The following is a 282,660-nucleotide window of genomic DNA, read 5'->3' on the forward strand; positions in this document are numbered from 1 at the left end:
CCCTATATGAATATGAACTCAAAACAGAGCCAATTAATCTTTCAGTCATTTCTTCCCCCCCACCCCCCAAGTCCCAGATGCATACTACCCTTTAGGGCTAAGCCCCGGGTGTATCAAATGTCTGCCTCTGCTCTGCTCTACAACAGAATCACAAAGGTGTCTCCAATAAGCTGCAGAGATGATTGTTGTTTTAATTTTTTAACGGTACACAAGCAAAAAATTAGAAGAGAGGTCATGAAGTTTCTTACTAAACAGTAGCGCCCTCTGCAGTTTGTGTGTGGAAGTGCAAAAGCTTACAGCACCTGGTATTCCCAGGCGGTCTCCCATCCACGTACTGACCAGGCCCGACCCTGCTTAGCTTCCGAGATCAGACGAGATCGGGCGCGTTCAGGGTGGTATGGCCGCAAGCGAAAGGTCAGCTCAGAAACGGCGTTTTTATACATGCTGTAATGACACATACACGCTTACGTTTTTGTTTTCTATATTTAAGTTAAAATGTCCAAACGACAAAAATGTTGGACTTCCAAATCGACCCAACACACCGTGTGCTCTCTGTCACTTTAACACTGTGCTGTAATCAACGAACATGTCTTCTTATCGTGATGTTACTGCGGGAAAAGCATTTTTGCAGCTCAATTTGAAGCTGCAGTTAATAACGAAGGTTTGCATGTTGTCGCTGTAACATATGAAGTTTAGCACAATAATATAGATCAAACTGTGAGACATTTGCCACCAATAAAAGGTCTTTTTCACAGCTTTGCTTTCGCTTACGGCCATACCACCCTGAACACGCCCGATCTCGTCTGATCTCGGAAGCTAAGCAGGGTCGGGCCTGGTCAGTACTTGGATGGGAGACCGCCTGGGAATACCAGGTGCTGTAAGCTTTTGCACTCCCACACACAAACTGCAGAGGGCGCTTCTGCTCCTGCTTGTGCTAAGAGGCATGAGAAGTTAACATTTATGGGTGATAAAATCCTTTTTCTATATTTTTAACATGAGAATATCAGTTTTCCATCTTGTGTTCCAGAGTAATCGGACAAAAGACAAACGTAGAACAAGGAAAAAAGAGGCCAAGTGTCTCACCTATAAAACAAAATAGAATAGAATAGACTAGAATTCAACTTTATTGTCATTGCACATGCACAGGTACAGGGCAACGAAATGCAGTTTGCATCCATCCAGAAGTTCTTTAGTGATATAGATATATTACAATATATATTAGCAATAATATAGATATGTGAGTATATTACAGAAATGGGTCTATTATGGTATGTTATAATGTACACGGTATGAAGTATGTTGTGAATATTCTATAACTATAAGTATGTACAGGCTGTAGTGAGTACAAGCTATGTACAGGATATGAACAGGATATAAATATGAAAAACTATACAGAATATGAAATAAATAACTTTACAGAATCTGGGATATACAGCTATACAGAAATGGGAACTATGCAAGTTGTAAACAGTTGTAGGATTAAAGATTATCGAATGTACAGAATGATTATTTACACAGAGCTATACAGTAGCTGAAAATTACTGTTTTCTGAATAGTCTCACACAGATAAACATTTGCAGGGAATACCTTTTCCTTCAAAACAAACGTCACAGACTGTGTTTTTCTTGACTGATTGTATTTGAGTAGAAACTCAGATTAAAATGGCATGAGTGCTCATAAAACGATTTAACTGTAAAAGTAGGTGTAGTGGATCACTTTGCATAGATGTAGATAAAAGTGCAGTAAGCAAAGACTACAGTGGTCATTGAGCAGCTGTTCCTATAATGTGAATCTGGGATAAAGGCAGAGATTATTTGTTTGCCTTTGTTTCCTGGTTCTTTCTTTCTTATCCAAATGGAAAAAGAGAGCATAAAAGTACTGTTTACAAGCAGCTTATCTACCTCATTGTGCCCACTATCATAAAATCTTGGTTGACTGAGCACTGAGCCATCTACCACTCGAAATTGAACCTGTGTGGGACAACAACAAAGTCCAGTATACTAAGTTTCAGTAATGTGCAGTTTTTTCTGTGGAAGATGTAAATCTAAATAGATGTCCTATTGTATGCATAATATACCACTGAAATGTATAAAACAATTTCTAAAGACAAATTTCAATTTATTTTAGATTTTCTCAAATCCAAACAGCGCTAAAAGCATACACACAGTCAAATATTTTTCATACGAGGTGCTGAAGGTTCTGCAATGTTCTGTCAGTGCGCCCCAGGGCAGCTGTGGCTACAATGTAGCTGCCATTACCAGTGTGTGAATGTGTGTGTGAATGTGTGAATGACTGAATGTAGTGTAAAGCTCTTTGGGGTCCTTGGGGACTAAGTAAAGCGCTGTACAAATACAGGCCATTTACTGTGCGTGTGTTTATGCTCAAGTGTATGAATAAATTAGTCAGTTTGAAACAGTTGCAATTTAAACAGTAGAAGAGTGGCACTATATTTATATATTTATAAAGAATTTCAAAGAACAATTAATTGATGGTCAAAGCAGGTTTATTTAATTAATATCCAGATTTCCAATTAGTTCCGAATTGATTCAGCAGCAAATCACATCACCAGTCACTTCAAGGCTGTATGTATTATTGTAAGGTAGACCCTACAATAATACATACAGAGAACCCAACAATCATATGACCCCCTATGAGCAAGCACTTTGGCGACAGTGGGAAGGAAAAACTCCCTTTTTACAGGAAGAAACCTCCGGCAGAACCAGGCTCAGGTCGGGGCGGCCATCTGCTGCGACCGGTTGGGGTGAGAGACTGAAGACGTTTGTTGTAGGTCTGATTGAAGGACTGATGTGATGGTAAGTTGTCTGCTGCTCCGCTTTGAATATTGAGAGATTAGTTGATGGATTTCAAGCCAAATTGTGCCCAAGTTTAAGACCACATTCATTGGTTGTTTTTGTTGATGTTATTGTTTTGGGCTTTTTTTCCACAAGAATTTCTAGCTCCCCTAGAATTCTGGCCACCCAAACGATGATTGCTGCTGAGAGAGCACAAGGTTTTGTCCCCCTGTACTATTCATGTCAGTGCAGGGGGTTCTCCTTGAGAGGCCAGGGTGGAAAAAGGGATGCTTCAGAACCTCCAAGGGTGTTATGCGCTGATTTGCATCCAAGGCCAACATTTCTTTGATTAGCCTTACAAATAATGATTGGCCATTTTCCGGTCCTCGCCTAACCTTTAGCAGTTGTTCGAGGTCATCGAGACACTTAAGTTTTATATATCGAGTTTCTTTAGATCGATAATGTGTCTCGTATTGAAATTGTTCTTGGGTCTTAAATGTCCAGCGCTGTTTGTTGTAGTTATCCTCGATGAAGTAGCAGTCAGTGTACAAGCCAGACTCTAGGAGATGATCTGGTAGCTGACCCTGGGTTTCAATTATGAATTTTAAAACATCATAATCGTCTTCCCCAGGATAGAGAGGCACCCCTGTAGCAAGCTCCACAGCTACCAGCCCCAGAGACCACATGTCGATTGCTTCGTGGTATGGAATGCCAAGCATAACCTCAGGTGCACAATAACCAGTTGTCCCCACACAGTCACCAGGAATCACTGCAGAAGCAGGACATGCGAGGCCAAAGTCTATGAGTTTGACTTTGACGGGAGACTCACTGCGGTTCACAACCATGATGTTTCCAGGTTTGAGGTCAGCATGCACTATTCCCACAGAACCCAGGTGGAACAGAGCATTTGCAAGCTGATGCAAAATTGGCCTGAGTTCTCTCATTGGGAGACCTTGGTTATTCCGGTCCCCAATGTAGTCCCACAGGCTTTGGTCGAGCAGTTCGAAATTCAAGCAAATGCGCTGTCCATCGAGGAAATAGTCGTTCCATTCCACAATGTTGCACCTGTCTGGATCCAAGCGTCGTAGCTGCTCCAGGATGAAAATTTCCAGTTTTGCCTGGAGCAGAATTTCAGGGTCGCTCTTGTTGACTTTAATAGCAACAGTTTTGTTATTTTTTGTATCGCGACATCTGGTTACAACACCAAAGCCTCCTTCTCCAAGGAAGGCCTCTACCACGTGGTGATCTCCTAAAATGGTCCCTTCCATTATTTGAAGATCATCTTCAGAGGCAGATGGGTTGGCTGAGGTGTTGATGTCTCCTTTTTGAGGAAATTCAACTGAGTTTTGGAAACTGCAGCTGAATTTTTGCGATCCATGACTTTTCCAGCTTGAAGGCTGCTGAGAGAGCACAAGGAGTTCTCCCCCTGTACTATTCATGTCAGTGCAGGGGGTTGTCCTTGAGAGGCCAGGGTGGAAAAAGGGATGCTTCAGAACCTCCGAGGGTGTTATGCGCTGATTTGCATCCAAGGCCAACATTTCTTTGATTAGCCTTACAAATAATGATTGGCCATTTTCCGGTCCTCGCCTAACTTTCAGCAGTTGTTCGAGGTTATCGAGACACTTAAGTTTTATCGATCGAGTTTCCTTGGATCGATAATCTGTCTCATATTGAAATTGTTCTGGGGTCTTAAATGTCCAGCGCTGTTCCTTGTGGTTATCCTCGATGAAATAGCTGTCAGTGTACAAGCCAGACTCTAGGAGATGATCTGGTAGCTGACCCTGGGTTTCAATTATGAATTTCAAAACGTCATAATCGTCTTCCCCAGGATAGAGAGGCACCCCTGTAGCAAGCTCCACAGCTACCAGCCCTAGAGACCACATGTCAATTGCTTCATCATATGGAGTGCCAAGCATAATCTCAGGTGCACAATAACCAATTGTCCCCACACAGTCACCAGGAATCACTGCAGAGGTGTTACATGCGATGCCAAAGTCTATAAGTTTGACTCTGACTTGAGACTCACTGCGGTTCACAACCATGATGTTGACAGGTTTGAGGTCAGCATGCACTATTCCCACAGAACCCAGGTGGAATAGAGCATTTGCGAGCTGATGCAAAATTGGCCTGATTTCTCTCATTGGGAGACCTTGGTTATTCCGGTCCCCTATGTAGTCTGACAGGCTTTGGTCGAGGAGTTCAAAATTCAGGCAAATGCGCTCTCCATCGAGGAAATAGCCGTTCCATTCCACAATGTTGCACCTGTCTGGATCCAAGCGTCGTAGCTGCTCCAGGATGAAAATTTCCAGTTTTGCCTGGAGCAGAATTTCAGGGTCGCTCTTGTTGACTTTAACAGCAACAGTTTTGTTGTTTTTTGTATCGCGACATCTGGTTACAACACCAAAGCTTCCTTCTCCAAGGAAAGCCTCCACCATGTGGTGATCTCCCAAAATGGTCCCTTTAGATATTCCAAGCTCATCTGAGCCGAAGGATGGGTTGGCTGACATGGTGTAATGTGTCTGTTTGCGCTGTGAATTGGTGAGAAACAAAACTGAACTTGTTTTGGTTTCTCTCGTAAATTGCTCTCAAAACTTCTCAAAAGGGTTTTAGTTGCTGCAGGTCAACGTCCGTTAAGCATAAAGTAACAGGTGAGCGCTTCTATTTATAGGTTTTGGATCAAAGCAAAGTTATGACGTCAGAAAGGATCAAAGCAAAGTTATCACGTCACAAGCGATCGAAGCGATTCTAATATGTGCGCATGCGCACATATGAGAAGCGATCGAAGCGATTCTAATATGTGCGCATGCGCACATATGAGAAGCGATCGAAGCGATTCTAATATGTGCGCATGCGCACATATGAGAAGCGATCGAAGGGATTCTAATATGTGCGCATGCGCACACACGTGCTTGTTTGTGTAATATTGTTCACAGTAAACTTGACCCTAATCAATTTAATATCAGTCAATCAAAGAAAATGTTAGTTTTGGAAAATTTTAAAATGACATAACTGACAGTTAAAACATTTTTTGTTCATGTATTTGTATTTGTATTGTCTTCGGGGTTTTTTTGCATACCACGTCAAGCTTTTCTGTATATAGTCATGTCGTAGATTTCGGAGCAAACAAGAAATTGAATTGGATTTTAATATTGCAGTGCTTGGATTTCGGATTTGGTGCTTAAAACTTCTTGAAACTGTAACCGTATTTCATTCACCACAAAGAACTATCTGATTGAATAGTTTTCTTATCAGATAGAGAAATAAAACGAGTCGCAAAGTCTAAAAGCAACATTTGTCTGCCTGGGCTGTACCTCTGCACGTTAGTCTGTTTCAGTGTGTGACCCCCCACCCCCTCCCTGATCAGTCGGGGGTGAGTGCGCTAATGTGCCTGGAGGCCGTTTTAATGAGTGTTTGCTGGAAAACGAAAAATACAAGAAGGATTTGTACGTTTTCACAACGGGGGAGTTTGCGTAAGTACTAGTAAATAATTTTCTCGAGTGTGTACGTTACACATGTTATTTGTTTAAAATTGGTATTATTATTTTGCTAGCTAGCAAACTCGCGGGACAAAGGATTGAAGTGCACTCAGTGCGATACAATACGGTGGCGCTATTCTAACAGTTAGTTATTGCAGGGTAACTTGTAGAATATGCTGTGAATTGAACCAAGATTACACAGCAGTAGCAGTAATACGAGTTACTTCCCTCAAGTGAAAGCGTTAAACGTTAGCCCGATGCTTAACTAGCCAACGTCAGGCTTTCTGATTGAAGGCTAAAAGCGACGTTGTCACCAAGTAAACAGAATATTGATGATATTTTTGTGTATCGCTGCAGCCTTTTCAAGTATTAACCTGGTGTCTTTGGGAACAGCTTAGGGGGAAATGACGGTAATATGACTGAACCATATGGGAAGAAAGAATAGGCACTTTTTGTGCTAGCGAAGTTTCCTGGCTTTCATTCAAAATCTGTTTATCATTAAACAATTGAAACATAATGGCTTCGAGCTGACATTGAGGCCTGTGGGGCACTATCAGCCACTGAGACAGTAGACAAGTGACTATTTCACACTTTAAGGCTGCCTGTTTATTTAAGGGAGATGAACAGTACATTCTAACTGTACATAATAATATCAATGATGATAGATTAAATAAATGGGTTTTTGAAAGACGCTTGTGCATTTTTAAAGTCTAAAGTGTTGAATTGATCTGAGTATGTCATGTGTTCAAAGCCTCTCCCAGTCAGTGCTGTTCTCTATGCCTGTCTTACTCTACATGATGTTATTAGCACAAACACTTTAAAGGTGATAATTAGGTCTACAACAATAACACAGACTGCAATGTAGTTAAGCGTCTTACAGTTAGTTTTGAATGAATGAACTTAAAAAACAACACAAGCAAAGATCTGTCTCCTCCTGTTTTTTGTGTCACATAAGAAAGAAGCATCAATATCTGATGAGAAGACTTATTAATTTGGCCTTTCACGTGGTCTTACTCAGGTGATGCGAAGTGAAATATGCATCCTTTTTATGGTAATGTGCTGGAAAATGTTGAAAATGGACATTAAACGTGCTTACAAAGTGCTTGAATTTGACCCTGAAAGGTGTATGAAGCCAGAAAAAGTCACACTTGGAGTAAAAACCTCTCATAGCAAGTTAATCATATTCAATTGATTTGATGCTTTCAGCACAAAATTTAGCCACACAGTCAGGACAGCGTCTGCTTTACCTTCATCGGTAAACGTGTTTATGCAGTACATAGTAACAGTGTGGCTGAGTCCTCTGGTTCAAATCAGTTCCAGTACATTTGGAGATGTAAGTCTTAACCTTTCACATGCATCGGGAAGGAAAAAACATTTAATCTTCACAGTACTGCCGAAGTGCAGCGATACATTGTGAAGTGCACATTTGCATTTGTCATACAGTACCGATCAAAAGTCTTGAACCACCCCCTTATTTTTTCGTGTTTTGCCAGGTCAGTCTGTGTTAACGGTGTTATTAACTGCATTCTTCAACTAAAGAAGTGAGAACAAATGATGTGGGCTTTTGTTTTTTTGCAATAGGCTGCAAGTAAATGTGTACAGATACAATTTAAAATTGGTTCTTTGTTAAGTTTTCTGGTCCTTTCCGTGACTTAGGTGTCTGTTTATGTTTGAATGTTTCAGAGATTAGTGTGAAGGGTCTTAACAGACAAAAAGTGGTCAAATACAAGCCCTGGATTAAAAATCAGAAACACTTTAAAAAGCCTGGAGAGCTATTCCTTAATACCACGTTAAAGATTACAGGGAAGTCCGGATCCCTGGAAGCAAATGAGGGATGGCTCAAGACTTTTGCACAGTGCTGTACATGTCATGTTCCCTGTTTTATAGCTCAGCTCAAACTGACACGTTCTCACTAACTGCTTCTCATTTTCTCCACAGTAAACTTTGACCATTTCCAGATACTGCGGGCCATCGGGAAAGGAAGCTTTGGAAAGGTAATGCAGCCTCCATTTTTCACGCCACTTGTATATTGTTTGCCCTTAATTACCCACCACGGTCGTCATCTCTAAAGAATCAGTGCAAGCGAAGCGAAATGTGCTGGGATTACACTTTAGTTCTCGTGTGCTGCTGTTATTTAATAACAGTTATAAATGCAGCTGATGTAATTATTTCTATAAAGTCAGTTAGAGGAGAGCCGATTTCTATTTCATCTCACTCAATCTAGGTGGGAATTTTGACCCCACGTCTCAATTTAATTACACAGCAGCAAAATTCTGCGGCTCTATTTGTCATCGCGCTCAACGGTTGGGCTGAAGGCAGGAGGAGAACTTAGTGTGTGTGTGATACACAATTGGGGCTGCAGAGATTGGAATAGTTTACCTTCATTTGAAATATCACTGCCCTGTGCACATTGTCGGCTTTAAAATTCAAACTTAAAGAGTTTGTAAGTAAACTGGCTGAGATGAGACAGACGATGCACCGGGTCCTCGTCTGAGTGCTGGCTTTCAGTTGTGCTGTTTCTCTTGCCCAGCCATGCACACACAGACACTGTGCTACACTTACACAGTGAGACAGATGCTCACAGAGACGTCCAGATACATTTTGTCCTTGCTGGAGGTCATCTTGTGTTTTTTGGCCCACTGTGGCCTCACACCGAGCTCCTGCTGTTTTTTGAACACTTTAACAGCACCAGTCTTTAGCTTCCTGTTGAACACACTTAAGTGGGGGAGGTGTTATTATTAGTGGTAAATGATTTGTGTATTTGTTGGATGCACCTCAGAGCAACAGGAAACATGACACGACACGCTCCAGTAACCTGCAGTCTTTACAGTGAGGACACACAAACATTAACCCTCTGCTCCTTACAGAAACTCTCTAAATCCTGTAAGTTTCTTGACTGCCACTTGGAAAGTTGAAACTTCAGCTCCCTCCACAGATTTTCTACAGTACTGATGTCTGGAGACTGACTAGACCACTCCGTGATCTTATAGCACTTCTCCATTAGTACATACTCAGATCAGCTTGCTGTGACTCATTTTCCATTACAATCAAGTACCACCTAATGTGCGTGGGGTCATTACAGCAAAGCGGCCCGATGTCCATGTTGTCATTTATGAGCAACACGAATGCCACGACAAAGGAAGACGTCGCAGCGATGATGTATCTGTGGCTTTTTGTCACACTTGGAAACCACGGTGTTGTGCAGCTATTTGCCTTGTTGCAGGGTTTTAAAAAAACTGCAGTTTTGATTTTAGTGAAAGACACCGTCTCATGACTCATTGAGTGCCGCGACTGACAAGCCAATCCGTGGCCTGCAGTCTGACGATGTCACATTTCCTGACTGCTTGGAACCCCGACTAAGTCGTCCTGTAGCTCACATCATAATGTTTCCATCTCTCTGCTTGACTGCAGGGATGCTATTTTTTGCATCACACTCCTATTTCAAAAGGTCAGTTAAAGCCACATAATTTCGTTTCATCTCCCCACAGCACTTTCTCCAAAGTCTTCCCTGAATCATTTAGATGTTCACTGGCACTTGAGATGGGCCTATACATGTTTCTCCTTGAACAGGTAGCTACCCTATGTTAGCCTAGCTTTCTATCACTGATGCTCTGTGTGTATGCTGCTGCCTCTCGTCTCGTGTTACTTAAAAAATTAACCCCACAGCTTCAATAACCGTATCTAAAAATCTCTCAGTGAAAGTTACGGTTGAAGGTTTGGAAACATTTTGGGGTAGCCAGTGTTAAATAGAGACAGTGCCACATTCTTTATCTAGTCATTGTAATGAAAGAAGCACATTAAAAACTATATGAGAGTTTGCTTTTAACAAGCATGTAATGACTCTACTTAAAAACTGAAAGTAGCATTTTGTGGATGTTTTCCCTGCTGCCCGATCCCATCAGTCTCTTAAAGCATCATTTTTTTATGCGCCCTGGTGTGACAGAGGTTTCATGGCGCTACAGGTTACCTGAGCACATCAGGTATATTACGGTTGAAAACAAGTGCCCGGCCTTCCAGTGGGTGGTCGACCCCTCGTGCACAGCTCAGGAGTCTAAACGACCCAGCAGTTATGGACATGTGTGTTTTTGGTGTGCTGTCCCTCCTTCTCCCTGCTTGCAGGTATATCTGTGTGTGTGTGTGTGTGTGTGTGTGTGTGTGTGTGTGTGTGTGTGTGTGTGTGTGTGTGTGGATGCCGGCGTTTCTGAGAGCCTGGTGGGTGTGGCCCTGCCAGGTGGTTGGCCACACCTGAAGACCATCACACAGCTGATCAAGCCTTGTCGGAGGAGCTACTTAAGAATGCGGTGGCGCTCTCTCTGACGCTGGATCATTGCGTGACTTCACGTTAGTCTCTCGGCCAGTCAGTACGGATAGTCTGCCGCATTGTATGTGTCTTACGGCTGCCTGTTTGTTATCTCCCCAGGAGAAGCGTGGAGACGAGAGGGCAGCGAGCACGGGGTGCTCAGACACTGAGGAGCGGAGACAAGGAACACTAGCACTGGGAAGAGGACATTTCACGGGAGTCGGGAACGCACTGCGGATTTATTGTTATTTTCCATTCACTGTAAATAAACGCACTGCTTGCATTCAGAGCTCCGTGCCTGGCTCCTCCTTCCTCACATCCCCACGGTTGACGCTGGACAACCGTGACAAATAGCTGTTCTTAGATTCATTATTAGTTCAACATTGACAAATAGTAGTTGACTAATATCAGGAGCCAAAAAGAAAACAAAAAACAAACTAAATCAATATTTCAGACGCTGAAAATAAATTATTACGGTCGTTTAAATTTGCTGTCAGCAAGTTAGGTCTAATACATGTAGTCAATCTAATGAATCAATATTACATGTAAAAAGTACAGAACTGAAAATGAAACTAAAATATAACGGTAAATGAACTGGTTCTTGTATAAAACCTTTCTACTCTCTACAACTTGCCTCATTCATGCACTCACTTTTTTCTATGCTTTTTCTCTGTAAGTGCTTTCTATCTAACATTAATACGCATTCATCCTCCCGATGGATGCATCGGAGAGCAACTTGGGGTTAGCATCTTGCCCAAGGATATTTGGCATGCAGGCTGGAGCAGAGGGGCATTGAACCAGCAACTTTCTGATTAGTAGGTTTCCTGCTCTACCTGAGCTACAGACACCCCAATTTGTGGTGTTCTGGAAACAACACGTTCTCATCCCAACAGGTAACGATGCTATGTGACAAATCATCAGTATGTGTAAATGTGTTTTTTATTCTGATCATGAATCGCTTTGTAAAACAAGACCTGATAGGGTTAAGGTTAAAGTTATGGTTAGAGTTAATGTTAGGGATAGGGCTGGAATGGACGGCTGGAGCCTCTCCTCCAAGTGTGTGTTACTGCCGCGATCAGCATTCTGTTGTATGCTTTTCTCTGTAAGCGCTTCGAGCCTGTACTTTTTTGCTTTAGCTGAGTAATGAAGTTGAATCAGTACTTTAACTTTCACTGGAACAATAGTATTTTTACTTCTACTTAAGAATGTCTGATCTTTTGCCAACTCTGGCTGTCTCTCAGTCTTGGAATACCCACTTGTTGTCCAGCGGTGTCCTGGGAATATGGGAACTAGACAGACTGGGGAAACAATGGGAGGAGACACAAAGATGGAATCACTTTTACCATCTTTGATGTATTTGCTGGTCGTCTTATTTCTTCTATTTTGCAAGCACAGTGTTGCAATCATTGTCTTTGTGGTACAATGACACAGGTAGAATGCAGGTGTTTTCATGTAACACGATGCCAGAAAGATGAGTAATGTGTTTTGAAGAGAAGATAAAACATCATGTTTGAACAAAGATAAGCAGCAGACACGTCTGTGTGTGAGTTATACAGGTTCAGTAAGAAGGTAATATGTCTGCAGAATTTGTAATTCTTATGAAGATATTGCTTGTACAATAAATAAAATCCCTTTAACTTCTTCTTCTGGAGAGTGTCTTTATATATTTAGTCATTTATTTAGCCTTTATTTAGTACTAACTCTAGTCGGGGATATATATCAGAGTTTACTTTCAGATATGAGCATTGTGTTTCCTGTGGATGAATGAATGAATTATTTATTTATGTATTTTTTGAAAGACTGGCTCATGTAAAATATCTGAAAGTATGACACAGCTCTCCTGTTACACTTTATGGACTCCTGAGCTTCACCATGAGGGCCTGTCTTTATTCACTGAAATGCACTTTTATAATGAATTCACAGTAATCACTGACACCTTCAGAGCATTACATTCATTAAAGACGTCTTCTACACCTACTCTTCCAGACGACCGACACATACTTCAACCACTGCAGGTTAACCAGCCACTCATCAGTAAAGCAAAAACTAAATGTAAATGTCCTCATGTGGAAAAGACTGAAACACAACTCCCACATATCACTAATGTAACAGATCCATTTAGGGAGAGTGAGAACACTAGGCTGGATGTGTTTTAATGCAGGAACATTCATCATGTCTTGAGTTCAACAAATCATTTACATTGAATATGTGAGCTGGATGGTTACACGATACAATGTGATTGTCAACAATAACTGCAATGAACGCTGGTTTGAGGGCGGAGTCAAGGAGGCCATTTACGTGAAAAGGGAAAGACCCTCTCTGAATCAAGGAGGGGGCCTAAGGGTACATCTGTCACCATCTTACAATGCTGTGATTGCAGCCGTTCTCCAACTCTCTGTGAATGGTACTCAAGACCATTGATCAGTGGTTGTTGATCAATGGTCATGAGAATTTGCATAATCATGATTAAGGAACTGACCTCCCAGCCCATTGTTCCTTCAGTCGGCTGGTTTCTCTGACTGAAAACGCTACGTCCAGAAGAACAGGATCAACTTTTGGAGATTTACTTCCCTGGATGATTGAGCACGCATCAAGACCTTTAATCAGGCCAACAAATATCTTGTACTCAATTTTAGCAGCAGCCATTGTGACACTGATGATAAAACTTGTGTAAAAGTGCGAAGCTGTAAAAAAGTAATTATAAAAAAGCATTTTTGTAGCTGAATGTTACTGGATAGCTGTTTCATCTGTAACACATCAAAATAACCTGCTAAGGTTTAATAGGCTATAAGGAACACACTCACTTCCTGAGCCCTGGGCAATAAGAGACGTTTTGTGTTTTATAATTTATTGATATGTTTGATCCTTTCTGACCTGCGTTAATGAAGCAGTCATTAGAGCACCATGTCCGCTATAATAGTTCTGTAGTTTGATGCTTGAGTCGTTGCAGACTTGTTGAAACTCCCTCACCCGTCAAAGCAGCGTCTTTGTTATTGGAGTCCAGCAGATGGCAGTGTTTCACTGTCTGACGGCTGTCTGAAGCTTCAGCTGGTTTATCCGTTTGCTATGTTTGCCATGTTACAGTGGGGAGGAAAAACTCCTTTTTGACAGGAATATCTAGACATGAGTGATTACTGCAGTGGGGCACTATCTGTGCTATCTATAAGAAATGTTAGCAACAATAAAACTCTGAGGATCAGGGCTCCATTTCACTCCAGTGTTCAGTGGCATTTTAAAAGAGTGAATACCGACGCTGAATGTCTTTGTAAAGCAAAAGCACTTTGTTAGCCTTTACAGAGCAAAGCTATGGATCAATGTGCAGTGAAGAAAAATCCAGGTGGCCAGTCTGTCCTTTCCTAACCAATCACAGAGCTCCTTACATTGTTGCGCTGGAGAATAACTAAATATAATATAAAGATGATATTGAAAATAATCTTTTGTAGAGTCACTACTTAGTGGGCAGAGGACAGTTATCACTTTGCTGGATGCTTTAAAGTCGCATGTTCTGTATTTGCAGATTAACAGGATATTAACAGATTAACAGCTTTCATTAGACTTCATATGATAATCAACAGTGAAGTGTTTCTCTTTCAGTGTTTATTCTTGCTCATTGAATGATCTCTGTTCAGATAATATGCTGCACTCATCTCATGTTTCTTTAAATACGGCATCACTTGTCCAGCTGTCAAACTCTGAAAGAGTTACAGTTTCACCACTGAGCACTTTGAATGGTTATTCTTTTATTTAAAAGCACTTATTCTAGCTGCATCATCAATACGACAAAAACTGTGACTTCAACAAAAATGTATCTAAACATATTTAGGGGGAAATGTTCCTACACCCCTCATGTAAACGTTACACCTCCAAAAGGGAGAAATAATCAGAATAAGGCGTAATCATTGTCTTGATAATAATGACCATGAAAATGAAACTAGGCCTACCTTTAGTTCAGCACACTCAGTGTTGCATAAAGACATGCGAACATGCCATCATCCATTCTGGAGCCTACTTTTAAAAAGAGCGAGCTGTTTATTCTGGCTGAGTAGCAAACAGAACCAACCATGAAAACCTAAACTGGGAAAACACTCGGAAACCTTGAACACTGGGAATATGGAGACACAGGGGGTAGGTGAACAGACACTCTGACAAAGGACAGAGGAAAACAGATACAGTATATACACTGAGGGGTGATCCGGGAGTGGACAAACATGGGAACACAGACTAGGATTATCAAAATAAGACAAGAAGTAGCACGAACACAGAGACTGAGATAAGGACACATGAGCTTGACACTAGGATGGAAATAAACAAACATGGGAACACACGACGGACTGAGGAAACAAGGACAACACACAAAGAGAGGGACACTGGAAACAGGTAAAGGAGACAAAAACCCAGAGACAGCACTAAGACACAAAGAGAGGGAGACACAAGACGGGCTGGGGACACTAAGGGGACGCCGAGGACAGAACACAGAGACGAACTCTATGACAGACATTACGTGACAACAAGACTGACATCCACAGGAGACACAGAAAAAACAATAATCAGAAAATTCACGAATGCAGGAAAAGTAAACTAGGAAACTTCAGTCAGTATAAGAACACAACAATAATGATGAAGCAACATTCAAAAGTCCACCAACACAAAACACTGGGACAAAGACCCAGAACCATGACACACAGACACTGACAGTGTTCTTGTTAATGCTCTGCCTCCTCTGGATCTTTAGTTAGCTAAAGTGGACTGCAGTCTTTCATTTATTGATATCATTAATAGTTTACCCATATTAGACTCTTTAGTCCACCTGAATCAAACATAACAACATGTTACAAGCTGTTTTGCTGCTTCCAGTGTCTCAGATCTCATGCAAACAAGTGGCTGGCTCAGTGAATGTTAATTTAGCACATGTTATATAGAATAGAATAGAATAGAATTCAACTTTATTGTCATTGCACATGCACAGGTACAGGGCAACGAAATGCAGTTTGCATCCATCCAGAAGTGCTTTAGTGATATAGATATATTACAATATATATTAGCAATAGTATAGATATGTAAGTATATTACAGAAATGGGTCTATTATGGTATGTTATAATGTACACGGTATGAAGTATGTTGTGAATATTCTATAACTATAAGTATGTACAGGCTGTAGTGAGTACAAGCTATGTACAGGCTATGAACAGGATATAAATATGAAAAACTATACAGAATATGAAATAAATAACTTTACAGAAATCTGAGATATACAGCTATACAGAAATGTGAACTATGCAAGTTGTAAACAGTTGTAGGGTTAAAGATTATCGAATGTACAGAATGATTATTTACACAGAGCTATACAGTAGTGCAGTTAAGATAAGTGAGGGTGTAGATAGTTTCTACAGAGGCTATATAAAGTGCTAGTGGTTGTGAGTGGTGGTTCAGTCCATGTTATTATTGTGTTTGAGGGTACAGTTGTCCATTGTGGGTGTGTGTATGTTCAGTCCATATGTTAACGTGGGTCAGATGTCAGGAGGCAGAGTTCAGGAGTCTGACAGCTGTGGGGAAGAAGCTGTTCCGGTACCTGGTGGTCTTAGTCCGGAGGCTCCTGTAGCGCCTCCCAGAGGGCAGGAGGGTGAAGAGTCCATGTGATGGGTGACTGGGGTCTTTGATGATTTTCCCAGCCCTTTTCAGACACCGCTTCCTGTAGATGTCTTTTATGGCAGGAAGTGGTGCTCCGGCGATGCGCTGGGCAGTTTTCACGACCCTCTGCAACGCCTTCCGGTCCGAGGCAGAGCAGTTCCCGTACCAGACTGTTATACAGTTGGTCAGGATGCTCTCGATGGTGCAGCGATAGAAGTTCACCAGGATGTCTGAGGACAGGTGGTTCTTCCTCAGAGTCCTCAAGAAGAAGAGGCGCTGATGAGCCTTCTTGACCAGCTTGGAGCAGTTGGTCGTCCAGGTGAGATCCTCGGAGATGTGGACTCCCAGGAACTTGAAGCTGCTCACACGCTCCACAGCCGTCCCCTTAATGTGGATGGGTGGATGTGGGTCAGCATTCCTCCTGTAGTCCACGATGAGCTCCTTGGTCTTCTCGGTGTTAAGCAGCAGGTTGTTTCTGTCGCACCACTCAGCCAGACGATCCACTTCCTCCCTGTAGGCGGCCTCATCGTTGTCACTGATGAGGCCAATCACCGTGGTGTCATCTGCAAACTTAATGATGGTGTTGGAACCATCAGCAGGTCTGCAGTCGTGGGTGAAGAGGGAGTAGAGGAAAGGGCTCATCACACAGCCTTGTGGTACACCGGTGTTCATTGTGATGGTAGATGAGCAGTGGTTATCCAGCCGGACATGTTGGGGGCGGTTGGTCAGGAAGTCCAGTAACCATTTGCAGATGAGGGAACTGATGCCCAGGTCTGTCAGTTTCTTGATGAGTTGTGAGGGGTGGATTGTATTGAATGCTGAACTGAAGTCTATAAACAGCATTCTGGCGTAGGTGTTGTTGTTGTCCAGGTGTGAGAGGACAGAGTGCAGTGCGATGGAGACTGCATCCTCTGTGCTCCTGTTCTGGCGGTATGCGAATTGGTGGGGGTCCAGGGTGGGGGGGAGACAGGATTTGAAGTGTGCTAGGACCAGCTGCTCTAAGCACTTAGTGATGATGGGGGTGAGTGCTACTGGGCGGTAGTCATTGAGGCAAGATGGGTTGGAGTTTTTGGGTATCGGGACGATGGAGGTGGATTTGAAGCAGGCCGGTACCACAGTGTGGGCCAAGGACAGATTGAATATGTCTGTGAGCACTCCTGCAAGCTCCCCAGAACACGCTCTGAGAACACGCCCGGGGATGCCATCGGGACCTGCAGCCTTGTGGACATTGATCCTGCTCAGCACCGCTCCTACATCGGTGGGGGAGAGAGTCAGAGGTTGGTGGTCTGGCGTCATGTCTGCTTTGGTTGTGGTTGTGGGGTTCCCTCGCTCAAAACGAGCATAAAAGTTGTTGAGCTCGTTGAGGAAGGAGACATCAGAGGATGCGGGGGAGGGTTTGGTGGTCCTGTAGTCTGTAATGGTCTGGAGTCCTTGCCACATGCGTCGGGGGTTGGAGTTGGAGAAGTGTTCTTCTACCTTCTTTTTATAATGGTGTTTGGCTTTTTTGATGCCCTTCTTTAGATTAGCCCTGGCTGTGCTGTAGGCGTGTGCATATCCTGACCTAAAGGCGGTGTTGCGGGCCTTCAGGAGGAGACGAACATCCCGGTTCATCCAAGGCTTCTGGTTGGGGTACATGGTGATCCGTTTCTGGGTGGTGACCAGAAACGGCTCCAGCCAGGTTGGAATACACATGGTCTAAAGTCTTGTCTCCTCTGGTGTGGCAGGAGACATGTTGGTGGAATCTGGGGAGGACTGTCTTTAAGTTGGTGTGGTTGAAGTCGCCAGCAACAATAAAAGCAGCCTCGGGGTGTTTATTCTGGTGTTTGTTAATGGCTGCAGAAAGTTCTTTCATGGTCCGATATATCTCTGTTCAGATATTATGTTGTACTCATTTTTTTCCTTTATTCAAATAAGAGCAGTTATTGTTCATTTAATCAAACGCTGCTCAATCATCCATGTAACGAAAACTTTGATTCTCTTCATCTGGATGTAACGTTTTCAGAATCAACTTTTTTGGGAGCTGCAAAGCAGTTTCAGCTCAGAGCACCGTTCATGTTAACTTTTGCACCACTTATTGAAGCTGCATCATCATTTCCATCGAAGCTGTGTGTTGACACAGCTTCTTCTGTCATTGCATCCTCTTGTTTTTTTCTTGCTCTTGGCCTTTGTCTTTGAGCCAGAGAGATGGAGGTCCATGGCGTCATGTAAAACTACTTTGAAATTCTGACCATTTGATAATAAATTGTGAAAATGTATAATTTGAACATATTTGTTTTCACTCAGCACTACAAGCTGTATGTTCTTGCTTTTGAGCCCCGCACTCCCTCCTTTTTCCAATTCGTTTACTTCTCATTAGCACTCAGGGATCTGCACAGCTTAGGAGTCGCTGGCTGTCCCCTCTGTGACCTTCCCCAAACTGCAGCTTAAATTCATGCTCAAGCCATCTGCCATTATCTACTAAAAATGCTATCAAACCTAAAAAAAGGATGCGGTCTCAGCTGGTGAAATTGCATTATAAACCGCTTTGAGGCAACTGTAGATAATTCATTTATCATTATTCAACATTGACAAATAGTAGTTGACTAATATCAGGAGCCAAAAGGAAACAAAAAAAACAACAACCCCAAACTAAACTAATATTTCAGATGCCGGAAAAAAATGATTACAGTTGTTCAAATTTGCTGTCACCGAGTTAGGTGTGATACATGTACTAGAGATGGACCGATCCGATATTACGTATCGGTATCGGTCCGATACTGACCTAAATGACTGGATCGGATATCGGAGAAAAATAAAAAATGTAATCCGATCCATTAAATATCACGAAAGCACCTCACAAAACTTGCAACACGCCGTAACTCACCTCAGAACGTTAGCATGTCAGAGCAGTATGCATCACGTGATAGAGCAGCTGTGGCATGCGGGACCTGTCAGTGGTCTGGATAGCATTTGGAGCTTCGCTAGCAACCTGGCATTTCATCTCCGACAAAGTTATCCCCGAGAGAAGTAAAGCAAGTGTGTAAGTCCATCTCTGAATGTTTGTAAAGCATTCCTGCGTTAAGCTTAACGAGCGACTGCCTCTCGCTCTCCGGCTGCTACTTCAATCGTGAAACTGCTTAAATGATCAGCTGATCGGCTTTTCTGTCGCGAGTCCGTCTTTGTTTTTGGCCCACTTTGCACCAGAAAGAGGAAACCAGCGGCTGAACAACAGCAGCACGTTTAAGCTTGATAAGCTGTTGTTAGAATTTATTTATTATTACTTTCTACTCGAGGATCTTTTTCTACGTAGCTGACGCTGGTAACTGTGCAGGGGCGGATCTAGCAAAGTTTAACCAGGGGGGCCGATAGGGCATTAACTGGGAAAAGGGGGCACAAAGACATACTTTTCTTTCTTATTCTCATTTAAAATGTCTAGCTTTTAATAAATAATTATCTGACACACAAAGTTTTAATTTGATGTAAAATGAATAGAAGTCAATTACTGTATATAGTGACTATTAAGTCTAATATATATACCCTAGTAAGCTATAGTACTTTTTCCTTTGGGAAGGTACCATCTGTGCAGTCTGCAATTTTGTTGAAGAAAGATGTTGAATCTATTTAATATTTCTTGAAAAATAATTGATTTCTGTGCATTTTTTTTCACACTGCATCAAATTAAGGTTGATTACGTCGATTAAGCATCATGAGGTGGCGCGTGAGGGGTGGTTCCCTATTTTTTATTTATTTATTTTTGTTGTTGCTGGGAGTTGGAACCCTATTAGTTAGGTTGCTTAATATTTACGCTAAGTACTCTTTAAAATACCAGAATAGGGAGGATGGTGTAGGTCTAAGTTTTTTAGATTGATCAGTATTGCTGAACTATGAAATATTTTTTTTGTATACAGGTATAACAGAATAGCTTTAGTGTAGTTGTTGTTTTAAACTTGAGTATGAACTTGCAGACTTGCAAAATGCAGCAAGATATTTTAAAAAACAGTTTTGTTGATTAAAAAACACTATATCGGATTCATATCGGTATCGGCAGATATCCAAATTTATGATATCGGTATCGGTATCGGACATAAAAAAGTGGTATCGTGCCATCTCTAACATGTACATCAATCTTACATGTAAAAAGTAGAAAACTGAAAGTAAATCTGAAATATAAAAATGAACTGGTTCTTATATAAAACCTTTCTACTCTCTACAACTTGCCTCATTCACCCAATCACTTCTTTTTTTTCTCTGTAAGTGCTTTCTATCTAACATTAATACACATTCATCCTCCCGATGGATGCATCGGAGAGCAACTTGGGGTTTGCATCTTGCCCAAGGATATTTGGCATGCAGGCTGGAGCAGAGGGGGATTGAACCAGTAACTTTCTGATTAGTAGGTTTCCTACCTGAGCTACAGACACCCCAATTTATGGTGCTTTGGAAACAACACGTTCTCATCCCAACAGGTAACGATGCTATGTGACAAGTCATCAGTATGCGTTTGGAGGCATGAGAGCCGTTTGGAATGAATCTATACATGTAAATGTGTTTTTTGTTCTGATCATGAATCGCTTTGAAAAACACTACCTGATAGGGTTAAGGTTAAAGTTATGGATAGAGTTAATGTTAGGAGCCTCTGCTCCAAGTGTGTGTTACTGCTGCGAGCAGCGTTCGGTTGTTTTCAAATGGGAATCTGGAGCATCTCATAAGGATGCGGAAAGATACCTTTCACGTTACTATGAGATGCCTCAGGCCATGACAAACTGTTGGTATGTTATAAGAACTGAGGGCAGCTGTATTTGGGCCTTTATTGGCTACAGAGATTCATTAGAGGTAAGGGTAAGGAAATGTGGCTTCCAGTAATTGTCCTGAACATACACCTGAGAAAACTTCAAAATCAGAAAAAAAAGCATCAAAGTAATCTTAAAATGTGTAATGTGCTTGTTACTCTGCTACAACTGGGATCATGTACCGCATAAAAAGACTAGATAGTCTATGTGATGTGGATGCTAGAGCGAAAGCCATGGTTGATATTTGACCTTGTAGTATTTTATAGTTTCCTTCCTGGAGCCAAATAGAGAAACAAATGAAGGCCCCAATTGCAAGAAGATGCTAGCATAAAACAAGCAATATAAAGACAACATATTCTGATCAAATAGCGCTGCAGTCATTGTCTTCATACTGGTAGTGATGATGCATTTCTGATAAATGCCTGTAAAAGAAAGACTAACCATATATGGTGCTCAGTGGTGAAACTGCTTTGTAAGTTCCTTACAAACCATTTTATACTGATTAAAAAACCAGAAATGAGAACGCTATATCTGAGCAGAGATAAGCAACAGACAGCTGTGAAAGTAAGATATTCAAATTCACTGAGCCAAAGACGCAGCTACAGAACTCATGACTCAAGAGTTTGCAAAATATATCCTTTCAAGAAACAAAGTTAAAAATGAGCTTATTGTTCATTATGATAGCGAGCGATATTCCACAGGGCATTGACAGATCCAAACCACTTCACACTTCACACACTTTAGAATTAATCCTGAACAGCTCACCACAACATTGTTTTCTCCACGGGATCTGCACACAGGAAAATAAATAATGATGGGACATACTGAACATTTGTGGAGAAATCCAGTACGTTTTTTATGAAGCACGTATCAAGGCTTGCTTATTTAAGAGTGAGTAATGTCTCTGATAAAAAAATTATTAGAGTCTTGCTGTTTCAGAAAGTGGTTTGAGTGCTGGTGTGATTAATGACCATATACAGTGGTCCCTCGTTTATCGCAGGAGTCACTGATAGATGAAATCCATGAAGTAGCCAACTTTATTTTTTACAATTATTATAGATGTTTTAAGGCTGTAAAACCCCTCACTACACACTTTATACACTTTTCCCAGGCAGGCATGAACATTTTCACACTTTTCTCTCTTGTTTGAACACTCTCAAAGTCTTGTAGAAAAATAAGTCCAGTGTTATAGAAGGAAACCAAAGGCACCCGCCGGTGACGATGTTTTGTCGACATTGTTGTGTTTGTTGGGGAGAAAACTTACAAACATACAGTACAGCACGTCAGAGTCACACTGCTAGCGATCGAAGCTTTATGTAAATTTGACCAGCTGAACGCATTCTGTACTGTACAGGAGACACAACACGAGATTGATTGACAATGGTCTAATTGTCTACAGCCAGTCAGGACGCAGAATACAATGCACTTAAAAAAATAAATAAAAAATGCAACAAAAAAGAAAAAATCAGCGAAACAGTGAGGGACCACTGTATGTGCTATTGGATCCCTGCAAAATTCTTCTGCTCATGTTGGAGATTCACCTTTTTCACCTCTTTTTTTGTGTTGTGCCAAACAACTGGGGTACAACAACACCTAATCTATATAATCTAAGCAGAGGTGCATCTATCCAAATCTTTACAGGCTTTCTGTGGGATACCCTTAAACCCCTGCCTTCTTAGTACCACGTGAAAGGGTTTTCTCCAGAGATGGAGAGGTTATTACTAGAGATGGACCGATCTGATATTGCGTATCGGTATCGGTCCAATACTGACGTAAATTACTGGATCGGATATCGGAGAGAAATAAAAAATGTAATCCGATCCATTAAATATCAAAAAAGCACCTCACAGAACTTGCGACATGGCGTAACTCAGACCATAACCGTAGCACGTGGCAGCAGTACGTGTCACGTGATAGAGCGGCTGTGTGCATTTGTAGCCTCACTACCAAACCAGCATTTCATCTCCGAGGAAGTCATCCCAGAGAGAAGTAAAGCAAGTGTGTAAGTTCATCTAGGGTTGCCAACTCCCTGAAAAATAAATAAGGGACACCTCGTGGCCAGGGCCGGGCAACCCAGTTGTCTTCACCCTTCCCAGTGTGGTAGCTCTTTTTTTTGTGTGTGAAATTATTTTTTAACCATTTGACTTGAATTTGATTTAAGCAGATGCATATTCTTTGTGATATGACCATATGGGAAACAAATGATCATTTAGCCATTTATTTTTAACTCAAAATGACAACATTAACACAGTAAAACAGGTCTCTTTCTTAAACAGAAGCCTGTCATGCTTAGCTTTTGAGAATATAAGTAAATCTTTCTTTAAAAGAACTCTGTCCTGCTTAACTTAAAATTATATAAATTAATAGAAAACAATAGAACAAAAATATTCTTGTAACAGTGCACATATAGTGCATTTAGTACAATTGGCTTCAGTTGAGGTATTATTTCAGCTTTTCTAATGCTAATCAGCTGCTCCTGTTTGTAAACCCGCTTGTTCCCATGATTACGCATCTTAACTCATCATCATTATTCATCTATATATTACTTTTATGTATTAGTCATCTATTTGTTGTAATCATCTATCCTTGCAGTTGTTTATTACACAAAATAAATTATATTATCACACTTCTGGCCACATAGCGCTGATATTCACTGCACATGCCCATATTAACCTTAACCAGAGGGTTTAAAAACAAACACACCAGTGTTTACATACCATATCTGCTTCTGCCGTGGCCTGGTGGACAAAAAATTGGTTAAGGGTTCTCCGAGCTTTCACGCCCCTCATGTTCTTCATGTGCCCACCACTAGGAGCATGCCTATGGAAAAAGTGTGCTTTATAGGTGTTATCGTGCACTTTCCCAGCCAGGTGTTTCCCTTTTCCCATTCCTCCCTGTACTTTTGCAGCCTTTTTTTTTTCTTTCTCTGAGGGGAACAAACATTGCTGCTCTAACGCTGGGCTTACACTGTGCCATTTTTGGCCCATTTTGAGCCGAATTTTGAGTCGTGCGACCGAATTGGTGATCGGCCCGATTTTGGCCTTCATCGTGCATCGTTTAGTATACGTGGGGTAACGAGAAGCGATTAACACCTCGAGCAGCTCCCGGTCATCAATCGCTCGTGAGGGTGTCGCCGCAGCCGCTCACACTGCTCACGCACAAACACGTAAACGTCGGTGAAAAAGACGGAGCAGCACGGCTGTGCAGCGTGTGATCTGGACACAAGCGATGGAGGCACAACTTGTAGAACTTTGGAAAGCTCATCCGAGCCTTTTCGATGTGGCATCACAAAATTATCACGACCACAACAACTGTGAAAATAGTTGGATTAACATTGCTGCTCAATCACAGCTGCCTGATCAATGATTTTCATTAGCAATTTAGCAAAGTTGATGGTGGTGGTGTGTCTGTGTGAGTGAAAGACAGAGAGGGAGAGTGAGCGACAGAATTTCTGTTATAACCTTCCTTTTATGGAGGCACAGTGTGAGCACTCAGGTCGCATCAGAGCATCGGGTCGTATAGTGTGAGACCTGCATCGTGACCTACCAACTTCTAACCCCTGCGAGTCAATCGTGCAGTTTGAGCAGGAGCTGAATAACGTGACTGAAAAAATTGCACAGTGTTTGCCCAGCTTTAGGTGTACTGTCGTCCGAGACTTGCACCGCAGTGTCGGCGTTTGTTTCCCTGTTGGCCATGCTTCTTGTTGTGGTCATCCGTTGTCTTCCGGTATTTTCTCCGCAAGCGACCTTTCCTCGACCAATGAGATGAGCGGTAATCTGAATTCTCATACTCGACACGGGACACGGGACGATTCGGTTTTTTAAGGGACGGTTGGCAACCCTAAGTTCATCTCTTAATGTTTGTAAAGCATTCCCACGTTAAGCTTTACAACCGATATATGGAGCGACTGCCTCTCTCTCTCCCTTCCTCTCCTGCTGCTCAATCATGAAACTGATCAATGATCAGCTGATCGGCTTTTCTCTCGTTTATTTATCGCCCACTTTGCGCCAGAAAGAGGAAACCAGCGGATGTCGCGTTAAACAGCAGCAGCATGTTTAAGCTTGATCAGCTGTTGTTAGATTTATTTAATATTAATTTCTAGTATCAGCTGATGTTTGCTGGAGCCACAGCTGTAAAAGCTGCTGGTCATGATATGGTTTGTTTATCTGGTGAGAGGGAAACATGAAGATGAAACCAGGAGATGTCCTTACTGCAGTGGTTCCCAAACTTTTTTTGCTGGGCCCCCCTTTGTTTTACAAGAAAAATGTTCGCGCTCCCCCTCCCCCCTCGTGTGCGCACGTGCACACGCACGCAAGAACACATCCTCCAACCACACACACCCATATTTTGCACCATTGCGGTTAATTTCACACCTCAAACATTTAGTAAACAATTAAGCAAATACAAGTAATCTTCAATAAAGTACAGGTAGTAAGAAAATAAACTACTAACTCTTTTACGCTATGTCCAGCAGTGTTGCCAACTTAGCGACTTTGTTGCTATATTTAGCGAGTTTTCAGACCCCTAGGGCGACTTTTTTTCTAAAAAGCGACTAGCGACAAATCTGGCAACTTTTTCTGGTGTTATTGGCGACTTATTTATGATGACTTTTTGGCGTGAAAGCACGTATTGCTCTTACTCTCAGCAAGCAGCGGATGCTGCCGTGGGCACCTCGCTCGTGCCAAAGCGCTCACAGGCGGAGGATAGTCCTCCCCAGCTGCTATCGGTTCACACCCATGCATCCAAACTGCAAATGAATCGCGCACGAGCAAAGCCGCCGCTCCCGCACTGACTGTAACGCAGTCAATTCTTGTTTTACAGTGATGCTGTTTCGTGGATCACAAGGTTTAAAACTACTTACACACACACACACACACGTTTTAAAACTACTTACACACACACACACACACACACACACACACACGTTTTAAAACTACTTACACACACACACACACACACAAAGTAACTCCACCAGAGTGCCTATTTCGGGTCACTTTTGCCGGTCCAAGCCCGGGTAAAGGAGCAGGGTTGGAATTGTGACATTAAAAAACAATAATTGCTAAAAGAAATTTAATTTGTAGTTCTAAATAAATTCTAAATGCATTTAAGACGTGCTTTACTCACTTTATGTCTTGTTCCATGTTGTTATTTCTCTCTTCAACAACGTAGGTTACAATTACATTAGCATGACCAATTATGCAAATTAGGCGATGGCGTCATTTAGCGACTTCTAGTGACTTTTAGGACAACCAATAGCGATTTTCCTTACTGAGGAGTTGGCAACAGCACCCCCATACTCCGCGACCCGCCAGGGAAAGAGGGCCCAGGCCCATCCAGACCGGCGCCCAGTGCAGCAGCGCCTCCCGGCCCCACAGAGCCCGGGACAGTCCACCCAACCCCACCACAGAGAAAACTGCACCCACCCCACCATCCACTCATCTTCCAGACTACATAGACGCCCAGGCTGAGATCTTCCTCCACCTCTCCTGTATCTCCCCTTCCTGCAGAGAGAGTTCCTGAAGAGAGGAAAGCTCCTGCAAGATGTGACAATCTCCCCCACCAGTTGAAGAGCCCCCCAGGTGGCTCGACGCACCGGCGGTACCCTGCGCCAGGGCTGGGCCCCCATGCACCCACCCGCCCACAACCCCGGCAAAACACCAACCAGGACCCAAGCCCCCGAGGCCCGGCCAGGGCCCCAGCCCAGAGACGGAGCGCCCCCAGAACCTCACGCCCATCCCGGACCCACCCAGGGCCAGCCAGGCTACCAGGTCAGTAACCCACGTCCGTCAGCACAGACCCTCCCCTAGCCCCGCTGCACGCAGCCACAAGGAAACAGTCACCTGAGAGCCAACAGAGTCCCTAACCGCTACCCCGGGTTGAGCCCCCCAAGGAAGATGCCTCCGGGGAAACCCCCGATGCCCTAAGCCTGTCCCTACCCCCACACCAATCACAACAGTGAAGGCGGGACCAAACTATGACCCCCCCACCCCCACTAGGTGATGGAGCTGATCAAAGGAGCCCAGAGCAACTGATCTGATGTGGTGGCAGAGGCTGTATCAAGACTAATGTAATCTAATAGATAATTTCTATATTGGTTAGAATTAAGATTATTTTTATTTTTCCAGTTCATGAGGACTGTTTTCTTGGCTATGCATAGGGCAGTGAAAACCATATGGGCTATATTCTTTTCTGAAGTGACATTATCTAAGCTGCCCAACAAACACACTAAGGGGGAAGTTGGAATGTTACATTTCAGACACTTTGATAAGTCTTCACATATCTCGCGCCAAAACTTCTGAACTGGTGGACAGAACCAAAGAGCGTGGATATAATTGTCCGGTGAATTGGTTTGGCAGTGTGAGCAGTTGTTGGTAGACGTAAAGCCCATCTTGAACATCCGATGACCTGTATAGTGCACTCTATGTAATATTTTGTATTGAATTAATTGAAGACTGGGATTTCTAATTAGATGAAAGGTTTTTAAGCAAATCTGAGACCAGAAGTTTTGGTCTAAGTTAACTGATAAATCCGCTTCCCATTTTGCAATAGGAAGTGATATTGATTCATCTGTTTTAGAAAGCATTCTGTATATTTTGGATAGTAATTTGGGGGTTTTAAGAGTAAGAAATTGAACCACACTTGGTGGTGTTTGTAGTTCAACTTGACCCGGTTTAAATTTCTTTTTTACTATGAATTTAATTTGTTGATATTCTAAAAATCTTTTCTTGTTGATCCCATATTGTGTAACTAGTCCGTCAAATGAAATAAATTCTGTTCCTTCTAGTATATGTTCTAAATATTTGATTCCTTTACCACTCCAATCTGAAAAGTTTATCATATTATTGTTTTGTAATATGTCAGGGTTGTTCTAGTTAGGTGTACGTTTGCATGGGATTAATGAAGACGCCGTCAATTTTAGAAACTCCCACCATGCTGTCAGAGAAGAGCTGATGTTGATGCTTTTAAAGCATTCATGTCGTTGGATGTTTGAGCTGATAAATGGTAGGTCTGAGATCTCTAGATTATTGCAGAGTGCTTGTTCTACATCTAGCCAAGGTTCATCTAAGAGGGTGTGTTTTAGCCATCCTGAGATAAATTGAAGCCTGTTGGCTAAGAAGTAGTGCTGAAAGTTAGGCAGTTCTAGTCCTCCTTTATCCTTGGTCTCTTGTAGTGTTTTTAAGCTTATACGTGGGGGTTTATTTTTCCAAAGGAATTTGGACATACATGAATCTAGAGATCTGAACCAGTCTTGTGGCGGTTTAGTTGGGATCATTGAGAATAAATAATTTATTTTTGGTAAGACCATTATTTTTATAGCGGCAACCCTTCCCATGAGTGATATGGGTAGACATTTCCACCTAGCCAGATCATCTTCTACCTTCTTTAAAAGTGGGATATGGTTTAATTTAGTTAGATCTGCAAGCTTGGGAGAAACATTAATACCTAAATATTTTATATTTCCCGATTGCAGTGGTGTAGAAGAGGAATTATGGAGTTCAATCACCCCAGAGAAATTGGTTTGTGAATTTTGGAGAAAGAGTAACACATCATCCGCATAAAGGCTGATTTTATGTTCCACGTTCTTGCATTTTATGCCCTTTAATTACTGAATTCTGTCTAATTGCTGCTGCTAGTGGTTCAATAAAAATTGCAAACAGTGAAGGGGAGAGTGGGCATCCCTGCCTGGTGCCCCTCAAGAGACAGAAGCTGGAGGATGTCTGGTCATTTGTTCTGACACAAGCTGTTGGGGAATTATATAATATTTTTAACCAGTTTATGAAAGAGGATCCAAAACCAAATTTGTGTAAAGTTGCAAATAGAAATTTCCAGTTAACTCTGTCAAATGCTTTTTCTGCATCTAAAGAGAATATTGTAGTTTCTAGGTTTTTACTGTATGAGTAGTCTATCAAATTAAGTAATCTACGTGTATTTGTTGATGAGTGCCTACCTTTTATGAAACCAGTTTGGTCAGGATGAATTAACAGGGGGGTTATTTTCTCCAGTCTCTTTGAGAGAGCTTTGCAGATTATTTTAAGGTCTACATTTATAAGGGATATTGGACGATAGCTTGAGGGATATACAGGGTCTTTGCCTGGTTTTAGCAGGAGATTAATGTTTGCAGAATTCATATTTGATGGAAGTCTGCCCTTTTCTTTGATTTCCAACAACGTTCTGTAGAAAACTGGTGCCAGAATCGACCAGAATTCTTTGTAGAATTCTGCAGGAAAGCTGTCTGGACCTGGAGCCTTAAAATTCAATTTCAAATTAGACTAATTCAAATTCAGTTTTCAAAAGCATTTATTCAAGTTACAATTCAGATTCAATCTGAGCAATTCAAATTCAAATTGAATTTATTCAAATTCAGTTTCTGATGGCACAGATTTCTGCCCATAGAAAACTTTTTTAAAATTATTGATGGCTCTGTCTAGCACAGACCCACCGCTGTAACGAGACAATTATACTACAACAGCAGAAAGCATTGAACACCAACCAGAGCTCTTTGTTTGATCTCGTGCACGAGGGAGAGAACTGTGACGAGCGCTGTTCCTGACGCTCGAACCCCAGCCACTCTCGTCTGCTGCCCCGTAACACTGCTCTTTATTGCGGTTATATGACTATGCATAAGAATCATTAACATATGACGTCTTACATAGGTGTATACATGTAAACAAAGAGTACCTTGTTTGTGTGTCGTGTAGGTATGTGTGCGTGTGTGTGTGTGTGTGGTCAAGATGTGATCCTGTGAAGACTCCTTAAAGCTGGTGCCAGGCGTCCAGCGGTCCTTCTAAACAAAGGGCTCTTATACTTAAACAGATACAGAGTAGGTGTCCTCCTAGACCACAAATCAGTAAGAGAAGGCACGACCTCTCTCATGACCTTAAGATGTGTGTGTATGCCAGAGTGCTCTGGGAGGCACACAGGGTCTTTGCAGACTGCTAAGGATCAGACATACTATCAATATGCAATCGATTATAAGATTCTAAGCACATATGAGTGCATATTTCTAAGCATAAATGACAATCAACAATATAAACCTAACAATTATTATTCAAAAAATGATTTAATATGAAGGCAATAGGCAAAGTGTTACAGGTATAGCCCTAAAGAATGTAGCCTCAGCTTTTCAACGCCTCTCTCTGTCTCTCGCTAGCAAACTTGACCCAGACAACAAAGCAAAGCTAGTTTTCAGCTACGAGCCCGACACAGAAACCGACGTATTAGTCAGAGGTCCCTTTACTACTGTTTGGAGCCGCGGACCTGTTTTATATATACGCGCGGAATAGTTTTCTATACGAGATCGCTGCAAAAAGTGCAGCTTTACCTAATGTCCACCTACTGTTACTCAATTTTTATTAAGATTTAAAAATCTAGTTGGTATTGGTATGGAGAGTAACCTTCAGTAATAGTAATAAGTCACACAGCAATAGTACATTCATGTAGTTGTAAAAAGCATGATAACATATTAAGTAATCCAAAGTATTCAGAATACGTTACTCTCATTGAGTAACGTATTTGGAATATGTTACAAAATACATTTTGGGGCATGTATTCTGTAATCTGTAGTGGAATACATTTTAAAAGTAACCTTCCCAACACTGTCTATTAGGTTCTCTTTGTGTCTTCATCATCTGTGTACCTCGCTGCCTCTCTGTGTTTGTCATGTCTAATTTTTCTTTTTACATATTCCCCTCCTTGTGTTTCATTCCATGTCCCCTCTGTCTGTCGTGTGCATTCATGTATGTTCCCCAGTCCGTCTTGCCTCTTTCTCTTCCCTCTCTTCCACCTTCATGTCTCTTGCTCTCTCTGTTTGTCCCTCTGTCTCTTGTTCCTTCTCTCTCGCTCTCTGCCTCCATGTCTCGTGTCCCTTAACTGTTTCCATCTTTGTGTCTCCTCCCATTGTTTCCCCAGTCTGTCTAGTTCCCATATTCCCAGGACACCGCTGGACAACAAGTGGGTGTTCCGAGACTGAGAGACAGCCAGAGTTGGTAAAAGATCAGACATTCTGTACTTAAGTAGAAGAACAAATACTACTGTTAAAAAATACTCCAGTGAAAGTTAAAGTACTGATTCAACTTCATTACTCAAGTTAAAGCAAAAAAGTACAGGCTCGAAGCGCTTACAGAGAAAAGCATAGAGAAAAGTACTTGGGTGAATGAGGCAAGTTGTAGAGAGTAGAAAAGTTTTATATGAGAACCAGTTCATTTACCATTACATGTTCATTTTATTTTCAGTTCTGTACTTTTTATATTTAATATTGATTCATTAGATTGACTACATGTATCAGACCTAACTCACTGACTGTAATTGTTTATTTGTACATTATTGAACATTTAAAGGTGTGAAGTCTTGCACTTTAATAGAACAGAACAGTCTGGTTTCTAAAGCTACAATGGGAAATGATTGCGTCGAGGCTGCTTCCTGTCTGCACAAAGGTACATTTTTATTTTAATCAGCACACACGCAAGTAATGGAACTAAAGCTGATCGAGCTCTTTCTGCACAATGACAACCATATTAGGACACATAGAAGAAATGGTTGTATATATCTTAGCACAAATGACAATCTTAAATTATTAATTCTGACAGAGACCACATCCTCATTTTAGGTTTGACAGCATTTCTTGTAGATAATGGCAGATGGCTGGAGCATGAATTTAGGCTGCAATTTTGGGAAGGCCTCAGAGGGGACTGTCAGCGACTCCTGAGCTCACAGTCCGTTACAGTTTTTAAACTGTAACTGTAACGGAATACAGTTACTCATATTTTGTATTTTAAATACGTAACTCTGGTATATGTATTCTGTTACTCCCCAACACTGATAGCAGACAAGAAACTAAACAGGGATCACTTTTACCATCTTTTATGTATTTGCTGGTCGTCTTATTTCTTCTATTTTGCAAGCACAGTGTTGCAATCATTGTCTTTGTGGTACAATGACACAGGCATAATACAGACTTTTTCATGTAAGATAAAGCATGTTTGTTCTTCAGTGGTCAAACTGGTGCCCTAAAGATGCCTAATGTGATTTGAAGAGAAGATAAAACATCATGTTTGAACAAAGATAAGCAGTAGACACGTCTGCGTGAGAGTTATTCAGGTTCAGTAAGAAGGTAATATGTCTGCAGAATTTGTAATTCCTGTGCAGATATTGGTTGTACAATAAATAAAATCTTTTTAATTTCTTCTTCTGGAAAGTGCCTTTATATATTTAGTCATTTTGGGGCGATCCTGTCACGGTCCTGGGTTGGTGACCCAGTGTTTTCAGTTTTGTATCATTATTGAATTTTTGTCATCACTTATCTTTTCTAGTCTTTTTTATTTCTGTTCTGTGTTCTATGGTTGCTGTATCCCTAAATTATGTCGGCGTCTGTTTTGTTTCCTGTTTTACTTTGAAAGTCGTTGTCTTATGTCAGTGTATTGAGTTTTGCTTCCCTTGCTCTCGTCATGTCAGATTACTCCCAGCTGTGCTCCCCTTCTGTGTCTCATGCCCTCGTTATCCCAGTGTGTATTTAAGCCCTGTGTTTTCCCTGCTCTGTGTTGGGTTGTTGATGTTCATGTCCTCCTGGTGCTGTGTTTGGCAGTTGTTCATGCTCTTAGTCCTGTTCCTAAACATACATACAAACAAACAACCTAAACATAGAGAACCCATGGGTTCTCTATGTTTAGGTTCCAGTGTCCAGTCTAGTTTCATGTTCATGATTTTGGTTGTGTTTCAGTAATGTTTATTTCTCTGATGAGTCATCCCAGTAAATAAACTGCACTTTAAGTTAACCTCTTGGTTACGAGTCCTGTGTGTGGGTCCTCCATCCTGCCTGCTCCACAGCACACTACGACTGCTCCGTGACAGATCCTTCATTTAGTAGTAACCTTAGTTGAGGATATATGTGGGACTCATGTAATGGGATGGCACAGATGGAAGTATTGTAATAGATATTGCCCCCCCTCTCCATAATTTCATGCATTCTTATCATTGTTATGTTATGCGTTCAGTTCTTTATTACTATTTCTGACACATACTGTGATAACTGGCAATCCAGCTAGGATATTCTGATCAATGATGATTCCCACGGGTGGCGCTCACGCAGGCACTGAATCGGGCAGCTTTGGGGTCCTGTGCGTTCTACTGCACAGATAGCCTGCAGAGTGCAGCTACGCTGAACTGAAGTGCTTGTGTTTTGTATTTGCAGGTGAGCACAAGTTATGTGTTGATAAACAGAATGATGTTGACGTATGAGAAATGTATTAGAGTAAGGTACTGTCATTAATGGAACACAACGCTAATGTCGGAGTTTGTGATTTACATGATGTACCTGAACTGGTGTTAAACGGGATGTCACATCGCAAATGATTAATAAGGGGATCGAGAGGGTAGTCTCCATGCGCAACAATACTAGTTGGAGGAGCATACGAGTGTGCAGAATATTGTAATATGAACATTGGTAGGAAAATACTGAGTAAATGAGTACTTTGTTAACACGTGTTCAGTAGTTATGTGTAAAAGGGGTCCTGTGTGTTCTACTGCACAGATAGCCTGCAGAGTGCAGCTACGCTGAACTGAAGTGCTTGTGTTTTGTATTTGCATTTGCAAATGACCAAGTAAAGAGAACGATTCTGAACTCATGCACGCCTGGAAGTGTCATTTGTCCAAGTGTGCAACAAATATTGGAGGCACCGCTGGGATTATTAATGCCGTGTCCAGCGTGATGAAAATAAGGAAGGGGCGTGGCTACAGCAACCACGATGGACCTCGAGGAGCTGGCAGAGACTGTGTCCCAGACACTCTGGAACCTACAACTCGACCAACTCAAAGGGGTATGTGCTGAAGCTAAAATCCCTAGTGGAAATGTCACAACAAGACGAGTGTTAATAAAATTAATTACAGAATCTATGGACAAGGTTATTAATGATGAAGAGCAGGATGTTGCACTCTGCTATCTAAAGAAAATGTTAGAAAGTGTCGACCCAGCGATAGGGAGCTCCAGAAACACAGAAAGTGGATCAAATACAACGAGCTCGCCACAGGGAACTCAGGAAACAAGGGAAGAAGTTGATTTAGCAGAGAGATACGCACAGCTCCAGAGAAACAGCGAAGCACTGCAGGAAGAAATTAGGAGGCTGAGTGAAAGGGTGGAGAGGACACCACCAAGTCAGCCAACCACCCCACAAAATGTGTTTCCTGTTGCAGCCAACCGCCTTTCGGAAGTGACGATAAGGAGGGAATTCAAGATCTGTGGTCAAATTGGGGAGAAGGGCCAAAAGGACAGACTCTCATACACCAACCTGATGCATCAGATTGACAGAGGTCTGAACAAAGGACACAGTGAAGCGGAGGTTATAGAGGCTGTGGTGAAGTCTGTCAGCCCAGGTTTGAGTCTTAGAGACATGCTTGAGATAAAACGTGACCTCACCCTCCCCCAATTGAAGGCCATATTAAAGGGGCATTTTAAAGAAGATAGCACCACAGATTTGTATCACAGGCTAGTGAACGTCACACAAGACAGCCGTGAGTCTCCCCAAAACTTCCTCTTCAGAGCAATTGAGTTAAAAGAGAGGCTGCTGCTCGCATCGGAAGACACGGGGTCCGATGAACAATACAGCCCTGAGCTCATCCAGAAGAAATTCTTGAGGTCGGTTAGTACTGGGCTACTGAGTGACCCTATCAAGTTTCAGCTCAAGCCCTATCTGGATGACCCTCGGGTGACAGATAAGATAAGATAAGATAACCTTTATTAGTCCCACACGTGGGAAATTTGTTTTGTCACAGCAGGAAGTGGACAGTGCAAAAGTTATGAGGCAAAAATTAGAATACAATAAGAATAAATACAGTACACAACTGTACAGAATAGAATAAAATAAAATACTATATACAGTAGAATAAAATAAAATAAATATACAATAAGATAAAAATAGAATACAAATACAAATACTATATACAACTGAGTAAAAATACAACGATGACAGAAAGGATTATTGCACTTAGTATTATTGCACATGTATGGATGTGTGTGCTTGATCAGTTAAAGTCTTTATTATGGAGTCTGACAGCAGTGGGGAGGAAAGACCTGCGAAATCTCTCCGTCCCACACCGTGGGTGCCGCAGTCTCCCACTGAAGGAGCTGCTCAGTGCTGTCACAGTCTGCTGCATGGGGTGGGAGATGTTGTCCATCAGGGATGACAGCTTAGCCGCCGTTCTCCTGTCACTCACCACCTCCACTGGGTCCAGAGGGCATCCTAGAACAGAGCTGGCCCTTCGGATCACCCTGTTCAGTCTCTTCCTGTCCCCAGCAGAGATGCTGCCGCCCCAGCAGACCACGCCATAAAAGATAGCAGAAGCCACAACAGAGTCATAGAATTTCTTCAGGAGTGGGCCCTCCACTCCAAATGACCTGAGTCTCCGCAGCAGGTACAGCCTGCTCTGCCCTTTCCTGTAGAGGGCGTCTGAGTTATGAGTCCAGTCCAGTCTATTGTTCAGATGAACACCAAGGTACCTGTAGCTGTCCACAGCCTCAATGTCCATACCTTGGATGTTCAGTGGTTGCAGTGGAGAATGCTTGTGCCTGCGGAAGTCTACCACCAGTTCCTTGGTTTTACTGGCGTTGATCTGGAGGTAGTTCAGCTGGCACCAGTCCACAAAGTCTTGGGTCAGACCTCTGTACTCCTTGTCGTCCCCATCAGTGATGAGGCCGACTATTGCAGAGTCATCAGAGAACTTCTGCAGGAAGCACTGGGTGGAATTGTGGGAGAAGTCTGCAGTGTAGATGGTGAAGAGGAACGGAGCCAGAACCGTTCCCTGTGGGGCCCCCGTACTGCAGACGACCCTGTCCGACACACAGCCCTGAGTCCTCACATACTGTGGTCGGTCGGTGAGGTAGTCCAGGATCCAGGTAGTGAGGTGATGGTCCACTCCAGAGTTCACCAGCTTGTCCTTTAGAACCGAGGGAAGAATAGTGTTGAAGGCACTGGAGAAATCAAAGAACATGATTCTCACAGTGCTTCCAGCGGTCTCCAGGTGAGCGAGGGAACGATGTAGGAGGTGAATGACGGCATCATCCGCTCCAATGCCGGGCTGGTAGGCAAACTGAAGTGGGTCCAGTGATGAGCTTATTAGGCGCCGAAGCTGAGCCAGGACCAACCGCTCCAGGGTCTTCATCAGGTGGGATGTCAGAGCCACCGGCCTGTAGCTGTTGAGGTCCTTGGGGCGTGAAGTCTTTGGCACTGGTACAACACAGGAGGTTTTCCAGAGCTGTGGGACTCTTCCCAACCTCAGGCTCAGGTTGAAGAGGTGCTCCATCACCCCACACAGTTGGTCCGCGCAGGACCTGACGACCCTCGAGCTGATGCCATCTGGACCCGCTGCCTTCTTGCCATTAATCCTCCTCAGTTCCCTCCTAACCTGGGTGGTTGAGAGAGACAGGCTGGAGCCTTGTGTTGAGTGTGTATTGGATGCTGTTGTTGGGGGTGGGGGGGAGTGAGCAGGGTGAATAGAGGAGGTGTGAAGTGTCTGAGGTGGAACAGCAGCAGTGGGGGTGGGTGAGTCTGCAGCCGATGTTGCAGACTGCCTCATGGCTGAGTCAAATCTGTTGAAGAAATGATTCAGTTCATTTGCCCATCTCACATCCCTCCCAGGCAGAGAGTTCTGCTGTTTGTGGCCCGAGATGGTTCTGAGGCCTCTCCAGACTTCACCAACGTTGTTTTGTTGAAGCTGGTTCTCCATCTTCTGCCTGTAGCTCTCCTTCCCATTCCTTATCAGTCCTTATCAGATGAAACCCTCATTGATAAGATGAATGAAGCAGCTAGTGTTGAATCAGAAAGGCAATTGAAGCAAAAGAAAACTACAGGCAGCAAATCTGTAAAAGTAAATGAACTCCAGATGGAAAGGCCAACCAGTCAATTGGGTCTGGGTGTAGGCGAAACTAGGACTCAAGAGCAATCAGCTGAAGTGGTGAAACCCAAGAACCGCAGAACACCTGTTGTAGCTGCTTCCCGAGAGTCAGAGCTGCATGAAGCGGTCAGGCTGCTGAGAGAGGAGATGGCTGAATTAAGGAGGAGCATCACCACCCCTCATGGCCCCACTCGCCCACTAAGAACCAGTGGGAGGAGGGGATGTAAGGCATGCCAGGAGCAGGGAACCAATGATGGGTGTGAACACTGCTTCAACTGTGGCCAGCCAGGACACCTATCCAGAGGCTGTAGAGGGCGAAGGGGGCAACAGAAAGATCGGAGGGCACTCAAGTGGGAATCCAGACCATTGCCCCTCCCAAATCATTAATTCCCATCCATGCTGAAGCAGACGACAAGTTGCATGAACTGCTTTGGAATCGAATAAGACAGCTGGAGGCAGAATTAGAGCAGAGTGGCAAGGCTAAAGAGACTGTGGGTGCCACGTATGCCAGTCATCTCTCACTACGCTGTCAGGCTAAGCTGAGAGCCCTGATCGGGAAGAAGTGTATGGTGGATTGTTTCTTTGAAGGTGTAGAAACACAAGCATTGTGGGATACAGGTTCACAGGTGACTATCATTAATGAGAACTGGAGGAAGTCCTGCTTTCCACATATCCAACTGAGAAGCACAAGTGAACTCCTAGGTGAGGATGAGGCTCTGGTGGGCAAAGCAGCGAACCAAACACCCATACCCTTCGCAGGTTGGGTTGAGCTAAAATTTAGACTGGGGTCAACTAGAGATCCACAGCCAGAGTTAGTTGTCCCTGTGCTTGTTTCAAAAGAACCAGGAGTAGCAGAGCCACCTATCATTGGCTATAATGTGATTGAACATTTTGTAAAGGATGGAATGGAGCAGCATCCAGACGTTACACCTGCTGTGGTAAAGGAAGCCTTCTCAATTGATTGTAAGAAAGCGGAAGTGCTAATTAACATCGTGCAGCACTGCTACAAAAATGACAAGGAGGGTGTGGTGAAAGTCGGGAGACAAAAGATAGTGATTCCAGCTGGACAAAGCAGGAAGGTTAAGTGCAGTGTGAGGACAGGTCCCCTCCCCCTGACACAGGAGGTTCTTTTCAAACCAGAGGACATTTCAAAACTACCAGAGGGGGTTAACCTGAATGAAACTGTCATTGGCCTGCAGAGGGGAACCCGGTCCAGGGTGGTTATTCCAGTCACGAATGGTGGCAGCCAGGACATCACCCTCCTCCCTCATGTAGTGTTGGGACAACTATAGCAAGTGAAGGCTATTTACCCAGTAGACGTAAGACCAGTAAGTGCTGAAAACATGGGCAAGTTGACGTGTGCTAGTGAAAACACAGGGAGCACCGTCAGCGCCCCAGAACAGCACAAAGGGGAGTATGAAGAGGTGGGCAGTTGCAGCCAAGATTTATGGGACCCACCTGTGTCAGTTGATCACCTGACCCCAGATCAGCAGGAGCAGGTGAGAAAAGTCCTGTGTGAAGAGTGTGCTGCATTTTCAAAAGATGAGAGCGATGTGGGATGCATCCCCTCCCTGAAGTTAAAGATCAGATTAAATGGCACAACCCCAGTAAGATGCACATACATCTCAGTCCCCAAGCCACTGCACAAGGAGGTGAAGGAGTATTTGGAGGACCTGTTGAATAGAGGATGGATTCAGAAATCCCGATCCCCCTACTCATCACCCATCGTCTGCGTGCGCAAGAAGGATGGAAGTCTGCGTCTCTGCGTGGATTACCGTGAGTTAAACCGGAAATCCATTCCTGACGGTCACCCCATCCCTCGTGTTCAAAACATGTTAAACAGCCTGACTGGGAGTGCATGGTTCTCAGTGTTGGACCAGGGCAAGGCGTACCACCAGGGTTTCCTGGAGGAGAGTAGCAGACCCCTCACAGCCTTTATCACATCTTGGGGCTTATATGAGTGGGTAAGGATTCCCTTTGGTTTGTCCTCGGCTCCAGCAGAGTTCAAGCGCAGTATGGAAGAGTGCCTTGCAGGCTTGAGGGATGAAATATCTCAGCCATATCTGGATGACAATTTGGTCCACAGCAGATCATTTGAGGACCACCTGCGTGATCTGAGGGAGGTCCTGCGCCGCTATCAAGAGCACGGGGTGAAGCTAACCCCCAAAAAGTGTGAAGTGTTCAAGGACAAGGTGAAATTCTTGGGAAAGATTGTATCCAAAGATGGCTACTGCATGGACCCTGCTGAATTGGCACCAGTGCAAGCACTAAAAAACCGCAAACCTCAGACTGTGGGAGACCTAAGGAAAATGCTAGGTTTCCTGTCATACTACCGCCCCTACATTCCAAACTTCTCACGCACTGCCAAGCCACTATACCAGCTGCTATCGACCAGAAAGATTCAAGTGATTACTGACAGAAGATCAACGGTAATAAGGCACAAAGGACAGTGGAAAAAATCAGACCAACTCCACTCAAGCCAGCCAATCACATGGACGGAACAACACCAGGCAGTGCTATGCCAACTTATAGAACACCTGCTGAGTCCAACACTCCTAGCATACCCTGACTTCGAAAGGCCATTTGTGCTGCACTGCGATGCCTCTCAAGAAGGGCTTGGTGCAGTCCTGTACCAGAGACAGCAGGGCCAACTGGTTGTCATTGGGTATGGGTCGAGAACTCTAACAGCTCCAGAAACCAACTACCACCTCCACTCTGGAAAGCTAGAGTTTCTAGCAATGAAGTGGGCAATCTGTGAGAGGTTTCGGGAGTATCTGTACTACGCACCTTCTTTCACAGTGTATACAGATAACAATCCGTTGACCTACGTCCTGACTACAGCGAAGCTAAATGCTACAACACACCGGTGGGTTGCTGAGCTAGCCGATTTTAACTTCTCAATCAAGTATCGGCCGGGAAGGGCTAATGGCGATGCTGATGGTTTATCACGGATGCCACTAGACATGGAGGACTACATGCGCACATGCTCGCAGGAAATGAAACCAGAGATAATCACACCTGCGACACAGGCACTTCAGCTGAAATTCCATGAACATGAGCCATGGATGTGTCCGGTTACCATAACCACAGCATGTGCTGATGTAGAGCATGAACGAGTAATGGCCCCAGTGACACAGATCTCCAAAGAGACACTAAAGAAAGCACAGGAGGATGATCCAGTCATTGGCAGGGTGCGAGAATGTGTTATGACAGGACAATGGCCTCCTTGGAGAGGAAGAGACAGGGGTGAAGACACTTCAGTTCTAAGCCGGGAAAAGAGTAAGCTGTATCTCGACAAAGACGACATCCTGTACAGGAAATCAGCTGCTCGAGCTCAGCTAGTGTTACCCACAAAATTCCATCAGCTGGTGTACAAGGAGCTCCATGAGGAAATGGGACATCTCGGAGTGGAGCGGACACTCGCCTTGGTCCGTGATCGATTCTATTAGCCACATATGCAAAGACATGTGGAACATTATGTGACTAAGGTGTGCAGTTGCTTGAAACGGAAATGTCCAGGCAAACCAACCAGAGCACCGCTGGTCAACATTGTCACCACATACCCTTTTGAGATGGTCTCAATAGACTTCCTGCATCTGGAGAGTTGTAAAGGAGGATATGAGTACATTCTAGTCGTGATGGATCATTTCACCCGGTTTGCACAGGCATATGCATGCACCAACAAGTCAGCAAGAACAGCAGCAGAAAAGATCTTTGGAGATTTTGTGCTCAAATATGGATTCCCTGCCCAGTTACTCCATGATCAGGGAAGGGGGTTCGAGAACCAGCTGTTTGCCACCCTGGAAAGGTACTGTGGAATCCAGGGGTCACGCACAACACCTTACCATGCAGCGGGGAACGGTCAGGCGGAGAGATTTAATCGGACACTCCTTTCCATGTTGAGGAGCCTGGCAGAGGAAGCCAAGGCAGACTGGAAAAACTCCTTGAGCAAAGTTGTGCATGCGTATAACTGCACACGCAGTGAAGCAACAGGATATGCCCCATATTATCTTCTCTATGGCAGAAACCCCCGCCTACCAGTGGACATCATGTTTGGCCTGGTTCCAGGTGACCAGAGTACTTCTCACGGTGATTATGTCCGTAAGTGGAGAAGTAGGATGCAAGAGGCATACAGATTGGCATCAGAAACAGCTCAGAAAGAGAGGAACAGAGCGAAAAGGCAGTACGATTGAAAGGCTCATGGAGTGGAACTGCAACCGGGATGTCGAGTGCTAGTACAGAACTTCAGAGACCGGGGTGGGCCCGGAAAGCTACGGTCTTACTGGGAGGAGCGAGTACATGTTGTGTTAGAAAGAAAGCACAAAGATAGCCCTGTCTATGCCGTACAGCCAGAGAGAGGACCAGGGAAAGTGAGAGTTCTGTACAGGAACCTCCTACTGCCCTGTGACTTTCTCCCCGTTCAGGAGGAGAAGCTGGAGAAAAACAAGAATGGGAAGGAGGATGCCAAACAACAAAGAAAAGGAAAGACCCAAGAAAAGCAGCAGGAGAGTGACCACGACAGCGGTTCAGAGGATGAGGGTGACTGGGGAATTATCACCACACAAGCTGCGGAATCACCCACCCAGATCAGGAGTCAGCTGCGGGCAGAGGCAGAGGAGTTCCAGCCAGAAGAAGCTAACGGAGAACTGTCAAGTGGTGGTGTCAGCAGCGAGTGCCTAGACGAGGGTGGAAAAGGTGGACTGGAGTCAAGTGCAGAGGAGGAGGCAGGGCGAAGTGAGCTGTCTGGGGAGGAGAACAGAAGAAATCAAGAACAGGTGTCGTCATCTGATGAGGAAGACAAGGGAGAGGCCAACTCACAGCCAGTTCCCATAAGAAAGTATCCTTTTCGATGCAGAAATCCACCCAAGACACTCACATATGACACCTTAGGTCAGCCATCAGTCATAAACAGACACAAATGATGTCCACAGCTAAGAAAAAAAAAAAACTAAGTTCATTGTCACATGTTGAGTTTACTGTGGTGACAGTTTAAACAGAAAGGGAAGTGTTCACAGTAGCAAATGTTAAAAAGAGCAAATTTGACAGAGCAACAACTGCATGTATTAGTTTAATAGTACACATGAGTTAAACAGGGAGTACCAGAACCAGACTAGCTACACAAAGAGAGATACTGGCTTGTATGTGAGATATACAGCAGTAAATGTGTGTCTGTGTAAAAGGTTACATGGTAGAGTGATAGGTCTACACCTTCAGTCTGATACAGAGCACGGCTGAGAGGCGGAGAGACTTTACAGACATTGCCTGGCCAGTAGTGTCTGTTGCTGGTACATGACATGAAGGGGGAGATGTATGTCATGCCAAAGACTGTTACCGGACAGAAAGTATCTTTAGAGGCTGACTCCCAGTGAAGCTACTGCTGTAACCTTCTGTTGAAGACGTGTATTCTGGGAAATCTCTAATGTCAGGATGACATTCATTTTTGGAGGGGAGAGTGTGGGACTCATGTAATGGAAGTATTGTAATAGATATTGCCCCTCCCCCCCCCCCACCCCCCCTCTCCATAATTTCATGCATTCTTATCATTGTTATGTTATGCGTTCAGTTCTTTATTACTATTTCTGACACATACTGTGATAACTGGCAATCCAGCTAGGATATTCTGATCAATGATGATTCCCACGGGTGGCGCTCACGCAGGCACTGAATCGGGCAGCTTTGGGGTCCTGTGTGTTCTACTGCACAGATAGCCTGCAGAGTGCAGCTACGCTGAACTGAAGTGCTTGTGTTTTGTATTTGCAGTTGCAAATGAGCAAGTAAAGAGAACGATTCTGAACTCATGCATGCCTGGAAGTGTCATTTGTCCAAGTGTGCAACATATATATCACAGTTTACTTTCAGATATGAGCATTGTGATACCCGTAAATGAATCTATCATCATGACACATACAAAACAATAACTTACTGTGTTTCAATTGTTTGAAATCTGATGGTAAGACGAACTTAGTGTGTGAGGTTGCACTGACCATCAGAAATCTTGAGCCTTCAGGGGTGTTTTTTGTTCTTCTGTGAAAGACCTGGGCCCTGTTTCAGGAAGCCGGTTTAGTGGAAAAACTGAGTAAGTATACCCTGAGTTAACGAAAACTCTGGGTTTTCGGTTTCACAAAGCGAGTTCAGCTGAAGCCTGAGTGAGTCACTATGACGACACACGCCGTGAAGCTAACCTGCCCCCTAGCAGGTTTACTACAACTAACCCTGACTGTCTCCGCCCCTTTGTCGGAAACCTGACAGTAGGAAGTGTCGGACATGGCGTGTCCCTTCCTTGAAGAGCCAGTAGATCGTGAAGCCCAAATTCTCCGCAGAGCTCTCCGCCGGGAGAGAGTGATCAGAGCGCGTTCGGACATTTTATCATTTCCTGATGATTTTCTGTGTGAACGTTACCGTTTTTCAGCACAATCTACAATTTATTTGAATAACATCCTCAGGCCATATATTACGCATGTGACACATCGCGGACATTCTCTCAGTTCATTACATATTATTTGTATTGCACTTCGGTTTTTTGCAAACGGGAGCTTTCTGTATAATATTGGTGACGCTGAGCACGTTTCCAAGGCTACCGTCTGTCGGGCAGTCAGGAATGTTACAGTTGCACTGAAACGTCTCCTGTACTCGTCTGTGGTGTTCCCCGGTCACAGACCCACAAGATTTATCAAAGAGGGATTCCACAAAATTGCAGGTATCAGGATGACCAAAACGTAATGTATGATGTGGTGATACCTGGACTACTACTTAAATTCTACATTTATTTTCAGGGTTCCCAGGCGTGATTGGCTGTATAGATGGCACTCACATTCCAATCATTGCTCCTTCAGTAAATGAAGGAGACTATGTGAACAGGAAATCCTTCCACAGCATTAATGTGCAGGTACATAGTTCCCTGTAGCATTTCAAACTAACAAATTATTTCATTATAGTAATGGATGCTAATTTGTGTTCTCTGCACTGTGAAGATCATATGTGATGCTGCCAACATTATCACAAATGTGGAAGCCAAGCGGCCAGGCTCTGTCCATGACTCACAAATATTCCGTGAATGTACACTGCGCACAAAATTTGGACATGGTGAGTTGAGAATACTGTAAAATATATAAAGACCAATTGCTTCAGGGACATTTGAACTGAAGTGTATCCTTCTGTCTTAGGAGAGTTCACTGGCTACTTGCTTGGTGATAGGGGGTATCCATGTTTACCCTATTTGCTTACCCCTTACCCTGACCCTGAACCGGGCCCACAGCAGCGATATAATCTGGCTAATTGCAGGACAAGAGCCAGAATTGAAATGACTATCGGAATGCTTAAGGCCCGGTTCCAGTGCCTGCAAAGACTCAGGGTCACCCCAGAAAGGGCATGTGACATTATTGTGGCATGTGTGATTCTTCACAACATTGCCACAATTAGAGGAGAACACTGTCCTTCTGAACCAAACATCAGCAGTGATCCAAACCATGAACATCCTGACCCTCCCACGGACATACAAGATGGAAGCGCAGTCAGAGACACCATATGTCACAATCATTTCTTTTGACCCATCACCTCAACATGTTGAAAGAAGAATAAACAGATTTTTTGTTCAACTGGCTTTATTGGTCGCCTGTATTTCCTGTACACAAAGTATTAAAAGATGTAAACCTCATAAAGTGTCTCTGTTGCTTCCTCCTCTGTAACAGCTGTCAATGTTTCTTCATTATTTTCCTGCAGTAAAGAAATAAACAACATTGCTGTTCTACTGTAAACTCATATAATCTGTGGAGTATTACTCACAACTGCATGTTGGTCTGGCTCAACAGGAGGCTGCACCAGATGCAGTACACCACCACCATCAACTGATAGAATATGAGGTTTATACAGGTCACTTATAACTTACAAGGGACCAAATGGCAATTAACAAACATACCAATCACCTTACACTTCATTGTCATTATGCTCTCAAAGACAACCAAGACTGAGGCAAGGCAAAATCAGTAGGAAAATAACTTCACTACAAAATAATCCATTATGGTAAAGAGTTTATCAAATGAATGAGTAGCACTGCAAAGGTGACTGTGAAGAAAGGATGTATGCACATCATGTATTATTTTGAATTTACCCCCTATGTAGGCACTTGTGTCTTGCGGGGTTATTGACTCAGAGGATGTCCCCGCAGAGATGCCTTCGGCCACAGGGCGCCCACTGTTTTGGCTGAGGGCCAACTGCTCAGCCTCTGTGAGTGGTGGTGGTGGAGGACCCCCACCTGTTTTTCGGGCCTCCGCTTTTTTTCTGTTGGCTATAACGGGGTCACATTTGAGCATACAGAGTAAGCAAATATGTACTTGTAATGTGCTCAGATAATTTCAATAAGTGCTTACAGAAAGAAAATTAATGTAGCCTCTAACTGCAATTGATTTACATGGGACAAACAGACCAAGCACTATGGCTCATAATACAATTACACCTTACCTGTTTGGACTATATTTTTATATTTCATTTTTACTTGCTGCCAGGCACGTTTGGGGCCTGTTGGGTCGCACCTGCGCTCACATCACATCACAAAATAAAATGTATATAATAACAAATAAAATAACATATGATAAAATAACGTGTTAAATGGGTGGAAATCCCTCGATCAATGTTTAAATTAACACTCACGCATTGACTCTGTCGGCTTTGTTTTGCCATGCATGCTCCCTTCCTTTGGCACCTGAGGCTGTGTTACTTTTTTTCCGCAACATTTGCATGTTATCGGCATATGCTGCCATCAGAATTTCGGCCTCAAGCGCTGTAAAATACATTGACCGCGCCTTCTTTCCCTCCGTCTCCATGGTGACTCGCTTAATCTGTGCTCCACTAATCAGGGCTTTATGTATCCTCGTGCGCGCGCTTTACTTGGGGTTAAAGCAACTCCGCGTTGATTGAACTAATTGTTATCAGCTTTTCTGAAACCGAATATTCCGAGTTGGACAGTTCGGGGTTACTCAACCCTGAGTATCGTTTTTCACTCTGAGTTTTCTAAACCGGCTTCCTGAAACAGGGCCCTGCAAGCTAAAAGAAACCCATGTAGCTATAACCAGACAGTCAAACCCCTAGGTCACATTTGTATTGACATGCACAATTAAATCTTTTCAATGATTTAACAGTGTTGCTTTTCAAAGATTAGGATTTCAGAATTAAATTGTTGATCTAACTGTTCCACTGTTTTCTGACAGAATTAGTGTCACAAAAGGTAAAGAAGTTCATAATTTCATATAACTTTAATAATATGTGTATTGCTCACTGAGTAGAAGTGAATGCAGATGTTAGTGTTGCTCTGCATCTGTAAAAAACAGACCTGACTATTTGTGTGTCATATGTTTGTTTTGTTTGTGTCTTTGTCCCCTGAAAACTCATGTTAAAGATGTTCTGAGCACAAGGAATGTGTTACAAACTGTTACTGTAATCTCATTACATTTTTTAATAATGCAGTAATCTAACTCAATCCTGTATTAAATTTGCTAATTACGTTACTGTTACAATGATGTTGTTAATTGTTGCTTAAGAAATGATCTTCGGTAATCTGCATGTCAGGCAGACAGACAAAACAAAATCAAACCAACAGCACAGACAACATGCTAACGTAAAGAGCTAACAAAGAAGAGTGATGATACAGCTGAGTGCATGCTGACTCCGACCAACCAGCCAGACCCTGACCCTCAACAGGTAACAATCAGTCAGAATCAGAATAGTTTAATAATCCCTAAGGAAAGACAGTTATGGGCAGTCAGACTGCAGCTTCTGTTTCTACCTGTACAGGTTTCTATGGTAGAATCACTGTGGCAATCGCTTTAAAGTCACTTTGGGCTGGTTTTCATCTTTGCTTTGTTTCGTCAGGTTTGTGTTCATGTGTAAAAAGTAAAAGAAAGATCATTGTGTTTGCTTATTAGTACACAGATATTATGTTTGGTTATTATCAAAGGTTTCTTTTGTGTCCAACTATCACTTACAAAGTGTAAGAGATGGCACCTGTGCTCCTCTGACAGACAACTGGCTGGGAGTAAAGAGAGATAATGGATTCTTACAGGGAAAGTGGCCTGGTAATGCTATGAAATACAGAACTGGATAATACAGGATTTCCTGAACTGAACAAAAAGGGTGGACTGTAACAGTAAGAGCCCCTGGGGGTCTGGTGTGTTCATCTTCAGTTGTGTTTGAGACTTAACCTGCTGGAGGTTCTTATTTGATGATTTTAGTGTCTTTATTTTACATTTTAGGAGTCTTTTAAAATTAGTTTTCAATAAGAAATTTATGCCATATGAAGTTGTATCTCCAGTCCATTGTGTGTTTTTCATGTCCTTATTTAATTTTGGAATATTTAGTTTTTCTCGTGCCTGTGTTGAGCCTTGACTTTTGTTTTAATTAAATACCTTTTTCTTCCCTTTTCTCTGTTGTGTCTGCATTTGGATCCTTATTTGAAATGTAAATCTGAAAAGCAATTGCCTGCAATTCTTAGGTGCACTCAGTTTATTTATGTAAAGAAAAATAATTTAAAGACATTGTCAATAGTTTGGCCACAGGAACTGCTTGCAGGACTCAGCTGTGAATAACAAAGCACATCTGCATGCTATTGTGGTCATTTCTCCTCACATTTGCAATGTTTTTCTGAACCACAAAAAGAGAAGTGTGTTACAATTGGTGCACTAGTGACGTAGGTCTTGATTATTTTTGGAGCTACTTAAAATGTATAAAAACTGAAGCCTCCAGAGCCAAGTGTCAGTTCTTCTGCTTGTGTGACAGAACTGCGTGTCTGAGCTGCACCAGACGTGATCTCTGCTCATCAAGTCTTCACTCCTCAATTGGTAAGAATGTTTTATTTATATTATGTATATTTATACACACCAAATTTATGGATTTATGCTCAAATTTAAATAAACTTTTCATTGAAATCCAGTTTTACTATGAATTCACAGTAATCACTGACACCTTCAGAGCATTACATTCATTAAAGACGTCTTCTCACCTTCTCTTCCAGACGACCGACACATACCTCAACCACTGCAGATTAACCAACCACTCATCAGTAAAGCACAAAATAAGGTAAGTGTCCTCATGTGGAAAGGACTTAAATACAACTCCCATATATTACTAATGTAACAGATCCATTTAGGTAGAGTAAGAACACTACGCTGGATGTCTTTTAATGCAGGAAAGTCCTGTTTTATACTGCACCTCTCTGAGGAGAATATCATTGTTCCTACAGACCATCAGCTCCATCAAAACCAAAGCAGGAAAGACTAATCCTGTGGCAGCAACAAATCATTTACATTTAATATCTGAGGACAGTTTCATGATCCAATATCATAAAATTTTAGGCCTGCTGTCAACAATAACCGCAATGTTGATTCACATGCATACATGCCAACCCTCCCGATTTTTCCGGGAGAATTCCGAATTTCAGTGCCGCTACCAAAAGTCTCCCGGAGCCACCATTCTCCCCAATTTCTCCCGATTTTCCACCCGGACAACAAAATTGAAAAACCATATCCCAGATTGGCCCAGCCAATTCCAGTTTCCAACAATGGATACTACTACTGCAGCTACTTAGTTTTAATTTTACTCTTATTACTCTTTCTGGGTCACAAAATAAACTTTTAACATATTTTCAGGCGACAATATAGCTGTGTAAACTTCAAATATCTGAGCCGGGGAGAACAGCAAACTCCTGGAACATCGTTTTCAAACCCCCGCGGTCTTTCGCTACTCAGGTTAAACATGATATATAAGTCACTTAAATAACTGAAACATGTTTTTGTTATTGGGTTTTATTTGTTCGTGAGTAAATCGGTTTGGCTGAGATTAAAGTTATTAGATTAGACTAGATTAAATAAAACTTTATTAATCCCTCGGGAGGATTCCTCCGGGGTTTTCACACAGCTGAATAAACGTCAAACAGAAAACTGATTAAACAGAAGTGTGAGATGGTCAAAAATTTACGCCAGCGTCCGGTTATATTTTAGATAGCAAGGAGCAGACACCTGAGTTTCACTCCACCGAGAGACCTCGTGACATAATTCTGAAGGCTAGACCGTCCAATTTCACAGTTGCTCATTTCCGGTCTGCCCGGCTTTTGGAGGACCCAGCCCACTTAGACCACGAAGGCCGGGTCCTCAGGTGGACGCAGACTCTGAATTTGGACACCCCTGGCCTGTTTCCGGCTGGACAATAATAACGGTGACATTTAACTTATTTTATCCGATAAATAAACACTGTAAGATTCAAGTTTTTTGTATATATATATATATATATATATCTATCTATCTCTATATATATCCATATATCTATATATCTCTATATCTATATATATCTATATCTCATATATATATCTATATATATCTATATCTCATATATATATCTATATCTATATCTATCTATATATCTATATCTATCTATATATATATATCTATCTATATATATATATATCTATATATATATATATATATATATATATATATATATATATATATATATATATATATATATATATATATATATATATATATATATCACGGTGGTGAAGGGGTGATGATTTGAGCTTGTCTTGCAGCTACAGAACCTGGGCCCTTGCAGTCATTGAGTTTTCCATGAATTCCCTTGTATACCAAGTAGTCTACAGTCAAAACTGAGTTTTGGTAATGCAGCAGGACAAAGATCCCAAGCACATCAGCAGAGCTACAACAGAATCAAGGTGTTGCAATGACCAGGTCACAGTCCACACCTCAACCTGAAAAACAGTGCTGGGAAATTAAGAGGGCTTTACATAAACAATACCACAAACCTCAATGAACTGACGAAACGATGTAAAGAAACGTCAGGCGAATGGAGACTAAGAGTCATACAGAAACAATTTGGTGACACTACTGCTGCTAAAAGGTGGCTCTGCAAGCTACTCACTCATGTACAGTGCTTAGTTTTTCAGAGTACTCTATAGATTCCTATGAAAACACTCTTTTCCACATGACTGTATGTCAGATAAAAGAGATACGATCTGTGAAGAGGATTCTGAGAAGAGAAAACATCTGGGGACCTGCCCCGAAAAGTTCATTTTGTTCATCTGGACGTAGAGTTTTCAGTAGCAGGAACGCTCTGTCACTCATCCGAGTTCGACTTCAGACTTCTTCTGTCTCGGCTCAGTGCAGGTTTCCCCAACCTTTGTTTGAATTTAGACTTTACATGTTATCCAGTTTCAGGCAAGGGAACTGAAAATTGTGCTGAGGATAAATGATAAATTAGGCAGATGTAAATGAACAACAGCTGCAGGCTGGTGGCTCTGACATCACACCTGATGGACACCTAGAAGGCTAGATTCAATTGTTTTGGAGTTTCTGAAGACCGTCTATGACTCTGGGGTGACATCAATCATCTTTTATGGTGTGTTCTACTGGGACAGCTGGGGCTTCCCTCTTTCCCCTGCTGGGATGGGCACGCACACGTCGCTGAGATGTGTGGTCTCAGGTAACTGGTACTGCTGGAGGCTGCAGGTGACATAGTCATACTATACCAGTGTAATAACTGAAATAACACAAATAGAAATGAATAAATAAACAGATAACATAGTCACATGAACAAGAGGAGCCTATAGAGATTCTAAGTAGCTGATCTTGCAAAAGCAAAATGTGTTCTGCACCACAATGCATTCAGGTCACAATTCTGATTGCAAAAGCTGGCAGATAGGACAGGATATTAAAAATAAAACAAAAACCCACCTCCCACCACATGCAGGTCATCCTAGCAGCACTGAGCAGCTCCTACAGTGACACGCTGCTGCAACAACAGTGTGCGAGGAGAAATTTCAGATATCTTTCCAGCTGCTGTCAGACTCTACAATAGAGTCTTAGTGCCCACTTTAAAATTAGGTGTATACAACATCAGGGGAATAACAACACGTGATATATTACACCGTGCCATTATTTACTTAAGGCCTGAGCATTTCAAAGGTTACTGTGTCTGATGTGGGCCTGTCTGATCATTACTGTGTTTTCTTTGAAAGTAAAATCTCAGCCCACACAAATATATCAACAACAGTGATCACAAAACGGTGTATAACTGAACACAGTAGTGCAATTTTTAACCAGGTCTTCCCATTAACACCTGACCTGTCCAAAGGTTCAGTCAATGAGCGCGTCAATAGCTTCAATGCTAACATGTTAAATGTAATGGACACTATTGCTCCCATTAAGGTGAAGGTTATCTCTGGAAGGAAAAAGTCTCCATGGAGAAACTCCACACTGGTGAAAAAAGACAAAAGAGAGTGTAGGAAAGCTGAGCGCAGATGGAGAAAAACAAACCTCCAGGTTCATTATGACATTTATAAAGAGAAACTTCACAATTATAATTTACAACTGAGGAATGCAAGGAGGTCCTACTTCTCTGACATCATCACTAAAAACAGCCATAATGCTCGGGTCTTATTTTCTACAGTTGACAGGCTAACAAACCCTCCTGTGTCAGTGGCAGCTGAACTTCATTCGACCATGGCCTGCAATGACTTTGCCAAATTCTTCACTGAAAAAATCCAAAAAATTAGACAAGCAATTGGTACATCAACAGCAGATCCAGGATATGTACTGTGTCCACCAAAAAACTGTTTAAACACCATGAAACAGTTTCAACCTATTAACAGCAAAGACCTGGAGGACATCTTAGGTAAACTGAACTCCTCCTCCTGCTGTTTAGATGTCCTGCCAACAAGTTTTTTCAAAAAGGTCTCAAAGACTTTAGAGTCAGACCTGTTACAGATCGTCAACTTTTCTTTATTATCAGGTGTGTTTCCAGAATCACTAAAAACTGCTGTAATCAAACCTATACTGAAAAAGGACAATCTTGACAAGACACAAATGAACAACTACAGGCCGATCTCAAATCTCCCGTTTTTAAGTAAGATCATTGAAAAAGCAGTTTCTCAACAGCTCAGTTACTTCTTAAAACAGAATAATTGCTACGATGCCTTCCAGTCAGGTTTTAGACAGAACCACAGCACTGAAACCGCTCTGACCAAAGTGTTTAATGACATATGTCTGAATACAGACAGTGGAAAAATGTCAGTCCTAGTTTTACTGGATCTCAGTGCAGCATTTGATACAGTTGACCACAACATATTACTCAAACGACTGGAGAACTGGACAGGTCTTTCAGGAACTGTACTAAACTGGTTCAAAACATACGTAGAAAACAGGAAATACTTTGTATCAATAGGTAACTTCACATCTGAGCAGACAAGTATCACATGTGGAGTTCCCCAAGGTTCCATCTTGGGACCCCTTCTGTTTAACATCTACATGCTCCCACTGGCACAGATTATAAACAACAACAAAATAAACTATCCCAGCTATGCAGATGACACACAAATATATATCACAATGTCACCAGGAGACCGAGGCCCTGTACAGGCTCTTGGTAAATGCATTGAGGAAATCAATGACTGGTTGTGCCACAATTTTCTCCAGCTAAACAAAACTGAGGTAATAGTCTTTGGCGCCAAAGAAAAACGATTACAGGTCACCAGAGAACTTCAATCTATACATCTAAAAACCACAAACCAGGCGAGAAATTTGGGTGTAGTGATGGATGCAGACCTAAACTTAGAAAAACACATTAAGACAATAACAAAGTCAGCTTACTATCACCTCAAGAATATATCAAGGATAAAAGATCTGATGTCTCAACAGGACCTGGAAAAACTAGTCCATGCATTCATCTTTAGTAGGCTTGATTACTGTAACAGCATCTTTACAGGTCTACCTAAAAAAATCAGTCAGACAACTACAGCTCATTCAGAACTCTGCTGCTCGAGTCCTCACTAAGACCAAAAAAGTGGACCACATCAGTCCAGCTCTGAGGTCCTTACACTGGCTGCCTGTCCGTCAGAGGATAGACTTTAAAGTTCTGATGCTGGCCTATAAAGCTCTGAATGGTTTAGGACCAAAATACATCAATGACCTCCTGACCCAGTATGAACCATCCAGATCCCTCAGGTCATCTGGATCCGGTCTTTTATCAGTTCCCAGAGTCAGAACCAGACACGGAGAAGCTGCATTCAGCTTTTATGCTCCTTATATCTGGAACAAACTCCCAGAAAGCCTCAGATCAGCTGAAACACTCAGTTTATTTAAATCCAGGTTGAAGACTCACCTGTTCTCAGCTGCATTTGAATAAAGCACCAAATCCACACTTTAAGCTTAAATTTCAAAACTTACATTTAACTACTGATTTTATCTACTGTTCTGATTTTATATACTGTTTTGATTTTATATACTGTTTTGTTTGTTTGTTAATTAGTTAGTTAGTTTATTTGCTTGTTTTAATCAATTTTAAATCATGCTTTTTATTTGTTCTTGTTTCTAATGTCTCTGTAAAGCACTTTGAATCACCTTGTTGTTGAATTGTGCTATACAAATAAACTTGCCTTGCCTTAACAAAAACTAAGCCAAAAGGCAGTTTCTGCACTTTTTTCACAAATGTCAATATTTTTTTATTTACTTATTTTTAAAACATGTGGTTTATTGAATTGAAAAAAAAAAATAGCTGCAATTGTTGTAACGCGAGCTATGAGAGACTACCTGCATCTGCAGCTGTGGTCACTGGTCCTCACATCATGTTTGCAGCATGTTCTGAACCACAAACAGAGCAGTGCTAACTGGTGGGCTGGTGATGTAGACACTGATGCTAGTTAATTTAAGGTGGGGCTGCTGAAATGTTTAAAAGCTGAAGCCCCCAAAGTTTTACTTGTCTGTGACACAAATGAGCTCCAACCTGCTCAGGTAGAATTTACTAACAGCTGAGCTGCACTAGACCTGGTCTCTGCTCATCTTGACTCCTCGTTTGGTAAGAACTTTTTATTTGTATATTTAAAATCTTTTATAGACAACAGGCTTATTTTGAATAACTCGATCTCCTGCCACACTTATACTCACATTCACTAACCAGATATGGGCTTTAAAACATGCATCATCTGGGTTCTGTGACCATGAATATCGTGAATAAGAAATGTGCATGCACAGGCAGAGGCCTATCTTTTTTTATTTATGTTCAAATAATGTTCAATTTTAATTCCCCCTTTAGAGCATTTCATTTACTGAAGACATCTTCACCACCTGCTGTTCCAGACGACTGACTCGTGCCTGAACTCCTGCAGGTTAATCAACCAACCACTGATCAGTAAAGCAAAAAATACGGTAAGTGTCCTCATTTGGAAAAGTTTGCTTAAAAGTTTCATAACTTTCTAATATAATAATTACATTTAACAAGAATGTTGTCATGACTGAGTGCAATGACCGTTTCCCTCTGTAAGGTTCAATGTGTGGATGCAAGTAGAGAAGTTGCCTTTAGATACACCTCATGAACTCATCAACTGAGAGTTAACAAATCATCAGATTTATTTAAATTACTTAATTTGTTGTTCATTTTCACTTGTTTACCATATCTACCATATGTAAGTAAATGATTAAAATTGCCTGTTTTAAAAATATCCAATAATACTCTAAAAAACGTACACAATATTATTGTTCAACATGTCCTCCAGTGCCTCTGATAAGTTTCAAAATATTTACTGAAGAAAAAAATGACTGGTTTAGATGTTGAATTTTTTGAAGCTGTTATATTGATTTTGATTTTCTTTATTTTATCATTTAATGATTTAAAAGACTACATTAAAGTAACGACAGCTGTTTTTGGTTATTTTTAAATGATGGTTGGCGTTTACTAGATGACCCTCAAGCACCAGGAATTCCTTGCTTACGGCCACACATTGAACCGTAAATGGCGACGTAGACGCGCAAATTATTTTCTAGAGTAGATAGCGAGCCAAAATTAATATTTCAACTGAGGGGTGCTTTGCAGACATATTTTCAGGCACTTTCCAATAACCTGCAGTCTTTACGGTGAGGACACACAAACATTAACCCGACTGGAACATAACTGTATGAAAATATATCACCTGTATTTATGTTCGCTTCGTAGTTACACTGTTTAAAACAAAATATTAAACCAAACTGCGGTAATTACCTGTCCAGCAGAGAGCTCAGGTAAATTCTTTCTGTCTGCTTTGCTTTATCAGAGATCGTCTGTCTTTTCCTTTCGACTTGTCTCTCCGCGCTTTCTGCTCAAGTCAGCCCCCTCCTCTGCCGCGCATGCCCGACGGGGTCTGCGCAGCGCGTGCACCACAGGTGTGGAGAAGTACTGCTTAGTGTTGCAGTTTCAAAATAAAAGCTGCCAAAAAGCGAAACATGCTGCCTTCAATGTTTCAAACCATGTTCCAGGGTTTTTAGTTCACCATGTATAATGTTAAAACAAGAAAATAAAAGACAGATCTGAACGTTTGAAAATGTTTTGGAAAAACTCCATAAAGAATAGATGAAAAACACTGAAATTATCCTTTTATTTATGTTGATCCATTAAGTTGGTTCATTTTTTTGTTACATAAGTTGTTTTTAAAGTTAAACTTGTGTGGGTTTCTATATAAGTCAATAAAAAAAACAACAAGCCATTAAAAATGAAAAGTAAACTCTGCCAAAGAAACTGAGAGGTTCTGGAAGCGTGGAGTTCAGTTTGCAAATTTATCTAATGCAAAAAACATCTATGAATAAAACTTTGTTGGCCAGCAGCTTTTCAAAAAGACAAAAAAGAAAAAAGCTGGTCATAAAAAGAAGCTATTATCTGGGGGGAAATAATCATTTGATCCCCTGCTGAGTTTGTAAGTTTGTTCACTTATATTAAATAATCAGTCTCTAATTTTTTTAAGTATTTTCATTTTGATGTAATGAGACAGAATATCAACCAAAATTGAATAAAAAATATATTTGCTAAAATAAATGAATTGATTTATATGTCACTGAGTCAAGTAAGTATTTGATCTCAAACACAACTTAGTACTTGGTGGAGAAACCCTTATTGCCCAGCACTGCGGTAATATGTTTCTTGTAGTTGGTCACTGGGTTTGCTCACATCTCAGGAGGGATTTTTTTCCACTCCTCCTTCCACAAACTCTCTAAATTCTTTAGATTTCTTTGCTGCTGTTTGGTAACTTTAAGCTTCAGCTCCCTCCACAGATTTTCTTCAGGACTGAGGTTTGGAGACTGCCTTAGCTCCACTCCATGTCCTTGTGCTTCTTCTTTAGCCACACCTTTGTTGCATCAGTGGTATGTTTTAGGCCATTGTCATGCTGGAAGACCCATCGATGACACATCTTCAGTCTTTTGCCTGAGAGAAAGTGGTTCTTGTCCAAGATTTTGCAGTACATGGCTCCATCTACTGGCCGCCTCAATGTGGCGAGGCGCCCCACAGTATAATGTTTCCACTTCTGTGCTTGACAGTGGGGATGGTGTTCTGTGGGTTACACTCAGCATTTCTCTTCCTCCAAACACAGTGGGCTCAGTTCATGCCACAGAGTTTTTGATTTCAAATGACCACAGCATTTCCCCCCAAACCTTCTCTCAATCATTTAGATGTTTACTGGCAAACTTAAGACTGGCCTGTAGTTTTGGGCTGATCCAACACCTTTCTCATGATTATCCTCACCCCATGAGCCAAGATATTACATGGAGCAAGATAAGAGGTCTTTGGTCTTGACCATGACTTTTCTTGTCCCTGAGGTCCCTTGCCCGAGTAGACCTCGGTAACTAATCCTTTTACACTTCTTCAATCTTGCCCATGGTGGTGGAGATGGAGTTGGAATGGAAGAACTTGGTACTGTGGACAGGTGTGCTTTATACACATAATAAACTGAGATTGGGAGTATCTGTAATGGACTGATTGATTGACTGTAATCCAGTCTGTGGGAACCAGAACTCTTGTTGGGTTGTCGAGGATCAAAAACTTACTTCACTCAATTATATGCAAATCAGTGAAAAGAAATCATGTATTGTGTTTTGTTTCTGTTGGTGTTCTTGTCTCTCTCCAGTAAAATAAAACATCCACAAAAAATAGAGACTGTTCATTTCTTCATAAGGGAACAAATTTACAAATTCAGCAGGGGATCAAATACTTACTTCTGCCACTACAGTGATGACGCTTTTGTTGCATTAAATTCTTGATCTGGAAAATGTTCCTGTTTTTCTCTCTCCAGGAAACAATGAGGATCATGTTTACCTGTTTGCTGCTTGTGCTGCCCTTTGTTACTGGACTCTCAAAACCAGCCAATCTTCAACCCAACCGAATTGAGAAGCGACTGAATGAAACAAATTATGAAAAGTTTAGACGACAGCATGTAGATGCCAAGATGAGCGTGAAAAAATGTGATACAGAAATGAAAAAAAAGAAAATATATGCTGATCGAAACAAATGTAAGGATGTTAACACATTCATCCTCAGTGATTACAAACAGGTCAAAGCCATTTGTAACGGTCAAGGAAGATATGATCAGACGAATGGCACGACAAAGAGTGTAGCAAAGTTTCGCATTGTTAGATGTGACCTAAAGAACAATGCAGCCAGGAAACCCAAGTGTCAGTATAAAGGCACACTTCTCACTAACAGAATAGTTGTGGTCAAATGTGAAGGAAAGTTACCTGTGCACTATTGTGGTGATGAAATGACCTTTGAATCCAATAATGCAACTATAGGAAAAATCCCCATGCGCTCTACTTCTGTACCCACAAATTTACATTTCTGAGATAACAAAAGAGCAACATTTATCATCAGCTCTAACTAAACGTCGCTGGAAACGTCTTCTTCATTATACGTTTTTATTTGAGTCTGTCTTAGCGATAAGTATATACATTTTTTAACATGTGATCAACCTCTATTTCTTCACACGTTACATGAAATAACATAAAACTATTATTTCCTTCTGATGAGGGAATTTTATATTTATCCCACCAATACCGACATATTAATTGTACTGACTGTAGGATGCTGTGTAGAAATAATCTCTTAGATCCAGCTTGCTTCCAATAAAATATTTTTTATCTGATCACAGAATAAGCATATAATAAAAGTCACTTTTTGGTGTTTGTTGGTTTTTATATATTTATTTTTTAACATTTGGAGCATCACCAGTTACAAGACTCACAAGCTGACAAGTTCTTATTCAGCGCCCTGTCTCTTGTTTCTTTTGTTTTTAATGTCATCCAATTTTTTTGTTTTCATTTTGGCATGCGATTCATTTCTAAGACTTTTCTAAATGTCTAAAAGACAAAAGTGTAAACGTCGTTGCCATAACGGAGGGGGCTTGAGCATTTGTCCCTTTCCTCTTGGACGTCCCAAGAGCCCTGTTCTTGAGGCATTACTATTTTTTAATCTGTGTACATGTGCTGTCTGTGCCCCTCAACAATAACATTTAACTATTAACCCCAATTTTGCTAAATAAAAGGATCTGGCTTCCACTAGTCACATGATGCCCATTAACTAATTCTCGACTTTGACGGCAGAGGGCATTGGTTACGAGATCACAAAGAACATGCACATTTTTTGCCGCCTGGGTGGTGCGGAGCTGTAAGCGAAACACACAAAGTAATTGGGAGATGCAGACTGGTGCAACAAAAACCAGTAAGTAGGTGTAGAGCGTACACTGTAGTCTATAGCAGCGGTCCCCAACCCCCGGGCCACGGACCGGTACCAGGCCTTGAGTCGTTTGGTACCGGGTCAAGAGAGTTGAAGCTCGTACCGCACAGAAAAAATAAATAACTTACATTATTTCCGTTTTATTTATTATCCGACTCTGAACAGTGTTTTATTTGGAAAAAGACTGAATTCTCTCAGTTACTTCAGTCTATGACTGACTCTTGACGCATGTCAAGATACATTAGTTAATATTAAACCCACAAACTAGCAAAATTAGTAAAAAAACAGATGTCTTTGGAGGGTTTCTTTGCAAAGGAAAAAAGGCCCAGTGAGGAGACAGAAGAAGAGTCTATGACAACTAAGAAAAAGAAAGCTGCATTTAACAGACAATACCAAAAGACCTACTTGAAATATGGATATATTGCGACAAGTGATTCCCATGCACCAAGCTCGCTCTGCATAATATATGCGGAGACCAGCTCTCCAATGAGGCAATGAAGCCTTCAAAACTGCTTCGTCACTTGGAGACATTAAAAAACAAGCCTTTGGACTAGTTTAAAAGAAAAAAGCGGGAACAACAGGGACAGAAGCCATTACTGAGGGCCTCCACAACAACAAATACAAGTGCACTGAGAGCATCATACTTGGTGGCTAACCATATTGCTAAGGCTAAAAAGTCATTCACTATTGGTGAAGAATCGATCCTCCCTGCCACTAAAGACATTTGCTGTGAACTTTTCGGAGAGATGGCGGCTGAAACGATAGCACAGGTGCCTCTGTTGGCACCGTCACTCGTTGCATCGAGGAAATAGCAGAGGATATTGAGACACAGTTGTTGGAGAGAATTAATACATGGCCGTGGTACGTTTTGCAGGTTGATGAGTACAGATGTGGACAATAAGGAAATACTACTTGATTATGTGCGATACCTTTATCAGGTGAATATGCATGAGGCTATGTTGTGTGCACTATCGCTGACAGTGAAAACCCATCTCGTCACCCCGACCTTTGACACCTTGTAAGATGTCAGTTTAGTAGGTTGATTTCTCTACCAGGAGTGGGGTTCGAACCCACATGGACAAATGTCCATTGGATTTTAAGTCCAACACCTTCACCACTCAGCCATCCTGGTCTGACTGAGCTGAGTTGCGTAACAGACATATAGTCCAACATCATTACTCTTACTGGGCTTAAGCCCGGGTTGTTTTTCAGAAGGTCTTTTGGACTGTAATTTTTTCATAGTTAGATGCCTGGCTGACAACTGTATAACACAAAAAACACTCACAATATTCGAAGCACATAGTGCACATTGTGGGAATTTACGACTGTGAGTAAATCCCCCTTAATATTGGTATGATCCGAGCTCAGGCACTGAGCGAGGGGGCGGGGGGAGCTGCTGCCTACGAGTGCGCTGTTGGAGAAACGCAGGGAGGCAGACAGAGAACTGAAGTTTGACCAGGTTCCAAAGAAAATCATTCGTACTGTACAAATATGACGGTGTATCACAAAAGATTGATATCAAACGGATCACTTGACCCATATTATGTTACTTGCTCTTCAAGTGAATCAACAAAAGGTGAAATGAAAAGCCGAACAACAACAATGCTGTTTCTTTAGAGAGTCTCAGCTTACATGTGTGTTTATTTCATATTTTCAGTTGTTTCCCTCCACGGCTAAATAAATCGGTTTCAGTTATGCACTGATATACAAGAATGGACATAAGGAGCTTCTTTCAAAGAAAAACTCTGGTAGATGTTATTTTATATATTATGCTTTGTATGTTGTTCAGTATATTTCTATGCAAAACAAAAGGAATTTCAATACACAGCAGTATATTCACAGTTGAAACCAGATATTTACATACACTTTATGGAAAACACAAGAACATTTTTTTACTGTACAACATCAATTTAGAGTAAACTTGTTTTGTTTTGCATAAATAAATATTGAAATATATTTTGAATTAGTTAAAGAGAGAGAGCTGTCTCTTTTTTTATCACTTTCACCAAATTTAGGAGCACATATACACTAAGTTTATTGTTAATTAATAAGAAAACTCCAGACGATTCCATTCTGAGCTGAAGAAGCTTCTGATAGGTTGGTGGCACACCTGTGGATGCATATAAGGCAAAACACAGAGCCTGTTTCTTTGACATGGGAACATCAAGAGATGTCAACCAAAACACCTGGAAAAGAATTGTGGACCTCCATAATCAATTTGAATACAATTTGGTGCCATTTACAATTAAGAAATACAGACAGTTTCTCTCTTTACTCTTAAAGTTAACAAATATGTTTTTTTATATTTATCAACATAAAAAATAAACATTTAGTCTGATTTGATGTTACAATTAAAAAAGTGTTTTTGTTTTTATCTGAAGAATGTGTAAATATCTGGTTTCAACTGTATATTTGATGATGTTGGTGTTTGGTTTGATTGTCAGCACAAAGAGGGAGAGAGAGAGGACAGAACAGAGATGAACAAGAGCAGGTGAGACACACATGTTAGTCAAATGGTTGTTTACCAAAAGTATCAGCGTATCATAGGTCCTCATGTATCTCGTACCTAGTGTTTCTTGTTAGGTTTGTTATTTTTCAAATTCTATATTTATTAAGTTTTGCAGGCTTGTTTGCACAACAAGGTTAAATAATTATCTAAACTTTTCTGAATCTAAATAGTGGACTTTGGTAGAATTAAAAAATAAGTGTAGTGCAGGTCTATGATGATTTTTAGTGCTACTATCATCTAGTTCTGATTCTGGTTCTGTCTTGGTTAAATCCTAAGTAGTCCTGCTTCTGAACTGTTGTAGTCCTGTTTTAATTCCGGATCAGTTCTGGGTCTGGTTGAATTGGGGTTTAGTCCTCGTGTCTTGATACAGCCCCGACTTTGTTCTGCCTTGCTGCTTAATTAAAAAACTACTTTAAGGTGTCCTGCACATGTGATATATTTTTCCCTATATGAATATGAACTCAAAACAGAGCCAATTAATCTTTCAGTCATTTCTAACCCCCCCCCCCCCCAAATCCCATGCATACTACCCTTTAGGGCTAAGCCCCGGGTGTATCAAATGTCTGCCTCTGCTCTGCTCTACAACAGAATCACAAAGGTGTCTCCAATGAGCTGCAGAGATGATTGTTGTTTTAATTTCTTAACGGTACACAAGCAAAAAATTAGAAGAGAGGTCATGAAGTTTCTTACTAAACAGTAGCGCCCTCTGCAGTTTGTGTGTGTAAGTGCAAAAGCTTACAGCACCTGGTATTCCCAGGCGGTCTCCCATCCAAGTACTGACCAGGCCCGACCCTGCTTAGCTTCCGAGATCAGACGAGATCGGGCGCGTTCAGGGTGGTATGGCCGTAAGCGAGAGAAGAGCACAGAAACAGCCTTTTTAAACATGCTGTGATGACACATGCACACGTTTTCTCTTCTATATAGAAGTTAAAGTCTCCAAATGACAAAAATGTTAGAATTACAAAACACACGGTTCTATATTAATCTAACATATGTTATTATGGAGATGTTACTGTGGGAAAAGTATTTCTGCAGCTCAGTGTTGAAGCTGCAGTTAACAACGAATAGCTGCATGCTTTCGCTGTAACATATAAAGCTTGGCACAATAATATATATCAAACTGTGAGACACTTGCCACTTATAAAATGCCCTTTATATAGCAAAGCTTTCGCTTACGGCCATACCACCCTGAACACGCCCGATCTCGTCTGATCTCGGAAGCTAAGCAGGGTCGGGCCTGGTCAGTACTTGGATGGGAGACCGCCTGGGAATACCAGGTGCTGTAAGCTTTTGCACTTCCACACACAAACTGCAGAGGGCGCTTCTGCTCCTGCTTGTGCTAAGAGGCATGAGAAGTTAACATTTATGGGTGATAAAATCCTTTTTCTATATTTTTAACATGAGAATATCAGTTTTCCATCTTGTGTTCCAGAGTAATCGGACAAAAGACAAACGTAGAACAAGGAAAAAAGAGGCCAAGTGTCTCACCTATAAAACAAAATAGAATAGAATAGAATAGAATTCAACTTTATTGTCATTGCACATGCACAGGTACAGGGCAACGAAATGCAGTTTGCATCCATCCAGAAGTTCTTTAGTGATATAGATATATTACAATATATATTAGCAATAATATAGATATGTGAGTATATTACAGAAATGGGTCTATTATGGTATGTTATAATGTACACGGTATGAAGTATGTTGTGAATATTCTATAACTATAAGTATGTACAGGCTGTAGTGAGTACAAGCTATGTACAGGATATGAACAGGATATAAATATGAAAAACTATACAGAATATGAAATAAATAACTTTACAGAATCTGGGATATACAGCTATACAGAAATGGGAACTATGCAAGTTGTAAACAGTTGTAGGATTAAAGATTATCGAATGTACAGAATGATTATTTACACAGAGCTATACAGTAGCTGAAAATTACTGTTTTCTGAATAGTCTCACACAGATAAACATTTGCAGGGAATACCTTTTCCTTCAAAACAAACGTCACAGACTGTGTTTTTCTTTACTGATTGTATTTGAGTAGAAACTCAGATTAAAATGGCATGAGTGCTCATAAAACGATTTAACTGTAAAAGTAGGTGTAGTGGATCACTTTGCATAGATGTAGATAAAAGTGCAGTAAGCAAAGACTACAGTGGTCATTGAGCAGCTGTTCCTATAATGTGAATCTGGGATAAAGGCAGAGATTATTTGTTTGCCTTTGTTTCCTGGTTCTTTCTTTCTTATCCAAATGGAAAAAGAGAGCATAAAAGTACTGTTTACAAGCAGCTTATCTATCTCATTGTGCCCACTATCATAAAATCTTGGTTGACTGAGCACTGAGCCATCTACCACTCGAAATTGAACCTGTGTGGGACAACAACAAAGTCCAGTATACTAAGTTTCAGTAATGTGCAGTTTTTTCTGTGGAAGATGTAAATCTAAATAGATGTCCTATTGTATGCATAATATACCACTGAAATGTATAAAACAACTTCTAAAGACAAATTTCAATTTATTTTAGATTTTCTCAAATCCAAACAGTGCTAAAAGCATACACACAGTCAAATATTTTTCATACGAGGTGCTGAAGGTTCTGCAATGTTCTGTCAGTGCGCCCCAGGGCAGCTGTGGCTACAATGTAGCTGCCATCACCAGTGTGTGAATGTGTGAATGACTGAATGTAGTGTAAAGCTCTTTGGGGTCCTTGGGGACTAAGTAAAGCGCTGTACAAGTACAGGCCATTTACTGTGCGTGTGTTTATGCTCAAGTGTATGAATAAATTAGTCAGTTTGAAACAGTTGCAATTTAAACAGTAGAAGAGTGGCACTATATTTATATATTTATAAAGAATTTCAAAGAACAATTAATTGATGGTCAAAGCAGGTTTATTTAATTAATATCCAGATTTCCAATTAGTTCCGAATTGATTCAGCAGCAAATCACATCACCAGTCACTTCAAGGCTGTATGTATTATTGTAAGGTAGACCCTACAATAATACATACAGAGAACCCAACAATCATATGACCCCCTATGAGCAGCACTTTGGCGACAGTGGGAAGGAAAAACTCCCTTTTTACAGGAAGAAACCTCCGGCAGAACCAGGCTCAGGTCGGGGCGGCCATCTGCTGCGACCGGTTGGGGTGAGAGACTGAAGACGTTTGTTGTAGGTCTGATTGAAGGACTGATGTGATGGTAAGTTGTCTGCTGCTCCGCTTTGAATATTGAGAGATTAGTTGATGGATTTCAAGCCAAATTGTGCCCAAGTTTAAGACCACATTCATTGGTTGTTTTTGTTGATGTTATTGTTTTGGGCTTTTTTTCCACAAGAATTTCTAGCTCCCCTAGAATTCTGGCCACCCAAACGATGATTGCTGCTGAGAGAGCACAAGGTTTTGTCCCCCTGTACTATTCATGTCAGTGCAGGGGGTTGTCCTTGAGAGGCCAGGGTGGAAAAAGGGATGCTTCAGAACCTCCAAGGGTGTTATGCGCTGATTTGCATCCAAGGCCAACATTTCTTTGATTAGCCTTACAAATAATGTTTGGCCATTTTCCGGTCCTCGCCTAACCTTTAGCAGTTGTTCGAGGTCATCGAGACGCTTAAGTTTTATATATCGAGTTTCTTTAGATCGATAATGTGTCTCGTATTGAAATTGTTCTTGGGTCTTAAATGTCCAGCGCTGTTTGTTGTAGTTATCCTCGATGAAGTAGCAGTCAGTGTACAAGCCAGACTCTAGGAGATGATCTGGTAGCTGACCCTGGGTTTCAATTATGAATTTTAAAACATCATAATCGTCTTCCCCAGGATAGAGAGGCACCCCTGTAGCAAGCTCCACAGCTACCAGCCCCAGAGACCACATGTCGATTGCTTCGTGGTATGGAATGCCAAGCATAACCTCAGGTGCACAATAACCAGTTGTCCCCACACGGTCACCAGGAATCACTGCAGAAGCAGGACATGCGAGGCCAAAGTCTATGAGTTTGACTTTGACGGGAGACTCACTGTGGTTCACAACCATGATGTTTCCAGGTTTGAGGTCAGCATGCACTATTCCCACAGAACCCAGGTGGAACAGAGCATTTGCAAGCTGATGCAAAATTGGCCTGAGTTCTCTCATTGGGAGACCTCGGTTATTCCGGTCCCCAATGTAGTCCCACAGGCTTTGGTCGAGCAATTCGAAATTCAAGCAAATGCGCTGTCCATCGAGGAAATAGCCGTTCCATTCCACAATGTTGCACCTGTCTGGATCCAAGCGTCGTAGCTGCTCCAGGATGAAAATTTCCAGTTTTGCCTGGAGCAGAATTTCAGGGTCGCTCTTGTTGACTTTAACAGCAACAGTTTTGTTGTTTTTTGTATCGCGACATCTGGTTACCAAACCAAAGCCTCCTTCTCCAAGGAAAGCCTCTACCACGTGGTGATCTCCTAAAATGGTCCCTTCCGTTATTTGAAGATCATCTTCAGAGGCAGATGGGTTGGCTGAGGTGTTGATGTCTCCTTTTTGAGGAAATTCAACTGAGTTTTGGAAACTGCAGCTGAATTTTTGCAATCCATGACTTTTCCAGCTTGAAGGCTGCTGAGAGAGCACAAGGAGTTCTCCCCCTGTACTATTCATGTCAGTGCAGGGGGTTCTCCTTGAGAGGCCAGGGTTGAAAAAGGGATGCTTCAGAACCTCCGAGGGTGTTATGCGCTGATTTGCATCCAAGGCCAACATTTCTTTGATTAGCCTTACAAATAATGTTTGGCCATTTTCCGGTCCTCGCCTAACTTTCAGCAGTTGTTCGAGGTCATCGAGACACTTAAGTTTTATCGATCGAGTTTCCTTGGATCGATAATCTGTCTCGTATTGAAATTGTTCTGGGGTCTTAAATGTCCAGCGCTGTTCCTTGTGGTTATCCTCGATGAAATAGCTGTCAGTGTACAAGCCAGACTCTAGGAGATGATCTGGTAGCTGACCCTGGGTTTCAATTATGAATTTCAAAACGTCATAATCGTCTTCCCCAGGATAGAGAGGCACCCCTGTAGCAAGCTCCACAGCTACCAGCCCTAGAGACCACATGTCAATTGCTTCATCATATGGAGTGCCAAGCATAATCTCAGGTGCACAATAACCAATTGTCCCCACACAGTCACCAGGAATCACTGCAGAGGTGTTACATGCGATGCCAAAGTCTATAAGTTTGACTCTGACTTGAGACTCACTGCGGTTCACAACCATGATGTTGACAGGTTTGAGGTCAGCATGCACTATTCCCACAGAACCCAGGTGGAATAGAGCATTTGCGAGCTGATTCAAAATTGGCCTGATTTCTCTCATTGGGAGACCTCGGTTATTCCGGTCCCCTATGTAGTCTGACAGGCTTTGGTCGAGGAGTTCAAAATTCAGGCAAATGCGCTCTCCATCGAGGAAATAGCCGTTCCATTCGACGATGTTGCACCTGTCTGGATCCAAGCGTCGTAGCTGCTCCAGGATGAAAATTTCCAGTTTTGCCTGGAGCAGAATTTCAGGGTCGCTCTTGTTGACTTTAACAGCAACAGTTTTGTTGTTTTTTGTATCGCAACATCTGGTTACAACACCAAAGCTTCCTTCTCCAAGGAAAGCCTCCACCATGTGGTGATCTCCCAAAATGGTCCCTTTAGATATTCCAAGCTCATCTGAGCCGAAGGATGGGTTGGCTGACATGGTGTAAAGTTTGCGCTGTGAATTGGTGAGAAACAAAACTGAACTTGTTTTGGTTTCTCTCGTAAATTGCTCTCAAAACTTCTCAAAAGGGTTTTAGTTGCTGCAGGTCAACGTCCGTTAAGCATAAAGTAACAGGTGAGCGCTCCTATTTATAGGTTTTCGGATCAAAGCAAAGTTATGACGTCAGAAAGGATCAAAGCAAAGTTACCACGTCACAAGCGATCGAAGCGATTCTAATATGTGCGCATGCGCACATATGAGAAGCGATCGAAGGGATTCTAATATGTGCGCATGCGCACACGTGCTTGCTTGTGTAATATTGTTCACAGTAAACTTGACCCTAATCAATTTAATATCAGTCAATCAAAGAAAATGTTAGTTTTGGAAAATTTTAAAATGACATAACTGACAGTTAAAACATTTTTTGTTCATGTATTTGTATTTGTATTGTCTTCGGGGTTTTTTTTTGCATACCATGTCAAGCTTTTCTGTATATAGTCAAGTCGTAGATTTCGGAGCAAACAAGAAATTGAATTGGATTTTAATATTGCAGTGCTTGGATTTCGGATTTGGTGCTTAAAACTTCTTGAAACTGTAACCGTATTTCATTCACCACAAAGAACTATCTGATTGAATAGTTTTCTTATCAGATAGAGAAATAAAACGAGTCGCAAAGTCTAAAAGCAACATTTCTCTGCCTGGGCTGTACCTCTGCACGTTAGTCTGTTTCAATGTGTGACCCCCCACCCCCTCCCTGATCAGTCGGGGGTGAGTGCGCTAATGTGCCTGGAGGCCGTTTTAATGAGTGTTTGCTGGAAAACGAAAAATACAAGAAGGATTTGTACGTTTTCACAACGGGGGAGTTTGCGTAAGTACTAGTAAATAATTTTCTCGAGTGTGTACGTTACACATGTTATTTGTTTAAAATTGGTATTATTATTTTGCTAGCTAGCAAACTCGCGGGATAAAGGATTGAAGTGCACTCAGTGCGATACAATACGGTGGCGCTATTCTAACAGTTAGTTATTGCAGGGTAACTTGTAGAATATGCTGTGAATTGAACCAAGATTACACAGCAGTAGCAGTAATACGAGTTACTTCCCTCAAGTGAAAGCGTTAAACGTTAGCCCGATGCTTAACTAGCCAACGTCAGGCTTTCTGATTGAAGGCTAAAAGCGACGTTGTCACCAAGTAAACAGAATATTGATGATATTTTTGTGTATCGCTGCAGCCTTTTCAAGTATTAACCTGGTGTCTTTGGGAACAGCTTAGGGGGAAATGACGGTAATATGACTGAACCATATGGGAAGAAAGAATAGGCACTTTTTGTGCTAGCGAAGTTTCCTCGCTTTCATTCAAAATTTGTTTATCATTAAACAATTGAAACATAATGGCTTCGAGCTGACATTGAGGCCTGTGGGGCACTATCAGCCACTGAGACAGTAGACAAGTGACTATTTCACACTTTAAGGCTGCCTGTTTATTTAAGGGAGATGAACAGTACATTCTAACTGTACATAATAATATCAATGATGATAGATTAAATAAATGGGTTTTTGAAAGACGCTTGTGCATTTTTAAAGTCTAAAGTGTTGAATTGATCTGAGTATGTCATGTGTTCAAAGCCTCTCCCAGTCAGTGCTGTTCTCTATGCCTGTCTTACTCTACATGATGTTATTAGCACAAACACTTTAAAGGTGATAATTAGGTCTACAACAATAACACAGACTGCAATGTAGTTAAGCGTCTTACAGTTAGTTTTGAATGAATGAACTTAAAAAACAACACAAGCAAAGATCTGTCTCCTCCTGTTTTTTGTGTCACATAAGAAAGAAGCATCAATATCTGATGAGAAGACTTATTCATTTGGCCTTTCACGTGGTCTTACTCAGGTGATGCGAAGTGAAATATGCATCCTTTTTATGGTAATGTGCTGGAAAATGTTGAAAATGGACATTAAACGTGCTTACAAAGTGCTTGAATTTGACCCTGAAAGGTGTATGAAGCCAGAAAAAGTCACACTTGGAGTAAAAACCTCTCATAGCAAGTTAATCATATTCAATTGATTTGATGCTTTCAGCACAAAATTTAGCCACACAGTCAGGACAGCGTCTGCTTTACCTTCATCGGTAAACGTGTTTATGCAGTACATAGTAACAGTGTGGCTGAGTCCTCTGGTTCAAATCAGTTCCAGTACATTTGGAGATGTAAGTCTTAACCTTTCACATGCATCGGGAAGGAAAAAACATTTAATCTGCACAGTACTGCCGAAGTGCAGCGATACATTGTGAAGTGCACATTTGCATTTGTCATACAGTACCGATCAAAAGTCTTGAACCACCCCCTTATTTTTTCGTGTTTTGCCAGGTCAGTCTGTGTTAACGGTGTTATTAACTGCATTCTTCAACTAAAGAAGTGAGAACAAATGATGTGGGCTTTTGTTTTTTTGCAATAGGCTGCAAGTAAATGTGTACAGATACAATTTAAAATTGGTTCTTTGTTAAGTTTTGTGGTCCTTTCCGTGACTTAGGTGTCTGTTTATGTTTGAATGTTTCAGAGATTAGTGTGAAGGGTCTTAACAGACAAAAAGTGGTCAAATACAAGCCCTGGATTAAAAATCAGAAACACTTTAAAAAGCCTGGAGAGCTATTCCTTAATACCACTTTAAAGATTACAGGGAAGTCCGGATCCCTGGAAGCAAATGAGGGATGGCTCAAGACTTTTGCACAGTGCTGTACATGTCATGTTCCCTGTTTTATAGCTCAGCTCAAACTGAATGCCACAACAAAGGAAGACGTCGCAGCGATGATGTATCTGTGGCTTTTTGTCACACTTGGAAACCACGGTGTTGTGCAGCTATTTGCCTTGTTGCAGGGTTTTAAAAAAACTGCAGTTTTGATTTTAGTGAAAGACAAAAGCCAATCCGTGGCCTGCAGTCTGACGATGTCACATTTCCTGACTGCTTGGAACCCCGACTAAGTCATCCTGTTGCCCACATCATAATGTTTCCATCTCTCTGCTTGACTGCGGGGATGCTATTCTTTGCATCACACTCCTATTTCAAAAGGTCAGTTAAAGCCACATAATTTCGTTTCATCTCCCCACAGCACTTTCTCCAAAGTCTTCCCTGAATCATTTAGATGTTCACTGGCACTTGAGATGGGCCTATACATGTTTCTCCTTGAACAGGTAGCTACCCTATGTTAGCCTAGCTTTCTATCACTGATGCTCTGTGTGTATGCTGCTGCCTCTCGTCTCGTGTTACTTAAAAAATTAACCCCACAGCTTCAATAACCGTATCTAAAAATCTCTCAGTGAAAGTTACGGTTGAAGGTTTGGAAACATTTTGGGGTAGCCAGTGTTAAATAGAGACAGTGCCACATTCTTTATCTAGTCATTGTAATGAAAGAAGCACATTAAAAACTATATGAGAGTTTGCTTTTAACAAGCATGTAATGACTCTACTTAAAAACTGAAAGTAGCATTTTGTGGATGTTTTCCCTGCTGCCCGATCCCATCAGTCTCTTAAAGCATCATTTTTTATGCGCCCTGGTGTGACAGAGGTTTCATGGCGCTACAGGTTACCTGAGCACATCAGGTATATTACGGTTGAAAACGAGTGCCCGGCCTTCCAGTGGGTGTTCGACCCCTCGTGCACAGCTCAGGAGTCTAAACGACCCAGCAGTTATGGACATGTGTGTTTTTGGTGTGCTGTCCCTCCTTCTCCCTGCTTGCAGGTGTGTGTGTGTGTGTGTGTGTGTGTGTGTGTGTGTGTGTGTGTGTGTGTGTGTGTGTGTGTGGATGCCGGCGTTTCTGAGAGCACCTGTTTACAGGCACCTTCAGGCCTGGTGGGTGTGGCCCTGCCAGGTGGTTGGCCACACCTGAAGACCATCACACAGCTGATCAAGCCTTGTCGGAGGAGCTACTTAAGAATGCGGTGGCGCTCTCTCTGACGCTGGATCATTGCGTGACTTCACGTTAGTCTCTCGGCCAGTCAGTACGGATAGTCTGCCGCATTGTATGTGTCTTACGGCTGCCTGTTTGTTATCTCCCCAGGAGAAGCGTGGAGACGAGAGGGCAGCGAGCACGGGGTGCTCAGACACTGAGGAGCGGAGACAAGGAACACTAGCACTGGGAAGAGGACATTTCACGGGAGTCGGGAACGCACTGCGGATTTATTGTTATTTTCCATTCACTGTAAATAAACGCACTGCTTGCATTCAGAGCTCCATGCCTGGCTCCTCCTTCCTCACATCCCCACGGTTGACGCTGGACAACCGTGACAAATAGCTGTTCTTAGATTCATTATTAGTTCAACATTGACAAATAGTAGTTGACTAATATCAGGAGCCAAAAAGAAAACAAAAAACAAACTAAATAAATATTTCAGACGCTGAAAATAAATTATTACGGTCGTTTAAATTTGCTGTCAGCAAGTTAGGTCTAATACATGTAGTCAATCTAATGAATCAATATTACATGTAAAAAGTACAGAACTGAAAATGAAACTAAAATATAACGGTAAATGAACTGGTTCTTGTATAAAACCTTTCTACTCTCTACAACTTGCCTCATTCATGCACTCACTTTTTTCTATGCTTTTTCTCTGTAAGTGCTTTCTATCTAACATTAATACGCATTCATCCTCCCGATGGATGCATCGGAGAGCAACTTGGGGTTAGCATCTTGCCCAAGGATATTTGGCATGCAGGCTGGAGCAGAGGGGCATTGAACCAGCAACTTTCTGATTAGTAGGTTTCCTGCTCTACCTGAGCTACAGACACCCCAATTTGTGGTGTTCTGGAAACAACACGTTCTCATCCCAACAGGTAACGATTCTATGTGACAAATCATCGGTATGTGTAAATGTGTTTTTTATTCTGATCATGAATCGCTTTGTAAAACAAGACCTGATAGGGTTAAGGTTAAAGTTATGGTTAGAGTTAATGTTAGGGATAGGGCTGGAATGGACGGCTGGAGCCTCTCCTCCAAGTGTGTGTTACTGCCGCCATCAGCATTCTGTTGTATGCTTTTCTCTGTAAGCGCTTCGAGCCTGTACTTTTTTGCTTTAGCTGAGTAATGAAGTTGAATCAGTACTTTAACTTTCACTGGAACAATAGTATTTTTACTTCTACTTAAGAATGTCTGATCTTTTGCCAACTCTGGCTGTCTCTCAGTCTTGGAATACCCACTTGTTGTCCAGCGGTGTCCTGGGAATATGGGAACTAGACAGACTGGGGAAACAATGGGAGGAGACACAAAGATGGAATCACTTTTACCATCTTTGATGTATTTGCTGGTCGTCTTATTTCTTCTATTTTGCAAGCACAGTGTTGCAATCATTGTCTTTGTGGTACAATGACACAGGTAGAATGCAGGTGTTTTCATGTAACACGATGCCAGAAAGATGAGTAATGTGTTTTGAAGAGAAGATAAAACATCATGTTTGAACAAAGATAAGCAGCAGACACGTCTGTGTGTGAGTTATACAGGTTCAGTAAGAAGGTAATATGTCTGCAGAATTTGTAATTCTTATGAAGATATTGCTTGTACAATAAATAAAATCCCTTTAACTTCTTCTTCTGGAGAGTGTCTTTATATATTTAGTCATTTATTTAGCCTTTATTTAGTAGTAACGCTAGTCGGGGATATATATCAGAGTTTACTTTCAGATATGAGCATTGTGTTTCCTGTGGATGAATGAATGAATTATTTATTTATGTATTTTTTGAAAGACTGGCTCATGTAAAATCTCTGAAAGTATGACACAGCTCTCCTGTTACACTTTATGGACTCCTGAGCTTCACCATGAGGGCCTGTCTTTATTCACTGAAATCCACTTTTATAATGAATTCACAGTAATCACTGACACCTTCAGAGCATTACATTCATTAAAGACGTCTTCTACACCTACTCTTCCAGACGACCGACACATACTTCAACCACTGCAGGTTAACCAGCCACTCATCAGTAAAGCAAAAACTAAATGTAAATGTCCTCATGTGGAAAAGACTGAAACACAACTCCCACATATCACTAATGTAACAGATCCATTTAGGGAGAGTGAGAACACTAGGCTGGATGTGTTTTAATGCAGGAACATTCATCATGTCTTGAGTTCAACAAATCATTTACATTGAATATGTGAGCTGGATGGTTACACGATACAATGTGATTGTCAACAATAACTGCAATGAACGCTGGTTTGAGGGCGGAGTCAAGGAGGCCATTTACGTGAAAAGGGAAAGACCCTCTCTGAATCAAGGAGGGGGCCTAAGGGTACATCTGTCACCATCTTACAATGCTGTGATTGCAGCCGTTCTGTGAATGGTACTCAAGACCATTGATCAGTGGTTGTTGATCAATGGTCATGAGAATTTGCATAATCATGATTAAGGAACTGACCTCCCAGCCCATTGTTCCTTCAGTCGGCTGGTTTCTCTGACTGAAAACGCTACGTCCAGAAGAACAGGATCAACTTTTGGAGATTTACTTCCCTGGATGATTGAGCACGCATCAAGACCTTTAATCAGGCCAACAAATATCTTGTACTCAATTTTAGCAGCAGCCATTGTGACACTGATGATAAAACTTGTGTAAAAGTGCGAAGCTGTAAAAAAGTAATTATAAAAAAGCATTTTTGTAGCTAAATGTTACTGGATAGCTGTTTCATCTGTAACACATCAAAATAACCTGCTAAGGTTTAATAGGCTATAAGGAACACACTCACTTCCTGAGCCCTGGGCAATAAGAGACGTTTTGTGTTTTATAATTTATTGATATGTTTGATCCTTTCTGACCTGCGTTAATGAAGCAGTCATTAGAGCACCATGTCCGCTGTAATAGTTCTGTAGTTTGATGCTTGAGTCGTTGCAGACTTGTTGAAACTCCCTCACCCGTCAAAGCAGCGTCTTTGTTATTGGAGTCCAGCAGATGGCAGTGTTTCACTGTCTGACGGCTGTCTGAAGCTTCAGCTGGTTTATCCGTTTGCTATGTTTGCCATGTTACAGTGGGGAGGAAAAACTCCTTTTTGACAGGAATATCTAGACATGAGTGATTACTGCAGTGGGGCACTATCTGTGCTATCTATAAGAAATGTTAGCAACAATAAAACTCTGAGGATCAGGGCTCCATTTCACTCCAGTGTTCAGTGGCATTTTAAAAGAGTGAATACCGACGCTGAATGTCTTTGTAAAGCAAAAGCACTTTGTTAGCCTTTACAGAGCAAAGCTATGGATCAATGTGCAGTGAAGAAAAATCCAGGTGGCCAGTCTGTCCTTTCCTAACCAATCACAGAGCTCCTTACATTGTTGCGCTGGAGAATAACTAAATATAATATAAATATAATATAAAGATGATATTGAAAATAATCTTTTGTAGAGTCACTACTTAGTGGGCAGAGGACAGTTATCACTTTGCTGGATGCTTTAAAGTCGCATGTTCTGTATTTGCAGATTAACAGGATATTAACAGATTAACAGCTTTCATTAGACTTCATATGATAATCAACAGTGAAGTGTTTCTCTTTCAGTGTTTATTCTTGCTCATTGAATGATCTCTGTTCAGATAATATGCTGCACTCATCTCATGTTTCTTTAAATACGGCATCACTTGTCCAGCTGTCAAACTCTGAAAGAGTTACAGTTTCACCACTGAGCACTTTGAATGGTTATTCTTTTATTTAAAAGCACTTATTCTAGCTGCATCATCAATACGACAAAAACTGTGACTTCAACAAAAATGTATCTAAAAATATTTAGGGGGAAATGTTCCTACACCCCTCATGTAAACGTTACACCTCCAAAAGGGAGAAATAATCAGAATAAGGCGTAATCATTGTCTTGATAATAATGACCATGAAAATGAAACTAGGCCTACCTTTAGTTCAGCACACTCAGTGTTGCATAAAGACATGCGAACATGCCATCATCCATTCTGGAGCCTACTTTTAAAAAGAGCGAGCTGTTTATTCTGGCTGAGTAGCAAACAGAACCAACCATGAAAACCTAAACTGGGAAAACACTCGGAAACCTTGAACACTGGGAATATGGAGACACAGGGGGTAGGTGAACAGGCACTCTGACAAAGGACAGAGGAAAACAGATACAGTATATACACTGAGGGGTGATCCGGGAGTGGACAAACATGGGAACACAGACTAGGATTATCAAAATAAGACAAGAAGTAGCACGAACACAGAGACTGAGATAAGGACACATGAGCTTGACACTAGGATGGAAATAAACAAACATGGGAACACACGACGGACTGAGGAGACAAGGACAACACACAAAGAGAGGGACACTGGAAACAGGTAAAGGAGACAAAAACCCAGAGACAGCACTAAGACACAAAGAGAGGGAGACACAAGACGGGCTGGGGACACTAAGGGGACGCCGAGGACAGAACACAGAGACGAACTCTATGACAGACATTACGTGACAACAAGACTGACATCCACAGGAGACACAGAAAAAACAATAATCAGAAAATTCACGAATGCAGGAAAAGTAAACTAGGAAACTTCAGTCAGTATAAGAACACAACAATAATGATGAAGCAACATTCAAAAGTCCACCAACACAAAACACTGGGACAAAGACCCAGAACCATGACACACAGACACTGACAGTGTTCTTGTTAATGCTCTGCCTCCTCTGGATCTTATTTAGTTAGCTAAAGTGGACTGCAGTCTTTCATTTATTGATATCATTAATAGTTTACCCATATTAGACTCTTTAGTCCACCTGAATCAAACATAACAACATGTTACAAGCTGTTTTGCTGCTTCCAGTGTCTCAGATCTCATGCAAACAAGTGGCTGGCTCAGTGAATGTTAATTTAGCACATGTTATATAGAATAGAATAGAATAGAATAGAATTCAACTTTATTGTCATTGCACATGCACAGGTACAGGGCAACGAAATGCAGTTTGCATCCATCCAGAAGTGCTTTAGTGATATAGATATATTACAATATATATTAGCAATAGTATAGATATGTAAGTATATTACAGAAATGGGTCTATTATGGTATGTTATAATGTACACGGTATGAAGTATGTTGTGAATATTCTATAACTATAAGTATGTACAGGCTGTAGTGAGTACAAGCTATGTACAGGCTATGAACAGGATATAAATATGAAAAACTATACAGAATATGAAATAAATAACTTTACAGAAATCTGAGATATACAGCTATACAGAAATGGGAACTATGCAAGTTGTAAACAGTTGTAGGGTTAAAGATTATCGAATGTACAGAATGATTATTTACACAGAGCTATACAGTAGTGCAGTTAAGATAAGTGAGGGTGTAGATAGTTTCTACAGAGGCTATATAAAGTGCTAGTGGTTGTGAGTGGTGGTTCAGTCCATGTTATTATTGTGTGTTTGAGGGTACAGTTGTCCATTGTGGGTGTGTGTATGTTCAGTCCATATGTTAACGTGGGTCAGATGTCAGGAGGCAGAGTTCAGGAGTCTGACAGCTGTGGGGAAGAAGCTGTTCCGGTACCTGGTGGTCTTAGTCCGGAGGCTCCTGTAGCGCCTCCCAGAGGGCAGGAGGGTGAAGAGTCCATGTGATGGGTGACTGGGGTCTTTGATGATTTTCCCAGCCCTTTTCAGACACCGCTTCCTGTAGATGTCTTTTATGGCAGGAAGTGGTGCTCCGGCGATGCGCTGGGCAGTTTTCACGACCCTCTGCAACGCCTTCCGGTCCGAGGCAGAGCAGTTCCCGTACCAGACTGTTATACAGTTGGTCAGGATGCTCTCGATGGTGCAGCGATAGAAGTTCACCAGGATGTCTGAGGACAGGTGGTTCTTCCTCAGAGTCCTCAAGAAGAAGAGGCGCTGATGAGCCTTCTTGACCAGCTTGGAGCAGTTGGTCGTCCAGGTGAGATCCTCGGAGATGTGGACTCCCAGGAACTTGAAGCTGCTCACACGCTCCACAGCCGTCCCCTTAATGTGGATGGGTGGATGTGGGTCAGCATTCCTCCTGTAGTCCACGATGAGCTCCTTGGTCTTCTCGGTGTTAAGCAGCAGGTTGTTTCTGTCGCACCACTCAGCCAGACGATCCACTTCCTCCCTGTAGGCGGCCTCATCGTTGTCACTGATGAGGCCAATCACCGTGGTGTCATCTGCAAACTTAATGATGGTGTTGGAACCATCAGCAGGTCTGCAGTCGTGGGTGAAGAGGGAGTAGAGGAAAGGGCTCATCACACAGCCTTGTGGTACACCGGTGTTCATTGTGATGGTAGATGAGCAGTGGTTATCCAGCCGGACATGTTGGGGGCGGTTGGTCAGGAAGTCCAGTAACCATTTGCAGATGAGGGAACTGATGCCCAGGTCTGTCAGTTTCTTGATGAGTTGTGAGGGGTGGATTGTATTGAATGCTGAACTGAAGTCTATAAACAGCATTCTGGCGTAGGTGTTGTTGTTGTCCAGGTGTGAGAGGACAGAGTGCAGTGCGATGGAGACTGCATCGTCTGTGCTCCTGTTCTGGCGGTATGCGAATTGGTGGGGGTCCAGGGTGGGGGGGAGACAGGATTTGAAGTGTGCTAGGACCAGCTGCTCTAAGCACTTAGTGATGATGGGGGTGAGTGCTACTGGGCGGTAGTCATTGAGGCAAGATGGGTTGGAGTTTTTGGGTATCGGGACGATGGAGGTGGATTTGAAGCAGGCCGGTACCACAGCGTGGGCCAAGGACAGATTGAATATGTCTGTGAGCACTCCTGCAAGCTCCCCAGAACACGCTCTGAGAACACGCCCGGGGATGCCATCGGGACCTGCAGCCTTGTGGACATTGATCCTGCTCAGCACCGCTCCTACATCGGTGGGGGAGAGAGTCAGAGGTTGGTGGTCTGGCGTCATGTCTGCTTTGGTTGTGGTTGTGGGGTTCCCTCGCTCAAAACGAGCATAAAAGTTGTTGAGCTCGTTGAGGAAGGAGACATCAGAGGATGCGGGGGAGGGTTTGGTGGTCCTGTAGTCTGTAATGGTCTGGAGTCCTTGCCACATGCGTCGGGGGTTGGAGTTGGAGAAGTGTCCTTCTTTTTATAATGGTGTTTGGCTTTTTTGATGCCCTTCTTTAGATTAGCCCTGGCTGTGCTGTAGGCGTGTGCATATCCTGACCTAAAGGCGGTGTTGCGGGCCTTCAGGAGGAGACGAACATCCCGGTTCATCCAAGGCTTCTGGTTGGGGTACATGGTGATCCGTTTCTGGGTGGTGACCAGAAACGGCTCCAGCCAGGTTGGAATACACATGGTCTAAAGTCTTGTCTCCTCTGGTGTGGCAGGAGACATGTTGGTGGAATCTGGGGAGGACTGTCTTTAAGTTGGTGTGGTTGAAGTCGCCAGCAACAATAAAAGCAGCCTCGGGGTGTTTATTCTGGTGTTTGTTAATGGCTGCAGAAAGTTCTTTCATGGTCCGATATATCTCTGTTCAGATATTATGTTGTACTCATTTTTTTCCTTTATTGAAATAAGAGCAGTTATTGTTCATTTAATCAAACGCTGCTCAATCATCCATGTAACGAAAACTTTGATTCTCTTCATCTGGATGTAACGTTTTCAGAATCAACTTTTTTGGGAGCTGCAAAGCAGTTTCAGCTCAGAGCACCGTTCATGTTAACTTTTGCACCACTTATTGAAGCTGCATCATCATTTCCATCGAAGCTGTGTGTTGACACAGCTTCTTCTGTCATTGCATCCTCTTGTTTTTTTCTTGCTCTTGGCCTTTGTCTTTGAGCCAGAGAGATGGAGGTCCATGGCGTCATGTAAAACTACTTTGAAATTCTGACCATTTGATAATAAATTGTGAAAATGTATAATTTGAACATATTTGTTTTCACTCAGCACTACAAGCTGTATGTTCTTGCTTTTGAGCCCCGCACTCCCTCCTTTTTCCAATTCGTTTACTTCTCATTAGCACTCAGGGATCTGCACAGCTTAGGAGTCGCTGGCTGTCCCCTCTGTGACCTTCCCCAAACTGCAGCTTAAATTCATGCTCAAGCCATCTGCCATTATCTACTAAAAATGCTATCAAACCTAAAAAAAGGATGCGGTCTCAGCTGGTGAAATTGCATTATACACCGCTTTGAGGCAACTGTAGATAATTCATTTATCATTATTCAACATTGACAAATAGTAGTTGACTAATATCAGGAGCCAAAAGGAAACAAAAAAAACAACAACCCCAAACTAAACTAATATTTCAGATGCCGGAAAAAAATGATTACAGTTGTTCAAATTTGCTGTCACCGAGTTAGGTGTGATACATGTACATCAATCTTACATGTAAAAAGTAGAAAACTGAAAGTAAATCTGAAATATAAAAATGAACTGGTTCTTATATAAAACCTTTCTACTCTCTACAACTTGCCTCATTCACCCAATCACTTCTTTTTTTTCTCTGTAAGTGCTTTCTATCTAACATTAATACACATTCATCCTCCCGATGGATGCATCGGAGAGCAACTTGGGGTTTGCATCTTGCCCAAGGATATTTGGCATGCAGGCTGGAGCAGAGGGGGATTGAACCAGTAACTTTCTGATTAGTAGGTTTCCTACCTGAGCTACAGACACCCCAATTTATGGTGCTTTGGAAACAACACGTTCTCATCCCAACAGGTAACGATGCTATGTGACAAGTCATCAGTATGCGTTTGGAGGCATGAGAGCCGTTTGGAATGAATCTATACATGTAAATGTGTTTTTTGTTCTAATCATGAATCGCTTTGAAAAACACTACCTGATAGGGTTAAGGTTAAAGTTATGGATAGAGTTAATGTTAGGAGCCTCTGCTCCAAGTGTGTGTTACTGCTGCGAGCAGCGTTCGGTTGTTTTCAAATGGGAATCTGGAGCATCTCATAAGGATGCGGAAAGATACCTTTCACGTTACTATGAGATGCCTCAGGCCATGACAAACTTTTGGTATGTTATAAGAACTGAGGGCAGCTGTATTTGGGCCTTTATTGGCTACAGAGATTCATTAGAGGTAAGGGTAAGGAAATGTGGCTTCCAGTAATTGTCCTGAACATACACCTGAGAAAACTTCAAAATCAGAAAAAAAAGCATCAAAGTAATCTTAAAATGTGTAATGTGCTTGTTACTCTGCTACAACTGGGATCATGTACCGCATAAAAAGACTAGATAGTCTATGTGATGTGGATGCTAGAGCGAAAGCCATGGTTGATATTTGACCTTGTAGTATTTTATAGTTTCCTTCCTGGAGCCAAATAGAGAAACAAATGAAGGCCCCAATTGCAAGAAGATGCTAGCATAAAACAAGCAATATAAAGACAACATATTCTGATCAAATAGCGCTGCAGTCATTGTCTTCATACTGGTAGTGATGATGCATTTCTGATAAATGCCTGTAAAAGAAAGACTAACCATATATGGTGCTCAGTGGTGAAACTGCTTTGTAAGTTCCTTACAAACCATTTTATACTGATTAAAAAACCAGAAATGAGAACGCTATATCTGAGCAGAGATAAGCAACAGACAGCTGTGAAAGTAAGATATTCAAATTCACTGAGCCAAAGACGCAGCTACAGAACTCATGACTCAAGAGTTTGCAAAATATATCCTTTCAAGAAACAAAGTTAAAAATGAGCTTATTGTTCATTATGATAGCGAGCGATATTCCACAGGGCATTGACAGATCCAAACCACTTCACACTTCACACACTTTAGAATTAATCCTGAACAGCTCACCACAACATTGTTTTCTCCACGGGATCTGCACACAGGAAAATAAATAATGATGGGACATACTGAACATTTGTGGAGAAATCCAGTACGTTTTTTATGAAGCACGTATCAAGGCTTGCTTATTTAAGAGTGAGTAATGTCTCTGATAAGAAAATTATTAGAGTCTTGCTGTTTCAGAAAGTGGTTTGAGTGCTGGTGTGATTAATGACCATATACAGTGGTCCCTCGTTTATCGCAGGAGTCACTGATAGATGAAATCCATGAAGTAGCCAACTTTATTTTTTACAATTATTATAGATGTTTTAAGGCTGTAAAACCCCTCACTACACACTTTATACACTTTTCCCAGGCAGGCATGAACATTTTCACACTTTTCTCTCTTGTTTGAACACTCTCAAAGTCTTGTAGAAAAATAAGTCCAGTGTTATAGAAGGAAACCAAAGGCACCCGCCGGTGACGATGTTTTGTCGACATTGTTGTGTTTGTTGGGGAGAAAACTTACAAACATACAGTACAGCACGTCAGAGTCACACTGCTAGCGGTCGAAGCTTTATGTAAATTTGACCAGCTGAACGCATTCTGTACTGTACAGGAGACACAACACGAGATTGATTGACAATGGTCTAATTGTCTACAGCCAGTCAGGACGCAGAATACAATGCACTTAAAAAAATAAATAAAAAATGCAACAAAAAAGAAAAAATCAGCGAAACAGTGAGGGTCCACTGTATGTGCTATTGGATCCCTGCAAAATTCTTCTGCTCATGTTGGAGATTCACCTTTTTCACCTCTTTTTGTGTGTGTGCCAAGCAACTGGGGTACAACAACACCTAATCTATATAATCTAAGCAGAGGTGCATCTATCCAAATCTTTACAGGCTTTCTGTGGGATACCCTTAAACCCCTGCCTACTTAGTACCACGTGAAAGGGTTTTTCTCCAGAGATGGAGAGGTTATTACCAAAAGGAGAAACCAGCTGAGCCAAGGCACAGCGGAAAAAATATTATTTTTAATTAAACTTTATTTTTATAGAACCAAATCACAAATGTGCTTTATATTGTACGATAAAACCCTACAGTAATACAAGGACAACAGAAGACCCAACAATTATATGAACCCCTATGAGCAAGTAGGGTGACACACAAGCAGGTAGGGATGGCATTCTCAATATCACTTATCAATATGATTCTCTTATTGATTCTTATTGGGTTGTAACTGGCTCCACGTTGAGATCTACAACCATCTCTAAGCAGCATATTAAAGGCATTACATTCATGCAGATGAATTGCATGCTGTGGGTCAAATGTTTGTGCATGTTGGAGGCATCGCCCGTTCTTATAGAGTTCAATACTGGGGAAACATGAACCTAGTCAAAAAAGTAATGCATTACACAGAACAGTGTTCTTAAAAGTATTGCAATGCATTATTTACACATTACATCTGTCATTTTTTACAGTGTGGTATGTTGGAGCAGCAGTTTATCGGCAGCTGAGAGGAAGAGGTTGGATAAACTCATCAGGAAGGCCAGCTCTGTTCTGGGATGCACCCTGGACCCAGTGCAGGTGGTGGGAGACAGAAGGACTCTGGCCAAAATAACATCTCTGATGGACAGAGTCTCCCACCCCATGCATGTAGATGTTGCTGAACTGCAGAGCTCCTTCAGTGAGAGACTGCTGCATCCTAGATGCATGAAGGAGCGTTTCCGCAGGTCCTTCCTCCCTGCAGCTGTCAGACTGTACAATCAGAACTGCTCCCAACAAACATAGATGTTTACATCAATGCTGTAACTGCAATAAGTTAGTTAATTAACCAATTCGCACTACAACCTGGTTTGCCTCTTACCTGTAATTATTTTTATTTAATAACTGTACAGTACTCTCTGTTTATAGTAACCATTGTCCTTAATGTAAATATGTAAGAAAAATTGTGTATGTTTCTGTTCTGTGTCCTGTGTCCTGTTTGTTTGTATATGTGTCTTTTTGGCTGCTGTTACAACCAAATTTCCCCTTGTGGGACAATTAAAGGATTATTCTATTTTATTCTACTTTTGTGTCACTCTGTAAAATAGCTGAAACACATTGTCACATTATAACCAGTAACAGTATAAACCTTAGTAAACAGTCCCACACACCAACACAAATCCCGCTCCTAATGAGGACACACATATGAACTTTCTCTTAGTATTTAGGTATGAACACAATGTAACAATGAAAGCCAGCCTTTAAAGCGATCGCCACAGTGATTCTACTTTGGAAACACGAACAGGTAGAAATGGAGGCGTCAAGCCTGATCGTTCAACCTGATTGTTTGGCCTGCAAATATGCAAGAAAACTTTTTTTTTCGTAAAACAGTAGAAAAGCCAGCTATGAGTGACAAACTACATTTGCGTGATGCTGTGGTCATGTTGCATTAAGTTTCTGAAACACAAACAGAGAAGTGGTACATTTTCTTAGAACTGGTGCACTGGTGATGTAGGTGATAATTTAAATGATTACATAAGGCGGTGCTGCTGAAATGTATAAAAATGAAAGTGACAAGAACCAAGTGTTCTTTGTTCCAGTTTGACTGACTTGAACGTAACAGCGTGTCTCAGCTACACTCTGCTCATCTCGAGTCTTCGCTCCTCATTTGGTAAGAATGTTTTGTTTGTGCAATAAAAATATTTAATTCTAGGAACAGGCTCATGTTCTACACCTCCAAGGAAGTATAACAACCCTCGCTCCTGCCACACTTTACCTACTTTTACAATCCAGACACGGGCTTAAAAACATGCTGACATTATCTGGGTTCTGTGAGCACACAAATCCTGCATAAGCTACATGCATGTACAGTTTGAGACCAGTCTTTATGTTAGATAATCTTTCATTTTCATTCACACTGACTATCAGATGTTGCCTATTCAGTCATGTATTTGATTTATTGTAATCTTTCGCCAGCTTCAGAGCCTTTCACCTGCTGCTCCACACGACCCACTTGTGCCTGAACCGCTGCAGGTTAACCAACCAACCAACCAACCAACCAACCAACAACCACTCATTCACTCATCAGTGAAGCAAAAATAAGGTAATCTCATGCTGGATGCCTTTTAGTGCAGCAAAGGTCGTGAGGTTCTTGAGTTGAGTTTTATTCGTTTTCAGATGTGCAGTGCAGATTTGTTATTACAGACCAAGCCACAATACACGAGGAGATGTGAGGAAAGCTTCCAGCGTTTACATTTATGATGATTTCATGTCCGAGTCGACGTTTAAGTTCTTGCAAATTGTTTCATTGTGTGATGTAAAGATTTCTGGCTGGCGATCAGTTTGTGAAAAGACAAAATCAAAATTCTAATGTGTCTCACTATAAGACATTTAGATTCAACAGCAATTTAAGACTCGGCCCCTTAGTTCCAGTAAAAGATACTCTTAATGCTTCTACACACCAAAACACTTATGATACGTTCATGCTCCATAGTCTGTGGGAACAGTTTGGGGATGGCCCCTTCCTGTTCCAACGTCACTGCACACCAGTGCACAAAACAAGATCCATAAAGACATGGATGAGCGAGTTTGGCCTGCACAGAGTCCTGATCTCAACCTGAAAGAACTGCTCATAAATAGAGCAGAGACTGCAAGTTAATGTGTGAGATCAGTGGCTGACCTCATAAATTCCCCATACACTCCTAAACGCTGTGGAAAGCATTTACAGGGAGGTCGACATCATATGGATTAAAAATAGGATGTAATTCAAGTTTATATGTGTGTGTGAAAGCAGAGGAACAGAATCTTTTGGCAACATAGTGTATGTAACAGTAGAATATGAATGAAGGGGAAGGAGTGTATGAGAAGTCCCTGAGCACCCAAAGACAAAAGCAAAGTAACTAAGCAATCATTCAGCAGCTGATCCGACGCTTCTTGCTGGGCTTGAAGCCAGAATAGGAGCAGGCTCAACAGGAGAGGGCTGGGTGATAGTTGAAGCCTCTGCTTCCTGTTAGATTTGTATTGTTGGATTGTCATTTATGCTTAGAAATATATATTTATATATGCTTAGAAGTATATATTCATTTGTAGATTGAAAGAATGTCTCATCCTAGGAGGTCTGTAACAACTCTGTGTAGCATGAAGAGGGGGGTGCGTTCACTCCTCTTCAGAGAGACACTTGGCTCCAGGCAGGTCTCCCTCATGCATGAGTAACACAAAGAACTTTGCCTACTTGTGTCTTGATTTTTGCTGTGTAGTAAACTGTGGTTTATGCTACAAACCTATCACTTCCCATTGTACTTTAGGAACCACAAGTTAGCATGTAGACTCAAATTTATTACATATTTGTTGCAATAATTTGTGCTTTTTCTGGATAAAATTCTCAATCAGAATATTGTTTCTGTTTTTTCTTCACCAGGTAATAATGAGGATCCTGTTTATCTGTTTGCTGCTCATTGCCTCTGAGAGTTCAACGCTTGAAGAAGACGGCTATGGCCAGTTTAGAAGACAGCACATAAACGCCAAGATGACTGCAATGGATTGTGATACGGTTATAAGAAGGAAACAGATCTACAATGTTGACAACAGCTGTAAAGATACCAACACGTTCATCCTTGATAATCCAAGTGAGATCAAAAACATTTGTGTTGAGGGAAAATTTGATGAAACACTTCAAATGACAAAAAGTCACAAGATGTTCAAAGTTGTTAAGTGTGAACTAAGGAATGTGGGAGCCAGAAAACCCAGATGCCAGTATACTGGTAATCTCCTCACTAACAGATATGTTGCAGTTGCTTGTGAAAATAATTTACCTGTACACTTTGCAAGAGACATTCTGGTCTTAGACGGCTAACAACTAGTGTTAAGTATGTTCAGGAAAGCCCCTAATATTATTTTTTCTTTTCTCTTTGGTGGAAGCAAAACTTAGCTGTGAAGACTGTTAACCTGTAGCTAAACACACAATGAATTTGAATCTCTCTAAAACTGCAAAGTAATCACAGAACATCGAACGATTCCTGAAGCTCGTGTTGCTTTGAGTTTGTGGTCCAAAGCATTAACATGTCGTAACAGTAACATGCTGCCACTTGTTCAGTGATTCTGTCATCAGCCATGGCTGGCTTGTGACGCAGTGCCAAAGGTGACTGTGTTTCTGTGATACTTTTACAGTCTGGACGATGTCAATGACTAGTCTCATGATCACACACATTTCACTGAACACACATGAGCTGTTTCTGTCATGAATCGCTGTGCGGCAGGCAGGAGTTGGACCCAAAGTGCAGGACTCACAGACTCAGGGAGGTGAACTCAAAACTCAGCTTTATTTGCTGGCAGGGGAAAAACATACAAACTAATCTAAACTGGGAACTTGGAAAACTCACAGAGAGACACACAGGGAGATCCACACAGCATGAGGGACGACGCGACACTGACTCAGAGAAACACAGGGTTTAAATACACTGGGAAGTAACGAGGGGAATGAGACACAGAAGGAGGGCACAGCTGGGAGAAATCAGGACTGACGAGACAAGCAAAGCAGGACGCATTCACATGAGACACGGACCATCAAAGTAAAACAGGAAGTATCACACAGAGACGCGAACTTGACACAGTGGAGACAGCAACTAAGAAATACAGAGACATAAACCATAAGGCAGAGGTCTAAGAACCAAAATACACAGGGAAATACTCAGCTGGGAACACAAGAGACTAGACTAGAGAGAGTAACAAAAAACCAACCATGAGAACATAATGCACAATGCAGAGTGACAGAAAACAAGAAACTCAAACATGCAAAGACACACAATTACACAGAACAGAGGGGACACAGAGAGACATGAAGGGCAAGGGATCAAAACTAGAAGCCATAGAATAAATCACACACAAGTACAATAATACAAAAATCACAAAGAACTAAAAACGCTGGGTCAGGAGACCCAGGACCGTGACAGTTTCTCTGTCAGTCACAGCAGGAGGAAGACTGTCACTTTTTTGTCTTTTTACCTTTGACTCTGTCATTTCTTTTGGAGCTTAGTAAACAACCTGAACACGCGTTAGCCACTTTTTAATTTCTTTCTTTGTTTTTAGCAGCATTCCAGGGCTGTGTGCTGCCCAGCAATTTTGTTTTTCAAAGCATGTTTCTTGTGTTTGAGCAATAAAAAAAGTTACTAAAAAAACCATCTGGTTACACGTCATTTTTCTTTATACTACCTGAGCTGGTACATAATAAATACAACAATAAATACTGTACCTTCTACAACACGACTTGTGTAGATGAGTTAGTAATATCTCTCCCGAGCTTGCAGAATTAACTAAATTAAACCACATCCCACTTTTAAAGACAGTAGAAGGCGACCTGGCTAGATGGATTTCTCTACCCATATCACTCATGGGAAGGGTCGCCGCTATAAAAATGATGGTCTTGCCAAAAATAAACTATTTATTTTCAATGATCCTAAATAAGCCATCACAAGATTGGTTCAGATCTCTAGACTCGTATATTTCTAAATTCCTTTGGAAAGATAAATCCCCACGTATCAGCTTAAAAACACTACAAAGGACCAAAGATAAAGGAGGATTAGATCTGCCTAACTTTAATCACTACTTTTTAGCCAACAGGCTTCAGTTCATCTCTAGATGGTTTAAACACATCTTCTTAGATGAAACCTGGATAGATGTAGAACAGGCACTATGTAATAACCTAGAGATTTCAGACCTACCATTTATCAGCTCAAACATCAAACGACATGAATGCTTTAAAAGCATCAATATCAGCTCTTCTCTGACAGCATGGTGGGAGTTTCTAAAATTGACGGCGTCTTCATTAATCCCATGCAAACGTACACCTATCTGGAACTATCCGGACATATTACAAAACAATAACATGATAAACTTTCCAGTTTGGAGTTATAAAGGAATTAAAAACTTGGAACATATATTGGAAGGAACAGACTTTATTTTATTTGACAGACTAGTTACACAATATGGGATCAACAAGAAAATACTTTTGGAATATCAACAAATTAAATCCATAGTAAAAAAAAGAAATTTAATTCCAGTGAAGCTGAATTACAAACACCACCAAGTGTGGTACAATTTTTTAATCTAACCCCCCCCCCCCCCCCCCCCCAAAAAAAATTATTGTCTAAAATATACAGCACACTTTCTAAAGTAGATGAATCAATATCCCTTCCGATTGCAAAATGGGAAGCAGATTTATCAATCAGCTTAGACCAAATCCTTTGGTCTCAGATATGCTTAAAAACCTTTCAATGGATCAGAAATCCCAGTTTGCCATTAATACAATACAAAATATTACACAGAGTGCACTATACTGGTCATAGGATGTTCAAGATCGGCTATACGTCTTCCAACAACTGCTCACACTGCACAGCAAATACACCGGACAATTATATCCACGCTCTTTGGTTCTGTCCACCAGTTCAGAAGTTTTGGCGCAAGATATGTGACGACTTATCAAAGTGTCTGAAATGTAACATTCCAGCCTCCCCTTTAGTATGCTTGCTGGGCAACTTGGATGAGGTCACTACAGAAATAAACACAGCCCACGTTGTTTTTACGGCCCTATGCATTGCCAAGAAAATGGTCCTCATTAACTGGAAAAATAAAAATAATCTTAATTCTAACCAATATAAAAACCATCTAATAGATCACATTAGTCTTGATACAGCCTCTGCCATCACATTTGATCAATCCCTCTGGACTACTTTGATTGGCTTCATCACCTAGTGGGGGTGGGGGGTCATGGTTTAGTTCTGCCTTCGCTATTGTGGTTGATATGGGGGTCGGGACGGCCTTAGGGCATCTAGGGATTCCCTAGGGACGTTTTCCCTGTGGCCATGACCTGGTAAGGGGCTCTGGTGGCTCTTAGATGGTGTTTTCCTTGTGGCTGCTTACAGCGGAGATGGGGGAGGGTCTGTGCTGGTGGACGTTGGTTACTGGCCTGGTAGCCTGGCTGCCCCTGGGTGGGTCCGGGATGGGCGTGGAGGCTTGGGGGTCTGGGGGTGCTCCGCCCCCAGGCTGGGGCTCTGGCTGGGCCTTGGGGCCTTGGGTCCTGGTTGTTGTGTCGCCGGGGTGGTGCATGGGGGCTCAGCCCCGGAGCGGGGGACCTCTGGTGCATCGGCCTGAATGGAGGGCTCTCTAACTGGTGGGGAGGCTGTTACATCTTTGCAGGAGGTCTCCTCTCTACAGGAGCAGACTCTGCAGGTGGGGGAAAGATATTGGAGAGGTGGAGAATGACTCAACCTGGGTGTCTATTGTCTTGTGTAGTCTGGGAGAAGATTGGATGACGGGGTGGGTGCATTTTTCTCTGCAGTGGGGTCGGGTGGGCTGTCCCGGACTCTGTGGGACCAGGTGGTGCTGCTGCTGTGGGTCCCGGTCCGGATGGGCCTGGGCCCTCTTGCCCCGGTGGGTTCCAGAGTGTGGGGGTGCCTACTGGGGTCAGCGGGGGAGCTTGGGTGTAAGACTCCACCTCTCTGGGGACATCTCGGGCTCTCCGAGGTGTGGAGACCTCTCCCCCCTCGGCACGCTCCCTGCCGGTGGCTGGTGTTGGTGTGTTGGTGGTTCTGGGGGCGACTGTGGCTCAGGGATTTGGGAAGCCTCGCTTCTGTCAGTCTGCCCCAGGGCAGCTGTGGCTACAACTGTAGCTTGCCTCCACCAGTCTTATGAATGTGAGAGTGAATGAATAGTGGAATTGTAAAGCGCTTTGGGTGCCTAGAAAAACTCTATATAAATGCAATCCATTATTGTTATTCGTTTTGGTGTCTGGGGCGGGGCGCTCATGTATGTACCGACTCACTCCTGGTGGCCGATTGGCGGGGCCTGGCACCTGTGGCCCAGCTAGGCCCCTTACGGGGGGTCGGGTGGCCTCAGGCCTCTCGGCCTGATACCCGGTCTTCTCTGGCACAGCTGGCTGCTGGCAGAGCCCGCGGGCACATCACTGCAACCCCCTCTGGCCTCTGCTCCGTGGCTGCTGGGTGACCTCTCGTTTGGGGCTCTCCTCAGCTCTTCCCAGGAGGGTGGCACGTTGGCCCCCTGGTGGTCCTCCTCGGGTCCTCGTACTCTGGGGCCTCTGGATGTCTGGGGCCTGGATCTCCTCCATACCTGCTTCATGCCCTGGGGGACGGGGCTATGGCTCCCCACACTCCCTAGCAGATCGTTACATGGAGAAACCTTTTGAATACAAGCGTGCTGATCCACACAGGTGTGTACACAGGTGTGCACACAGGTGTTCACAGACACAAACTACACCTTTCTTGGCTGCTGCCTGAAAGCACATTGTGCGCTGTCGATCTTGCGTGCTGTAACATAACATCTAATATTTGGTATCTACTGTTATCTACTGTTAGCTGTTTTATTGTGATGGTGCTATATTTATTATGTTGCTCTTTCTTGTTTGTTTTCTCTTCTGTTTTTTCTTATCTCCATACAGGTGATCCAGGTGTTTTGTTTGTTTTTCTTTTTTTCTTCCCCCCTTTCTCACCGTCTCTTCTCCCCTCTATTTTTTTTCTCCCCCTCTCTTTCTTTCATTCTTTCTCCCTGTCCTATCCCCCAGTCATGTCTGTCCCATCTGTAACAACCAAAAATCAAATCAAATAAATATATAATTATAATAAAGGTCAATCAAATGGCCCAAACGCAAGACCGTGATGATCCAATTGGTAAAGTAAAGCCGCTTGGCATCTTTCTTGGCCTTCAGACAACAATTCTGATGGCTAAAGATCCAAACGGGACAGGCAAAAAAAAAAAAAAAAGATGAGTCAGTGAAGCAAACTGATCAGCTGTCTTATTGTGTCTTTTGTGTGTTTGGTTTTGTGTATTCAATGAACCGAACGCCGTCTTTACTGCACGAGGGTGTGACCATCCACATCCTTTCATCTGTCCACTGTCAGCCAATAATTTTATAAAAATCTGGCCAAGTCTTCCAAGTGTGCGTGCTTTTCCTTCTGACCAGATGCAGATTTCTGTACCATCACTTTATTGCCCTTATACTGTTCAGCACACAGTGTATGTGCGCTAAAACAGAAACTGTTTCACTGCTTCTTTGTAGTGGCAGGTTACAAAACATCATAAGATGCTGAGTGGCCATACAAGATGGAATTTGGTTAGCAACAACTCTCTGAGGCCTTTACTGTGAAACACAACGCTGTCTTATCCGGTTAACTTCAAGATTTAATGTGGGATTTTTTTGTAATCCAAGACATAATGCCAGGTCAACTCATGCTTTGAACCTAATCTGCTCCAGAGCAAATCATGTTCCAAATGTGAGATCAACAGGTAGAAAATCACCACCTACTAACCAGTAAGACCGAAAAAGAACAAAATAAATAAAATCCCCGATCCTGGAAGATCCCTCAGACCACTGTGTGCAGAGAGTAGGAGGGTGTAATGTCTTTGTCTTTCCATGATGAGCAACAATAATGAACATAGATTCTCTACAACAACTTTATTGTTTTGGAAGTATTAATATATTATCCCAAAACTTCTACATTTAACCTTTTAATCAGACCAGCAAAAATCTAGTATTGAATTTTAGCAGCAGTCATAAAAAATTATTTGCTAAAAGCATTTTTGCAGCTGAATATTTTAAATTACAGTTAACTTTACTTTTTGGCTGTTTTACCTGTAAGACATTAAAATAACATGCTAAGGTTTAATAGTCTATATGGAATACACTCTGAGGCCTGGGCAGTGTTGTGCTAATAAGAGAAGGTTTGTGTGTGCAGTGAAACAGTAATTTTTTGTATTTCACAATTTATTGATATGTTTGATCCTTTCTGACCTGCGTTAATGAAGCAGTCATTAGAGCACCATGTCCGCTACAATAGTTCTGTAGTTTGATGCTTGAGTCGTTGCAGACTTGTTGAAACTCCCTCACCCGTCAAAGCAGCGTCTTTGTTATTCGAGTCCAGCAGATGGCAGTGTTTCACTGTCATATGACGGCTGTCTGAAGCTTCAATATGATTGTTCGTTTAAATTAGATCGTTTTATACAATAGTTTGTGTTTGCTAGGTTTGCTATGCAACGGTGGGGAGGAAAAACTCCGTTTTAACAGGAATATCTAGACATGAGTGATTACTGCAGTGGGGCACTATCTGTGCTATCTATAAGAAATGTTAGCAACAATAAAACTCTGAGGATCAGGGCTCCATTTCACTCCAGTGTTCAGTGGCATTTTAAAAGAGTGAATACCGACGCTGAATGTCTTTGTAAAGCAAAAGCACTTTGTTAGCCTTTACAGAGCAAAGCTATGGATCAATGTGCAGTGAAGAAAAATCCAGGTGGCCAGTCTGTCCTTTCCTAACCAATCACAGAGCTCCTTACATTGTTGCGCTGGAGAATAACTAAATATAATATAAAGATGATATTGAAAATAATCTTTTGTAGAGTCACTACTTAGTGGGCAGAGGACAGTTATCACTTTGCTGGATGCTTTAAAGTCGCATGTTCTGTATTTGCAGATTAACAGGATATTAACAGATTAACAGCTTTCATTAGACTTCATATGATAATCAACAGTGAAGTGTTTCTCTTTCAGTGTTTATTCTTGCTCATTGAATGGTCTCTGTTCAGATAATATGCTGCACTCATCTCATGTTTCTTTAAATACGGCATCACTTGTCCAGCTGTCAAACTCTGAAAGAGTTACAGTTTCACCACTGAGCACTTTGAATGGTTATTCTTTTATTTAAAAGCACTTATTCTAGCTGCATCATCAATACGACAAAAACTGTGACTTCAACAAAAATGTATCTAAAAATATTTAGGGGGAAATGTTCCTACACCCCTCATGTAAACGTTACACCTCCAAAAGGGAGAAATAATCAGAATAAGGCGTAATCATTGTCTTGATAATAATGACCATGAAAATGAAACTAGGCCTACCTTTAGTTCAGCACACTCAGTGTTGCATAAAGACATGCGAACATGCCATCATCCATTCTGGAGCCTACTTTTAAAAAGAGCGAGCTGTTTATTCTGGCTGAGTAGCAAACAGAACCAACCATGAAAACCTAAACTGGGAAAACACTCGGAAACCTTGAACACTGGGAATATGGAGACACAGGGGGTAGGTGAACAGACACTCTGACAAAGGACAGAGGAAAACAGATACAGTATATACACTGAGGGGTGATCCGGGAGTGGACAAACATGGGAACACAGACTAGGATTATCAAAATAAGACAAGAAGTAGCACGAACACAGAGACTGAGATAAGGACACATGAGCTTGACACTAGGATGGAAATAAACAAACATGGGAACACACGACGGACTGAGGAGACAAGGACAACACACAAAGAGAGGGACACTGGAAACAGGTAAAGGAGACAAAACCCAGAGACAGCACTAAGACACAAAGAGAGGGAGACACAAGACGGGCTGGGGACACTAAGGGGACGCCGAGGACAGAACACAGAGACGAACTCTATGACAGACATTACGTGACAACAAGACTGACATCCACAGGAGACACAGAAAAAACAATAATCAGAAAATTCACGAATGCAGGAAAAGTAAACTAGGAAACTTCAGTCAGTATAAGAACACAACAATAATGATGAAGCAACATTCAAAAGTCCACCAACACAAAACTGAGACAAAGACCCAGAACCATGACACACAGACACTGACAGTGTTCTTGTTAATGCTCTGCCTCCTCTGGATCTTTAGTTAGCTAAAGTGGACTGCAGTCTTTCATTTATTGATATCATTAATAGTTTACCCATATTAGACTCTTTAGTCCACCTGAATCAAACATAACAACATGTTACAAGCTGTTTTGCTGCTCCCAGTGTCTCAGATCTCATGCAAGCAAGTGGCTGGCTCAGTGAATGTTAATTTAGCACATGTTATATCTCTGTTCAGATATTATGTTGTACTCATTTTTTCCTTTATTCAAATAAGAGCAGTTATTGTTCATTTAATCAAACGCTGCTCAATCATCCATGTAACAAAAACTTTGATTCTCTTCATCTGGATGTAACGTTTTCAGAATCAACATTTTGGGATCTGCAAAGCAGTTTCAGCTCAGAGCACCGTTCATGTTAACTTTTGCACCACTTATTGAAGCTGCATCATCATTTCCATCGAAGCTGTGTGTTGACACAGCTTCTTCTGTCATTGCATCCTCTTGTTTTTTTCTTGCTCTTGGCCTTTGTCTTTGAGCCAGAGAGATGGAGGTCCATGGCGTCATGTAAAACTACTTTGAAATTCTGACCATTTGATAATAAATTGTGAAAATGTATAATTTGAACATATTTGTTTTCACTCAGCACTACAAGCTGTATGTTCTTGCTTTTGAGCCCCGCACTCCCTCCTTTTTCCAATTCGTTTACTTCTCATTAGCACTCAGGGATCTGCACAGCTTAGGAGTCGCTGGCTGTCCCCTCTGTGACCTTCCCCAAACTGCAGCTTAAATTCATGCTCAAGCCATCTGCCATTATCTACTAAAAATGCTATCAAACCTAAAAAGAGGATGTGGTCTCAGCTGGTGAAATTGCATTATACACCGCTTTGAGGCAACTGTAGATAATTCATTTATCATTATTCAACATTGACAAATAGTAGTTGACTAATATCAGGAGCCAAAAGGAAACAAAAACAACAACAACCCCAAACTAAACTAATATTTCAGATGCCGGAAAAAAATGATTACAGTTGTTCAAATTTGCTGTCACTGAGTTAGGTGTGATACATGTACATCAATCTTACATGTAAAAAGTAGAAAACTGAAAGTAAATCTGAAATATAAAAATGAACTGGTTCTTATATAAAACCTTTCTACTCTCTACAACTTGCCTCATTCACCCAATCACTTCTTTTTTTTCTCTGTAAGTGCTTTCTATCTAACATTAATACACATTCATCCTCCCGATGGATGCATCGGAGAGCAACTTGGGGTTAGTATCTTGCCCAAGGATATTTGGCATGCAGGCTGGAGCAGAGGGGGATTGAACCAGCAACTTTCTGATTAGTAGGTTTCCTACCTGAGCTACAGACACCCCAATTTGTGGTGCTTTGGAAACAACACGTTCTCATCCCAACAGGTAACGATGCTGTGACAAATCATCAGTATGCGTTTGGAGGCATGAGAGCCGTTTGGAATGAATCTATACATGTAAATGTGTTTTTTGTTCTAATCATGAATCGCTTTGAAAAACACTACCTGATAGGGTTAAGGTTAAAGTTATGGATAGAGTTAATGTTAGGAGCCTCTGCTCCAAGTGTGTGTTACTGCTGCGAGCAGCGTTCGGTTGTTTTCAAATGGGAATCTGGAGCATCTCATAAGGATGCGGAAAGATACCTTTCACGTTACTATGAGATGCCTCAGGCCATGACAAACTTTTGGTATGTTATAAGAACTGAGGGCAGCTGTATTTGGGCCTTTATTGGCTACAGAGATTCATTAGAGGTAAGGGTAAGGAAATGTGGCTTCCAGTAATTGTCCTGAACATACACCTGAGAAAACTTCAAAATCAGAAAAAAAAGCATCAAAGTAATCTTAAAATGTGTAATGTGCTTGTTACTCTGCTACAACTGGGATCATGTACCGCATAAAAAGACTAGATAGTCTATGTGATGTGGATGCTAGAGCGAAAGCCATGGTTGATATTTGACCTTGCAGTATTTTATAGTTTCCTTCCTGGAGCCAAATAGAGAAACAAATGAAGGCCCCAATTGCAAGAAGATGCTAGCATAAAACAAGCAATATAAAGACAACATATTCTGATCAAATAGCGCTGCAGTCATTGTCTTCATACTGGTAGTGATGATGCATTTCTGATAAATGCCTGTAAAAGAAAGACTAACCATATATGGTGCTCAGTGGTGAAACTGCTTTGTAAGTTCCTTACAAACCATTTTATACTGATTAAAAAACCAGAAATGAGAACGCTATATCTGAGCAGAGATAAGCAACAGACAGCTGTGAAAGTAAGATATTCAAATTCACTGAGCCAAAGACGCAGCTACAGAACTCATGACTCAAGAGTTTGCAAAATATATCCTTTCAAGAAACAAAGTTAAAAATGAGCTTATTGTTCATTATGATAGCGAGCGATATTCCACAGGGCATTGACAGATCCAAACCACTTCACACTTCACACACTTTAGAATTAATCCTGAACAGCTCACCACAACATTGTTTTCTCCACGGGATCTGCACACAGGAAAATAAATAATGATGGGACATACTGAACATTTGTGGAGAAATCCAGTAAGTTTTTTATGAAGCACGTATCAAGGCTTGCTTATTTAAGAGTGAGTAATGTCTCTGATAAGAAAATTATTAGAGTCTTGCTGTTTCAGAAAGTGGTTTGAGTGCTGGTGTGATTAATGACCATATACAGTGGTCCCTGGTTTATCGCAGGAGTCACTGATAGATGAAATCCATGAAGTAGCCAACTTTATTTTTTACAATTATTATAGATGTTTTAAGGCTGTAAAACCCCTCACTACACACTTTATACACTTTTCCCAGGCAGGCATGAACATTTTCACACTTTTCTCTCTTGTTTGAACACTCTCAAAGTCTTGTAGAAAAATAAGTCCAGTGTTATAGAAGGAAACCAAAGGCACCCGCCGGTGACGATGTTTTGTCGACATTGTTGTGTTTGTTGGGGAGAAAACTTACAAACATACAGTACAGCACGTCAGAGTCACACTGCTAGCGATCGAAGCTTTATGTAAATTTGACCAGCTGAACGCATTCTGTACTGTACAGGAGACACAACACGAGATTGATTGACAATGGTCTAATTGTCTACAGCCAGTCAGGACGCAGAATACAATGCACTTAAAAAAATAAATAAAAAATGCAACAAAAAAGAAAAAATCAGCGAAACAGTGAGGGACCACTGTATGTGCTATTGGATCCCTGCAAAATTCTTCTGCTCATGTTGGAGATTCACCTTTTTCACCTCTTTTTGTGTGTGTGCCAAGCAACTGGGGTACAACAACACCTAATCTATATAATCTAAGCAGAGGTGCATCTATCCAAATCTTTACAGGCTTTCTGTGGGATACCCTTAAACCCCTGCCTACTTAGTACCACGTGAAAGGGTTTTTCTCCAGAGATGGAGAGGTTATTACCAAAAGGAGAAACCAGCTGAGCCAAGGCACAGCGGAAAAAATATTATTTTTAATTAAACTTTATTTTTATAGAACCAAATCACAAATGTGCTTTATATTGTACGATAAAACCCTACAGTAATACAAGGACAACAGAAGACCCAACAATTATATGAACCCCTATGAGCAAGTAGGGTGACACACAAGCAGGTAGGGATGGCATTCTCAATATCACTTATCAATATGATTCTCTTATTGATTCTTATTGGGTTGTAACTGGCGCCACGTTGAGATCTACAACCATCTCTAAGCAGCATATTAAAGGCATTACATTCATGCAGATGAATTGCATGCTGTGGGTCAAATGTTTGTGCATGTTGGAGGCATCGCCCGTTCTTATAGAGTTCAATACTGGGGAAACATGAACCTAGTCAAAAAAGTAATGCATTACACAGAACAGTGTTCTTAAAAGTATTGCAATGCATTATTTACTCATTACATCTGTCATTTTTTACAGTGTGGTATGTTGGAGCAGCAGTTTATCGGCAGCTGAGAGGAAGAGGTTGGATAAACTCATCAGGAAGGCCAGCTCTGTTCTGGGATGCACCCTGGACCCAGTGCAGGTGGTGGGAGACAGAAGGACTCTGGCCAAAATAACATCTCTGATGGACAGAGTCTCCCACCCCATGCATGTAGATGTTGCTGAACTGCAGAGCTCCTTCAGTGAGAGACTGCTGCATCCTAGATGCATGAAGGAGCGTTTCCGCAGGTCCTTCCTCCCTGCAGCTGTCAGACTGTACAATCAGAACTGCTCCCAACAAACATAGATGTTTACATCAATGCTGTAACTGCAATAAGTTAGTTAATTAACCAATTCGCACTACAACCTGGTTTGCCTCTTACCTGTAATTATTTTTATTTAATTTAATAACTGTACAGTACTCTCTGTTTATAGTAACCATTGTCCTTAATGTAAATATGTAAGAAAAATTGTGTATGTTTCTGTTCTGTGTCCTGTGTACTGTTTGTTTGTATATTTGTCTTTTTGGCTGCTGTTACAACCAAATTTCCCCTTGTGGGACAATTAAAGGATTATTCTATTCTATTCTACTTTTGTGTTACTCTGTAAAATAGCTGAAACACATTGTCACATTATAACCAGTAACAGTATAAACCTTAGTAAACAGTCCCACACACCAACACAAATCCCGGTCCTAATGAGGACACACATATGAACTTTCTCTTAGTATTTAGGTATGAACACAATGTAACAATGAAAGCCATGCAGCCTTTAAAGCGATCGCCACAGTGATTCTACTTTGGAAACACGAACAGGTAGAAATGGAGGCGTCAAGCCTGATCGTTCAACCTGATTGTTTGGCCTGCAAATATGCAAGAAAACATTTTTTTTCATAAAACAGTAGAAAAGCCAGCTATGAGTGACAAACTACATTTGCGTGATGCTGTGGTCATGTTGCATTAAGTTTCTGAAACACAAACAGAGAAGTGGTACATTTTCTTAGAACTGGTGCACTGGTGATGTAGGTGATAATTTAAATGATTACATAAGGCGGTGCTGCTGAAATGTATAAAAATGAAAGTGACAAGAACCAAGTGTTCTTTGTTCCAGTTTGACTGACTTGAACGTAACAGCGTGTCTCAGCTACACTCTGCTCATCTCGAGTCTTCGCTCCTCATTTGGTAAGAATGTTTTGTTTGTACAATAAAAATATTTAATTCTCAACAGGCTCATGTTCTACACCTCCAAGGAAGTATAACAACCCTCGCTCCTGCCACACTTTACCTACTTTTACAATCCAGACACGGGCTTAAAAACATGCTGACATTATCTGGGTTCTGTGAGCACACAAATCCTGCATAAGCTACATGCATGTACAGTTTGAGACCAGTCTTTATGTTAGATAATCTTTCATTTTCATTCACACTGACTATCAGATGTTGCCTATTCAGTCATGTATTTGATTTATTGTAATCTTTCGCCAGCTTCAGAGCCTTTCACCTGCTGCTCCACACGACCCACTTGTGCCTGAACCGCTGCAGGTTAACCAACCAACCAACCAACCAACCAACAACCACTCATTCACTCATCAGTGAAGCAAAAATAAGGTAATCTCATGCTGGATGCCTTTTAGTGCAGCAAAGGTCGTGAGGTTCTTGAGTTGAGTTTTATTCGTTTTCAGATGTGCAGTACAGATTTGTTATTACAGACCAAGCCACAATACACGAGGAGATGTGAGGAAAGCTTCCAGCGTTTACATTTATGATGATTTCATGTCCGAGTCGACGTTTAAGTTCTTGCAAATTGTTTCATTGTGTGATGTAAAGATTTCTGGCTGGCGATCAGTTTGTGAAAAGACAAAATCAAAATTCTAATGTGTCTCACTATAAGACATTTAGATTCAACAGCAATTTAAGACTCGGCCCCTTAGTTCCAGTAAAAGATACTCTTAATGCTTCTACACACCAAAACACTTATGATACGTTCATGCTCCATAGTCTGTGGGAACAGTTTGGGGATGGCCCTTTCCTGTTCCAACGTCACTGCACACCAGTGCACAAAACAAGATCCATAAAGACATGGATGAGCGAGTTTGGCCTGCACAGAGTCCTGATCTCAACCTGAAAGAACTGCTCATAAATAGAGCAGAGACTGCAAGTTAATGTGTGAGATCAGTGGCTGACCTCATAAATTCCCCATACACTCCTAAACGCTGTGGAAAGCATTTACAGGGAGGTCGACATCATATGGATTAAAAATAGGATGTAATTCAAGTTTATATGTGTGTGTGAAAGCAGAGGAACAGAATCTTTTGGCAACATAGTGTATGTAACAGTAGAATATGAATGAAGGGGAAGGAGTGTATGAGAAGTCCCTGAGCACCCAAAGACAAAAGCAAAGTAACTAAGCAATCATTCAGCAGCTGATCCGACGCTTCTTGCTGGGCTTGAAGCCAGAATAGGAGCAGGCTCAACAGGAGAGGGCTGGGTGATAGTTGAAGCCTCTGCTTCCTGTTAGATTTGTATTGTTGGATTGTCATTTATGCTTAGAAATATATATTTATATATGCTTAGAAGTATATATTCATTTGTAGATTGAAAGAATGTCTCATCCTAGGAGGTCTGTAACAACTCTGTGTAGCATGAAGAGGGGGGTGCGTTCACTCCTCTTCAGAGAGACACTTGGCTCCAGGCAGGTCTCCCTCATGCATGAGTAACACAAAGAACTTTGCCTACTTGTGTCTTGATTTTTGCTGTGTAGTAAACTGTGGTTTATGCTACAAACCTATCACTTCCCATTCTACTTTAGGAACCACAAGTTAGCATGTAGACTCAAATTTATTACATATTTGTTGCAATAATTTGTGCTTTTTCTGGATAAAATTCTCAATCAGAATATTGTTTCTGTTTTTTCTTCACCAGGTAATAATGAGGATCCTGTTTATCTGTTTGCTGCTCATTGCCACTGAGAGTTCAACGCTTGAAGAAGACGGCTATGGCCAGTTTAGAAGACAGCACATAAACGCCAAGATGACTGCAATGGATTGTGATACGGTTATAAGAAGGAAACAGATCTACAATGTTGACAACAGCTGTAAAGATACCAACACGTTCATCCTTGATAATCCAAGTGAGATCAAAAACATTTGTGTTGAGGGAAAATTTGATGAAACACTTCAAATGACAAAAAGTCACAAGATGTTCAAAGTTGTTAAGTGTGAACTAAGGAATGTGGGAGCCAGAAAACCCAGATGCCAGTATACTGGTAATCTCCTCACTAACAGATATGTTGCAGTTGCTTGTGAAAATAATTTACCTGTACACTTTGCAAGAGACATTCTGGTCTTAGACGGCTAACAACTAGTGTTAAGTATGTTCAGGAAAGCCCCTAATATTATTTTTTCTTTTCTCTTTGGTGGAAGCAAAACTTAGCTGTGAAGACTGTTAACCTGTAGCTAAACACACAATGAATTTGAATCTCTCTAAAACTGCAAAGTAATCACAGAACATCGAACGATTCCTGAAGCTCGTGTTGCTTTGAGTTTGTGGTCCAAAGCATTAACATGTCGTAACAGTAACATGCTGCCACTTGTTCAGTGATTCTGTCATCAGCCATGGCTGGCTTGTGACGCAGTGCCAAAGGTGACTGTGTTTCTGTGATACTTTTACAGTCTGGACGATGTCAATGACTAGTCTCATGATCACACACATTTCACTGAACACACATGAGCTGTTTCTCTGTCAGTCACAGCAGGAGGAAGACTGTCACTTTTTTGTCTTTTTACCTTTGACTCTGTCATTTCTTTTGGAGCTTAGTAAACAACCTGAACACGCGTTAGCCACTTTTTAATTTCTTTCTTTGTTTTTAGCAGCATTCCAGGGCTGTGTGCTGCCCAGCAATTTTGTTTTTCAAAGCATGTTTCTTGTGTTTGAGCAATAAAAAAAGTTACTAAAAAAACCATCTGGTTACACGTCATTTTTCTTTATACTACCTGAGCTGGTACATAATAAATACAACAATAAATACTGTACCTTCTACAACACGACTTGTGTAGATGAGTTAGTAATATCTCTCCCGAGCTTGCAGAATTAACTAAATTAAACCACATCCCACTTTTAAAGACAGTAGAAGGCGACCTGGCTAGATGGATTTCTCTACCCATATCACTCATGGGAAGGGTCGCCGCTATAAAAATGATGGTCTTGCCAAAAATAAACTATTTATTTTCAATGATCCTAAATAAGCCATCACAAGATTGGTTCAGATCTCTAGACTCGTATATTTCTAAATTCCTTTGGAAAGATAAATCCCCACGTATCAGCTTAAAAACACTACAAAGGACCAAGGATAAAGGAGGATTAGATCTGCCTAACTTTAATCACTACTTTTTAGCCAACAGGCTTCAGTTCATCTCTAGATGGTTTAAACACATCTTCTTAGATGAAACCTGGATAGATGTAGAACAGGCACTATGTAATAACCTAGAGATCTCAGACCTACCATTTATCAGCTCAAACATCAAACGACATGAATGCTTTAAAAGCATCAATATCAGCTCTTCTCTGACAGCATGGTGGGAGTTTCTAAAATTGACGGCGTCTTCATTAATCCCATGCAAACGTACACCTATCTGGAACTATCCGGACATATTACAAAACAATAACATGATAAACTTTCCAGTTTGGAGTTATAAAGGAATTAAAAACTTGGAACATATATTGGAAGGAACAGACTTTATTTTATTTGACAGACTAGTTACACAATATGGGATCAACAAGAAAATACTTTTGGAATATCAACAAATTAAATCCATAGTAAAAAAAAGAAATTTAATTCCAGTGAAGCTGAATTACAAACACCACCAAGTGTGGTACAATTTTTTAATCTAACCCCCCCCCCCCCCCCCCCAAAATTATTGTCTAAAATATACAGCACACTTTCTAAAGTAGATGAATCAATATCCCTTCCGATTGCAAAATGGGAAGCAGATTTATCAATCAGCTTAGACCAAATCCTTTGGTCTCAGATATGCTTAAAAACCTTTCAATGGATCAGAAATCCCAGTTTGCCATTAATACAATACAAAATATTACACAGAGTGCACTATACTGGTCATAGGATGTTCAAGATCGGCTATACGTCTTCCAACAACTGCTCACACTGCACAGCAAATACACCGGACAATTATATCCACGCTCTTTGGTTCTGTCCACCAGTTCAGAAGTTTTGGCGCAAGATATGTGACGACTTATCAAAGTGTCTGAAATGTAACATTCCAGCCTCCCCTTTAGTATGCTTGCTGGGCAACTTGGATGAGGTCACTACAGAAATAAACACAGCCCACGTTGTTTTTACGGCCCTATGCATTGCCAAGAAAATGGTCCTCATTAACTGGAAAAATAAAAATAATCTTAATTCTAACCAATATAAAAACCATCTAATAGATCACATTAGTCTTGATACAGCCTCTGCCATCACATTTGATCAATCCCTCTGGACTACTTTGATTGGCTTCATCACCTAGTGGGGGTGGGGGGTCATGGTTTAGTTCTGCCTTCGCTATTGTGGTTGATATGGGGGTCGGGACGGCCTTAGGGCATCTAGGGATTCCCTAGGGACGTTTTCCCTGTGGCCATGACCTGGTAAGGGGCTCTGGTGGCTCTTAGATGGTGTTTTCCTTGTGGCTGCTTACAGCGGAGATGGGGGAGGGTCTGTGCTGGTGGACGTTGGTTACTGGCCTGGTAGCCTGGCTGCCCCTGGGTGGGTCCGGGATGGGCGTGGAGGCTTGGGGGTCTGGGGGTGCTCCGCCCCCAGGCTGGGGCTCTGGCTGGGCCTTGGGGCCTTGGGTCCTGGTTGTTGTGTCGCCGGGGTGGTGCATGGGGGCTCAGCCCCGGAGCGGGGGACCTCTGGTGCATCGGCCTGAATGGAGGGCTCTCTAACTGGTGGGGAGGCTGTTACATCTTTGCAGGAGGTCTCCTCTCTACAGGAGCAGACTCTGCAGGTGGGGGAAAGATATTGGAGAGGTGGAGAATGACTCAACCTGGGTGTCTATTGTCTTGTGTAGTCTGGGAGAAGATTGGATGACGGGGTGGGTGCATTTTTCTCTGCAGTGGGGTCGGGTGGGCTGTCCCGGACTCTGTGGGGCCGGGTGGTGCTGCTGCTGTGGGTCCCGGTCCAGATGGGCCTGGGCCCTCTTTCCCCGGTGGGTTCCAGAGTGTGGGGGTGCCTACTGGGGTCAGCGGGGGAGCTTGGGTGTAAGACTCCACCTCTCTGGGGACATCTCGGGCTCTCCGAGGTGTGGAGACCTCTCCCCCCTCGGCACGCTCCCTGCCGGTGGCTGGTGTTGGTGTGTTGGTGGTTCTGGGGGCGACTGTGGCTCAGGGATTTGGGAAGCCTCGCTTCTGTCAGTCTGCCCCAGGGCAGCTGTGGCTACAACTGTAGCTTGCCTCCACCAGTCTTATGAATGTGAGAGTGAATGAATAGTGGAATTGTAAAGCGCTTTGGGTGCCTAGAAAAACTCTATATAAATGCAATCCATTATTGTTATTCGTTTTGGTGTCTGGGGCGGGGCGCTCATGTATGTACCGACTCACTCCTGGTGGCCGATTGGCGGGGCCTGGCACCTGTGGCCCAGCTAGGCCCCTTACGGGGGGTCGGGTGCCCTCAGGCCTCTCGGCCTGATACCCGGTCTTCTCTGGCACAGCTGGCTGCTGGCAGAGCCCGCGGGCACATCACTGCAACCCCCTCTGGCCTCTGCTCCGTGGCTGCTGGGTGACCTCTCGTTTGGGGCTCTCCTCAGCTCTTCCCAGGAGGGTGGCACGTTGGCCCCCTGGTGGTCCTCCTCGGGTCCTCGTACTCTGGGGCCTCTGGATGTCTGGGGCCTGGATCTCCTCCATACCTGCTTCATGCCCTGGGGGACGGGGCTATGGCTCCCCACACTCCCTAGCAGATCGTTACATGGAGAAACCTTTTGAATACAAGCGTGCTGATCCACACAGGTGTGTACACAGGTGTGCACACAGGTGTTCACAGACACAAACTACACCTTTCTTGGCTGCTGCCTAAAAGCACATTGTGCGCTGTCGATCTTGCGTGCTGTAACATAACATCTAATATTTGGTATCTACTGTTATCTACTGTTAGCTGTTTTATTGTGATGGTGCTATATTTATTATGTTGCTCTTTCTTGTTTGTTTTCTCTTCTGTTTTTTCTTATCTCCATACAGGTGATCCAGGTGTTTTGTTTGTTTTTCTTTTTTTCTTCCCCCCTTTCTCACCGTCTCTTCTCCCCTCTATTTTTTTTCTCCCCCTCTCTTTCTTTCATTCTTTCTCCCTGTCCTATCCCCCAGTCATGTCTGTCCCATCTGTAACAACCAAAAATCAAATCAAATAAATATATAATTATAATAAAGGTCAATCAAATGGCCCAAACGCAAGACCGTGATGATCCAATTGGTAAAGTAAAGCCGCTTGGCATCTTTCTTGGCCTTCAGACAACAATTCTGATGGCTAAAGATCCAAACGGGACAGGCAAAAAAAAAAAAAAAAGATGAGTCAGTGAAGCAAACTGATCAGCTGTCTTATTGTGTCTTTTGTGTGTTTGGTTTTGTGTATTCAATGAACCGAACGCCATCTTTACTGCACGAGGGTGTGACCATCCACATCCTTTCATCTGTCCACTGTCAGCCAATAATTTTATAAAAATCTGGCCAAGTCTTCCAAGTGTGCGTGCTTTTCCTTCTGACCAGATGCAGATTTCTGTACCATCACTTTATTGCCCTTATACTGTTCAGCACACAGTGTATGTGCGCTAAAACAGAAACTGTTTCACTGCTTCTTTGTAGTGGCAGGTTACAAAACATCATAAGATGCTGAGTGGCCATACAAGATGGAATTTGGTTAGCAACAACTCTCTGAGGCCTTTACTGTGAAACACAACGCTGTCTTATCCGGTTAACTTCAAGATTTAATGTGGGATTTTTTTGTAATCCAAGACATAATGCCAGGTCAACTCATGCTTTGAACCTAATCTGCTCCAGAGCAAATCATGTTCCAAATGTGAGATCAACAGGTAGAAAATCACCACCTACTAACCAGTAAGACCGAAAAAGAACAAAATAAATAAAATCCCCGATCCTGGAAGATCCCTCAGACCACTGTGTGCAGAGAGTAGGAGGGTGTAATGTCTTTGTCTTTCCATGATGAGCAACAATAATGAACATAGATTCTCTACAACAACTTTATTGTTTTGGAAGTATTAATATATTATCCCAAAACTTCTACATTTAACCTTTTAATCAGACCAGCAAAAATCTAGTATTGAATTTTAGCAGCAGTCATAAAAAATTATTTGCTAAAAGCATTTTTGCAGCTGAATATTTTAAATTACAGTTAACTTTACTTTTTGGCTGTTTTACCTGTAAGACATTAAAATAACATGCTAAGGTTTAATAGTCTATATGGAATACACTCTGAGGCCTGGGCAGTGTTGTGCTAATAAGAGAAGGTTTGTGTGTGCAGTGAAACAGTAATTTTTTGTATTTCACAATTTATTGATATGTTTGATCCTTTCTGACCTGCGTTAATGAAGCAGTCATTAGAGCACCATGTCCGCTACAATAGTTCTGTAGTTTGATGCTTGAGTCGTTGCAGACTTGTTGAAACTCCCTCACCCGTCAAAGCAGCGTCTTTGTTATTCGAGTCCAGCAGATGGCAGTGTTTCACTGTCATATGACGGCTGTCTGAAGCTTCAATATGATTGTTCGTTTAAATTAGATCGTTTTATACAATAGTTTGTGTTTGCTAGGTTTGCTATGCAACAGTGGGGAGGAAAAACTCCGTTTTAACAGGAATATCTAGACATGAGTGATTACTGCAGTGGGGCACTATCTGTGCTATCTATAAGAAATGTTAGCAACAATAAAACTCTGAGGATCAGGGCTCCATTTCACTCCAGTGTTCAGTGGCATTTTAAAAGAGTGAATACCGACGCTGAATGTCTTTGTAAAGCAAAAGCACTTTGTTAGCCTTTACAGAGCAAAGCTATGGATCAATGTGCAGTGAAGAAAAATCCAGGTGGCCAGTCTGTCCTTTCCTAACCAATCACAGAGCTCCTTACATTGTTGCGCTGGAGAATAACTAAATATAATATAAAGATGATATTGAAAATAATCTTTTGTAGAGTCACTACTTAGTGGGCAGAGGACAGTTATCACTTTGCTGGATGCTTTAAAGTCACATGTTCTGTATTTGCAGATTAACAGGATATTAACAGATTAACAGCTTTCATTAGACTTCATATGATAATCAACAGTGAAGTGTTTCTCTTTCAGTGTTTATTCTTGCTCATTGAATGATCTCTGTTCAGATAATATGCTGCACTCATCTCATGTTTCTTTAAATACGGCATCACTTGTCCAGCTGTCAAACTCTGAAAGAGTTACAGTTTCACCACTGAGCACTTTGAATGGTTATTCTTTTATTTAAAAGCACTTATTCTAGCTGCATCATCAATACGACAAAAACTGTGACTTCAACAAAAATGTATCTAAACATATTTAGGGGGAAATGTTCCTACACCCCTCATGTAAACGTTACACCTCCAAAAGGGAGAAATAATCAGAATAAGGCGTAATCATTGTCTTGATAATAATGACCATGAAAATGAAACTAGGCCTACCTTTAGTTCAGCACACTCAGTGTTGCATAAAGACATGCGAACATGCCATCATCCATTCTGGAGCCTACTTTTAAAAAGAGCGAGCTGTTTATTCTGGCTGAGTAGCAAACAGAACCAACCATGACAACCTAAACTGGGAAAACACTTGGAAACCTTGAACACTGGGAATATGGAGACACAGGGGGTAGGTGAACAGGCACTCTGACAAAGGACAGAGGAAAACAGAGACAATATATATAAGACAAGAAGTAACACAGACACCCTTTTCGGTGACAAAAAAGAGAAAATATCCAGTGAAAGGCAGTTCTCTTGGAAAAACTGCCTTATTGATGTCAACGGTCAGAGAAAAATGTCTGATAGGAAGGCAACCGTAGCTCATACAACCATTTGTTGCAACCAAAGAATGCAGAAGAGCGTTTTGGTCAGCTAAGAACAGGAAATTGAAGCTACAGTTCTCAAAATTTGACATGAGAAGATTGGATAAATGTTGCCTGGTCTGATGAGTCTTGATTTCTGCTCTGACATGCAGATGGTCGGGTCAGAATTTGGCATAAATAGCATGAAAGGATGGATCCATGCTGCCTTATGTCAGCTGTGCAGACTAGTGGTGGTGGTGTCACTGTGGGGGGAAGGGGCGGTATTTTTTTTGCTGAAACGTTACATAGTGAGTGTGTGTGTGTGTGTGTGTGTGTGTGTGTGTGTGTGTGTGTGTGTGTGTGTGTGAGTGAGAGAGAGAGAGAGAGAGAGAGAACAACTTGAAACAAACTGCAGCAATAAGGGCAAACTAGTGCACAGTTATGTTTACGTGAGCGTTATTTTGTATGCATTTGTACAGTTCCATAACTGTGAGAATACATTGATAGCATTTAACTCTAGTAACAGGCATTTGTACCAGTAAGCATGAAAAAGTAGGGAAAAGAACTAGTATGTAAGCACTGACTAGTACTGTAAAGTATATGTGTATATAGGTCAATCGTGGCTCAAGAGTTCGCAGTTCATCCTGTAATTGGAAGGTTGCCAGATTGAGCCCCGCCTCCGACAGTCTCGGTCGTTGTGTCCCGGGGCAAGACACTTCACCCGTTGCCTACTGGTGGTGGTCAGAGGGCCCGGTGGCGCCAGTGTCCGGCAGCCTCGCCTCTGTCAGTGCGCCCCAGGGCAGCTGTGGCTACAATGTAGCTGCCATCACCAGTGTGTGAATGTGTGAATGACTGAATGTAGTGTAAAGCTCTTTGGGGTCCTTGGGGACTAAGTAAAGCGCTGTACAAGTACAGGCCATTTACTGTGCATGTGTTTATGCTCAAGTGTATGAATAAATTAGTCAGTTTTAAACAGTTGCAATTTAAACAGTAGAAGAGTGGCACTATATTTATATATTTATAAAGAATTTCAAACAACAATTAATTGATGCTCAAAGCAGGTTTATTTAATTAATATCCAGATTTCCAATTAGTTCCGAATTCATTCAGCAGCAAATCACATCACCAGTCACTTCAAGGCTGTATGTATTATTGTAAGGTAGACCCTACAATAATACATACAGAGAACCCAACAATCATATGACCCCCTATGAGCAAGCACTTTGGCGACAGTGGGAAGGAAAAACTCCCTTTTTACAGGAAGAAACCTCCGGCAGAACCAGGCTCAGGTCGGGGCGGCCATCTGCTGCGACCGGTTGGGGTGAGAGACTGAAGACGTTTGTTGTAGGTCTGATTGAAGGACTGATGTGATGGTAAGTTGTCTGCTGCTCCGCTTTGAATATTGAGAGATTAGTTGATGGATTTCAAGCCAAATTGTGCCCAAGTTTAAGACCACATTCATTGCTTTTTTTTGTTGATGTTATTGTTTTGGGCTTTTTTTCCACAAGAATTTCTAGCTCCCCTAGAATTCTGGCCACCCAAACGATGATTGCTGCTGAGAGAACACAAGGTTTTGTCCCCCTGTACTATTCATGTCAGTGCAGGGGGTTCTCCTTGAGAGGCCAGGGTGGAAAAAGGGATGCTTCAGAACCTCCGAGGGTGTTATGCGCTGATTTGCATCCAAGGCCAACATTTCTTTGATTAGCCTTACAAATAAAGTTTGGCCATTTTCTGGTCCTCGCCTAACTTTCAGCAGTTTTTCGAGGTCATCGAGACACTTAAGTTTTATATATCGAGTTTCCTTTGATCGATAATGTGTCTCGTATTGAAATTGTTCTTGGGTCTTAAATGTCCAGCGCTGTTTGTTGTAGTTATCCTCGATGAAGTAGCAGTCAGTGTACAAGCCAGACTCTAGGAGATGATCTGGTAGCTGACCCTGGGTTTCAATTATGAATTTTAAAACATCATAATCGTCTTCCCCAGGATAGAGAGGCACCCCTGTAGCAAGCTCCACAGCTACCAGCCCCAGAGACCACATGTCGATTGCTTCGTGGTATGGAATGCCAAGCATAACCTCAGGTGCACAATAACCAATTGTCCCCACACGGTCACCAGGAATCACTGCAGAAGCAGGACATGCGAGGCCAAAGTCTATGAGTTTGACTTTGACGGGAGACTCACTGTGGTTCACAACCATGATGTTTCCAGGTTTGAGGTCAGCATGCACTATTCCCACAGAACCCAGGTGGAACAGAGCATTTGCGAGCTGATGCAAAATTGGCCTGAGTTCTCTCATTGGGAGACCTCGGTTATTCCGGTCCCCAATGTAGTCCCACAGGCTTTGGTCGAGCAATTCGAAATTCAAGCAAATGCGCTGTCCATCGAGGAAATAGTCGTTCCATTCCACAATGTTGCACCTGTCTGGATCCAAGCGTCGTAGCTGCTCCAGGATGAAAATTTCCAGTTTTGCCTGGAGCAGAATTTCAGGGTCGCTCTTGTTGACTTTAATAGCAACGGTTTTGTTGTTTTTTGTATCGCGACATCTGGTTACCAAACCAAAGCCTCCTTCTCCAAGGAAGGCCTCTACCACGTGGTGATCTCCTAAAATGGTCCCTTCCGTTATTTGAAGATCATCTTCAGAGGCAGATGGGTTGGCTGAGGTGTTGATGTCTCCTTTTGAGGAAATTCAACTGAGTTTTGGAAACTGCAGCTGAATTTTTGCAATCCATGACTTTTCCAGCTTGAAGGCTGCTGAGAGAGCACAAGGAGTTCTCCCCCTGTACTATTCATGTCAGTGCAGGGGGTTCTCCTTGAGAGGCCAGGGTGGAAAAAGGGATGCTTCAGAACCTCCGAGGGTGTTATGCGCTGATTTGCATCCAAGGCCAACATTTCTTTGATTAGCCTTACAAATAATGTTTGGCCATTTTCCGGTCCTCGCCTAACTTTCAGCAGTTGCTCGAGGTCATCGAGACACTTAAGTTTTATCGATCGAGTTTCCTTGGATCGATAATCTGTCTCGTATTGAAATTGTTCTGGGGTCTTAAATGTCCAGCGCTGTTCCTTGTGGTTATCCTCGATGAAATAGCTGTCAGTGTACAAGCCAGACTCTAGGAGATGATCTGGTAGCTGACCCTGGGTTTCAATTATGAATTTCAAAACGTCATAATCGTCTTCCCCAGGATAGAGAGGCACCCCTGTAGCAAGCTCCACAGCTACCAGCCCTAGAGACCACATGTCAATTGCTTCATCATATGGAGTGCCAAGCATAATCTCAGGTGCACAATAACCAATTGTCCCCACACAGTCACCAGGAATCACTGCAGAGGTGTTACATGCGATGCCAAAGTCTATGAGTTTGACTCTGACTTGAGACTCACTGCGGTTCACAACCATGATGTTGACAGGTTTGAGGTCAGCATGCACTATTCCCACAGAACCCAGGTGGAATAGAGCATTTGCGAGCTGATGCAAAATTGGCCTGATTTCTCTCATTGGGAGACCTTGGTTATTCCGGTCCCCTATGTAGTCTGACAGGCTTTGGTCGAGGAGTTCAAAATTCAGGCAAATGCGCTCTCCATCGAGGAAATAGCCGTTCCATTCGACGATGTTGCACCTGTCTGGATCCAAGCGTCGTAGCTGCTCCAGGATGAAAATTTCCAGTTTTGCCTGGAGCAGAATTTCAGGGTCGCTCTTGTTGACTTTAACAGCAACAGTTTTGTTGTTTTTTGTATCGCGACATCTGGTTACAACACCAAAGCTTCCTTCTCCAAGGAAAGCCTCCACCATGTGGTGATCTCCCAAAATGGTCCCTTTAGATATTCCAAGCTCATCTGAGCCGAAGGATGGGTTGGCTGACATGGTGTAATGTGTCTGTTTGCGCTGTGAATTGGTGAGAAACAAAACTGAACTTGTTTTGGTTTCTCTCGTAAATTGCTCTCAAAGCTTCTCAAAAGGGTTTTAGTTGCTGCAGGTCAACGTCCGTTAAGCATAAAGTAACAGGTGAGCGCTTCTATTTATAGGTTTTGGATCAAAGCAAAGTTATGACGTCAGAAAGGATCAAAGCAAAGTTATCACGTCACAAGCGATCGAAGCGATTCTAATATGTGCGCATGCGCACATATGAGAAGCGATCGAAGCGATTCTAATATGTGTGCATGCGCACATATGAGAAGCGATCGAAGGGATTCTAATATGTGCGCATGCGCACACACGTGCTTGTTTGTGTAATATTGTTCACACTAAACTTGACCCTAATCCATTTAATATCAGTCAATCAAAGAAAATGTTAGTTTTGGAAAATTTTAAAATGACATAACTGACAGTTAAAACATTTTTTGTTCATGTATTTGTATTTGTATTGTCTTCGGGGTTTTTTTTGCATACCATGTCAAGCTTTTCTGTATATAGTCATGTCGTAGATTTCGGAGCAAACAAGAAATTGAATTGGATTTTAATATTGCAGTGCTTGGATTTCGGATTTGGTGCTTAAAACTTCTTGAAACTGTAACCGTATTTCATTCACCACAAAGAACTATCTGATTGAATAGTTTTCTTATCAGATAGAGAAATAAAACGAGTCGCAAAGTCTAACATTTCTCTGCCTGGGCTGTACCTCTGCACGTTAGTCTGTTTCAATGTGTGACCCCCCACCCCCTCCCTGATCAGTCGGGGGTGAGTGCGCTAATGTGCCTGGAGGCCGTTTTAATGAGTGTTTGCTGGAAAACGAAAAATACAAGAAGGATTTGTACGTTTTCACAACGGGGGAGTTTGCGTAAGTACTAGTAAATAATTTTCTCGAGTGTGTACGTTACACATGTTATTTGTTTAAAATTGGTATTATTATTTTGCTAGCTAGCAAACTCGCGGGATAAAGGATTGAAGTGCACTCAGTGCGATACAATACGGTGGCGCTATTCTAACAGTTAGTTATTGCAGGGTAACTTGTAGAATATGCTGTGAATTGAACCAAGATTACACAGCAGTAGCAGTAATACGAGTTACTTCCCTCAAGTGAAAGCGTTAAACGTTAGCCCGATGCTTAACTAGCCAACGTCAGGCTTTCTGATTGAAGGCTAAAAGCGACGTTGTCACCAAGTAAACAGAATATTGATGATATTTTTGTGTATCGCTGCAGCCTTTTCAAGTATTAACCTGGTGTCTTTGGGAACAGCTTAGGGGGAAATGACGGTAATATGACTGAACCATATGGGAAGAAAGAATAGGCACTTTTTGTGCTAGCGAAGTTTCCTCGCTTTCATTCAAAATCTGTTTATCATTAAACAATTGAAACATAATGGCTTCGAGCTGACATTGAGGCCTGTGGGGCACTATCAGCCACTGAGACAGTAGACAAGTGACTATTTCACACTTTAAGGCTGCCTGTTTATTTAAGGGAGATGAACAGTACATTCTAACTGTACATAATAATATCAATGATGATAGATTAAATAAATGGGTTTTTGAAAGACGCTTGTGCATTTTTAAAGTCTAAAGTGTTGAATTGATCTGAGTATGTCATGTGTTCAAAGCCTCTCCCAGTCAGTGCTGTTCTCTATGCCTGTCTTACTCTACATGATGTTATTAGCACAAACACTTTAAAGGTGATAATTAGGTCTACAACAATAACACAGACTGCAATGTAGTTAAGCGTCTTACAGTTAGTTTTGAATGAATGAACTTAAAAACAACACAAGCAAAGATCTGTCTCCTGTTTTTTGTGTCACATAAGAAAGAAGCATCAATATCTGATGAGAAGACTTATTAATTTGGCCTTTCACGTGGTCTTACTCAGGTGATGCGAAGTGAAATATGCATCCTTTTTATGGTAATGTGCTGGAAAATGTTGAAAATGGACATTAAACGTGCTTACAAAGTGCTCGAATTTGACCCTGAAAGGTGTATGAAGCCAGAAAAAGTCACACTTGGAGTAAAAACCTCTCATAGCAAGTTAATCATATTCAATTGATTTGATGCTTTCAGCACAAAATTTAGCCACACAGTCAGGACAGCGTCTGATTTACCTTCATCGGTAAACGTGTTTATGCAGTACATAGTAACAGTGTGGCTGAGTCCTCTGGTTCAAATCAGTTCCAGTACATTTGGAGATGTAAGTCTTAACCTTTCACATGCATCGGGAAGGAAAAAACATTTAATCTTCACAGTACTGCCGAAGTGCAGCGATACATTGTGAAGTGCACATTTCCATTTGTCATACAGTACCGAGCAAAAGTCTTGAACCACCCCCTTATTTTTTCGTGTTTTGCCAGGTCAGTCTGTGTTAACGGTGTTATTAACTGCATTCTTCAACTAAAGAAGTGAGAACAAATGATGTGGGCTTTTGTTTTTTTGCAGTAGGCTGCAAGTAAATGTGTACAGATACAATTTAAAATTGGTTCTTTGTTAAGTTTTGTGGTCCTTTCCGTGACTTAGGTGTCTGTTTATGTTTGAATGTTTCAGAGATTAGTGTGAAGGGTCTTAACAGACAAAAAGTGGTCAAATACAAGCCCTGGATTAAAAATCAGAAACACTTTAAAAAGCCTGGAGAGCTATTCCTTAATACCACTTTAAAGATTACAGGGAAGTCCGGATCCCTGGAAGCAAATGAGGGATGGCTCAAGACTTTTGCACAGTGCTGTACATGTCATGTTCCCTGTTTTATAGCTCAGCTCAAACTGACACGTTCTCACTAACTGCTTCTCATTTTCTCCACAGTAAACTTTGACCACTTCCAGATACTGCGGGCCATCGGGAAAGGAAGCTTTGGAAAGATAATGCAGCCTCCATTTTTCACGCCACTTGTATATTGTTTGCCCTTAATTACCCACCACGGTCGTCATCTCTAAAGAATCAGTGCAAGCGAAGCGAAATGTGCTGGGATTACACTTTAGTTCTCGTGTGCTGCTGTTATTTAATAACAGTTATTGTTGGAGCCAAGTCCAGGCCAATATTTTACTCAGTTACATCATGCCATATTTAAGTATTTGTCATGATCTTTAAGTTTTTATTATAATCTTGATCATTTTAGGTTATAATGTAATATGCTGTGCTCCATAAATTAATCCTGCTTTGTTAGTCTGTTGTTGTTGTAAAGTGTTGGTAGATGTCGTAAAGGGGGTGTGTATTTGGCCCGTATGCGGAGGGGTAGGGAAAAAAGGTTAGGTAAGCAAGCAGGACGTGGAGCAACAGTTTTCTGACCGTCGCCGTTTTAATGTTATTTTTTGTAGCCACACAAAGGGAATATAAACGGAGCTCCCACCAGAGGCATTTGTTTTGTACCTTTCGTTTTGTAAGGAAAATAAATGTTTTGCCCCTTTTTTCCTTCGCCTCGTTTTTTGCTACCGGAAGGCATCCAAGAGACTTAACAAGAGCACGAGTCAGAAACTTTACGTTCTGCAAAAGCGGCAAAGAAGGACCGAAGGTTGCCGCTACAGTTATAAATGCAGCTGATGTAATTATTTCTATAAAGTCAGTTAGAGGAGAGCCGATTTCTATTTCATCTCACTCAATCTAGGTGGGAATTTTGACCCCACGTCTCAATTTAATTACACAGCACATTGAATGTCTGGATGAGACTTCAGTAATGAATTCAGGACTCTGTGTGTGTGTGTGTGTGAGATACACAATTGGGGCTGCAGAGATTGGAATAGTTTACCTTCATTTTAAATATCACTGCCCTGTGCACATTGTCGGCTTTAAAATTCAAACTTAAAGAGTTTGTAAGTAAACTGGCTGAGATGAGACAGACGATGCACCGGGTCCTCGTCTGAGTGCTGGCTTTCAGTTGTGCTGTCTCTCTTGCCCAGCCATGCACACACAGACACTGTGCTACACTTACACAGTGAGACACATGCTCACAGAGACGTCCAGATACATTTTGTCCTTGCTGGAGGTCATCTTGTGTTTTTTGGCCCACTGTGGCCTCACACCGAGCTCCTGCTGTTTTTTGAACACTTTAACAGCTAACAACTTTTAGCTTCCTGTTGAACACACTTAAGTGGTCACTCACTTCCTGTGCCCTGGGCAATAAGAGACGTTTTGTGTTTTATAATTTATTGATATGTTTGATCCTTTCTGACCTGCGTTAATGAAGCAGTCATTAGAGCACCATGTCCGCTATAATAGTTCTGTAGTTTGTAGAGGTGGGAATCACCATACACCCCACGATACGATATTATCACAATACTTAACTCACGATACGATATTATTGCGATTTTTTTTTTAAATATATTTTTGCAATATTCTGGGTATTGCAATACAATATTTTGTGATTTATCACATATTTTTTCTACTGCAGATTTTGTCCATAAAGGTAAACTTTATCATTATTCATTTTATTTTAATAATAAAGTCTCACACTCAGTCTTTCTCTCATGTCAGTCAGTTTTATTGCTGACAAAGTGAACGGTTTGTATAACAGTCTAGTAACCAACTTAACTGAACGTAACTATCTGGTACAATTATAGCTTATAATAAAATATAATTTTACATTAAATAAAAAAGTTTTAAATTTAAATAAAATAAAACATTTCTTAAATTAAAATAAGTAAACTGTCCTGTTTGTTGCTGCCCTAAAAAGTTAAACACATTTGGACAGTGAAGCAATGTCAGCATTCTTGCTCAGAAAAAGGAGCTGATCAACATGCTCTGAAGTCAGAGTGCTCCGTTTTGCTGTGACGATGTCTCCAGCGGTTGAGAAGACTCTTTCAGCCGAGACACTAGTACCTGGGATACAAAGGTATCTTTTTGCCAGCGTGGCCAGGAAAGGATAGACTTCCTCATGGGATTTCCACCAGCTTAGTGGGTCTTCTGTGAGTGCCAGTGATGTGACCTCCTGGTATCTTTTCACCTCCTCCTCAGCTGTGGCAGATAATGATTTTGGTGGGGCTCCAACATCACCATAAGTCTGACCAAGCAAGTCTGTTAACCCACGAGACTTCCTCATCTTGGCTGGTATGAGAGGGGGTCTGGGATTTTGTTCAGTCTCGTCGGGTTTCTCATGATGTTCATGGGCTTCTGGCTCACAGATGGGCTGCTGCCTCTTTCCTTCCTGTAGAAAACCCACACACATACAGAGAGAGGGAGAAAATAAATATTTCATATCTTTTAGTATGCAGTAATATGTTAGCAAATTATAATTAATGTATTTAATTGTTAAATAGAATATTACCAATATGACAAAAATATCACCGATCTACTAATACTGTAAGTTATTTAAATTATAACACCAGAATGTTTGCTTACCTGAAGGGTTATAGCCTCAGCAACCACTCTGGCATAGGTTTCCTGTCTTTCCTCCAGTGACAGGAATGGCAGGGTTTTAAAGCGTGGGTCGAGAGCTGATGCTGTGTAGAGGGTGTTCCTCTCGACTGTGCTGGCATATCTCTTCTTAAGATCTTGACTGATACTTTGCTTGATGTTTCTGACCAGTGCTGTGTCACCAATGTTGTCTTGGGTGTCGTGCAACAGCTGTGCTAGCAGCGGTGCTACGAGAGACAGAGTAGGATTCTTTTCCTCAGACATCACAGTAGTCGCGACTTGCATTGACTTCAAGGCCCGGACAATTTCTTCAGTGTTCCCAATATCCGTCTCATTTAGAGTAAAGATATGTGCTACTCTTTCTGACTTCGGGAGACAGCAGCGCTGCACAAATTGCAGGTTGTTGTTCAAGGAAACGCTGGAGCATGTCATAAGCACTGTTCCATCTCGTGCAGACGTCGGTCTTGAGCTTGTGAGTCGGGAGCTGTAACATTTTCTGTTTTTGCTCCAGAGTGTGGTTTGCCACTGTGCTTCTATTGAAAAACCCAGTTATGCGCCGCACTCTCCCCAAGACCCTGGCTACTGCAGGCAGGTTTAAGGCTCGTTGTGATGCCAGATTGAGCGTATGGGCGAAACACTTCACATGCAGGTATCCCGCTAGCTGAGTGGCAATTGTCATATTAGAAGCATTGTCGGTGACAACCACAAGATTTTTGTCGGCAATCCCCCATTCCTGTGCTGCATTTTGCAGGAGATTTGCAATGTTCGCTCCGGTGTGACTTTCATGTAATGTTCGAGTTTGGAGAACGTAAGACAGCAGTTGCCAGTCCGCTGTGAGATAATGAGCTGTTATAGTCACATATGAATCCACAGCCCGCGAGGTCCATGCGTCGCAAGTTAATGCAACCCTTTCTGCTGTGCTCAAACTTTCCTCAACTTTACGCTTCACATCTATGTAGAGATTGGGTACGGCTGTGTCGGCGAAAAAACGTCGTGATGGTATCACATACCTGGGTTCCAGCGTCTTGATCATGTAAGAAAAGCCCTCGTTTTCCACAATGTTGTAAGGACGCAGGTCTTTGCAGATGAAGTACGTGATAGATTGTGTTATTTTCTTAGCTCGCTCTGAATTGGGAGATAGCTTTGCTAAGCTAAGAGCGTCGGTTGATTTTTCAGTGGAGCTGATTCAGAGCTAGCTTTCCCGTCCGCGGTTAATGCTATATTTGGATGGTGCCGTGTAAGATGGGCCCTCATGTTCGTAGTATTCCCAGAGTACTTTATTTTCATACGACACACCTTGCAAATCCCGTGTGTCATATCCATCTCATTTGTTCCATCCTTGTTAAAAAATCCAAAGTACGTCCAGACGTTTGATTTAAACGCAGATGGCGCTTTTCTGATCTCTTTTTCTTCCTCCATCTTTGTTTGATCAATTTTCCCATGTGCTGACCTAACCTCTGCTGACCTCACTAGAGAAAAAGCTCAACCGCACCATCTGGTGGATTGGAAGTTTTTGGAACAAAATATCGATGTCTGCTGTCCCTGTATCGATACATTATTGGCAAACAAAATATCGCGATACTACGCAGTATCGATTTTTTCCCCCACCCCTAGTAGTTTGATGCTTGAGTCGTTGCAGACTTGTTGAAACTCCCTCACCCGTCAAAGCAGCGTCTTTGTTATTGGAGTCCAGCAGATGGCAGTGTTTCACTGTCTGACGGCTGTCTGAAGCTTCAGCTGGATTATTCGTTTGCTATGTTTGCCATGTTACAGAGGGGAGGAAAAACTCCCTTTTAACAGGAATATCTAGACATGAGTGATTACTGCAGTGGGGCACTATCTGTGCTATCTATAAGAAATGTTAGCAACAATAAAACTCTGAGGATCAGGGCTCCATTTCACTCCAGTGTTCAGTGGCATTTTAAAAGAGTGAATACCGACGCTGAATGTCTTTGTAAAGCAAAAGCACTTTGTTAGCCTTTACAGAGCAAAGCTATGGATCAATGTGCAGTGAAGAAAAATCGAGGTAGCCAGTCTGTCCTTTCCTAACCAATCACAGAGCTCCTTACATTGCACCATGTGGCTAATTTGCGTTTTACTGATATTGCTGGGCTGCTGTCAATCATATCATATATTACAACAGAGCATTGACCTTTAACCTGTTTAATTCATACTGAGTATTTAAAAAAAATGTATTGTCATAATAAATTCTACCTCACTGAAACACCATTTTGCATTAGCCTCTATCACCTGACTTGTCGCCTGAGCAGGCGAGCGGTAGCGGCGGGGGGGGGTGTAGGTGAAGCTCGTGAAGAACAAAAATTCTGTACGAGCAGATGCAGTGAGTCCAATAACCAGGGGTAACTGGAAATAAGGTGTTGTAGGTTGGCTTCCACAGTGTAAAGAGACGCTTCTCCCTCATGCTCTAACAGTTGGTAAATCAATTTAGAAGCAGAGTCGATAACGGCCTCCTGAAGCTCCCTAGGTGGGGTGACTGCCGCTGGATCCATATCTGGCTGGTCCGTACTGTCACGGCGGGTAAGGAGAGCCGTGTGAAAATAATAAATGAGGATCCAATCGCAGGCAGTAGTGGAGAAGTGAAGGTGGTTTATTGAACACAAAAATAAATATGGACAAACAGCAAATGGAGCAGGAACTAAACTAGACTGGAAACAACTAAACTACAGAGCACAAACCTGGACAAGAACGAGCAGAGGAGATGGACAGCAGGGAGAACACACGGGTGAGACATGGTGGATACACAGACGGACCAGCAACTACAATGACAGAGGACACGACTTAAATACACAGAGAAACACAGGGGAATTACACACAGGTGGTGGACACAGCTGGGAATAATCAACAAGACGAGACAGAGGTAAAACTGAACACACTCACATGAGACGCAGACCTTCACAATAAAACAGGAACAAGAAACCATCACACTAAGACGCAGACTCGACATTGAGAGAGAGACAGAAAATGACACATGGAACTACCGTCTCGCCCCTCCCGGCAGTCTGTATACTTTAAGCTCGGGTCGTTTTTACACAGGATACGGGAGGATTATTGAGAAGAACCTAAGCAAACACGTGACAAGTTTTCAACAGGAATGAATGACAGTAAAAATGTTACCTCACAGATCGTTTTTATGCCATCAGTAATGAGCTGGTTTCAGCTAGACTGGACACACTCAAATGGCAAAGAAGGTTGTGTAGCCTTTGCAGAGAAGATGAAGTGCATTCATGTAAATCAAAATGCATCTTTTAATTGAGGTAGAGGTTTGTCAGAGATATTATTCTCATAATGTACCTTTGTCCCAGCTGATTGCAAAAACCTCTTGTGTACCTCTTTTCAACCACTGGGAGGCGCTACAGCTTCATTCCTTTCACACTAAGGCAGCGGTAGGGAACTCCAGGCCTCGAGGGCGTCCCTGCAGGTTTTAGACGTTCCCTACCCCTGCACTAAGGCCTTTGAAATCTTCATTAACACTGAGCTTGAAATTTCTATCAGTCGAATGCAAAGGAGTCCTGTGGTTGTAGGACAGAGGTAGGGAACGTTAATCTGCCATCATTTAGATTATATGACAACAACCTTCAAATCTGAAGTCTCAGAAATCTGCTTCATGTACAAGTTCCTCCAATAATCAGGGCTAATATCACCAAATTGTACATAAACAGACTTTTACATGTTAAATATTTCTCAAATATGGGGAAAAAAACAATATAAAATACTATATTATTAACAAAATATCTTAAGATACAGCTACAAATTGCTTGAAACATTTGCAACGAAATATATAAAACAGCTTTATTGTCAGTGAGGACAAAGTTATAGTGATGCTGTGCTGGAGTGTTCAAAAGAAGACAGAGACATGAAGTATAAATATTGTATAATATTAAATATAAGAAAGAACAAAGTTATAAAAACATTAATAATTGAAATCTGCAACAATATTCACATAAAGTGTAAAATACAGAGTTAACTGTTTAATAGGTAAAGTTTAGGTCTTGCAGTCGAACAATGATCCCAAACACAGCAGCAAATCTACAGCAGAATAGCTGAAAAGCAAAGTCCAATCAAAGTCCAGACCTCAACCTGGGACATTCAGAGAGCTGTGCTTAAATAAATGCCCACAAACCTCAAAGAACTGAAGCAACGTTGTAATGAAGAGTGGGCCAACATTCCTCCACAACAATATGAGAGACTGATAAAGTCAAGCAGAAAACAATTACCTCACATTCGTGCTGCTAGAAGTGTTTCTAGTTATTCACAGGACTGTAGTTTGAATTTAAAGAAATGTGAAAGTGCACTGAAATTAACATAAAGTTATTGCAATTTAAAAAAAAAAATCAAGAAATCTAAGAGGAAGAAACAATGTAAACCACACAATTTTTTTCCTTATATTCTCCACACGGCAATGCACATAACAGACATAAAATATTTGCATTTATCAATAGAAAATATACAATTTTTCCATAGTCATAGCCAGGCCCGATTACTGCCAAACCTGTGCTGAATCAGTCACTTAAATAGGACCTGTCTGACAAAGTAGAGTAGACCAAAAGATCCTCAAAAACTACACATCATGGCGCAATCCAAGGAAATTCAGAAGCAAATAAGAAACAAAGTAATTGAGATCTCTCAGTCTGGAGATGCAACGTCAAGATGAACAGAATCCAGTTTCTGGGATCCTGAAGGAGAATGTCTGGCCATCTGTTCACGACCACAAGCTGAAGTGCACTTGATCCAAAGCACACCAACAAGTCCACCTCTAAGCAGCTTAAGTAAAACAAAATAAAGACTTTGGAATGGCTTAGCCAAAGTTCATACGTGAATCTGATTGAGGTGCTGTGACCTTGGAAAGGTGGTCCATACTCAAAAACCCTCCAGTGTGGCTGAATTACAACAATTTTGCAAAGATGAGTGGGCAGAAATTCTTCCAGCACCTCGTAAAGGACTCATTGCCAGTTATCCCAAACGCTTTATTGCAGATGTTTCTACTCAGGGTGGCCCAACCAGTTATTAGGTTTAGGGGGCAATCACTTTTTCCACACAGGGCCATAATAATGGCCGCCTTAATAATAAATGCCTTGATTTAGGAACTACTTTTAATGTTTACTTGTGCTATTTTGCAAAAAATAAAATCTCTGCAAAAACATCAAAACTGCTGACCGTCTGACCTCAATATGAAATTATTAATCTTTTGACAAAAAACATTTAAATTTGTAAAAAATAAGAAACCATAGAGGAACAAACAATGTTGTTTGCTACGTTCTAACATGGCAATCCAAATAACAGTAATGCAAACATATATATTTATCAATAAAAACAGATCGCCTTTCACTGTTACAAAAGTTAAGTATATCAATGTTTGTTCAGCTTTCATAAATGTAAGTTTATAAGTACATTGTACATTTTTTGGTAAAGTCCAACTTCTTTTAATACATGCAACACATTTCAGAACATTTGGGACAGAGACAACAAAAGACTGGAAATACTTCGTAAAAATCTGGTGAAACACTTTAAAGCCAGTGGGATAAAATGGGAAACATAAAATTTAATACTAGACAAAGACCGATTGAATCATGAAGCAAAGAATTAATAACTAAATCACAAGTAGAAAATGTTATGCAGATATTATTGGATAGATTTTGGTGTAGAAAAAAATGACAAGAAATCAAAAATGAAAGTTATCTCATCTTTTTCTTTAAAGAGTAGCCTACTGCAGAGCAGCAACGCTGACAAAGACCATCATCACCAATACTGCAGCTAATACAATGATCCAGGAGGAAACTTGAAAAAGCAGGAAAAATGTGACACTGATCAAAATGAATACATCAATTATTGATCAAAGAGAAAATGCATACTACCACAATGCATTGTTATTGCATCTCAGTTTCTCACCATCACTGATAATCTGACGTCTGCTGGACCTCAGGAATCGTCTCCATCACCTCTCTGTGAGGAGCAGAGAGCACTCGTGCTGCACATCCCACCTGTGTGCTGTGTTTACGTGAACCTGAGAGCACAGCTGTAGTGGTGACAGTGAATGTAGCGTTGGTGTTGGACACACTGACAGTGTTGTACTGTGAGAAGCTGAGGTCTTGTTGTGAGACACTGAGTGTTACAGTGGGAGCAGGTCGACCAGTGGCTGAACAGGAAACAACCCACTCTTCAGTAGAGTTTGACTCTCTGACATCAACAGCAGGTTCATGCAGCTCTGTGAAGGATCAGGAGATATAAAATAAGGAGTATATTGTTAAAGATACATTGACTTCTAACACATGTAACGCATTAAGGTAAAATTTCTTACCATAAGGATGTGTTACACGATTTATAAACCCCAGTTTGTTAATTATTTGTTCATTATTCATAACTATATACTTAATTTTTTAAAAATTAAGTGTTTTTGGTCAAATGGAATTTCTTTTTGGGTAATTTTAGCCCTCTGCCAAAATGTTTTAACCTTTCTGTCTCTAACAGTAAAACATCGTTCCTTTATCTTCTGTGTCTGGTGTGTTGGTCAGGATTAGCTAGCTTGGCAAAAAGTTCACATTAAACAATTAAAGTGTGTTACTGTGAGGTGTGTGTTCGTACTATGAGTCACAGCTCGAGTTTTCTTGCGGGTGAAGGTTTTTCACCTCGCTGTCATTCTTGCATAAAAGTGTTTGACCCCTTCAGAAAAAAAAAAACGAAATTTGGGATTATTTTTTGTTTTGTTCATTGTGTGTATTTGTTTCTACTTTTTACTTTTTCTTTTACTGTGTACAGCACTTTGGTCAACCTGTGTTGTTTTTAGACATGGTTATTGATTGATTGATTGATTGATTGATTGATTGAATGATTGATATGTCTTTGATTAAAATACAGCCTACTCCACATCCTCCAAGTTACAGAGAAGAGGAACCATCTGGGGTGAACTTGTGCACTTGGTATTGGCTGTCATGGTCCCTGTGCCTCTCCGGCTCGCTCATGTTGGCCACAGGTTTGTTTTGTTTTCTCTCCTGCTTCCCTGGGTGGAGCTCATTGTGGGCTCTCACCCTTGGCCCACGCATCTGTGGTGATTTCTACACCTGTTGCTGATCAGGCGGCGTCCCCCTTGCCTATTTAACGCTGCGGCACGGAGTATTCGGCACTGGAATGTTGAACCTCCCATGTTCGTGCTCTCAGCTCTCCTAAGACAAACTCTCTCAGTGTTGTGTGGCGTATTGATCTAATTGGACTCTTTGTGTTTAGATCTCCCCGGAACTGGTGGCAGACCCTGACCTGTGATCCCTGTGTGTGTCAACATAAGTGGAAATTGGAGCGAGAGTGGCTGTGGAGAAGCGAGTGTGCGTAAGAAGAGGAGTGGCGGAGTTTGGGCCGAGTGGAGAGCGAGTGTGGATTCCTTCCCCTGGAGCCCTGAAGCCCTGCCCCATTCACTGTATATACACATCACTGTGGTTTCCCTCTGTGTTAATAAATTGTCAACCCTTTGCTTGCCAGAACGCTGCCTGCGTCTGAATCCATCTGTTAGGCCTGACATTGGATACCTGGAAATCAGTGAAGGGACCATTAATGCTTAAACTTGTACACAGGTTTGAGAGCAACCACCCAAAAGCTTCTGCTAATAAACACTAGTCTGTGTTTGTGATGCAAATGTTTCTGGCTGTGTTAACAAACATTTACCGTACTTTCTGGACCATAAGCCGCTACTTTTTCCCTAGGTTTTGAGCCATGAGGCTTATACAAAGGTGCGGCTATTCTGTGGATTTTTCTTCCACCACTAGGGGGACTCTAACCAGAATTAGAATAAAAAACAAGATAGATGAAAAATCAATGCAAAGAAGAATACACTACTTTTTCTTTAGCAGATAGAACACGCACAACAAATTACCAACTGGTAATTATTTTCAAATCCTCGCCCCTTCATCATGGAAACCACACGAAGAAGTTCGTATGATGCAAGTTTTAAGTTGAAGGCCATCGATCTTGCTATCCAGGAGGGAAACCGCGCTGCTGCACGCAAGCTTAGCGTCAATGAGTCTATGGTGAGACGTTGGAGGCGGCAGCGAGAAGAGCTCATGCAATGCCAAAAGTCGAGAAAAGCTTTCAGAGGACATAAAAGCAGGTGGCCTGAACTTGAAAATGTCCTGGAGGAATGGGTGAAGACACTGAGAGCAGGTGGCCGAGGTGTATCCACTGTACAGATCCGACTGAAAGCCAAAACAATCGCCCGCGAAATGAATATTAAAGATTTCAAAGGTGGGCCGTCATGGTGTTTCAGATTTATGAAACGTAAAAACCTGTCCGTCAGGGCACGGACCACTCTCTGTCAGCAACTCCCCCCTGACTATCAGGAAAAAGTTGAAAACTTCCACAAATTCGTTGAAAAAAAGATACAAGAAAACTCCATCAGACCAGACGACATAATCAATATGGATGAAGTACCTTTAACATTTGATCTGCCTCTGACCAGGACCGTTAACAAGACAGGTGCATCATCCGTGTTGTTGAAAACAACAGGCCATGAGAGGACGCACTTCACCTGCGTTCTGGCATGCACGGCATCCGGACAAAAACTTCAACCAATGGTGATTTTTAAGCGCATAACTATGCCGAAAGAACAACTCCCGAAAGGCATAGTGGTCAAAGTTAACACCAAAGGGTGGATGATAGAAGGTCTAATGAAGGAATGGTTAACGGAGTGCTATGGGAAGCGCCCGGGAGGATTTTTTCACCGGAAAAAAGCACTGCTTGTTTTGGATAGCATGAGGGCCCACATCACAGATTCTGTGAAAGCAGCGATCAAGAAAACAAACTCCATTCCAGCTGTGATTCCTGGAGGTACAACAAAGTTTTTGCAGCCACTTGACATCAGTGTAAATCGGGCATTTAAAGCTGCACTACGGGTTGAGTGGGAGACTTGGATGACAAGCGGTGAAAAGTCATTCACAAAAACTGGCCGCATGCGAAAAGCATCCTTTTCTGATGTCTGTCAGTGGATCCTAACAGTGTGGAGTGCTGTGAAAGAATCCACCATCACCAATGGGTTCCGAAAGGCTGGACTGCTGCGCGAAGAGAGCGGCGCACCTTCAGAGCCAACTTCACCGGAGGATGACAGTGACACGGAGAGCGAGACTGATGGAGACAGATGTGATGAAGCGCTTCTGAGCCTGTTCAACTCCGACACTGAAGAAGACGACTTCATGGGTTTCAGCGAAGATGATTAAAGTGACATGTGGTTTCAAATACAGGAAAAATGGAGGTAAATAAATAGCGGTTATTTTCTCTTGGTTCTGTTACGTTTTAATCAGCAAAGTTGCTGCCGTGTTAAAAGGCATTGTTCGGAAAGAATCTGTTCAGGTACATACTTGTACATTTGCACACAAGTTCACCCCAAAATATCTATTTTTTCATCATAGATATCTGCGGCTTATAGCTGGGTGCGGCTTGTATATCTTTTTTTTTTAAAAATTTTTTAAAAATAGAGCGGATGCGGCTTATATACAGGTGCGCTCTATTGTCCAGAAAGTACGGTAGTAAGGTGAGTGAGGAATATTAATACTTATTATTAGATCATTAGCAGACTGTAGAACTTGACTGCACGCCAAGGTGGCAGTTCAGCCATTTGATTCATGTTGCAGCAGCTCATGAGTGAATGAACATCGTGTAATAAAAGTACTTCTAGAAGTACATTTTTGCAAAAACGTACATTGTGGAGGAATGTAGGGAAGACACGAGGGAGCCCAATATTTTACTCAAACATTAATCGCTGCATCACACAACTGAACATTCAAAGCGCAAAAACCTAACCCTCTCACTTCCCGTTACACTGGGTACGAGTGGAGCTACCTGGTGGTATTTACTTACATTTATTTAAATTTACTTGAGTAGGGTAGAGTCATGCTAATGACCTAATAATTTTATTCAGGTGTGTTGCAGCAGAGATACATTTAAAAGCTTCAGGACGCTGGCTCTCAAGGCCTGGAGTTTGACACCCCTGCTTTACACAAAGATGGGTTAAATCACAGTGCAAAGAATGAATGAATAAATGAAATATAAAAAATAAATAATTATTAAATAGTCTTACACATCAATGTCATTGGTTGACTTTTGAAGTATTTGAATCCTTATTTGGTTCCCTGAGTGAGAGAAGGATTAAAACACTTTAAAATCAGTACTGAAAATATGTGCAGACATTACTAGATAGATTTAGGGTTAGAATCAATAAATCACTATCATGTTAATAAGATAAGACACATTACAAAACGACATACTAGAAAGTGAAAAGGTAACTTTTCTTCAAGCAGCATAGTGGAGCAACAGAAAAAGACAAACCCCAACACCAGCACTGCTGCAGCTATTACAGTGATTGAGGGAAAATCTGTGAAAAAAACAGAAAAAAGTGACGCTGACCAACAATAATACATCACTCATGAAGTACTGAAGTCATTGTTATTAGATCCCAGTCAAATTTACCCAAGTATCATCCGTCTCTAGTCTAGTCTGTGGTATACAGAAAGAGTTTCTCACCACCAACAGATGTTTTTTGGACCTCAGGAATCGTCTCCATCACCTCTCTGTGAGGAGCAGAGAGCACTCGTGCTGCACATCCCACCTGTGTGCTGTGTTTACATGAACCTGAGAGCACAGCTGTAGTGGTGACAGTGAATGTAGCGTTGGTGTTGGACACACTGACAGTGTTGTACTGTGAGAAGCTGAGGTCTTGTTGTGAGACACTGAGTGTTACAGTGGGAGCAGGTCGACCAGTGGCTGAACAGGAAACAACCCACTCTTCAGTAGAGTTTGACTCTCTGACATCAACAACAGGTTCATGCAGCTCTGTGAAGGATCAGGAAATATGTTATAAGGACCATGTTGTCAAGAATAAACCAGCTTCTGGTGCATTTAATCACATTAAGGTAAAAGTTCTTACCATAGACTTGGAGGCAGGGTCTACCTGTGAAGGAGCCTTCAGGATAAGTGTTAAACAGACAGTGATAGCATCCTTCATCCTGCTCTGTCACATTCCTGATGACTATGGAGCAGTTCTGTAGTTCAGTGTATTTAAACTTGACTTTATCGTTAAAGCCATCATTCACTCTCTGACCATAGTACTTGCTGTAGGTGGCAACATTTGTCTCCACATCACGTGAGATTTTCTGCCATGTGACCTGAAGGACGTCTTTAGTGTCCAAGAGCTGACAGCTGAATTCAGCATCTTCTCCCACTGCTGCCAGCACAGTCTGCTGTGTTTGGACCACTGCTGTTAGAGCTGCATGGAGAAAAACATGAGTTAGAGATGTGGAACTGAGAGGTATTGATGGGAAGGATTAAAAAATAATTCGGGTCATGGAGTAGTCTGTGTTTTAGGCTCAAACAAATTGACATGTGGGTACCACTTAAATGTGATGTAGACTATAAATATAAACCTGACACTCATTGTTTCATACTGTATGTTTCAGGTACATTTTCTATAATCTATAAAAAGTAACACAATTCAGTTAGCTACCAACTAAACAAAGAAAGTCAGATAGATGTACAGATCATGTTTATATTGGTTCTGTTGGTCCATGACCAATTCTGGAGGTCTGTACTGCATTTGAACTTTTTCAACAATTTGGAGGTCTAACCATGATTTAAGCTGGACATCAATATGGCGTTCAACATTAGAACCTTGGACTTGATGTATATTTTTTGGACATCATGTAGATATCTATGACAAGTGCAGGGAATTTAAAGGTTTAATTGAGGTCATATTTTTATTTACAAAATATCAATATTGGGGTTACAAAACAATCCCTTCAGTGGACCAAAAATGAATTATAAAACCCATCACTTCAACATAACCAATACCAGGACTGGTATTGACTGGTAACTCGTGCTACTGTAGAAATTCCCATTGATTTTCTACATTTTCCCAGAGGCCTCCCCTTCTGTGGATTACTGGTATGTTATTTATTAATTTGTGCCTCAATTATTTCAGATCAGTTATTTCACTGGGGAAGCCCTATATTGCCCACTTCCTAATTTCAGCACTGTTTGATCTTTCTCTTTAGCATGTATGTAACTTTGGTTTGTTGAGATTTTGGCATTACTTCTGTCATAAACATTCTCTCTCAGACATAACTGACTAAGATTTCTGTGGTTACCCAGAACATTTTAATAGACTTTTTGTAATCAATCAAGTCTTCAAGCCCTTCTTTTTAAAATAGTGTATAAACCGTATGTATGTGTGAAAGACTGTTAATGTTTTGATAAATTGTTTATTTTAGAACAATTGGTGAGTGTGTTTAGCCACTTCACACTACTACACTTTGCTCTAAACTACATTCCTTCTCTGAACAGTATATATGTGAATGGACTGACGGATCTTTTAATTTCAAATGTTAAATAATTGTCAGTAAACTACTTATGACCTGAACTCCGTCTCTGTCTAATGGAAATGAGTGCCTTCTTGTTTTTAACTACATTGGGGTTGTGAAACGTCTTTTACATTGTAGGCCACATACAACCCAATTTTTGTTAATTTACCAACCATACATACATAACACACAAACGTGGTTTATCTATTGCTTTCATCGTAATATGAATAGGCATGGGGCAACCTTTAACAAAACAGTCTAAAGCTGTTTTCACACAGCTCTCAAAACAGTCTCATTAATCTGAATGATGAACAACTCAACACAGAAAGTTGATTTTGTTCTTTTTTATTAGGCTGAGTGTTCAGTGGGAGAAACGTTTTGTCACTCATTCAAACAAAATCTAAACTCTTCAGTAATTGTATCTCCCTCTAATTCTGTCTAAAGACAATCTCTTTGTCACTTCAGAGAAAAGTTCTCACATTTTAGGATCAATTTTAAATTATTACGAGTGAAGGTTCTTGTTTTCTTTTTTTTTTCTCTTGTCACAATAAATAACTTTGAAAAACAAAAACAACAATACGGAATAAAACTTACCTTTTGAAAAGGCCATAAAAAGAAAAAACAAACACAGAATCCCACAGTTTGACATGGTGCACGTCTCTATTGAAACAACGTCGTACAATAGCCAAATTATTGAAAACTCAAATGTCCACGAAGGAAGGAAGAATCTCCCTTCCTTGTGGGACATTCCAAGGCGTGTTAGAATGATCAACTGTACCAAGTAAAGTACAAAAACTTCCCAGTGCAGAGTTTCATCAGTGTTTTAATCAGCAAACTCAATCATTTTTTTCTGCATTTTGAAAATTCAGTAAAGCTGTAGGTGTCAACATTTGTCTCCACATCTTGTAAGATTTTCTGCCATGTGACCTGAAGGATGTATTTAGTCTCCGAGAGCTGACAGCTGAATTCAGCATCTTCTCCCACTGCAACCAGCACAGTCTGCTGTGCTTGGATCACTGCTGTTAGAGCTGCACAAACAAAATAAGAGGCTTTCATAGTCCGTGTTTTATGTTTCATTTAAAAAAAACAACAACAACTACATAACAGAATTCAGTGAGGTACATACTGAACTTACAGGACAGAAACAAAGTACCAATCCTATTGCAGTAGTATATCTCCAGTAACAATACCAGCATTGGTATCAATACTATTGATAACTGCATCAATCTGCCCACTTCTAACTCGTGCTATTGTAGAAATTCCCTGTGAACTTATACATTTTCTCAGAAGCCTTCCCTCCGCGCATTACTGGTATGTTATTTATTATTTTGTGCTCCAAGTTCAGTTATTTCACTGGGGAAGCCCCGTAATGCCCACTTCTTCATTTCAGTACTGTTTGATCTTTCCCTTTAACATGTATGTAACTTTGGCTTGTTGAGATTTTAGCATTACTTCTGTCACCAACATTTTAATGCTATCTTTACTCTGTTATAATCATCTCTCTGTCTCAGGCATAACTGACTGAGATTTCTTTGGAAAAGTTCTCACATTTATGACCTTTTTAGGAGCTTCTTGTTTTGTTTTGTTTTCCTGTCACAATAAATAACTTAAAAAACCAAAAATGACAATATGGAATAAAACTTACCTTTTCAAGAGGCCATTAGAAAAACTAACAAATGTATAATCCCACAGTCTGACATGTTGCACCATTTGCCATGTCTGTCCCCTCACTGGCTATTATACAATGCATAGAAACAAATTAGAGAATTTCACTTAGTCCCTTCCTTGTGGAAATTCCCAGCTGTGAAATAAACACAAAGTAAAGTACAAAAACTTCCCAGTGCAGTAGAGTGTCATCTGTGCATTCCTTGCAGGGCTGAAATCTTTTAATCATCCATCTAAATTGTTATTTTTCTGCATTTTGAGAATTCAGTAAAGCCTCTTCGTCGCTTGGTAATTTTTATTTTTTAGTACCTGCTACTCGAATCAGAAGCTAAGTTGCTCTTGGATGAATAAGTCACATAAATAATATATTTAAAAATAAATAAATAAATATGTATGTAGTTAATTCTCTGCCCCCTTTAATGGGTCGCCAAAGCAGATCACCTGCCTGAATTTCACCCCATCCATCCTCTGCCACACCAACCCTCTGCATGTCCTTTACTACATCCATGTATCTTCTCTGAGGTCTTCCTCTTTTCCTCCTTCCAGGCAGCTTCAGCTCCAACACATTCACCCTCCCTCCTCTGCTCATGTCAAAAAGAACATAAAGTCACGTGTCTGACCACCACCATCAGTTTCAGCTCTCTGCTCTTCTGCTCTTTCACATAGTTACAGATATAGCTGACCTCTCAGGTGGAGGCAGTATTCATCCATAGGAGAGTTGCTTTACTACCAACTAATACACCATGTATCTTAGATGGGCAGAAAAATGGCATCCAAGAAAGTAACAAGTTCTAATAGTGACCAGTAGAAAACCACCACACTCACACTGAAAATAAGGTGCACAAGATTTATTTTTCCTCCAAGGCCCAAAGCTGCCCAAATTATTAGCCTGGTTACAAACAGGAAAAGGTGGTCACTAAGAAGAACAAGCAGCCAAGCACATACAAATTTTGCATCTTCCTGAGAAAGACTTTCCAACCACCTTATCAGACCTTGTGTTGTTAGAGAATGGGTTTCCACACCAGATCCTGGGAGTTCAACTCTCAAGCTCTTCTTCTTCAAGTCTTGAACTCCTCTCATTGGTTACCTGCGAATTCCAGAATAGGGTGTTGCTCCTTGAACTCAGCACACCAAAAGTTTCCAATCCAGTCTTTTTATCACAACAAGTCCACATAAATCCTGATTAAAACGAGTCCTCCCTCCAGTGTCATTTGATTATTTTAAAAGGAAAAGCTTCCAGGCCAGGTTAAAACGATTTTCCTTTGAAATGTTCATTTCTCTAACTGGAGTCTCCAATTTTAACTGGCTTCCCTTCTGCAACTGTGACCTTTCGATCCATCTGTATAAATCTGTAAATAGTCACTGTACCACTCTATTATAAAATTCTTGACAAATATCTGTTGTAATTCTTCTATTCTTAATACTTAATAAATGGTAAAGCATTTAATACTTTAAATGCTCTAGCTCTATTATCCCCAACCCACCCAAAACTATTTTTAAAATCTTTTCTCTTTCCCAACAATTCTCTAACACTTTCTTAACAGGATGACTTTTATTATGACCTGTATCCAATTGTTAACTATTAACTAGTTGTCTTCTAATATATAGTGGACTTTCTTCTGATTCTACTTGTAAAGCACACATTGGCATTGTTTTAACTGCCCTTAAGCAAAGTCTCAGTGCTTGAGCTTGGATAACATCCAAATGTTTTAGCCAATTTTTATCCACTGACCCATATACTACATGTCCAAAATCTATTCTTGAGCAAATTAACGTGACAGACCATTTGTCAACCCTGCTAAACATGTTATAATATTAAGTACCTTTTTACTTTTCCCCATAATGTGCTTTGTGATTTTTTTCAAGTTAATATCTTATTAAAAACTACACCCAAAAAATAGATTGTTTATTAATCTGTATCATCTTCATAATCATATCATCTTCCAGACCTAAAAGAGGATCCATTGTCATCTACTTCTACAATAAATGGCTTATGGCTCTCTGGGTGAATCAGAACTGGAGCAGATGAAAACAAGTCTTTGAGTTTGGCAAAAGCTCTATCAGCTTCGTGAGACCAGGTGAAGGGGAGCTTTGTGGAGTTAAGTCGTGTGAGTGTGCTGCTGCTACCTGACTGTAGTTGTGGATGAAGCACCGGTAGAAGTTAGCTATACAGCGGTCCCTCGTTTATCGCAGTAGTTACGTTCTAAAAACAACCCGCGATAGGTGAAATATAGAAAGTAGCTAACTTAATTTGGCTGTAAAACCCCTCACTGCACACTTTATACACTTTTCTCCGACAGGCTCGAACATTTCCACACTTCTCTCTCTTGTTTAAACACTCTCAAAGTTCAAAATTTCGTAGAAAAATAACTCCAGTATTACAAAATAAAGCCAAAGGCACCCGCAGTGGCCTTTGACAATGCAAAACGTTCCATCGACTTTTTGACAATAGGACATACATCACAATAAGAATAAAATGTGTAGCTGCTTCAGTGTTTCTGTCAATTTGTGCACATCTTGACTCGTCAGTAATGTTTGTAGGCTGAGTGCATTTTAAAAACAATTTGTGCAAACTGCACTACAAGGTGGAATATTTGCAAAATCAAGATTACCTCATGATATTTTGTCTCAAAAATTAACCCTATGAATATGTCAGTGCCATTAGAATGTAATTATTGTCTCACCAACATTTTAACATTAGACATGTAATTTTAACAGCCTCTGTAAACTAATATCCTGGCTTGCTCGAGGCTGCCGATTTCTCTGACACTTTCAATCAAAATACAATTTCAGACTGATGTGGGCCAAAGCCTAGCATAGCCTGTAACGTTATTATGAGGGACAAATTTTACGAGTTAACTTGGCTTTAAGTGACTTACAGGTTTCTTTGAAAAATACTTTCTTATATCCAGGTTCTTCCTTTTTGCTGCCGTCCTCCTCTCCTCCTTGCGCGGACCTGCAAGGAGGAGAGGAGCTTGCCGCTGCTAAAACTAAACAGAGCTCCCTGAAAAAGAGGCAAAGCCCAACAGGAACTGTTGTGTTTCTCCATTACCCTTTTCCTTAAGAGACTGTCAATACAAAGCATAAGAGAGGTTAACTCTTCAAAGGTCATAGTCTCATCCCGAGAAGCGAGTGAATCCCTCTTAGTCTGAATTAGTATTTGAATGTATACTCCTGCAATGCTCGATCCAGCCAACCCACCTCTGCTGCAGCTGACCATAAATTTTTGAGGTAATCCGCCGCACTTCTTTTTCTTTTGTCCCTAGCTGGGGATTGGCAGGGGAGGTTGTCAACAAAGCCAATACGTCACTGTGGGTGCAGTAGGGTTTCCATCTTGATCAATGATGCACTTCCAGGCCTTGTGGTCTCTAGCCTTCACCTTTGCTTGCTCGAGGGTTAGATGTCGTTGTTTAAGATCGTCTCCAATTTGCTTGATCCAAGTCTTCTTGAGCGCATCATGCTTGATTCTCCAGTGAGCGGGGTTCTACTGCATCAAAAGGTGATATGGTAGGCAATGGTTGCTTATGTGGCAGATGTGGCCAAACCATTGCAGTGGTTGCTTCCTAATCAGCTCTTCCATTGAGGGCTGCTGGTGACATTGGCTACGTATCACGCTGTTGCTGAGACGATCACGGAGGGACACTCCCAGAATCTGACGCAAACAGCACATTTGGAAGACCTCGAGCTTAATCCGCCAGTCTTCTTTAATTCCTCCAAAAACTCATCACACGAGCAGAACTGGAGTGGACGAGAAGAGAGATAAGCCTGAGCCCATAACAGAGGTTCTACCCTGCAGTGTTCCAATCAGGTAGGAAACTTTGGTGGTTTCATTGGGAAACGATCAGGGAGAGCAGCTGAATACAAATCCCCCACAACTACCCGGCTCCCTGCAAAAGGATCATTACACATGCCAAAAGGCATAACCGTGTACTGCAGGAAGTGGTCGAGCATTACAAAAGCTGAAATTATAATTCACGTTGGCAGTAATGACACCCGTTTATGTCAATCGGAAGTCACTAAAATCAGTCTTGAATTGGTGTGCAACTTTGCCAAAATAATGTCGGACTCTGTAGTTTTCTCTGGTTTCCTCCCCAGTCGGACCAGTAGTGACATGTTTAGCCACATGTTCTCCTTAAATTGCTGCCTGTCTGAGTGGTGTCCAAAAAACAATGTGGGCTTCATAGATAATTGGGAAACCTTCTGGAGGAAACCGGGTCTTGTTAAGAGAGATGGCATCCATCCCAGCTGGATGGAGCAGCTCTCATTTTTAGAAATCTCAAAGTCTGGCCAAATTATTAAATCCCACAAAATGTGACTATTCAGAGTTGGGACCAGGAAGCAGAGCTGCAGTCTTACACACCTCTCTGCAGCTTCTCTTGCCCCCAAAATCCAATCTCCTTAGATTGGAGATCTATGGCATATATTTAGGGCTGGATCGCATCACCCTGAATCCTCCCTTAGTTATGCTGCAATAGATGTAGGCTGCTGGGGGATTCCCATGATGCATTCAGTATTTCCTTTTCAGCCACCTTTCTCACCCAACATGTGTTAATAGACCTCTCTGCAGTGAATCACACTTTTTATTAATCTCTGTCTCTCTTCCACAGCATGTCTTTATCCTGTCTTCCTTCTCTCACCCCAACCGGTCGCAGCAGATGGCCCCGCCCCTCCCTGAACCTGGTTCTGCCGGAGGTTTCTTCCTGTTAAAAGGGAGTTTTTCCTTCCCACTGTTGCCAAAGTGCTTGCTCATAGGGGGTCATATGATTGTTGGGTTTTTTTCTCTAAATGTGTTATTTTAGGGTCTACCTTACATTATAAAGTGCCTTGAGGCGACGGTTGTTATGGGGCTATATAAATAAAACTGAATTGAATTGAATTGAATTGACATTTCAGATGCTTCCCACACTGTGGCACAGTTGAAGGTTCACGAGAGTTATACAACTTCATCATGTTGACGTGACACAACCGAGTAGGACGTCTACGATCTGGGGTTTGAATAATGTAGTTGGTCTTGCTGAGCTTTTTCTCTACAACATAAGGACCAGAGAATTTAACAGAAACGTAGCTACTAGATGTCTGGGATTCTGGAGAGAAAGGCTTAAAGCGAGTCAGGGTTTGGGAAGCTGCGTCTGGCTTGACCTGGGCACCCGGAGGTGTTTTAAGTAGAGCTTGTTCTTCAGTTCAATCTGGAGAGAAAGGATAAGCAGAGCCTCCGGGGGGAGCTAGAGAGTCTTGAAAAGGGACCTCAGTCAGGTTTTTCTTTCTGATCATATATAGACTGTTTAAAATCTTGACCATTTGACAAAAAACTTGCATTCCACTGTAGGATTAATATGGTTATAAAAATTAACCACCACATTATCCCTCTTGACTTGCATAACTACTTAGTTCACCCCTTATGTCCTCCCAAATGATGTTCTTCATATCTAAACTATGACATGAATCCTCTCAGTCTTGGACTTCACATCTGATGTTCCATGTATTACTTTCACAATGAATGTCACCATCATCTTCTTCTCTTCCTCTAGTTTCCTTTCACCCATTTCCATTACTCTTTCTATCACTTGTTTCTCCCCTAACCTGGGTTTCCTAATCTGTCTCTCTTGCTCAACCATTTTACATACCTCTACAAATGTCGCTTTCTTTTTTCATATTGACATTTAAGGGCACTCCTTGCTCCTTTACTTCCATTAGTTCTCCTTTCCCCTACTCTTATAGTATTTTTCACATTAACTTTGCACACACCCAAAAGTTTTCTTGCTTTTTCCACCTGCACTTCTATGTTACAACCAATCAGTAGATTTCCATTTCTGAGTATCTTAGCATATGTGATTTCTCCAACTTGCAGACCTGTACAGGCCTTCGACCGACTCTCCTGCTAATCTCACTCACTAAATCCACTAAGGTAGGTCCTCCTTGGGCTCTCACACTCTGGGGCCTCTGGATGTCTGGGGCCTGGATCTCCTCCATGCCTGCTTCATGCCCTGGGGGACGGGGCTATGGCTTGCTACATCCTCTAGCAGACCATTACATGTGGAAACCATTTGAATACAAGCGCGCTGATCCACACAGGTGTGCACACGGATGTTCACTGCTCGTAGACTTAAATTACACCTTTCTTGGCTGCTACTTCAAAGCACATTGTGCGCTGTCTGTCCTGTGTGCTGCACAACAACATTGAATTTTTAGTATTTACTGCTGTTTACACTTAGCTAGATTAATGCGATGGTGTTGTGTTTAGTATGTTGCTTTGTTTTTTTTGTTTTTTTTGCTTGTTTTCTATTCTTCTCCACTCAACAGGTGATCCAGGAGATTTTTTTTCTCTCTCCCTTTCCTATCCCTCACTCATGTCTGTCCCGTCTGTAACATCTGAAAATAAAATATAATAAATAATAAAAACAAAGGTCGATCAAATGGACCAATACGGCAATGCCACGATGATCCATTCGGCAAAGTAAATCCATTGGGTATCCTTGTTGGTCTTCAGACAACAATTCTGATGGCTAAAGGACCAAATGGGACAGGCAAAAAAAAAAAAAAAATCCACTAAGGTACTCCTGAAATCCAAACACACACTAACTCCAACAACCACACCATACATGTTGAAAGCACACAGCTCTCCAAACCTCCACTCCTCAACCTCATGTGTCTCTCCCCCCTTTCCCCCATAACCTGTTTTCTCTCCCCTTTATAGAGAAGGGCTCAAATCATCACCAGTCAACTACTCCCTTTACTCAACTCCAAATAGCTGCCAACTGGACTAGAGAAGAATCTCCACTCTCACATGGGTGTGGTCCACATCTCACACAAGTAAGAGATTTACTCAATTATTCCACCACGCCACATTCTGCAACATGTAAACCTGAATTCTGTGTAACAGCCGAGAAGTATGAAGTGGAAGAACACAATGCTCCTTTTACCATCAGATCATACGAGTATTGAATTTAGACTTCAACTGTGACACGTGAGTAAATGCGCTTTTGTTTTCTTGTAATACAATATTGTGTAATGAAAGATTCAGATTTAATTTAAGACACTTCTGATCTTTCTGAAGAAGAAAAAACAACTAAATAAAAGTGGTTTGAGGTGTAATAAATCTATCTTTATTGAGGTCATCTGCGATAATAACACCCCGATTAATTAACACTTTACACCAGCAAAATAGCAAGTAAGAGTGGTAATGCTGGGCAACAAAGCAACAAGGAAAGTCAAAGAGGGACCTGGGAGCATACAGTCTAGAACAGGGGTCGGCAACCTGCGGTTCCAGAGCCGCATGCAGCTCTTTAGTCCTTATACAAGTATTTAACTGAAGTGTATTTTATTTGTGTTAGTTCTTTTAAAAATTGTAATTCTAAATTGAAAGATTATTGCGATCTTGAAATATAAAAATAAAATTATATTTTATTATTTTTCGTCACTCAAAATAAGCGTCACACTTGTGGAAGCCGGTATACCTGCCGTGCATTTATCGAGACTTTCAACTCCAGGTAGGCCAAGTATGGAGAAATGTGAAAAAAGAAAAATATCAGAAGAAAATAGAACATTTAATGATGCCTGGGCAGATTCATTTGCATTTACTTCTGAGGAGGGCAGCCTACCAGTATGCCTAATATGTGGATTGCCGATCTTCGGATCCAGATACGTATGTGACGTTGTACGTGAGCAGCTGTTCTCCACCATGAACTATGTTAAAAACAAACACCGCTCACGCCTCACAGACGAGAGCTTACAGTCCTCCGTAAAGATGGAAGTGACTTTGTACAGCCCCGATTTGCAGGTGCTGTTTGCAGAGGTTCAGGAGCAGAAGCAATTTTTTAGTAGCATAGTGCTTTTTTAAAAAAAATTAAAATTCAGATCAAGGCTACTTCTTTGTTCATTGTATGTAGTTTCCCTTCCCCTGTCACGTCATTAGTCAGTCAGCCGTTTCCCCATGTGTCCTCTCTTCCTGTGATCACCTCCTGTGTACATTTGTGTCCACTATATGTTTTTGTCAGGTCGTCTGTTATCTCCCCCATAGTCACAGACAAACTGTTTCCTAGTTTTCTTAGTTTTTCTAGGGTCCATGTTTTTCACGTGCCATCATCCAAATAAAAGATTGCTTTTTGTTAAAACCTGCTAATCCTCTTCAAACTCTGCTTCTAGGTCCGTTCAACAAAACACACTGGCGTACCTTGCTGTGATGTGATAGTTCAGCTTTTTAATTCACTGAAAAGAGACCTTAGACTGGGTGTCTTTCTTTTTTGTTATAATTTTTTAAAAGTTCGAAATGTATTCCTTACATACATAAAATTAAATTTTCTCTATAGCACTTCATGGATTTAACAAGCAACACACTATAGTTGTTTATACAAAGCATAAAGAAAAAAAAAACAATTTATAGAGTGTTATCTTCATGTTAGATGTCAACACAGTATTTGCGGCCCCCAGTGTTTTCTTTTCCGTGGAAACCAAATCCAGTGACTCTGTGGGTGTTCAAAGTTGCTGACCCCTGGTCTAGAATAATTATAAAAAGACAGAATAAATAAATAAAAAAAAGTAGAAGTGGGAACAGTCTTTATATATAATCTTTATTAGTAATTTAGTCCCGATTTGTCTCTAATATTTCTGCATAAGATCTATTGTTTTATTCTGGCTCTTTACAATTTTTTTGTTATATTGCGCATTAAAATAAATCATTATGATAGTCCTACTTTGTCAGGCTATATTTCCCTAAGAGGACCTTCACATAAAAGGCAAGAACAGCAATGCTGCACCCCAAACCCAGGAAGTATCTCACACAGCACGCAGGATTGAAAAGCCCTATTGATAATGTGCAAAAACTACAACATTACATTACATGCTGTACTCCAGTGTGACTTTCACATCAAGACAGGGACACAGATAAACACAAATCCTGTATAAAACGTACAAATATGAGAAATATGAACATTATAAAAAGAAAATCAACACTGAGCACAGCACAGCACTTAAGTGTAAAATGCTTTAATGTATTCACAGCCATAAAGTAGAGCCAAAATTATAACCCAGGCTGTTTATGAAAAGGTGACACTATTCGGTTTTTAGCAGGTATGAGAGACTGAAGAAGGGTTAACTAGAGTTTTGAGGGTTTGACCTCAAAAAATTGAACTAACAGGAAGAGAAAATAAAAAACGGAGGTTTTCATGTGACTGGAAGTACAAGGCTGTGCTTTCTATGTGGTCATTATGTTTAGAAACAGGAAGTGTAATGTGATTCACACTGAAAGACTGAAGAGGAGGGGTGCTATGTGATCACCAGATTTTTTTTTTATTACTTAATGAACTAAAACGAAAAGACACACGTTACAGTGGATGTTTTGCTTTTTGAGAGGGCCAGTTTGGTGATCACATCTTCTAAGATAAAAAGTGCTGTGAGGCGACTGTTGTTGTGATTTGGCGCTATATAAATAAAATTGAATTGAATTGAATTTCCTATATAATTCATGAGCTCTTTCAATGGTTTCATCTCTCTATACAATCAAAAATAGTAAAACACTGTTAGACTAGCCTGTGAGGATTTAGCATACACACACAAATGATAGCTGATAGCATCACACGGTTGCTGAAGATTTGTCTGCTCCACACAAAGAATGACAATCTCCTGTTCCAGTACATCTCACAGCTGCTCTAAAGGACTGAGGTCCTGGATTTGGAGACCTGCGGATTTAAACAGTTTAAAGTCAGCGCTGCAGATATTTACAGATATTACTGGATATATGTGGATGTAGACTCTTGGAGTCAATTCATATAATTCTTTTAATAGGAAGAGCCACATAAAAGGCATATATTAAGTCAGAAGAAAAACGTTACCACTTTTTCTTCAAGCAGGAGTGCGATGAGAGCAGCTACTAAAGCAAAAACTGTCAGTCCTGCTATTTTAGCTATTACAATCACTGAGGTGGAATCTGTGAGAAAAGCAGGAACAATGTTACAATGGACAACGCTAATACATCAATTATAGATCACAGGGAAATGTAGGCCTATTGAAGTCATTGTTATTAGATGCAAATTCACTCAGATATCATCACTTTATAAATCTGTGACTTTGAAAGAGTTTCTCACCATTATAATCAGCAGTAGCAGCAGCAAACACCTGCTGGACCTCAGGAATCGTCACCATCACCTCTGTAGTCCAGTGTATTTAAACTTGACTTTATCGTTAAAGCCATCATTCACTCTCTGACCATAGTACTTGCTGTAGGTGGCAACATTTGTCTCCACATCATGTGAGATTTTCTGCCATGTGACCTGAAGGACGTCTTTTGTGTCCAAGAGCTGACAGCTGAATTCAGCATCTTCTCCCACTGCTGCCAGCACAGTCTGCTGTGTTTGGATCACTGCTGTTAGAGCTGCATGGAGAAAATAAATGAACGGTTAGATGTGAGAATGAGGAAATATTAGTCAGTGAAAGAAGCAGCTTTTCTTTTTATCCTTATCCTGACATGAAGTCAAACATTAACATGATAAAAAAAACAATCAGCATCAAAGAGAAACACTGGTTACTGTTTCCTACCTTTTGGAAGGACTCCACAGACAAAAAGTAGATAGACAAGCACACAATATGTCATTGCTGTTATAAAGTGTCAAAGTTTGAGATGAACCCGAGAGCTCTGTGGATATAAAAAGATGTCAGGTTTGTATTGAATAAATATATGCATGTACTACACAGAATTCTGTGCAGACATACAACACAATGACTGGCGAGTTTTAAAAACACAACTTCAATTAAAGAAGATACTTCTGTTTTCATGGTTTTCTTTCTGCTTTTTCTCAGGGCTTCTGTAAAAAAAAAGTTAAGTATGAAGTTTCAAATTACAACGGCCACAAAAAAGTGGAAGTGAAAACGTTGCTATTTGCATTTCTCGCATTCCTCATCTGAATCAGATCCTCAAGACAAGATTACAAATAACAACACCTCCGCTTCGCTGGAATCCTTATTTCAGTGTCTCTGCGAAGTTAAGATCTGGATGGCCTCAAATTTCTCGTGATCATCTTGTGATCATCTTTGGACCAAGCTGCAATTCTAGTACCCCGGATCTTGACCTGCGCAGTTTAGCACCTTTTGTTAAACTGCATGCAAAAAATTTGGGGGTTATATGAGATAGTAAGTTTACCTTTGAGAAACAAATTGACTCTGTTGTATAGTCACCCTTTTTTAAAATTGAGGCTCTTATCCAAGGTGAAATCCTTTTTATCTTTTAAAAACCTAGAACGAGCAATTCACGCTTTTATCTTATCTCAACTGGACTACTGTAATTCTCTATATGTAGGTGTTAGCCAGTCTTGTCTAGCACGGCTCCAGCTGGTCCAGAATGCTGCAGCTCGTCTCCTGACACGTTCAAAGAGACACGAGCATATTTCCCCAGTGCTCGCCTCACTTCACTGGCTCCCAGGCCGCTTTAGAATTAAATACAACATTTTGTTGTTGACTTACAAAGCGCTGAACAGTCAGGCTCCAGAACATCTGTCTGACTTACTGCAGCCATATATACCCCCTAGAGATCTAAGATCAAGTGATCTCTCGCTCTTGGCCACTTTTAAGTCGAGGCTGGTCCACAGAGGTTACTGGGAATTTGTGTTTGTGGCAACGAAAATGTGGAATGATTTACCTCTCCACATTAGAAAGGGCCCGACCATCAGTCTTTTCAAATCCCATCTTAAAACACATTTATTCTCACTGGTTTTCGACACCGCATGAGAGTTACCTGTCTGTCCACCTAATCATCTTTTATCAGGTATTTGTTATTTATGTTATTTGTTACTGTGTAAACTTTTTCCCTTCTTTGTACAGGTCAACATTTTGTTGTTATTATATGTGCTATATAAATAAAGTAAAGTAAAAGTAAAACCTCAGTAAATAAGTTTTTAACAGGAATGCATGAAAAAAATTCAAATAAAGTATTCATCCCATCAGGTATGAACTGGTTTTATCTGAACTGCACACACTCAGACTCTCAAATGACAAACCTGGTTTTAAAGCCTGAGAAGATGAAATGTATTAATGTAAATCAAAATGCCATTTTTAATTAAGGGAGAGATTAATGGACAGTGTCCGTGTCAATGAATGCCATCGGTGGTTTGTCAGAGATAATATTCTCATTTTGTAACTCTGTCACAGCGCATTACCTTCATTAGATAGTTGGAGGATTGAGGGTCTGCAGAATGACACGCAGATTGTAAAATCTTCTGTGTATCTTGTTTCATCCCTGGGGAGACGCCACAGTTTCATTCCTTCATTAACGCTCAGCTTGTAGTTTTTATCACTCTAATGCATAAGAGTCCTCTGATTGCAGCACATGTATGTAGATGAAACATGTTGCTTTCACTATATTAAAGGAGAGGAAATGTTCAAGTCTGAAGTCACAAAAATCTGCTGTTCCAGTTCCTCCTGTAAGATGGACTAATATCACTAAATTATCCATTTAGCCCTACGACAGACTGGCGAACTGTCCAGGGTGTACCCTGCCTCTCGCCCTATGACAGCTGGGATAGGCTCCAGCGCCCCCCGTGACCCTGAAAATGATAAGCGGAAGCGAACGGATGGATGGATGGATATCCATTTATGACTGTTACATGCTGTTGTTGTGTGGCCATTGCCTTGAAATACGTGAAATATCCATCCATCCATCCATCCATCTTCATCCGCTTTATCCGAGGCCGGGTCACGGGGCCAGCAGCCTAAGCAGAGAGGCCCAGACCTCCCTCTCCCCAGCCACCTCCTCCAGCTTATCCGGGGGAATACCAAGGCGTTCCCAGGCCAGCCGAGAGATATAATCTCTCCAGCGTGTCCTGGGTCTGCCCCGGGGCCTCCTCCCGGTGGGACATGCCTGGAACACCTCACCCAGGAGGCGCCCAGGAGGCATCCTTGTCAGATGCCCGAACCACCTCACCTGATTCCTTTCGATGTGGAGCAGCAGCTGCTCTACTCTGAGCCCCTCCCGGATGGCCGAACTTCTCACCCTATCTCTAAGGGAGAGGCCAGCCACCCTTCGGAGGAAGCTCATTTCCGCCCCTTGTATCTGCGATCTCGTTCTTTCGGTCACTACCCACAGCTCGTGGCCATAGGTGAGGGTAGGGACGTAGATCGACCGGTAAATTGAGAGCTTCGCTTTTACACTCAGCTCCCTCTTCACCACGACGGACCGGTGCAGCGTCCGCATTACTGCAGCTGCAGCCCCAATCCGTCTGTCGATCTCCGGCTCCCTTCTCCCATCACTCGTGAACAAGACCCGAGATACTTGAACTCCTCCACTTGGGGCAGGAACTCATCCCCGACCCGGAGTGGGCACTCCACCCTTTTCCGGCTGAGAACCATGGCCTCAGATTTGGAGGTGCTGATCCTCATTCCCGCTGCTTCACACTCGGCTGCGAACCGTTCCAGTGCGAGCTGGAGGCCCTCACCCGATGAAGCCAACAGAACCACATCATCCGCAAAAAGCAGATGACGTGAAATATATTATTATTATATTAATGAAATAATTATGTATTTTAAATACAGTTGGAAAATGCTTCAAACATTGATAAGAAGAATCCACACAATAAAACAAACAAACAAACAAACATGTCCCAACAAGCAATTTAAGACAGGACAGCTTTACTGTCAGTGTGCGAGGACAAAGTTACAGCAAACATCCCTCCTGGAATGAGGCATGTGATTAGCAAAATATGAAAAGACATTATTTATCATCCAACAAAAGGTTTAAGATTTAACATTGGATCTCTAACTCTTTCTCTCTCTCTCTCTCTCTCTCTCACACACACACACACACACACACACACACACACACACACACACACTAACAAATCAGCTAAAAACATTAAGCTTGGTGGTTTTCATGTGACCATCATGAGGCTTACGCGCAAGTTCACTAAGGAAGCTCTGTAGTCACACGTCTGTCTGCTTCCCGGGTGTTTGGCAGCTAATGTAAGTTTTACATCACTTCCACTTTCCCATGCTTGTCAAGCTGGTTGTGACATCACGGGTCTAGTCCAATCAGCACTCAGCCCTCCTTCTTTAGGCCAATCAGCCTTCACTCCATGTACTTAAAATCTCACTGCGCATCTGTGATTCTTCTTTTTAGATGCCTTCGTACAACCCACCTCCTCCCCATCGCCACCACCTTTCACTCATCTCTGTCAGGCGCCATTCAAGCCTCCATCTTCATCTCCACCACCAGCATCTATACTCTGGGGGTCCTTCCCTAATCGCTATCATAGCTGTGATTGTGTTCTGCTGCGCTGGACCATCGGAGTCTAACCACCAATGCATGAACTAGACGCGTGGTTTCTCTCTCTCTGTCTTTAGCTGTTGGTCACATTTATTTGCAAGTCAGCTGTAGGTTGATGATCCTAAACTATTTCAGCCGTCACACGCTGATGTTGAACTCCACCCGCTGCATCATATCTGCACCTAAATGGCAACTTGAAACAATACTTAAATCTTCATTTCATACATGTAAAGTGACACAATGCATCATTAATGATATATCAGCATCAATGATAACTGAATAATAATAATAACCTGTCGGTAAACTATTAACATAATCACATCAGTGGTTTATAACACAAAGATGTTTTTAATCTCCAGTCACATCAACAATACATTTGTTCAGCACTGCTCAAAATTCAGTCTTCCTGCTGCTTCTGATGAGAACATCAGGTTGTTGTCTTGGTGATTTCTCTCAAACGCTCCTTCGTTTCTGACCTCGCTGCCCTCTGCTGTGAATAAAGATGCTTCAGTCCTTCAATGAAAATAAGAAATAGTTTTATTTGATCACATGATTAAAGTACTCTGAGAAATAGCCTGGACAGAGGAAAGTGAGCAAAGTGTTTAAGTGTTTGTGGTTGGTGTTAGATTAGGCTTGAAATTAAAATGATAACAGAGGACTATGGACACTTATTAGAAGAAATGAAAAATGTTTCTAATTACCACGGCCACAAAAAAGTGGAAGTGAAAACGTTGCTATTTGCATTTCTCGCATTCCTCATCTGAATCAGATCCTCAAGACAAGATTACAAATAACAACACCTCCGCTTCGCTGGAATCCTTATTTCAGTGTCTCTGCGAAGTTAAGATCTGGATAGCCTCAAATTTCTCGTGATCATCTTGTGATCATCTTTGGACCAAGCTGCAATTCTAGTACCCCGGATCTTGACCTGCGCAGTTTAGCACCTTTTGTTAAACTGCATGCAAAAAATTTGGGGGTTATACGAGATAGTAAGTTTACCTTTGAGAAACAAATTGACTCTGTTGTATAGTCGTCCTTTTTTAAAATTGAGGCTCTTATCCAAGGTGAAATCCTTTTTATCTTTTAAAAACCTAGAACGAGCAATTCACGCTTTTATCTTATCTCAACTGGACTACTGTAATTCTCTATATGCAGCTGTTAGCCAGTCTTGTCTAGCACGGCTCCAGCTGGTCCAGAATGCTGCAGCTCGTCTCCTGACACGTTCAAAGAGACACGAGCATATTTCCCCAGTGCTCGCCTCACTTCACTGGCTCCCAGGCCGCTTTAGAATTAAATACAACATTTTGTTGTTGACTTACAAAGCACTGAACGGTCCGGCTCCAGAACATCTGTCTGACTTACTGCAGCCATATATACCCCCTAGAGATCTAAGATCAAGTGATCTCTCGCTCTTGGCCACTTTTAAGTCGAGGCTGGTCCACAGAGGTTACTGGGAATTTGTGTTTGTGGCAACGAAAATGTGGAATGATTTACCTCTCCACATTAGAAAGGGCCCGACCATCAGTCTTTTCAAATCCCATCTTAAAACACATTTATTCTCACTGGTTTTCGACACCGCATGAGAGTTACCTGTCTGTCCACCTAATCATCTTTTATCAGGTATTTTTTATTTATGTTATTTGTTACTGTGTAATTTTTTTTTCCTTCTTTGTACAGGTCAACATTTTGTTGTTATTATATGTGCTATATAAATAAAGTAAAGTAAAAGTAAAACCTCAGTAAATAAGTTTTTAACAGGAATGCATGAAAAAAATTCAAATAAAGTATTCATCCCATCAGGTATGAACTGGTTTTATCTGAACTGCACACACTCAGACTCTCAAATGACAAACCTGGTTTTAAAGCCTGAGAAGATGAAATGTATTAATGTAAATCAAAATGCCATTTTTAATTAAGGGAGAGATTAATGGACAGTGTCCGTGTCAATGAATGCCATCGGTGGTTTGTCAGAGATAATATTCTCATTTTGTAACTCTGTCACAGCGCATTACCTTCATTAGATAGTTGGAGGATCGAGGGTCTGCAGAATGACACGCAGATTGTAAAATCTTCTGTGTATCTTGTTTCATCCCTGGGGAGACGCCACAGTTTCATTCCTTCATTAACGCTCAGCTTGTAGTTTTTATCACTCTAATGCATAAGAGTCCTCTGATTGCAGCACATGTATGTAGATGAAACATGTTGCTTTCACTATATTAAAGGAGAGGAAATGTTCAAGTCTGAAGTCACAAAAATCTGCTGTTCCAGTTCCTCCTGTAAGATGGACTAATATCACTAAATTATCCATTTAGCCCTACGACAGACTGGCGAACTGTCCAGGGTGTACCCTGCCTCTCGCCCTATGACAGCTGGGATAGGCTCCAGCGCCCCCCGTGACCCTGAAAATGATAAGCGGAAGCGAACGGATGGATGGATGGATATCCATTTATGACTGTTACATGCTGTTGTTGTGTGGCCATGGCCTTGAAATACGTGAAATATCCATCCATCCATCCATCTTCATCCGCTTTATCCGAGGCCGGGTCACGGGGCCAGCAGCCTAAGCAGAGAGGCCCAGACCTCCCTCTCCCCAGCCACCTCCTCCAGCTTATCCGGGGGAATACCAAGGCGTTCCCAGGCCAGCCGAGAGATATAATCTCTCCAGCGTGTCCTGGGTCTGCCCCGGGGCCTCCTCCCGGTGGGACATGCCTGGAACACCTCACCCAGGAGGCGCCCAGGAGGCATCCTTGTCAGATGCCCGAACCACCTCACCTGATTCCTTTCGATGTGGAGCAGCAGCTGCTCTACTCTGAGCCCCTCCCGGATGGCCGAACTTCTCACCCTATCTCTAAGGGAGAGGCCAGCCACCCTTCGGAGGAAGCTCATTTCCGCCGCTTGTATCTGCGATCTCGTTCTTTCGGTCACTACCCACAGCTCGTGGCCATAGGTGAGGGTAGGGACGTAGATCGACCGGTAAATTGAGAGCTTCGCTTTTACACTCAGCTCCCTCTTCACCACGACGGACCGGTGCAGCGTCCGCATTACTGCAGCTGCAGCCCCAATCCGTCTGTCGATCTCCGGCTCCCTTCTCCCATCACTCGTGAACAAGACCCGAGATACTTGAACTCCTCCACTTGGGGCAGGAACTCATCCCCGACCCGGAGTGGGCACTCCACCCTTTTCCGGCTGAGAACCATGGCCTCAGATTTGGAGGTGCTGATCCTCATTCCCGCTGCTTCACACTCGGCTGCGAACCGTTCCAGTGCGAGCTGGAGGCCCTCACCCGATGAAGCCAACAGAACCACATCATCCGCAAAAAGCAGATGACGTGAAATATATTATTATTATATTAATGAAATAATTATGTATTTTAAATACAGTTGGAAAATGCTTCAAACATTGATAAGAAGAATCCACACAATAAAACAAACAAACAAACAAACAAACATGTCCCAACAAGCAATTTAAGACAGGACAGCTTTACTGTCAGTGTGCGAGGACAAAGTTACAGCAAACATCCCTCCTGGAATGAGGCATGTGATTAGCAAAATATGAAAAGACATTATTTATCATCCAACAAAAGGTTTAAGATTTAACATTGGATCTCTAACTCTTTCTCTCTCTCTCTCTCACTCACACACACACACACACACACACACACACACACACACACACACACACACACACACTAACAAATCAGCTAAAAACATTAAGCTTGGTGGTTTTCATGTGACCATCATGAGGCTTATGCGCAAGTTCACTAAGGAAGCTCTGTAGTCACACGTCTGTCTGCTTCCCGGGTGTTTGGCAGCTAATGTAAGTTTTACATCACTTCCACTTTCCCATGCTTGTCAAGCTGGTTGTGACATCACGGGTCTAGTCCAATCAGCACTCAGCCCTCCTTCTTTAGGCCAATCAGCCTTCACTCCATGTACTTAAAATCTCACTGCGCATCTGTGATTCTTCTTTTTAGATGCCTTCGTACAACCCGCCTCCTCCCCATCGCCACCACCTTTCACTCATCTCTGTCAGGCGCCATTCAAGCCTCCATCTTCATCTCCACCACCAGCATCTATACTCTGGGGGTCCTTCCCTAATCGCTATCACAGCTGTGATTGTGTTCTGCTGCGCTGGACCATCGGAGTCTAACCACCAATGCATGAACTAGACGCGTGGTTTCTCTCTCTCTGTCTTTAGCTGTTGGTCACATTTATTTGCAAGTCAGCTGTAGGTTGATGATCCTAAACTATTTCAGCCGTCACACGCTGATGTTGAACTCCACCCGCTGCATCATATCTGCACCTAAATGGCAACTTGAAACAATACTTAAATCTTCATTTCATACATGTAAAGTGACACAATGCATCATTAATGATATATCAGCATCAATGATAACTGAATAATAATAATAACCTGTCGGTAAACTATTAACATAATCACATCAGTGGTTTATAACACAAAGATGTTTTTAATCTCCAGTCACATCAACAATACATTTGTTCAGCACTGCTCAAAATTCAGTCTTCCTGCTGCTTCTGATGAGAACATCAGGTTGTTGTCTTGGTGATTTCTCTCAAACGCTCCTTCGTTTCTGACCTCGCTGCCCTCTGCTGTGAATAAAGATGCTTCAGTCCTTCAATGAAAATAAGAAATAGTTTTATTTGATCACATGATTAAAGTACTCTGAGAAATAGCCTGGACAGAGGAAAATGAGCAAAGTGTTTAAGTGTTTGTGGTTGGTGTTAGATTAGGCTTGAAATTAAAATGATAACAGAGGACTGTGGACACTTATTAGAAGAAATGAAAAATGAAAATAAAAAAGAGCCCGAAGGAAGATTAAAAAATGTCAACAGTGCAGAAAAACAGTATAAAGAGTGACTTACTCCTGACTGTCTCTGATCTTAGTTTCAGATGTCTTATTTATCTTGAGATTCCTGTGTGAAAAACGGAAAAATTTTAAAACAGTTAAAGCTGCAGAAACATTTACAGGGAGTGCAGAATTATTAGGCAAGTTGTATTTTTGAGGAATAATGTTATTATTGAACAACAACCATGTTCTCAATGAACCCAAAAAACTCATTAATATCAAAGCTGAATGTTTTTGGAAGTAGTTTTTAGTTTGTTTTTAGTTTTAGCTATTTTAGGGGGATATCTGTGTGTGCAGGTGACTATTACTGTGCATAATTATTAGGCAACTTAACAAAAAACAAATATATACCCATTTCAATTATTTATTTTTACCAGTGAAACCAATATAACATCTCCACATTCATAAATATACATTTCTGACATTCAAAAACAAAACAAAAACAAATCAGCGACCAATATAGCCACCTTTCTTTGCAAGGACACTCAAAAGCCTGCCATCCATGGATTCTGTCAGTGTTTTGATCTGTTCACCATCAACATTGCGTGCAGCAGCAACCACAGCCTCCCAGACACTGTTCAGAGAGGTGTACTGTTTTGCCTCCTTGTAAATCTCACATTTGATGATGGACCACAGGTTCTCAATGGGGTTCAGATCAGGTGAACAAGGAGGCCATGTCATTAGTTTTTCTTCTTTTATACCCTTTCTTGCCAGCCACGCTGTGGAGTACTTGGACGCGTGTGATGGAGCATTGTCCTGCATGAAAATCATGTTTTTCTTGAAGGATGCAGACTTCTTCCTGTACCACTGCTTGAAGAAGGTGTCTTCCAGAAACTGGCAGTAGGACTGGGAGTTGAGCTTGACTCCATCCTCAACCCGAAAAGGCCCCACAAGCTCATCTTTGATGATACCAGCCCAAACCAGTACTCCACCTCCACCTTGCTGTCGTCTGAGTCGGACTGGAGCTCTCTGCCCTTTACCAATCCAGCCACGGGCCCATCCATCTGGCCCATCAAGACTCACTCTCATTTCATCAGTCCATAAAACCTTAGAAAAACCAGTCTTGAGATATTTCTTGGCCCAGTCTTGACGTTTCAGCTTGTGTGTCTTGTTCAGTGGTGGTCGTCTTTCAGCCTTTCTTACCTTGGCCATGTCTCTGAGTATTGCACACCTTGTGCTTTTGGGCACTCCAGTGATGTTGCAGCTCTGAAATATGGCCAAACTGGTGGCAAGTGGCATCTTGGCAGCTGCACGCTTGACTTTTCTCAGTTCATGGGCAGTTATTTTGCGCCTTGGTTTTTCCACATGCTTCTTGCGACCCTGTTGACTATTTTGAATGAAACGCTTGATTGTTCGATGATCACGCTTCAGAAGCTTTGCAATTTTGAGACTGCTGCATCCCTCTGCAAGATATCTCACTATTTTTTGACTTTTCTGAGCCTGTCAAGTCCTTCTTTTGACCCATTTTGCCAAAGGAAAGGACGTTGCCTAATAATTATGCACACCTGATATAGGGTGTTGATGTCATTAGACCACACCCCTTCTCATTACAGAGATGCACATCACCTAATATGCTTAATTGGTAGGAGGCTTTCGAGCCTATACACCCAGTAAACACCAGTATGTGGGCCCCACATGGGCTATGGGGGTTCCAAGTGGGGATGGGCTTACAATGGGCATCCAATCTGGGACCCACCTGGGTTAGCCAGGTAGGACCCACCTGAGCCAGCCCAGATGGGCTATGTTCTATGGGCACCATATGGGTAACATATGGGAAGTTGCATGAACAGGCAACTGAGTTTAATGACCTTAGTTAAGTATAATTATTAGTCATGTGTAAGTATAAACATGAATTAAGATGAAATAACTGATAATAAATTATGCCACAGGCAGCATATGTATATTTAATTAATAACAAAATATACATATAAAATATATTAATATAAGTGAAACACAAAGAACAGATATGACTTAAAATTGTAAGACGCTTAATAAAATAAAATAAATGGTTTTACATTTGAGTGGGAAAAAAATTTCACTCCATGTAGGAGGGTTAGGGTTAACCCTTTTTGAAATCTCGCGTTATTTCATGAAATATCACGAGGTTTTCTTGAACCCGGCCCCCCCCCATTCTGGAACATTCTTCATTTCCCGCCCTTGGACAAAGCTGACAGTTAAGCTGACAATTTTTGGATTAAGTGCATCTTTGAGCTACGAACTTATCTGCAGTAAGGGTAAGAACTTTTTTGACTTAATTTGAATCCCTAAGTATAAATGAAATGTTTACAAAGTTATGATGCTGCAAAGTAATGAATGGCACAAGTGCTGGCAAACTTTTTCCTAGCACTCAAGCAATGCTAAGCTAGTTGAAATTTTTACGTAATGTTGGATTTAGCCAATTTTCACAGTTTGAAAGCATTTTCTGGTGTCCTGTATACTGCTTAACTAGCACCAAAATTAATTACTGCGTGTACTTAACATCAAGTTGTACTTAAACGTTATCTTGGTTTTCTCTATGATTAGTATTAATAAAGGACTGTATTAGACCAATTTAACGAAGTTCTAATTTTTTAAGAGGAATATGGGAGGGTATTTTCACTATCAGAGCAACCAAAATTGCTTTGGTGTTGTCTTTATCAGCTTCATTCCTCACCGCTAAGTGATGAGGGTAGGCCATGGCCATGAGCAACTAGTCCCCAGCTTTTGCCCCTGTGTCAGGAGCATGCACAGCAGTCAGAGAGGCAGATCAGTGAGCACTCTATTTCTGTAGAAGACATCATCATTTTTCTTGCCATTGTTTTCATTTTTCCAGAAAAAGCAAATAAAATATAGGTGTTCTTGATTTGTTTGGGTTTTTTTTTTCATACACATTTCATACACATTCATGCAACTTTATGTGTGTAGTTGTTTTAGTGAGAACTTAATCAGAAATAGTGTACTGACTCTAGAATCTGCCTCTCACTGTTGTGCAAGCTCTGTACATGAGGGAAACTGATTATTTAAGCAGAACTGATCGGTCTTGTTAGGGCCACAGTGCCAACTCCTTTTACTATGATTGCTGTGGCCCTCCTTTTTTCCTTTTGTAATGTATATTTGGCTAGAATCTACACATTTATTTATTTATAAAAAAAAAAAGCAATTGCTCTTTGGATGTGGTTCTAAAGATCTGTGATCTTTAAGTGTTTGTCTGGTGCCTGATTTGTGCATGTGCACTGTTATTTTAATTTGTTTCATTATGGCTTAAATTTGTTTGAATTTTGTGCATGCTCCTTTATCAACCTTCCTTCATGGACAGCTTGTGTGATTATTGGCCAGGAGGGTTTGCAATGATCTCAAAACTTGAGATGTTTGTTGTTTTGATTATGACTTGGCTGACTATGGCTACTTATAAATTGCATAGTCACACTATTACATTAATATGTTATTAATATCTGTATATTGGTTTGATTTTGCTGTTGGACAGTGGAGTGAATAGTAGCAAGGGTTATGTGTGGTTTATCTCTTTCTTTATTTTTACAGACTTTGACATAAGAAGCAGTGTATATTTCAAAATTCATTTATATTCAAAATTTGATTCATGCCAGAAATATACTAGTAGGAATCTTTTTTTGAGTTTGTAACAATTAGAATTGTTACTTTATAAAGCGATGTCAGGGTCTTTTATTGTAATACAACAGCTTTTAAGGCTGGTGTAAGCATCACAGCAGATGTCTTTATGCCAAAGTAACTGAGGATAAAACACAGAAAAACATGAAGGAGATTTTCCTGGAGTGGCTTTTTAAATCAGATAACCTTAGAAATATTCTGCAGTTGAACAAAAACTGAAGAAAACCATGAATCAATATATGAACATTACCTGATGCTGCTGAAGTAAAGCAGAGCAAAGTTACAGAGGTTTTATTAGAGGTTTTATTAGAGGTTTTATTAGAGAACAAGCTGAGTTTTTTGCAATTTGGCATAATTTGGCACAAAAAAACAACTGACAACAGCGCTAAGCACAACCGTACACTGATGTATAATAAGCAAGGGAATAATGTGGAAAACAGATTTCAGATGGGGAAACTTTTCTCGAAGTACACTACGAGAGAGCTGTGCAGGAAGTGTGATTTTTCTTTTTTTTTTCTTTTTTTTTTTTAAATTGTGGTGAAAACAAGACAGCAAGAGGGAATTAATGACAGTATTTATCAAATATGAAGCGTAGTTTGGATCTTCTTTTGCTGCTGGTTCAGTTAATTTTGGTTGGAGAGTGATGAAACCTGCATCATCAGAATTAGTGAGCTGTCGGCTTTCAGCCCTGACGGAGTGTCAGTGTACCTGCCCTCGGCGAAAAAGCTGACATCTCACACATTTTGATGCATCGGTTCCGCGCTTTGTGTTTACATCTTTGTTCCTATATTTCTAATACACAAGTGACAGCCAAATGCTAAAGTGAATGAAATTTAAGAAAATGGCTTTATTAACCACGATTAATAACATGTAAATGTGCTTTGGATAGTTGTCAGGCCCCAATAATATTTCTGAGTAAGGACCTGTTGATGTAGTTAGTGTAACCTATCCAAGCTGTTACCCAGGTGACTGAAAAATACTACATTTTATCATTTTTATACATTTTATCTTTCAGAAAGCAATGGAGCAATCTGAGAGGACAAAGAGAAGAAAAATAGCTGCGAAAGTTGTTGAACATTTACGTCTCGTTTCACAGCAGAATGAGTTAGATCATCATCAGGACTTAATTTTTTTCTCAGATTCTTTTGAGAATAAACCCCTTGTGGAAGAGTACCATGATTGCGATGAACATGCTGGAGTCAGTTCACAAAATGAACAATCTGCAGACATTTTTTATGATGCTTTGGACTTTGACGTGTTTCCTGAAGACTCTGAAAGTGGGGTGTCTGAGTTTAATGAATTTGATCTGGACGATGACTGTTTCGATTCTGATGCTTTTTCAGACACACCAGATGATACAAAAGGACTTGCAGAGTGGGCTGCAGAATACAATGTGTCACATAATGCTTTGTCTGCCCTTCTTAAAATTCTTAGACAGAAAGGTCTTAATGTACCACTAGATGCTCGAACATTGATGTCAACTGCCCGCAAATGTAATGTGATAAATGTGGCTGGGGGATCATACTACCATTTTGGTTTAAAGAATTCAATTGTTGCAGCATTGGAGCTTTTAGATTTTGATTTAAAGAAACTAACAAACAATCTAACACTTAGAATTAATGTTGATGGTCTACCTTTATTCCGCAGCAACAATGTTAGTCTGTGGCCTATTCTGGGTAGAATCAAGGAGATCCCAAATTGTGATGTTTTTGTGATCGGGTTATACTCAGGTACAACCAAACCTTCTAATGTACAGGAGTACTTGAATGACTTTGTACAAGATGTAAGGGCAATTATACAAGATGGAGTTCAGTATAATGGTGTCCATTTCAGTGTTGCTGCTCCAGATGCATTCATTTGTGATGCACCTGCTCGTGCTTTTCTTAAATGTGTGAAGGGACACACTGGCTATTATGCGTGTGAGCGGTGCACTCAAAAGGGCATGTATGTGAATAGGAGATTGTGTTTTCCTGAAATTTCTGCTGAGAAAAGGACTGATGAGACTTTTCGTGCTATGGCCTACAAAGAGCATCAGGTTGGGGTGTCACCTCTGAATGAGTTGGGTGTGGGACTAGTCTCAGGTTTTGTGCTGGACTATATGCACCTTGTGTGTCTGGGGGTAATGCGAAAACTTATTTATCTTTGGTTAAAAGGTCCCCGAAAATGCAGACAGTCTATGCAAATTCTAACCGTGATTTCAGCATTCATGGTTTCTGTCAGGCAACATTTGCCTAAAAGTTTTGCAAGGAAACCAAGATCTCTCCTTGAAATTAGCATGTGGAAAGCAACTGAATTGAGACAATTTTTGCTTTACACAGGCCCAGTTGTTTTATTTAATAATATACCAAGCCAAATGTATAGACACTTTATACTTTTATCTGTATCTATAAGAATTCTTCTTAGTCCTGATTTGTGTATTGAGAACTGTGATTATGCAGAGGATGTTTTAAAGCAGTTTGTGAAAGATTTTGGTTCGATTTATGGTCTTGAATTTGTTGGTTATAATGTACATAATTTAATACACCTAGCTGAAGATGCGAAAAAGTTTGGACCTTTGGACAGTATTTCCTGCTTCCCATTTGAAACCTTCCTGGGTAAACTGAAAAAGATTGTGCGGAGGCCTCATAAACCTGTGGAACAAATTGTCAAGCGCGTCTATGAGACGCAAAGTATTCAGAAGAAAAGAAAAGAGAGGATGTCTGTTCCCTCTCCTCTTAAACAGCCTCATAACTCTGGACCAATAACAAGTGATCTTGGAACTTTTAAGCAGTACAGAAAATACACTGATGGACAGACATATGTTTCTTGCTCCATGGGAGATAACTGTTTCAATGTAGGGGGAAAAATTCTTATTGTGGCAAACATTTTACAGGATTGCCAAGTTGTCAAAGCACTGTGTCAGGTCTTTGAAAACTGTAATGCCTTTTTCAGCTATCCATTGGACTCAACATGCCTTGGAATTTACTTTGTTTCAAATCTGTCTAAACAAATGAATCTTGTATTACTTGATGAACTAAAACAGAAAATGGTGCTTTTGCCACTGAAGTCTGGATATGTGGCATTGCCACTGCTGTACTAGTTGGCTTCTTTTTGCTTTCTCACCAGCATGCATCCATTTGCAGTTGTTGATTTTCTGGATGGTGGAGGTGTATCCATAATTCCTTGCAAGTGGTTTACAGGACCAGCGGAAGATTCTTGGCCACCAGGGAGAGTCAATATCAATAAGGCTGTAAAGGATGGAGTTACTCCAGATGCAAACTGGTCACAGTACAGAGTTCGCATCTTGGGGAAAGCTGGTAAGAAGCATTTTTGTTTATTGCTACCAAATATTCTGTCATTAAAGACAGAACAAAAAATTTCCCTGTAATTTCACTAACAACATTTTGTTGATGTATGTCAAAAATTTACAGAAAACTATGAAAATGCCAGGGTGAAACTGCGGAGGTCTGAAGCAACCTCTGATCTGCAGACTGAGTCAGATTCTGGAAGCAGATTGGGAAAAGGGAAGCGGAAAAGGAGGTAATTATGTTTCTTTAAAACGCCTTAAAAGCAACAATTTATTGTGGTGATTATAAGAAAAACAAAAACAAGCTGACAGTATCTTTAGCAGACCATTACTGCTCACCAGATTTAGATATGATCTTAAAATAGCACTTTGTAACTTTTTGACTTTTAAAAATCAGTTTTAGACTCCTTTTGATGCCGGACTATACATTAATGTTTTTAGTTTGTAGGACTAACCAGTAACTAAATTGTTTGTGGGTTTTTTAAAATATTTTTTTAAATTCATTTTAAGGCCAGTGATCCAGTCAAGCTCGGATGAGGATTGGGACAACGCTGCGGAACAGCCAGAGACCTCATCAACATCAGCAATGGAGAATAGACATTCAAGTGAAACTCCCCACCAGAACGTCACTCATCCATTTGTTCAGCTACCACCACCCTCAACTCCTTCACCTGTGGTTTCACAACCAGTTCCAAGACAACTTGTACAAGCCACCAATACCAGCATGTTTGTACGTGTTCTAACCCTCCTGGAAGACATTAAGGAGACTCAGAGGATCCACAGTCGAATGCTACAGTCTCTCCTCAAACAACGTGATGGACCAGTTGCTGCAGTATTACCCGAGGGTGCTGTTTTTCCTCTCCGGACAGTCGCAGACGTGGAAGCACTGGAACAAAAACTGATAGACCCTGTCTTCCTGAAAGAAGTGGTAAATAATAATGATGTAATGACAATAATTGATTAATGCCTCAATCTGCGTTTTATGCTAGCAGTTATGATTAAGGAAAGTTGGTGTTTGTTCAAACATGGTCAGTGCAATGAAGTGGCGGAAGGTGAGCTCCACAAAAGTTGCTGTTTTTGAAAATAAAATAAGTTGTACTTTACAAGTTGTGCCACGCCAAACCTTAAGAAATTACTTTTGGTGGATCAGTCATTTAGCTCTTTGCATTTACATCAGACAGTGTTTGACTTTGATACTTAACTCTTTCTCAATCAAATAGCATCAAAATTATTAAGCCTAATTACTGTGTAGCTGTGCAGGTTTTCTTTTAGGTGTGACTGATGGTACTACTGTCGGTAAAATTATTGTCCTTGTGTGTCCTAAGGTTGCTGTTGTGGCAGAGATCGGAGGGAGCACTGTTGATGAAGCCACCAGAAGAATGATGGCCTTCATTATGGACAATGCTCTTTCCAGGCAATATAACTTCGTTGGGCGCCATGGAAAGCGGGAATTTCGAGGGCTTAAGATTTTTGAAGTGCTATATGGTAAGCTCATTAGTTGTAAGATATTTTGTTGATGTTTGAATAACAGATGCTCATTTCAGCTGTAGTCAGTCTTCCAATCAATTTATCAGAATCAGAATACTTTATTGATCCCTGGGGGAAATTATTTTTTGTTACAGTGCTCCATTTGAAACCAACATTAAGACAAGACAGACAATACGCTAACTAAGAATAGTACAATATATACATATATATATATACATACATACATACATACATACATAAGTCACTTATAAATAAATATTTGGAAAAGAAACATGTGTAGCTGTAGCAGCAAACAGTGTGTTAAGTGGATGCGTTGTACAGGGAGATGGCCACAGGCAGGAATGATTTCCTGTGTCGTTCAGTGGTGCTTTTCGGTAATCTCAGTCTCTCACTGAACGAGCTCACTGATTTAAGGTTTTAATACTTTGGTTCTACATTTATGTGAGATCTTATGCCGTGTCACAGTATAAATATAAGTATGTAACAAAAAAAGAGAATTACAGCTGTGTCTTTAGATTCAGTAATATAGTCTCACTTTCTTGTGGTCAATATCTGTGCTTTACAGGCAGCTTGAAAAAAAATGCTCTTACAAGCCAGATTACCAGAAAAGAGGCAGAAAAGGCAGCATCCAAGTGGTTTATTGGTGCAAGAGATAGAGGAGGAAATCGCATGGCAAGGGCACAGTGTCGCGTGCAGGAGAGGTATACCTTAGTGACTCGGTTTAGATAGACTGTGGAGATTAAATTAATTACAAATACTGTATTATTGAGGGAAATTATGTTTGGGTTTTTTATGGGGGGGGGGGGGGGGCATCAGCTCATGTTGTTCTGGAGGGTGATGGCTGCTGCCAGGAATGACCACATATTTCTCTCTGGTTTGCAGCATACTTGAAGACAGCTCTCACGAAACCGTTTTTTGGTTCCTCACTGTGTTACGGTATGTGAACAATTTCCAGTTATGTTTAGCAGTTTGTGCAATATTCTTCTTTGCACAATCAGCTCCAGGAACTCCAGCCAGTCAAACAACTTGATCAGCACAACTTTCAAAACAACTCCAGTAGTATTGCAAATCTGATGTTAGTTGTGAAAAAATGCACTTTTTTTTTTTCAGGACCAATGGATCACTGAATGAGTGAGAAGCTGTGTTTCAGTGCATTTCTTTTTCGTTTAAACTGTATAACATTGATTTGTTATTGTTTTGTGTATACTGGGGACCTTTTTTGTCAACATGTTCTCTAAACAAAAAAAATATTTGTATAGTATATAAAAAATTACTGTTATACTGCATACTGTTTTAAAATGTCATATTAATCAGTATTAATAAAAAAGATAAACTGACTTTGTTGTACAGGTGATTTAAATTTTAGCTTACTGTAGTATCCAAAATCCCATCTGGGCAAGCACACTTGGGGCCACCATGGAAACTGAGGACAAAAGTAGCTGGGTCCCAGGTGGGTAACCCAGGTGGGCCCCAAATATCAGACCCGCTTCTACCCATCTTGGTCCCACACTTGTTTATTGGCTGGGCCTGATTTGGGGCCCATCCAGAGCCCGTCATTAGCCCATCTGGGCAAACACACTTGGGGCCACCATGAAAACTGAGGACAAAAGTAGCTGGGTCCCAGGTGGGTAACCCAAGTGGGCCCCAACTATCAGACCCACTTCTACCCATCTGGGTCCCACACTTGTTTATTGGCTGGGCCTGATTTGGGGCCCATCCAGGGTCCGTCATTAACCTATGTGGGCAAACACATTTGGGGCCACCATGGAAACTGAGGACAAAATTAGCTGGACCCCAGTTGGGTTTCCCAAGTGGGCCCCAAATATTAGCCCTGATGCTCCCTATTTGGGCCCCACGTATGTGTGTTGACTGGGCAGCTTGGAGTAAGACAACATGCATGAAGAGGATGATGTGGACAAAATACTCATTTGCCTAATAATTCTGCACTCCCTGTATTTGTGCCACTCCAAAAAATCATTTCTGTCCACTATGAGATAAAGGAGAACAACAGCCTGATACCTGCAGGCCTGACAACAGGAGATGTATCACTGCTGTAACACCTGTAACATTCAGCAGTCGCCTCATTGTTCTGACACACACAACAAAAACTACACTACACACTAACTACACGAGATTTGCGCTGAACGTCTCAAATCTCTCACATCTCCCCACACCGCCGTCACTCCTAAAACTTCCCCCCATTTCTTAACAACAAGATGTCACGTTGCCATATCATTTTTTGATTGGTCGACATGGTACTTTTTTGAACCAATTGGAAAGGTGGGGGGTGGGGTTTGTTTTTGCTCACAGGCTTTCGAGCCTTTTTTCTTATAAAACGCAGTTTTTACCGTTTCTTCCCCCAGTAAATATAAACAACGACAATATTCAGGAAGAAAACCAAACATTGCATATTTTTATCATAACTCTGGTTTTACGTGGCCTATCAAGACAATTTAAAAACTGGTATAAAGTCCACACTTTTTCCGTCAATTGTTCCGTCTGTCCTGCTCACATCTCCAATGGTTGTACACGTTGTCATTAACGTGGCTTCACTCCACATCAGCCACGCTGCTTTGCTAGCTAAAACACCGGTGTCGGCACATAAGGACGCTGTCATAGCCTGTCAATGACGTTGATTGGCTGCGTATATACGCATCGGCTGAACTATGGGATAAGGTGGCATCGTTCTAATCCCATATGGGAGCAGCCTGTCTCTTACTGACTAACACTGCAAAACAGAAATGTTAAAGTATTAATTTTAATTTCAATTCAGGTTAGTTTTTTTTTGTGCGCACCGCAGATTTTCTGTGCGCAGAGACCGTGCCAACAGTGCGCAATTGCGCACGTGCGCAGCTTAGAGGGAACATTGCAGAAGACCCCAACAATTATATGAAGCCCTATGCAAGTAGGGTGACACACAAGTAGGTAGGGATGGCATTCTCAATATCACTTATCAATATGATTCTCTTATTGATTCTTTTTGGGTTCTTATTGGCTCCACTTTGAGCCCTTCCACAATCTCTAAGCAGCATATCTTAGGCATTACATTCATGCAGTGCCTTCGATATGCCGCTGGGTCAAATGTTTGTACATGTTGGAGGTACTGCCTCTCCTTGTAGAGATCGGTACTGGGGTTGTTAGTCAAAAAAGTAATACATAACACACATTAAACAGAACAAAAGTATTATTTACTCATTACACTACTTCAACTAATTACATTACTTTTGTGTTACTCTGTAAAATAGCTGAAACACATTGTCACATTATAACCAGTATCAGTATAAACCTTAGGAAACAGTCCCACACACCAACACAAATCCCGGTCCTAATGAGGACACACATATGAACTTTCTCTTAGTATTTAGGTATGAACACAATGTAACAATGAAAGCCATGCAGCCTTTAAAGCGATCGCCACAGTGATTCTACTTTGGAAACACGAACAGGTAGAAATGGAGGCGTCAAGCCTGATCGTTCAACCTGATTGTTTGGCCTGCAAATATGCAAGAAAACATTTTTTTTCGTAAAACAGTAGAAAAGCCAGCTATGAGTGACAAACTACATTTGCATGATGCTGTGGTCATGTTGCATTAAGTTTCTGAAACACAAACAGAGAAGTGGTACATTTTCTTAGAACTGGTGCACTGGTGATGCGGGTGATAATTTAAATGATTACATAAGGCGGTGCTGCTGAAATGTATAAAAATCAAAGTGGCAAGAACCAAGTGTTCTTTGTTCCAGTTTGACTGACTTGAACGTAACAGCGTGTCTCAGCTACACTCTGCTCATCTCGAGTCTTCGCTCCTCATTTGGTAAGAATGTTTTGTTTGTACAATAAAAATATTTAATTCTCAACAGGCTCATGTTCTACACCTCCAAGGAAGTATAACAACCCTCGCTCCTGCCACACTTTACCTACTTTTACAATCCAGACACGGGCTTAAAAACATGCTGACATTATCTGGGTTCTGTGAGCACACAAATCCTGCATAAGCTACATGCATGTACAGTTTGAGACCAGTCTTTATGTTAGATAATCTTTCATTTTCATTCACACTGACTATCAGATGTTGCCTATTCAGTCATGTATTTGATTTATTGTAATCTTTCGCCAGCTTCAGAGCCTTTCACCTGCTGCTCCACACGACCCACTTGTGCCTGAACCGCTGCAGGTTAACCAACCAACAACCAACCAACCAACCAACCAACCAACAACCACTCATTCACTCATCAGTGAAGCAAAAATAAGGTAATCTCATGCTGGATGCCTTTTAGTGCAGCAAAGGTCGTGAGGTTCTTGAGTTGAGTTTTATTCGTTTTCAGATGTGCAGTACAGATTTGTTATTACAGACCAAGCCACAATACACGAGGAGATGTGAGGAAAGCTTCCAGCGTTTACATTTATGATGATTTCATGTCCGAGTCGACGTTTAAGTTCTTGCAAATTGTTTCATTGTGTGATGTAAAGATTTCTGGCTGGCGATCAGTTTGTGAAAAGACAAAATCAAAATTCTAATGTGTCTCACTATAAGACATTTAGATTCAACAGCAATTTAAGACTCGGCCCCTTAGTTCCAGTAAAAGATACTCTTAATGCTTCTACACACCAAAACACTTATGATACGTTCATGCTCCATAGTCTGTGGGAACAGTTTGGGGATGGCCCCTTCCTGTTCCAACGTCACTGCACACCAGTGCACAAAACAAGATCCATAAAGACATGGATGAGCGAGTTTGGCCTGCACAGAGTCCTGATCTCAACCTGACAGAACTGCTCATAAATAGAGCAGAGACTGCAAGTTAATGTGTGAGATCAGTGGCTGACCTCATAAATTCCCCATACACTCCTAAACGCTGTGGAAAGCATTTACAGGGAGGCCGACATCATATGGATTAAAAATAGGATGTAATTCAAGTTTATATGTGTGTGTGAAAGCAGAGGAACAGAATCTTTTGGCAACATAGTGTATGTAACAGTAGAATATGAATGAAGGGGAAGGAGTGTATGAGAAGTCCCTGAGCACCCAAAGACAAAAGCAAAGTAACTAAGCAATCATTCAGCAGCTGATCCGACGCTTCTTGCTGGGCTTGAAGCCAGAATAGGAGCAGGCTCAACAGGAGAGGGCTGGGTGATAGTTGAAGCCTCTGCTTCCTGTTAGATTTGTATTGTTGGATTGTCATTTATGCTTAGAAATATATATTTATATATGCTTAGAAGTATATATTCATTTGTAGATTGAAAGAATGTCTCATCCTAGGAGGTCTGTAACAACTCTGTGTAGCATGAAGAGGGGGGTGCGTTCACTCCTCTTCAGAGGGTTCTGGCATAGATCACACACCTCCTAGGAGAGGTCGTGTCTTCTCTTGCTGATGGTTTAGCAAACACACGTATATCTGTATGAGTGTAAGAGCCTTTTGTTCAGATGGACCGCTAGACTCCTGCCACCAGCTTTGGGGAGTCTTCACAGGGTCACATCTTGACCCCACACACACACACACACACACACACACACACACACACACACACACACACACACACACACACAATGTATTCTTTGTCCACATGTATACCTATATGAAACCTCATATGTTAATGACCCTATGCATATTCATGTAACCACAATAAAAGGAGTGCTATGGGGAACCTGGCTGAGAGTCTGACGGAGGTCAAGTGGGTGGAACGACACTTGGCTCCAGGCAGGTCTCTCTCATGCATGAGTAACACAAAGAACTTTGCCTACTTGTGTCTTGATTTTTGCTGTGTAGTAAACTGTGGTTTATGCTACAAACCTATCACTTCCCATTCTACTTTAGGAACCACAAGTTAGCATGTAGACTCAAATTTATTACATATTTGTTGCAATAATTTGTGCTTTTTCTGGATAAAATTCTCAATCAGAATATTGTTTCTGTTTTATCTTCACCAGGTAATAATGAGGATCCTGTTTATCTGTTTGCTGCTCATTGCCTCTGAGAGTTCAACGCTTGAAGAAGACGGCTATGGCAAGTTTAGAAGACAGCACATAAACGCCAGCATGACTGCAATGGATTGTAATACGGTTATAAAAAGTAAACAGATCTACAATGTTGACAACAGCTGTAAAGATACCAACACGTTCATCCTTGATAATCCAAGTGAGATCAAAAAAATTTGTGTTGAGGGAAAATTTGATGAAACACTTAAAATGACAAAAAGTCACAAGAAGTTCAAAGTTGTTAAGTGTGAACTAAAGAATGAGGGAGCCAGAAAACCCAGATGCCAGTATCGTGGTAATCTCCTCACTAACAGATATGTTGCAGTTGCTTGTAAAGATAAATTACCTGTACACTTTGCAAGAGACATTCTGGTCTTAGACGGCTAACAACTAGTGTTAAGTATGTTCAGGAAAGCCCCTAATATTATTTTTTCTTTTCTCTTTGGTGGAGGCAAAACTTAGCTGTGAAGACTGTTAACCTGTAGCTAAACAATGAATTTGAATCTCTCTAAAACTGCAAAGTAATCACAGAACATCGAACGATTCCTGAAGCTCGTGTTGCTTTGAGTTTGTGGTCCAAAGCATTAACATGTCGTAACAGTAACATGCTGCCACTTGTTCAGTGATTCTGTCATCAGCCATGGCTGGCTTGTGACGCAGTGCCAAAGGTGACTGTGTTTCTGTGATACTTTTACAGTCTGGGGGATGTCAATGACTAGTCTCATGATCACACACATTTCACTGAACACACATGAGCTGTTTCTCTGTCAGTCACAGCAGGAGGAAGACTGTCGCTTTTTTGTCTTTTTACCTTTGACTCTGTCATTTCTTTTGGAGCTTAGTAAACAACCTGAACACGCGTTAGCCACTTTTTAATTTCTTTCTTTGTTTTTAGCAGCATTCCAGGGCTGTGTGCTGCCCAGCAATTTTGTTTTTCAAAGCATGTTTCTTGTGTTTGAGCAATAAAAAAAGTTACTAAAAAAACCATCTGGTTACACGTCATTTTTCTTTATACTACCTGAGCTGGTACATAATAAATACATACATAATAATAAAAAATGTAATCGAGTTGGCGCATGGTAGTTTGTGTACAGCTGTTCTCAGTGTTTTCTCTCTGGGTTCAATGCACACGTTGCTTGAATTTATAACATTATCAAAAAAATAACAAATTAACATAATAAAATTATACCAATGCATTTTTCCCATTTAGTCCATCATCAGCAATTAAAAAATGGCACTGCCTTTGTTGAATATTTGTCTTCATATCAAAATATTGTTCAAGCTGTGATCAGTTATTCACAAAAGAACTTCTATTGAATAGTTAAATTAGCTTTACAGTGTGAATATTATAGATCACTTTTTGTATCCAAATAAATGCTGTGCTCAGTTTTGCCTCCATAAAGTTCTACTATGGTAAGTGGCAGACATAACGCTAAATAATACAATAGTTCCTGGATACTTCCATTTATCTCTTCATCATCTGTCATCTGTCTGGTGAAGGTACAGACATTCTGTCCTTCAGTAGAAGTAGAGATAGTGTTAAAAAATTACTCCAGTAAAAGGGCCTGCTTAAGTTTTATTGAAGTCCAGCAAAAGGCGATACAAACGTAAAACAGAATATAATAGAACTGCATGCTTTCCAGCATCATTACACATTTCATTCACGGTCGCTGCTCACAAGTGGCTGCGACTTTCCAGTCACCAGTCGAACACACAAACCAACAACAATTCTGCAGGAACCAGTAGAGACTTTAAGCTGGTGTTCCAGATTAACTGGCGTCGCAGATCAACTGGCGCTGGTCGAATAGATGTGTGGTAGACTTGCTTTTAAGGAGCCGCTACCGACAAACCAGCAAATAAACATGAAATATTTCATCTGTGACATTTATGAGGTTACCTTAACAAAATATTTAAAAGTGTCGTGAGTTTACCTGGTGTTACTCCCATGCACGAGGTTGTGGTTAGTAACAAACAGAGCCAGTGTGATTGAGTCGACCTTTTTTTTTTTTTTTTTTTTTTCTAAATGACATCAGAAACAGCAGTATGCGACATTACGTGATGGCAGAGCTTCAGTTCATCCTTTGTTATTTTTTTTTTTTTTTAAATAAATAGGACAGGGGGAATGAATGAGAGAAAGAGGGGGAGAGAAAGAAAGAAAACCAAAGGGGAGAAGAGACGGTGAGAAGGGGGGGGAAGAGAGAGAGAAAAAAAAAAGAACTCCTGGGTCACCTGTATGGAGAAAAAAAAAAAAAAACAACAAAAAAAACAAACAGAGGAGACAGCAAACAACAAAGAGCAACATAATAATAGAGAAAACAAAGCACCATCACAATAAACTAGCTAGTCATAGATATCAATATTTACTAAATAATAAACGATATTGTGCAGCACGCAAGATAGACAGCGCACAGTGTGCTTTGAGGCAGCAGCCAAGAAAGCTTTAGTCCGCGTCTGTGAATACCCATGTGTGCATACCTGTGTGGATCAGCATGCTTGCATTCCAAAGGTTTCTCCATGTAATGATCTGCTAGGGAGTGTGGGGGGGCCACAGCCCCGTCCTCCAGGGTGTGAAGCGGGTATGGAGGAGATCAAAACTCCAGACATCCAGAGGCCCCCAGAACACAAGAGACCATGGAGGACCAACAGAGGGGCAGCCGCGCCACTGTTCCAGTAAGAGCCGAGGAGAGTCCCAGATGAGGGCTCGCCCAGCAGCCGCGGAGCAGAAGTCAGGGGGAGTTGCCGTGACGCGCCCGTGAGCTCCGCCGGCCCCCAGCTGTGCCTGAGTGACCGAGCCCCAGGCCGAGAGGCCGGGGGCACCCCACCTCCAAAGGGGGCCCGAGCGAGCCCCAGGCCCCAGGCCCCGACAAGCGGCCGCCAAGGAGTGAGCCGGTGTGTACCCGTGTACAAGTCTTTATGACACCCCCCCCCCATAAATTATGAATTATCTTGCATAAATAGCTTGTTGATTTTCTTTAATCATTTCAATTATTACCAGCAAAAAAGTTGCATGTTTAATAATACGACCGGCTTTCTCTACCAAACCTATTTGCTGTATGTTTGTTAGCACAGTCGCTGGTGCTAACTAAAAACTTGCTAACTGAACTGAGACATCAGACATGAAAAGATGCGGACAGACAACACTATTTAATTGTTGGTTCAGACCAACCGCTTGTAAAAAGAAAAGAAGTCCTGACTAAAAGGAGGTAAATACCCATGTTGTTAAGTTAGGTGATGATATGTTGACTGGAGTTGGTCTCCTGTGAGGAAAAGCCAGAGGCTGCCAGTGATGTAGCCTACTGTGTAGGACCAATGTCTGTTTCACTGAATTGTAACTTAAGGAGCTGTTTGCTACAATACAGTCACACGTTTTGGCATTGTTTACCTATCTGCCATCCCTCCTGCTTAACTCTGTCATTGACAGCTGGCTGCTGATGGTTAGTTCAGAGCATAGGCAGTAAGGTTCAGAGCACACGCCTGCACACACCGACATACGGTGAATGACGGTGCGTGGTTGTAGGTTTGTTTGTTACAAACAGAGGTAGTCTATGACAGAAACGGTGAGTTAAGGATTAACAGAAACATCTGGTTCGCTGTTCTTTAGCTTGTCTGCAAAAAATCTGAAATACTGAATGTAAAATAATTGCAATGTAAGGAAAAGGAAATATTTGCCCTATTCGTTGACGTCTGCCACCATAAATCACAGCAAACTTTGATGTTAACACTGTGCTGTATATGTGGGGAAGGGGGCTTACTGATGATGGCAGTGGTGTGTTTGTGTGTGTGTTTGGTTGGGGGCATTGTGCTGTATATAGACTTGAGGGGAGAGAAAAGGTGACAGTGGGTCAGATGACCAAAGAGAGGGAGCGAAAACACAGAAGGCAGCTGCACAGGAGGGACGGATGTCCAGGAAACAGACATAAAAATCAACAAAAATAATTGTGCATGCAAACACACACTGTCAGAACACTGATTTGGTTTGTGTGGTTTCCTCTCTGAGGGCCTGGCTGTTGCCCTGGCCCTCAGAGAGTGACAGGTTTTCTTGTCATGTTTACCAAAAGGACTTGAGCCCCGTGTCAGGAACCAGTCACCCACAGATGACAGGGACAGAAAAGGATTTTGTTTCAGACATCATCACCTGCACAAAGCCTGCACAACCTGATCCTAGGTTTATAGTAGCGCAACTTTTCCTTGGTTGCATTACAGTGCCACTTTACAAGGGGTGCTGTGTTTTCACTGTGCCAAAGTTATTCAAATCAGTCAATCCAAGCAAGTGTGACCCTGCCTTTGTGAATGTAGGCTTTAGAAATTGGATAAAGGCTCTCTTCAGGTTCTCAGGACATGCAAAAAGTCAGTTACATATCCATGCCATGAACATCTGTGCTCAAAGTGGGAACACTGTAGCTTCACAGCTTTCTTCAGCTGTTGCCAGAAAACAGGAGGAAGCAAGGTATGGATTACTGAAGATTATAGGCTCCATCAAATACTTAGTGTTGCAAGGTTTAGCTCTACGAGGTCATGTGGGTATAGTTGTTGGTATAGTTTATTGGTGTCAATCCGGTTGTTCAGTGATGACGCGACGAATCCTACTTCCGGGTCTAAAGTAGTCTGCGTTTAATATGGCTTTTGTGTTGTTAACATGTTTAATGTTATGTATTTTCTTCTATTTGATCTCAAAAAGCTCCTAAAACAGTCAGTGATCACTGTTGACCTCCCTCGGCTTTTATTACCGCTAATCATTTATTTAAGCTCAGTTTTTAAAACCTTAGGATGTAACTACAGCCCAGCCCATGCAGCAGTATATGAATGACTAACCTCGTATTGCGGATGGATTATCTCAGTTGTTCTCCTGGTTGAAGTTTGGTCCTTTTACAGCATCCTGCCATGCGATTACATTTGTTCCTGACCACCGAGAACACTCACGTTAACTTTTATCAAGTGGAAAAAAGTTAGCTTGTTTATATTATGCTAACATAGCTGTGTCGCTAGCGGTCACGTAGCACATCATTATATAGCAGCTAGCCCAACTTCAGTAACCCTACAAACGTCACTGCTGTTTAGTTTTCTGTCTTCATTTATGCTGGAAGTGATAACAGAGCTGTACGTTTGAATTTGTTTCCAAAACCCCGCAGTCAGGACATGCTATATTGTATTTAGATAGAAGCTAGCGAGCTAACTCCCTGCTAACTTCTAACTCCGTTAAATGTCATAAATTCCGTTTTCATGGATGCCTGGATGTTAAACTCAGTTGTTACACCGGGTAGAGCAGAACGCTGATCATTTTATTAAAGATGAAAGACTTTAGACAGTTTTTCAACTCTCAGTAATGCCATAGTGATCGTTTGATATATGGACCTGCAGCTGAGTTTAGACCCAGACACTGCTAGTGACGTCAGACTGAACAACCGGATACAGTGATGCAAATGATTGAGTATACATATAAATAAGCAGAGTCACCATGTGGTATTTTTGCCATCTTGCAATAATTTCCTTAGGGACTAATAAAGTATTCTGATTCTGAATACAGCAGTGGAGAGGCGACAAGCAAAAATGCTTGAATATGAGTCACAGTGACATTAAAACTGATGAAGACAGTCATGGTTAGAGGCAGCAATGAACTTAAAAAGATACTTTAAATTCCACTGGTCTAAAATCTCAGGACTCAGGACCATCACAGCTGAAGAAAAATGTTTTAGTTTTTAGTTTACTTTTCCTGAAATAGAAGTTGTATAGCTGCAGTTTAACAGATGAAATCATGTTCAGTGCTTTGTCCTGTCAGTAAACACAGATTCTTTATTTGCACTGAATGGGACAGCATATTTTCACTGCTTTTAGCATAATGACAATAGAAGATTCAGATTCATTGAGTGTGAACGCAAACATCAACACATATGCACTCGTTTTGCAATTTTAGGCTCATGCTTTAAAAATAGTTGTACACGCTAATGAATGACTTCTTTTTAGTTTCAAAGTCTGACCTGCAAAGCCCGTCCACCCAGTGTCCTCCTCAGTCATGCTGGTTACATGATTGCTGTAGAAGTGCTAAACTACTGTGACCCGATTAATTGAATTGAGCTCACTCTGCAATAACTAATCAGTGAGGTGGTAGTTTAAGTACTTCATTACCAAACTGTGTCATGGTTGGCTGTGTGGCAGGCAAGCAGAAGTGGTGGACCCAAAATTGCAGGACTCTTGGAGATGGGAATAAACTGAAAACGCAGCCTTATTGCTGGAGGAATGATTCACGAAATAAAACTTACAAAAACAAAACTCTAAACCGAGGTGCTGGAGGACAGGACATTACAAACACACAGCAAGTTGAGGGTACGACGCGACGCTGACACAGAGAAACACAGGGCTTAAATACAGAGATGGCAGTAATCAAGGGATGAGAGACAGGAGGGGAACACACCTGGGAGAAATCACAGCTGACGAGACAGGGGAAACGTAAACTGAGCACACTCACATCACATAGCACTTTATATAGCCTCTGTAGGAATTATATCTCACTTATCTTAACTGCACTACTGTATAGCTCTGTGTAAATAATCATTCTGTACATTCGATAATTTTTAACCCTACAACTGTTTACAACTTGCATAGTTCCCATTTCTGTATAGCTGTATATCTCAGATTTCTGTAGTTATTTATTTCATATTCTGTATAGTTTTTCATATTTATATCCTGTTCATATCCTGTACATACTTATAGTTATAGAATATTCACAACATACTTCAATCTGTGTACATTGTAACATACCATAATAGACCCATTTCTGTAATATACTCACATATCTATATTATTGCTAATATATATTGTAATATATCTATATCACTAAAGCACTTCTGGATGGATGCAAACTGCATTTCGTTGCCCTGTACCTGTGTATGTAACAGTCTTCATTAATCCCATGCAAACGTACACCTATCTGGAACAATCCGGACATATTACAAAACAATAACATGATAAACTTGCCAGTTTGGAGTTATAAAGGAATTAAAAACTTGGAACATATATTGGAAGGAACAGACTTTATTTTGTTTGACAGACTAGTTACACAATATGGGATCAACAAGAAAATTTTCTTGGAATATCAACAAATTAAATCCATAGTAAAAAAAAAAAGGAATTTAATCCCAGTGAAGCTGAATTACAAACACCACCAAGTGTGGTACAATTTTTTTAATCTAACCCCCCCCCCAAATTATTGTCTAAAATATACAGAACACTTTCTAAAGTAGATGAATCAATATCCCTTCCGATTGCAAAATGGGAAGCAGATTTATCAATCAGCTTAGACCAAAACCTTTGGTCTCAGATATGCTTAAAAACCTTTCAATGGATCAGAAATCCCAGTTTGCCATTAATACAATACAAAATATTACACAGAGTGCACTATACTGGTCATAGGATGTTCAAGATCGGCTATACGTCTTCCAACAACTGCTCGGACAATTACATCCACGCTCTTTGGTTCTGTCCACCAGTTCAGAAGTTTTGGCATGAGATATGTGAAGACTTATCAAAGTGTCGGAAATGTAACATTCCAGCCTCCCCTTTGCTGGGCAACTTGGATGAAGTCACTGCAGAAATAAACACAGCCCACGTTGTTTTTACGGCCCTATGCATTGCCAAGAAAATGGTCCTCATGAACTGGAAAAATAAAAATAATCTTAATTCTAACCAATATAAAAACCATCTAATAGATCACATTAGTCTTGATACAGCCTCTGCCATCACATTTGATCAATCCCTCTGGACTACTTTGATTGGCTTCATCACCTAGTGGGGGTGGGGGGTCATGGTTTAGTTCTGCCTTCGCTATTGTGGTTGATATGGGGGTAGGGACGGCCTTAGGGCATCTAGTCAGAAACAAGGCCAAAAAAAACCAAAATGTCCAACACAAGCACAGGAGCGAATGGCGAAGCAGTTCAGGTGGCCGCCCCGGAGGTTGACAGCAAAACAAAAGAAAGTTCAAAAGTTCAGGTGGCCGACCAGGAGGCCAACGGTCCAGCAGTCCAAAATCCATGAGCTCAGGGGGCCGACCCGGAGGTCGAGAGCACAGCAGGTCAGAGGTCAAAGGTTCAGGGGCCCGACCCGGAGGTCGAGAGCACAGCAGGTCACAGTTCATCAGTTCAGGCGGCCGACCCCGATGGCAACGAAGTCCAGCTGACGGCCCGGAAAGCGGCCGGCAATTCCGAGGGGCAAAACGTGGCTTGGGCGGCGGCAAAACAGCCGCGGGACCAGGCGAGGCTGACACAGAAACAGAGGCCGAAGCTGGACCAGGCGAGGGCGAAGCAGAAGCCGAGGCCGGACCAGGCGAAGCAGAAGCTGAGGCCGAAGCTGGACCAGGCGAAGGCGAAGCAGAAGCCGAGGCCGGACCAGGCGAAGCAGAAGCTGAGGCCGAAGCTGGACCAGGCGAGGGCGAAGCAGAAGCCGAGGCCGGACCAGGCGAAGCAGGAGCTGAGGCCGAAGCCGGACCAGGCGAAGCAGGAGCTGAGGCCGAAGCCGGACCAGGCGAAGCAGAAGCAGAGGCCGAAGCCGGACCAGGCGAAGCAGAAGCAGAGGCCGAAGCCGGACCAGGCGAAGCAGAGGCAGAAGCTGGACCAGGCGAAGCAGGAACAGAGGCCGATGCTGGACCTGACGATAGCGAAGCAGGAGCTGATGCTGAGGCTGGACCAGGCGAAGCACAGGCTGAAGCTGGACCAGGCGAAGCAGAAGCAGAAACCGAAGCTGGACCAGGCGAAGCAGAGGCAGAAGCTGGACCAGGCGAAGCAGAAGCAGAGGCAGAAGCTGGACCAGGCGAAGCAGAAGCAGAGGCAGAAGCTGGACCAGGCGATGCAGAAGCAGAGGCCGGACCAGGCGTAGCCGAAGCAGAGGCCGGACCAGGCGCAGACGATGAAGCCGGACCAGGCGTAGCACAGGCAGAAGCCGGACCAGGCAACGGCGTGGGCGGAGACACGGAGGCCGCAGCTGGCGTGGATGAGGCTGCTGGTGGAGCAGCTGGTGGCTGAACGGGCCCCTCGGACCCTCCAGCGGAGACAGGAGGCTGGACGGGCTCCTCGGGCCCTCCAGCGGAGACAGGAGGCTGGACGGGCTCCTCGGGCGCTCCAGCGGAGACAGGAGGCTGGACGGGCTCCTCGGGCCCTCCAGCTGACGAGGCATGAGGCTGGACAGGCTCCTCGGGCCCTCCAGCTGACGAGGCATGAGGCTGGACGGGCTCCTCGGGCCCTCCAGCTGAAGCAGCGGCAGGACCAGTAGGTGCAGAGAGTACTGGCTGAACAGAAGGCTGAGTGGGTGATGGAACAAATGACTGAGCTGAACAATGGGGAGCTGGCTGAGCTGCACAGTGGGCTAAGGGCTGAGTTAACGGAAGCACAGGAAAGTGTACTACAGACTGGGCTGCTAACAGAGCTAACGACTGAGCTATAGACTGAAAAGCATGCAGTAGTGATGGTGTTGGTTGTGGACTGAATTCTCCTGAGCCTTCAGTAGAAACAGGAACGGGTGCAGGCACCTGCTGGACACTAGCCACTCCCACCCGAGGAGTAGGTACGGGTGCGGAGACGGGCTGTATCCTGGCTGACCTCACCTTGGGGACTGGCATGGGTGCAGGGGTGGACTGGTTCACAGCCCCCCTCACCCCGGAAGCCAGGACAGGCACCGGCAACGGCTGGGCAACTGCCCTTCCCACCCGAGGAGCTGATACGGGTGCAGAAATGGACAGAGCCTCAGCCGGCCTGGAAACCAGAGCAGGGACCAACTGGGCCTCAGCCTCCCCCACCCGAGAAACTGTTACGGGTGCAGGGGTACGCTGGGCCCGAGCTGCCCTGGCAGCAGAAACACGAACAGGCAAAGGAGCAGGCTCAGAAAAACCAGTCTTAGAATTAACAGGCTCAGGGTCAACATGAACTGGGTCGACAAAAACAGATCTATCAAAAATGAACCCGCCGTCCACTTCATGTTTTACAGTCTTGGTATTAACAGTCTTTGAAGTCCTTGGGTTAACGGTCTTAGAGTGAGCTGACTTGGTAATGACTGAACCAGACTTAACAAAACCTGAACTGACAGAACCTGAACTGAGTGTTGTAGACCTGGTAGAAGTGTTCACAGTTTTTCCTTTAACCGCATGTGCGGACTTAGGCGAGCGGGTATTGTATTTGATCTCACCCTGTTCAGAGGGAGCAAAGCAAAATAACTGTTCCCAGTCCACGTCATCATCCATAAGGGAAGTTCCCCACGGATCAGAGGTGAGGATGTTACTTTTACTGTCAGACGGGACATGAGAATAGGAGTCATTGTCACTCACCACCGTGAGTTGCTTAGCGATGTCCAGTTTATGGCGGCGGGCGCGCCGCTTCCTGCGAACAGAGGAAGCTGGCGGAGCGAGCGACTGAGCCCCTGGTGCACAGAACGGTGACACCGAGGCTGGAGCGTGAGCGCCTGAAGCCACACGGAGGACTCCCACCTGAAGCGAGCGAGGCTTGGATGCAGGCAGCGCAACAGGCGGGGACTTTTGGCAGCTCTTGGGACCTCTGAGAGCTAGCCGAGTCCCGTGGAAAATGCACTCGTAATCGGGAGTACGCCACGGCTTCCAACGGAGCTCTTCCTCCAGTTGGGCGAAGGCTGCCTCCCGACGCTCATAGAGCTCGCGGTCTGCTGAGTCCATAGTATGTTCAGGTCGTACTGTCACGGTCTGGCTGGGGCAGACCGTATGTGTTGCAGAAGAGGACTCAAACGCAGACCAAAACGTGGTGTGGATTAACAAAACAAGCCGTTTATTGAGGCTAGCAACGAGGGTACAAAATAATAGGGCATCGGTGAAAACTAAACAATAACCTAAACTGGGTGAACTAATAACAAAACATGAAAAACCTTAACCATAGTGAACTGACAGAGATACCTGGAGATGAGACATGGATGAGCAGACGACCTGACAACGAATGACTGAAAGCACACGGACTAAATAGACACAGGAGGATAATGAGGAAAGTGGCAACACATAGAGAAACAGCTGACACGTGAACATAACGACGTCACAGTGGAAGAGTAAACTGAACACGATGAACCCAGAAACACCAGACCTCTTCACAATAAAACAGGAAACATAATGAGACGCAGACATGACAACCAGAACTTGACAACGTAAAACACAGACATGAAACACATGAAGAGCAGGGGAGACTTAACATGGGTTGGAAACACGAGGGGGAATTAATAAGAACTAGAATCACCTAGGCATGGTAACAAATGAACTGAAACTCAAAACACTGGGTCATAAGACCCAGGACCGTGACAATACCGACGCTGAATGTCTTTGTAAAGCAAAAGCACTTTGTTAGCCTTTACAGAGCAAAGCTATGGATCAATGTGCAGTGAAGAAAAATCCAGGTGGCCAGTCTGTCCTTTCCTAACCAATCACAGAGCTCCTTACATTGTTGCGCTGGAGAATAACTAAATATAATATAAATATAATATAAAGATGATATTGAAAATAATCTTTTGTAGAGTCACTACTTAGTGGGCAGAGGACAGTTATCATTTTGCTGGATGCTTTAAAGTCGCATGTTCTATATTTGCTGTATGCAGATTAACAGGATATTAACAGATTAACAGCTTTCATTAGACTTCATATGATAATCAACAGTGAAGTGTTTCTCTTTCAGTGTTTATTCTTGCTCATTGAATGATCTCTGTTCAGATAATATGCTGCACTCATCTCATGTTTCTTTAAATACGGCATCACTTGTCCAGCTGTCAAACTCTGAAAGAGTTACAGTTTCACCACTGAGCACTTTGAATGGTTATTCTTTTATTTAAAAGCACTTATTCTAGCTGCATCATCAATACGACAAAAACTGTGACTTCAACAAAAATGTATCTAAAAATATTTAGGGGGAAATGTTCCTACACCCCTCATGTAAACGTTACACCTCCAAAAGGGAGAAATAATCAGAATAAGGCGTAATCATTGTCTTGATAATAATGACCATGAAAATGAAACTAGGCCTACCTTTAGTTCAGCACACTCAGTGTTGCATAAAGACATGCGAACATGCCATCATCCATTCTGGAGCCTACTTTTAAAAAGAGCGAGCTGTTTATTCTGGCTGAGTAGCAAACAGAACCAACCATGAAAACCTAAACTGGGAAAACACTCGGAAACCTTGAACACTGGGAATATGGAGACACAGGGGGTAGGTGAACAGACACTCTGACAAAGGACAGAGGAAAACAGAGACAGTATATACACTGAGGGGTGATCAGGGAGTGGACAAACATGGGGACACAGACTAGGATTATCAAAATAAGACAAGAAGTAGCACGAACACAGAGACTGAGATAAGGACACATGAGCTTGACACTAGGATGGAAATAAACAAACATGGGAACACACGACGGACTGAGAAGACAAGGACAAAACACAAAGAGAGGGACACTGGAAACAGGTAAAGGAGACAAAACCCAGAGACAGCTCTAAGACACAAAGAGAGGGAGACACAAGACGGGCTGGGGACACTAAGGGGACGCCGAGGACAGAACACAGAGACGAACTCTATGACAGACGTTACGTGACAACAAGACTGACATCCACAGGAGACACTGAAAAAAACAATAATCAGAAAATTCACGAATGCAGGAAAAGTAAACTAGGAAACTTCAGTCAGTATAAGAACACAACAATAATGATGAAGCAACATTCAAAAGTCCACCAACACAAAACTGAGACAAAGACCCAGAACCATGACACACAGACACTGACAGTGTTCTTGTTAATGCTCTGCCTCCTCTGGATCTTATTTAGTTAGCTAAAGTGGACTGCAGTCTTTCATTTATTGATATCATTAATAGTTTACCCGTATTAGACTCTTTCAGTCCACCTGAATCAAACATAACAACATGTTACAAGCTGTTTTACTGCTTCGAGTGTCTCAGATCTCATGCAAGCAAGTGGCTGGCTCAGTGAATGTTAATTTAGCACATGTTATATCTCTGTTCAGATATTATGTTGTACTCATTTTTTTCCTCTATTCAAATAACAGCAGTTATTGTTCATTTAATCAAACGCTGCTCAATCATCCATATAACGAAAACTTTGATTCTCTTCATCTGGATGTAACGTTTTCAGAATCAACATTTTGGGATCTGCAAAGCAGTTTCAGCTCAGAGCACCGTTCATGTTCACTTTTGCACCACTTATTGAAGCTGCATCATCATTTCCATCGAAGCTGTGTGTTGACACAGCTTCTTCTGTCATTGCATCCTCTTGTTTTTTTCTTGCTCTTGGCCTTTGTCTTTGAGCCAGAGAGATGGAGGTCCATGGCGTCATGTAAAACTACTTTGAAATTCTGACCATTTGATAATAAATTGTGAAAATGTATAATTTGAACATATTTGTTTTCACTCAGCACTACAGGCTGTATGTTCTTGCTTTTGAGCCCCGCACTCCCTCCTTTTTCCAATTCGTTTACTTCTCATTAGCACTCGGCGATCTGCACAGCTCAGGAGTCGCTGGCTGTCCCCTCTGTGACCTTCCCTAAACTGCAGCTTAAATTCATGCTCAAGCCAGCTGCCATTATCTACTAAAAATGCTATCAAACCTAAAAAGAGGATGTGGTCTCAGCTGGTGAAATTGCATTATAAACCGCTTTGAGGCAACTGTAGATAATTCATTTATCATTATTCAACATTGACAAATAGTAGTTGACTAATATCAGGAGCCAAAAGGAAACAAAAAAAACAACAACCCCAAACTAAACTAATATTTCAGATGCCGGAAAGAAATGATTACAGTTGTTCAAATTTGCTGTCACCGAGTTAGGTGTGATACATGTACATCAATCTTACATGTAAAAAGTAGAAAACTGAAAATAAATCTGAAATATAAAAATGAACTGATTCTTATATAAAACCTTTCTACTCTCTACAACTTGCCTCATTCACCCAATCACTTCTTTTTTTTCTCTGTAAGTGCTTTCTATCTAACATTAATACGCATTCATCCTCCCGATGGATGCATCGGAGAGCAACTTGGGGTTAGTATCTTGCCCAAGGATATTTGGCTGCACTAATGAATTAGACTAACTATTCACTTTAGCTAAAGTTATTAAGTCAGCTAAAGAGTTGGGATGCTGTGTAAGACATAAATAAAGCTAAAATACAAAGGTTTGGACACCGTTTTGCGTGTTTCCCTACTGTAGGGTCTCTGCAAGCATACAGAGGGGTACTCTGAGAGGGTACAAGATGACAACTTTGGAATTCTACTAGAAACAGTCGATCATATTTGTTTGTCAAAGCTGAATTCAGGGCAAACTATGCTAAATTAGCATTTTTAGCTAACAGCTACAATAAGCATAAAAGTTACCATACGGCTATCATTTGTTAACATGACACTTGTTCTTATACATGTAATACATTTATTACCAACCTGAGAGTTTATTCGCTGGTCATTCAACATGATGAATGACTTCTGAAGTCTTAATTCAGCTCAAGACGCTGTAGATTCCAGTCAGTAACACTTTCGGTCCGCTAGTAAAACGTAGTTCTATTAATCTGCGCTTGAACCGGAACCGGATGTAAGTTCCAAAAAACTGAATTTTGGAACTGAAATTGAATTGTAGAACTGAAACTGAATGGTGAGAAGTGAAACTGAAATTATTCGAGAGCTGAATTTTTAAAGGATAAAATGCAGTTTCAAAGCAAATCAATTCATTTTCAAAATATAAAATTCAATTTCAATTTAGTGATGATCATTTTCAAACCATAAATTCAATTTCAAATTAGACTAATTCAAATTCAGTTTTCAAAAGCATTTATTCAAGTTACAATTCAGATTCAATCTGAGCAATTCAAATTCAAATTGAACTTATTCAAATTCAGTTTCTGATGGCACAGATTTCTGCCCATAGAAAACTTTTTTAAAATTATTGATGGGTCTGTCTAGCACAGACCCACCGCTGTAACGAGACAATTATACTACAACAGCAAAAAGCATTGAACACCAACCAGAGCTCTTTGTTTGATCTCGTGCACGAGGGAGAGAACTGTGACGAGCGCTGTTCCTGACGCTCGAACCCCAGCCACTCTCGTCTGCTCCCTCGTAACACTGCTCTTTATTGCGGTTATATGACTATGCATAAGAATCATTAACATATGACGTCTTACATAGGTGTATACATGTAAACAAAGAGCACCTTGTTTGTGTGTCGTGTGTGTGTGTGTGTGTGTGTGTGGTCAAGATGTGATCCTGTGAAGACTCCTTAAAGCTGGTGCCAGGCGTCCAGCGGTCCTTCTAAACAAAGGGCTCTTATACTTATTAAACAGATACAGAGTAGGTGTCCTCCTATACCACAAATCAGTAAGAGAAGGCACGACCTCTCTCATGACCTTAAGATGTGTGTGTATGCCAGAGTGCTCTGGGAGGCACACAGTCTTTGCAGACTGCTAAGGATCAGACATACTATCAATATGCAATCGATTATAAGACTCTAAGCATATATGAGTGCATATTTCTAAGCATAAATGACAATCAACAATATAAACCTAACAATTATTATTCAAAAAATGATTTAATATGAAGGCAATAGGCAAAGTGTTACAGGTATAGCCCTAAAGAATGTAGCCTCAGCTTTTCAACGCCTCTCTCTGTCTCTCGCTAGCAAACTTGACCCAGACAACAAAGCAAAGCTAGTTTTCAGCTACGAGCCCGACACCGAAACCGACGGATTAGTCAGAGGTCCCTTTACTACTGTTTGGAGCCGCGGACCTGTTTTATATACGCGCGGAATAGTTTTCTATCCGGTTGTTCAGTGATGACGCGACGAATCCTACTTCCGGGTCTAAAGTAGTCGGCGTTTAATATGGCTTTTGTGTTGTTAACATGTTTAATGTTTTGCATTTTCTTCTATTTGATCTCAAAAAGCTCCTAAAACAGTCAGTGATCACTGTTGACCTCCCTCGGCTTTTATTACCGCTAATCATTTATTTAAGCTCAGTTTTTAAAACCTTAGGATGTAACTACAGCCCAGCCCATGCAGCAGTACATGAATGACTAACCTCGTATTGTGGATGGATTATCTCAGTTGTTCTCTTGGCTGAAGTTTGGCCCTTTTACAGCATTCTGCCATGCGATTACATTTGTTCCTGACCACCGAGAACACTCACGTTAACTTTTATCGAGTGGAAAAAAAGCTTGTTTATGTTATGCTACATAGCTCTGTCGCTAGCGGTCACGTAGCACATCATTATATACCAGCTAGCCCAACTTCAGTAACCCTACAAACATCACTGCTGTTTAGTTTTCTGTCTTCATTTATGCTGGAAGTGATAACAGAGCTGTACGTTTTCATTTGTTTCCAAAACCCCGCAGTCAGGACATGCTATATTGTATTTAGATAGAAGCTAGCGAGCTAACTTCCTGCTAACTTCTAACTCCGTTAAATGTCATAAATTCCGTTTTCATGGATGCCTGGATGTTAAACTCAATTGTTACACCTGGTAGAGCAGAACACTGATCATTTTATTAAAGATGAAAGACTTTAGACAGTTTTTCAACTCTCAGTAATGCTATAGTGATCGTTTGATATATGGGCCTGCAGCGGAGTTTAGACCCAGACACGGCTAGTGATGTCAGACTGAACACTCCCATACGAGATCGCTGCAAAAAGTGCAGCCTTACCTAATGTGCACCTACTGTTACTCATTTTATATTAAGATTTAAAAATCTAGTTGGTATTGGTATGGAGAGTAACCTTCAGTAATAGTAATAAGTCACACAGCAATAGTACATTCATGTAGTTGTAAAAAGCATGATAATATATTAAGTAATCCAAAGTATTCAGAATACGTTACTCTCATTGAGTAACGTATTTGGAATATGTTACAAAATACATTTTGGGGCATGTATTCTGTAATCTGTAGTGGAATACATTTTAAAAGTAACCTTCCCAACACTGTCTATTAGGTTCTCTTTGTGTCTTCATCATCTGTGTACCTCGCTGCCTCTCTGTGTTTGTCATGTCTAATTTTTCTTTTTACATATTCCCCTCCTTGTGTTTCATTCCATGTCCCCTCTGTCTGTCGTGTGCATTCATGTATGTTCCCCAGTCCGTCTTGCCTCTTTCTCTTCCCTCTCTTCCACCTTCATGTCTCTTGCTCTCTCTGTTTGTCCCTCTGTCTCTTGTTCCTTCTCTCTCGCTCTCTCCCTCCATGTCTCGTGTCCCTTAACTGTTTCCATCTTTGTGTCTCCTCCCATTGTTTCCCCAGTCTGTCTAGTTCCCATATTCCCAGGACACCGCTGGACAACAAGTGGGTGTTCCGAGACTGAGAGACAGCCAGAGTTGGTAAAAGAACAGACATTCTGTACTTAAGTAGAAGAACAAATACTACTGTTAAAAAATACTCCAGTGAAAGTTAAAGTACTGATTCAACTTCATTACTCAAGTTAAAGCAAAAAAGTACAGGCTCGAAGCGCTTACAGAGAAAAGCATAGAGAAAAGTACTTGGGTGAATGAGGCAAGTTGTAGAGAGTAGAAAAGTTTTATATAAGAACCAGTTCATTTACCATTACATGTTCATTTTATTTTCAGTTCTGTACTTTTTATATTTAATATTGATTCATTAGATTGACTACATGTATCAGACCTAACTCACTGACTGTAATTGTTTATTTGTACATTATTGAACATTTAAAGGTGTGAAGTCTTGCACTTTAATAGAACAGAACAGTCTGGTTTCTAAAGCTACAATGGGAAATGATTGCGTCGAGGCTGCTTCCTGTCTGCACAAAGGTACATTTTTATTTTAATCAGCACACACGCAAGTAATGGAACTAAAGCTGATCGAGCTCTTTCTGCACAATGACAACCATATTAGGACACATAGAAGAAATGGTTGTATATATCTTAGCACAAATGACAATCTTAAATTATTAATTCTGACAGAGACCACATCCTCATTTTAGGTTTCACAGCATTTCTTGTAGATAATGGCAGATGGCTGGAGCATGAATTTAGGCTGCAATTTTGGGAAGGCCTCAGAGGGGACTGTCAGCGACTCCTGAGCTCACAGTCCGTTACAGTTTTTAAACTGTAACTGTAACGGAATACAGTTACTCATATTTTGTATTTTAAATATGTAACTCTGGTACATGTATTCTGTTACTCCCCAACACTGATAGCAGACAAGAAACTAAACAGGGATCACTTTTACCATCTTTTATGTATTTGCTGGTCATCTTATTTCTTCTATTTTGCAAGCACAGTGTTGCAATCATTGTCTTTGTGGTACAATGACACAGGCATAATACAGACTTTTTCATGTAAGATAAAGCATGTATGTTCTTCAGTGGTCAAACTGATGCCCTAAAGATGCCTAATGTGATTTGAAGAGAAGATAAAAAATCATGTTTTAACAAAAATAAGCAGCAGACACGTCTGTGTGTGAGTTATTCAGGTTCAGTAAGAAGGTAATATGTCTGCAGAATTTGTAATTCCTGTGCAGATATTGCTTGTACAATAAATAAAATCTTTTTAACTTCTTCTTCTGGAAAGTGCCTTTATATATTTAGTCATTTTGGGGCGATCCTGTCACGGTCCTGGGTTGGTGACCCAATGTTTTCAGTTTTGTATCATTATTGAATTTTTGTCATCGCTTATCTTTTCTAGTCTTTTTTATTTCTGTTCTGTGTTCTATGGTTGCTGTATCCCTAAATTATGTCGGCATCTGTTTTGTTTCCTGTTTTACTTTGAAAGTCGTTGTCTTATGTCAGTGTATTGAGTTTTGCTTCCCTTGCTCTCGTCATGTCAGATTACTCCCAGCTGTGCTCCCCTTCTGTGTCTCATGCCCTCGTTATCCCAGTGTGTATTTAAGCCCTGTGTTTTCCCTGTGCTGTGTTTGGCAGTTGTTCATGCGCTTAGTCCTGTTCCTATGGGTTCTCTATGTTTAGGTTCCAGTGTCCAGTCTAGTTTCATGTTCATGATTTTGGTTGTTTCAGTAATGTTTATTTCTCTGATGAGTCATCCTGGTGAATAAACTGCACTTTAAGTTAACCTCTTGGTTACGAGTCCTGTGTGTGCGTCCTCCATCCTGCCTGCTCCACAGCACACTACGACTGCTCCGTGACAGATCCTTCATTTAGTAGTAACCTTAGTTGGGGATATATATCACAGTTTACTTTCAGATATGAGCATTGTGATACCCGTAAATGAATCTATCATCATGACACATACAAAACAATAACTTACTGTGTTTTAATTTTCCTTCCACTCCATAACTGGCAATTCCCCCCCCCCCCTTTTTTTTTTCTTTCTTTTTTTTCTTTTTTTCTTTTTTTTTTTTCTTCTTCCCCCTTTTCTTTTCTTCCTCTGTCTGGGTATAGTTTTGTCTTACACTGTGTGGTAGGACTTGAGTTCGAGCTTTTCTGTATGAATGATATGCTTTCTGAAAACTCAATAAAAACACTTTGATTATTATTATTACTGTGTTTTAATTGTTTGAAATCTGATGGTTAGACGAACTTAGTGTGTGAGGTTGCACTGACCATCAGAAATCTTGAGCCTTCGGGGGTGTTTTTTGTTCTTCTGTGAAAGACCTGCAAGCTAAAAGAAACCCATGTAGCTATAACCAGACAGTCAAACCCCTAGGTCACATTTGTATTGACATGCACAATTAAATCTTTTCAATGATTTAACAGTGTTGCTTTTCAAAGATTAGGATTTCAGAATTAAATTGTTGATCTAAATGTTCCACTGTTTTCTGACAGAATTAGTGTCACAAAAGGTAAAGAAGTTCATAATTTCATATAACTTTAATAATATGTGTATTGCTCACTGAGTAGAAGTGAATGCAGATGTTAGTGTTGCTCTGCATCTGTAAAAAACAGACCTGACTATTTGTGTGTCATATGTTTGTTTTGTTTGTGTCTTTGTCCCCTGAAAACTCATGTTAAAGATGTCCTGAGCACAAGGAATGTGTTACAAACTGTTACTGTAATCTCATTACATTTTTTAATAATGCAGTAATCTAACTCAATCCTGTATTAAATTTGCTAATTACGTTACTCTTACAATGATGTTGTTAATTCAAAGGAGCTTGCAAAGAAAAGCGTCTGGACTTCTTTAAGTTGCTTGAAGACGTTTCACCTCTCATCTGAGAAGCTTCTTCAGTTCTAAGGTCAAATGGTGGAGAGTCCCAGATTTAAACCTAGTGGGGGTAACCCCCCACAGAGGGACAAAAGGACCCCCTGATGATCCTCTAATCGCCTGAGCCAAGGTGTGAAACTGGGTGTGGGTCCCAATCAGCCAGAGTTTCGGGTGTGTTCATTGTGAAACCTGGCCCCACCTTATCATGCGAATTCCTGAGGTCAGATGGCCCAGGATGTGAGTGGGCGTTAAGGCGTCTGGGAAGGGATCTCAAAACTGGATTATAGATGGCAGAGAGTTGGTGTCGTAAAGCCCCGCCTCTGTTCAAAGATGGTCGCTCACAGTGGACATAGATGGCTTCTTTCACTCCTCTTTCAAACCATCTGTCCTCTCTGTCCAAAATGTGAACATTGGCATCCTCGAAAGAGTGTCCTTTATCCTTAAGATGCAGATGGACTGCTGAGTCTTGTCCTGTGGAGGTGGCTCTTCTGTGTTGTGCCATGCGCTTGTGAAGTAGCTGTTTGGTCTCTCCAATGTAGAGGTCTGGGCATTCCTCGCTGCACTGTACAGCATACACCACATTGTTAAGTGTGTGTTTTGGCGTTTTGTCTTTCGGGTGAACCAGTTTTTGTCTGAGCGTGTTGCTGGGTCTGAAGTACACCGGGATGTCATGCTTGGAGAATGAACACACCCGAAACTCTGGCTGATTGGGACCCACACCCAGTTTCACACCTTGGCTCAGGCGATTAGAGGATCATCAGGGGGTCCTTTTTTTCCCTCTGTGGGCGGAAACTCCCACTAGGTTTATATCTGGGACTCTCCACCATTTGACCTTAGAACTGAAGAAGCTTCTCGAATGAGAGGTGAAACGTCTTCAAGCAACTTAAAGAAGTCCAGACGCTTTTCTTTGCAAGCTCCTTTGACTACGATGACCTGGATGACTGAGAACCTTCACAGACGATGTTGTTAATTGTTGCTTCAGAAATGATCTTCGGTAATCTGCATGTCAGGCAGACAGACAAAACAAAATCAAACCAACAGCACAGACAACATGCTAACGTAAAGAGCTAACAAAGAAGAGTGATGATACAGCTGAGTGCATGCTGACTCCGACCAACCAGCCAGACCCTGACCCTCAACAGGTAACAATCAGTCAGAATCAGAATAGTTGAATAATCCCTAAGGAAAGACAGTTATGGGCAGTCAGACTGCAGCCTCTGTTTCTACCTGTACAGGTTTCTATGGTAGAATCACTGTGGCAATCGCTTTAAAGTCACTTTGGGCTGGTTTTCATCTTTGCTTTGTTTCGTCAGGTTTGTGTTCATGTGTAAAAAGTAGAAGAAACATCATTGTGTTTGCTTATTAGTACACAGATATTATGTTTGGTTATTATCAAAGGTTTCTTTTGTGTCCAACTATCTGGCTTTGAACAAAGTATAAGAGATGGCACATGTGCTCCTCTGACTGACAACTGGCTGGGAGTGAAGAGAGAAAATGGTAAATGGTCTGTATTTGTATAGCGCTTTACTAGTCCCTAAGGTCCCCAAAGCGCTTTACACATCCAGTCATTCACACATTCACACACACATTCACACACACATTCACACACTGGTGATGGCAAGCTACATTTTAGCCACATCCACCCTAGGGCGCACTGACAGAGGCGAGGCTGCCGGACACTGGCGCCATCGGGCCCTCTGACCACCATAATGGATTCTTACAGGGAAAGTGGCCTGGTAATGCTATGAAATACAGAACTGGATAATACAGGATTTCCTGAACTGAACAAAAAGGGTGGACTGTAACAGTAAGAGCCCCTGGGGGTCTGGTGTGTTCATCTTCAGTTGTGTTTGAGACTTAACCTGCTGGAGGTTCTTATTTGATGATTTTAGTGTCTTTATTTTACATTTTAGGAGTCTTTTAAAATTTGTTTTCAATAAGAAATTTCTGCCATGTGAAGTTGCATCTCCAGTCCCTTGTGTGCTTTTTTTCCATGTCCTTATTTAATTTTGGTATATTTAGTTTTTCTCCTGCCTGTGTTGAGCCTTGACTTTTGTTTTAATTAAATAAACTTTTTCTTCCCTTTTCTCTGTTGTGTCTGCATTTGGATCCTTATTTGAAATGTAAAACTGAAAAGCAATTGCCTGCAATTCTTAGGTGCACTCAGTTTATTTATGTAAAGAAAAATAATTTAAAGACATTGTCAATAGTTTGGCCACAGGAACTGCTTGCAGGACTCAGCTGTGAATAACAAAGCACATCTGCATGCTATTGTGGTCATTTCTCCTCACATTTGCAATGTTTTTCTGAACCACAAAAAGAGAAGTGTGTTACAATTGGTGCACTAGTGACGTAGGTCTTGATTATTTTTGGAGCTACTTAAAATGTATAAAAACTGAAGCCTCCAGAGCCAAGTGTCAGTTCTTCTGCTTCTGTGACAGAACTGCGTGTCTGAGCTGCACCAGACGTGATCTCTGCTCATCGAGTCTTCACTCCTCAATTGGTAAGAATTTTTTATTTATATTATGTATATTTATACACACCAAATTTATGGATTTATGCTCAAATTTAAATAAACTTTTCATTGAAATCCAGTTTTACTATGAATTCACAGTAATCACTGACACCTTCAGAGCATTACATTCATTAAAGACGTCTTCTCACCTTCTCTTCCAGACGACCGACACATACTTCAACCACTGCAGGTTAACCAACCACTCATCAGTAAAGCACAAAATAAGGTAAGTGTCCTCATGTGGAAAGGACTTAAATACAACTCCCATATATTACTAATGTAACAGATCCATTTAGGTAGAGTAAGAACACTACGCTGGATGTCTTTTAATGCAGGAAAGTCCTGTTTTATGCTGCACCTCTCTGAGGAGAATATCATTGTTCCTACAGACCATCAGCTCCATCAAAACCAAAGCAGGAAAGACTAATCCTGTGGCAGCAACAAATCATTTACATTTAATATCTGAGGACAGTTTCATGATCCAATATCATAAAATTTTAGGCCTGCTGTCAACAATAACTGCAATGTTGATTCACATGCATACATGCCAACCCTCCCGATTTTTCCGGGAGAATTCCGAATTTCAGTGCCGCTACCAAAAGTCTCCCGGAGCCACCATTCTCCCCAATTTCTCCCGATTTTCCACCCGGACAACAAAATTGAAAAACCATATCCCAGATTGGCCCAGCCAATTCCAGTTTCCAACAATGGATACTACTACTGCAGCTACTTAGTTTTAATTTTACTCTTATTACTCTTTCTGGGTCACAAAATAAACTTTTAACATATTTTCAGGCGACAATATAGCTGTGTAAACTTCAAATATCTGAGCCGGGGAGAACAGCAAACTCCTGGAACATCGTTTTCAAACCCCCGCGGTCTTTCGCTACTCAGGTTAAACATGATATATAAGTCACTTAAATAACTGAAACATGTTTTTGTTATTGGGTTTTATTTGTTCGTGAGTAAATCGGTTTGGCTGAGATTAAAGTTATTAGATTAGATGAGATTAAATAAAACTTTATTAATCCCTCGGGAGGATTCCTCCGGGGTTTTCACACAGCTGAATAAACGTCAAACAGAAAACTGATTAAACAGAAGTGTGAGATGGTCAAAAATTTACGCCAGCGTCCGGTTATATTTTAGATAGCAAGGAGCAGACACCTGAGTTTCACTCCACCGAGAGAGCTCGTGATGTAATTCTGAAGGCTAGACCGTCCAATTTCACAGTTGCTCATTTCCGGTCTGCCCGGCTTTTGGAGGACCCAGCCCACTTAGACCACGAAGGCCGGGTCCTCAGGTGGACGCAGACTCTGAATTTGGACACCCCTGGCCTGTTTCCGGCTGGACAATAATAACGGTGACATTTAACTTATTTTATCCGATAAATAAACATTGTAAGATTCAAGTTTTTTGTATATATATATATATAGAGGGTGAAGGTAACGGTGGTCCCCGTGGTAATCGGAGCACTAGGTGCGGTGACTCCCAAGCTAGGCGAGTGGCTCCAGCAGATCCCGGGAATAACATCGGAGATCTCTGTCCAGAAGAGCGCAGTCCTGGGAACAGCTAAGATACTGCGCAGGACCCTCAAGCTCCCAGGCCTCTGGTAGAGGACCCGAGCTTGAAGGATAAACCGCCCGCAGGGGCGTGCTGGGTGTTTTTATATATATATATATATATATACCACCCCTCCCCAACAGCCCTTTTGAATGTCTCCCTAATTCTGAGGTCTCAAGGTTGGCAAGTGTGTTCACATGGCTATTATTTTAAGAAGTATTAAATAATTCTAAGATTATTAAACAGTGAGGCCAAACAACATCAAGGTAGTGTCACTTTTATTAACTCTCCAGCAACCTGCAGTCTTTGCATTGAGGACACACAAACATCACAGTGTCAAAATATATGAGCTGCATTCATCTTAGCTTAATTTTTACAACATGTGACACATAATTTCACAGCAGTAAGGACAGCGCACACAGTAAGTGTGAAAAGTAGCTGTTATAACATCAGCACTGAAAGAATCGCCCACAAATTTCATCTGCAAGGCTTTCAAAATAAACATGCTCCCTTTTAGACTCGAGATTTAGAGTTTCAAACCATTTAGAGCTCAGTGTTTATAAGGTTTTATGCACGGAAAGTCAACAGTGACAAATCTGAATCTCTAACAACCTTTTGGTAAAATGGTAAATGGCCTGTATTTGTATAGCGCTTTACTAGTCCCCAAGGACCCCAAAGCGCTTTACATATCCAGTCATCCACCCATTCACACACACACACACACTGACAGAGGTGAGGCTGCCGGACACTGGCGCCACCGGGCCTTCTGACCACCACCAGTAGGCAACAGGTGAAGTGTCTTGCCCAAGGACACAGCGACCGAGACTGTTGGAGCTGGTGCTCGAACCTTCCAATTACAAGGCGAACGCCCAACTCTTGAGCCACGATTGCCCCGTAAAACGGTGTAAGATAAAATAAGAAATTACTTGGTTATTATTATTGTGAAGTGAAAAGTGAAGCTCAGTTAAAAAATTTGAAACTGTGAGGAAGGAAAAATTAAATTCCAGATTATCTCCCAAACAGCTACACAAAGTGAGTTTGGTGCTGCGGCTGCAGACTCTTTACCAGTCCATGCTGAAGAGACAGCTGAGCTTAAACGCGAATCTCTCACTTCACCAGTCGATCTACGTCCTTACCCTCACCTTTGGTCACCAGCTTTGGATAGTGACCGAAAAAAACGAGATGCAGATACAAGCTTTGGAGAAGGAGGTCTGGCCTTCTCTGCTTGGGCTGCTGCCCCCGTGACCCGGCCACGGATAAGCAGAATAAAATGAACGAATGGATTGAATTACAAAACAAATTATTGTGACTTCTTCTTTGCACCACTTTCACTTACACTTTCCCTACTTGCTAAATGCCACTTTAACCTTTTGGACATATTTGATATCCACTCTAATACTATAGCTTTAGCTGCACTAAACTCTTAATCCAAAACATGTTTCTGTTTTTAGTTTTCCACTCGAGTTTCAAAGCAGGAGAATCTTCAAATAAAATCTAAAGACAAACAATGTGGAAAAATAACCTTTTGTGAAATTTTTGAAGATGACATACAAAATCTAAAAGAACTACAGTTATAAGGATATCAATATATCCGTATATACCAAAGACATCGTAATCAACCAGTTATGGACAGCATTACATGACTTGATCTTTATTTTGTGATCTTTAATAATATGAATATTTTACATATTTACTTGCATAGTGAAAGCTTTAACTGATTTCTGTTTAGATATAAATTCATTCAAACTGGTCAGATATGCAGGTGCTGACCTTTCCTCTGGAGCGATCGTGGCTCAAGAGTTGGGAGTTCGCCTTGTAATCGGAAGGTTGCCGGTTCGAGCCCCGGCTTGGACAGTCTCGGTCGTTGTGTCCTTGGGCAAGACACTTCACCTGTTGCCTACTGGTGGTGGTGAGAGGGCCCGGTGGTGCCAGTGTCCAGCAGCCTCGCCTCTGTCTCCTCTACAATGTAGCTGCCATCACCAGTGCGTGAATGGGTGGATGACTGGATATGTAAAGCACTTCTGGGTCCTTAGGGACTAGTAAAGCACTATATAAATACAGGCCATTTACCATTTACAGGCCATATGAACTCACTGCAAACAATCTGACTTTTCAGAGAGTTTCCTACACTGAAGATCTTCCTCATTCAACCAACTCCTGCCAACAACTGTGGGTGTTCAAGGCATCCAATCACACTTTGGCTAACTGAAAAAAGAAGACAAGGTGAGACATCTTTGCTAGTTATTGTTTGGAGCATTAGTATCATCTAATTTGTAGTTTTAAATATCTATTGCATTTTTACTTTAATAGTTAAGCACGATTAAAATTTAGGAAACAAAAATAAACAAGTTAATAAATTAAATGAAATAATACTGATTTATATATTCACTCTGTTTACTTTCTTTGCTATAGAAATACAATGAAGACTTCCATTTTCCTGCTGGTGGCGCTCTCTGTCATTGTGCTCTGCATGACTGACGGACGTGTTCGGAAATTCCAAAACCAGCATATAATCTCTGAAATCCCACGAGGGGGATGTGATTTTCTGATAGCAAACAGGAACATCAGAGATAATAATGGTAAATGTAAGCGCGAGAATACCTTCATCATTAGTAACTTTAATCAAGTTAGAACAGTTTGTGATCCAAGGAATCGTATCAATGTGAATAGAAATCTTTATAGAAGCCCCAGGAACATGCGCGTTCTGTATTGTAAACTGCTGGGACAAACAACCAATACACATTGTAAATACAAACAGATACAGATGAGAAAGCGTATTGTAATTGCATGTGATAAAATCAGAGGAGGATTCCTTCAGCCTGTACACTTTCAGGCTGTAGGACTGCTTACAGCATCTCTTTTGATTTGAGAGATGCCGTAAGCTTGCTGCGATCTTTAAACATCACTTCATGATGCTGGTTTAGATGCTTTATAAGACTTTGTTACGTTTCTTAAACAGTGATGAAAATAATAAAGAGGAAATATGAGAGAACTGATTTTGAAATGAATGTTGAAAAGATACAACGGTCACTAAAATTATGGCAAAATCGTTCCACTTTGCTTTCTTAGCTTGCATGTTGTACATTTTGACAGTTGTTTCTAATTGGCTACATCTTCTCTTGTTCTCACAATTATTGCTCATCTTTTATTAAATAAAAACTGTCGCTGCTTGTAAGGTTGGCATTCTTGCAAGACTCAGTAATGCGTCCATAGCTACATAAAAGAACATATAAAAAAACATAAAAATGCATAAATGAATATTATGAACTTTACCCCATGTAATTTCATGTTGAGTTCATGTGTTTATTAAGTGTTTATGCATATTTGTTTATAAATGCATTTATTTGTAACAAAAGACATAATAAACAAACAAGGCTATAGTTATAGAATTCAGAAGTTAGTGGATGAATTCATGAAGGTTTGCTTTTTCCTGTCCAATAAATTGTGGCATGGCTGACGAGGCGAATGTCTTTGCTTATTATTTCTCCTGTTTTACAGTTCAATAATCTGTATTCACACCCACTGTCATTAATTGATAATTAATTAACCCTTAAACCCTGCAGCTGAGAGAATAAAAACTAAAAATATCAGGAGCAGGTTATGAGTTGTGCTTTAAAATAAACTAATTTTCACTGATTATTTTATTCACAGCGTGTTTTAAGTGCGATGTAGAGTCTCTTTTGTTAGTCTGTGAGAGAGTAAGCTTTAGTGTTTGAATGTGTCCAACTTGAAGTTTCAGAGCTCTAATGTGTAGCATCTGCCTTAGAAATAATGAGCTCGAATTAACCTGTTTAATCCTCTGTGCTAAAGGCTCATTTTTTAACGCAGCATTAATCTCATTGTTTTAACAGTGCTGATTGGAGCAAGCGGCACTCTGGGATCATGCTGTGTGGAAGAAGAGTCATGTGATTATTTTTTTTAAAGATTTTTTTTATATGAGTGCACACAGAGTGTGAAACAGAAAGATAGGATTGACAGAGAAAGCTGATAATGTCCGTTGTGACACCTGCAATCCCTGACTAGAGTTTTAGGTTTTATCAGGCAGCTAACACAAAGAAAGCCTGGTTTAGGTGAACTTCAAATTCAAATTTTATTTGTCACAAACACAACCATACACAGTATGACATGAGGTGAAATGCTTGTAGCTGTGCAGTGCCCGACCATTAAATGACAGTAGGTTTACAGTAAGATATACAAATTTACAGTAAAATTGTGCAAATAACAGTAAAAATGTACAAATAACAGTTTACGTAAGAGATTATTAGTCAAGAGAAATTATAAAATTTAGGAAGTGTGCAAGAAGAAAAACCAGAGTGCATGTGGTGATGTGATGTGTGTGAGAGTCCAGTCCTACACCTGGTTCAGGGCCCGAATAGCCTGAGGGAAGAAGCTCCTCCTCATTCTCTCTGTTTTGGCCTCAAGAGAAGTGCTTCCCAGACCTCAACAGTGAGAAGCGTCCATTATTGGGATGGGAGAGGCCCATCATAATCTTCCTGGCTTTGGTCAGCAGGTCAGGAAGCTCTGATCGAATGATGCGTTCGGCTGAGCGCACCACTCTTTGCAGATCTCGTCTGTCCTGCTTGGTGCTGTTCCCAAACCAGGTGCAGATGTTTCCCGTCAGGACGCTTTCGATGGTGCAGGAGTAAAAGTTCTTGAGCACCTTCAGTGGCAGATGGAAGTCTCTGAGTCTTCTGAGGAAGAAGAGACGCTGGTGGGCTTTCTTAACCACGGTGTTGATGTGACAGGACCATGACAGGTCCTGATTGATGTGGACACCCAGGTATCGGAAACTGTCCACTCTCTCCACTGGTGTGCCACTAATGATGAGGGGCTTGTAATTCCTGCTTTGTAGTGAAGTCCACGATCGGCTCCTTAGTCTTGCTGACATTAAGGAGGAGATTATTCTCTGGCAACTTCCTTCATTGTACAAATAAAACTTACATTCAGATTCCCTCTCACCACATATCCAACCCGATATCATGACCAGCAGCTTTACGGCTGTGGCTCCAGCAAACATCAGCTGATACTAGAAATTAATATTAAATAAATTCTAACAACAGCTGATCAAGCTTAAACGTGCTGCTGTTGATTAGTGGGACATCCGCTGGTTTCCTCTTTCTGGCGCAAAGTGGGCGATAAACAAACGAGAGAAAAGCCGATCAGCTGATCATTGATCAGTTTCATGATTGAAGAAGCAACAGGAGAGGCAGGGGGAGAGAATGAGAGAAGAAGAGACGGCTGCAGCGTAAAGACAGAATAACTCCAGCTTTGTGTCTTTTTTTCATTCTAGCTGAAGTACGGGACAAACTGTTTTCCTTTTCAGCTCAATACGAAATGCGTAATATTTTCTCTGAATGCGGGACGATTCAGTTTTTTACGGGACGGTTGGCAACTCTACTAACTAACCTTATGAATAAACTAAAGTTCACTATCAGTAACATCATAGCACTCACCCAGCTATATAGAAACTCCGTCATGCTAGCTAGCACGCAGTACGAGTTATTGTAACTGACAGTAAAAAGTCAGCACAACGAAAATAAACTCCACCTAAACCTGGTTTATATCTGACCCAGATAGACTGCAGGTCATAACTTCTTACCTGAAGTTCAGTTCACCTGACACTCGGACCGGCGGCCGCCTTCGGTCTCTCCTCCTCCTGCCTCCTCCTCCTGCCTCCCCTTTCATCATCATCCACCTGCTGGCCTCTGTGGAAGCTCCGCCATAGCCACCACTAAACAACTGATTTATTTTTACACATCAGCCATCATTTGGCCAATCCACCACCTTTCATTGTTTATACTGTTATTTTAAAAAAACGAACAAAAATCATCCCCCCATAAAAACGAAAAATCACCACCAGCACCAGGATGGCCAGTCCAACTATGGTCGTGCCATCAGTTAACCTTTCGCGTGCTCAGGGTTGCCGACCCCTGCACTAGGTTATGCGGTTGACGCCACGTTTGCATGTTTTTTACTGACCTTTTGGTCGAGTAGCTAGATAGGCCTTTTTGTTTTACATTTCATTTTATGTAGGCACAGGGAAGCTATTGACCTCTTTTTGTTTTATTATTTTTTTGGTTTGGCTCAACCACCCAGTCCTCCTCCCCCCACCTTTTTGTTTTGTTAAGTTTGGCTATCAAGGCAAACAATCAAGCAAGAAAACTAAACTAGGAAACATCAGTTACTATAAGAATAAAACAATAGCATTAGCAACATTGAAAAATCCACCAACGCAAAACACTGGGACAAAGACTCAGAACTATGACACACAGACACTGACAGTCTTCTTGTTAATGCTCTGCCTCCTCTGGATCTTATTTAGTTAGCCAAAGTGGACAGCAGTCTTTCATATTCTGATATTATTAATAGTTTACCTGTATTAGACTCTTTCAGTCCACCTGAATCACACAAAACAACATGTTACAAGCTGTTTTGCTGCTGGCTCAGTGAATTTGAATTTGGTGCATGTTACATCTCTCTGTTCAGATATTATGTTGTACTCATTTTTTCCTTTATTCAAATAAGAGCAGTTATTGTTCATTTGATCAAATGCTGCTCAATCATCCGTGTAATGAAAACTTTGATTCTGTTCATGTCACGATCCTGAGTCTTTTGACCCAGCGTTTTGAGTTTGAGTTTATTTCTATGTTTAAGTCCATTGTTCATCTCTATTATGCCTGTCATTACAGTTCTTTGTTATTAGCAGTGTAGGGACTAACGCGTTATTAAGTAACGCGCTACAGTAACTACGTTATTATCATCATCATCATCATTTATTTATTTATATACCGTAGCACTTTAAAAACACACCTGGTAGACCAAAGTGTTGTACAATACTAATATGCACATAGTAATAAAACCAGACATAGCAATAAAGTTAAAAAACAATAAAAAATTAAAAATTAAAAAAAAATAAAATAAAATAAAATAAAATAAAATAAAAATGTCAGTTACCCACAGAGTTAAAAGCCAGGGAATAAAAATAGGTTTTTAATAAAGACTTAAAAACTGGCACTGATGCAGCCTGTCTAATATGGAGAGGAAGGTTATTCCAAAGCATCGGCGCGGCAACAGAGAACGCTCGGTCTCCTCTAAGTTTCAGCCGTGACTTCAGGACCGAAAGCAGCAACTGCTCAGCTGACCGAAGGGAACGAGTGGGGACGTGGGGCTTCAACAAATCAGACAAATAAACAGGTGCCAGACCATTTAGAGATTTAAAAGCCAATAAAAGGACTTTAAAACGGATCCTGAATTCAATTGGAAGCCAGTGTAAAGAGGCCAAAATCGGAGTGATGTGATCAAATTTTCTTCTACCAATTAAAAATCGTGCCGCAGCATTTTTGCACTAATTGCAAGCGTGACAAAGTGCCCTGCCCAACCCCTGTTAAAAGAGAATTACAATAATCTAAACGTGAGGTAATAAGGGCATGAATAACGCTTTCCAAGTCACGCTTGGAAAGAAAGGGCTTAACCTTTGATAAACGTCTGAGGTGATAAAATGCTGATTTTACCACCCCGTTTACATGGTCATCAAAGGTGAGTGCAGAATCAATTTTAACTCCGAGATTTGTGATCGAACTCTTTAGTTGGGAAGTCAAAGCTGCAAGATCAACATCCAGAGTATGAGAAGAACGATTTGGGCCAAATAAAATTGCTTCTGTCTTCCGATCATTAAAATTTAAAAAGTTTTTTGCCATCCATGCTTTGACATCAGTAAGGCAGTCAAGCAGAGGTCCAGTTGGGAGACTATCAGAATGACTAAAAGGTAAGTAGAGCTGGCAGTCATCTGCGTATAGATGGAATGGCACTTTATGCTTTCGGAAAATCGCACCAAGAGGCAAGAGGTACAATGAAAACAATAACGGCCCAAGAATAGATCCCTGTGGAACACCCCAAAGCAGAGGGGCCACAGAGGATGAAGCCGACCCCAACTTAACACAAAATGTCCCATTTAAAAGATAGGACTTTAACCACAAAAGTGCCGAACCAGTAATTCCCACACAGTGCTGTAAGCGGGAGATCAGCAAATCGTGATCCACAGTGTCAAATGCAGCTGTCATGTCCAACAAGACCAGCACTGCATATTTACCACGGTCTGTCGCTATCAGGATGTCATTCATAACTTTTACGAGGGCGGTCTCCGTGCTGTGGAATGGCTTAAAGCCGGACTGAAAGATTTCTGACAATTTAGAGTCATTCAAGTAGTCCATCAACTGAGTATAAACAATCCTTTCCAGAATGTTACTAAGAAAGGGAAGCTTAGAGATGGGTCTAAAATTTGATATGACTGAACTGTCTAAGCCTGGTTTCTTAAGTAAAGGATGTATGACTGCATGCTTAAATTCCCTAGGTACTTGACCAGACAAAAGACTAGTATTAATAATGTTCAGAATATGTGGTCCGATGATAGGAAATACCTTTTTAAGAAAACGGGGAGGAACAACGTCATTTGGAGAGCCACACGGTTTAGCATTCAACACAAGTTTCTCTAAACCAGATAAAACAATTGGTAGAAAAGCAGAGAACAGACTTGAGCAAGAACCATGCATGGTTGGGTCAGCAATAGGTAGAGTCGGAGGTCTCAAACTAGCAACCTTTTCCACAAAATAATTAAGAAACTTATTGCACATAACCGCAGAAGAGTGCAAAAGAATATAGCCTTCCGGATTAAGTACAGAATTTATAGTGTTATATAGAACACGAGGGTTATGCGAGCTGGCAGCAATAAGTTGAGAAAAATAGGAGTGCTTGGCAGCCTTTACTGCTCTCTGATAGACTTTCCAGCTAGTCTTAAGAGCTTCCATAGAGACGCACAGCCTATCTTTTTTCCACTGTCTTTCACATCTTCTACATTCTGGCTCTGGTAAAATCAGTTAGCCAAGGACTAGCCTTTGGCTTGCATTGTCTGAATATAAAAGGAGCGACAGCGTCGAGGACAGATTTACAAGCAGAATCCAAACAAGAAACTAATCCATCTGAGATGGACAACTCAGGAGGATAAGAAATAAATTGGTCAAACAATATGGAAAACCGCTCGGCAGTATCTGAGCCAAAAGCACGATAACATCGAGCAGGTACAGCACGCTTAAGAACAGGATTAAAAAGAACAATATCACATAAAATAGGCATATGGTCAGAGAACACCGCATCCTCGACAAGTACGTTTTGGACAGATAAACCATGTGATAAAACCAAGTCCAGTGTGTGACCACGTTCTTGAGTGGCACCTTTAACAGACTGAATAAAGTTAAAAGAGTTCACTAAGTCCAGAAAGTCCTTAGCCAGGGGCTTCCCCGGGCAGCAGACGTGTATATTAAAATCACCAAGTAAAGGATCTGGTCATACCGTGATGCACAGTCAGCAAGAAACTCTGAGAACTCGGATAAAAACTCCTTGTTATATTTTGGGGGCCGATAAACAATCGCACACAACAGCGAAGACGAGTGGCCCAGTTCACACAAACAGAGTTCAAAACTGGTGTGGCGTGTTGATGGGGATAGCTGCTTAAAGTCAAGATGTGCCTTAAAAACAACAGCTAGCCCTCCTCTGCGACCAGAAACTCTCGGAACACTAAAAAAGGCACAGCCAGCCGGCAGTAATTCAGAAAAGGCACTTAACACACCGGGTGGAATCCAAGTTTCAGTCAAGCAAAGAAAATCCAGTGCATGGGAAGCGAAAAATTCCTTCAAAATGAATGTCTTATTTGCTACCGATCTGGCGTTAATTAATCCCAACCTGAGAGGAATTGGCTCGGGAGCTTCCGAGGCAGCAACAACCAGATCCACAGGTCGGAGGTTTGTTTGGTCCACTCCACGCCAACGCAGATGTCGGAGAGGAGAGGGTTTTGCAGAACCCTTCTCGAGAGATCCCACAACAGGAACCAAGCAGGAGTCCACCGGGTCCAAAGCACGCAACGGCACCAAGAGTCGCGGGCAGGATCGACAAATTGAGCGAAGCTCATGAGGAAAATAAGAGATCTTGAGTCTCAGTTTGACAAGGCGACCTCCACGGTTACCTCGTCTCCTGCGTCGCTTCCACACATCCAGTGGCAATGGTAAGGAGCGCCAGTGAGGTGGTGTTACTTCCAAATCGGGAGGCAGAAAGCCTTGGTTGTCATTTCCAAACCGAGCTAAAGCTTGGGTAGATAAGCCTATTTCCAATAATGTCTGGCAATCATAAAACAATGCAGGGCTGACATGTTGCACAAAATTGACTAAAAACAATAAAATAAAACAAATAGAAGAGAGCGATAGATGGCATGCCAAACACACAGGCGCCATCTTTATTGAGGTAACGAGCACGGTAACTCATTATTATGCCAAAATCAGGAACGCCTTAATCGTTACTGGGATTTGGATAGGGTCTTTATTCGTTACTTTGCGTGTTGCGTTCGACTTACCTCGGAAATCAAAACACGGACCTGAGAACGATGTGTCGCTGGAGTAAACGGCGATCTGGTTAGCCTCGTCAGAGAAGTCGGCATTCCAATATGGCAATGCCCTCGAAAACTGTTGTTTTGCTGGCCCTCTACAAAAATAAATTACTATTAAGCAGCCATAGCTGCACTCGGTGGGCCGATGGTGATTTTTCGTTTTTATGGGCCGATGTTTTTTTGAACAATGAAAGGTGGTGGATTGGCCAGATGCTGGCAGATGTGTAAAAATAACTCAATTGTTTGGTGGTGGCTATGGCGGAGCTTCCACAGATTCAGTAACATTAGCAAGTGGTGGAGGCCAGCAGGTGGATGAGGGAACAAGGGAAAGGGGAGGCAGAAGGACAGACCCGAGGCGGCCGCCGATCCGAGTGTCAGGTGAACTGAACTTCAGGTAAGAACTTATGACCTGCAGTCTATCTGGGTCAGATATAAACCAAGTTTAGGTGGAGTTTATTTTCATTGTGCTGACTTTTTACAGTCAGTTACAATAGACTATGCGCACCTTAGCATATGCTACTTCCGGTGGGGAAACTCCTGTGGGGCGCTTCGTTTCCGGTGTGATATTCGCGTCTTGTTTAAGGTCGGATTTCCCAAAAACAGTCAACCAAATGGACGAATCAAGCGGTGATTTACATTTCTCAAGGTGTCTTGGGCATTTACCGAATATATATGTAGATGATGTTCATCAACTTATCGATATTTTTCCATCGCGCCTCAGAGCTAAAGAGAGAAAGGACTGAAATTTCTCAGTATTTTTATATAGAGTCCCCTCGTTTATCGCAGGTGTTACGTTCTAAAAACAACCAGCGAGAGGTGAAATCTGCGAAGTAGCCAGCTTTATTTTTTACAATTATTTTAGATTTTTTAAGGCTGTAAAACCCGTCACTACACACTTTATACACTTTTCTCAGACAGGCATGAACAGTTTCACACTTTTCTCTCTTGTTTCCATTATAGAATGAAACCAAAGATCAAAACCTGTTTTCAGTCCCAGTGTTTGTGTACAGTTAAAAAATTAACTAAATTTTCTGCTGTGTATTTTCCGGCAGAGGTTTAGCTCTGTGTCATGTGTCTGACATTTTGTGGATGTCAGAGAGCATCATTATTATTTCCTAACTTTAGGTTTCAAAACAGGAGGGAGACTGATATTTACTCACAGTAAATATCAGTCTCCCTCCTGTTTTCTATTTTGCAGAGCCTTATTGATGAGCCACAGCTGTTGTTTTATTTTCTCCCCCTGATATCTGTAACTTTATCATTTCCCTGCTGCTTTCTGACATTTCCATTTGCTTATGTCATGTCAGTCAAAAGTAATCATACGTATGGATGCTGAATAGTCGTTCCCAATAAAACTAATAGTCATACATCCATTGCTTGAGTCATCACACACAAAATTGTTGAACTAGTTATCACATGCCAAATATTGGCCATCTGTCAAGCAAATCCTATACCTTCCTGTATCATTGTTCCTGGAAATGTCTCCGAAATTGAACAATTGATCTCGGGTGAATTACAGCTGTCACTCATGAGGAGGCGTGTGAAAGTTTAGTTGTAACCAATGACAAACAACTTGTTCACTGTCAATAATGGATGAATCCTGTGAATCCCCAATTGGCAAGCATATATAAACTGCGCAGGAGCTAGTGTGTACCATTTCTACACTTCTGTGACACAAAATGGAAGGTCAGCAACGTGGAAGAGGGGTGAGGATGCGGGGAGGAAGGGGAAGGGGAAGAGGGAGAAGAGGCAGATATAGGCGGATTCCTAATGAAATAAGGGCTACAATTGTGGACCATGTTGTCAATCACGGCCTCACCATGGAGGAGGCTGGTCGAAGGGTGCAACCCAATATTGGAAGAACTACTGTCAGTTCAATCATTCAAACATTCCGTAGGGAAAACAGGTATGCAAACAGTAATACACTGTACTGTACTGTGCCATCTCAGACACATCACATGTTACTGTACTGTATTTGCAATTTCACAAAAAGTTCACTCTGCACCACATAGGATTGTAAGACAACCTCGCGGAGGCGGAAGAGGGCCCCTTTTTACCCCACAGCAAGAAGAAGCCATTTGTGCAATGGTCATTGCAAACAATGCAATAAAGCTGAGAGACATACAAAGCGCTGTCATAGAGAATTACACGGTATTTGGCAATATTGAATCTGTTCCAATTTCAACAATTGACAGAGTACTCAAGAAAAATTAAATCCACATGAGCAAATGGCCCTGCTAGCAGCCATGGATGCAGCATGTGACGACATCACAGCAGGGTCCTGCAGAGGATGGATTCGCCACTCCAGGAGATACTTTCCTCGCTGCATTGCGAGGGATAACATCTGTTGTGATGTAGATGAAAATATGTGGCCAGACAGACAGGAACGTCTGGATGTGCCAGAATGATTTACTGTACTGTTACATGTGCTGTTTATTGTTCACATTAGTGCACAGCTCTACCAAATGGGTGATTTTATGTTTACATGTATTCTACAGTGAACAAGTGACTGTAGCATATTTTTCTTTTGCACAATTCTGTAGGATTACAAACACTTCTACACAATGGAAATGTGAAACATACGTATTCAGTGTCTCAGTTACTCCCAAGACTCCCATAACATCTACAGTGACTTTACTGCACATTTCAGATGGCTGTACAGGTAGGCCATAGTGCTGTCGTCAGCATTTTCAGGTGTCACCAATTGTTTTTGCAATGGGAAACACTGAAATTATAAACTGTCATAGTGGAAACATGACAATGCCATTTGACTATCTTGTTCATAAAGATGGTGTCAAGACTTTTCATTTTGATGGCACTGACAGTTTCATTGACATGGATACTTGCTTTTGAGGTATGGATAATCAATTCTGTGCATGTGACGTGCTTTTGCAGGCTATCCACTAGGTTTTGCAGTTTGCACTAATTGTTTTGGGAAATGCACTAACTGCTGTGCAAATGTTAATGGTGTTCTGAGAAACGCACCAAAGCGACTGAGAATAACTGTAAATGTCAGTCACACACATTTCCCCTCACCTCTTGATATTTGTGATTGTGTGATTCGTGTGTATAGATAGATAGATAGACAGACAGACAGACAGACAGACACACACACACACACACACACACACACACACACACACACACACTTGGAGCAACTGTAATCCACATAATTTCCTTAGGGATTATTAAAGTAATCTGATTCTGATTATTCACTTTAAATATGAATACCACACCAGACAGCTCATATTATTCAGAAAGCACCTTTATTGCTTCAATGCAAATTAGAAGGTGATTAACAGCCAGATGCTGCTAATCCACTGCATTTGAATAATTGCTCATCAGCATATGTGAGCAGCTCTATAAAAGCAAACATTTTGTCAGTTTGCTGGTCTGGAGTATTCAGGTGTTTGTTAACACAATGTCATAATGTTCCCAGGAACGGATGACCCAGAAAATTCACCCCAGGGTCAAACTGTGCAGTTCTCAGAAAAAGCTCAAAAATCCAGAAGCTACATCTCAGACTCTACAGGCCTCAGTTAGCAAGTTAAATGTTAAAGGCCATGACAATTAGAAAAAGTTTGAATAAGTGTGGCTTGTTTGGAAGGGTTGCAAGGAGACAGTCTCTGCTCTCTAAAAACAGCATGACAGCATGGCTGCAAGTTTAGTAGCAAATTTGCAAAGCATAACAGCACAAACACCGCATACCAGCTGTTAGCATGGTGGTGAAGGGGTGATGATTTGAGCTTGTCTTGCAGCTACAGAACCTGGGCCCTTGCAGTCATTGAGTTTTCCATGAAGTCCCTTGTATACCAAGTAGTCTACAGTCAAAACTGAGTTTTGGTAATGCAGCAGGACAAAGATCCCAAGCAAATTAGCAGAGCTACAACAGAATCAAGGTGTTGCAATGACCAGGTCACAGTCCACAACTCAACCTGAAAAACAGTGCTGGGAACTAGGGCTGAACGATTATGGAAAATAATCTAATTGCGATTTTTTGCCCCAATATTGCGATTGCGATGCGATATGCGATTATTTTTTAAGGTCTTTGTCTTCTGTATTATTAAACAAAGACAAGCAATACATCATATAGTATGGCCAATACTATATTACATTAATTTTAAACTGTTCTTTCCTGGAAGACAGACCTCTGTTATGATGACATGAGGTGATGCATGAATTGATGACTGACATTTTTATTTAACTTCTTCAATCACAACAGTATATTTGAACATACACAATAGTTTATTTTTAGCTTACAAACATCTGAGCATAAAGTGCTGACAAGGAACCCTGGTGTAAACATTAAAATGAAAGTCAGTACAATGTGCAGATTGCAGAAATATACATAAACAAAATCAGTGGCTTTACCACACTCAGTTTTTCGACATCTGTGAACTACTAGACAGTCATTCAATTAAAAAATAATATTAAATAAATAAAACTAATAAATAAAAAATACACACATCTTACTGATCTCTGCAGTCAGTAACATTACACATAAAGTGCAAACATAATAGCAATTGTATAAACACACACACAAACACGCCTTTAAAGTTTAAAGGCGTGAAATTGGACGGTCTAGTTCTGATTAGCGTCACCGCTGTCTCGGTGGAGTTTAATAAACTCGGCCGTCTGCTCCTTGCTATCTAAAATATAACCAGAAACTGGTGTAAATTCTCGACTGTCTCATACTTCTGTTTAATAAGTTTTCTGTTTGACGTTTAGTCAGCTGTGTGAAAACCAAGGAGGAACCCACCCGGGGGATTAATAAAGTTTTATTTTATCTAATCTAATAACTTTAATCTCAGCCAAACCGATTTACTCACGAACAAACAAAACACTGAAAAAAGCCCAACAATAACATTTTTAGGTTGTCTAAGTGACTTATATATCACGTTTAACCCGAGCAGCGAAACTCCGCGGTGATCTGAAAATGATGTGCCGGGAGTTGTGCCGTTCTCGGCCGCATCAGTAATCCTCGAGCTCCCGGCTAGCTGTCGAGCTGGTGGGTAGCAGACGCCTCCGAAAACGTCGAAGCACTTTTGCAAATATGCGATATCTTGATAAACCGAGCAGATATTTGATGTTTACACAGCTACTTTCTCGCCTGAAAATATGTTAAAAGTTTATTTTGTGACCCAGAAAGATTAGTATGAGTAATTTTAAAACTTAGTAGCGGCTGCCATTGCTGGAAACTGGAGTTTGGCTGGGCCGCGCTATGAATTCTGGGATATGGTAGTAATTTGGACAGCCTTATAATCGCAGTATAATCGCAGCCTTTGCGGTTAGAAAATTGCACTTGATCATGTCGCGATATTATCGCAAATGCGATATATCGTTCAGCCCTACTGGGAACTTAAGAGGGCTGTACATAAACAAATACCACAAACCTCAATGAACTGACGAAACGATGTAAAGAAACGTCAGCCAAAACAACCGTGTGACAGACTAAGAGTCATACAGAAACAATTTGGTGACACTACTGCTGCTAAAAGGTGGCTCTGCAAGCTACTCACTCATGTACAGTGCTTAGTTTTTCAGAGTACTCTATAGATTCCTATGAAAACACTCTTTTCCACATGACTGTGTGTCAGATAAAAGAGATACGATCTGTGAAGAGGATTCTGAGAAGAGAAAACATCTGGGGACCTGCCCCGAAAAGTTCATTTTGTTCATCTGGACGTAGAGTTTTCAGTAGCAGGAACGCTCTGTCACTCATCCGAGTTCGACTTCAGACTTCTTCTGTCTCAGCTCAGTGCAGGTTTCCCCAACCTTTGTTTGAATTTAGACTTTACATATTGTCCAGTTTCAGCAAGGGAACTGAAAAGTGTGCTGAGGATAAATGATCAATTAGGCAGATGTAAATGAACAACAGCTGCAGGCTGGTGGCTCTGACATCACACCTGATGGACACCTAGAAGGCTAGATTCAATTGTTTTGGAGTTTCTGAAGACCGTCTATGACTCTGGGGTGACATCAATCATCTTTTATGGTGTGTTCTGCTGGGACAGCTGGGGCTTCCCTCTTTCCCCTGCTGGGATGGGCACGCACACGTCGCTGAGATGTGTGGTCTCAGGTAACTGGTACTGCTGGAGGCTGCAGGTGACATAGTCATACTATACCAGTGTAATAACTGAAATAGAAATGAATAAATAAACAGATAACATAGTCACATGAACAAGAGGAGCCTATAGAGATTCTAAGTAGCTGATCTTGCAAAAGCAAAATGTGTTCTGCACCACAATGCATTCAGGTCACAATTCTGATTGCAAAAGCTGGCAGATAGGACAGGATATTAAAAATAAAACAAAAACCCACCTCCCACCACATGCAGGTCATCCTAGCAGCACTGAGCAGCTCCTACAGTGACACGCTGCTGCAACAACAGTGTGCGAGGAGAAATTTCAGATATCTTTCCAGCTGCTGTCAGACTCTACAATAGAGTCTTAGTGCCCACTTTAAAATTAGGTGTATACAACATCAGGGGAATAACAACACGTGATATATTACACCGTGCCATTATTTACTTAACAAAAACTAAGCCAAAAGGCCGTTTCTGCACTTTTTTCACAAATGTCAATATTTTTTTAATTTACTTATTTTTAAAACATGTGGTTTATTGAATTGAAAAAAAAAATAGCTGCAATTGTTGTAACACGAGCTATGAAAGACAACCTGCATCTGCAGCTGTGGTCACTGGTCCTCACATCATGTTTGCAGCATGTTCTGAACCACAAACAGAGCAGTGCTAACTGGTGGGCTGGTGATGTAGACACTGATGCTAGTTAATTTAAGGTGGGGCTGCTGAAATGTTTAAAAGCTGAAGCCCCCAAAGTTTTACTTGTCTGTGACACAAATGAGCTCCAACCTGCTCAGGTAGAATTTACTAACAGCTGAGCTGCACTAGACCTGGTCTCTGCTCATCTTGACTCCTCGTTTGGTAAGAACTTTTTATTTGTATATTTAAAATCTTTTATAGACAACAGGCTTATTTTGAATAACTCGATCTCCTGCCACACTTATACTCACATTCACTAACCAGATATGGGCTTTAAAACATGCATCATCTGGGTTCTGTGACCATGAATATCGTGAATAAGAAATGTGCATGCACAGGCAGAGGCCTATCTTTTTTTATTTATGTTCAAATAATGTTCAATTTTAATTCCCCCTTTAGAGCATTTCATTTAATGAAGACATCTTCACCACCTGCTGTTCCAGACGACTGACTCGTGCCTGAACTCCTGCAGGTTAATCAACCAACCACTGATCAGTAAAGCAAAAAGTACGGTAAGTGTCCTCAGTTGGAAAAGTTTGCTTAAAAGTTTCATATCTTTATAATATAAATAATTATATTTAGCAAGAATGTTGTCATGACTGAGTGCAATGACCGTTTCCCTCTGTAAGGTTCAATGTGTGGATGCAAGTAGAGAAGTTGTCTTTAGATACACCTCATGAATAGGGGTGGGTTTTTATAATCGATTTATCGATTAAAATCGATTCTGGCTTGGATAACGTGAAATCAATCCATTAAAATCCTGAATTGATTTTTTTTAATATAAATTTATTTTGCCCGAAATGCCAGAATCTCTGGTGAAAGATCACAAACTTTCAACAACCACCAAACAGCTAAGACAGTAAATGAGAGCAGGAACACGGATTCTGCACAAAGATGTAAACACACAGCGCGGAGCGCGGATCAGAATCAGTTAGATGTCGCCTTTCTCACAGTCGGGGCTGAAAGCCGACAGCTCGCTGATTCTGATTTGTCGGCGGGTCCGCGCTTTGTGTTCACGCCCTTTTTGCGCTGATCATAAAGCTGTTAGTTTTATCTCTCTCCAAACAACATTGACTGAACCAGCAGCAAACGAAGCAGCAAACTACGCTTCACATAAACATCGTCATGAATTCACTCTGACTTTTGCTGTTTTGCTTCCACCACGATGCACAGCTCTCTCTCTCTGTCTGTCTGTTGTCTTGCTTGTTACACAGAAGTCTACCGTTGTTTACAGGCTGTCAGCTGCTGTTTTACTTACTTCCGAAAAGAAAACCCAATTTCTGCCGTTCAATACTAAACAAATGTAAACTTTTTAAAATTATGCAAAATGCAAAACGCTTAGCCGTGTCTCTAATAAAACCGCGGTAATGTCAGAGGTAACGTTCATATGTTGATTAATGGTTTTCTTTCATTTTTGATGTACTGAAGAATATTTTTATAAAATCCCAGAACAGTAAAACCACCTTCATGTTTTTCTGTGTTTTATCTTCAGCTACTTTGACACAAAGGCATCTGCTGTGACGCTCACACCTCTGATAACGTCTTGTGTGTGTCAGCTTCCTTTTTATAGATACAATAAAATGTACTGTACTGATCTGAATTATAATATTTCTGACTGTCCAAATTTCCCAGATTCAAATCGAATCGAATCGTGGATCGAACTGATTCGGTACCTTGTGAATTGGAAGCGAATCGATTCTAGAAATCAGTGACGATACCCTGCCCTACTCATGAACTCATCAACTGAGAGTTAAAAAAATCATCAAATTTATTTAAATGACTTGTTGTTAATTTCCACTACTTTACATAAAAACTTCTGTCACATGGTAAATGGCCTGTATTTGTATAGCGCTTTTACTAGTCCCCCCTAGGGACCCCAAAGCGCTTTACACACCCAGTCATTCACACACTGGTGGAGGCAGCTACAGTTGTAGCCACAGCTGCCTTGGGGCAGACTGACAGAAGCGAGGCTGCCATATCGCGCCATCGACCCTTCTAGCCAACACCAGTAGGTGAAGTGTCTTGCCCAAGGACACAACAACCGAGACTGTCCGAGCCGGGGCTCGAACCGGCAACTTTCAGATTACAAGGCGAACTCCCAACTCTTGAGCCACGATCACCGCAAATGAGCTGCTATGCAGGCATATTCAAATATTTCTAAGATTATAAGGTCTTACCAGCAAACTCCACAATTTTATTTGTGTCTTCGTGAAAAAAGTCAAGTTTAATCTTGTGAATGTAAAAAATTATTAGGTAAAGCAGCCCCTTCATAATGTCTACATGCTACCAAATGTATGTAAATGATTACAATTTCCTGTTTTAAAAAAATCAAGTAATACTTTTAAAAATTACACAATATTATTGTTCAACATGTCCTCCGTGCCTCTCTGAAAAGTTTCAAAATATTTACTAAAGTAAAAATTAGACTGGTTTTGATATTGAATTTTTGGAAGCTGTTATATTGATATTGATTTTTTATTTTTATTTTATTTTATCATTTAATGATTTTAAAAGTCATCATTAAAAGGAATAAGAAAGTAATGACACATGTTTTTAGTTAGTTTCATTTACTTTAATTATTATTTTTTAAATGATCCTTGGCGCATATTTTCCTTTCAGGCACTCTCCAATAACCTGCGGTCTTTACAGTGAAGACACGCAAACATCAACCTGGAACATAACTGTATGAAAATATATGATCCGTATTCGTCTTAGTTCATAGTTACACTGTTTAAAATAGAATATTAAACCAAACAGCGGTAATTACCTGTCCAGCAGAGATTCGCTAGCTCTTGTTTCATTTCAAGCTCAGTTAAATTATTTCTTTCTGCTTTTCCTCATCAGCGATCTTCCGTCTTTTCTTTTCGACTTGTCTCTCAGTCCGCGCTTCCTGCTCAAGTAAGTCAGCCCCCTCCTCTGGCGCGCATGCTCTGCAGCGCATACCCGACGGGGTCTGCGCAGCGCGTGCACCACAGGTGTGGAGAAGTACTGATTAGTGCTCCAGTTTCAACATAAACGCTTCCAGAAAGCGAAACATGCTCCTTTTCAGACTAAAATATCAACGTTTCAAACCATACTCCAGGGTTTTTAGTTCACCGTTTACGAGGTTTAACAAGAAAATAAAAGACAAAAATCTGAATGTTTGAAAATGATTTGAAAAAATTCTGTAAAGAATGGATCAGAAATACTAAAATTATCCTTTTACTTAAATTTAGTTGCTTTATTCATTTGTTACATAAGTTAAACAAACTTATGTGGGTTTCTATATAAGTCAATAAAGAAACAAGAACAAACCGAGAGGTTCTGGAAGCGTGGAGTTCAGTTTGCAAATTTATCTAATGCAAAAAACATCTATGAATAAAACTTTTTTATTATTATTATTTTTTATTTATTTATTTTTTTAATAAATGAATAAAACTTTGTTGGCCAGCAACTTTTCAAAAAGACAAAAAAGAGAAAAGCTGGTCATAAAAAGAATCTATTATCTGGGGGGAAATAATCATTTGATCCTCTGCTGAGTTTGTAAGTTTGTTCACTTATATTAAATAATCAGTCTCTAATTTTTTTTTTAAGTATTTTCATTTTGATGTAATGAGACAGAATATCAACCAAAATTGAATAAAAAATGTATTTGCTAAAATAAATGAATTGATTTATATGTCACTGAGTGAAGTAAGTATTTGATCTCAAACACAACTTAGTACTTGGTGGAGAAACCTTTATTGCCTAGCACTGCGGTAATATGTTTCTTGTAGTTGGTCACTGGGTTTGCTCACATCTCAGGAGGGATTTTTTTCCACTCCTCCTTCCACAAACTCTCTAAATTCTTTAGATTTCTTTGCTGCTGTTTGGTAACTTTAAGCTTCAGCTCCCTCCACAGATTTTCTTCAGGACTGAGGTTTGGAGACTGCCTTAGCTCCACTCCATGTCCTTGTGCTTCTTCTTTAGCCACACCTTTGTTGCATCAGTGGTATGTTTTAGGCCATTGTCATGCTGGAAGACCCATCGATGACACATCTTCAGTCTTTTGCCTGAGAGAAAGTGGTTCTTGTCCAAGATTTTGCAGTACATGGCTCCATCTACTGGCCGCCTCAGTGTGGTGAAGTCGTCTTGTATCCTTGGCAGAAAAACAGCCCCACAGTATAATGTTTCCACTTCTGTGCTTGACAGTGGGGATGATGTTCTGTGGGTTACACTCAGCATTTCTCTTCCTCCAAACAAAGTGGGCTCAGTTCATGCCACAGAACGCTTGTTGGGTTGTCGAGGATCAAAAACTTACTTCACTCAATTATATGCAAATCAGTGAAAAGAAATCATGTATTGTGTTTTTTTTCTGTTGGTGTTCATGTCTCTCTCCAGTAAAATAAAACATCCACAAAAAATAGAGACTGTTCATTTCTTCATAAGGGAACAAATTTACAAATTCAGCAGGGGATCAAATACTTACTTCTGCCACTACAGTGATGACGCTTTTGTTGCATTAAATTCTTGATCTGGAAAATGTTCCTGTTTTTCTCTCTCCAGGAAACAATGAGGATCATGTTTACCTGTTTGCTGCTTGTGCTGCCCTTTGTTACTGGACTCTCAAAACCAGCCAATCTTCAACCCAACCGAATTGAGAAGCGACTGAATGAAACAAATTATGAAAAGTTTAGACGACAGCATGTAGATGCCAAGATGAGCGTGAAAAAATGTGATACAGAAATGAAAAAAAAGAAAATATATGCTGATCGAAACAAATGTAAGGATGTTAACACATTCATCCTCAGTGATTACAAACAGGTCAAAGCCATTTGTAACGGTCAAGGAAGATATGATCAGACGAATGGCACGACAAAGAGTGTAGCAAAGTTTCGCATTGTTAGATGTGACCTAAAGAACAATGGAGCCAGGAAACCCAAGTGTCAGTATAAAGGCACACTTCTCACTAACAGAATAGTTGTGGTCAAATGTGAAGGAAAGTTACCTGTGCACTATTGTGGTGATGAAATGACCTTTGAATCCAATAATGCAACTATAGGAAAAATCCCCATGCGCTCTACTTCTGTACCCACAAATTTACATTTCTGAGATAACAAAAGAGCAACATTTATCATCAGCTCTAACTAAACGTCGCTGGAAACGTCTTCTTCATTATACGTTTTTATTTGAGTCTGTCTTAGCAATAAGTATATACATTTTTTAACATGTGATCAACCTCTATTTCTTCACATGTTACATGAAATAACATAAAACTATTATTTCCTTCTGATTAGGGAATTTTATATTCATCCCACCAATACCGACATATTAATTGTACTGACTGTAGGATGCTGTGTAGAAATAATCTCTTAGATCCAGCTTGCTTCTAATAAAATATTTTTTATCTGATCACAGGATGAGCATATAATAAAAGTCACTTTTTGGTGTTTGTTGGTTTTTATATATTTATTTTTTAACATTTGGAGCATCACCAGTTACAAGACTCACAAGCTGACAAGTTCTTATTCAGCGCCCTGTCTCTTGTTTCTTTTGTTTTTAATGTCATCCAATTTTTTTGTTTTCATTTTGGCATGCGATTCATTTCTAAGACTTTTCTAAACGTCTAAACGTCGTTGCCATAACGGAGGGGGCTTGAGCATTTGCCCCTTTCCTCTTGGACGTCCCAAGAGCCCTGTTCTTGAGGCATTACTATTTTTTAATCTGTGTACATGTGCTGTCTGTGCCCCTCAACAATAACATTTAACTAATAACCCCAATTTTGCTAAATAAAAGGATCTGGCTTCCACTAGTCACATGATGCCCATTAACTAATTCTCGACTTTGACGGCAGAGGGCATTGGTTACGAGATCACAAAGAACATGCACATTTTTTGCCGCCTGGGTGGTGCGGAGCTGTAAGCGAAACACACAAAGTAATTGGGAGATGCAGACTGGTGCAACAAAAACCAGTAAGTAGGTGTAGAGCGTACACTGTAGTCTATAGCAGCGGTCCCCAACCCCCGGGCCACGGACCGGTACCAGGCCTTGAGTCGTTTGGTACCGGGTCAAGAGAGTTGAAGCTCGTACTGCACAGAAAAAATAAATAACTTACATTATTTCCGTTTTATTTATTATCCGACTCTGAACAGTGTTTTATTTGGAAAAAGACTGAATTCTCTCAGTTACTTCAGTCTATGACTGACTCTTGACGCATGTCAAGATACATTAGTTAATATTAAACCCACAAACTAGCAAAATTAGTAAAAAACAGATGTCTTTGGAGGGTTTCTTTGCAAAGGAAAAAAGGCCCAGTGAGGAGACAGAAGAAGAGTCTATGACAACTACTAAGAAAAAGAAAGCTGCATTTAACAGACAACAAGTGGATATATTGCAACAAGTGATTCCCATGCACCAAACCCGCTCTGCATAATATATGTGGAGACCAGCTCTCCAATGAGGCAATGAAGCCTTCAAAACTGCTTCGTCACTTGGAGACATTAAAAAACAAGCCTTTGGACTAGTTTAAAAGAAAAAAGCAGGAACAACAGGGACAGAAGCCATTACTGAGGGCCTCCACAACAACAAATACAAGTGCACTGAGAGCATCATACTTGGTGGCTAACCGTATTGCTAAGGCTAAAAAGTCATTCACTATTGGTGAAGAATCGATCCTTCCTGCCACTAAAGACATTTGCTGTGAACTTTTCCCCTTAATATTGGTATGATCCCAGCTCAGGCACTGAGCGAGGGGGCGGGGCAGCTGCTGCCTGCGAGTGCGCTGTTGGAGAAGCGCAGCGAGGCAGACAGAGAACTGAAGTTTGACCAGGTTCCAAAGCAAATCATTCGTACTGTACAAATAATGTAAATATGACGGTGCATCACAAAAGATTGATATCAAACTGATCACTTGACCCATATTACGTTACTTGCTCTTCAAGTGAATCAACAAAAGGTGAAATGAAAAGCCGAACAACAACAATGCTGTTTCTTTAGAGAGTCTCAGCTTACATGTGTGTTTATTTCATATTTTCAGTTGTTTCCCTCCACGGCTAAATAAATCGGTTTCAGTTATGCACTGATATACAAGACTGGACATAAGGAGCTTCTTTCAAAGAAAAACTCTGGTAGATGTTATTTTATATATTATGCTTTGTATGTTGTTCAGTATATTTCTATGCAAAACAAAAGGAATTTCAATACACAGCAGTACATTCACAGTTGAAACCAGATATTTACATACACTTTATGGAAAACACAAGAACATTTTTTTACTGTACAACATCAATTTAGAGTAAACTTGTTTTGTTTTGCATAAATAAATATTGAAATATATTTTGAATTAGTTAAAGAGAGAGAGCTGTCTCTTTTTTATCACTTTCACCAAATTTAGGAGCACATATACACTAAGTTTATTGTTAATTAATAAGAAAACTCCAGACGATTCCATTCTGAGCTGAAGAAGCTTCTGATAGGTTGGTGGCACACCTGTGGATGCATATAAGGCAAAACACAGAGCCTGTTTCTTTGACATGGGAAAATCAAGAGATGTCAACCAAAACACCTGGAAAAGAACTGTGGAGCTCCATAAGTGTGGCTCAGTTTGAATACAATTTGGTGCCATTTACAATTAAGAAATACAGACAGTTTCTCTCTTTACTCTTAAAGTTAACAAATATGTTTTTTTATATTTATCAACATAAAAAATAAACATTTGGTCTGATTTGATGTTACAATTAAAAAAGTGTTTTTGTTTTTATCTGAAGAGTTTGTAAATATCTGGTTTCAACTGTATATTTGATGATGTTGGTGTTTGGTTTGATTGTCAGCACAAAGAGGGAGAGAGAGAGGACAGAACAGAGATGAACAAGAGCAGGTGAGACACACATGTTAGTCAAATGGTTGTTTACCAAAAGTATCAGCGTATCATAGGTCCTCATGTATCTCGTACCTAGTGTTTCTTTTTAGGTTTGTTATTTTTCAAATTCTATATTTATTAAGTTTTGCAGGCTTGTTTGTACAACAAGGTTAAATAATTATCTAAACTTTTCTGAATCTAAATATTGTACTTTGGTAGAATTAAAAAATAAGTGTAGTGCAGGTCTATGATGATTTTTAGTGCTACTATCATCTAGCTCTGATTCTGGTTCTGTCTTGGTTAAATCCTAAGTAGTCCTGCTTCTGAACTGTTGTAGTCCTGTTTTAATTCCGGATCAGTTCTGGGTCTGGTTGAATTGGGGTTTAGTCCCTGTGTCTTGATACAGCCCCGACTTTGTTCTGCCTTGCTGCTTAATTAAAAAACTACTTTAAGGTGTCCTGCACATGTGATATATTTTTCCCTATATGAATATGAACTCAAAACAGAGCCAATTAATCTTTCAGTCATTTCTTCCCCCCCACCCCCCAAGTCCCAGATGCATACTACCCTTTAGGGCTAAGCCCCGGGTGTATCAAATGTCTGCCTCTGCTCTGCTCTACAACAGAATCACAAAGGTGTCTCCAATAAGCTGCAGAGATGATTGTTGTTTTAATTTTTTAACGGTACACAAGCAAAAAATTAGAAGAGGGGTCATGAAGTTTCTTACTAAACAGTAGCGCCCTCTGCAGTTTGTGTGTGGGAGTGCAAAAACTTACAGCACCTGGTATTCCCAGGCGGTCTCCCATCCAAGTACTGACCAGGCCCGACCCTGCTTAGCTTCCGAGATCAGACGAGATCGGGCGCGTTCAGGGTGGTATGGCCGTAAGCGAAAGGTCAGCTCAGAAACGGCGTTTTTATACATGCTGTAATGACACATACACGCTTACGTTTTTGTTTTCTATATTTAAGTTAAAATGTCCAAACGACAAAAATGTTGGACTTCCAAATCGACCCAACACACCGTGTGCTCTCTGTCACTTTAACACTGTGCTGTAATCAACGAACATGTCTTCTTATCGTGATGTTACTGCGGGAAAAGCATTTTTGCAGCTCAATTTGAAGCTGCAGTTACAGTTTTTTCTGAATGCTTAAACCCTAACTGTGATTCCTGTAGCACAATCTCTAAAACTATTCAGACTTATAGCAAAACCACTCACTGAGTTTGCAAAACTAAAAGCACAAAAACTGCTTTGCACTCAGTTTGCAATTTTGTAACACACACTTTGCAAAACTGTAGGCACAATTCACTGCACAACACTCAATTACCAAATTTCCAACACACTCCTAGCAAAAGTATACACATGTATGGCTATCATTAACACTAACTTGCCAACTGTCTGGCACACTTTCACATGTGAAAACTTTTTTAGATAATTCGTTCACTTTGCAATCAGCCTAAGCACTATGATACAGGTAAGCTGTGTGTGCGGAGTACAATGGAGGGAGCAGAAAGAGTGAGAAGTAGAGGAGGCCGAGGAAGAGGACGTGGAGGTGAAGAAGTAGGATGAAGAGGACGACAAGGACAAGGAGGAGCAAGAGGAAGATGAGGAGGGGGGAGAGGAAGATGAGGAGGGGGGAGAGGAAAATGAGGAGGGGGGAGAGGAAGGGTAGGAAGAGTAAGAAATAGAATTACTGATGACATCAGAGCTACAATAGTGGACCATGTAATCAACCGTGGAGTGACCCTGAGGGTAGCTGGCCAACGGGTCCAGCCTAACTCGAGCCGCTACACTGTAGCAAGCACCATAAGGACATCTTGAAATGAGAATCGGTTAGTTGTGTGCTTAGTAGATGATGGCTTGTGTGTACTGTTTGATACGGAAACACCACTTTTACGAAGGTGTGAAGAGTTAATCTAGCTGTGTTTGCTTTTGCAAGAGAACTACAATGTTTTGATGATTGGGTGACAGGTTTTCTTATTTGTGTGAAGAGTTTTGCAAAATTAGCCAATAGTTACAAAAAATGTGCTTAAGCAATCAGAAAAAACTGTAATAACGAAGGTTTGCATGTTGTCGCTGTAACATATGAAGTTTAGCACAATAATATAGATCAAACTGTGAGACATTTGCCACCAATAAAAGGTCTTTTTCACAGCTTTGCTTTCGCTTACGGCCATACCACCCTGAACACGCCCGATCTCGTCTGATCTCGGAAGCTAAGCAGGGTCGGGCCTGGTCAGTACTTGGATGGGAGACCGCCTGGGAATACCAGGTGCTGTAAGCTTTTGCACTTCCACACACAAACTGCAGAGGGCGCTTCTGCTCCTGCTTGTGCTAAGAGGCATGAGAAGTTAACATTTATGGGTGATAAAATCCTTTTTCTATATTTTTAACATGAGAATATCAGTTTTCCATCTTGTGTTCCAGAGTAATCGGACAAAAGACAAACGTAGAACAAGGAAAAAAGAGGCCAAGTGTCTCACCTATAAAACAAAATAGAATAGAATTCAACTTTATTGTCATTGCACATGCACAGGTACAGGGCAACGAAATGCAGTTTGCATCCATCCAGAAGTTCTTTAGTGATATAGATATATTACAATATATATTAGCAATAATATAGATATGTGAGTATATTACAGAAATGGGTCTATTATGGTATGTTATAATGTACACGGTATGAAGTATGTTGTGAATATTCTATAACTATAAGTATGTACAGGCTGTAGTGAGTACAAGCTATGTACAGGATATGAACAGGATATAAATATGAAAAACTATACAGAATATGAAATAAATAACTTTACAGAATCTGGGATATACAGCTATACAGAAATGGGAACTATGCAAGTTGTAAACAGTTGTAGGATTAAAGATTATCGAATGTACAGAATGATTATTTACACAGAGCTATACAGTAGCTGAAAATGACTGTTTTCTGAATAGTCTCACACAGATAAACATTTGCAGGGAATACCTTTTCCTTCAAAACAAACGTCACAGACTGTGTTTTTCTTTACTGATTGTATTTGAGTAGAAACTCAGATTAAAATGGCATGAGTGCTCATAAAAGGATTTAACTGTAAAAGTAGGTGTAGTGGATCACTTTGCATAGATGTAGATAAAAGTGCAGTAAGCAAAGACTACAGTGGTCATTGAGCAGCTGTTCCTATAATGTGAATCTGGGATAAAGGCAGAGATTCTTTGTTTGCCTTTGTTTCCTGGTTCTTTCTTTCTTATCCAAATGGAAAAAGAGAGCATAAAAGTACTGTTTACAAGCAGCTTATCTATCTCATTGTGCCCACTATCATAAAATCTTGGTTGACTGAGCACTGAGCCATCTACCACTCGAAATTGAACCTGTGTGGGACAACAACAAAGTCCAGTATACTAAGTTTCAGTAATGTGGAGTTTTTTCTGTGGAAGATGTAAATCTAAATAGATGTCCTATTGTATGCATAATATAGCACTGAAATTTATAAAACAACTTCTAAAAAAAAATTTCAATTTATTTTAGATTTTCTCAAATCCAAACAGTGCTAAAAGCATACACACAGTCAAATATTTTTCATACGAGGTGCTGAAGGTTCTGCAATGTTCTGTCAGTGCGCCCCAGGGCAGCTGTGGCTACAATGTAGCTGCCATTACCAGTGTGTGAATGTGTGAATGACTGAATGTAGTGTAAAGCTCTTTGGGGTCCTTGGGGACTAAGTAAAGCGCTGTACAAGTACAGGCCATTTACTGTGCGTGTGTTTATGCTCAAGTGTATGAATAAATTAGTCAGTTTGAAACAGTTGCAATTTAAACAGTAGAAGAGTGGCACTATATTTATATATTTATAAAGAATTTCAAAGAACAATTAATTGATGGTCAAAGCAGGTTTATTTAATTAATATCCAGATTTCCAATTAGTTCCGAATTGATTCAGCAGCAAATCACATCACCAGTCACTTCAAGGCTGTATGTATTATTGTAAGGTAGACCCTACAATAATACATACAGAGAACCCAACAATCATATGACCCCCTATGAGCAAGCACTTTGGCGACAGTGGGAAGGAAAAACTCCCTTTTTACAGGAAGAAACCTCCGGCAGAACCAGGCTCAGGTCGGGGCGGCCATCTGCTGCGACCGGTTGGGGTGAGAGACTGAAGACGTTTGTTGTAGGTCTGATTGAAGGACTGATGTGATGGTAAGTTGTCTGCTGCTCCGCTTTGAATATTGAGAGATTAGTTGATGGATTTCAAGCCAAATTGTGCCCAAGTTTAAGACCACATTCATTGGTTGTTTTTGTTGATGTTATTGTTTTGGGCTTTTTTTCCACAAGAATTTCTAGCTCCCCTAGAATTCTGGCCACCCAAACGATGATTGCTGCTGAGAGAACACAAGGTTTTGTCCCCCTGTACTATTCATGTCAGTGCAGGGGGTTCTCCTTGAGAGGCCAGGGTGGAAAAAGGGATGCTTCAGAACCTCCGAGGGTGTTATGCGCAGATTTGCATCCAAGGCCAACATTTCTTTGATTAGCCTTACAAATAATGTTTGGCCATTTTCCGGTCCTCGCCTAACTTTCAGCAGTTTTTCGAGGTCATCGAGACACTTAAGTTTTATATATCGAGTTTCCTTTGATCGATAATGTGTCTCGTATTGAAATTGTTCTTGGGTCTTAAATGTCCAGCGCTGTTTGTTGTAGTTATCCTCGATGAAGTAGCAGTCAGTGTACAAGCCAGACTCTAGGAGATGATCTGGTAGCTGACCCTGGGTTTCAATTATGAATTTTAAAACATCATAATCGTCTTCCCCAGGATAGAGAGGCACCCCTGTAGCAAGCTCCACAGCTACCAGCCCCAGAGACCACATGTCGATTGCTTCGTGGTATGGAATGCCAAGCATAAGCTCAGGTGCACAATAACCAATTGTCCCCACACGGTCACCAGGAATCACTGCAGAAGCAGGACATGCGAGGCCAAAGTCTATGAGTTTGACTTTGACTTGAGACTCACTGCGGTTCACAACCATGATGTTTCCAGGTTTGAGGTCAGCATGCACTATTCCCACAGAACCCAGGTGGAACAGAGCATTTGCAAGCTGATGCAAAATTGGCCTGAGTTCTCTCATTGGGAGACCTCGGTTATTCCGGTCCCCAATGTAGTCCCACAGGCTTTGGTCGAGGAGTTCGAAATTCAAGCAAATGCGCTGTCCATCGAGGAAATAGTCGTTCCATTCCACAATGTTGCACCTGTCTGGATCCAAGCGTCGTAGCTGCTCCAGGATGAAAATTTCCAGTTTTGCCTGGAGCAGAATTTCAGGGTCGCTCTTGTTGACTTTAATAGCAACGGTTTTGTTGTTTTTTGTATCGCGACATCTGGTTACCAAACCAAAGCCTCCTTCTCCAAGGAAGGCCTCTACCACGTGGTGATCTCCTAAAATGGTCCCTTCCGTTATTTGAAGATCATCTTCAGAGGCAGATGGGTTGGCTGAGGTGTTGATGTCTCCTTTTTGAGGAAATTCAACTGAGTTTTGGAAACTGCAGCTGAATTTTTGCGATCCATGACTTTTCCAGCTTGAAGGCTGCTGAGAGAGCACAAGGAGTTCTCCCCCTGTACTATTCATGTCAGTGCAGGGGGTTGTCCTTGAGAGGCCAGGGTGGAAAAAGGGATGCTTCAGAACCTCCGAGGGTGTTATGCGCTGATTTGCATCCAAGGCCAACATTTCTTTGATTAGCCTTACAAATAATGTTTGGCCATTTTCCGGTCCTCGCCTAACCTTCAGCAGTTGTTCGAGGTCATCGAGACACTTAAGTTTTATCGATCGAGTTTCTTTGGATCGATAATCTGTCTCGTATTGAAATTGTTCTGGGGTCTTAAATGTCCAGCGCTGTTCCTTGTGGTTATCCTCGATGAAATAGCTGTCAGTGTACAAGCCAGACTCTAGGAGATGATCTGGTAGCTGACCCTGGGTTTCAATTATGAATTTCAAAACGTCATAATCGTCTTCCCCAGGATAGAGAGGCACCCCTGTAGCAAGCTCCACAGCTACCAGCCCTAGAGACCACATGTCAATTGCTTCATCATATGGAGTGCCAAGCATAATCTCAGGTGCACAATAACCAATTGTCCCCACACAGTCACCAGGAATCACTGCAGAGGTGTTACATGCGATGCCAAAGTCTATAAGTTTGACTTTGACTTGAGACTCACTGCGGTTCACAACCATGATGTTGACAGGTTTGAGGTCAGCATGCACTATTCCCACAGAACCCAGGTGGAATAGAGCATTTGCGAGCTGATTCAAAATTGGCCTGATTTCTCTCATTGGGAGACCTCGGTTATTCCGGTCCCCTATGTAGTCTGACAGGCTTTGGTCGAGGAGTTCGAAATTCAGGCAAATGCGCTCTCCATCGAGGAAATAGCCGTTCCATTCGACGATGTTGCACCTGTCTGGATCCAAGCGTCGTAGCTGCTCCAGGATGAAAATTTCCAGTTTTGCCTGGAGCAGAATTTCAGGGTCGCTCTTGTTGACTTTAACAGCAACAGTTTTGTTGTTTTTTGTATCGCGACATCTGGTTACAACACCAAAGCTTCCTTCTCCAAGGAAAGCCTCCACCATGTGGTGATCTCCCAAAATGGTCCCTTTAGATATTCCAAGCTCATCTGAGCCGAAGGCTGGGTTGGCTGACATGGTGTAATGTGTCTGTTTGCGCTGTGAATTGGTGAGAAACAAAACTGAACTTGTTTTGGTTTCTCTCGTAAATTGCTCTCAAAGCTTCTCAAAAGGCTTTTAGTTGCTGCAGGTCAACGTCCGTTAAGCATAAAGTAACAGGTGAGCGCTTCTATTTATAGGTTTTGGATCAAAGCAAAGTTATGACGTCAGAAAGGATCAAAGCAAAGTTATCACGTCACAAGCGATCGAAGCGATTCTAATATGTGCGCATGCGCACATATGAGAAGCGATCGAAGGGATTCTAATATGTGCGCATGCGCACACACGTGCTTGCTTGTGTAATATTGTTCACAGTAAACTTGACCCTAATCAATTTAATATCAGTCAATCAAAGAAAATGTTAGTTTTGGAAAATTTTAAAATGACATAACTGACAGTTAAAACATTTTTTGTTCATGTATTTGTATTTGTATTGTCTTCGGAATTTTTTTTTGCATACCATGTCAAGCTTTTCTGTATATAGTCATGTCGTAGATTTCGGAGCAAACAAGAAATTGAATTGGATTTTAATATTGCAGTGCTTGGATTTCGGATTTGGTGCTTAAAACTTCTTGAAACTGTAACCGTATTTCATTCACCACAAAGAACTATCTGATTGAATAGTTTTCTTATCAGATAGAGAAATAAAACGAGTCGCAAAGTCTAAAAGCAACATTTGTCTGCCTGGGCTGTACCTCTGCACGTTAGTCTGTTTCAATGTGTGACCCCCCACCCCCTCCCTGATCAGTCGGGGGTGAGTGCGCTAATGTGCCTGGAGGCCGTTTTAATGAGTGTTTGCTGGAAAACGAAAAATACAAGAAGGATTTGTACGTTTTCACAACGGGGGAGTTGCGTAAGTACTAGTAAATAATTTTCTCGAGTGTGTACGTTACACATGTTATTTGTTTAAAATTGGTATTATTATTTTGCTAGCTAGCAAACTCGCGGGATAAAGGATTGAAGTGCACTCAGTGCGATACAATACGGTGGCGCTATTCTAACAGTTAGTTATTGCAGGGTAACTTGTAGAATATGCTGTGAATTGAACCAAGATTACACAGCAGTAGCAGTAATACGAGTTACTTCCCTCAAGTGAAAGCGTTAAACGTTAGCCCGATGCTTAACTAGCCAACGTCAGGCTTTCTGATTGAAGGCTAAAAGCGACGTTGTCACCAAGTAAACAGAATATTGATGATATTTTTGTGTATCGCTGCAGCCTTTTCAAGTATTAACCTGGTGTCTTTGGGAACAGCTTAGGGGGAAATGACGGTAATATGACTGAACCATATGGGAAGAAAGAATAGGCACTTTTTGTGCTAGCGAAGTTTCCTGGCTTTCATTCAAAATCTGTTTATCATTAAACAATTGAAACATAATGGCTTCGAGCTGACATTGAGGCCTGTGGGGCACTATCAGCCACTGAGACAGTAGACAAGTGACTATTTCACACTTTAAGGCTGCCTGTTTATTTAAGGGAGATGAACAGTACATTCTAACTGTACATAATAATATCAATGATGATAGATTAAATAAATGGGTTTTTGAAAGACGCTTGTGCATTTTTAAAGTCTAAAGTGTTGAATTGATCTGAGTATGTCATGTGTTCAAAGCCTCTCCCAGTCAGTGCTGTTCTCTATGCCTGTCTTACTCTACATGATGTTATTAGCACAAACACTTTAAAGGTGATAATTAGGTCTACAACAATAACACAGACTGCAATGTAGTTAAGCGTCTTACAGTTAGTTTTGAATGAATGAACTTAAAAAACAACACAAGCAAAGATCTGTCTCCTCCTGTTTTTTGTGTCACATAAGAAAGAAGCATCAATATCTGATGAGAAGACTTATTAATTTGGCCTTTCACGTGGTCTTACTCAGGTGATGTGAAGTGAAATATGCATCCTTTTTATGGTAATGTGCTGGAAAATGTTGAAAATGGACATTAAACGTGCTTACAAAGTGCTTGAATTTGACCCTGAAAGGTGTATGAAGCCAGAAAAAGTCACACTTGGAGTAAAAACCTCTCATAGCAAGTTAATCATATTCAATTGATTTGATGCTTTCAGCACAAAATTTAGCCACACAGTCAGGACAGCGTCTGCTTTACCTTCATCGGTAAACGTGTTTATGCAGTACATAGTAACAGTGTGGCTGAGTCCTCTGGTTCAAATCAGTTCCAGTACATTTGGAGATGTAAGTCTTAACCTTTCACATGCATCGGGAAGGAAAAAACATTTAATCTTCACAGTACTGCCGAAGTGCAGCGATACATTGTGAAGTGCACATTTGCATTTGTCATACAGTACCGAGCAAAAGTCTTGAACCACCCCCTTATTTTTTCGTGTTTTGCCAGGTCAGTCTGTGTTAACGGTGTTATTAACTGCATTCTTCAACTAAAGAAGTGAGAACAAATGATGTGGGCTTTTGTTTTTTTGCAATAGGCTGCAAGTAAATGTGTACAGATACAATTTAAAATTGGTTCTTTGTTAAGTTTTGTGGTCCTTTCCGTGACTTAGGTGTCTGTTTATGTTTGAATGTTTCAGAGATTAGTGTGAAGGGTCTTAACAGACAAAAAGTGGTCAAATACAAGCCCTGGATTAAAAATCAGAAACACTTTAAAAAGCCTGGAGAGCTATTCCTTAATACCACGTTAAAGATTACAGGGAAGTCCGGATCCCTGGAAGCAAATGAGGGATGGCTCAAGACTTTTGCACAGTGCTGTACATGTCATGTTCCCTGTTTTATAGCTCAGCTCAAACTGACACGTTCTCACTAACTGCTTCTCATTTTCTCCACAGTAAACTTTGACCACTTCCAGATACTGCGGGCCATCGGGAAAGGAAGCTTTGGAAAGGTAATGCAGCCTCCATTTTTCACGCCACTTGTATATTGTTTGCCCTTAATTACCCACCACGGTCGTCATCTCTAAAGAATCAGTGCAAGCGAAGCGAAATGTGCTGGGATTACACTTTAGTTCTCGTGTGCTGCTGTTATTTAATAACAGTTATAAATGCAGCTTATGTAATTATTTCTATAAAGTCAGTTAGAGGAGAGCCGATTTCTATTTCATCTCACTCAATCTAGGTGGGAATTTTGACCCCACGTCTCAATTTAATTACACAGCAGCAAAATTCTGCGGCTCTATTTGTCATCGCGCTCAACGGTTGGGCTGAAGGCAGGAGGAGAACTTAGTGTGTGTGTGATACACAATTGGGGCTGCAGAGATTGGAATAGTTTACCTTCATTTGAAATATCACTGCCCTGTGCACATTGTCGGCTTTAAAATTCAAACTTAAAGAGTTTGTAAGTAAACTGGCTGAGATGAGACAGACGATGCACCGGGTCCTCGTCTGAGTGCGGCCCGATGTCCATGTTGTCATTTATGAGCAACACGAATGCCACAACAAAGGAAGACGTCGCAGCGATGATGTATCTGTGGCTTTTTGTCACACTTGGAAACCACGGTGTTGTGCAGCTATTTGCCTTGTTGCAGGGTTTTAAAAAAACTGCAGTTTTGATTTTAGTGAAAGACACCGTCTCATGACTCATTGAGTGCCGCGACTGACAAGCCAATCCGTGGCCTGCAGTTTGACGATGTCACATTTCCTGACTGTTTGGAACCCCGACTAAGTCGTCCTGTAGCTCACATCATAATGTTTCCATCTCTCTGCTTGACTGCGGGGATGCTATTTTTTGCATCACACTCCTATTTCAAAAGGTCAGTTAAAGCCACATAATTTCGTTTCATCTCCCCACAGCACTTTCTCCAAAGTCTTCCCTGAATCATTTAGATGTTCACTGGCACTTGAGATGGGCCTATACATGTTTCTCCTTGAACAGGTAGCTACCCTATGTTAGCCTAGCTTTCTATCACTGATGCTCTGTATGTATGCTGCTGCCTCTCGTCTCGTGTTACTTAAAAAATTAACCCCACAGCTTCAATAACCGTATCTAAAAATCTCTCAGTGAAAGTTACGGTTGAAGGTTTGGAAACATTTTGGGGTAGCCAGTGTTAAATAGAGACAGTGCCACATTCTTTATCTAGTCATTGTAATGAAAGAAGCACATTAAAAACTATATGAGAGTTTGCTTTTAACAAGCATGTAATGACTCTACTTAAAAACTGAAAGTAGCATTTTGTGGATGTTTTCCCTGCTGCCCGATCCCATCAGTCTCTTAAAGCATCATTTTTTATGCGCCCTGGTGTGACAGAGGTTTCATGGCGCTACAGGTTACCTGAGCACATCAGGTATATTACGGTTGAAAACGAGTGCCCGGCCTTCCAGTGGGTGTTCGACCCCTCGTGCACAGCTCAGGAGTCTAAACGACCCAGCAGTTATGGACATGTGTGTTTTTGGTGTGCTGTCCCTCCTTCTCCCTGCTTGCAGGTGTGTGTGTGTGTGTGTGTGTGTGTGTGTGGATGCCGGCGTTTCTGAGAGCACCTGTTTACAGGCACCTTCAGGCCTGGTGGGTGTGGCCCTGCCAGGTGGTTGGCCACACCTGAAGACCATCACACAGCTGATCAAGCCTTGTCGGAGGAGCTACTTAAGAATGCGGCGGCGCTCTCTCTGACGCTGGATCATTGCGTGACTTCACGTTAGTCTCTTGGCCAGTCAGTACGGATAGTCTGCCGCATTGTATGTGTCTTACGGCTGCCTGTTTGTTATCTCCCCAGGAGAAGCGTGGAGACGAGAGGGCAGCGAGCACGGGGTGCTCAGACACTGAGGAGCGGAGACAAGGAACACTAGCACTGGGAAGAGGACATTTCACGGGAGTCGGGAACGCACTGCGGATTTATTGTTATTTTCCATTCACTGTAAATAAACGCACTGCTTGCATTCAGAGCTCCGTGCCTGGCTCCTCCTTCCTCACATCCCCACGGTTGACGCTGGACAACCGTGACAAATAGCTGTTCTTAGATTCATTATTAGTTCAACATTGACAAATAGTAGTTGACTAATATCAGGAGCCAAAAAGAAAACAAAAAACAAACTAAATAAATATTTCAGACGCTGAAAATAAATTATTACGGTCGTTTAAATTTGCTGTCAGCAAGTTAGGTCTAATACATGTAGTCAATCTAATGAATCAATATTACATGTAAAAAGTACAGAACTGAAAATAAAACTAAAATATAACGGTAAATGAACTGGTTCTTGTATAAAACCTTTCTACTCTCTACAACTTGCCTCATTCATGCACTCACTTTTTTCTATGCTTTTTCTCTGTAAGTGCTTTCTATCTAACATTAATACGCATTCATCCTCCCGATGGATGCATCGGAGAGCAACTTGGGGTTTGCGTCTTGCCCAAGGATATTTGGCATGCAGGCTGGAGCAGAGGGGCATTGAACCAGCAACTTTCTGATTAGTAGGTTTCCTGCTCTACCTGAGCTACAGACACCCCAATTTGTGGTGCTTTGGAAACAACACGTTCTCATCCCAACAGGTAACGATTCTATGTGACAAATCATCGGTATGTGTAAATGTGTTTTTTATTCTGATCATGAATCGCTTTGTAAAACAAGACCTGATAGGGTTAAGGTTAAAGTTATGGTTAGAGTTAATGTTAGGGATAGGGCTGGAATGGACGGCTGGAGCCTCTCCTCCAAGTGTGTGTTACTGCCGCCATCAGCATTCTGTTGTATGCTTTTCTCTGTAAGCGCTTCGAGCCTGTACTTTTTTGCTTTAGCTGAGTAATGAAGTTGAATCAGTACTTTAACTTTCACTGGAACAATAGTATTTTTACTTCTACTTAAGAATGTCTGATCTTTTGCCAACTCTGGCTGTCTCTCAGTCTTGGAATACCCACTTGTTGTCCAGCGGTGTCCTGGGAATATGGGAACTAGACAGACTGGGGAAACAATGGGAGGAGACACAAAGATGGAATCACTTTTACCATCTTTGATGTATTTGCTGGTCGTCTTATTTCTTCTATTTTGCAAGCACAGTGTTGCAATCATTGTCTTTGTGGTACAATGACACAGGTAGAATGCAGGTGTTTTCATGTAACACGATGCCAGAAAGATGAGTAATGTGTTTTGAAGAGAAGATAAAACATCATGTTTGAACAAAGATAAGCAGCAGACACGTCTGTGTGTGAGTTATTCAGGTTCAGTAAGAAGGTAATATGTCTGCAGAATTTGTCATTCTTATGAAGATATTGCTTGTACAATAAATAAAATCCCTTTAACAACTTCTTCTGGAGAGTGTCTTTATATATTTAGTCATTTTGGGGCGATCCTTTATTTAGTACTAACTCTAGTCGGGGATATATATCAGAGTTTACTTTCAGATATGAGCATTGTGTTTCCTGTGGATGAATGAATGAATTATTTATTTATGTATTTTTTGAAAGACTGGCTCATGTAAAATCTCTGAAAGTATGACACAGCTCTCCTGTTACACTTTATGGACTCCTGAGCTTCACCATGAGGGCCTGTCTTTATTCACTGAAATCCACTTTTATAATGAATTCACAATAATCACTGACACCTTCAGAGCATTACATTCATTAAAGACGTCTTCTACACCTACTCTTCCAGACGACCGACACATACTTCAACCACTGCAGGTTAACCAGCCACTCATCAGTAAAGCAAAAACTAAATGTAAATGTCCTCATGTGGAAAAGACTGAAACACAACTCCCACATATCACTAATGTAACAGATCCATTTAGGGAGAGTGAGAACACTAGGCTGGATGTGTTTTAATGCAGGAACATTCATCATGTCTTGAGTTCAACAAATCATTTACATTGAATATGTGAGCTGGATGGTTACACGATACAATGTGATTGTCAACAATAACTGCAATGAACGCTGGTTTGAGGGCGGAGTCAAGGAGGCCATTTACGTGAAAAGGGAAAGACCCTCTCTGAATCAAGGAGGGGGCCTAAGGGTACATCTGTCACCATCTTACAATGCTGTGATTGCAGCCGTTCTCCAACTCTCTGTGAATGGTACTCAAGACCATTGATCAGTGGTTGTTGATCAATGGTCATGAGAATTTGCATAATCATGATTAAGGAACTGACCTCCCAGCCCATTGTTCCTTCAGTCGGCTGGTTTCTCTGACTGAAAACGCTACGTCCAGAAGAACAGGATCAACTTTTGGAGATTTACTTCCCTGGATGATTGAGCACGCATCAAGACCTTTAATCAGGCCAACAAATATCTTGTACTCAATTTTAGCAGCAGCCATTGTGACACTGATGATAAAACTTATGTAAAAGTGCGAAGCTGTAAAAAAGTAATTATAAAAAAGCATTTTTGTAGCTGAATGTTACTGGATAGCTGTTTCATCTGTAACACATCAAAATAACCTGCTAAGGTTTAATAGGCTATAAGGAACACACTCACTTCCTGAGCCCTGGGCAATAAGAGACGTTTTGTGTTTTATAATTTATTGATATGTTTGATCCTTTCTGACCTGCGTTAATGAAGCAGTCATTAGAGCACCATGTCCGCTATAATAGTTCTGTAGTTTGATGCTTGAGTCGTTGCAGACTTGTTGAAACTCCCTCACCCGTCAAAGCAGCGTCTTTGTTATTGGAGTCCAGCAGATGGCAGTGTTTCACTGTCTGACGGCTGTCTGAAGCTTCAGCTGGTTTATCCGTTTGCTATGTTTGCCATGTTACAGTGGGGAGGAAAAACTCCTTTTTGACAGGAATATCTAGACATGAGTGATTACTGCAGTGGGGCACTATCTGTGCTATCTATAAGAAATGTTAGCAACAATAAAACTCTGAGGATCAGGGCTCCATTTCACTCCAGTGTTCAGTGGCATTTTAAAAGAGTGAATACCGACGCTGAATGTCTTTGTAAAGCAAAAGCACTTTGTTAGCCTTTACAGAGCAAAGCTATGGATCAATGTGCAGTGAAGAAAAATCCAGGTGGCCAGTCTGTCCTTTCCTAACCAATCACAGAGCTCCTTACATTGTTGCGCTGGAGAATAACTAAATATAATATAAAGATGATATTGAAAATAATCTTTTGTAGAGTCACTACTTAGTGGGCAGAGGACAGTTATCACTTTGCTGGATGCTTTAAAGTCGCATGTTCTGTATTTGCAGATTAGCAGGATATTAACAGATTAACAGCTTTCATTAGACTTCATATGATAATCAACAGTGAAGTGTTTCTCTTTCAGTGTTTATTCTTGCTCATTGAATGATCTCTGTTCAGATAATATGCTGCACTCATCTCATGTTTCTTTAAATACGGCATCACTTGTCCAGCTGTCAAACTCTGAAAGAGTTACAGTTTCACCACTGAGCACTTTGAATGGTTATTCTTTTATTTAAAAGCACTTATTCTAGCTGCATCATCAATACGACAAAAACTGTGACTTTAGCAAAAGTTTATCTAAAAATATTTAGGGGGAAATGTTCCTACACCCCTCATGTAAACGTTACACCTCCAAAAGGGAGAAATAATCAGAATAAGGCGTAATCATTGTCTTGATAATAATGACCATGAAAATGAAACTAGGCCTACCTTTAGTTCAGCACACTCAGTGTTGCATAAAGACATGCGAACATGCCATCATCCATTCTGGAGCCTACTTTTAAAAAGAGCGAGCTGTTTATTCTGGCTGAGTAGCAAACAGAACCAACCATGACAACCTAAACTGGGAAAACACTTGGAAACCTTGAACACTGGGAATATGGAGACACAGGGGGTAGGTGAACAGGCACTCTGACAAAGGACAGAGGAAAACAGAGACAATATATATAAGACAAGAAGTAACACAGACACCCTTTTCGGTGACAAAAAAGAGAAAATATCCAGTGAAAGGCAGTTCTCTTGGAAAAACTGCCTTATTGATGTCAACGGTCAGAGAAAAATGTCTGATAGGAAGGCAACCGTAGCTCATACAACCATTTGTTGCAACCAAAGAATGCAGAAGAGCGTTTTGGTCAGCTAAGAACAGGAAATTGAAGCTACAGTTCTCAAAATTTGACATGAGAAGATTGGATAAATGTTGCCTGGTCTGATGAGTCTTGATTTCTGCTCTGACATGCAGATGGTCGGGTCAGAATTTGGCATAAATAGCATGAAAGGATGGATCCATGCTGCCTTATGTCAGCTGTGCAGACTAGTGGTGGTGGTGTCACTGTGGGGGGGAGGGGCGGTATTTTCTTGCTGAAACGTTACATAGTGAGTGTGTGTGTGTGTGTGTGTGTGTGTGTGTGTGTGTGTGTGTGTGAGTGAGAGAGAGAGAGAGAGAGAGAGAACAACTTGAAACAAACTGCAGCAATAAGGGCAAACTAGTGCACAGTTATGTTTACGTGAGCGTTATTTTGTATGCATTTGTACAGTTCCATAACTGTGAGAATACATTGATAGCATTTAACTCTAGTAACAGGCATTTGTACCAGTAAGCATGAAAAAGTAGGGAAAAGAACTAGTATGTAAGCACTGACTAGTACTGTAAAGTATATGTGTATATAGGTCAATCGTGGCTCAAGAGTTCGCAGTTCATCCTGTAATTGGAAGGTTGCCAGATTGAGCCCCGCCTCCGACAGTCTCGGTCGTTGTGTCCCGGGGCAAGACACTTCACCCGTTGCCTACTGGTGGTGGTCAGAGGGCCCGGTGGCGCCAGTGTCCGGCAGCCTCGCCTCTGTCAGTGCGCCCCAGGGCAGCTGTGGCTACAATGTAGCTGCCATCACCAGTGTGTGAATGTGTGAATGACTGAATGTAGTGTAAAGCTCTTTGGGGTCCTTGGGGACTAAGTAAAGCGCTGTACAAGTACAGGCCATTTACTGTGCATGTGTTTATGCTCAAGTGTATGAATAAATTAGTCAGTTTTAAACAGTTGCAATTTAAACAGTAGAAGAGTGGCACTATATTTATATATTTATAAAGAATTTCAAAGAACAATTAATTGATGGTCAAAGCAGGTTTATTTAATTAATATCCAGATTTCCAATTAGTTCCGAATTCATTCAGCAGCAAATCACATCACCAGTCACTTCAAGGCTGTATGTATTATTGTAAGGTAGACCCTACAATAATACATACAGAGAACCCAACAATCATATGACCCCCTATGAGCAAGCACTTTGGCGACAGTGGGAAGGAAAAACTCCCTTTTTACAGGAAGAAACCTCCGGCAGAACCAGGCTCAGGTCGGGGCGGCCATCTGCTGCGACCGGTTGGGGTGAGAGAAGGAAGACGTTTGTTGTAGGTCTGATTGAAGGACTGATGTGATGGTAAGTTGTCTGCTGCTCCGCTTTGAATATTGAGAGATTAGTTGATGGATTTCAAGCCAAATTGTGCCCAAGTTTAAGACCACATTCATTGCTTTTTTTTGTTGATGTTATTGTTTTGGGCTTTTTTTCCACAAGAATTTCTAGCTCCCCTAGAATTCTGGCCACCCAAACGATGATTGCTGCTGAGAGAACACAAGGTTTTGTCCCCCTGTACTATTCATGTCAGTGCAGGGGGTTCTCCTTGAGAGGCCAGGGTGGAAAAAGGGATGCTTCAGAACCTCCGAGGGTGTTATGCGCAGATTTGCATCCAAGGCCAACATTTCTTTGATTAGCCTTACAAATAATGTTTGGCCATTTTCCGGTCCTCGCCTAACTTTCAGCAGTTTTTCGAGGTCATCGAGACACTTAAGTTTTATATATCGAGTTTCCTTTGATCGATAATGTGTCTCGTATTGAAATTGTTCTTGGGTCTTAAATGTCCAGCGCTGTTTGTTGTAGTTATCCTCGATGAAGTAGCAGTCAGTGTACAAGCCAGACTCTAGGAGATGATCTGGTAGCTGACCCTGGGTTTCAATTATGAATTTTAAAACATCATAATCGTCTTCCCCAGGATAGAGAGGCACCCCTGTAGCAAGCTCCACAGCTACCAGCCCCAGAGACCACATGTCGATTGCTTCGTCGTATGGAATGCCAAGCATAAGCTCAGGTGCACAATAACCAATTGTCCCCACACGGTCACCAGGAATCACTGCAGAAGCAGGACATGAGAGGCCAAAGTCTATGAGTTTGACTTTGACGGGAGACTCACTGCGGTTCAGCACCATGATGTTTCCAGGTTTGAGGTCAGCATGCACTATTCCCACAGAACCCAGGTGGAACAGAGCATTTGCAAGCTGATGCAAAATTGGCCTGAGTTCTCTCATTGGGAGACCTCGGTTATTCCGGTCCCCAATGTAGTCCCACAGGCTTTGGTCAAGCAATTCGAAATTCAAGCAAATGCGCTGTCCATCGAGGAAATAGCCGTTCCATTCCACAATGTTGCACCTGTCTGGATCCAAGCGTCGTAGCTGCTCCAGGATGAAAATTTCCAGTTTTGCCTGGAGCAGAATTTCAGGGTCGCTCTTGTTGACTTTAATAGCAACGGTTTTGTTGTTTTTTGTATCGCGACATCTGGTTACCAAACCAAAGCCTCCTTCTCCAAGGAAAGCCTCTACCACGTGGTGATCTCCTAAAATGGTCCCTTCCGTTATTTGAAGATCATCTTCAGAGGCAGATGGGTTGGCTGAGGTGTTGATGTCTCCTTTTTGAGGAAATTCAACTGAGTTTTGGAAACTGCAGCTGAATTTTTGCGATCCATGACTTTTCCAGCTTGAAGGCTGCTGAGAGAGCACAAGGAGTTCTCCCCCTGTACTATTCATGTCAGTGCAGGGGGTTCTCCTTGAGAGGCCAGGGTTGAAAAAGGGATGCTTCAGAACCTCCGAGGGTGTTATGCGCTGATTTGCATCCAAGGCCAACATTTCTTTGATTAGCCTTACAAATAATGTTTGGCCATTTTCCGGTCCTCGCCTAACTTTCAGCAGTTGTTCGAGGTCATCGAGACACTTAAGTTTTATCGATCGAGTTTCCTTGGATCGATAATCTGTCTCGTATTGAAATTGTTCTGGGGTCTTAAATGTCCAGCGCTGTTCCTTGTGGTTATCCTCGATGAAATAGCTGTCAGTGTACAAGCCAGACTCTAGGAGATGATCTGGTAGCTGACCCTGGGTTTCAATTATGAATTTCAAAACGTCATAATCGTCTTCCCCAGGATAGAGAGGCACCCCTGTAGCAAGCTCCACAGCTACCAGCCCTAGAGACCACATGTCAATTGCTTCATCATATGGAGTGCCAAGCATAATCTCAGGTGCACAATAACCAATTGTCCCCACACAGTCACCAGGAATCACTGCAGAGGTGTTACATGCGATGCCAAAGTCTATAAGTTTGACTCTGACTTGAGACTCACTGCGGTTCACAACCATGATGTTGACAGGTTTGAGGTCAGCATGCACTATTCCCACAGAACCCAGGTGGAATAGAGCATTTGCGAGCTGATTCAAAATTGGCCTGATTTCTCTCATTGGGAGACCTCGGTTATTCCGGTCCCCTATGTAGTCTGACAGGCTTTGGTCGAGGAGTTCAAAATTCAGGCAAATGCGCTCTCCATCGAGGAAATAGCCGTTCCATTCCACAATGTTGCACCTGTCTGGATCCAAGCGTCGTAGCTGCTCCAGGATGAAAATTTCCAGTTTTGCCTGGAGCAGAATTTCAGGGTCGCTTTTGTTGACTTTAACAGCAACAGTTTTGTTGTTTTTTGTATCGCGACATTTCGTTACAACACCAAAGCTTCCTTCTCCAAGGAAAGCCTCCACCATGTGGTGATCTCCCAAAATGGTCCCTTTAGATATTCCAAGCTCATCTGAGCCGAAGGATGGGTTGGCTGACATGGTGTAATGTGTCTGTTTGCGCTGTGAATTGGTGAGAAACAAAACTGAACTTGTTTTGGTTTCTCTCGTAAATTGCTCTCAAATCTTCTCAAAAGGGTTTTAGTTGCTGCAGGTCAACGTCCGTTAAGCATAAAGTAACAGGTGAGCGCTTCTATTTATAGGTTTTCGGATCAAAGCAAAGTTATGACGTCAGAAAGGATCAAAGCAAAGTTACCACGTCACAAGCGATCGAAGCGATTCTAATATGTGCGCATGCGCACATATGAGAAGCGATCGAAGGGATTCTAATATGTGCGCATGCGCACACGTGCTTGCTTGTGTAATATTGTTCACACTAAACTTGACTCTAATCAATTTAATATCAGTCAATCAAAGAAAATGTTAGTTTTGGAAAATTTTAAAATGACATAACTGACAGTTAAAACATTTTTTGTTCATGTATTTGTATTTGTATTGTCTTCGGGGTTTTTTTTGCATACCACGTCAAGCTTTTCTGTATATAGTCATGTCGTAGATTTCGGAGCAAACAAGAAATTGAATTGGATTTTAATATTGCAGTGCTTGGATTTCGGATTTGGTGCTTAAAACTTCTTGAAACTGTAACCGTATTTCATTCACCACAAAGAACTATCTGATTGAATAGTTTTCTTATCAGATAGAGAAATAAAACGAGTCGCAAAGTCTAAAAGCAACATTTGTCTGCCTGGGCTGTACCTCTGCACGTTAGTCTGTTTCAATGTGTGACCCCCCACCCCCTCCCTGATCAGTCGGGGGTGAGTGCGCTAATGTGCCTGGAGGCCGTTTTAATGAGTGTTTGCTGGAAAACGAAAAATACAAGAAGGATTTGTACGTTTTCACAACGGGGGAGTTTGCGTAAGTACTAGTAAATAATTTTCTCGAGTGTGTACGTTACACATGTTATTTGTTTAAAATTGGTATTATTATTTTGCTAGCTAGCAAACTCGCGGGACAAAGGATTGAAGTGCACTCAGTGCGATACAATACGGTGGCGCTATTCTAACAGTTAGTTATTGCAGGGTAACTTGTAGAATATGCTGTGAATTGAACCAAGATTACACAGCAGTAGCAGTAATACGAGTTACTTCCCTCAAGTGAAAGCGTTAAACGTTAGCCCGATGCTTAACTAGCCAACGTCAGGCTTTCTGATTGAAGGCTAAAAGCGACGTTGTCACCAAGTAAACAGAATATTGATGATATTTTTGTGTATCGCTGCAGCCTTTTCAAGTATTAACCTGGTGTCTTTGGGAACAGCTTAGGGGGAAATGACGGTAATATGACTGAACCATATGGGAAGAAAGAATAGGCACTTTTTGTGCTAGCGAAGTTTCCTCGCTTTCATTCAAAATCTGTTTATCATTAAACAATTGAAACATAATGGCTTCGAGCTGACATTGAGGCCTGTGGGGCACTATCAGCCACTGAGACAGTAGACAAGTGACTATTTCACACTTTAAGGCTGCCTGTTTATTTAAGGGAGATGAACAGTACATTCTAACTGTACATAATAATATCAATGATGATAGATTAAATAAATGGGTTTTTGAAAGACGCTTGTGCATTTTTAAAGTCTAAAGTGTTGAATTGATCTGAGTATGTCATGTGTTCAAAGCCTCTCCCAGTCAGTGCTGTTCTCTATGCCTGTCTTACTCTACATGATGTTATTAGCACAAACACTTTAAAGGTGATAATTAGGTCTACAACAATAACACAGACTGCAATGTAGTTAAGCGTCTTACAGTTAGTTTTGAATGAATGAACTTAAAAAACAACACAAGCAAAGATCTGTCTCCTCCTGTTTTTTGTGTCACATAAGAAAGAAGCATCAATATCTGATGAGAAGACTTATTAATTTGGCCTTTCACGTGGTCTTACTCAGGTGATGTGAAGTGAAATATGCATCCTTTTTATGGTAATGTGCTGGAAAATGTTGAAAATGGACATTAAACGTGCTTACAAAGTGCTTGAATTTGACCCTGAAAGGTGTATGAAGCCAGAAAAAGTCACACTTGGAGTAAAAACCTCTCATAGCAAGTTAATCATATTCAATTGATTTGATGCTTTCAGCACAAAATTTAGCCACACAGTCAGGACAGCGTCTGCTTTACCTTCATCGGTAAACGTGTTTATGCAGTACATAGTAACAGTGTGGCTGAGTCCTCTGGTTCAAATCAGTTCCAGTACATTTGGAGATGTAAGTCTTAACCTTTCACATGCATCGGGAAGGAAAAAACATTTGATCTTCACAGTACTGCCGAAGTGCAGCGATACATTGTGAAGTGCACATTTGCATTTCTCATACAGTACCGATCAAAAGTCTTGAACCACCCCCTTATTTTTTCGTGTTTTGCCAGGTCAGTCTGTGTTAACGGTGTTATTAACTGCATTCTTCAACTAAAGAAGTGAGAACAAATGATGTGGGCTTTTGTTTTTTTGCAATAGGCTGCAAGTAAATGTGTACAGATACAATTTAAAATTGGTTCTTTGTTAAGTTTTCTGGTCCTTTCCGTGACTTAGGTGTCTGTTTATGTTTGAATGTTTCAGAGATTAGTGTGAAGGGTCTTAACAGACAAAAAGTGGTCAAATACAAGCCCTGGATTAAAAATCAGAAACACTTTAAAAAGCCTGGAGAGCTATTCCTTAATACCACTTTAAAGATTACAGGGAAGTCCGGATCCCTGGAAGCAAATGAGGGATGGCTCAAGACTTTTGCACAGTGCTGTACATGTCATGTTCCCTGTTTTATAGCTCAGCTCAAACTGACACGTTCTCACTAACTGCTTCTCATTTTCTCCACAGTAAACTTTGACCACTTCCAGATACTGCGGGCCATCGGGAAAGGAAGCTTTGGAAAGGTAATGCAGCCTCCATTTTTCACGCCACTTGTATATTGTTTGCCCTTAATTACCCACCACGGTCGTCATCTCTAAAGAATCAGTGCAAGCGAAGCGAAATGTGCTGGGATTACACTTTAGTTCTCGTGTGCTGCTGTTATTTAATAACAGTTATAAATGCAGCTGATGTAATTATTTCTATAAAGTCAGTTAGAGGAGAGCCGATTTCTATTTCATCTCACTCAATCTAGGTGGGAATTTTGACCCCACGTCTCAATTTAATTACACAGCAGCAAAATTCTGCGGCTCTATTTGTCATTGGGCTGAAGGCAGGAGGAGAACTTAGTGCTCCTGCTGTTTTTTGAACACTTTAACAGCTAACAACTTTTAGCTTCCTGTTGAACACACTTCAGTGGGGGAGGTGTTATTATTAGTGGCAAATGATTTGTGTATTTGTTGGATGCACCTCAGAGTAGGGCTGGGCGATATGACCCAAAATTCATATCTCGATGTTTTTTAGCTGGATGGCGATATAAGATATATATCTCGATTTTTTTTTTTTTTAAAGTTTTAAGTTTTAAGTTAAGAACAAAAAGTGAGTTCTAGTCACACTGTGTCCCAGATGTCACATGGGCACTTTTATTTACATACAGCGTAGATGTACATGAAGAAATTACTCAAAAATAAATTATCAGCATTTATTAAATAATCATGGTCCATAAATAAAAGAAAACAATGTTGTTTTTGTGCATAACAAAAAGCTCACAATTGTGCAGTCAAAATGTAAACTAATAGACGCTGAGCGTAATAACAAAGAGACAGATTTCACAGCTGCACCACGTCTCTGAACAGGTGCCATTTGTGGTCCTTATACACACACAGTACGGTAATATTACGTTGAAGCACAGTACGTATCACTCCGCGAGGCTCCTCCTCGGTAGCCGTAATCCTCCGACAATCCATCAAGTGGTGCAGCTCCGTAGCTTAGCAAAGTCATATTAAAACATTTTTGACAGATTGCTGAGCGCCGTGTTCCACATAAAATCGGTTCGCGGTCAGTAAGCACAACCAGAATTCATACATAAGGCGCACTGTCGATTTTTGAGAAAATGAAAGGATTTTAGGCCGTGCAGCCCCTCCGGGCTGCATGTCGTTAGCGCGGTTAGCTCGTTAGCGCGGTTAGCTCGCTAACACGTTGACACCGTCCAGCCCCACGCACGGGGCGATCCGCAGTAACTCGCTAACGGAGATTTTCCTCTTTCATCTTGTCATTGCCTGCAGGTGAAGCTATGGGGGAGGGGGAGTTGTGTTCAGTGAAGGAGAGGCGAGGCCGAGTAACGTTGCGTAGAGACAAAAGTGGACGAAAGAGAGGCAAATCTGCGGCTCCACAAGTATAATTATAACGTAACATAGACTATATCGATATAAACGATCTTATATCTCGTATGAAAATATATCGATATTTTTAAAAAACTCGATATATCGCCCAGCTCTACCTCAGAGCAACAGGAAACATGACACGACACGCTCCAGTAACCTGCAGTCTTTACAGTGAGGACACACAAACATTAACCCTCTGCTCCTTACAGAAACTCTCTAAATCCTGTAAGTTTCTTGACTGCCACTTGGAAAGTTGAAACTTCAGCTCCCTCCACAGATTTTCTACAGTACTGATGTCTGGAGACTGACTAGACCACTCCGTGATCTTATAGCACTTCTCCATTAGTACATACTCAGATCAGCTTGCTGTGACTCATTTTCCATTACAATCAAGTACCACCTAATGTGCGTGGGGTCATTACAGCAAAGCGGCCCGATGTCCATGTTGTCATTTATGAGCAACACGAATGCCACAACAAAGGAAGACGTCGCAGCGATGATGTATCTGTGGCTTTTTGTCACACTTGGAAACCACGGTGTTGTGCAGCTATTTGCCTTGTTGCAGGGTTTTAAAAAAACTGCAGTTTTGATTTTAGTGAAAGACACCGTCTCATGACTCATTGAGTGCCGCGACTGACAAGCCAATCCGTGGCCTGCAGTCTGACGATGTCACATTTCCTGACTGCTTCGAACCCCGACTAAGTCGTCCTGTAGCTCACATCATAATGTTTCCATCTCTCTGCTTGACTGCAGGGATGCTATGTTTTGCATCACACTCCTATTTCAAAAGGTCAGTTAAAGCCACATAATTGGAATTTCGTTTCATCTCCCCACAGCACTTTCTCCAAAGTCTTCCCTGAATCATTTAGATGTTCACTGGCACTTGAGATGGGCCTATACATGTTTCTCCTTGAACAGGTAGCTACCCTATGTTAGCCTAGCTTTCTATCACTGATGCTCTGTGTGTATGCTGCTGCCTCTCGTCTCGTGTTACTTAAAAAATTAACCCCACAGCTTCAATAACCGTATCTAAAAATCTCTCAGTGAAAGTTACGGTTGTAGGTTTGGAAACATTTTGGGGTAGCCAGTGTTAAATAGAGACAGTGCCACATTCTTTATCTAGTCATTGTAATGAAAGAAGCACATTAAAAACTATATGAGAGTTTGCTTTTAACAAGCATGTAATGACTCTACTTAAAAACTGAAAGTAGCATTTTGTGGATGTTTTCCCTGCTGCCCGATCCCATCAGTCTCTTAAAGCATCATTTTTTATGCGCCCTGGTGTGACAGAGGTTTCATGGCGCTACAGGTTACCTGAGCACATCAGGTATATTACGGTTGAAAACTAATGCCCGGCCTTCCAGTGGGTGTTCGACCCCTCGTGCACAGCTCAGGATGCAACGACCCAGCAGTTATGGACATGTGTGTTTTTGGTGTGCTGTCCCTCGTTCTCCCTGCTTGCAGGTGTGTGTGTGTGTGTGTGTGTGTGTGTGTGTGTGTGTGTGTGTGTGTGTGTGTGTGTGTGTGTGTGTGTGCCGGTGTTTTTGAGAGCACCTGTTTTCAGGCCTGGTGGGTGTGGCTAGGGCTGGGCGATATATTTCATTTTCATTCATTTCATTTATTTGTTCATTTTCAGGCACAACAAATACCTATATTGAACATAAAATGCACAAAACAATCACACATATCAGTTTTTTAAAAATATCGATATATTTTTATACGAGATATAAGATGTGACAATATCTTTTATATCGATATAGTCTATGTTACGTTATAATTTATAGTTGTGGAGCCACAAGTTTGCCTCTCTTTCATCCACTTTCTGCTTTGCGCAACGTTACTCCGCCTGGCCTCTCTCCTTCACTGAAGACAACTCCCCTCCTTCCCCATCGCTTCACCTGCAGCAGCGACAAGATGGACATAGAATCTCCGTTAACGAGTTACTGCACATCGCCCCGTGCGTGGGGCTGGACGGCGTCAACGTGCTAACGAGCTAACCACGCTAATGAGCTAAACACGCTAACGCCATGCACAGCCTAAAATCCTTTCATTTTCTCAAAAGTTGACAGCGCGCCTTATGTATGAATTCTGGTTGTGCTTGATGACCGCAAACCGATTTTTATGTGGAACACGGCGCTCAGCAATCTGTCCAAAAATGTTTTAGTACGACTTTGGTAAGCTACGGAGCTGCACCGCTTGATGTATTGTCGGAGCATTACGGCTACCGTAAGTCCCGGAGTAGGGCTGGGCGATATGACCCAAAATTCATATCTGATATTTTTTTAAAGCCATAAAGTAAGAACAAAAAGAGAGTCTAGTGAAGCTGTGTCCCAGATGTCACACAGGCACTTTTATAACATAGAGCATAGATGTACATGAAAAAAACTACTCAAAAATAAATTATGAGCATTTATTAAATAATAATGCTCCATAAATAAAAGAAAACTATGTTGTTTTTGTCCATAACAAAAAGCTCACAATTGTGCAGTCAAAATGTAAACTAAAAGACGCTGAGCATAATAACATAGACAGATTTCAAAGCTGCTCTGTTCCCAACTTCTACTGCGTGACTGACAGCCTGGAGTTTGAAATCCGCTTCAGGTGGTTTTTATGGTCCTTTTACACACACAATACGGTTTTATTACGTTGAAGCACAGTACGTATCACTCCGCGAGGCTCCTCGGTAGCCGTAATGCTCCTACAATCCATCAAGCGGTGCAGCTCCGTAGCTTACCAAAGTCGTACTAAAACATTTTTTGACAGATTGCTGAGCGCCGTGTTCCACATAAAATCGGTTTGCGGTCATCAAGCACAACCAGAATTCATACATAAGGCGCGCTGTCAACTTTTGAGAAAATGAAAGGATTTTAGGCTGTGCATGGCGTTAGCGTGCTAGCTCGCTAACACGTTGACGCCGTCCAGCCCCACGCACGGAGCGATGCGCAGTAACTCGTGACGGCGATTTGCTGTCTTCATCTTGTCGCTGCCTGCAGGTGAAGCTATGGAGGAGGAGGGGGTGTGTTCAGTGAAGGAGAGGCGAGGCGGAGTAACGTTGTGTAGAGACAAAAGTGGACGAAAGACAGGCAAACTTATAGCTATAGTTATAACGTATATATCGATATAAAAGATATGGTCACGTCTTATATCTCGTATAAAAATATATCGATATTTTTTAAAAACTCGATATATCGCCCAGCCCTAGTCTGTAGCCTGGCGGAGTGATACGTACTGTACTTCAATGTAATATTACCGTATTGTGTGTGTATAAGGACCATAAATGGCACCTGTAAGAGACACGGTCACGAAGCGGATTTCAAACTCCAGGCTGTCAGTCACACAGTAGAAGTTGGGAACAGAGCAGCTGTGAAATCTGTCATATTATTATGATCAGCGTCTTTTAGTTTACATTTTGACTGCACAATTGTGAGCTCTTTGTTATGCACAAAACAACATAGTTTTCTTTTATTTATGGAGCATTATTATTTAATAAATGCTCATAATTTATTTTTGAGTAGTTTTTTTCATGTACATCTATGCTGTATTTAAATAAAAGTGCCTGTGTGACATCTGGACACAGTGTGACTAGAACTCTCTTTGTTACTTTATGGCTTTAAAAAAAGTATTGAGATATATATATCTTTATATCGCCATCCAGCTAAAAAATATCGAGATATGAATTTTGGGTGATCTATCGCCCAGCACTAGGTGTGGCCCTGCCAGGTGGTTGGCCACACCTGAAGACCATCACACAGCTGATCAAGCCTTGTCGGAGGAGCTACTTAAGAATGCGGCGGCGCTCTCTCTGACGCTGGATCATTGCGTGACTTCACGTTAGTCTCTCGGCCAGTCAGTACGGATAGTCTGCCGCATTGTATGTGTCTTACGGCTGCCTGTTTGTTATCTCCCCAGGAGAAGCGTGGAGACGAGAGGGCAGCGAGCACGGGGTGCTCAGACACTGAGGAGCGGAGACAAGGAACACTAGCACTGGGAAGAGGACATTTGCACGGGAGTCGGGAACGCACTGCGGATTTATTGTTATTTTCCATTCACTGTAAATAAACGCACTGCTTGCATTCAGAGCTCCGTGCCTGGCTCCTCCTTCCTCACATCCCCACGGTTGACGCTGGCCAACCGTGACAAATTGTCACCATTCTGGGTCCGTTGGACCCAGTATTTTGAGTTTATTATGTTTTGGTTTATTTTTGCATTATGGATTGTTTTCTGATGTTCTGGTGCTTTGTTTATTATTATCATTAATTGTTCTGTTATTCTTGGTGAGGGATCAGTTCTTAGGTTTTGGGTTCTCATGTGTATTACAGTTTCTGTTCAGTGTCTAGTCTCTCTCAGTGTCATGTCTGCATCTGGTTTAGTAATTCTTGTTTCCTGTTTTATTGTGAAAGTCTTTGTCTTATGTTAGTGTGTGCAGCTTAGCTCCCCGTCTCGTTAACCCTGATCTCCCCAGCTGTGTCTCCTTCTGTTGCCCATTCCCTCATTACTACCCTGTGTATTTAAGCCCTGTGTTTTCCATGCTTGGGTGTAATGGTCCTCCAGATCCTGCCTGTTTGTTCCAGTTAGTGTTTTCATGTTTGGTTTCTGTTTTGTTGGTGCCAGCAATAAAGCTGTGGTTTTCAGTAGAGATGGACCGATCCGATATTACGTTGGACTCGGTCCGATACTGACCTAAATTACTGGATCAGATATCGGAGAAAAATAAAAAATGTAATCCGATCCATTAAATATCACGAAAGCACCTCACAAAACTTGCAACACGCCGTAACTCACCTCAGAACGTTAGCACGTCGGAGCAGTATGCATCACGTGAGCGGCTGTGGCATGCGGGACCTGTCGGTGGTCTGGATAGCATTTGGAGCTTCGCTAGCAACCCGGCATTTCATCTCCGAGAAAGTTATCCCCGAGAAAGTAAAGCAAGTGTGTAAGTCCATCTGAATGTTTGTAAAGCATTGCTGCGTTAACTTACAAGCGACTGCCTCTTCTTGCTGCTACTTCAATCATGAAACTGCTTAAATGATCAGCTGATCGGCTTTTCTGTCGCGAGTCCGTCTCTCTGGTTTGTCTTTTACACTTTGCACCAGAAAGGAAGCTGCCGGCTGAACAAGAGCAGCACGTTTAAGCTTGATAAGCTGTTGTTAGAATGTATTTAATATTACTTTTCTACTCGAGGATCTTTTTCTACGTAGCTGACGGCTGGTAACTTTGCAGGGGCGGATCTAGCAAAGTTTAGCCAGGGGGGCCGATAGGGCATGAACAGGGAAAGGGGGCACAAAGACATACTTTTCTTTCTATTCTCATTTAAAATGTCTAGCTTTTAATAAATAATTATCTGACAGCCAAAGTTTTAATTTGATGCAAAATGAATAGAAGTCCATTACTGTATATAGTAACTATTAAGTCTAATATATATATACCCTAGTAAGCTATAGTACTCTTTCCTTTGGGAAGGTACCATCTGTGCAGTCTGCAATTTTGTTGAAGAAAGATGTTGAATCTATTTAATATTTCTTGAAAAATAATTGATTTCTGTGCATTTTTTTTCACACTGCGTCAAATTAAGGTTGATTACGTCGATTAAGCATCATGAGGTGGAGCGTGAGGGGTGGTTCCCTATTTTTTATTTATTTATTTTTGTTGTTGCTGGAAGTTGGAACCTATTAGTTAGGTTGCTTAATATTTATGCTAAGTACTCTTTAAAATACCAGAATAGGGAGGATGGTGTAGGTTTATGTTTATTAGATTGATCAGTATTTCGGAACTATGAAATATTTTTTTTTTGCATACAGGTATAACAGAATAGCTTTAGTGTAGTTGTTGTTTTAAAGTTCAAGATATGAACTTATACAAAATGCAGCAAGATATTTTAAAAAAAACCCAGTTTTGTTGATTAAAAAACACTATATCGGATTCATATCGGTATCGCAATATCCAAATTTATGATATCGGTATCGGACATAAAAAAGTGGTATCGTGCCATCTCTAGTTTTCAGTTATGTTTCCGTCTGAGAGTCCTGCACTTGGATCCACATCTCCACCTGCCCGCACACAGAGCCCTGACACAAATACCTTTTCTTAGATTCATTATTAGTTCAACATTGACAAATAGTAGTTGACTAATATCAGGAGCCAAAAAGAAAACAAAAAACAAACTAAATAAATATTTCAGACGCTGAAAATAAATTATTACGGTTGTTTAAATTTGCTGTCAGCAAGTTAGGTCTAATACATGTAGTCAATCTAATGAATCAATATTACATGTAAAAAGTACAGAACTGAAAATAAAACTAAAATATAACGGTAAATGAACTGGTTCTTGTATAAAACCTTTCTACTCTACAACTTGCCTCATTCATGCACTCACTTTTTTCTATGCTTTTTCTCTGTAAGTGCTTTCTATCTAACATTAATACGCATTCATCCTCCCGATGGATGCATCGGAGAGCAACTTGGGGTTAGCATCTTGCCCAAGGATATTTGGCATGCAGGCTGGAGCAGGCGGGGATTGAACCAGCAACTTTCTGATTAGTAGGTTTCCTGCTCTACCTGAGCTACAGACACCCCAATTTGTGGTGTTCTGGAAACAACACGTTCTCATCCCAACAGGTAACGATGCTATGTGACAAATCATCGGTATGTGTAAATGTGTTTTTTGTTCTAATCATGAATCGCTTTGTAAAACAAGACCTGATAGGGTCAAGGTTAAAGTTATGGTTAGAGTTAATGTTAGGGATAGGGCTGGAATGGACGGCTGGAGCCTCTCCTCCAAGTGTGTGTTACTGCCGCCATCAGCATTCTGTTGTATGCTTTTCTCTGTAAGCGCTTCGAGCCTGTACTTTTTTGCTTTAGCTGAGTAATGAAGTTGAATCAGTACTTTAACTTTCACTGGAACAATAGTATTTTTACTTCTACTTAAGAATGTCTGATCTTTTGCCAACTCTGGCTGTCTCTCAGTCTTGGAATACCCACTTGTTGTCCAGCGGTGTCCTGGGAATATGGGAACTAGACAGACTGGGGAAACAATGGGAGGAGACACAAAGATGGAATCACTTTTACCATCTTTGATGTATTTGCTGGTCGTCTTATTTCTTCTATTTTGCAAGCACAGTGTTGCAATCATTGTCTTTGTGGTACAATGACACAGGTAGAATGCAGGTGTTTTCATGTAACACGATGCCAGATTTCATGTAACACGATGCCAGAAAGATGAGTAATGTGTTTTGAAGAGAAGATAAAACATCATGTTTGAACAAAGATAAGCAGCAGACACGTCTGTGTGTGAGTTATTCAGGTTCAGTAAGAAGGTAATATGTCTGCAGAATTTGTAATTCTTATGAAGATATTGCTTGTACAATAAATAAAATCCCTTTAACTTCTTCTTCTGGAGAGTGTCTTTATATATTTAGTCATTTTGGGGCGATCCTTTATTTAGTACTAACTCTAGTCGGGGATATATATCAGAGTTTACTTTCAGATATGAGCATTGTGTTTCCTGTGGATGAATGAATGAATTATTTATTTATGTAATTTTTGAAAGACTGGCTCATGTAAAATCTCTGAAAGTATGACACAGCTCTCCTGTTACACTTTATGGACTCCTGAGCTTCACCATGAGGGCCTGTCTTTATTCACTGAAATCCACTTTTATAATGAATTCACAGTAATCACTGACACCTTCAGAGCATTACATTCATTAAAGACGTCTTCTACACCTACTCTTCCAGACGACCGACACATACTTCAACCACTGCAGGTTAACCAGCCACTCATCAGTAAAGCAAAAACTAAATGTAAATGTCCTCATGTGGAAAAGACTGAAACACAACTCCCACATATCACTAATGTAACAGATCCATTTAGGGAGAGTGAGAACACTAGGCTGGATGTGTTTTAATGCAGGAACATTCATCATGTCTTGAGTTCAACAAATCATTTACACTGAATATGTGAGCTGGATGGTTACACGATACAATGTGATTGTCAACAATAACTGCAATGAACGCTGGTTTGAGGGCGGAGTCAAGGAGGCCATTTACGTGAAAAGGGAAAGACCCTCTCTGAATCAAGGAGGGGGCCTAAGGGTACATCTGTCACCATCTTACAATGCTGTGATTGCAGCCGTTCTCCAACTCTCTGTGAATGGTACTCAAGACCATTGATCAGTGGTTGTTGATCAATGGTCATGAGAATTTGCATAATCATGATTAAGGAACTGACCTCCCAGCCCATTGTTCCTTCAGTCGGCTGGTTTCTCTGACTGAAAACGCTACGTCCAGAAGAACAGGATCAACTTTTGGAGATTTACTTCCCTGGATGATTGAGCACGCATCAAGACCTTTAATCAGGCCAACAAATATCTTGTACTCAATTTTAGCAGCAGCCATTGTGACACTGATGATAAAACTTGTGTAAAAGTGCGAAGCTGTAAAAAAGTAATTATAAAAAAGCATTTTTGTAGCTGAATGTTACTGGATAGCTGTTTCATCTGTAACACATCAAAATAACCTGCTAAGGTTTAATAGGCTATAAGGAACACACTCACTTCCTGAGCCCTGGGCAATAAGAGACGTTTTGTGTTTTATAATTTATTGATATGTTTGATCCTTTCTGACCTGCGTTAATGAAGCAGTCATTAGAGCACCATGTCCGCTATAATAGTTCTGTAGTTTGATGCTTGAGTCGTTGCAGACTTGTTGAAACTCCCTCACCCGTCAAAGCAGCGTCTTTGTTATTGGAGTCCAGCAGATGGCAGTGTTTCACTGTCTGACGGCTGTCTGAAGCTTCAGCTGGTTTATCCGTTTGCTATGTTTGCCATGTTACAGTGGGGAGGAAAAACTCCTTTTTGACAGGAATATCTAGACATGAGTGATTACTGCAGTGGGGCACTATCTGTGCTATCTATAAGAAATGTTAGCAACAATAAAACTCTGAGGATCAGGGCTCCATTTCACTCCAGTGTTCAGTGGCATTTTAAAAGAGTGAATACCGACGCTGAATGTCTTTGTAAAGCAAAAGCACTTTGTTAGCCTTTACAGAGCAAAGCTATGGATCAATGTGCAGTGAAGAAAAATCCAGGTGGCCAGTCTGTCCTTTCCTAACCAATCACAGAGCTCCTTACATTGTTGCGCTGGAGAATAACTAAATATAATATAAAGATGATATTGAAAATAATCTTTTGTAGAGTCACTACTTAGTGGGCAGAGGACAGTTATCACTTTGCTGGATGCTTTAAAGTCGCATGTTCTGTATTTGCAGATTAACAGGATATTAACAGATTAACAGCTTTCATTAGACTTCATATGATAATCAACAGTGAAGTGTTTCTCTTTCAGTGTTTATTCTTGCTCATTGAATGGTCTCTGTTCAGATAATATGCTGCACTCATCTCATGTTTCTTTAAATACGGCATCACTTGTCCAGCTGTCAAACTCTGAAAGAGTTACAGTTTCACCACTGAGCACTTTGAATGGTTATTCTTTTATTTAAAAGCACTTATTCTAGCTGCATCATCAATACGACAAAAACTGTGACTTCAACAAAAGTTTATCTAAAAATATTTAGGGGGAAATGTTCCTACACCCCTCATGTAAACGTTACACCTCCAAAAGGGAGAAATAATCAGAATAAGGCGTAATCATTGTCTTGATAATAATGACCATGAAAATGAAACTAGGCCTACCTTTAGTTCAGCACACTCAGTGTTGCATAAAGACATGCGAACATGCCATCATCCATTCTGGAGCCTACTTTTAAAAAGAGCGAGCTGTTTATTCTGGCTGAGTAGCAAACAGAACCAACCATGACAACCTAAACTGGGAAAACACTTGGAAACCTTGAACACTGGGAATATGGAGACACAGGGGGTAGGTGAACAGGCACTCTGACAAAGGACAGAGGAAAACAGAGACAATATATATAAGACAAGAAGTAACACAGACACCCTTTTCGGTGACAAAAAAGAGAAAATATCCAGTGAAAGGCAGTTCTCTTGGAAAAACTGCCTTATTGATGTCAACGGTCAGAGAAAAATGTCTGATAGGAAGGCAACCGTAGCTCATACAACCATTTGTTGCAACCAAAGAATGCAGAAGAGCGTTTTGGTCAGCTAAGAACAGGAAATTGAAGCTACAGTTCTCAAAATTTGACATGAGAAGATTGGATAAATGTTGCCTGGTCTGATGAGTCTTGATTTCTGCTCTGACATGCAGATGGTCGGGTCAGAATATGGCATAAATAGCATGAAAGGATGGATCCATGCTGCCTTATGTCAGCTGTGCAGACTAGTGGTGGTGGTGTCACTGTGGAGGGGAGGGGCGGTATTTTTTTGCTGAAACGTTACATAGTGAGTGTGTGTGTGTGTGTGTGTGTGTGTGTGTGTGTGTGTGTGTGTGTGTGTGTGTGTGTGTGTGTGTGAGTGAGAGAGAGAGAGAGAGAGAGAGAACAACTTGAAACAAACTGCAGCAATAAGGGCAAACTAGTGCACAGTTATGTTTACGTGAGCGTTATTTTGTATGCATTTGTACAGTTCCATAACTGTGAGAATACATTGATAGCATTTAACTCTAGTAACAGGCATTTGTACCAGTAAGCATGAAAAAGTAGGGAAAAGAACTAGTATGTAAGCACTGACTAGTACTGTAAAGTATATGTGTATATAGGTCAATCGTGGCTCAAGAGTTCGCAGTTCATCCTGTAATTGGAAGGTTGCCAGATTGAGCCCCGCCTCCGACAGTCTCGGTCGTTGTGTCCCGGGGCAAGACACTTCACCCGTTGCCTACTGGTGGTGGTCAGAGGGCCCGGTGGCGCCAGTGTCCGGCAGCCTCGCCTCTGTCAGTGCGCCCCAGGGCAGCTGTGGCTACAATGTAGCTGCCATCACCAGTGTGTGAATGTGTGAATGACTGAATGTAGTGTAAAGCTCTTTGGGGTCCTTGGGGACTTAGTAAAGCGCTGTACAAGTACAGGCCATTTACTGTGCATGTGTTTATGCTCAAGTGTATGAATAAATTAGTCAGTTTTAAACAGTTGCAATTTAAACAGTAGAAGAGTGGCACTATATTTATATATTTATAAAGAATTTCAAACAACAATTAATTGATGCTCAAAGCAGGTTTATTTAATTAATATCCAGATTTCCAATTAGTTCCGAATTGATTCAGCAGCAAATCACATCACCAGTCACTTCAAGGCTGTATGTATTATTGTAAGGTAGACCCTACAATAATACATACAGAGAACCCAACAATCATATGACCCCCTATGAGCAAGCACTTTGGCGACAGTGGGAAGGAAAAACTCCCTTTTTACAGGAAGAAACCTCCGGCAGAACCAGGCTCAGGTCGGGGCGGCCATCTGCTGCGACCGGTTGGGGTGAGAGACTGAAGACGTTTGTTGTAGGTCTGATTGAAGGACTGATGTGATGGTAAGTTGTCTGCTGCTCCGCTTTGAATATTGAGAGATTAGTTGATGGATTTCAAGCCAAATTGTGCCCAAGTTTAAGACCACATTCATTGCTTTTTTTTGTTGATGTTATTGTTTTGGGCTTTTTTTCCACAAGAATTTCTAGCTCCCCTAGAATTCTGGCCACCCAAACGATGATTGCTGCTGAGAGAACACAAGGTTTTGTCCCCCTGTACTATTCATGTCAGTGCAGGGGGTTCTCCTTGAGAGGCCAGGGTGGAAAAAGGGATGCTTCAGAACCTCCGAGGGTGTTATGCGCAGATTTGCATCCAAGGCCAACATTTCTTTGATTAGCCTTACAAATAATGTTTGGCCATTTTCCGGTCCTCGCCTAACTTTCAGCAGTTTTTCGAGGTCATCGAGACACTTAAGTTTTATATATCGAGTTTCCTTTGATCGATAATGTGTCTCGTATTGAAATTGTTCTTGGGTCTTAAATGTCCAGCGCTGTTTGTTGTAGTTATCCTCGATGAAGTAGCAGTCAGTGTACAAGCCAGACTCTAGGAGATGATCTGGTAGCTGACCCTGGGTTTCAATTATGAATTTTAAAACATCATAATCGTCTTCCCCAGGATAGAGAGGCACCCCTGTAGCAAGCTCCACAGCTACCAGCCCCAGAGACCACATGTCGATTGCTTCGTGGTATGGAATGCCAAGCATAACCTCAGGTGCACAATAACCAATTGTCCCCACACGGTCACCAGGAATCACTGCAGAAGCAGGACATGCGAGGCCAAAGTCTATGAGTTTGACTTTGACGGGAGACTCACTGCGGTTCAGCACCATGATGTTTCCAGGTTTGAGGTCAGCATGCACTATTCCCACAGAACCCAGGTGGAACAGAGCATTTGCGAGCTGATGCAAAATTGGCCTGAGTTCTCTCATTGGGAGACCTCGGTTATTCCGGTCCCCAATGTAGTCCCACAGGCTTTGGTCAAGCAATTCGAAATTCAAGCAAATGCGCTGTCCATCGAGGAAATAGTCGTTCCATTCCACAATGTTGCACCTGTCTGGATCCAAGCGTCGTAGCTGCTCCAGGATGAAAATTTCCAGTTTTGCCTGGAGCAGAATTTCAGGGTCGCTCTCTTGTTGACTTTAATAGCAACGGTTTTGTTGTTTTTTGTATCGCGACATCTGGTTACAACACCAAAGCTTCCTTCTCCAAGGAAAGCCTCCACCATGTGGTGATCTCCTAAAATGGTCCCTTCCGTTATTTGAAGATCATCTTCAGAGGCAGATGGGTTGGCTGAGGTGTTGATGTCTCCTTTTAAGGAAATTCAACTGAGTTTTGGAAACTGCAGCTGAATTTTTGCGATCCATGACTTTTCCAGCTTGAAGGCTGCTGAGAGAGCACAAGGAGTTCTCCCCCTGTACTATTCATGTCAGTGCAGGGGGTTCTCCTTGAGAGGCCAGGGTGGAAAAAGGGATGCTTCAGAACCTCCGAGGGTGTTATGCGCTGATTTGCATCCAAGGCCAACATTTCTTTGATTAGCCTTACAAATAATGTTTGGCCATTTTCCGGTCCTCGCCTAACTTTCAGCAGTTGTTCGAGGTCATCGAGACACTTAAGTTTTATCGATCGAGTTTCCTTGGATCGATAATCTGTCCTCGTATTTCTAAATTGTTCTGGGGTCTTAAATGTCCAGCGCTGTTCCTTGTGGTTATCCTCGATGAAATAGCTGTCAGTGTACAAGCCAGACTCTAGGAGATGATCTGGTAGCTGACCCTGGGTTTCAATTATGAATTTCAAAACGTCATAATCGTCTTCCCCAGGATAGAGAGGCACCCCTGTAGCAAGCTCCACAGCTACCAGCCCTAGAGACCACATGTCAATTGCTTCATCATATGGAGTGCCAAGCATAATCTCAGGTGCACAATAACCAATTGTCCCCACACAGTCACCAGGAATCACTGCAGAGGTGTTACATGCGATGCCAAAGTCTATGAGTTTGACTCTGACTTGAGACTCACTGCGGTTCACAACCATGATGTTGACAGGTTTGAGGTCAGCATGCACTATTCCCACAGAACCCAGGTGGAATAGAGCATTTGCAAGCTGATGCAAAATTGGCCTGATTTCTCTCATTGGGAGACCTCGGTTATTCCGGTCCCCTATGTAGTCTGACAGGCTTTGGTCGAGGAGTTCAAAATTCAGGCAAATGCGCTCTCCATCGAGGAAATAGCCGTTCCATTCGACGATGTTGCACCTGTCTGGATCCAAGCGTCGTAGCTGCTCCAGGATGAAAATTTCCAGTTTTGCCTGGAGCAGAATTTCAGGGTCGCTCTTGTTGACTTTAACAGCAACAGTTTTGTTGTTTTTTGTATCGCGACATCTGGTTACAACACCAAAGCTTCCTTCTCCAAGAAAAGCCTCCACCATGTGGTGATCTCCCAAAATGGTCCCTTTAGATATTCCAAGCTCATCTGAGCCGAAGGATGGGTTGGCTGACATGGTGTAAAGTTTGCGCTGTGAATTGGTGAGAAACAAAACTGAACTTGTTTTGGTTTCTCTCGTAAATTGCTCTCAAATCTTCTCAAAAGGGTTTTAGTTGCTGCAGGTCAACGTCCGTTAAGCATAAAGTAACAGGTGAGCGCTTCTATTTATAGGTTTTCGGATCAAAGCAAAGTTATGACGTCAGAAAGGATCAAAGCAAAGTTACCACGTCACAAGCGATCGAAGCGATTCTAATATGTGCGCATGCGCACATATGAGAAGCGATGGAAGGGTTCTAATATGTGCGCATGCGCACATATTAGAAGCGATGGAAGGGATTCTAATATGTGCGCATGCGCATACACGTGCTTGTTTGTGTAATATTGTTCACACTAAACTTGACCCTAATCAATTTAATATCAGTCAATCAAAGAAAATGTTAGTTTTGGAAAATTTTAAAATGACATAACTGACAGTTAAAACATTTTTTGTTCATCTATTTGTATTTGTATTGTCTTCGGGGTTTTTTTTGCATACCACGTCAAGCTTTTCTGTATATAGTCATGTCGTAGATTTCGGAGCAAACAAGAAATTGAATTGGATTTTAATATTGCAGTGCTTGGATTTCGGATTTGGTGCTTAAAACTTCTTGAAACTGTAACCGTATTTCATTCACCACAAAGAACTATCTGATTGAATAGTTTTCTTATCAGATAGAGAAATAAAACGAGTCGCAAAGTCTAAAAGCAACATTTCTCTGCCTGGGCTGTACCTCTGCACGTTAGTCTGTTTCAGTGTGTGACCCCCCCACCCCCTCCCTGATCAGTCGGGGGTGAGTGCGCTAATGTGCCTGGAGGCCGTTTTAATGAGTGTTTGCTGGAAAACGAAAAATACAAGAAGGATTTGTACGTTTTCACAACGGGGGAGTTTGCGTAAGTACTAGTAAATAATTTTCTCGAGTGTGTACGTTACACATGTTATTTGTTTAAAATTGGTATTATTATTTTGCTAGCTAGCAAACTCGCGGGATAAAGGATTGAAGTGCACTCAGTGCGATACAATACGGTGGCGCTATTCTAACAGTTAGTTATTGCAGGGTAACTTGTAGAATATGCTGTGAATTGAACCAAGATTACACAGCAGTAGCAGTAATACGAGTTACTTCCCTCAAGTGAAAGCGTTAAACGTTAGCCCGATGCTTAACTAGCCAACGTCAGGCTTTCTGATTGAAGGCTAAAAGCGACGTTGTCACCAAGTAAACAGAATATTGATGATATTTTTGTGTATCGCTGCAGCCTTTTCAAGTATTAACCTGGTGTCTTTGGGAACAGCTTAGGGGGAAATGACGGTAATATGACTGAACCATATGGGAAGAAAGAATAGGCACTTTTTGTGCTAGCGAAGTTTCCTCGCTTTCATTCAAAATCTGTTTATCATTAAACAATTGAAACATAATGGCTTCGAGCTGACATTGAGGCCTGTGGGGCACTATCAGCCACTGAGACAGTAGACTATTTCACACTTAAGGCTGCCTGTTTATTTAAGGGAGATGAACAGTACATTCTAACTGTACATAATAATATCAATGATGATAGATTAAATAAATGGGTTTTTGAAAGACGCTTGTGCATTTTTAAAGTCTAAAGTGTTGAATTGATCTGAGTATGTCATGTGTTCAAAGCCTCTCCCAGTCAGTGCTGTTCTCTATGCCTGTCTTACTCTACATGATGTTATTAGCACAAACACTTTAAAGGTGATAATTAGGTCTACAACAATAACACAGACTGCAATGTAGTTAAGCGTCTTACAGTTAGTTTTGAATGAATGAACTTAAAAAACAACACAAGCAAAGATCTGTCTCCTCCTGTTTTTTGTGTCACATAAGAAAGAAGCATCAATATCTGATGAGAAGACTTATTAATTTGGCCTTTCACGTGGTCTTACTCAGGTGATGTGAAGTGAAATATGCATCCTTTTTATGGTAATGTGCTGGAAAATGTTGAAAATGGACATTAAACGTGCTTACAAAGTGCTTGAATTTGACCCTGAAAGGTGTATGAAGCCAGAAAAAGTCACACTTGGAGTAAAAACCTCTCATAGCAAGTTAATCATATTCAATTGATTTGATGCTTTCAGCACAAAATTTAGCCACACAGTCAGGACAGCGTCTGCTTTACCTTCATCGGTAAACGTGTTTATGCAGTACATAGTAACAGTGTGGCTGAGTCCTCTGGTTCAAATCAGTTCCAGTACATTTGGAGATGTAAGTCTTAACCTTTCACATGCATCGGGAAGGAAAAAACATTTGATCTTCACAGTACTGCCGAAGTGCAGCGATACATTGTGAAGTGCACATTTGCATTTCTCATACAGTACCGATCAAAAGTCTTGAACCACCCCCTTATTTTTTCGTGTTTTGCCAGGTCAGTCTGTGTTAACGGTGTTATTAACTGCATTCTTCAACTAAAGAAGTGAGAACAAATGATGTGGGCTTTTGTTTTTTTGCAATAGGCTGCAAGTAAATGTGTACAGATACAATTTAAAATTGGTTCTTTGTTAAGTTTTCTGGTCCTTTCCGTGACTTAGGTGTCTGTTTATGTTTGAATGTTTCAGAGATTAGTGTGAAGGGTCTTAACAGACAAAAAGTGGTCAAATACAAGCCCTGGATTAAAAATCAGAAACACTTTAAAAAGCCTGGAGAGCTATTCCTTAATACCACTTTAAAGATTACAGGGAAGTCCGGATCCCTGGAAGCAAATGAGGGATGGCTCAAGACTTTTGCACAGTGCTGTACATGTCATGTTCCCTGTTTTATAGCTCAGCTCAAACTGACACGTTCTCACTAACTGCTTCTCATTTTCTCCACAGTAAACTTTGACCACTTCCAGATACTGCGGGCCATCGGGAAAGGAAGCTTTGGAAAGGTAATGCAGCCTCCATTTTTCACGCCACTTGTATATTGTTTGCCCTTAATTACCCACCACGGTCGTCATCTCTAAAGAATCAGTGCAAGCGAAGCGAAATGTGCTGGGATTACACTTTAGTTCTCGTGTGCTGCTGTTATTTAATAACAGTTATAAATGCAGCTGATGTAATTATTTCTATAAAGTCAGTTAGAGGAGAGCCGATTTCTATTTCATCTCACTCAATCTAGGTGGGAATTTTGACCCCACGTCTCAATTTAATTACACAGCAGCAAAATTCTGCGGCTCTATTTGTCATCGCGCTCAACGGTTGGGCTGAAGGCAGGAGGAGAACTTAGTGTGTGTGTGATACACAATTGGGGCTGCAGAGATTGGAATAGTTTACCTTCATTTGAAATATCACTGCCCTGTGCACATTGTCGGCTTTAAAATTCAAACTTAAAGAGTTTGTAAGTAAACTGGCTGAGATGAGACAGACGATGCACCGGGTCCTCGTCTGAGTGCTGGCTTTCAGTTGTGCTGTTTCTCTTGCCCAGCCATGCACACACAGACACTGTGCTACACTTACACAGTGAGACAGATGCTCACAGAGACGTCCAGATACATTTTGTCCTTGCTGGAGGTCATCTTGTGTTTTTTGGCCCACTGTGGCCTCACACCGAGCTCCTGCTGTTTTTTGTACACTTTAACAGCACCAGTCTTTAGCTTCCTGTTGAACACACTTAAGTGGGGAGGTGTTATTATTAGTGGTAAATGATTTGTGTATTTGTTGGATGCACCTCAGAGCAACAGGAAACATGACACGACACGCTCCAGTAACCTGCAGTCTTTACAGTGAGGACACACAAACATTAACCCTCTGCTCCTTACAGAAACTCTCTAAATCCTGTAAGTTTCTTGACTGCCACTTGGAAAGTTGAAACTTCAGCTCCCTCCACAGATTTTCTACAGTACTGATGTCTGGAGACTGACTAGACCACTCCGTGATCTTATAGCACTTCTCCATTAGTACATACTCAGATCAGCTTGCTGTGACTCATTTTCCATTACAATCAAGTACCACCTAATGTGCGTGGGGTCATTACAGCAAAGCGGCCCGATGTCCATGTTGTCATTTATGAGCAACACGAATGCCACAACAAAGGAAGACGTCGCAGCGATGATGTATCTGTGGCTTTTTGTCACACTTGGAAACCACGGTGTTGTGCAGCTATTTGCCTTGTTGCAGGGTTTTAAAAAAACTGCAGTTTTGATTTTAGTGAAAGACACCGTCTCATGACTCATTGAGTGCCGCGACTGACAAGCCAATCCGTGGCCTGCAGTCTGACGATGTCACATTTCCTGACTGCTTGGAACCCCGACTAAGTCGTCCTGTAGCTCACATCATAATGTTTCCATCTCTCTGCTTGACTGCAGGGATGCTATTTTTTGCATCACACTCCTATTTCAAAAGGTCAGTTAAAGCCACATAATTTCGTTTCATCTCCCCACAGCACTTTCTCCAAAGTCTTCCCTGAATCATTTAGATGTTCACTGGCACTTGAGATGGGCCTATACATGTTTCTCCTTGAACAGGTAGCTACCCTATGTTAGCCTAGCTTTCTATCACTGATGCTCTGTGTGTATGCTGCTGCCTCTCGTCTCGTGTTACTTAAAAAATTAATCCCACAGCTTCAATAACCGTATCTAAAAATCTCTCAGTGAAAGTTACGGTTGAAGGTTTGGAAACATTTTGGGGTAGCCAGTGTTAAATAGAGACAGTGCCACATTCTTTATCTAGTCATTGTAATGAAAGAAGCACATTAAAAACTATATGAGAGTTTGCTTTTAACAAGCATGTAATGACTCTACTTAAAAACTGAAAGTAGCATTTTGTGGATGTTTTCCCTGCTGCCCGATCCCATCAGTCTCTTAAAGCATCATTTTTTATGCGCCCTGGTGTGACAGAGGTTTCATGGCGCTACAGGTTACCTGAGCACATCAGGTATATTACGGTTGAAAACGAGTGCCCGGCCTTCCAGTGGGTGGTCGACCCCTCGTGCACAGCTCAGGAGTCTAAACGACCCAGCAGTTATGGACATGTGTGTTTTTGGTGTGCTGTCCCTCCTTCTCCCTGCTTGCAGGTGTGTGTGTGTGTGTGTGTGTGTGTGTGTGTGTGTGTGTGTGTGTGTGTGTGTGGATGCCGGCGTTTCTGAGAGCACCTGTTTACAGGCACCTTCAGGCCTGGTGGGTGTGGCCCTGCCAGGTGGTTGGCCACACCTGAAGACCATCACACAGCTGATCAAGCCTTGTCGGAGGAGCTACTTAAGAATGCGGTGGCGCTCTCTCTGACGCTGGATCATTGCGTGACTTCACGTTAGTCTCTCGGCCAGTCAGTACGGATAGTCTGCCGCATTGTATGTGTCTTACGGCTGCCTGTTTGTTATCTCCCCAGGAGAAGCGTGGAGACGAGAGGGCAGCGAGCACGGGGTGCTCAGACACTGAGGAGCGGAGACAAGGAACACTAGCACTGGGAAGAGGACATTTCACGGGAGTCGGGAACGCACTGCGGATTTATTGTTATTTTCCATTCACTGTAAATAAACGCACTGCTTGCATTCAGAGCTCCGTGCCTGGCTCCTCCTTCCTCACATCCCCACGGTTGACGCTGGACAACCGTGACAAATAGCTGTTCTTAGATTCATTATTAGTTCAACATTGACAAATAGTAGTTGACTAATATCAGGAGCCAAAAAGAAAACAAAAAACAAACTAAATAAATATTTCAGACGCTGAAAATAAATTATTACGGTCGTTTAAATTTGCTGTCAGCAAGTTAGGTCTAATACATGTAGTCAATCTAATGAATCAATATTACATGTAAAAAGTACAGAACTGAAAATGAAACTAAAATATAACGGTAAATGAACTGGTTCTTGTATAAAACCTTTCTACTCTCTACAACTTGCCTCATTCATGCACTCACTTTTTTCTATGCTTTTTCTCTGTAAGTGCTTTCTATCTAACATTAATACGCATTCATCCTCCCGATGGATGCATCGGAGAGCAACTTGGGGTTAGCATCTTGCCCAAGGATATTTGGCATGCAGGCTGGAGCAGAGGGGCATTGAACCAGCAACTTTCTGATTAGTAGGTTTCCTGCTCTACCTGAGCTACAGACACCCCAATTTGTGGTGCTCTGGAAACAACACGTTCTCATCCCAACAGGTAACGATGCTATGTGACAAATCATCGGTATGTGTAAATGTGTTTTTTATTCTGATCATGAATCGCTTTGTAAAACAAGACCTGATAGGGTCAAGGTTAAAGTTATGGTTAGAGTTAATGTTAGGGATAGGGCTGGAATGGACGGCTGGAGCCTCTCCTCCAAGTGTGTGTTACTGCCGCGATCAGCATTCTGTTGTATGCTTTTCTCTGTAAGCGCTTCGAGCCTGTACTTTTTTGCTTTAGCTGAGTAATGAAGTTGAATCAGTACTTTAACTTTCACTGGAACAATAGTATTTTTACTTCTACTTAAGTGGAGAATGTCTGATCTTTTGCCAACTCTGGCTGTCTCTCAGTCTTGGAATACCCACTTGTTGTCCAGCGGTGTCCTGGGAATATGGGAACTAGACAGACTGGGGAAACAATGGGAGGAGACACAAAGATGGAATCACTTTTACCATCTTTTATGTATTTGCTGGTCGTCTTATTTCTTCTATTTTGCAAGCACAGTGTTGCAATCATTGTCTTTGTGGTAGAATGCAGGTGTTTTCATGTAACACGATGCCAGAAAGATGAGTAATGTGTTTTGAAGAGAAGATAAAACATCATGTTTGAACAAAGATAAGCAGCAGACACATCTGTGTGTGAGTTATTCAGGTTCAGTAAGAAGGTAATATGTCTGCAGAATTTGTCATTCTTATGAAGATATTGCTTGTACAATAAATAAAATCCCTTTAACTTCTTCTTCTGGAGAGTGTCTTTATATATTTAGTCATTTTGGGGCGATCCTTTATTTAGTACTAACTCTAGTCGGGGATATATATCAGAGTTTACTTTCAGATATGAGCATTGTGTTTCCTGTGGATGAATGAATGAATTATTTATTTATGTATTTTTTGAAAGACTGGCTCATGTAAAATCTCTGAAAGTATGACACAGCTCTCCTGTTACACTTTATGGACTCCTGAGCTTCACCATGAGGGCCTGTCTTTATTCACTGAAATCCACTTTTATAATGAATTCACAGTAATCACTGACACCTTCAGAGCATTACATTCATTAAAGACGTCTTCTACACCTACTCTTCCAGACGACCGACACATACTTCAACCACTGCAGGTTAACCAGCCACTCATCAGTAAAGCAAAAACTAAATGTAAATGTCCTCATGTGGAAAAGACTGAAACACAACTCCCACATATCACTAATGTAACAGATCCATTTAGGGAGAGTGAGAACACTAGGCTGGATGTGTTTTAATGCAGGAACATTCATCATGTCTTGAGTTCAACAAATCATTTACATTGAATATGTGAGCTGGATGGTTACACGATACAATGTGATTGTCAACAATAACTGCAATGAACGCTGGTTTGAGGGCGGAGTCAAGGAGGCCATTTACGTGAAAAGGGAAAGACCCTCTCTGAATCAAGGAGGGGGCCTAAGGGTACATCTGTCACCATCTTACAATGCTGTGATTGCAGCCGTTCTCCAACTCTCTGTGAATGGTACTCAAGACCATTGATCAGTGGTTGTTGATCAATGGTCATGAGAATTTGCATAATCATGATTAAGGAACTGACCTCCCAGCCCATTGTTCCTTCAGTCGGCTGGTTTCTCTGACTGAAAACGCTACGTCCAGAAGAACAGGATCAACTTTTGGAGATTTACTTCCCTGGATGATTGAGCACGCATCAAGACCTTTAATCAGGCCAACAAATATCTTGTACTCAATTTTAGCAGCAGCCATTGTGACACTGATGATAAAACTTGTGTAAAAGTGCGAAGCTGTAAAAAAGTAATTATAAAAAAGCATTTTTGTAGCTGAATGTTACTGGATAGCTGTTTCATCTGTAACACATCAAAATAACCTGCTAAGGTTTAATAGGCTATAAGGAACACACTCACTTCCTGAGCCCTGGGCAATAAGAGACGTTTTGTGTTTTATAATTTATTGATATGTTTGATCCTTTCTGACCTGCGTTAATGAAGCAGTCATTAGAGCACCATGTCCGCTATAATAGTTCTGTAGTTTGATGCTTGAGTCGTTGCAGACTTGTTGAAACTCCCTCACCCGTCAAAGCAGCGTCTTTGTTATTGGAGTCCAGCAGATGGCAGTGTTTCACTGTCTGACGGCTGTCTGAAGCTTCAGCTGGTTTATCCGTTTGCTATGTTTGCCATGTTACAGTGGGGAGGAAAAACTCCTTTTTGACAGGAATATCTAGACATGAGTGATTACTGCAGTGGGGCACTATCTGTGCTATCTATAAGAAATGTTAGCAACAATAAAACTCTGAGGATCAGGGCTCCATTTCACTCCAGTGTTCAGTGGCATTTTAAAAGAGTGAATACCGACGCTGAATGTCTTTGTAAAGCAAAAGCACTTTGTTAGCCTTTACAGAGCAAAGCTATGGATCAATGTGCAGTGAAGAAAAATCCAGGTGGCCAGTCTGTCCTTTCCTAACCAATCACAGAGCTCCTTACATTGTTGCGCTGGAGAATAACTAAATATAATATAACACACAGAGAGACATGAAGGGCAAGGGATCAAAACTAGAAGCCATAGAATAAATCACACACAAGTACAATAATACAAAAATCACAAAGAACTAAAAACGCTGGGTCAGGAGACCCAGGACCGTGACAGTTTCTCTGTCAGTCACAGCAGGAGGAAGACTGTCACTTTTTTGTCTTTTTACCTTTGACTCTGTCATTTCTTTTGGAGCTTAGTAAACAACCTGAACACGCGTTAGCCACTTTTTAATTTCTTTCTTTGTTTTTAGCAGCATTCCAGGGCTGTGTGCTGCCCAGCAATTTTGTTTTTCAAAGCATGTTTCTTGTGTTTGAGCAATAAAAAAAGTTAAAAGTTAAAAGCATGTGCAATGACAATAAAGTTGAATTCTATTCTATTCTATTCTATATAACATGTGCTAAATTAACATTCACTGAGCCAGCCACTTGTTTGCATGAGATCTGAGACACTGGAAGCAGCAAAACAGCTTGTAACATGTTGTTATGTTTGATTCAGGTGGACTAAAGAGTCTAATATGGGTAAACTATTAATGATATCAATAAATGAAAGACTGCAGTCCACTTTAGCTAACTAAAGATCCAGAGGAGGCAGAGCATTAACAAGAACACTGTCAGTGTCTGTGTGTCATGGTTCTGGGTCTTTGTCCCAGTGTTTTGTGTTGGTGGACTTTTGAATGTTGCTTCATCATTATTGTTGTGTTCTTATACTGACTGAAGTTTCCTAGTTTACTTTTCCTGCATTCGTGAATTTTCTGATTATTGTTTTTTCTGTGTCTCCTGTGGATGTCAGTCTTGTTGTCACGTAATGTCTGTCATAGAGTTTGTCTCTGTGTTCTGTCCTCGGCGTCCCCTTAGTGTCCCCAGCCCGTCTTGTGTCTCCCTCTCTTTGTGTCTTAGTGCTGTCTCTGGGTTTTGTCTCCTTTACCTGTTTCCAGTGTCCCTCTCTTTGTGTGTTGTCCTTGTCTCCTCAGGCCGTCGTGTGTTCCCATGTTTGTTTATTTCCATCCTAGTGTCAAGCTCATGTGTCCTTATCTCAGTCTCTGTGTTCGTGCTACTTCTTGTCTTATTTTGATAATCCTAGTCTGTGTTCCCATGTTTGTCCACTCCCAGATCACCCCTCAGTGTATATACTGTATCTGTTTTCCTCTGTCCTTTGTCAGAGTGCCTGTTCACCTACCCCCTGTGTCTCCATATTCCCAGTGTTCAAGGTTTCCAAGTGTTTTCCCAGTTTAGGTTTTCATGGTTGGTTCTGTTTGCTACTCAGCCAGAATAAACAGCTCGCTCTTTTTAAAAGTAGGCTCCAGAATGGATGATTGCATGTTCGCATGTCTTTATGCAACACTGAGTGTGCTGAACTAAAGGTAGGCCTAGTTTCATTTTCATGGTCATTATTATCAAGACAATGATTACGCCTTATTCTGATTATTTCTCCCTTTTGGAGGTGTAACGTTTACATGAGGGGTGTAGGAACATTTCCCCCTAAATATTTTTAGATACATTTTTGTTGAAGTCACAGTTTTTGTCGTATTGATGATGCAGCTAGAATAAGTGCTTTTAAATAAAAGAATAACCATTCAAAGTGCTCAGTGGTGAAACTGTAACTCTTTCAGAGTTTGACAGCTGGACAAGTGATGCCGTATTTAAAGAAACATGAGATGAGTGCAGCATATTATCTGAACAGAGATCATTCAATGAGCAAGAATAAACACTGAAAGAGAAACACTTCACTGTTGATTATCATATGAAGTCTAATGAAAGCTGTTAATCTGTTAATATCCTGTTAATCTGCAAATACAGAACATGCGACTTTAAAGCATCCAGCAAAGTGATAACTGTCCTCTGCCCACTAAGTAGTGACTCTACAAAAGATTATTTTCAATATCATCTTTATATTATATTTAGTTATTCTCCAGCGCAACAATGTAAGGAGCTCTGTGATTGGTTAGGAAAGGACAGACTGGCCACCTGGATTTTTCTTCACTGCACATTGATCCATAGCTTTGCTCTGTAAAGGCTAACAAAGTGCTTTTGCTTTACAAAGACATTCAGCGTCGGTATTCACTCTTTTAAAATGCCACTGAACACTGGAGTGAAATGGAGCCCTGATCCTCAGAGTTTTATTGTTGCTAACATTTCTTATAGATAGCACAGATAGTGCCCCACTGCAGTAATCACTCATGTCTAGATATTCCTGTTAAAACGGAGTTTTTCCTCCCCACTGTAACATGGCAAACATAGCAAACGGATAAACCAGCTGAAGCTTCAGACAGCCGTCAGACAGTGAAACACTGCCATCTGCTGGACTCCAATAACAAAGACGCTGCTTTGACGGGTGAGGGAGTTTCAACAAGTCTGCAACGACTCAAGCATCAAACTACAGAACTATTATAGCGGACATGGTGCTCTAATGACTGCTTCATTAACGCAGGTCAGAAAGGATCAAACATATCAATAAATTATAAAACACAAAACGTCTCTTATTGCCCAGGGCTCAGGAAGTGAGTGTGTTCCTTATAGCCTATTAAACCTTAGCAGGTTATTTTGATGTGTTACAGATGAAACAGCTATCCAGTAACATTCAGCTACAAAAATGCTTTTTTATAATTACTTTTTTACAGCTTCGCACTTTTACACAAGTTTTATCATCAGTGTCACAATGGCTGCTGCTAAAATTGAGTACAAGATATTTGTTGGCCTGATTAAAGGTCTTGATGCGTGCTCAATCATCCAGGGAAGTAAATCTCCAAAAGTTGATCCTGTTCTTCTGGACGTAGCGTTTTCAGTCAGAGAAACCAGCCGACTGAAGGAACAATGGGCTGGGAGGTCAGTTCCTTAATCATGATTATGCAAATTCTCATGACCATTGATCAACAACCACTGATCAATGGTCTTGAGTACCATTCACAGAGAGTTGGAGAACGGCTGCAATCACAGCATTGTAAGATGGTGACAGATGTACCCTTAGGCCCCCTCCTTGATTCAGAGAGGGTCTTTCCCTTTTCACGTAAATGGCCTCCTTGACTCCGCCCTCAAACCAGCGTTCATTGCAGTTATTGTTGACAATCACATTGTATCGTGTAACCATCCAGCTCACATATTCAATGTAAATGATTTGTTGAACTCAAGACATGATGAATGTTCCTGCATTAAAACACATCCAGCCTAGTGTTCTCACTCTCCCTAAATGGATCTGTTACATTAGTGATATGTGGGAGTTGTGTTTCAGTCTTTTCCACATGAGGACATTTACATTTAGTTTTTGCTTTACTGATGAGTGGCTGGTTAACCTGCAGTGGTTGAAGTATGTGTCGGTCGTCTGGAAGAGTAGGTGTAGAAGACGTCTTTAATGAATGTAATGCTCTGAAGGTGTCAGTGATTACTGTGAATTCATTATAAAAGTGGATTTCAGTGAATAAAGACAGGCCCTCATGGTGAAGCTCAGGAGTCCATAAAGTGTAACAGGAGAGCTGTGTCATACTTTCAGAGATTTTACATGAGCCAGTCTTTCAAAAAATACATAAATAAATAATTCATTCATTCATCCACAGGAAACACAATGCTCATATCTGAAAGTAAACTCTGATATATATCCCCGACTAGAGTTAGTACTAAATAAAGGATCGCCCCAAAATGACTAAATATATAAAGACACTCTCCAGAAGAAGAAGTTAAAGGGATTTTATTTATTGTACAAGCAATATCTTCATAAGAATTACAAATTCTGCAGACATATTACCTTCTTACTGAACCTGAATAACTCACACACAGACGTGTCTGCTGCTTATCTTTGTTCAAACATGATGTTTTATCTTCTCTTCAAAACACATTACTCATCTTTCTGGCATCGTGTTACATGAAAACACCTGCATTCTACCTGTGTCATTGTACCACAAAGACAATGATTGCAACACTGTGCTTGCAAAATAGAAGAAATAAGACGACCAGCAAATACATCAAAGATGGTAAAAGTGATTCCATCTTTGTGTCTCCTCCCATTGTTTCCCCAGTCTGTCTAGTTCCCATATTCCCAGGACACCGCTGGACAACAAGTGGGTATTCCAAGACTGAGAGACAGCCAGAGTTGGCAAAAGATCAGACATTCTTAAGTAGAAGTAAAAATACTATTGTTCCAGTGAAAGTTAAAGTACTGATTCAACTTCATTACTCAGCTAAAGCAAAAAAGTACAGGCTCGAAGCGCTTACAGAGAAAAGCATACAACAGAATGCTGATTGCGGCAGTAACACACACTTGGAGGAGAGGCTCCAGCCGTCCATTCCAGCCCTATCCCTAACATTAACTCTAACCATAACTTTAACCTTGACCCTATCAGGTCTTGTTTTACAAAGCGATTCATGATCAGAATAAAAAACACATTTACACATACTGATGATTTGTCACATAGAATCGTTACCTGTTGGGATGAGAACGTGTTGTTTCCAGAGCACCACAAATTGGGGTGTCTGTAGCTCAGGTAGAGCAGGAAACCTACTAATCAGAAAGTTGCTGGTTCAATGCCCCTCTGCTCCAGCCTGCATGCCAAATATCCTTGGGCAAGACGCTAACCCCAAGTTGCTCTCCGATGCATCCATCGGGAGGATGAATGCGTATTAATGTTAGATAGAAAGCACTTACAGAGAAAAAGCATAGAAAAAAGTGAGTGCATGAATGAGGCAAGTTGTAGAGAGTAGAAAGGTTTTATACAAGAACCAGTTCATTTACCGTTATATTTTAGTTTTATTTTCAGTTCTGTACTTTTTACATGTAATATTGATTCATTAGATTGACTACATGTATTAGACCTAACTTGCTGACAGCAAATTTAAACGACCGTAATAATTTATTTTCAGCGTCTGAAATATTTATTTAGTTTGTTTTTTGTTTTCTTTTTGGCTCCTGATATTAGTCAACTACTATTTGTCAATGTTGAACTAATAATGAATCTAAGAACAGCTATTTGTCACGGTTGTCCAGCGTCAACCGTGGGGATGTGAGGAAGGAGGAGCCAGGCACGGAGCTCTGAATGCAAGCAGTGCGTTTATTTACAGTGAATGGAAAATAACAATAAATCCGCAGTGCGTTCCCGACTCCCGTGAAATGTCCTCTTCCCAGTGCTAGTGTTCCTTGTCTCCGCTCCTCAGTGTCTGAGCACCCCGTGCTCGCTGCCCTCTCGTCTCCACGCTTCTCCTGGGGAGATAACAAACAGGCAGCCGTAAGACACATACAATGCGGCAGACTATCCGTACTGACTGGCCGAGAGACTAACGTGAAGTCACGCAATGATCCAGCGTCAGAGAGAGCGCCACCGCATTCTTAAGTAGCTCCTCCGACAAGGCTTGATCAGCTGTGTGATGGTCTTCAGGTGTGGCCAACCACCTGGCAGGGCCACACCCACCAGGCCTGAAGGTGCCTGTAAACAGGTGCTCTCAGAAACGCCGGCATCCACACACACACACACACACACACACACACACACACACACACCTGCAAGCAGGGAGAAGGAGGGACAGCACACCAAAAACACACATGTCCATAACTGCTGGGTCGTTTAGACTCCTGAGCTGTGCACGAGGGGTCGACCACCCACTGGAAGGCCGGGCACTCGTTTTCAACCGTAATATACCTGATGTGCTCAGGTAACCTGTAGCGCCATGAAACCTCTGTCACACCAGGGCGCATAAAAAATGATGCTTTAAGAGACTGATGGGATCGGGCAGCAGGGAAAACATCCACAAAATGCTACTTTCAGTTTTTAAGTAGAGTCATTACATGCTTGTTAAAAGCAAACTCTCATATAGTTTTTAATGTGCTTCTTTCATTACAATGACTAGATAAAGAATGTGGCACTGTCTCTATTTAACACTGGCTACCCCAAAATGTTTCCAAACCTTCAACCGTAACTTTCACTGAGAGATTTTTAGATACGGTTATTGAAGCTGTGGGGTTAATTTTTTAAGTAACACGAGACGAGAGGCAGCAGCATACATACAGAGCATCAGTGATAGAAAGCTAGGCTAACATAGGGTAGCTACCTGTTCAAGGAGAAACATGTATAGGCCCATCTCAAGTGCCAGTGAACATCTAAATGATTCAGGGAAGACTTTGGAGAAAGTGCTGTGGGGAGATGAAACGAAATTATGTGGCTTTAACTGACCTTTTGAAATAGGAGTGTGATGCAAAAAATAGCATCCCTGCAGTCAAGCAGAGAGATGGAAACATTATGATGTGAGCTACAGGACGACTTAGTCGGGGTTCCAAGCAGTCAGGAAATGTGACATCGTCAAACTGCAGGCCACGGATTGGCTTGTCAGTCGCGGCACTCAATGAGTCATGAGACGGTGTCTTTCACTAAAATCAAAACTGCAGTTTTTTTAAAACCCTGCAACAAGGCAAATAGCTGCACAACACCGTGGTTTCCAAGTGTGACAAAAAGCCACAGATACATCATCGCTGCGACGTCTTCCTTTGTTGTGGCATTCGTGTTGCTCATAAATGACAACATGGACATCGGGCCGCACTCAGACGAGGACCCGGTGCATCGTCTGTCTCATCTCAGCCAGTTTACTTACAAACTCTTTAAGTTTGAATTTTAAAGCCGACAATGTGCACAGGGCAGTGATATTTCAAATGAAGGTAAACTATTCCAATCTCTGCAGCCCCAATTGTGTATCACACACACACTAAGTTCTCCTCCTGCCTTCAGCCCAACCGTTGAGCGCGATGACAAATAGAGCCGCAGAATTTTGCTGCTGTGTAATTAAATTGAGACGTGGGGTCAAAATTCCCACCTAGATTGAGTGAGATGAAATAGAAATCGGCTCTCCTCTAACTGACTTTATAGAAATAATTACATCAGCTGCATTTATAACTGTTATTAAATAACAGCAGCACACGAGAACTAAAGTGTAATCCCAGCACATTTCGCTTCGCTTGCACTGATTCTTTAGAGATGACGACCGTGGTGGGTAATTAAGGGCAAACAATATACAAGTGGCGTGAAAAATGGAGGCTGCATTACCTTTCCAAAGCTTCCTTTCCCGATGGCCCGCAGTATCTGGAAGTGGTCAAAGTTTACTGTGGAGAAAATGAGAAGCAGTTAGTGAGAACGTGTCAGTTTGAGCTGAGCTATAAAACAGGGAACATGACATGTACAGCACTGTGCAAAAGTCTTGAGCCATCCCTCATTTGCTTCCAGGGATCCGGACTTCCCTGTAATCTTTAAAGTGGTATTAAGGAATAGCTCTCCAGGCTTTTTAAAGTGTTTCTGATTTTTAATCCAGGGCTTGTATTTGACCACTTTTTGTCTGTTAAGACCCTTCACACTAATCTCTGAAACATTCAAACATAAACAGACACCTAAGTCACGGAAAGGACCAGAAAACTTAACAAAGAACCAATTTTAAATTGTATCTGTACACATTTACTTGCAGCCTATTGCAAAAAAACAAAAGCCCACATCATTTGTTCTCACTTCTTTAGTTGAAGAATGCAGTTAATAACACCGTTAACACAGACTGACCTGGCAAAACACGAAAAAATAAGGGGGTGGTTCAAGACTTTTGATCGGTACTGTATGAGAAATGCAAATGTGCACTTCACAATGTATCGCTGCACTTCGGCAGTACTGTGAAGATTAAATGTTTTTTCCTTCCCGATGCATGTGAAAGGTTAAGACTTACATCTCCAAATGTACTGGAACTGATTTGAACCAGAGGACTCAGCCACACTGTTACTATGTACTGCATAAACACGTTTACCGATGAAGGTAAATCAGACGCTGTCCTGACTGTGTGGCTAAATTTTGTGCTGAAAGCATCAAATCAATTGAATATGATTAACTTGCTATGAGAGGTTTTTACTCCAAGTGTGACTTTTTCTGGCTTCATACACCTTTCAGGGTCAAATTCAAGCACTTTGTAAGCACGTTTAATGTCCATTTTCAACATTTTCCAGCACATTACCATAAAAAGGATGCATATTTCACTTCGCATCACCTGAGTAAGACCACGTGAAAGGCCAAATGAATAAGTCTTCTCATCAGATATTGATGCTTCTTTCTTATGTGACACAAAAAACAGGAGGAGACAGATCTTTGCTTGTGTTGTTTTTTAAGTTCATTCATTCAAAACTAACTGTAAGACGCTTAACTACATTGCAGTCTGTGTTATTGTTGTAGACCTAATTATCACCTTTAAAGTGTTTGTGCTAATAACATCATGTAGAGTAAGACAGGCATAGAGAACAGCACTGACTGGGAGAGGCTTTGAACACATGACATACTCAGATCAATTCAACACTTTAGACTTTAAAAATGCACAAGCGTCTTTCAAAAACCCATTTATTTAATCTATCATCATTGATATTATTATGTACAGTTAGAATGTACTGTTCATCTCCCTTAAATAAACAGGCAGCCTTAAAGTGTGAAATAGTCACTTGTCTACTGTCTCAGTGGCTGATAGTGCCCCACAGGCCTCAATGTCAGCTCGAAGCCATTATGTTTCAATTGTTTAATGATAAACAGATTTTGAATGAAAGCGAGGAAACTTCGCTAGCACAAAAAAGTGCCTATTCTTTCTTCCCATATGGTTCAGTCATATTACCGTCATTTCCCCCTAAGCTGTTCCCAAAGACACCAGGTTAATACTTGAAAAGGCTGCAGCGATACACAAAAATATCATCAATATTCTGTTTACTTGGTGACAACGTCGCTTTTAGCCTTCAATCAGAAAGCCTGACGTTGGCTAGTTAAGCATCGGGCTAACGTTTAACGCTTTCACTTGAGGGAAGTAACTCGTATTACTGCTACTGCTGTGTAATCTTGGTTCAATTCACAGCATATTCTACAAGTTACCCTGCAATAACTAACTGTTAGAATAGCGCCACCGTATTGTATCGCACTGAGTGCACTTCAATCCTTTATCCCGCGAGTTTGCTAGCTAGCAAAATAATAATACCAATTTTAAACAAATAACATGTGTAACGTACACACTCGAGAAAATTATTTACTAGTACTTACGCAACTCCCCCGTTGTGAAAACGTACAAATCCTTCTTGTATTTTTCGTTTTCCAGCAAACACTCATTAAAACGGCCTCCAGGCACATTAGCGCACTCACCCCCGACTGATCAGGGAGGGGGTGGGGGGTCACACATTGAAACAGACTAACGTGCAGAGGTACAGCCCAGGCAGAGAAATGTTGCTTTTAGACTTTGCGACTCGTTTTATTTCTCTATCTGATAAGAAAACTATTCAATCAGATAGTTCTTTGTGGTGAATGAAATACGGTTACAGTTTCAAGAAGTTTTAAGCACCAAATCCGAAATCCAAGCACTGCAATATTAAAATCCAATTCAATTTCTTGTTTGCTCCGAAATCTACGACATGACTATATACAGAAAAGCTTGACGTGGTATGCAAAAAAAACCCCGAAGACAATACAAATACAAATACATGAACAAAAAATGTTTTAACTGTCAGTTATGTCATTTTAAAATTTTCCAAAACTAACATTTTCTTTGATTGACTGATATTAAATTGATTAGGGTCAAGTTTACTGTGAACAATATTACACAAGCAAGCACGTGTGCGCATGCGCACATATTAGAATCCCTTCGATCGCTTCTCATATGTGCGCATGCGCACATATTAGAATCGCTTCGATCGCTTGTGACGTGATAACTTTGCTTTGATCCTTTCTGACGTCATAACTTTGCTTTGATCCAAAACCTATAAATAGGAGCGCTCACCTGTTACTTTATGCTTAACGGACGTTGACCTGCAGCAACTAAAACCCTTTTGAGAAGATTTGAGAGCAATTTACGAGAGAAACCAAAACAAGTTCAGTTTTGTTTCTCACCAATTCACAGCGCAAACTTTACACCATGTCAGCCAACCCATCCTTCGGCTCAGATGAGCTTGGAATATCTAAAGGGACTATTTTGGGAGATCACCACATGGTAGAGGCTTTCCTTGGAGAAGGAAGCTTTGGTGTTGTAACCAGATGTCGCGATACAAAAAACAACAAAACTGTTGCTGTTAAAGTCAACAAGAGCGACCCTGAAATTCTGCTCCAGGCAAAACTGGAAATTTTCATCCTGGAGCAGCTACGACGCTTGGATCCAGACAGGTGCAACATCGTCGAATGGAACGGCTATTTCCTCGATGGAGAGCGCATTTGCCTGAATTTTGAACTCCTCGACCAAAGCCTGTCAGACTACATAGGGGACCGGAATAACCGAGGTCTCCCAATGAGAGAAATCAGGCCAATTTTGAATCAGCTCACAAATGCTCTATTCCACCTGGGTTCTGTGGGAATAGTGCATGCTGACCTCAAACCTGTCAACATCATGGTTGTGAACCGCAGTGAGTCTCAAGTCAGAGTCAAACTTATAGACTTTGGCATCGCATGTAACACCTCTGCAGTGATTCCTGGTGACTGTGTGGGGACAATTGGTTATTGTGCACCTGAGATTATGCTTGGCACTCCATATGATGAAGCAATTGACATGTGGTCTCTAGGGCTGGTAGCTGTGGAGCTTGCTACAGGGGTGCCTCTCTATCCTGGGGAAGACGATTATGACGTTTTGAAATTCATAATTGAAACCCAGGGTCAGCTACCAGATCATCTCCTAGAGTCTGGCTTGTACACTGACAGCTATTTCATTGAGGATAACCACAAGGAACAGCGCTGGACATTTAAGACCCCAGAACAATTTCAATACGAGACAGATTATCGATCCAAGGAAACTCGATCGATAAAACTTAAGTGTCTCGATGACCTCGAACAACTGCTGAAAGTTAGGCGAGGACCGGAAAATGGCCAAACATTATTTGTAAGGCTAATCAAAGAAATGTTGGCCTTGGATGCAAATCAGCGCATAACACCCTCAGAGGTTCTGAAGCATCCCTTTTTCAACCCTGGCCTCTCAAGGAGAACCCCCTGCACTGACATGAATAGTACAGGGGGAGAACTCCTTGTGCTCTCTCAGCAGCCTTCAAGCTGGAAAACTCATGGATTGCAAAAATTCAGCTGCAGTTTCCAAAACTCAGTTGAATTTCCTCAAAAAGGAGACATCAACACCTCAGCCAACCCATCTGCCTCTGAAGATGATCTTCAAATAACGGAAGGGACCATTTTAGGAGATCACCACGTGGTAGAGGCTTTCCTTGGAGAAGGAGGCTTTGGTTTGGTAACCAGATGTCGCGATACAAAAAACAAGTGTGTTGTAAAGCACTTTGTGATTTTTATCTGTGAAAAGCGCTATATAAATAAATTTTACTTACTTACTTACTTACTAACAAAACCGTTGCTATTAAAGTCAACAAGAGCGACCCTGAAATTCTGCTCCAGGCAAAACTGGAAATTTTCATCCTGGAGCAGCTACGACGCTTGGATCCAGACAGGTGCAACATTGTGGAATGGAACGGCTATTTCCTCGATGGACAGCGCATTTGCTTGAATTTCGAACTGCTCGACCAAAGCCTGTGGGACTACATTGGGGACCGGAATAACCGAGGTCTCCCAATGAGAGAACTCAGGCCAATTTTGCATCAGCTTGCAAATGCTCTGTTCCACCTGGGTTCTGCGGGAATAGTGCATGCTGACCTCAAACCTGGAAACATCATGGTTGTGAACCGCAGTGAGTCTCCCGTCAAAGTCAAACTCATAGACTTTGGCCTCGCATGTCCTGCTTCTGCAGTGATTCCTGGTGACCGTGTGGGGACAACTGGTTATTGTGCACCTGAGGTTATGCTTGGCATTCCATACCACGAAGCAATCGACATGTGGTCTCTGGGGCTGGTAGCTGTGGAGCTTGCTACAGGGGTGCCTCTCTATCCTGGGGAAGACGATTATGATGTTTTAAAATTCATAATTGAAACCCAGGGTCAGCTACCAGATCATCTCCTAGAGTCTGGCTTGTACACTGACTGCTACTTCATCGAGGATAACTACAACAAACAGCGCTGGACATTTAAGACCCAAGAACAATTTCAATACGAGACACATTATCGATCAAAGGAAACTCGATATATAAAACTTAAGCGTCTCGATGACCTCGAACAACTGCTGAAAGTTAGGCGAGGACCAGAAAATGGCCAAACATTATTTGTAAGGCTAATCAAAGAAATGTTGGCCTTGGATGCAAATCAGCGCATAACACCCTTGGAGGTTCTGAAGCATCCCTTTTTCCACCCTGGCCTCTCAAGGAGAACCCCCTGCACTGACATGAATAGTACAGGGGGACAAAACCTTGTGCTCTCTCAGCAGCAATCATCGTTTGGGTGGCCAGAATTCTAGGGGAGCTAGAAATTCTTGTGGAAAAAAAGCCCAAAACAATAACATCAACAAAAACAACCAATGAATGTGGTCTTAAACTTGGGCACAATTTGGCTTGAAATCCATCAACTAATCTCTCAATATTCAAAGCGGAGCAGCAGACAACTTACCATCACATCAGTCCTTCAATCAGACCTACAACAAACGTCTTCAGTCTCTCACCCCAACCGGTCGCAGCAGATGGCCGCCCCGACCTGAGCCTGGTTCTGCCGGAGGTTTCTTCCTGTAAAAAGGGAGTTTTTCCTTCCCACTGTCGCCAAAGTGCTTGCTCATAGGGGGTCATATGATTGTTGGGTTCTCTGTATGTCTTATTGTAGGGTCTACCTTACAATAATACATACAGCCTTGAAGTGACTGGTGATGTGATTTGCTGCTGAATCAATTCGGAACTAATTGGAAATCTGGATATTAATTAAATAAACCTGCTTTGACCATCAATTAATTGTTCTTTGAAATTCTTTATAAATATATAAATATAGTGCCACTCTTCTACTGTTTAAATTGCAACTGTTTAAAACTGACTAATTTATTCATACACTTGAGCATAAACACACGCACAGTAAATGGCCTGTATTTGTACAGCGCTTTACTTAGTCCCCAAGGACCCCAAAGAGCTTTACACTACATTCAGTCATTCACACATTCACACACTGGTGATGGCAGCTACATTGTAGCCACAGCTGCCCTGGGGCGCACTGACAGAACATTGCAGAACCTTCAGCACCTCGTATGAAAAATATTTGACTGTGTGTATGCTTTTAGCGCTGTTTGGATTTGAGAAAATCTAAAATAAATTGAAATTTTTTTTTAGAAGTTGTTTTATAAATTTCAGTGGTATATTATGCATACAATAGGACATCTATTTAGATTTACATCTTCCACAGAAAAAACTCCACATTACTGAAACTTAGTATACTGGACTTTGTTGTTGTCCCACACAGGTTCAATTTCGAGTGGTAGATGGCTCAGTGCTCAGTCAACCAAGATTTTATGATAGTGGGCACAATGAGATAGATAAGCTGCTTGTAAACAGTACTTTTATGTTCTCTTTTTCCATTTGGATAAGAAAGAAAGAACCAGGAAACAAAGGCAAACAAATAATCTCTGCCTTTATCCCAGATTCACATTATAGGAACAGCTGCTCAATGACCACTGTAGTCTTTGCTTACTGCACTTTTATCTACATCTATGCAAAGTGATCCACTACACCTACTTTTACAGTTAAATCGTTTTATGAGCACTCATGCCATTTTAATCTGAGTTTCTACTCAAATACAATCAGTAAAGAAAAACACAGTCTGTGACGTTTGTTTTGAAGGAAAAGGTATTCCCTGCAAATGTTTATCTGTGTGAGACTATTCAGAAAACAGTAATTTTCAGCTACTGTATAGCTCTGTGTAAATAATCATTCTGTACATTCGATAATCTTTAATCCTACAACTGTTTACAACTTGCATAGTTCCCATTTCTGTATAGCTGTATATCCCAGATTCTGTAAAGTTATTTATTTCATATTCTGTATAATTTTTCATATTTATATCCTGTTCATATCCTGTACATAGCTTGTACTCACTACAGCCTGTACATACTTATAGTTATAGAATATTCACAACATACTTCATACCGTGTACATTATAACATACCATAATAGACCCATTTCTGTAATATACTCACATATCTATATTATTGCTAATATATATTGTAATATATCTATATCACTAAAGAACTTCTGGATGGATGCAAACTGCATTTCGTTGCCCTGTACCTGTGCATGTGCAATGACAATAAAGTTGAATTCTATTCTATTCTATTCTATTTTGTTTTATAGGTGAGACACTTGGCCTCTTTTTTCCTTGTTCTACGTTTGTCTTTTGTCCGATTACTCTGGAACACAAGATGGAAAACTGATATTCTCATGTTAAAAATATAGAAAAAGGATTTTATCACCCATAAATGTTAACTTCTCATGCCTCTTAGCACAAGCAGGAGAAGAAGCGCCCTCTGCAGTTTGTGTGTGGAAGTGCAAAAGCTTACAGCACCTGGTATTCCCAGGCGGTCTCCCATCCAAGTACTGACCAGGCCCGACCCTGCTTAGCTTCCGAGATCAGACGAGATCGGGCGTGTTCAGGGTGGTATGGCCGTAAGCGAAAGCAAAGCTGTGAAAAAGACCTTTTATTGGTGGCAAATGTCTCACAGTTTGATCTATATTATTGTGCTAAACTTCATATGTTACAGCGACAACATGCAAACCTTCGTTATTAACTGCAGCTTCAAATTGAGCTGCAAAAATGCTTTTCCCGCAGTAACATCACGATAAGAAGACATGTTCGTTGATTACAGCACAGTGTTAAAGTGACAGAGAGCACACGGTGTGTTGGGTCGATTTGGAAGTCCAACATTTTTGTCGTTTGGACATTTTAACTTAAATATAGAAAACAAAAACGTAAGCGTGTATGTGTCATTACAGCATGTATAAAAACGCCGTTTCTGAGCTGACCTTTCGCTTGCGGCCATACCACCCTGAACACGCCCGATCTCGTCTGATCTCGGAAGCTAAGCAGGGTCGGGCCTGGTCAGTACTTGGATGGGAGACCGCCTGGGAATACCAGGTGCTGTAAGTTTTTGCACTTACACACACAAACTGCAGAGGGCGCTACTGTTTAGTAAGAAACTTCATGACCTCTCTTCTAATTTTTTGCTTGTGTACCGTTAAAAAATTAAAACAACAATCATCTCTGCAGCTTATTGGAGACACCTTTGTGATTCTGTTGTAGAGCAGAGCAGAGGCAGACATTTGATACACCCGGGGCTTAGCCCTAAAGGGTAGTATGCATCTGGGACTTGGGGGGTGGGGGGGAAGAAATGACTGAAAGATTAATTGGCTCTGTTTTGAGTTCATATTCATATAGGGAAAAATATATCACATGTGCAGGACACCTTAAAGTAGTTTTTTAATTAAGCAGCAAGGCAGAACAAAGTCGGGGCTGTATCAAGACACGAGGACTAAACCCCAATTCAACCAGACCCAGAACTGATCCGGAATTAAAACAGGACTACAACAGTTCAGAAGCAGGACTACTTAGGATTTAACCAAGACAGAACCAGAATCAGAACTAGATGATAGTAGCACTAAAAATCATCATAGACCTGCACTACACTTATTTTTTAATTCTACCAAAGTCCACTATTTAGATTCAGAAAAGTTTAGATAATTATTTAACCTTGTTGTGCAAACAAGCCTGCAAAAGTTAATAAATATAGAATTTGAAAAATAACAAACCTAAAAAGAAACACTAGGTACGAGATACATGAGGACCTATGATACGCTGATACTTTTGGTAAACAACCATTTGACTAACATGTGTGTCTCACCTGCTCTTGTTCATCTCTGTTCTGTCCTCTCTCTCTCCCTCTTTGTGCTGACAATCAAACCAAACACCAACATCATCAAATATACAGTTGAAACCAGATATTTACAAACTCTTCAGATAAAAACAAAAACACTTTTTTAATTGTAACATCAAATCAGACTAAATGTTTATTTTTTATGTTGATAAATATAAAAAACATATTTGTTAACTTTAAGAGTAAAGAGAGAAACTGTCTGTATTTCTTAATTGTAAATGGCACCAAATTGTATTCAAACTGAGCCACACTTATGGAGCTCCACAGTTCTTTTCCAGGTGTTTTGGTTGACATCTCTTGATGTTCCCATGTCACAGAAACAGGCTCTGTGTTTTGCCTTATATGCATCCACAGGTGTGCCACCAACCTATCAGAAGCTTCTTCAGCTCAGAATGGAATCGTCTGGAGTTTTCTTATTAATTAACAATAAACTTAGTGTATATGTGCTCCTAAATTTGGTGAAAGTGATAAAAAAGAGACAGCTCTCTCTCTTTAACTAATTCAAAATATATTTCAATATTTATTTATGTAAAACAAAACAAGTTTACTCTAAATTGATGTTGTACAGTAAAAAAATGTTCTTGTGTTTTCCATAAAGTGTATGTAAATATCTGGTTTCAACTGTGAATGTACTGCTGTGTATTGAAATTCCTTTTGTTTTGCATAGAAATATACTGAACAACATACAAAGCATAATATATAAAATAACATCTACCAGAGTTTTTCTTTGAAAGAAGCTCCTTATGTCCAGTCTTGTATATCAGTGCATAACTGAAACCGATTTATTTAGCCGTGGAGGGAAACAACTGAAAATATGAAATAAACACACATGTAAGCTGAGACTCTCTAAAGAAACAGCATTGTTGTTGTTCGGCTTTTCATTTCACCTTTTGTTGATTCACTTGAAGAGCAAGTAACGTAATATGGGTCAAGTGATCAGTTTGATATCAATCTTTTGTGATGCACCGTCATATTTACATTATTTGTACAGTACGAATGATTTGCTTTGGAACCTGGTCAAACTTCAGTTCTCTGTCTGCCTCGCTGCGCTTCTCCAACAGCGCACTCGCAGGCAGCAGCTGCCCCGCCCCCTCGCTCAGTGCCTGAGCTGGGATCATACCAATATTAAGGGGAAAAGTTCACAGCAAATGTCTTTAGTGGCAGGAAGGATCGATTCTTCACCAATAGTGAATGACTTTTTAGCCTTAGCAATACGGTTAGCCACCAAGTATGATGCTCTCAGTGCACTTGTATTTGTTGTTGTGGAGGCCCTCAGTAATGGCTTCTGTCCCTGTTGTTCCCGCTTTTTTTCTTTTAAACTAGTCCAAAGGCTTGTTTTTTAATGTCTCCAAGTGACGAAGCAGTTTTGAAGGCTTCATTGCCTCATTGGAGAGCTGGTCTCCACATATATTATGCAGAGCGGGCTTGGTGCATGGGAATCACTTGTTGCAATATATCCACTTGTTGTCTGTTAAATGCAGCTTTCTTTTTCTTAGTAGTTGTCATAGACTCTTCTTCTGTCTCCTCACTGGGCCTTTTTTCCTTTGCAAAGAAACCCTCCAAAGACATCTGTTTTTTTACTAATTTTGCTAGTTTGTGGGTTTAATATTAACTAATGTATCTTGACATGCGTCAAGAGTCAGTCATAGACTGAAGTAACTGAGAGAATTCAGTCTTTTTCCAAATAAAACACTGTTCAGAGTCGGATAATAAATAAAACGGAAATAATGTAAGTTATTTATTTTTTCTGTGCGGTACGAGCTTCAACTCTCTTGACCCGGTACCAAACGACTCAAGGCCTGGTACCGGTCCGTGGCCCGGGGGTTGGGGACCGCTGCTATAGACTACAGTGTACGCTCTACACCTACTTACTGGTTTTTGTTGCACCAGTCTGCATCTCCCAATTACTTTGTGTGTTTCGCTTACAGCTCCGCACCACCCAGGCGGCAAAAAATGTGCATGTTCTTTGTGATCTCGTAACCAATGCCCTCTGCCGTCAAAGTCGAGAATTAGTTAATGGGCATCATGTGACTAGTGGAAGCCAGATCCTTTTATTTAGCAAAATTGGGGTTATTAGTTAAATGTTATTGTTGAGGGGCACAGACAGCACATGTACACAGATTAAAAAATAGTAATGCCTCAAGAACAGGGCTCTTGGGACGTCCAAGAGGAAAGGGACAAATGCTCAAGCCCCCTCCGTTATGGCAACGACGTTTACACTTTTGTCTTTTAGACATTTAGAAAAGTCTTAGAAATGAATCGCATGCCAAAATGAAAACAAAAAAATTGGATGACATTAAAAACAAAAGAAACAAGAGACAGGGCGCTGAATAAGAACTTGTCAGCTTGTGAGTCTTGTAACTGGTGATGCTCCAAATGTTAAAAAATAAATATATAAAAACCAACAAACACCAAAAAGTGACATTTATTATATGCTTATTCTGTGATCAGATAAAAATTTTTTTTATTAGAAGCAAGCTGGATCTAAGAGATTATTTCTACACAGCATCCTACAGTCAGTACAATTAATATGTCGGTATTGGTGGGATGAATATAAAATTCCCTCATCAGAAGGAAATAATAGTTTTATGTTATTTCATGTAACATGTGAAGAAATACAGGTTGATCACATGTTAAAAAATGTATATACTTATTGCTAAGACAGACTCAAATAAAAACTTATAATGAAGAAGACGTTTCCAGCGACGTTTAGTTAGAGCTGATGATAAATGTTGCTCTTTTGTTATCTCAGAAATGTATATTTGTGGGTACAGAAGTAGAGCGCATGGGGATTTTTCCTATAGTTGCATTATTGGATTCAAAGGTCATTTCATCACCACAATAGTGCACAGGTAACTTTCCTTCACATTTGACCACAACTATTCTGTTAGTGAGAAGTGTGCCTTTATACTGACACTTGGGTTTCCTGGCTCCATTGTTCTTTAGGTCACATCTAACAATGCGAAACTTTGCTACACTCTTTGTCGTGCCATTCGTCTGATCATATCTTCCTTGACCGTTACAAATGGCTTTGACCTGTTTGTAATCACTGAGGATGAATGTGTTAACATCCTTACATTTGTTTCGATCAGCATATATTTTCTTTTTTTTCATTTCTGTATCACATTTTTCACGCTCATCTTGGCATCTACATGCTGTCGTCTAAACTTTTCATAATTTGTTTCATTCAGTCGCTTCTCAATTCGGTTGGGTTGAAGATTGGCTGGTTTTGAGAGTCCAGTAACAAAGGGCAGCACAAGCAGCAAACAGGTAAACATGATCCTCATTGTTTCCTGGAGAGAGAAAAACAGGAACATTTTCCAGATCAAGAATTTAATGCAACAAAAGCGTCATCACTGTAGTGGCAGAAGTAAGTATTTGATCCCCTGCTGAATTTGTAAATTTGTTCCCTTATGAAGAAATGAACAGTCTCTATTTTTTGTGGATGTTTTATTTTACTGGAGAGAGACATGAACACCAACAGAAAAAAAACACAATACATGATTTCTTTTCACTGATTTGCATATAATTGAGTGAAGTAAGTTTTTGATCCTCGACAACCCAACAAGCGTTCTGTGGCATGAACTGAGCCCACTTTGTTTGGAGGAAGAGAAATGCTGAGTGTAACCCACAGAACATCATCCCCACTGTCAAGCACAGAAGTGGAAACATTATACTGTGGGGCTGTTTTTCTGCCAAGGATACAAGACGACTTCACCACACTGAGGCGGCCAGTAGATGGAGCCATGTACTGCAAAATCTTGGACAAGAACCACTTTCTCTCAGGCAAAAGACTGAAGATGTGTCATCGATGGGTCTTCCAGCATGACAATGGCCTAAAACATACCACTGATGCAACAAAGGTGTGGCTAAAGAAGAAGCACAAGGACATGGAGTGGAGCTAAGGCAGTCTCCAAACCTCAGTCCTGAAGAAAATCTGTGGAGGGAGCTGAAGCTTAAAGTTACCAAACAGCAGCAAAGAAATCTAAAGAATTTAGAGAGTTTGTGGAAGGAGGAGTGGAAAAAAATCCCTCCTGAGATGTGAGCAAACCCAGTGACCAACTACAAGAAACATATTACCGCAGTGCTAGGCAATAAAGGTTTCTCCACCAAGTACTAAGTTGTGTTTGAGATCAAATACTTACTTCACTCAGTGACATATAAATCAATTCATTTATTTTAGCAAATACATTTTTTATTCAATTTTGGTTGATATTCTGTCTCATTACATCAAAATGAAAATACTTAAAAAAAAATTAGAGACTGATTATTTAATATAAGTGAACAAACTTACAAATTCAGCAGAGGATCAAATGATTATTTCCCCCCAGATAATAGCTTCTTTTTATGACCATCTTTTCTCTTTTTTGTCTTTTTGAAAAGTTGCTGGCCAACAAAGTTTTATTCATTTATTCAAAATAAAAAATAAAAATAATAATAATAAAAAAGTTTTATTCATAGATGTTTTTTGCATTAGATAAATTTGCAAACTGAACTCCACGCTTCCAGAACCTCTCAGTTTGTTCTTGTTTCTTTATTGACTTATATAGAAACCCACATAAGTTTGTTTAACTTATGTAACAAATGAATAAAGCAACTAAATTTAAGTAAAAGGATAATTTTAGTATTTCTGATCCATTCTTTACAGAATTTTTTCAAATCATTTTCAAACATTCAGATTTGTCTTTTATTTTCTTGTTAAACCTCATAAACGGTGAACTAAAAACCCTGGAATATGGTTTGAAACGTTGATATTTTAGTCTGAAAAGGAGCATGTTTCGCTTTCTGGAAGCGTTTATGTTGAAACTGGAGCACTAATCAGTACTTCTCCACACCTGTGGTGCACGCGCTGCGCAGACCCCGTCGGGTATGCGCTGCAGAGCATGCGCGCCAGAGGAGGGGGCTGACTTACTTGAGCAGGAAGCGCGGACTGAGAGACAAGTCGAAAAGAAAAGACGGAAGATCGCTGATGAGGAAAAGCAGAAAGAAATAATTTAACTGAGCTTGAAATGAAACAAGAGCTAGCGAATCTCTGCTGGACAGGTAATTACCACTGTTTGGTTTAATATTCTATTTTAAACAGTGTAACTATGAACTAAGACGAATACGGATCATATATTTTCATACAGTTATGTTCCAGGTTGATGTTTGCGTGTCTTCACTGTAAAGACCGCAGGTTATTGGAGAGTGCCTGAAAGGAATATATGCGCCAAGGATCATTTAAAAAATAATAATTAAAGTAAATGAAACTAACTAAAAACATGTGTCATTACTTTCTTATTCCTTTTAATGATGACTTTTAAAATCATTAAATGATAAAATAAAATAAAAATAAAAAATCAATATCAATATAACAGCTTCCAAAAATTCAATATCAAAACCAGTCTAATTTTTACTTTAGTAAATATTTTGAAACTTTTCAGAGAGGCACGGAGGACATGTTGAACAATAATATTGTGTAATTTTTAAAAGTATTACTTGATTTTTTTAAAACAGGAAATTGTAATCATTTACATACATTTGGTAGCATGTAGACATTATGAAGGGGCTGCTTTACCTAATAATTTTTTACATTCACAAGATTAAACTTGACTTTTTTCACGAAGACACAAATAAAATTGTGGAGTTTGCTGGTAAGACCTTATAATCTTAGAAATATTTGAATATGCCTGCATAGCAGCTCATTTGCGGTGATCGTGGCTCAAGAGTTGGGAGTTCGCCTTGTAATCTGAAAGTTGCCGGTTCGAGCCCCGGCTCGGACAGTCTCGGTTGTTGTGTCCTTGGGCAAGACACTTCACCTACTGGTGTTGGCTAGAAGGGTCGATGGCGCGATATGGCAGCCTCGCTTCTGTCAGTCTGCCCCAAGGCAGCTGTGGCTACAACTGTAGCTGCCTCCACCAGTGTGTGAATGACTGGGTGTGTAAAGCGCTTTGGGGTCCCTAGGGGGGACTAGTAAAAGCGCTATACAAATACAGGCCATTTACCATGTGACAGAAGTTTTTATGTAAAGTAGTGGAAATTAACAACAAGTCATTTAAATAAATTTGATGATTTTTTTAACTCTCAGTTGATGAGTTGATGAGTAGGGCAGGGTATCGTCACTGATTTCTAGAATCGATTCGCTTCCAATTCACAAGGTACCGAATCAGTTCGATCCACGATTCGATTCGATTTGAATCTGGGAAATTTGGACAGTCAGAAATATTATAATTCAGATCAGTACAGTACATTTTATTGTATCTATAAAAAGGAAGCTGACACACACAAGACGTTATCAGAGGTGTGAGCGTCACAGCAGATGCCTTTGTGTCAAAGTAGCTGAAGATAAAACACAGAAAAACATGAAGGTGGTTTTACTGTTCTGGGATTTTATAAAAATATTCTGCAGTACATCAAAAATGAAAGAAAACCATTAATCAACATATGAACGTTACCTCTGACATTACCGCGGTTTTATTAGAGACACGGCTAAGCGTTTTGCATTTTGCATAATTTTAAAAAGTTTACATTTGTTTAGTATTGAACGGCAGAAATTGGGTTTTCTTTTCGGAAGTAAGTAAAACAGCAGCTGACAGATCAGAATCAGCGAGCTGTCGGCTTTCAGCCCCGACTGTGAGAAAGGCGACATCTAACTGATTCTGATCCGCGCTCCGCGCTGTGTGTTTACATCTTTGTGCAGAATCCGTGTTCCTGCTCTCATTTACTGTCTTAGCTGTTTGGTGGTTGTTGAAAGTTTGTGATCTTTCACCAGAGATTCTGGCATTTCGGGCAAAATAAATTTATATTTAAAAAAATCAATTCAGGATTTTAATGGATTGATTTCACGTTATCCAAGCCAGAATCGATTTTAATCGATAAATCGATTATAAAAACCCACCCCTATTCAGGAGGTGTATCTAAAGACAACTTCTCTACTTGCATCCACACATTGAACCTTACAGAGGGAAACGGTCACTGCACTCAGTCATGACAACATTCTTGCTGAATATAATTATTTATATTATAAAGATATGAAACTTTTAAGCAAACATTTCCAACTGAGGACACTTACCGTACTTTTTGCTTTACTGATCAGTGGTTGGTTGATTAACCTGCAGGAGTTCAGGCACGAGTCAGTCGTCTGGAACAGCGGATGGTGAAGATGTCTTCATTAAATGAAATGCTCTAAAGGGAGAATTAAAATTGAACATTATTTGAACATAAATAAAAAAAGATAGGCCTCTGCCTGTGCATGCACATTTCTTATGCACGATATTCATGGTCACAGAACCCAGATGATGCATGTTTTAAAGCCCATATCTGGTTAGTGAATGTGAGTATAAGTGTGGCAGGAGATCGAGTTATTCAAAATAAATATGCTGTCTATAAAAGATTTTAAATATACAAATAAAAAGTTCTTACCAAACGAGGAGTCAAGATGAGCAGAGACCAGGTCTAGTGCAGCTCAGCTGTTGTTAAATTCTACCCGAGCAGGTTGGAGCTCATTTGTGTCACAGACAAGTAAAACTTTGGGGGCTTCAGCTTTTAAACATTTCAGCAGCCCCACCTTAAATTAACTAGCATCAGTGTCTACATCACCAGCCCACCAGTTAGCACTGCTCTGTTTGTGGTTCAGAACATGCTGCAAACATGATGTGAGGACCAGTGACCACAGCTGCAGATGCAGGTTGTCTTTCATAGCTCGCGTTACAACAATTGCAGCTATTTTTTTTTCTTCAATTCAATAAACCACATGTTTTAAAAATAAGTAAATTAAAAAAATATTGACATTTGTGAAAAAAGTGCAGAAACGGCCTTTTGGCTTAGTTTTTGTTAAGTAAATAATGGCACGGTGTAATATATCACGTGTTGTTATTCCC

At 41.3% G+C, this 282,660-nt stretch overlaps 2 protein-coding genes and 13 long non-coding RNA genes across 19 annotated transcripts in view; 9 read left to right on the forward strand and 6 right to left on the reverse strand.

Annotated features, from left to right (window-relative positions):
- The first annotated feature begins 8,222 nt into the window (after window positions 1-8,222).
- LOC309701006 lies at window positions 8,223-123,619 on the forward strand. Its single transcript, XR_014274835.1, has 3 exons — window positions 8,223-8,262; window positions 123,017-123,131; window positions 123,383-123,619. It is a non-coding gene; the product is annotated as an uncharacterized lncRNA (long non-coding RNA).
- Window positions 50,264-54,997, reverse strand: LOC309701005. The gene is made up of 3 exons (XR_014274834.1): window positions 54,879-54,997; window positions 50,582-50,639; window positions 50,264-50,387 (listed from the first exon to the last, which is right to left on the reverse strand). It is a non-coding gene; the product is annotated as an uncharacterized lncRNA (long non-coding RNA).
- LOC309699676 lies at window positions 82,814-85,525 on the forward strand. Its single transcript, XR_014274434.1, has 3 exons — window positions 82,814-82,916; window positions 83,222-83,348; window positions 84,663-85,525. It is a non-coding gene; the product is annotated as an uncharacterized lncRNA (long non-coding RNA).
- Window positions 97,919-100,809, forward strand: LOC309699839. The gene is made up of 3 exons (XR_014274503.1): window positions 97,919-98,034; window positions 98,338-98,460; window positions 99,775-100,809. It is a non-coding gene; the product is annotated as an uncharacterized lncRNA (long non-coding RNA).
- LOC309700999 (OX-2 membrane glycoprotein-like) lies at window positions 120,019-129,164 on the reverse strand. Of its 3 annotated transcripts, XM_082524963.1 has the most exons (6): window positions 129,088-129,164; window positions 127,065-127,403; window positions 126,662-126,970; window positions 126,406-126,512; window positions 126,219-126,270; window positions 126,000-126,128 (listed from the first exon to the last, which is right to left on the reverse strand). In XM_082524963.1, exons 1-5 carry the CDS (start codon window positions 129,140-129,142, stop codon window positions 126,259-126,261), a joined length of 822 nt encoding a protein of 273 aa, XP_082381089.1. In that variant the 5' UTR covers window positions 129,143-129,164; the 3' UTR covers window positions 126,000-126,128; window positions 126,219-126,258. The 3 variants fall into 3 exon arrangements, with proteins under 3 accessions (XP_082381090.1, XP_082381089.1, XP_082381088.1); XM_082524962.1 differs by lacking the exons at window positions 126,000-126,128; window positions 126,219-126,270 and having other exon boundaries at window positions 126,280-126,512; XM_082524964.1 differs by lacking the exons at window positions 126,000-126,128; window positions 126,219-126,270; window positions 126,406-126,512; window positions 126,662-126,970 and adding an exon at window positions 120,019-122,366.
- A 9,960-nt stretch (window positions 129,165-139,124) lies between these two features.
- LOC309699735 lies at window positions 139,125-141,233 on the reverse strand. The gene is made up of 4 exons (XR_014274453.1): window positions 140,689-141,233; window positions 140,238-140,524; window positions 139,986-140,080; window positions 139,125-139,832 (listed from the first exon to the last, which is right to left on the reverse strand). It is a non-coding gene; the product is annotated as an uncharacterized lncRNA (long non-coding RNA).
- A 7,618-nt stretch (window positions 141,234-148,851) lies between these two features.
- On the reverse strand, window positions 148,852-149,341 carry LOC309699855. Its single transcript, XR_014274511.1, has 2 exons — window positions 149,287-149,341; window positions 148,852-149,036 (listed from the first exon to the last, which is right to left on the reverse strand). It is a non-coding gene; the product is annotated as an uncharacterized lncRNA (long non-coding RNA).
- Window positions 149,342-151,398: 2,057 nt separating this feature from the next.
- On the forward strand, window positions 151,399-159,222 carry LOC309701347 (uncharacterized protein). 3 transcript variants are annotated; one of them, XM_082525475.1, is made up of 8 exons: window positions 151,399-151,504; window positions 155,982-156,172; window positions 156,287-156,395; window positions 156,673-157,090; window positions 157,488-157,647; window positions 158,216-158,351; window positions 158,533-158,586; window positions 158,761-159,219. In XM_082525475.1, exons 2-8 carry the CDS (start codon window positions 155,983-155,985, stop codon window positions 158,783-158,785), a joined length of 1,092 nt encoding a protein of 363 aa, XP_082381601.1. In that variant the 5' UTR covers window positions 151,399-151,504; window position 155,982; the 3' UTR covers window positions 158,786-159,219. The 3 variants fall into 3 exon arrangements, with proteins under 3 accessions (XP_082381601.1, XP_082381600.1, XP_082381602.1); XM_082525474.1 differs by having other exon boundaries at window positions 158,533-159,222; XM_082525476.1 differs by lacking the exon at window positions 158,216-158,351 and having other exon boundaries at window positions 158,761-159,220.
- Window positions 159,223-161,331: 2,109 nt separating this feature from the next.
- On the forward strand, window positions 161,332-164,602 carry LOC309701240. Its single transcript, XR_014274927.1, has 3 exons — window positions 161,332-161,462; window positions 161,766-161,899; window positions 163,578-164,602. It is a non-coding gene; the product is annotated as an uncharacterized lncRNA (long non-coding RNA).
- Window positions 164,603-186,146: 21,544 nt separating this feature from the next.
- On the forward strand, window positions 186,147-190,872 carry LOC309699736. The gene is made up of 4 exons (XR_014274454.1): window positions 186,147-186,266; window positions 186,440-186,504; window positions 189,955-190,061; window positions 190,251-190,872. It is a non-coding gene; the product is annotated as an uncharacterized lncRNA (long non-coding RNA).
- A 12,756-nt stretch (window positions 190,873-203,628) lies between these two features.
- Window positions 203,629-207,942, reverse strand: LOC309699856. The gene is made up of 3 exons (XR_014274512.1): window positions 207,819-207,942; window positions 204,592-204,649; window positions 203,629-204,406 (listed from the first exon to the last, which is right to left on the reverse strand). It is a non-coding gene; the product is annotated as an uncharacterized lncRNA (long non-coding RNA).
- Window positions 204,949-210,214, forward strand: LOC309699857. The gene is made up of 3 exons (XR_014274513.1): window positions 204,949-205,213; window positions 205,451-205,563; window positions 209,576-210,214. It is a non-coding gene; the product is annotated as an uncharacterized lncRNA (long non-coding RNA).
- A 40,995-nt stretch (window positions 210,215-251,209) lies between these two features.
- LOC309701004 overlaps window positions 251,210-282,660 on the forward strand; it is a 148,232-nt gene continuing 116,781 nt past the window's right edge. The window contains exons 1-2 of the long non-coding RNA XR_014274833.1: window positions 251,210-251,330; window positions 253,267-253,322. This is a non-coding gene — a long non-coding RNA (uncharacterized lncRNA). The remainder of the gene's footprint in view (window positions 251,331-253,266; window positions 253,323-282,660) is intronic.
- LOC309701012 overlaps window positions 277,942-282,660 on the reverse strand; it is a 4,819-nt gene continuing 100 nt past the window's right edge. The window contains exons 1-3 of the long non-coding RNA XR_014274841.1: window positions 282,203-282,660; window positions 281,853-281,965; window positions 277,942-278,094 (exon numbers count right to left, since the gene is read on the reverse strand). The exon at window positions 282,203-282,660 is cut by the window's right edge and continues 100 nt beyond it. This is a non-coding gene — a long non-coding RNA (uncharacterized lncRNA). The remainder of the gene's footprint in view (window positions 278,095-281,852; window positions 281,966-282,202) is intronic.
- The window catches only part of LOC309701009, a 4,009-nt gene continuing 982 nt past the window's right edge, over window positions 279,634-282,660 (forward strand). The window contains exon 1 of the long non-coding RNA XR_014274838.1: window positions 279,634-279,844. This is a non-coding gene — a long non-coding RNA (uncharacterized lncRNA). The remainder of the gene's footprint in view (window positions 279,845-282,660) is intronic.

The sequence above is a fragment of the Aulonocara stuartgranti genome (assembly GCF_965226115.1).
Source record: "Aulonocara stuartgranti genome assembly, chromosome: 23".
Classification (NCBI taxonomy): domain Eukaryota; kingdom Metazoa; phylum Chordata; class Actinopteri; order Cichliformes; family Cichlidae; genus Aulonocara; species Aulonocara stuartgranti.

Bases quoted from the DNA above. Each gene is read 5' to 3' on its own strand.
- LOC309701347 (XM_082525474.1), top strand. From the start codon at position 155,983: ATGCATCCATTTGCAGTTGTTGATTTTCTGGATGGTGGAGGTGTATCC. The intron at 156,173-156,286 runs GTAAGAAGCATT...AAAAATTTACAG, and splicing joins TCGCATCTTGGGGAAAGCTG to AAAACTATGAAAATGCCAGG. The intron at 156,396-156,672 runs GTAATTATGTTT...ATTCATTTTAAG, and splicing joins AAAGGGAAGCGGAAAAGGAG to GCCAGTGATCCAGTCAAGCT.
- LOC309700999 (XM_082524962.1), bottom strand. From the start codon at position 129,142: ATGTCAAACTGTGGGATTCTGTGTTTGTTTTTTCTTTTTATGGCCTTT. The intron at 126,971-127,064 runs GTAAGAACTTTT...GATCCTTCACAG, and splicing joins ACCCTGCCTCCAAGTCTATG to AGCTGCATGAACCTGTTGTT. The intron at 126,513-126,661 runs GTGAGAAACTCT...TTTTTTTCACAG, and splicing joins CCAAAAAACATCTGTTGGTG to ATTTTCCCTCAATCACTGTA.